This window comes from Myotis yumanensis, unplaced genomic scaffold (genome assembly GCF_028538775.1).
Source record: "Myotis yumanensis isolate MYYU_CA2020_CCGP unplaced genomic scaffold, mMyoYum1.0.hap1 SCAF_10, whole genome shotgun sequence".
NCBI lineage: Eukaryota > Metazoa > Chordata > Mammalia > Chiroptera > Vespertilionidae > Myotis > Myotis yumanensis.
This window is the reverse complement of record NW_027223761.1, coordinates 24,546,357-24,834,714: the sequence shown is the minus strand read 5'-3', so window position 1 is coordinate 24,834,714 and position 288,358 is coordinate 24,546,357. Positions and strand designations below refer to the sequence as shown.

Below are 288,358 nucleotides of genomic sequence, written 5' to 3'. Positions count from 1 at the left end.
CAGATGATACATATCTTCAGAGAACTTTGGAAAATACTGATTTAAAGCCTTTAGCATAGTTCCTAGCTTAGGGTGAGTGCCCAATAGATGTTAACTATTATTAGGTATAATAAGAGGTTGAAGAGGGAGAGGGTGGATTAAGGTGAGAAGAGATATACAAGGCTGGAAAAAGAGAGGGGAACCAAGTCATAAAATGTTGAAACATGTGTTGCACTAAAGAGTTGATATTTAATCCTTAAAGCAATGAGGAACCATTTACATGTTTTCAAGTGATAGACTGCCTTGATCAGATATTTATTTTTTAAATATCCATCTGGGTACATTGTGGAGAGAATTGTAAATGAGAAAGATTAGAGGTCATAAATCCATGTATGTGCTTATAAATCTACCTTAGGAAGTCATATGAGAAATTAAAAAGATTGAATTAAAATGCTGGAAGAGGGAATGGAGATATACTTAAGAGGCTCAATCTAGACTTGATGACCCAGTGTAAGTGAAGAATGAGGGAGATGCCTAGGATGTTTCCCAGGTTTCTAGTCAGAAGAAATTAACCGCAATTCCATTGCTCAAGGAAAGAAGCCACAATCGAAGAAGCAAGATTTTGAGTAAGAAAATGAATGCAGTCTTGAACAGACTGAACTTGCATTGCCCCTGAGCTATTTCACTTGGCAGTTGGATATATATATATAAACATACAGCTCAGGACAAAGACCTGGATTGGAGATCTCTAGTTGGAAAGTATATCGATGGTGGATGAAATCATTACTTATTTTCCTGGAGACATTTCGTGATTGGGACAAGGTTATAAGCCTCATGGTATGATGATAAGCTAGTTATATTGGCCTCACTTGTGGAATCGGTTACACTTTATTCATAAAGAAACAATGGTGGTTTGTATTCAAAATTAGCTAGACCTCTTACACGTTGTATTTTGTCATTAGAAGACAGCATCCCAAGCCAGCTCCCAATGGACTAGCTATTTCCTTCTCTGTTGAAAAAAATTATTTTTGCTCTGGAAAGGAAGAACAGAAGGATTGGATACAGTTGCAACAATTTCTGAAGTGTTATATAGGACATGACATATTATGGGCTATGGCAGCTGGTTCAGACTACAGATGATTAGGTTTCCTGGATATAATGGTCTAAAGATTTGACTTTCCCCCAAATTCATAATAGATCTGATGTAACTTGGATAAGAACTTACCCCTATTTGGCAGCATGGACTCACTGTCTATTCATTTCACTGATTTGACTCAGAGAACATTACCTTCTTGGCTGGTTCATTGGAATGACTCCCCAGGTCACCAGAATGACGTGTCAGACACAAGGTATCTTCATTGGTTTCTATTTCTCCCTGCAGCTGACCACTAAACAGTGAGTACATAAATGTCTACTAGGGAGGTAGAGAGAATTTATGCAACAGAAAGAATTCTATGGAAAAAACTGAGTAACATAGAGGGTAATCTCTCTGTTCAGGAATTTAAACTAAGAAACAGGAGACATTTTATAAACAAAAATACCCCTTTATGTCATCCTCAAAAAAATGTCATTTTGAGGATAAATTTGAACTGTAAGTTCTTGCAATGAAAATGTGATTTGGTTGGACTTAAAGGCTTAGAGCATACCTCTGGGCTTCTGCACATATTTTTCCAGCTGCCTGGACTACTCTTCCTTACAACCTTGTATGCCTGGCAAACTCCTTCTCTTCCTTCGAGATTCAGCTTAAGTTTCACCTCCCCTATAAATCCTTCTCTAGTTCTCCCAGTTAGGCTTAAGCACTCTTTCCTCAGGTTCCCATTGAGCCTTACATACACGTTTTTACATTTATCCATTCATTCTAGCATTACTCATGCATACCTACTATGTGCCAGACACTATTCAGGCCGCTGATGCACAAGACAGACATAAGGGATTACATAATTCTAAAGTCTAGTAGGAACATCAGGTATTGATCACATAATCACAGGAATAAACTACTAACTGTGGTAAATTCTATAGATGAAAAGTCTGAGAAGCTACAAGATCAGAAAATAAGACAGGACTAATCTCAGGGGAGTGGGGCTCGAGGAAGGCTTCCCTAAGGAAGTGACTTTTGAGCTATTTGATGAAGGATGATGTACAATTATGATACTTTTGGCTTCAATTAACAGAAACTCTGAATCTAAGAATAAGGACTTTTTTTAATCTCATAAAACATAAAGTCCAGGATATAAGGCAGTCTCTCCACATTATACATCCCCAGTCCCACATCTCTGTAGTTCTCCTGGTTCTGTGCTTTCTCCTCAAGCTGATGAAATGGATAAAATAAAGAGGCTAACTTTCCTGTGTCTTTCTTAAAAGCAGAGAAAGCTTCCTTAAAACCCCTCCCACAGGCTTTCTCTAATGTCTCCTCAAACAGAATTATGTCAAATACACTCATAAACTAATTATAGCTATAGGAAATGATTAGCTTAAATGTATCAGATATACCCTCAGGCTAGGGAGGTGGGTTCTACCCCTGGTGTCCATGGTTGTGTGGAGGAGTGGATAATAAAAATTAGGATGAAGATGAATGCGAGATGATGTGTAGGCAACTACCAGGGTCTGCTCTAGATAAGAGATGCTTGTCTAGGTAGGAGAAAGCAGGAAGGTAGAGCATACCAGGCAGAACAGAGTAAGGGCTCTGACCTAGTAAGCAAGATGGAGCTCTTGGATAAACAGATAAAGGCCATGAGTCTAGAAGTTGAGTTAGCCAATCAACAGTGTCCAATAAATTGTGAATGGTTTAGGCAGAGATATTTTTGTGTCTCCCCAGTGCCTAAATATTTGTGAAACAAATGAAAGGAGCTAAGGTGATTCTTTCTTTGGTCATTCTCTATTTTATTATATCTTGAAACCAAATCACATCTCCAGGAATTCAGTCATGGAGAAAAGTCTCCGTTTCTATACCAAGTAGGACTTCATTTCTCTTTCCTCCTAACACATTTTATCTGTGCACATACCCAATTTTAGCCTCAAAAGCTTTCCCATTTTCTATTAGGATCAGTCCATTCATCAATTTAAAACATCCCAGCAGGAAACTTCCAGTGTCTATCCCATCATATAAGGAGTTTCAATATCCTCACTATATCCTAATAACAAGTAAAAAGCTGGACAAACTGAAAAATCAGTGACTCGGCTCAGATTCATCACACAAGTGAGGTCACAGGGCAAATCATTGCCCCCAAAATTGTAGAGACAAACAGGCAAACACAGAAAAGCACAACTTCCCAGAGCAGAAACCTCCCTAGGAACCAGGGCCAGGGCAGGCTCAATGTGGACAAGCCTAAAAGAGAAAAACTCCAGGCGGACACAGCCACAGGAAGGCTTTACATTTGTGTGTGTTTTGCCTTCAAGGCACTCTAACAGGTCCTCATAGTGACTATCTGAGAAAAATCTCCTATGTTTCCAACAGTGGGAGGGCAAAAAGACTATTTTGAAATGCTCCAGATTATTCTGTTCTTATGGAGGCCTGCTCTCAGGAGAAACTCTTTTATCCTACCTTACCTGGAGGAAGGAAAATACACAACCAAGATGCCCTGGTGAAGTTCACAGCCCAGGGACCCAGGTTCACCGAGGGACTGAGACTTAATCAGAGACTTAATTAGAGAACACACCCCTTCCCTCCCACATATAACCACTACAGTATTAAAGACCTATCTACCACATTTCCTTTTGCCTAGTATATCATGGCCAGGTTTCAACAACAAAAAACTTACATGACATGCTAAAAGGCAATAACATAATGTGAAGGGCCTGAACAAGCACCAGAACCAGAGTCAATACAGTTGGAATTGCCAGGCAAGGAAATTAAAAAAAAAAAAAAAAAAAACACAACTATGATTAGTAGCTAAGGGCTGTAATGGAAAAGGTAGATAACATGCAAGAACAAGTGGGGTGCCTGGCCAATTTGGCTCAGTGGATAGAGCATCGGCCTGCAGATTGAAGGGTCCTGGGTTTGATTCCAGTCAAGAGCATGTACCTCGGTTGCAGGCTCCACCCTGGCCTGGAGCCCTAGTCAGGGTGTGTGCAGGAGGCAACCAATTGACATGTTTCTCTCAAATTGATATTTCCCTCTGTCTTTCCCTCTCTTTTCCACTCTCTAAAAATCAATGGAAAAATCTCCTCGGGTTAGGATTTTTTAAAAAGAATAGGTGGGTAATGGAAGCAGAGAGATGAAAATTCTAAGAAAGATTCTAAAAGAAATTCTAGAGATCAAAAAAGCTATAACTGAAATGAATAATATCTTTGATAGACTCATTAGTAGAGTGAAAGAGCTGAGGAAAAAATTTCTAAGCTGGAGAAAATAAAAATAGAAATTTCCAAGACTGTAAAGTGAGGAGAAAAAAGACTGGAAAAAAATACAGAGCAGAGTATTCAAGGACTTGCATTTCAGAGCTTCATGGATAAAATTTTTAATTTTAATTGTTATCTATTTTATAGTGATGAACTTCTAATTACAGAAAGTGATGATTGGTTTTCCATTTATGGTAATGATATAAATATTTTTTTTCAAATTAAACTTAACAATTGAAAGAAAAATATTTCTAACAGTACAGGTGATACTATTTTGAAGGTGGTTCTCCATTGACTGCAGTTTGGAAAATGCTGATCATTTTAGGAACAAGCAAATGGAATGAGAGAGGAGCAATTACTTCCCTTGGCCATGTAGAGTGAGTGACAGAGCCAAAATTCAAATGCAAGTTTTGGTTTTCAGTTCAGTTCTCTTTCCTTCTATTTTTCCACACTGTGAGGATTTTAATTTCATGTAGAATTAGGTTGGCTCCTTGCTGTTTCTAAATGTCTGGCCAATGGTTTTACTTCACATTCCCTGTAAAGTCATCCCCGAATTGATCTAGAGACAAAGCGAAAGGGCACCAAAGTCATTGAGAGAAGGTCTACTCAACATGAGAATCTAAATCAGCGCAAAAGGTCTCAAATTATAGAATGCATACAAATCATTGGCAATCCTGTTTAAAATGCTGACTCCCAATACACCCTCTGTTGGATTCAGTAGGCCTCAGTCTAGGAATCTTGATATTTAACAAGCGTCCCAGGGATCTGGCGGTAGGTGGTCCATGGAGCACACTTTAAGAAACAGTGCCCTGATCACAGGGTCTAAAAGAAGTATTCCAGTCCTGACTTCAAAGGCCTCTGGGATTTCTAATAGCCACATATTGTCTGCATTTGCTTCACCCTCCTTGCTCAAGATTTTCCTTGTCTTCCTTTGGTACACACACAGGGAAAAGAGATGTCAGAGAGGGTCTCCTTATCCTACTCTGCGTTATTAGGAGTCAGTCACTAGGTCTTTCTGTTAGCCCCAGGAGGTCAACTTTTCCTCAGTCTCTTGCCTACCACACACTCTCCTTATAAACTGAATGTTTCCTTGGAAGTATTTATCATAACTGTAATCAAAGGGTTTTCCGCATAATTAATTATCTAGGCATTGTGATAATTTTCGCCTGGGCATTGTGATATTCATAGTACACAGCATGCAAGGGACACAGGAGACAATCAATAGATTGTTGCGGAATACACAAGCAAAGTATCACTTTAGGGTAGAGATTTTTTTTTCTTTGGAAAGGATCCACATTTTATATTTGGTAGGTAGAAGAAAGGACATCTTCCTCGCTTTATTTTTGGAGAAAGTGGCACTTCCCAAGTCATTCTATGTTGTGGCCTGGAAGATGCTAGTTATAAATGTTTTCCAACTGCTAAAATCAATATAATAAGAAAACATTTACAATAAGCAAAAAAAAGAGGAGCTTCTTTTGGCTTATGTATGTACAACGTAAGCAGTGGCCCTGAGCTATGTTTTCCATTCTCCGGAAGACATATGGAAAATATCACTGTCAATGATATTTGATGAGCCCAAACACTGTTAGTTTCCCTCCAAGAAATCTTCCTGTGCTGCCCCAGCTGCTTAATGCTCATTATATGTTTAAAGACATAAATCACAAGGTTTCCCTTTTAATAGATTTAGGCAAAATTACAGATCTTACCACACTAGTTGTTCTGGGTTAAGTCATACACAAAGAGACCTAATTCTCCAACTGGTGGTGGGGAAGTAGGGTATGGAAGATGCAACGCACATAGATATGCGGTTCCATTTCAAGACGTCAATTACAGCATTTCCTTTTTAATACACTTGGGCAAAATTGCAGTCCTGGTTGTTTTGACTTACATCAAACATGGAGAGATTTAATTTCTGGGCCAGTGGTAGGGCAGATCCAGATGGGGAAGACTATGAAATTAGTATAAATATGCACATGAAAAGAAAACTTATTTCATGGTTTCTGTTTTCCACCTATACAATTTGCTTTCAAATTTTAGGCAGTGTCTTTGAAATATTGGGTTGAACCGGAATTAAAATGAAAGCTAGCATTTAATGATCTCTGTATCATTAAAGTCCTCCACGTTTTCTTGGATACAACTGAAGCAATTGGTGATGGTAAGTAATGTACCTTCTTTCCCAGAAACCAAAGGATCTCAAGTTCGAAGAGGCCCCTATCTGAAGCTGTCACCAAGCTATTCTCCCTGGAACCATCTGATGAACAAACTGAACCAGGATCCAAGACGAAGCCTCTCAAGACAAACTAAGATGTCATGTGCTTTCCCTTAGCAACAACCACTAATTATATAGCTTTAACTTAATTTGTAAAAGGGGACATACGTAATACTTTCAACAATAAAGATTTTTTGAAATAAATTAATTTTAGCCCAGCCAGCATGGCTCAGTGGATGAGTGTCAACCTATGAACCAGGAGATCGAGGTTCGATTCCCAGTCAGGGCACATGCCCGGATTGTGGGCTCAATCCCCAATGTGGGGCATGCAGGAGGCAGCCAATCAATGATTTTCTCTCATCATTGATGTTTCTATCTGTCTCTCCCTCTCCCTTCCTCTCTGAAATCAATGAAAATGTTTTTAAATGAATTCATTCATTCATTTTTTTTAAAAGTGTGGTACTTAAAAAGAAAAAAAATATTCATTTTATTTATCTAATAGACCAACCGAACCAGATGACACATATCAAATGTAAAATTTGGCAATTTTTACCTTTTACATTTTGGCGCACGTGCGCACGCACGCGCACACACACACACACACACACTCTCACACACGCACACACACTCACACACACACACACACACTCACACACACACACACACACACACACACACACACTGGTTCAGCAAGTATTTCTGATTGAAATAGTAAGCTGTGGCCAGCACGGGGGACTCCGGAAATGTGCCTTGTCCTTGGTGACAGAATCGTCCTGAGAATAACTTCAGCTGAGCCCCTGAGGATTCAACAGATTCACAGCAAAGCCACTGTAATCCACTTGTTATGGTATTGATACTGAAATAGCCAAACAGATCAAGTGACATAGAATAGAGAGTCCAGAAATTCTGTGTTAAAGAATTTACATGGCAAAAATGGCAATTCAATTCCAAAGTAAAAGGATGGTTATTTATTAAATGATGATGATACAACTGTCAATCCTTCTGGAAAACTAAAAGTAGAAACCTCCCTATCCTGATCTTACATCATCTACAAAAAGATAAATAACTAGATGGATATAGAGCTTACATTTCTTAAAGAGTAAAATCTTGACAATAAACCTAGGACCTAGATTGCATGTACAATTTGCCCCCAAAATCCCAGAGTTATTCAATAAAGTCATAGCCACTTGAGTATATAAAAATTTTTTGCAAGTTTTTGGTCTCAATAGCAGGGGCTGTTGCTGGCTCCCTACCAAATATCCAACCTGATAAAACCAAAACCATCAGAGAAAACCATGGCTTCTGGAACTATCAAAAAAATATGTCAAACCTTGGGAGAATAATGAGTACCTTGACCAGGTTGTGTAGGAAATGGTGAATGCATCATGGGGCTGAAGTTGGTCTGAAAAGCAGTGAGAAGATAAATTGGGGAAAGTCTCTTACATTCTTTTCTTGTCTCAGGCTTGTTACCTTGGGAAAACCAGGGCCTGTCCCCTCAGCACCCAAACCAAGAACAATACTCAGGGCTGCAGGAGTCAGCCAGGTAAAACCAAGGCAGCTCAAAGCCTTAACGAGGTGAAGATTTGTTGAAAATGGATCCAGCTTCCCAGATCGTACCCTTCTACTTCCAAAACCCCAGGGCTGGCAACATAACAACCTACAGCTCTTACCTCCTCACCCTGCTATTGCCTCCCAAGAGTGAAGAGAGATCAGTAGATGAGTGGATAAAGATGCCGTGGTACATTTATACCTTAGAACACTATGCAGCAGTAAAAAAAGAAGAATCTCCTACCCTTTGAGACAGCCTGGAGGGACCTGGAGAGTATCATGCTAAGTGAAATAAGTTGTCAGAGAAAGACAAGTATCACATGATCTCATTAATATGTGGCATCTAAGTAACAAACTGATAAATGGAGGGGATCCAAAGACATGGAAGCATGGATAAGAGTGTGAAATCTCAGAGCGAAGGCAGAAAGGGTGGGTGGGTAGGAGGTAATCAACCAAGGACCTCGTATGCATATAGGCATGGCCCATGGACAATGGGGTGGTGAGGGCCTGGGGCAGGGTCGGGCTTGGAGGGGGGTCAATGGGGGAAGAAGGGGAACATATGTAATACTTTCAACAATAAAGAGTTATTATTTTAAAAAATCCTCAGGTGAGGATTAACAAAAAATAAATAAAATTTTTTAAAATAAAAGAGTGAAGAGAGAAGTTCCCAGGTTAAGTGGTGGTAAACAAGAATGATCTTCCGTGGTGCTGGGATGCAGGCAATCCACCCCTCTCCTCAAACTCACTGAGGTGAACAGAGACTAGGGCCTGGCCTTGGCCCTTCATTAATATTTATTTCCAGTAGTGAGGCATAATCCTATTTTTTATTCTAAATCTAGTATATTTTCTTCTACTTAAAATTAATGTTACCATATTGTTCAGCATGACAGAATATTACATGACTCAAACAAATTTCTCTGAAATGAGTAAACTCTTGCCAAAACAAGGCTGGCAATACCAACTATAGAAGACAGTTTAAAAGTAAACTTGGAATGGATAGGAATAAATAAATCTAGCAACATACATGAAAGATTTAGATGAAAAACAATGTTAACTTCAGCAGAACACATAAAAAGACCTAAACAATGTAGAGATACTGTGGCTCTGGATGGAAAAATTCAATATTATAAAAATGTCGGTTCTGTTCCAATTAATTAATATGTAATAAAGTAAAATTAGAACCATAATTCCAACTGGATCATTTATGAACTATAACAAGCTAATTTGAAAATTCACGAAGAAGACAAAAGGCGCAGGAATAGCCAAGAACATGAGAAACAAAGTAAACAAAGAAGAAGAAGAGACTTCTACCCAACCAGATGTCAAAGCAAACTATGCTGCAGTAACAAAAACCATGGCATTGGCACAAGAATAGAAAACTCTTTCATGGTATAAGATAGAGTCCAGAAACATATATATAATGTTATTTTAATAAAAGTGATATTTCATAGCCGAAACCGGTTTGGCTCAGTGGATAGAACGTCGGCCTGCGGACTGAAAGGTCCCAGGTTCGATTCCGGTCAAGGGCATGTGCCTGGGTTGCGGGCACATCCCCAGTAGGTGATGTGCAGGAGGCAGCTGATCGATGTTTCTCTCTCATCGATGTTTCTAATTCTCTATCTCTCTCCCTTCCTCTCTGTAAAAAATCAATAAAATATATTTTTTTAAAAGTGATATTTCATATCAATGGGGAAAATAAAAGTGATATTTCATATCAATAAACAGCATTGAAAACTATGGGCCATGCATTTTGAAAGCTTTAAATTTAGGCCCTCCCTCCACCTCCCCACCCACCTTATTCTATATACAAAAATAAACTCAATAGATTATGGATTTAAAATAAGTGCAGAAAACATGAGCATATCATAAGAACTGTAGGAGAATACTTGATCATCTTTTGGTGTAGGGAAGATCTTCCTAGATAAGACACAAAACCTAGAAGATAAAGGAAAAATCTGACCTCATAAAAAAAGCAAAACATCAGCATAAAGACTAAAATCATATAACAAGTTGAGAGAAAATATTTCCAAAATATTATACAAATAACATTATAGACAAAATAAAGGATTACAAATTATTTTTTAAATAACTAACCAAGAAATTATAAAAAGACATGAGCAGGCAACTTACGGAAGAAATGTGATTTTTTTAAACAAACAAACATGCACCCCTAGTTTGGCTCAGTGGATAGAACATCAGCCTGTGGACTGAAGGGTCCCGTGTTCAATTCCCATCAAGGGCACATGCGTGGGTTGGGTGCTCTATCCCCAGTAGGGGTGTGCAAGAAGCAGCTGATCAATGATTCTCTCTCATCATTGATGTTTCTATCTCTCTCTCCCTCTCCCTTCCTCTCTGAAATCAATAAAAATATATTTAACAAACAAAAACAAAATAACGGGCATGCAATGATGGGGCAGAGTAAGGAAAAAGATACTCTAATCCAGAGGAGTCAGAAAGACAATGATGGTGACAAGCAGACACTCTAGATGAGGAAATCTGGATAAAAGTAATTACTCCTCTTTTCCTGAAGCAAGGCCAACATGAAATAGAGACAAAGTCCCAACTTTAAAGCAAATCCAGGTTTTTTCATTGTTACTTGGGCCTTAAGATGGTAATTAGTGCACTGAGATGGCATTTTGTGACTTGAAGTAGCTAGAGAAGGCCTAAGACCTAACTGTGTTTTCATCCAGGGCAGGAGAAGAACCAGCTCCCTCAAGGGACAGTAGAAAGCAAAAATAAAATTGCTTTATGATTATATCTATGATTTATGCTTAGTAACCATTATATATGTATGCATATACATCACGTATATATGTGTGTATATGTCTGTATACTACAGTGGTGGATACGTGTCATTGTACATTTGTCAAAGCCCATGGAATGTACCGCCCCAAGAGTGAACCCTGATGTAAACTACAGACTCTGTGCGATAATGATGAGTCCAAGTAGGTTCATCAACTATAACAAACATGCCACTGTGGTATGGGAGGTTGTTCACATGTAAGGGAGTGTACAAGAATTCTCTTCACTTTCTGCTTCATTTTTCTGTAAACTCCTCTAAAAATTGTTAATGAATTTAAAAATAAATTCAAGAATTTAAAAACTGTCTCTAAAAGTACATTTACATATTCAACACATCTGTCCTTCTCTGGCTATGGACCTAATGGAAAGCCAAGAGCAGCAGGCTCGAGTGTTGTTAATTACCAGAAGGATTTTGCTTCTTAATATTTTATTTTACTGTCTGAAGAGATCCTAAGTGGGATCCAACCACTTAAATTAAAAAGAATTTGGACTGAATCAAAAAATAAATTTTATTTGGAGAAGTTTTGAACAGTTTTCATCATTTGATTCTTTTTTTATATATTGTATTAATTTTTTTTATAGAGAGGAAGGGAGAGGGAGAAGGAGAGAGAGTTAGAAACATTGATGAGAGAGAAACATCGATCAGCTGCCTCCTGCACACTCCCTACTGGGGATGTGCCTGCAACCAAGGTACATGCCCTTGACTGGGACCTTTCAGTCCGCAGGCTGACTCTCTATCCACTGAGCCAAACCGGTTAGGGTTCATTTGATTCTTTATACATGCATTTCTTACCCTCATCCTTATTTTCCATTTGGGGAATTCTAGGCAGAGAAGGGTGTTTAGACTACTGTGTGGTCATTGGTGCTTACTATTATGGGAGGAAGGAAGATAAGAGGGAGGAAAAACAGAGGGTGGAAAAGAAGGAAAGGATGGGGGGAAGTGGGAGGAGAGAGGAAGAAGTAGTCTTAAATACTTTCTATAACTTTGCCATCTGCTTCAATGGCAGGTTATAATTTGATAGCCTAATAAACGACCATTTTATTATTGTCAGATCCTGTCTTTATAGAAGGTTTTTTCATAAACCTTCTGCTTGAGATTAGAAAAAAATTAAGACCAAATGCCAATTTTGCAACATGCCTTATCTGTGTTTTCCTGTCAGGAAATTTCTTTGTGTAGAGTCACAGAAAATGGCACCAGTATGGACTGTATTTTATAGGGTTTATAAAACTTATTTCGAAAGAAAAAGTAAATTAAAAAACATAACTTTTAATAGAATCAGGATGGAAAAGACTTTGTGCTTTTTCACATGATTTCAAAGGCCACATAGAACTATCTGGAACTAAGATAGAGGAGAACGAGATCAGACTAGAGGGCTCCAAATTAATGGATGTCTATATACAGAAATACTGGCAAGCCAGCAGAAAATGACTTAGTAAACATTCATGTCCCCATCACAATATGCATCCTTCTAGCCCCCTGAACTGAGCTTGCTCAAAACAGAATGGTATCTTGATGCAGAGATGTTCACCATTCCTGTTTAAGGGGCCTTCTTCTTCCTGAGGTGCCTAAGTACTTTACTAAACTATTGGAAGTGACTCCAGAGGTAGAGCAGAAGATTCAGTGGCCCAACCACATTCATCCTACATTTTCCCCACATACTCGACACATGCTTCTCCACTTTGTCTCCTAACTCAGTGAAGGGCTTCACTATCCATCCCATTGCCCAAGCCCATAACCTATGAGCAATCCATGTCTTTTCCTCCCTCTCAATATTGGCATCCAATCACTCTCTTAACCCCTTTGATTCTACATCTGAAAGATAGAGTCTGTACATTCACCTCCATTCCACTGTCAGTTTCCAAGTAGAGGCCCCATCATCTCTTTTCTAGATTATTATAATTAATATCTCCTCCCTAATCTCCCTCTAATCTTGTAGGATGCCTCCCATCCTTGACAGCGAGACCCGCTTTTAACACACAAATCCAGCCCATCTTCAGCCCCTATGTACCCACACTGTTATAGCAGTTGTTTGGGCCTGTGTAGTCACTGCATGTACCAGTTGTTAAATATTGAATATCATCCTGATGGCTAATGCTGTCACTCTCTTCCTTAAAAGCTTTTTCTTATTTAAAATGTATTGCTCTTGGGTAATGGTCCAAACTATTTAGCAAAGCAAATAAGACAAGACAATTTTCCAAATACCAATTTGTTTGTTATCACCATTTCTACCTAATGCTTATGATTCGGGTTGTTTTCCTGAGCAGGATGCAAGGGTGATTTCTTTCCCGGGTCCTTGTCCAGATGGATTTGAAGAATGAAGCCACAGATAAAAGGTGGTAGGTGAAAAGGGTGGAAATTTATTGGAAGCAAGTACAGACTCCCATGTAGGGGGGGATCCCAAGGGGGTAACCCACAAAGCCCCTTTTTCTAAGGTTTACAGATGCTGTAGTTCTTTGTTTCTTCATGCTCCCTTCTAATTAGACCCCTTCCTCACTTTATGATCCTATACTCTTCTAATTAGTCACTCTTTTCGCAGAATATCATCTTCAAAGCCTAAAGCCCACGTGGTGCCCCCCTCTTGCTCTCCCCCTTACCTTCTAACATTTCTCTATCTCCTGTGAAATTCTGTTTTTCTCTTTCTGCCATTTGTCGACATTTCTCTATCCTCTGTGAAAGTTTGTTTCATTCTTCCCCATACTCGTGTGATTTTTCTTGATCCTCCATGAATGTATGTCTTCCTCTCCTCTTATCCTGGGGCACTTTTTTATTCCCTGTGAATGTATGTCTTCTGGCAGCTCCAAGCTCTCACCTATGCATTCCTCCCTATGGACCCTCTTTATTCCTAAAACTCCCTAAACCTGCCTATTTTTATCCCTAAAATTCCTTTCATTTATTTCAAACTAGTAACAATGCTTTGTAATTTCTTGCTTTAAGGATTCTTATAAGAGAAAATTAGAAGCTAAGGGATTTTGTAAACATCTAAATCTTTTGAAGAAATTAGATTATGGAAGGGAGAGGGGGAGACAGAGAGGAGTGATGAGGTCATAGGAAACAACTATAGGCCATTGAGGGAAAAGGGAGAAGTTTATGAACAGTAGAGATCCAAGCCCTACACTTCAACAGTATAGCAGGAAGGTGGAGAGAACTTAGGAAGGAAAGCAGAGTGGCTAATCTAGATGCTAACACTAGAGTTCCCATCTCAGCAAAAGATTTTTATAGGTGACTGGAAGGCAACAACCACTGTGGACAGTTTAACAAATACCCTAAGGGCCTTGGGAGCCTGGGAAGCTATACGAATAATCAAAGTATGGCCTAAGGCATCTTATCCATTCTAAAGTATATTTCCTATCATAGATCTTATTATACTCCATGCAGTTACTATTTTTTTAATATATTTTATTGATTTTTTTACAGAGAGGAAGGGAGAAAGATAGAGAGTTAGAAACATCGATGAGAGAGAAACATTGATCAGCTGCCTCCTGCACATCTCCTACTGGGGATGTGCCTGCAACCCAGGTACATGCCCTTGACCGGAATCGAACCTAGGACCTTTCAGTCTGCAGACCGACACTCTATCCACTGAGCCAAACCAGTTTCGGCCATGCAGTTACTATATATTTGTCGGTCCAGGGGACAACAAACATTTTCTGTAAAGAGCCAAATAGTAAATATCTTAGCCCCAAATTGCAACCTGTGCAGACTGTCACAGCCATTCAACTCTACCATTGTAGCACAAAAACAGCCAAAACACTATGTTAATGAATGAGTATGTCAGTGATCTGAAGAACTGTGCTTACAAGCACAAGTCATAGGCCAGATTTGGCCCAAGAACCATAATTTCCCAACCCCTAGTTCAGTATATTAAACTATAAACTCACTGAGGTCAAAGATTGTATCTTTCCCTAATTCAGCAAAAATTTGAGAACTTACCATAAACACTCCTGAAAAGGTGAACATAGGTGTTCAGTAGTGAATAAGATAAAGTCTATGCAATAATGTAGCTTAGACTACAGCACATGGGGAAACAGTAAATAAGCAAAATCAATAAAATCCAAGTCTTTTCACCAATGATATTCTGCTGCCTAGTCTAGTGTTCAGGACCCTATAAGTACTAAGTACATATTTGTTCAATCAATATGCCTAATACTATGAAGTTTATACCCAATCCTCAGCTCCCTTCTTCCTAAAGAACCAGTGCCTAAGTTGCTGAGAATTCCAACAGCAGGTGGAGTCCCAAACTCACCGTAAAGCAGCTGGTTCAATTACTCATCAATTTAATGAAGTCACAAGGCAGGGCCTTCCTCAGCTCCCACCAGAAGAGTGGTGTAAACCAGAAGCTGAAGAATAGGCATTTCCAGGTGGTGACTCTGCAAGGACCCTGTGCCATCTACTGAAATGACAGGGGATGAGAGCCCTTGCGGCCTTCTGGAGAATGGCCCCCAAAGATATCCACATCTTAACCCCCTGAATCTGTGAATAAGTTCTTACATGGTCAAGGGGACTTTGCAGATGTGATTCAATTAAGGATTTCAAGATGATGAGATTATCCTGGATTGTCTAAGTGGACCCAATACAATCACAAGGCACTCTTAAGAACCAAGTGGGAGAGTCTGCGTAGTAGACATAGGAGAGAGAAACGGATATGTGGTGAGATGTCAGGGGGGAAAATGTGAAGATATCAAGTTGCTGGAAGACAGAGAAAGGAGCCAGGAATCAAGAAATATAGGTGGTCCCTAGAAGCTTCAAAAGGGAAGAACTGAATTCTCCCCTAGAATCTCTAAAAGGAAATCACCCTTCCAACACCTTGATTTTAGCCCCGTAAGACTCATTTCAGACTTCTGACCTCCAGAACTGCAAAATAATAATTTTGTGTTGTGTGGGGCTTTTTAAATATATTTTGTTTTGATTTCAGAGATGAAGGACGAGGGAGAGAGAGATAGAAACATCAACAATGAGAGAGAATCACCGATCAGTTGCCTTCTGCACACCTCCCATGGGAGATCAAGCCCACAACCCAGGCATGTGCCCTGACAAGGAATTGAACCATAACCTCCTAATTCATAGGTCAACATTCAACCACTGAGCCACACTGGCTGGGCTAAATTTGTGTTGTTTTAAATCACTACAGTTGTTGTAATCTGCTACAGCAGCAAGAGGAAATGAATACAAACCCTCACTCAAAAACTGGCATAACTGAGAAGGCCTGCAGTCTCTTCTGGTCTTACCTTGGATGCCTTGATGCACCACCAGCTCTGTATGGGCCCGATCTGTAAGCAGCTCTGCAGGCAGCCCCAGGCACCACTTGAGAGGTGGAGTGAACCTGAGGCCAGTTCAGGAGCGTGGTCTGCTCCGCATCTTTCTTCCCCCTTGAGGTGTTTCCTCCAGCTGCTCTACTAAACCCAGCCAAGGGTTCTGCAGGACTATCCTCCCCCACTCCCCACCTCAGAATCAATCTTGACTCACCCCACGCCACAGAGCTTTCTGTGTCCTTGATGAGAAACCATTGCTCTCAGCTGTGCGGCTCAGTTCACTGAACCAAACTAGTTAACTCCGGGAATGGATCCCAAAGGAGTAATTGACCACCATCAAACACACTTGTGTCAATTCCAAAAGTTCAGGTAAATGAAAAAGAATTAAGAAGGTGCTTGAGAAGAGGGTCTTTAATTGGACAGGCCTCCTAATCAGGTGGTGTTGCCAAGAAAGTTTCCCTATGTCTCCACCTATCTACTCCCATCTCTGGAATTACTCCTTTTTCTTCAACTTTGGCCTTAGTTTGCAACTATAGAAAAGAAATTGGACTAGAAGATTTTTCTAAGGACTCATCCAGTGCACCATGATCTGTGACCTAAATAGTCAATGAGGTCTAAGGTTTTTCTTAGAAGATTTAAGCTACATTACAGTATTCACCTCATACCCCTGAGGGCCCTCTGCCCTGGAGTTCTTTCCAGTCCCTCCAGGTCTCTAGAATTTACAGGTCTGGCTCAGCCACTACAGCCATGATTGTTTTTGTATGACAGGGTGAGACAAAGAACTCCTAATGCTGCCCAAGTCCATGTCCACTCTTTAATTGATTTACTGTTTATAAACCTAAACCTGTACTTACTCTCATGTCTTTTTACCTTGATTTATTCTTTTAATATTTTATTCCTTTCATTTCAACTCTTTTATTCTACTTTCACTGTCCTTGGTCTACTTTGTTATTTTATTATTTACTAGTGGCCTGGTGCATGAAATGTGTGCACTTGGGGGGAGTCCTCAGCCCAGCCTGCACCCTCTCACAGTCCAGGAGCTCTTGGGGGATGTCTGATTGCCGGCTTAGGCCCATCCCCCATGGGAAGCTGGCAGTTGGACATCCTTAGAGCTGCTGCAGAGGCAGGAGAAGCTCCCGCCACCGCCGCTGCACCCCCCAGCCATGAGCCCGGCTTCATGGCGCATCATAGCAACCAGTCATTCTGCCATTCAGTCAATTTTCATATTAGCCTTTTATTATATAGGATAGAGACCTGGTTCACAGGTGGGGGCCAGCCGGCCTGCCCTGATGGGGGCCCCTGAACAGGGTGGGGGTCCCCACTGGAGGCGGGGCCAGCTGGGGTAAGGGTCCATGGCAGTTTGTTCTCATGGCATTTGTATTCACAGAAGACATACTGCAAACTTGATAAATGTACTGATAGTTGCATGATTTAAAATGTAATAATACAAAAACACTGGGACTTGGTGCATTGCTCATGTTTTTAAGGAAACCTTTCATGGCTATGACCATTTGTATTAGGCTCACAACTACACACAATGAAATGATCTATAAAGAGCTTTGAGGATTGAAGGATGCAAAGCAGAGTAGCCACTATTTTACATGAAGTTTTCATGGGACATAATTAAAATTTTAAAGCACTTATAATTTTTGGAAGTTAGTTTGCAAAATCAAATTCAGATCAATTTATTTTCCCAGTTAAAATTTCTGTAAATTAGTGACATTTGTTTCTGTGCAATATAGTGACACCAGAGAATAGCTATGCAGTCAGTCTTTAGCTTTGTTAAAGCTATTTGCTGGAAAAATTCTCAACTTTTCTTTTATCAATGTTCATATTACCTTACAAAGGACAATAAGGACCCATACTTTTAAAATAATCTAGTGGAAAAGATAATTCAAATGGATACTTATCCAGGTGACAAATTAACATTCACTATAAGCCATATCACTTAGTTCAATTACGTATTTAACACTTTTAATTTTTTAATTGATTTCATAGAGGGGAAGGGAGAGGGAGAGAGAGAGGAACATCAATGATGAGAGAGAATCCCATCAATCAGCTGCCTCCTATATGCCCCCTACTAGGAATTGAGCCTGCAACCCTGGCATGTGCCCTGACTGGGAATCAAAACTGTGACCTCCTGGTTCATGGGTCAACATTCAACTACTGTGCCATGCTGGTTGGGCCAATTATTATTATTATTTTTTAATGCTTATTTACTGATTGACAAATTAGTTTTATTGTATTACTGAATGTATAAAATATATAATTTTAAAACTATTTTAAATTCATTTTAAAAAGTTATAATGAAATATGTCTTTGTACATTAAATGATTTTAAAGCTTCTATCAATTAATAATGTAAACATTGAAAAACAAATGAGCAAACTATTATTGGAACAAATACATAGGTCTAATATTGTGTTGCTGGTATGCTACTGAACATTTTGTTTTACATAATCTTATTTTTAGTTTTGTGATAAAATTGTCTGCAAACATCAAAGGTGCTTTTTTGGGGTAATAAATTGTTGACACCTTTATGTCACTCTTCTCAATAGGCCATTTATTTCATTTAAAGTTACGTTATAGATGCTAAGGTTCATAGAAAACATAGATAAAAATCTGATAAAAAGACGACATTAGCATTTTCTACATTTTTTTATTTAGATGTATCAAAATTCAGCCCAAATATATCCAAAGGCACTCTCTTTTAGTCTCTGGTTAAAATACTTTATTTGCTAGATATTTTATTACAAGGCCACAGTTATTTAAAAAAAAAGTTGCATAATTTTTTTGAATGTGTCACCAAATTTAGATGCTACAAAATTATAGGCCTTTCATTTCATTCTATTCTGGAACAGAATATAAATATACCCGATTAAAATTAGAAGCTCCATGAAAAGACTCTTCCCTAATTAGAGATATTCCTAAGCATCATTCAGTTCTTCCTGTGCTTTTGTCTTTTATTTGGAGTATTTAGTCCTTGGAAGGCCCTAATTTCCAAACTTTACCTCCCAGCTCCATAATACTGCTAGCAGCTCTGCTTCTCCCTCTCCCTTCCCTGCTTTCCCTCTCTCTATCTCTCCCTTTCTCCTCCCATACTGGTTTTATCCTTTTTTTTTTTTTTTTTTTTTTTTTTTTTTTTGCAAAAACATAACAGGAAACCACAGCTCTAGCTCGATACCTCCTGGCTACAACACACAAAAGCAACTGTGCTAGTTTCCATAATCAACCCCAATTCCTGAAGGGAAGCATTGGATTGGTCTTACTTGGTGTGGGTGTGCCTTACTTGGTGCCTCCCCTGGGCCGGTTTGCCCTTCTTCTGTTTTGCTCCAGACTCAGGTAACACCACCTTCACCCTTTATCCCTTCCAGACTCGGGGGAGTGATGACTTCTTGGGTTATCTGACTGCCCTCTCAGGCTTCTCAGCTCTTCCATCATTTGTATAACCAAGTACCAGTGTTAAATAGTTTCCTTTGTTTTTAAATATGCAGAACAGTTTACCTTGTCCTGGTAGATTTTGAGGGAATCACCCTGGTCTAGTTGGCTGGGGTTGTAGGATAATGTTGCCCTCTGCCCAGTCTTGGATGAAGGGTGGGAGCAAGCAGGCAAAATGACAAACGTGTTCCCGGCTACTGACTGCAAAGAATGCAGAATGGCAGGGACCCTAACAGAGCACTGAGGACACTGGAAAGAAACATCTTCAGCCCAGCCAGCATGGTTCAGTGGTTGAAGTTCGACCTTTGAATCAGGGGCAAGCAGGAGGCAGCCAATCAATGATACTCTCATCATTGATATTTCTTTCTCTTTCTCTCTCTCTCTCTCTCTCTCTCTCTCTCCCTCCCTCCCTCCCTCTCTCTCCCTCACCCTTTATCTCTGAAATCAATTTAAAAATATTTTTTTAAAAAGAAACATCTTCAATACTTTAAGCAATTAAAAAAAAGATTTAAAAAAGAAAAGAAAAGAAACGTCTTCAGCCCTTAAGTTTGTTTCTGACACCTTGACCATGATCGGCCTAGCAGGGAGGGATTCAGAGAATATCAGTGTCAAGATTTCCCAAGGCTGACAGTGCAACCTAATTCTTCATCTGGCTGAGCTAGAAAACAAATCATTCTTTGTCAACTACAAAGTTGTTGATTCTGCACACAAAAGGGAGACAGGCAAGCCCTGTGAATTGTCAGTTCACTTCTAAATCTCAAGTGTGAAGCCTTTTTGTGGCAAAAATGTCAAATACTGTGAGTTTATAGTTCATTAAATCAAACTATACTACATTTAAATGAATGGAGCTTTATTTACATAAAAAAAATGCATACTTGCTTCTAGTAATCCTTGCAATAAAAATAAAGTCTGTCCCAAGTTCCTTAGCTATGGGATAATCAGTATGAGTCGGAAAAACTCAGCTCAACCTCTAGGAAGAGAAGTTCAGATTTGTCTGCCTTTATTTACTACCTTCCTTGCGCTCAAAATCCCATACTGGGAGTATTACCTATGTTTAAAGGTTTCCTTTCAAGAAACAAAGAACTCTTCACAGGACAGGCAGCACTTAAAGCTCATAAAATGGAAAATAAGAGGTAAAACTGGCCACCTGGCATTCACAGGGAAAAAGAATTGAAAAAGTAAACATTCCTATAAGTGTAATGAACCACGGGGTACCCAATGGCCCATATTTGGGGCAATTCTTGAGTGAGTTGCTGAAGCATTTCAAGAAGAAGCATGTTCCAAAACAAGGTGACAGAGCCCTTTGGATGGATTGGGGTTTCATCTCATGCCCCTAATTCACATTTTCATCTACGGGAGGAAATTAGAGGGATTCAAGTGCCTGAGTCTTCCAGTGTGTTCTTTAGGCAGGACCTCCATCTAGTGGTCTACACTAGACATTATCCCACAGCCCTCCTTACACACACACACACACACACACACACACACACACACTTTCCTTTCACAAACTATATGAAAATAGAAAACATAGAGTTCCCTCTTGTTGCCTGGAAGAGGCCCCCCGGCCCCCCTGAACTCTGTCCCTCCATGGCCATGAGCTGCAGGTTTCCTAACCTCTAGATTCTGCCACACCTTCTCCATTTTTGGAGCTCTCGTATCCAGTTTATCTCATACACAGAGAAGAAAAATGATTTCTAATGACAAAAAGAAGCAAAGCTGTGCGTGTGTGTGCGTGTGTGTGTGTGTGTGTGTGTGTGTATGTATCTAATGGGCTGGGATGTTCTGAGAAAGAGCCTAGTTGTGGAATAAAATGAGCAACAGCAGTTGTTAAATTGGGGGCAGAGGTTACATACCAATAAGAAGACCAGGAGAATAAATGAATGGGAAGGAATGAATGGCAATTAAATAAAAGCGGGTGCACAAACTTTCAAGGGAGGGACAGCATGGCGCCTCACAGGCCTAGGAAGCAGAGTGTGGCCCAAATGTCATCCAGGACACACATAGCTCATGGCCCTGAAGAAGTGGCCTCAGGTTGCCAGAGCCCCCCTGCTCCTACCAGCATGTGACTTGAATTAAGTCTGTCCCTGTCTGAGCTTCTGACATTCTCTATCTGTGTATTTTAAAGCCTCTTTGACCACATGCCCCTTTGCAGTTCTAATAAGTGCTATAGACCCTCTTCTTTCATTTTTATATATAAGTCTGCACATAATTTTAATAGTTTACAGATGTCTCTCAAACCCATCCCTGATCTCTAGGTTCACTCTTCCTTTAAAAATAGGCCTGTGGCAATTCTTAGCGCTGGTGCAATTTTTACATTCCTGAGTATTTCCTTCCTTCCTTCCACTCCTCAGTGTTTTTCAGGTCCTTCTGTGTGTGCTCTCACATTTCATTCAAGGCCACTAACTTTGTTTCCCCCAGCATTTTTTATTCCACCTGTGTCTTCTGTTTTCCGTTTGTCTTTTCTTTCCATCTATGTGCTTTCTTTATTTGACGTGTTACGTTTCAGCCTTTCAAACACCAAGAGCAAACAGTGTTTTTAAAGGAAATATTTATGCCCATAAGAAAGAATCAGAAAACTCAGCACAGGAAGGCAAATGAATGATGGTGGGTAGGAAAGGAACCCTAAGAAACCATGAGAGCATGAAAATAGAGGGAGGGAAAGGAATACAGAAAGACACCAGATACAGACCCATCGATTTTAAGGCAGCAGCTTTCAACTTTTGTAGCACATTTTAAAATGCTAGAAATCTTGCCCTAGCTGCTTTGGCTCAGTGGATAGAGCGTCGGCCTGCAGACTGAAGGGTCCCGGGTTCAATTCAGGTCAAGGGCACATGCCCAGGTTGTGGGCTGAATCCTCATTGTGGATCAATCCTCAGCCGATTGGTGATTCTCCCTCATCATTGATGTTTCTCTCTCTCTCCCTCTCCCTTCCTCTCTGAAATCAATAAAAATATATTTTAAAATAATAATAATAATTAATAATAATAAAATGCTAGAAATTTTGACAGCATTGCTGAGGTGATGTGTGGCAGAACATTTTTACAAAGATGACCAAGACAGTGTATCTTGTTCTGCAGATGTTTCTTAAAATGTGAAAGGCGGGCCCATGTCCCCTGCCCTTAAATCTGAGTGCTCTGTGACTCACTTAGAACCAATAGAATTCAGTGGAAGTAAATCCCAAAGTTAGGTCAGAAAGAGTGAGGGTCCCCCTGCCTTGTCCGCTGAAATGCCTGCACTGAAGGCGTTAGTCACCACATAAGTAGTCTAACTGTTCTGAGGCCGTCATGGTGTAAGGAAGTCAAACTAGTTCACAGGAAGAGAGCACGTGGAGAAGCCCTGAGACTGCATGATGGAGAAATACATGAGAGAGATCCGGCTGGTCCCCAGCTGCTCTAGACCCCCTACTGTTCCAGCGGTAGCCACCAACTGATTGAATCTAAATGCAAGACTTCAGGGCCAATCAGAGCCTTTCTATTATTAACCCACAGAAACCAAGAGAGATAATAAAATAATTGCTGTTTTAAAGCACTACTTTTTAGAGTAATTTGTGACACAGCAGTGGATAGTTGGAACAAAATAGAAGATTAAAGCAAAAAAAGAAAAGAAAAGAACTTGGGAATTATTAGAATACAATCACTACTACAGAATCACTGTGTCCCACACCATCTATAAAAATGTGCACAATTTCTTCCACAGCTTCCTCTCAGTAGAGCTCCCCTTTGGGAATGCTTGAGCTCCAGTATAATGACTACTTCCTTGGATCCTGAAGGATACTATTAATCTACTAGAGGCCCGGTGCAAAAAAATCATGCACTGAGGGGGGGGGGGGTCCCTCAGCCCGGCCTGCACCCTTGGGGATGTACGACTGATGGCTTAGGCCCATTCCTTGTGGGGGGCAGGCCTAAGCCAGCAGTTGGACATCCTTAGCACTGCCACAGAGGTGGGAGAGGCTCCCGCCACTGCCGCTGAGCTCGCCAGCCATGAGCCCAGCTTCTGGCTGAACAGTGCTCCCCCTGTGGGAGCACATTGACCACCAGGAGGCAGCTCCTGCACTGAGCATCTTCCCCCTGGTGGTCAGTGCGCATCATAGCGACCGGTCGTTCTGCCATTCAGTCAATTTGCATATTAGCCTTTTCTTATATAGGACTAGAGGCCTGGTGCACGAAAATCCGTGGACTCGGGGGGGGGGGGGGGCGGGTTCCTCAGCCTGGCCTGTACTCTCTTGCAGTCCAAGAGCCCTTGGGGGATGTCCAACTGACTGCTTAGGCCCGCTCCCCAAAGGGAGCGGGCCTAAGCCACAGTCTGGCCTCCCTCTACAGGAGGCAACTGAGGGCTAATCGGGGGATGGCACCAGCTGGCAAGCAGCCAGCCCTGCCCCCTGATCACCCCTCCACCATTGCCAGTCACCGCCACCCCCTGATCGCAGTCCCCTCCCTCTGCCCACTGGTACCCACCTTGGCTGGCCTGGCACTGCCCATTTGCTGGCCCCACCGACCAGTCATTTCACTGTTTGGTCAATTTGCATATTAGGCTTTTATTATATAGGATATACAGCCCTACAGGGCCTCCCTGACCTACTGAAGTCTGTTACATTTCACAGATGTAACATAACAACGAAAGGATTTGGATCAAAATCTAGTGGCTCAGTCAGCATCCATACCTTGGTTTCTAATACCATTCTTCAATAAAATCAAGCAGGGAATCTTCATAAAATGGCCAATCCCAGAGCTGCAACAGGGAAAGCAAAGTTGGAAGAATCTCACAGTGCCAGAAAGTAAAAGGGAGCTCAAAACCCAAGGAATGGAGGCATGCCGGAGGTGAACAGAGTCACCATGAAAGAGCTCTCAGTGGCCAAAACCAAAACAATTTGAGCAACAAAATAACATAGTATCAGGTTATTACCCAAAGTACAAAATAAGTATTCATAAATCCCCTCATAGATAATAGTTACATAACAATTAGAGTTAATAACAATAATTGCTTACATGCAGTGTATTACTTAGTCTGTGACAGGTCATGTTCTAAACATTTTGTAAATATTAATTATTTTAATCCTCATAGCTCCCTGTAGGGTAGACACTATCGTTATCACCATTTTACAGATGAAGAACCCAGGGTGTGTCATGTCAAAGAAGAAATAGAAGAGGATAGCATTTGTACAGCTCATTATAGGTATTGGCATTGGTGGGGCACTGGCCACCCAAGAGCTGGGGACATTAGTGTACCCTTTCAAGGCATAACTTGAGGTTCTAATCTAATTTTCTCAATGTCCCACAGTTCTCTGCCCTAAAGCCAAAATATTGAATGCCAGCACTGTGATAAAAATCATATTAAGATTATACAAGTATACTAATATCTGATATAGAGTCTCAGAAGTTATACAAAGTTACTGAGGGCCTAAGGAAAATGCAGTCTTTAACCTCTTAAGTAAAGAGTAAGTCAAGTACCTGCCCTAGCAAGAGACCGGAACAGCCTACTCCACGGAGAGCTCAGCAAAACCTCTCAAGCAGAACCCAGTTAACCCGTACACTCTGTTCCCAGAATTTGAGCTGGTTGACACTTCTAGGGAAAGAAACACACAAGGTAACACGCTGACTTCTTTTTCCTTGAACTAAAACAAAATCACAACATCCAGTGGTTTTCGAGGGGTCACAGCAAACTCGAGTTTCAGTCTCCAGCCCCTACTACCACAAATGGATTACAAGAACAAAGAATAATGGCAGAGCAGGATTCAGAGAGTGGACAGGGGGTGGAATATTAGTTATAAAGCACCTACTATGTACTAAGAACTGTGCCAGACACCATCCAATATCACTTAACTATTTTTCATAGCAACCTTTTTAGAAAAGTATTATTAATGCCATCTCACAGGAGAACCCAAGATTCAGAGAGGTGAAATAATTTGCCTAAGGTCACTCAACTAATAAGAGATAAAGACATTATTTGAGTCCAGTTGTGACCGGCTCCAAAGGCCTTGTCTCTCTTTGTAAAGCCACAACCAAGGAAAGGTAGTTATGGGCACAGGCAGACTCCTGAGCTCCAGGGGAGGCTAGTCCCTAAAGACAGAAATCCAGAAAGGACCTCACGGCTCTACGACAGAATTCAGGTCCCAAATTCCTTGTTTATGAGTCGGGATTAATCTAAAACTGGAAATGAATGGCAAATTCTTCTAAGCAGCAATGGTAACTTAGCAGAAATTAGCTAAATAGGGCGGTAATAGGACATCTGTCATAGAAAGCTAGATTACAGAGGCAGGCTTCCTGTCCCTGAGGAAGCAGAGAAAGTTTTACTGACATACCCTTCAGCTCTTCCCTATCCCCTAACATTTATTGAGTGCTAACTATACAGGGTACTTTCCTGCTTTTTCTCATTCAATTCTCACAACAGCCCCATGAGGGAGGTACTACTATTATCTCCAGTTCTCCTAAGGAGAAACCAAGAACCATATTGCTTTCTAACCTAAGGTCAGAAAGTTAAGGTAGAGCCAGGCACTCTGATACCAAAACCCAGGTTCTTAACCACTAAGAGGAAATAAACTAAGTTCAAATACTGAAATTTAAACCATTTCATTCAGTCTATTTAGAAAGTTGAGTTTTTTTGCCATTATAATACTGACTTTTGTTCTACTCTAGTAATGAATTTTTATTAGCATTAAGTTTTATGGCCATAGTTTGAATTTTAGTATAAGCACAATTATAATACTTGGCTTGCTATTAATACTATATTGCGTGTATTATCTTAGGACTGGTTTTATGATGATAATTATTATCATTACTAGAGGCCCGGTGCACGGATTCATGCACAGGTGGGGTGTCCCTCAGCCTGGCCTTCAGGGATCGGGCCAAAACCGACTCTCTGACATCTCCCAAGGGGTCCCGGATTGCAAGAGGGCGGTTCTCAGGTGATGCACCCTGGAATCGGGCTCCCTCCTCTCTGGTTCCAGGTGCATCACCCGAGAACCACAGCTGCCAAGTCACCGCAGCTTGACAGCTCCCGTGTTGAGCGTCTGCCCCTTGGTGGTCATTGTGCGTCATAGCTCCGGTCAGATGTTCAAACAGTCAGACAGTCACTTAGGCTTTTATATAGATAGATTACAATTCTATATTTTATTATTGCCACTATGTTCAGTGTTGTAGTAATTAGTTCTGTGGTCTAGGTAGAAATGAGAAAAGATGACCATCATGATATAAAACCAATCTCATGTTTGCATATGTCAGTGAAGGATGGGTAAATGTAACACTCGGTGACTGATGCTGCAATTTGGTTTACATGACTCCTGTTCAAAAAATTTTCTCATGTACCTTCTTATATTATAACTACTAGAAGGGGGAGAGCTACATTTCCCAGAACCCTTTGCAGCTAAGCTATTATATGACTTCTAGTCTGTGAAGAGACATATCCACTCAAACCTTGGAAAGCAGAAGTGACAAGAAATAGAGTAATACTCTCACTCCATGATACCAGGCACTTGGTTTCGCATAGCTATGACTAAGGTTTGACATCACAGCTAATAAGTGGGATTTCTTCTAGATGGCTTTATATTGGAGTTGGGGGTTTCTCCTTGCTGTGTTCTTCTAAGTAACAATGGTCACTTAGCTGTGTAGCATCAAATCAAGTTCTCTGACCCTCATTTAAATTTAATAAACTAATTAATATCCTTAATGTTTATAACAAATCCCTTTCCCAGAGTGCATTCTGTTATAGAGTTTGGGTTCATACTCTTCCATTGACTTATTTTTGAAATGGAAACAGGTATATAGGGGTTATTGAGTTTGAACTACTTCCAATGTGGGAGACCATTTTTAAAGTAATGTTGACATTCAGCCTCCTTTTTATCCCTTCTGGGGAAAGGAAATTGGTGTTGCTACTCAAAATCCCTTGCAGTTCATGATGCTTTCATCTGGCATTCCCTAAGGTATCTTCCATAGAAAAAATCTTACATACACACATTTAGAATTCTGTGGTTGAATTAATTTGGGGAATAAGTGCCAGGTTAAATAAAGTTACAGAGATTTCTTTACTGTAGAATCTCTCAGAGCTTTTCATATACTAGTGTCCATAGTTTAATCTTCAAAAAGTAGATAAATTGTGCAATTATTTGCCAAACATTTAACCCAACATTTTTCTTGTGTGGTGGATCTCCCAGATTAACTGTTATGAGATATCTTTTATGGCACGTGCCTTAAATTAATGGATTATATGAAGAATGGGGATTTCAGGCTTCAAGATAGACCAGTGAATAGGTTCTTTGAAAACCAAAGGTCTCTGGTCCCCTTAGATAACATCACAGGAAAAGCCATCAACTCCCCAAACTTGAGATCAGTCTTGTTATCCAATAGCCCTAAGTCAATTTTTAATTACCTGACATTCTTTAAAATAGGACTAATAGTACCTGCTCTGCCGACCTCACAGGGTGTGGCAGCATGGACAATTGCTGCTAAGGTGGCTCTTAAAGAAGAAAGACTTCTGCTGGGATTACCTGAGCTTCCACCTCTGTCCTGATGTCCCAGGTATCGACTGCTGCATCAAAAATTACCCTGAAACTTAATGTTACAAAAATAGTACATAGCGTTTCCATATACCCCTCATCCAGGGTCTCCTAAGGTCAACTTCTTACACAACCTTAATACATCATCACAGCTAAGAAATTAATATGGCACAATACTATGAACTAAGCTACAGACACTATTACATTTCACCAGTTGATCTACTAATGATCTTTTTCTATCTCATGATTCAATCCAGGGACCCCATGGTATTCAGTTGTTATTTCTCCCTTGGTCTTTTCCAATCTGTAACAGTTCATCTGCCTCGTCTTTCAGGGTCTTAACACTTTTGACTAATCAGTTATTTTGTAGAATGTCAATCAATTTGGGTCTTCCTGATGTTTTCTCATAATTGGGATGAGGTTATGGTCATACTACTCACATGAGGTTGGATTCCTATGAGAGGCAGCTGCCTGTCTTCTTAAAATCTGCAGAACGCCACTTCGTCTATATTCTGTTGGTCAAAGCACAGCATAGCGCTAGCCAGATTCAAGGAGAGGCCAACAGATGCCACCTCGGATGTGAGGAGCAGTCTGACCTACAGGAATGCAGTAATAGATGGTAGTCATCTTGGAAGACCACCTATCACACCTGAGTTTTCAAAAATGCTTTAAAAATTCACTTACTGTGAATCTTCCAGTATCACACTGAACATTTTTAATTACCTGACACTTATTTAAAATAGGACTAATAGTACCTGCTCTGCTGACCTCACAGGGCATGGCAGCATGAACAATTGCCCCTAAGGTGGCTTTTAAAGAGGAAAGACTGCTGGGAGGAGCATTGTTAGCCAAGAGTTTCCAGCTGCTGCTCTGGGGATAGCATTCGTGCCAGGGCCTCCCCCTCCCCAGGCTGCTCCCAGCTAGTGAGTGAACTGGAAACAGACCATTTCTGCTTGTCTCAGAATCCCTCTGAGGAGCACTAATCCCAGCAGCCCATAGAGACTTACTCACAACTACCCTACCGTCTGAGGCTCCTCCCACCGAGTCTCCTTCCTCCTCTCACCCAGTCCTGGCTGTCAGACCTGCACTGTACTCGAAGGTCCTCCCTGCCTGCTCCTGCTCCCTCTCCCCTTTCCTTTACCTTTCCCAGGCATTTCCTTCAATAAATCTCTCACACTTTTAATTGTATCTAAGCATCTGCTTCCAGGAGGGCCTGACCTGACACACAGGATGCTGTGACAATCAAATGAGATGTTTACACACCGTGTAAACATCCTTCAAAAACAATAGCAGGAGGAGCAAGTATTAGTTAGGTATTACCACTTTTTAAAAATTCAGGGAAATTGTTTTACACAATTCAATAGTCTTTTGGAACTTATTGCATTGCTTCCCTGTTTATTAATTAATATTGACACTTCGTTCGAAGAATATTAATATTCTTAATGATAGTGCTCAGCAAAAAAAAAAAAAGCATAGGTTATATTTAATAGGTGATAGTATAAGAAGGCATTTAAATTGGTACTGAATGGAGAGATTTTAATCCACAAGAGAATTTCATTTTTAAAGGAATAAGTTTCAGTTATCTGGAATATTAATTCATTTAGAGTGAAACTCTAGGCATCTTTCTACCACCTTTTCCTAGAAATTGGGAGGCGGGGGGGGGGGGGGGGGGAGCTGGCTACCCTGGGTGAGTGATCTTTCATGGCTGCAGCCCCCACTGAGAGCTTCCAAGTTAATGAGGATCATTCCTCCTGTTTCTAGAAGGAACAGAGCAGGGATCCTCCACAGCCTGCCTCTTCCCTGGATCCGCCACGTTTATCTCGCTCCCACCCAATCTATTCTACACTCAGCAGCCAGGGTCATTCCTCTGCTTGATATCCTTATTAGCTTAACTCACATTTTATGATCAAATCGAAACACCTTAAGATATTTGATCTGACCACAGTCTACCACTTGCCCACCTCAACCTGCTCCACGCGTGCGCGCGCACACACACACACACACACACACCTTCCATTCTTGGAGATTCGCATTTTTTTATGTCATCACATTTGAAAATTGTTGTAGAGCAGGCAACACTTGTTAACTAATTGTTTTGGCCTTACATGCACAAACATGAAAAGCACCAGCTTCAAAACTGTCAGGATGGGTGTTAGCTTGTAAGAAAATCCCAGAAACAACAGTGGACCCTTTTAAACGCTAAGTACCAAAGGTTGTGGGGAGGTGGGGGGGCAGGTGGTGAATCAGAGGCATTTAGCAACGGTACCCAAGTGGGAATCAAAAGAAGACTAATTCCACAGACAAATCCAGCTCAAAAGTGCAGCCTCAGTGACTTCGTTCATCCATGAATGCTTTTAAGAAGTGCTGTATCACCAAGCACTCTTGACCATGTCATGTGGAAGAGCCTGAGGTCGATGCCTCTGAATCAAAAATGACTTTCAGAAGAACCTGACTCTCAAAGTGAAGTTTTGGGAATACTGAAAGCAAATGAATAAATATTTATATTCATAAATATTTTTATTTTGCTACATTTGATAGAGTGCTATAGGGTAAAATATATGTCCAAAATTTTTTTAAAAGGCTTGAAAGAGCATTAAAACCCTAAGTGATTAGAAAACCATATGCCATAGTTGGACTGGCATTTTTCCCCTAGGGGTACATAAAATAAAGGCATGGTCTTAAAACAAATGGTGTCACATAGTAGATGAAATATGGCAGAAGCACTTTGCCCGGTTGCTTTCTCCAATTGCTGGGCTTGCATATGTTCTGCTCTCCCTCCCCTCCTACAATACTTCTCTCTCTTTGCCTGGTTAACTCCCACCCCATCCTCTGGGTTTTGGCATAATTATCACTTCCAAGAAGTCTTCCTTAACCTCCCCACCTCCTTCCCCTGACTGAGTTACCCCAGCTGTGTACCTGCACAGTGCCCCATACTTCAGCTCTCCTTACAATTACCACCCTTTACACTAACTGCTCATATAATTTTCTGTCTCCCCCACAGGCTCTACACTCCTTAAAAACAGGGAATACCTCTGTCTTGCTCACATTGTATTTGGCACAATTGGCACTCAATAACTAGTCATTCAGTAATAAATAAGCTAGCACAGCCCTAGCAGATTTGGCCCAGTGGATAGAGCATCAGCCTGTGGACTGCAGGGTCCCAGGTTTGATTCTGGTCAAGGGCATATGCCAGGTTGTGAGCTTGATCCTCAATGGGGCATGCGGGAGGCAGCCGATCAATGATTCTCTCTCATCATTGATGTTTTCATCTCTCTCTCCCTTTCCTTTCTTCTCTGAAATCAACAAAAATATATTTAAAAATAATAAGTTGGCACACAAGTGTCTCCATTGCAAAGCATATAACACTCATTCAGTTTTAAATGGTGAAGCAATAAGAATTTTCATCTTGCAGATGAGAAAACTGAGGCACAGAGAGTAAGAGGCTAGTTAGTGGTAAACACAAAACTAAAGGTCTTGAGGTCTCATGTCATAGTAGCGATACCTGACATTTAGTGGGCATTTCCCATGTGCTTGGCACTGTTTAGACTTCTACATATGTATCATCTCACTTAATTCTCACAATAACTTCATTGGTGGGTGTTATTAGCATTGCCACTTTATGAAATGGGAAGCTGGCATGCACAGAGGTAACACTTCCTAAGATAATAAAGCGAACAAGTGGCACAGCTGAGACACAAACCTGGGTTGATTCCTGAAGCTGTACCCTCAACCACAGCATTGGAAATGCTGGTAAATTGAGTCAGAATACTTAACAATAGTAAGTACTATTAGTTACTAGCAGATCACGTCTTAAGAAGGTGTTTTCAAGCTGATCCAAGGCAAATAGCTTTATTTCAGTGGATATTCATACACTAAATAAGTCTGCTACAGTTGAAAAGGTTCTAATACGAGTTAGAAGTCCCTGGTTCTACAGCTCGTGTTTGAAGTAGCTGCAGAATCCAGGGTGAATCACCTTCTCTGGGACTCAGTTCAACCAAAGGACTTGTATGCATGTATATGAGCATAACCAATGGACACAGACAGTAGGGGGGTGAGGGCATGTGCTGGGAGGTGGGAGCAGCCGGGGAGAGGTCAATGGGAGAAAAAGGAGATTTATGCAATACCTTAATCAATAAAGAATTTAAATTTAAAAGAAAATAGTGAGGTGATGCTAGTGTACTCACAAATCTCTGATAGAGTCTGTTGCTCTATCTCAAAGCAATTAGCTGGTACACCGAGTGGGAGTAACCCACCAGTGAGTCCTGTGCCAAATACTGAATTCAAGGATGTCACTTAAACTCCAGTGTTGGTTCTACAAAAGTCAAATAATGTTTGGCAAGGTGAAGGGCTCTTGATCCTTCACATGAAAGCATAGGTATTCAAATTCCAGCTATGGACTTTTTTTTTTCCTCTCCTGCTATTGACCCTGTTTGCCTTGGTTGGGAGAGGGAAGCCTGGACTTGTGTTGACAGAGTTTGACTGTTGGGGAAAAGTACATACCTGGAGGGAGAACAGCGTTTAACAAGAAACACGGCATCAGTCTCCACCTGACTCATTCCAAGCTGGGCCTCCCTCCACCTTTGCTTTGTTCCAACATTAGATCAGAGGCTCATGTGGAGGCTTGCTGAAGTCAAATGCTATCAAAAACTCCAGCCCAGCTATGCTGGGGCGGAAAACAAGATTCCAGCCAGATGCGTGTTAGAGCCAAGGCTACTGAGAAGAGCTGGAGACACATACCAGGGCTCCGGGGAGTAACCAGCCCTCACTCTTCGGGGTCACACAGCTGCTGAAACTATTCATGTGTATCCAAACCTTTGGGAAATGTTTTTCTAGTAGGCAGTGAGACCCGTTTTCTTTTCTGGGCTTGGTAAGAAGTGAAAGGTCATAATAAGTCATCCCCTGGCTATGCCGCTCAAGCTGTGTTTCTCTTCCAAGGCATTCTGCATTTTCAGGCTTCATGCTTGCACTTTGAGCTATATAAATTTGAGAGAATTGCTCCATCTCTTAAAGGTTAAGTTCCTTCACCCATAAAATGAAAATAATAATGCCCACACTTGAGGATTAAATGAGATAACAGGTACACCTATGCACAGTGTGTTTAAAAGAGGGAGCTCTGCCGTACAGGTTTAGCTCAGTGGATAGAGCCTCGTCCTGCGGACTGAAGGGTCCCAGATTCAATTCCAGTCAAGGGCTCATGCCCGGGTTGCAGGCTCCATCCCCAGTAGGGGGCATGCAGGAGGCAGCCGATCAATGATTCTCTCTCATCATTAATGTTTCTCTCTCTCTCTCTCCCACTCCCTTCCTCTCTGAAATCAATAAAAACATTTTTTTAAAAAAGAGGGAGCTCTTTTATAATTCTTTTTAGGAAGGGTATCCCAAGGTCAACCATTTTTAAATCCTCTAAAACTGACCAAATTTGCAGAGGAAACTCTTCTACTAAAAGTGTTTCTAGAAAATTGTTTTTCTGTGGCTTAGAACAATTCTTCACACATTGAGAATGAAAAAAATGTTAATAGATGAGAGAGAGATAAATTGCATTCCCAGCTTAGTTATGTATTCATTCAACGAACATGCAAAAGCACCAGACTTTGAATAGAGTAATATGGCTTCTTTTTTAAAGCACTTTTGACTTAAAACATTTTTCTCAACATGCATTCATTCATTTGATTCTTTGGTCTATTTTGTGAGGACAGACAAGGATCCTTACTCATCTATTAGAGGTGGGAGCAAAAGTCATAAAAAACAGTTGAATGAGTGCTATAAAGTCATAGTCCTTTGTACGTAGAGCTCGGGAAGTATGTCTCAGCACTGCAGCTGATGCAATGGTGTGAGCACACTCCACCATGACATGCTTCCTCGGCACACCAGGAAGTAGCAACGCCCGCCTGAATGAACTCCTAGAGCCACACGCACAGTACCCCAGCCTTTCAGCCATTGGTCGCCTGTAGCAACGTGTCTCCCTCTGATTGGTCCCCTCATGCTATATATACCGCTGTAGTTCCACAATAAAACGGATCCGCGTCACTGAACCTGGTCTCCGGAGTCGTGCATGCAGACGCCCTAGCGAGTTGGGGCTCCATCGTTCTCACCCCCGAGGGACCCCCTGCTTCAGTCCTTGATATCAGACAGACCTGGGTTTGTGACCTAGGTCTTATACCTGCTGTGCATCTCCATGAGCAAGTTACGTTTTTGCATCTAATTTGCCTCATCTGTGAAATGGGCATAATAAACCTATATCATAGAGTTATTATGGGGATTAAATGAAGTAGTATACATAAAGTACTTATTACACATACTGTCTAACGCACAACTTAACATACTATCACTTGGTGATTATCATGGTTATTATTATAGTTTTAATTAAGGTCATATAGCTGAAATAGCAGAGCCTATTGTGTGCTGACTTCCAATCCACTATTTTCTGTCATACTGATAGTTTTCAAACATTTCAAAACACTGAAATCCATCTTTAAGAAAACAATTTTGTACATGGCACATGAGTATGTAACATGCCAGAGTCACTCTTGTTAGAGTTGGGGAGAGGGGCCTGAAATAGCTTCCATCCATCCCTTCTTCCTTCCACCACAGACAAATGTCTCCCTGTTACCTGCCACCCCCCACATTTCATTACTATCAGGTCTGCTGCTTGCAGTCACCATTGCCTGAGATTCACCAGGGACTCGATCTCAACCAGTTAAGAGGACAGTTGGGTGGCAATGTTTCCATTTGTCTTGTTTCTCCTCCTGCTTGTGTTGCCCTGCTCCTCACTTCCTATCAATCTCTTGCTCCTTTGACCATCCACATTTTTCTGGCCTATGAACTCTATCAATTTTACCAGGAAACATTTTCTGACTGTTTCCTAGCCTGGGCCCTCACATTTTGTCCTGCCCACCAGAATCGGTGTCCTCCTAGTCCATGGAGGTTCAGTAACTCCCCTCCCTCTCCCCCCACCTGTAGAAGAAGGGATGTTTCCACCCTTTCCTCGTGCCAGGGAAAATTCTACCAGCCCTTCCTAGCTCTCTCCCTTGCCATCAAGAGAGGAAAAGTTACTAATCTGATTGCTAAAAATTCCAGATCATTTTCCTGCCACATTTTCTTTGGGGTCAGATTACTGTGTGCTAAAGGTACAAAACCCATCTATCTATCCCTTTACCTTCTCCTTGTGGCTAGGAGTTCACATCCAGACAGACCAACCATATCTCCATGCACATGTGTCTGGCCCTTCCCTTTCTGTGTAAGTGAGCTGGTCAGTAGGATTCAAAGTCAAGTTTTTGAGACTTACAATCCTACTTAGTCTTCAAGCTTTTCCCCCAGTCTTCAGCATTTTCCCCAGAACTCCACAGTGTGGGTCATTGGGTACTCCTAAGACTAATTAGATTCCCATTTAGCTGTTGCTTCTTGACTCTACTTCCATTGGAAAATCAACTAGGAGAAGAAGGGTCTGGTGGAGGAAGTCTAAGCCTTTCCAGGTTTCTGGACATAGAACCACTAAAAATCCCACCTGGATTCCTAAGTCCTCCTTTAATCTGCCCTTTTCCTCTGCTCCAGCCTGTCCCAAGTCCCTCACACAACAGTTACCCTCTGGTGATAAGAACATTGCAAATACCTGGGGCCTTGAGCCCAAAATGCCTTTCCCAGGCTTTCTTCTTTCTAATCCTAATGTCCTTCAAGACACACCACATATCCCTCCTCTACCTGAGGCCTTCCATTATTCCTCTCGGAATAAGTTCTCCCTCCTCTGCTCACATAGCACTTAATTTTTCATTCAGTCATAGCACTTACTTCATTCTACCTCATGTTTCAAAAGTTGTTTACAACACGTCTGTTTTTCCCACATGACTGGAAGCAACTCAAAGCAGGGAGACTTTTAGTCACTTCTGATGTCCCTCAGCATCTACCATCATGCCATGCAAACCACAGATATACAATAAATATATTATAGATTGGGAGCCCAATGATGCCCAATAAATCTGGTCAGAAAATTATATATGTAATATGTCATTAATATAATACTTATATTATATTATGTTATATTATGCTTCTGTTATTTGCAAAGAAATATTTATATTATATCACTAAAATAATAGATGTATTATATACTGCATCTGATATTCAGGCTAAACTGTTACAAAGAACCCAGTGTTAGAAACCCCAGTGACATTGAACATCTTGTGGGCCTTCTGAAACATGAATGGAAAACACTTTCCCAGAAACAGGAAGAAACTCATCAAACCAACCATCATCTTTGGCCTGCCTGTGTGTCCACTTGTTTTCCTGTTTTCCTCTCACTTTTAATTATGAAACAAGCTGCCACATGTGTTTCCTTTTTCTGCTCCTGGAACCCGCTGTCAGTGAGCTTTGAATGTTGGTCCAAATACTGGCGCAGGAGCTGCTCAGCCAGACTGGGCCTCCGTTTCAAAGACATGTGAGGGATTCCAATACCAGAGGCCAACCGTCAGACTTCATCGTTAGTCCCCGCTTCTCTCAGGAGGCCTGAGGAGGCTTCTGGGAGACAGTGGAAAGAGAACCAAGTGTGGAGACTGCAGATTCCCTTCAAGTTTTAACCCTGTCACTTGCGTCTTAATATGACCTTGTGCGGGCTGCTTAACCTCTCTGAACCTCAGTTTCTTCATCTGTACATTGGGACTGGTGAGATTCAAATGAGTTCTTCTGAAAAAGCCAGTGTGGACATATATTGTAGCCTCTGATTCTCTGGAAAATAAGGTGCCATCATTCTCACACATCAAACAATTTTGTCCGCTAAAGGGATGAATGTGTCTCTCCCAGAAAGAAATTGCCCCCCGGGCCAGCATAGCTCAGTGGTTGAGGATAGACCTGTGAACCAGGAGGTCATGATTCAATTCCTGTGGGGCATGCAGGAGGCAACTGATCAATGGTTCTCTCTCATCATTGATGTTTCTATCTCTCTTTCCCTTACCCTTCCTCTCTGAAATCCATAGAAGTATATTTTAAAAATAATAATAATAAAATAAGAAGAAATTGCCATGGTCCATTTTAAGGTGATGGATAAGTAATCACTACTCAAAGGCAGTTCGAAAGAAAAGATCAGGTACTGTCCCAGACTCACCAAAACCTAAGTGCCCAGTGGCTGTAAATAGGGGGTTGCTTTCTTCTCCAAGACTCCCTCCCATCATCGGGTTGACTCCAAGGAGAGCAACTCCAGGCAGAAAGGAGCCCAGCCTCTCGGTGCCTCCGGAGAGACTGGCTTGTTGCTGTTGGCTCCTCTGCCAACGATCTGCTGTCAGGTTCGGTTAAGGAGGCCCGAACAATGAGGCTGTGTTACCGCCCGACTTTTCTTCATGTGCCATATGCAGGCAGGTCTGCGGAGCCAGCCGCCGACAGCTGTGTTTACAACTTCCCATCGCCCTCATTAATTAATGAATCCTGGGCCTGTTTCTCACCCTGAATAGACGTCTGCAGTGTGGGATGGTGGCAGGTTATCCCTGCAGGACAGCTGCACAGCATCTGGGCACTGGGCTTCATTTGGGGCCATGTAGGGCATGACGTGGGGATGGTAAAACAGTGGCTGGCATATACAGAGCAAGCTTTATGCGTGAGGTTTCTCCCATCCTCTAACCCTAATCAAGTTCAAAGAGGCTCTCAGCTTGTTTCCATATGTTTGAAGACATTGGCTCCCAAATTACAAATGGACAGTCCATTTCAGAGCAAATGCCACATGGAGGGTCCCTGAAGATGTAAACTAAAATTATAGCCACTGCCACTGAAATCCCAATTACTCCCTGCCTTGTAAGATGTCCCAGTAACCGTCATCAGCAGGGTAAAGAAGCAGCTACCAGATCCCATGGCAACTCCAAGGGAGAAGAGAAGCCTGACTCTTCTGCAAACTCCTGCTTCATAACAGTCACCATCCTTAGGAAGCCCTAAACTGGGAAGCAGAGGAACTGAACCTGAAAATGGCCTCAGCCTTTACAGTTTTAGTCTCTAAAAACAAAAATGTCTATTTGTGTGATTAACATGGCAAATGGATCATATCCTCAAACCAGGTATAAGTATGTGACTGGAGTCAAACAAAAAAAAATGTGATGGAACAGAATCGCCATCAAAATGTTCTTGAAGTTTTAGAAGATTACGTGAATAGAAAAAAATTTTTGGTCTTCATAAGTAGATAGATTGTCCCTGTTTTTTAGAATGCAATAGATCGAAGGAAGTCTTTGTGATTAGCTGATAGAAAAACATGGATAATACCAGATGCTAGTGAACATAATTAGAACTCAGTTTTACATTCTAATTCTGGCTCTATCCCCAGACAGCTGTGTAACCTTTGACTACTCTCCTCCCTGTCTAGTCTTCACTTTTTTTAAAACATGTTTTTATTGATTTCAGAGAGGATGGGAGAGGGAGAGAGAGAGAGAGAAATATCAATGATGAGAGAGAATCACCAATTGGCTGCCTTCTGCATGTGCCCTACTGGGGATGGAGCCCGAAACCCCGGCATGTGCCCTTGACTGGAATCGAACCCGAGACCCTTCAGTCCGCAGGCCGATGCTTTATCCACTGAGCCAAGCTAGCTACGGCTAGTCTTCACTTTTGTCATCTGCAAAATGATAGAAATATTCCCAGGACCACTGATTCCTAGCAGAGTGGATGGGAACTGGATTTGCAAGCATGAAGGAGGGTATGATGGTGAACATTATATAGTAGGGTAGAATTTTTTAAAGTGTTTTTGTTGTTGTACTTGTTGTTTTCCTCCTTAAAGTGAGCCTTTAGAGCCTGTGTTTCAAAATATTTTTTTAAATAAATAAGTTCATTCCATTTTGTAATGTTTGGTGGGATGGAGCAGGTATGTTCAGAACGGCTCCACCCAAAATGTGATTCACAAAGACAGTTAAGGACTAGCATTCTTTAAAAATATTATTAAATTTTTTTATATATTAGTAAAAATAAAAGTAAAGAACATGTTAGCCAATAAAGCAAATATGAATAATCATTTTATGAAGCACATCAAATACCAAGTGACAATTTAACTCAAGACGTCATCAGATTGATAAACAATCCAATCAAAAAATGGGCAAAGGATCTAAATAGACACCTTTCAAAAGAGGACATTCAGAAAGCCAAGAGACATATGAAAACATGCTCAAAGTCACTAATCATCCGAGAGATGCAAATCAAAACAACAATGAGGTACCATCTCACACCTGTCAGAATGGCCATCATCAACAAATCAACAAACGACAAGTGCTGGAGAGGATGTGGAGAAAAAGGAACACTTGTGCACTGCTGGTGGGAATGCAGACTGGTGCAGCCACTATGGAAGGCAGTATGGAGGTTCCTCAAAAAATTGGAAATGGAACTCCCATTTGACCCTGTGATCCCACTACTAGGAATATATCCCAAGAAACCAGAAACACCTATCAGAAAGGATATATGCACCCAGATGTTCATAGCAGCACAATTCACCATAGCTAAGATCTGGAAACAGCCTAAGTGCCCATCAGTAGATGAATGGATTAGAAAACTGTGGTACATCTACACGATGGAATACTATGCTGCTGTTAAAAAGAAGGAACTCCTACCATTTGCAACATCATGGATGGAACTGGAGAGCATTATGCTAAGTGAAACAAGCCAGTCAATGAAGGAAAAATACCACATGATCTCACTCATTCATGGATAATAAAGACCATTACAAACTTTTGAACAATAATAGATACAGAGGCAGAGCTGCCTCAAACTGATTGTCAAACTGCAGTGGGAAGGCCAGAGAGAGTTGGGGGGCAGGAGGGAGGGGAGTAAGAGATCAACCGAAGGACTTGTATGCATGCATATAAGCATAACTAATGGACATAAGACACTGGGGGGTAAGGGAGGGTAGTGGTTTGTCAAGGGCGGGGGGGGGGGGGGGGAAAGGATACTTATGTAATACCCTTTGTAATACTTTAAGAGGAAAATAAAAAAAAAAAAAAAAAAAAAAAGACGTCATCAGATTGAGTGTATCTGGGGAGTAAACTCGGTACATAGTGTCACTTAAAAAAGCATAAACAAGAATATATTGACATATTATTCTTAGAATAACTTAGACTCTCAGCATTGATGTGAGAAATCGCCATTTCCCTGTGGAGACATGAAATTTTCCTATACAGTATTTTCTGTACAGCTGGGAAACAAAGGGGGAAAATGCTATTAAAACCCAGTTACGAAAGACATTTTGCTGAGTGAAAAAAGCCAGTCTCAAAAAGTTACAGATGGTATGGTTTCCATTACATGATATTCTCAAAAAGACAAACACTACAGTGACAGAAAATAGATCAGTGACCGCCAGGGGTCCAGGATGGGGGCAGGGTGTGCCCACAGAGGGACAGCACAAGAGAGTATTTGAGGTGACTAAACTGTGTTGCATCCTGACTGTAATTGCGGTTCACAAATCTATACACCATAGATAGATGGTTAAAGTTCATGGGACTATACACCAAAAACCAGTCAATTTTACCATATTATCATTTGAAAATAAAATTACTAAAAGGAAAAAATAACCACTTCCTAAGTCATAGGCAGCAGAACGCAGGCCTGGTGCCCTGAAATGTCACAGCTGTGTCCGTAAACAAACTTTACACGACACTTTCCTAACTTCGATGGGAACACAAGTCACTTCAGGCTGAAAGATGTTCCTTCCATGGGCCTGGAAGGGAGCCTGAGTTTCTGCATTTCTATGGAGCTACCAGGCGCTGCCCTTCTTCTGTGCCTGCAGACAGCCCTCCAGAATGTATGGGCAGAATTCAGTTTGTTTGGAGCAATTATGACACAAATATATGCCAGAATGCCCACTGCCCCCATCCCTCGCCCATAGCAGAGATAACTAATTGTTCAAACACAGTTTTCTTCCTAAGCCCAGATACGACCATTAGAGAGAGTGCAATAGAGAGCAGATGCTACTCTCTCTGTAGGAGTGATTGTATGAGATGAAACCTACTGGTCACCTTGAGTGCTGATGTAAGTCCCATCTATTAACATTACAAAGAAATCCACTTAGAAAACCCACTTTTTTTCTCAGCCCTTTGTGTCCTGGCTCCAAAACTCTGTGTCCCAGACAATTGAGCCCATTAATGACAGACATCTCTTTCCTTCTAACGAAGTTAAGTAAGCTTGTCTTTCTGAATAGGCTGCAATGGCTCGAGGGCAGGGACATATCATCTACTGTTAGTAACTCCCTTAATATCATTGAGCCTCAATTTCATCTACAAGATAAGGATAATAATACTATCTTATAAGGTTGTTGTGAGAATTAATAAGAAATAAGTGGGAAGCGCTTAGAATAGTACTTTACAAAGACTAAGACAATAATTGATGTTATTATTCCCCAACAGTGCAATGCCATGCAAATAACAAATGCCCAAAAATACTCCTATGGGGGAAGCCAAGAGACAGAGTGGAGCAAGCCCTGAATTGGGAGCCAGCATGTGGAGATCACAATATCAGCCCTATCCCTCTACCTCATGGAACCTTCATGTCTTAGGTATGATTCATTTTCGCTCTGACATTCTGTGTATTGATAATATTACATAACACTTCTGCACAACACTGCAGCACTTTTTAACAGATATAGAACCCTAAGTATCCAGCTAAGTGCAAAAGAAAAAAAATATAATACTTCCAAAATCTAGTTTAGGCAAACTATGGAGTTCTCCATGTTCACCTGAGTTATTTGTTTCCTGCCACTGGAGGGCGTGCAGTGCTTGGTTGTAAAATATCCTTCTGGCCTTTCGTTCTCTTGCTCACAACTTCAACTTCCATTCAACTAAATTGGAATCAGAGAATCAAAGAAACTACCTCCCCCACTTGACCGACTTAACAGAGAAGGGGCAGCCCTGAGAGATTATGTGAGTTGGTGAAATCAACAGAGAAAAAAGTTGAAGTTCCTTTGTCTCTTTCACAAATCTCTGGCAGAAGATAGATTCTGGTTCTTTTGAATATGGCCTAGAATGTTGAATGGGTGTAGTTCCCAGATGGGCAGAATCTATTCAGTGGACTCTAGGAGAAATGCTTCACTCTTGATCTGGGACATGAATGGCACAGAAGGTGAAAGAAATAGTGCTTTCTACCCAGTGAGTTTTTACTGAACAGCAGGAGGAATGGGGGTTACCATGGAAATAAGGTAACTAATAGGATGGGAGGGAAGGGACACGAAGAATGACAAACTTGTACAGAACTTTGGAAATCAAGTCTCAGGAATATAGACTTCTCTCTTGCTCCATGTGACCAATGGACTGAAGTTCTATGTTGAAAATAACGGGGAGGCCTCTTCCCAATTTGGAGAGCATGCATGTTGTGATCAGTTACTCATGTCACTCATGTCAGCCATGGTCACAGGTAAGATAGACATGCACTTATCAACCCTGACTTCCAATTCAGCCCCCTCTCCCCCCTTTCTTTTCCAGTTAGGGAAGCTAAGGCACAGAGAATGAAAGGGACCTGGTCAAGGTCACTGAGCTAGGTGACAAGGAGTAAGTTGTCAAAGGGTTATAACCCTGAGGCAGGTCAACCCAGGGCTGGAAGGTGGATAGAGGAGCACCCATGTGCTTTCTCTTCTGAACGGCCTGACTGATTCTCCTGCCTCAGCGAGGTGTTTATGGCATAGTTTGGACCAACTTATTTTGTCATTTGAAAAGATCCTATGATATTTTTTCTCTTCCTTCTTTATTGTTTTCTTATGCAATTGTAGCTATCTACAGAGGAATGTATTTAACACACAAAAGTAATAGAACATAAAATAATAAACACCCATCATCCACCCTTTAATTTATGAGCTAGAAGCTACTTGGGTGCCCCTCCCTGGTGCCATCTCTCCACCTCCCTGCCAAGCGGTATCCACTCTCTTTAATTTTGCCTTTTCCCCCCATTCTCTTGGTATCTCTTTTGAGCTTCACTACTTATGTAAATATCCTTGTTTGTTTGTTTCACCTGTTTTTAAGTGCATATAAATGGAATCATCAGTGTATGTATATATGTATGTACCTGGTATGTGTAATTGAAACCAGACAATGGGTCTGGGCTGCCTGTCACTACTTGAGCCAATTAAGCAGAGACAGGGTTGAATCATATATGAGCATTTATTCCAATACTGCCGGCAGTATGGGAGAGCAGCAGGTCATCTGCAAAAATCTGCTCTGCAACCCCCCAAAAGCCAGCTACTTATATCAGGTAAAACAAAGATTACATGAGGAAATAGGAATTACGGGCAAGGGAAGTAGGCAATGCAGGCTGGGGCAGGACTCCATTGTTTGGGCAACAAGATTGTTAATCTTCCCATGATAATAGGCAGTTCTTGAATGAAAATGGACTGCATTCCAAGGTTGACTCCCCAGGTCCAAAGTTGACTGCCTGGTCCTAGAGGCATACAACTTCCAGCCAGATTAGAATGTTCTTTCTTTAATCAGAACAAGGCAATCACGGTTAACAGAGCATGATTAATATTTCTTAGACTAGTAACTATAGCTAGTCCCCAATATTCTATTTTTGCCCCTAACATAATTATATATGCAGCTCTGAGTCACGGGAAAGTTATTTAAATTTTCTGACCCTCAGTTTTCTCAAATATAAAAGGGATGATAAAAATCAAGGTTGTGATAAGTCTACATAAAGCATTTAGAATAGTAAGCCCTTAAGTTGATAGTTATTATCAGCAAATGGGGAGGGGGAATTCATAAATAAATTTACCTCTCATATTTCACCTCAATGTCTCCCAAACCAAGGTTATCTCGCTTTGCTATTATCAATTGTTAAGATTTCAGGCTCATGGACGCTGCATAATTTCATCTTCGTAAGGACACCTCTGTCCTCTCCAAAAAAGGCATTACAAGGTTGGGCAGTGGTTAAGGGATCCTGTTCGTGCCACAGTGGCCATGCTTCGGTGCTTTGCAAAATTCCTCCTTCTGGAAACAAATGCTTTTAAAACAGTATGTTGTTATCTCAAGGCCTGGCCTCTGGGTTTTAGATAAGCGGAGATTTCCCATCACTTTTCCCCCCTGCTCATGGTAAACATCATTTCTCTGAGTACGCCTTGTCTCCCTTCTAAGGATCCAAACAAGTCGGATATTCAAACAAAAGGCTCCTGACGCTGCCATGAAGAGGGATGGCCCTGGAAGAGGTTTTTCATGTTCCACCAGATTTGAAGGCCAAAGGGTCAGGTTGGGCAACTCAGGTCCTCCATCAATAATCCATTCAGGACAGGATCATCAATTCCCTTCATTTCAACCAAGACCTATGATCACTCTGTTGGAGGCTGAGCCAATGGCCCTGAATAATCTAACATTCTTTCTCTTCCCAGGTTCACCTCAAATAGAATGTCAGGGGCCTATCCAAAACCAGCAGGGTTTAAAGAAAGTTGGGAAGTTTCCAGCTGTGCATAGAAAACACCTGCACAGGATAGGAGATAAAAATGCTGGGGGGAGGTAGGTCTCTAGGAAAATGTATTAAACATTTTTAAGGAGTCAGATGTCTAAAGCAAGAGACCAGAGAAGAAAATCATATGGCTATTCCTTTAAATTCCATAATTAACTGGCACTGCATATCTGTGTAAATGAAATGGTTATAAAATAACAGAATGTAAAAAACGACCCTTCCTTTTAAGAAGAAATTGTAAGCTATCTCTGAGCCTCCTGGTGGTCTTCCTTCATTGTGTCTGTTTACTTCCTTTTGTTTGTTTCTTGGAAAAATGCCTTATGGAGTTTTAAACAGAATGTGACTCATCATCGTTCATGAAATAAAACATACTTAAAAACTCAAGAAAGAAATAGAATGACCCATTTATGCAAAAGAGAGATTTATGATTGTAGATTATAGGTCATTGATCAAACACAATGATAACCATTTCAGAAATTCCTGAATATAATGTTTGTCATTTCTGTTCATTAGTATTAATTTTTAAACAGGAGAGTCTATAAAACTCCTGGTCAATGTGTAAGACATTATAAGACTAATTAGTAAAAATTATCTGTACCAGAAGCGTCATGGAGAAACCTGTTTCCAGTTATTAAAGGGGGAAATGACACAAAACAAGAGTGGCTGGAGCACAGGAGAATTGGAAACAGAGATGTTTAAGAAAAGCCAGTTGTCAACTACACAGCAACATTGCTCCAGCACATACTTGGGGTTCATTCTGTTCTGGTGAAAATGTGCAAGATGTGACTTCTGTCCTGACAATAGATTACTGGTTCACTGAGTCTTATATGTGGGTTGCAATTTATATTAAATTAATCTAAAGAGGAAAAATAAAAGTTTATGTGTGTAAAGAATTTTCTTTTTACCTGCTTCAGAAAAAAAAATATTTGGAAAACTATGCTCAAGCTCTCGATTTTCCTTCTTTTTTTTCACCTCTTACCCTGCTCTCCTTCCTTTGATTTGCCCTTTCTTCATTAATATCCATATTTCTAACTTGTTAGATTTTTCAAACATAGCACCCTTTGCAGAACTAACTGTAGTTCTCTTCAATGAGAATGCCATGCATAATATTTAATTTCTTGAAACATAAGGTCAGACTATTATTATTGACTTTAACATATTTAAGATGATGAATCTGAAATGCAAATAGAAAAATGTCTTTTAAAAAAAAAGCTAAATTAGTAATTTTTTCCAAAATCAATCTCCATTTTTTTTTTTTGTCCCACTATAAAAAAAAAAAGGAAAATGCTGTTAAGGGAGTTATTAGCCCCTGTTTTATTCTTAAGCTCCCCAAGGTTTCCACATGAACAACAACACAATAAGAAAAACCTTCTCTTTCCCCAACTTTTAATTTTAAGAAGTCATGCAGACACACACAAACAATCATGTACTCTCACAACCCTTTCTTCCCAAAAGAAGGAGGAGCAGAAGAATAACAAAGGGAGAAGGGCTAAGATGAAATGGAACTGGGGTGATTTTCAAAACATCAAATGTACTCATAACATTTCCTTTCTCCAAAGCTTTCATGTCTGTCCACAAACAGCCCATACCCTTAGAGAGAAATTCACGAGTCCCACACTTGTGCATGAGTTCTCTGTCTCATCCTCAACTCCAGCCACACCCATCTGCCAGAGTTTCTCCAGACATACTCTGCTCTTTCATTTCCAATTCCCCCCACTCTACTGTGGGTTTCTCAGACGATGGCTGGTCTTAACGGTATTTGTATTCTTTCAAGGTTGCAGAATGCCTCACTCGTTGTCATTGAGACTCTTGGACAGTATTCAGGGCCTCCAACTTTTTCAGTTTTCTTCTACTTCTTATTATAGGTTAAGTCACGTGTGTAGGCTAAAGCATGGAGGAAATGCACGCTTATGGATAAAACGTACCACTTTTCAGAAGAGGAATTTAAATGTATATTTCTAAAAGTGGAGTTGTCACTCCTGATCTGGCAATTCCACTTCAGAAGTTTACCACAGCAATGCTTATAGCATCACAATTTTATACAAACAAACAAAAAAAATCAAAATTCCCAACAATGACTTATCTTTGCAATGAAATGGAGTGGAATCTAGCCTGTAGCCTAACACCAGGGAGAATGTCTACACCATTAACACAGAACAATAAAATGGAATAGAAATAGAAGTATTTGCAGCCTTGAAAAAGATGGCAATGCCACGTTAATAAATAAAAATGTCGTTTGGATATTAAATTCAAATTTTTAAACAAAAAATGTTTCCTATTTATAGAAACTGTCTAAAAGAACACCTGACTGTTTTTTGCTGGGTGACTAAAAGATTTGAAAATTAAAAATAAAAAGATATTATGAAATCAGCTAAACACTGTACCTCAATGGAACATGTCAAATTGCTGTAGACAAGCTTCCATCTGAATGAAGTAATCCAGAAAACAAGCCTTTAGCCTCCTGTCTCATAGCTTGCAAGCCATGGAAAGCTTGGCCACATCAATGGGACACCCAGAGACATGCTGGAAGACTCCCCACCATGCGGAGCTGAAACACCCCCATTGCACAAGCAGTAATAGGCCTTACATCAGCTAATGCACTTCTTAAAGAACCAACATTGTTATTGCTTTTCTCTTTTTAGAACTGCTCCTCTTATTAAACCCATCTCGCCACCCACATGCTCAGCTCAATCATTTCATCAAAGTGAGAATGAAACTGTTTTCCTCCATCCAACGCTCAATCCTGTTTGAACAGAGCTAGCTTGAAACCCATTTATCACCCAGAAAAATCTCAACTAGAACATCTTTAAAAACACACAGCAAAAGATAAACAGAAAACTGCATTACACTCTCTTGAACATTTCAATCCCCGGTGGGTTTTCAGATTCCATTTTAGGCCATTATGGGGTAGCTTCATTGATTCCCTACTAACCAAGGCACCCGATGGCTTAACACAGAGCTCTCAGCCTGTGAAAATGAAGATATTATCACTGAGAAAGTGAAGGGCCTGGGAGGCAGCTGGTTGCTTTTACAGGGACTGACGTATCTGCAAGGGGACTCCGCCTGGCTTCTGAATATAAACAGGAATTAGTAAGGTAGAAGCAGAACAAATAAGCACAGTGACTGCAAGACCTTTCCCAGAGAGCCGGCCCCTGTGGGAGGACCAGACACCCAAACTCTCCCTGGGTCTCTGCCAGACTCAGAGTTTGCAGAAGGAGCACAGGCTGTGGAGTTGACAAGCTCGGTTAGAATACTGGTTCAGCCACCTCAAGGATCCATGCTGGGCAAGCCACAGAACTCCTAATCCTCAGTTTTCCTGCCAGGAAAAATGGGTGCAATAACACCTACCTGACAGGGTCATTGGGAATAATTAAAGCTAATGTAGAAACCTATAATTGCTAGTACGCCATGAATACTAAAGAAATGTTGATATTATTATTTGAGGAGAGGAAGATATTTCCAAATAGTCTCTTTTCATTTCAGATCAGCCAACATCTAACACCTAGAGGAGAAAACACCACCTGAATTCCCTCTCTCCGTCCAGCTGCTAGAGGTCAGTGTAACTCCAGTCTCTCTGAAGAAGAAGGAGAGAATCCTACGGCTTATTTTTAGAAACTGTCTGCCTTTCCAGCCTCTTGTTTTTTGGTGTCTTTTCCTAAAATTTTCAGGAGGGATTCACTCTCATGGGTAAAGCATCTCCATGGCATCAGCAAACTTCACCAAAGCCCCACTCATTGCTTTGTTTGGGGGGATTTGGGGGAATAGATTAAAAAATAAAGCGGGGGAGGGATTAAAGAGAACAAGAATGACCAGTTGAAACTGGCATTCTTCACAGAGGGTACATGAGTTATTGGAGTTTAATCATAAACTCATCATTTGAGGACGCCCAACTCATTGATGTTCAGGGGCCTGACATTTGCCAGCTGGCCTACTCCCTGCCTGATGGATCTCACTTGCTTGAATGAGGTGAAAAGGGAGACCAGGGCTGTTTGTGGGGGCCTCCCTGAGTCATTTCCCATCACCTAGTGGCCAGGCACAACCTCTGTCTCTCTGTCTCTCTGTGCGTCTTTCTGTCTCTGTTTGTCTCTCTGTATCACTCTCTCTGACACACACACACACACACACACACACACACACACACACTTCCCCAGAAGAATGATAAAAGCAATGACTAAAGCAAAGTGACAGACAGTCTTCCTGGAGCAAAAGGTTCACTGACCTGGAAGGAATCTCAGACATCACGTCCCCTAACTGTCTGATAAGATTTCAATCTAAAATCCTTCCTGGCTGAGTGGAGATCAGGCCAGTCTAAAAGATCACCATATAGTCGATGCTCCCATACTCATTTATTCATTCATTCATTCACTTGTCCCAACAACAGACATGTATTAAATGTTAATACTAACAATAATAAAAGCCTGCGTTGATTAAGCCCCTACAATGCTGTAATGATGAGCAAAACAAAGTGCACAGAGCGAAAGACCTCCCATAGGAGGAAGATATTAGCTACATAACTACAAATCAGAAATCTATCATTACAACCTGTAGCAAGTATTGTGACGGAGAGGTTCAGTGAGTTGTAAGAGTGTCTTATGTAGAGACCTAACTTCATCTGCAGAAAATCTTGGTTTGTCCGGGGAACTCAATGAAGGTCACATACTCAGAGCAAGTGGAGCAGGAATCTAGAGAGATGGGCAGGGGCTGGACCATCCAGGGCTCACTAAGCATGGAAAGGACTTCCTGAGCAGTGGGGAGACATTGAAAGATACCCATGGACTCAAATCTTTAAAATAAGATGCATAAAGCTAGTTTACATCCACTTCATTAGAGCTTGGGCTTCTGGAGTTCAGGGCTATAGTTTCAGATCCCCTTAAAGCTATATTGTCACAGTGAGATAACATTCTATATGCATTCCTCATTGCCAGCCACACTTTTTCAGAGGCTATTTATGACCTACAACCATTTGAATCTGACATATTTATTGAATTCCTCCCCCCATGTCTGAGTATGACCCTGTGTTGGCAGCTGGGGAGAGGCAAGTAGTTAAAAAAAAAAAAGACAGATAAATAACTCAAATCCCAGGTCAAATATTACAGGTGCTATAAAAGAGGTACTAAAAATGCAGCCAAGGAGGACAGCAGGGTTCAACTGAGAGATACAGGATCTGGACCCTGAGTTCAAGTCGTGCCTGTGCCATTTTTTAGCCACGTGACCTAGAAAGGGTCACCTCTGTGACACTAAGTTATCTTGGTGCCCTGAGAGTTCTGTGTACTGAAAAGACCATTGAGAAGTGTAGCTTGCTTGGATTTATAAATGAATGGTTAATTTATTAAAGTTACACATTTTAAAACATATTTTCTCCTTGAGTTTTACATTTCACTTTTAAATATTACTTTTCTATGTATAAGTGGAGCAAATTTTAACCATCACTTTTTTTCAGTCACTTTGAAAGGGCTTTTAGCCAATGTTTGGTTACATTTGCAAACTCAGGTCTTAAATTCCTTCAAATATTTTAAACTGCATTTATAAACTTAGTTTTCATTTTAAGCACATCAATTATCTGAGCAACAAGTGATCCAAATAGTTAACCTAATAAAGTATGTTTATAAATATGATTGACATGAATTCCCTCTTAAAATTGTATCTTGATAATTTGTCAATTATATATGTCTTAAGCTACAATGACAAGAATATCATTTCAAAAGGCCAAATTTTCTTAAACATTATAAGTATATAGAAATACTACATATGGCTTAACTCTTCCTTAATACAGAAATATTTATACTGTACTTTTGATTATTTTAAACATGTGGGTATATAACCTAAACCTTCCAGGAAATGAAATTTGCCTGCTTGGTAAGAAAGCACCCTGTATCTGAAATCACCTTGGCTGAACATCTGATTTGGTAATTCAGGCTTCCTGGGTGATGCTTTCTACAAAAACTAAGAAAACCATTAAAATCATCCCAAGAAGTAGGGGAGTTGCCATCTCAGCATCTTAGACGACTAGTGATCAGAGACTTTGGTAACCTTGACATGACATACTGAACTCTATTTTTATAGGTTATGTCAATGATTCTGTAACTCCACAAGGGGCAACGTCACATCCTGGAACTCAAGGTATACATAACCCCACTTCTGCCTCCCCAATATCTGCAGCTCCAGCTCAGCCTGATCTCTTGAGTAGACTGTGCGCTTTCTTTAGCACTTACAATCTCTGTAAGTCTTAAATCCAAAACAATGTGAATGTATTTTCTAACTTCACAGAATCTTGTATTTTTTGGTTACCAAATTTTATTTTATTTTTTTATATCTTATTGATTTTTTACAGAGAGGAAGGGAGAGGGATAGAGAGTTAGAAACATCGATGAGAGAGAAACATCGATCAGCTGCCTCCTGCACACTCCCTACTGGGGATGTGCTCGCAACCAAGATACATGCCCTTGACCGGAATCGAACCTGGGACCTTTGAGTCCACAGGCTGACGCTCTATCCACTGAGCCAAACTGGTTAGGGCAAGGTTACAAAATTTTAGATATCTCACATTATTTTGTCTGACCTGTAATCATAATTTATGAAGCCAATCTACTAACAACCTCACCTCTCTGGACCTTTGTGTCTCTATTTTTAGTGTCATAGAGTTGCTGAGGGTTAAATGAGAAAATGTACATAAAACTCACCTTGTGAACTGAAATGCATGGTACAAATATTAGTGCCCAGCAGAGTGAAGCACAGAATAGATAGATGATAGGTAGGTAGGTAGGTAGGTAGATAGATAGATATGAGAGATGGGGGGGCAGGGAATGAGAGAGAGAATTAAGGGCACCATAAGAACATGAGGAAAGGAGTGATTACTTCCATCTGGAAATTCAAGGAGAGCTTTACAGAAAATGCAGCATTTGAACGGACCTTGCAAATGGGTAGGATTTTGACGGACTGGTAGTAATGATGGGAAAGCCTGCAAAAAGCCTATTTGGAAATCTTTATAGAAGGCATTCAGCATGAAGCTGCCATGCAATATTCTTCCATTCACCCCCTTCTGATCCTCCTGAACTTCTATTTCCTGTATTTTAATTCAGTTTTAACTCATGTCTTTATTACCTAGGACTTCTCTTACCATGTAGAAAATACTCTAAGAGGACACCCAGTGCTCTCTCCTGAGTAGGCTGGTAATGTCCAAATTGTTAGCTTTGTCCCTTGATCTCAGATATAAGGATTTCATTTGGGTGATAAGTCAGTACAATTCACATGTAAGAGGAACCAGCATTCGTGAGAGAATCATCCCAGAAGCTAAGCAAATGTATAATGATGCTTATACATTTAAATGTACATGTCCAACTCCAATCCAGACGACCTGGGTGCCCAGAACTTTTCCATTTCTTGGGGCTCATAGCAAATTTTTTTAAATGTCAAAAGTTTTAAAAATTATGATGTGCATATAATTAACAAAATTACACTTTCAACACTCAAAAATACACTGTGCTATAATTGTGCTACTCAAAGTTTAAATGCAGGATGTATGTAATATAGATTCCTACTATGTTTCAGGCATGCATTTCAGTGATAGGACATAAGTTTAAAGATGTATACTGAATATCTTCCTCTTTTGGTCCTATCCGTGCATTTCTCAATAATGTAAAAAAAAAAAAAAAAAAAAAAAACACACCCAACTTTGAGAGCTTTCAGGGTGCCTGGCTCCCAAAGATGCCCCAACTCTGATAGGCCCTAAGCAAGACATTCACAGGCCAGGAATTGAATAAGAGGAGCTATTATTCATTCATTTCTACTGCAAGTATTGTCCACATATCTAGTGAAGCTTCAGTGTCCATATTTACAAAGAAAGCAATCAACAGCTGCTGGGAGCTCTGTGCAACTTGGAGAGTCTAGAGCTAACAACAGGCTTCCCCTTAAGGCATTCAGGCAGGAAGTGACATTGTGGGGATCCCCTAAATTCCTCAATAGAGAAGTTATTTCTCTAGAGCCATCCTGTGCCTTCAGAGAACAACTCTCCCATTGGCTTGTCTTGGTGTTAGATGCTTAGCTGCCAGGGGTCCCAGCACAAGGGCAGAGAGTCACCTATTCTGAATATCAACAGACTTTCCATTAAACGCCTTGTTTTCGCCACCACCTCTGCTCCTACTCCTTTTACTTTACTTCCTCACCTTTGCCCACGTTCTGGAAGAAAGATGAGGCCTCTCCTCAGCTGAGGTGTTTGGACCATAACTTCAGTTTCCTCTCTCCCATAACTTCAGTCTGCCTTCCACCTTCTGGAAACGTGTTCTAACTCACAGGGAACACAAATTCCCATATATCCTGTGACTAGTGCCTTCCCATCATTCGGGTCTTAGTTCAAATATCATCTCTTCAGGGGGGAAGGCCTTCATATCTAAAGTAGCTCCTTATCTCCAGCCCTCTCTCCCCCATCAGCCTGCCTTCTCGACTTCACGCTCACCATCATTATTTTGCTCATTTATTTGTTGTCTTTACCTCCTCACCAGGATTCTAATTCCAGGAGAATTCAAATCCTGTCAAGTCCTGTGTTGTGTCATCAGAGTTCAGGCAACTGGCATTCAATGAATATTGGTTAAACGAACAAAATCAAATGTCTTCATTCAACAAATGTTCACTAAAAATGTATTAGGCCTTGGCTGGGTGGCTCAATTGGTTAGAGCATCTGCCCAATACACCAAGTTTGCAAGTTTGATCCCCAGTCAGGGCACATACAAGAAGCAACCAATGAATGCATAAATAAGTGGAACAACAAATCAAAGTTTCTCTCTCTCTCTCCCTTCCTCTAAAATAAAATTTAAAAAAATATATTAAGTGTATTAAGTGACAGAAATTTTGCCTATAAAGGAGACAGTTTCCTTCATTTATGAAAAATGTCTTCCTGCCTCTCTACCACTTCCTGCCTCCTCTGGCCACACTCGCCCTCAGTCCCCATAAACAGACACACACAAGCTGGCTCTGCCTTTGTGCCTTGTGGCCCAAAGAAAAGAAACCCAAAGATAGGGTGACCCTGTCCCCATGGCCAACAGCAATCGGAGCTGGCCCTGGCAGCTGGCCAGACAATGGAGGCTGAATGTTTCCTGGGCCCAGCCTAGTAAATATTCAGCTGCAGTAAAAGGCACAGTCCGGTGAGCAATTAGAGAAAGAGGCCCAGGTGTCCCTAGAGGAGCTGGTTCCTCTTTACAAGAGCACACAAAGGCTGGCTGGCCGCGGCCCTCCCCCTCGGCCCTGACTTTATCACAGCGGACAGGCCTGACCGAGAGCTTTCCTCCAGACACTTGCAGCTGGCTGGGAAATGAGCATGATAGTCAACACATGTTGCTTCCCCGTGACCTGACAAATCAGATTACCTGGCTCCGACGCACATGGGGGCTTTGCTGTGAGGCGACCTGGAGCCTCTGAAGGTATAATCAGCTTGTTGTTGTTGTTTGTTGGGGGGTCTGAAGTGACTCAGAAAACCTTGCAGTCGTGTGGAACGGAATATCTCTTATTTATTTTACTGTCCCCTGTTCCAAAGGAGCTAACATCAGCCTTGTTCTTGTCATGGAGCCCAAACATTCATTCAAAGGCTGTATTTACAAACGAAGCGGCATGGCCATAAAACTGATGACCTTGCTGCTTCTGGAATCTCATAAAAAGTTTCCAGGCTGCTCCTCCCTAGAGTAAATAAGGGTGTTGCAGTTGCTAGTCCCCTGGCAGGGTTCCAGCTGGGGCTATTACATTCCTCCCTCCTCAACTCTCCTCTGAGCTCCAACGCCAGGGTGCTTAACTCTGGAGCTGCCGCTGTGCTTGGAGCATTCAAACGGAGAGGTGGGGGCAGTGCAGAAAAGAAAGGGGGAAAGGGAGGAAAGAAGCAACCTTGATTGAGATGTGCAAAGGATGTATCATTCATTTTCTCATTCAAGCTCCATAACTTACTCATAGGCTAGCCCCCTGGAAGCTTAACTCATGTGCCCACATGTAGAAAATGTTTGTGGCAGACATTGCTCATTTTATTGGGATGGCATGGGTACTGTTTATTAAACTTTATAGATTCTAATGGCCTGCACAGTAGAAATAGCCAATGAGGCAATGAGAGGCAATGGACGCGGTTATAGATGGGGGTTCAGGGGTCCTATTGTTTTACTGATAACAAGAGTCGTACTTAGTTGACCTGTGTCTTTTGCCCATTCCCGATCTTATTCTTTGAATGAGGATGTGAGCCTAGAGCAGTGATGGCGAACCTATGACACGCGTGTCAGAGGTGACACGTGAACTCATTTTTTTGGTTGATTTTCCTTTGTTAAATGGCATTTACATATATAAAATAAATATCAAAAATAGAAGTCTTTGTTTTCCTATGGTTGCAAATATCAAAAAATTTCTACATGTGACACGGCACCAGAGTGAAGTTAGGGCTTTTCAAAATGCTGACACGCCGAGCTCAAAAGGTTCGCCGTCACTGGCCTAGGAGAACAGCATCACTCTTATGAGCAAAAGGATGAAAGATGGTAGAACAGAAAGCGAAGAGCCTGGGGCATGGATGGTAGTGTGGAGGTGCTCCCTCAATGCCCAGGTACCTATGCTCAGGCTTCTCGGTAGCAGGAAAAAATAGCTCCCTTCCTTGTGGTGGTGAGCAGACCAGGAGGTGGTCCCCATGATCCCGACCTATGGGCAGGCACACCTTTGTGTGATCCACTCCTCTGGAACATCGGTGGGACCTGTGACTTGCTTCTAACAAGTAGAATATGGCAAAGGTGCTGGGATGTCACTCCCATGGAAACATTACACTATATAGGCTTCATCTTGTTAGCAGACTTGTTCTAGAGCAGCCGTGGGCAAACTATGGCCCGTGGGCCGGATCCGGCCCGTTTGAAATGACTAAAACTAAAAAAAAAAAGACTGTACCCTTTTATGTAATGATGTTTATTTTGAATTTATATTAGTTCACACAAACACTCCATCCATGCTTTTGTTCCGGCCCTCCGGTCCAGTTTAAGAACCCATCGTGGCCCTCGAGTCAAAAAGTTTGCCCACCCCTGTTCTAGAGGCTCTCCCAGATGACTGAATAAAGCAAGCAGCTATGCTGGCAAAGCCCACATGGTAAGGAACTACAGATGGCTTCTAGGAACTATAAGAAGCCTCTACAAATGGAGGGAAGCTTCTAGAAACTGTGAGCAGACTTTAGGAGATGAGGATGGCTACCAATCAGCAAGATGCCAGTGCCCTCAGTTCTACAGCTGCAAGGAAATGTATTCTGCCAACAACCTGAATGAACTTGGAAGTGAATTCTTCCCCAGCTGAACCTCCAGATGAGAATGCAGCCCAGCTTCACGGCAACCTTGCCCAGACTCTTGATCCACAGAAACTGTGACATAACAACTGCATGGCATGTTAAGCCACTAAGCTTGTGGCAGTTTGTCATGTAGCAATGAATCACCACCAATACCCTCATTTTACACTGCTCTGTAACTGTCAGTTATGTTGGTCATCCTTCTGTAAATTACAGCCAAACTAATACATGATTAGTGGACACACAGATGAGCATCTAAGGAGATCCACCTAGAAAGTGTTGAGGGGTGGAAGTTGACTTGTAGAGATGGTGGAAAAGCAGGCATTGTTGGCAGATGACGATAAGCCAAGGTCTTACATGTTTCTCCAAATAGAACTGGGTATTTTCATTCAAAAGGCTTTAAGCTGCTGACCATTTAGCTATTTGCCAAAATATTATAGGTGACTAAGCTCTAAAAAATAGAAAGTTTGTTAATTAACCATTTAGGGTAAGTCCTTAAAGTAAAGGCAGGACAGCAGACTCTATATTTCTCTTTCTAGTTCTGTTGGAGAGCATTTTCTAATCTGAAAAAATACTACCAGCTGGCATCTCTTGAGCCCTTACTCAGTATTACTGTGTACAAAGTGCTGTCAAGCCCTTCTCTGGATTTGCTCTTTAATGCTCACAGCTGATCTACAAGCTCAGAAAGATTACTCCCACGTGACAGATGTGAAAACTAAGATTCAGAGCAGTGGTTCTCAACCTTGGCTGCACATTAGAATCACCTGGGAATCTTTTTAAAATCCTCATTTCCGGGCCTCATCCTCCGGAAATTCTGTTTCTTTGTTAAGGGGTGAGGCCACAACATTAGTAACAAAGAAACAGAATTTCCAGAGGATGAGGCCCAGAAATCAGGATTTTAAAAAGATTCCCAGGTGATTCTAATGTGCAGCCAAGGTTGAGAACCACTGATTCAGAGAGATTAAGAGGTGGGTCAGTAGGCAGCAGGGTTCAAACGAAGGCAGTCCGCTATAGGAGTTTAAACACTATACTATCTATCCCATTGTAAGAGATGGAAAATGGAGAAAAATAGTGAAAGGGGACCTTTTTCCATACTCAAAACACCCGGAATAAGTACAACAATCTCTTTGATACAGAAGGTGGGGCAAAAATAGTTTTACGGTTGTGAGTACTCGAAACACAAAGTTTATTCTCGTATTATTATTTAGTGATTATTGTATTATTTTCCATATGGACAATGGTAAGCCTACTCTTGCCCACCCAGTATTTCCTAACAACACAGAAGTCAGACTACTACATGTACATATGTATCCCGCATCTTTGTTTTCTCAGGAGACATGCCATTCTCGGTTTCTCATGCTCTTCAAAGCTCCACGTAAGCCCTGGCATCTGGAGATGCCGTAATTTACTAAGGCGTTCTCCTCCTGCAGATGATCTGAGATGCTCTCCATTTAGGACAATTGTAAATAAAGCTGCAATTAATGTCTTTGTGTCTAAAGTTTTTTCCCATATGTTGAGTTTAGGGTAGAATCTTCCAAGCGGTAGGACTGAATCAGAGAGGATGAATACAAATAATGGCACTGACGCTCCGTGCCCAGTTGGCTCAAGCTCAACGATGACACTGTAAGACTTGGAGACCAGAAAAAAGAGACAAAAGAAAGTTTCTTCAAAGGTGACATGAGGGGCTGTTTACGTTTAGAAGCCAGATTTCTTATTGTCATCTGGAATACGTGCTTCGTCCAGGAGCTATAAAATTCTAGCCTGATATTTGGTAAACTTCCCTAGTGTTTGTGTTTTATAAACTGTCTCACAGCCGTGGCCTCAGCCATTTTTATATGTTTCTAAATAAACACCAGGGCTTCCCATTGCTTTCTGGTCTGAAAAGACTCCTGCTATGTTCTGATTGGTACCCACCAGGTTAACCATTTTTTCCAGATGCTCAAAAGAACAAAATGTCTCTCATCCCAGAGGCACAAAAATATGCTTTGTTTTTGAGGTAAAATAATTGAAACTCTTAAAAAGTTCAGTGTGGTGGCTAAATGACCCAGGAAAATCAGTTTCTCATCCCATCCGCTGCAGATGTGATGGAGCCAGGTTAGGCATGGAAAGGAACCTCAGGCACCTACGAATGAAAACAGCTCACACTGGCTGGACATGGCACTGGGCTAAGCTCTTTGCATATATTGTTTACCGTCAGCTCGGCACAAGCCTGTCAGGTAGATAGATTTATTATTCCCATTGTGTAGTTGGGAAAATGGAGGGACAGAGAGGTAATAACTTTCCAAGGTCACAGAGATTAGGCCCAGTTGTTAGTCAGAAGAGATCTTAGAGACCCCGGAGGTCTTACACTTTGCTCCAGGGCTCCACGGGCCACTGTGGAGGCAAGGGCACCCCAGGAAGGGAAAGACAGAGAGAAAGGCTCCTATCCACCCAACTCTTCCCCACTCCCTGCCCCTTGTGATAGGCACAATAATGGCCGCCCAAAGACATCAATGTCCTAACCTCCAGAACCTGTGAACAGGTTGCCTTACATGGCAAAGGGACTTTACAGATGTGATTAGGGACCTTGAGATGGGGAGATGATCCAGCTTTATCCTAGTGGGCCTCACCTAAGGACACAGGTCCTTACAGTGAAGAATTGTGTGTGGTCAGAGGAGCTATGATTACGGAGGGATGGTCAGAGAGACGCAATGTGGCTAGCTTTGGAGTTGAAAGAAGGGCCATGAGGCAAAACATGTCACTTCCTGAAGCTGGAAAAGTCAGGGAAATGGTGTTCCCCTAAAACAGGGTGGGGAACATCCGGCCCACAGGCTGTATAAGCCCCAAGAAATAATTTGGTCTGGCCCTGCCAAGGCATTAGGGGTGAGTTAATTAAATGTTTGACCAAACATAGGCTAATTTTTAAGTTGATAACTTTGTGTGGCCCTGGAATGATGTTATAAATATCCAAATGGCCTTTGGCAGAAAAATGGTTCCCCACCTCTGGAGCCTCCAGGAAGGAATGCAGCCCCGCCAACATCTTTTTGCCCAGTGAGACCCCTCTGACTTGTAACCCACAGAACTGTAGGATAATAAATTCATGTTGTTCTAAGCCACTGTCTTTGTGGTCAGGTGTGACGGCAGCAGTGGACCCAGAGCAAGGCCCCTGCTTCAGCAGAGCCTCTACCCTGTTAGGTTTTTGTGATCAGACTTCAGGGATATTTCATTTAGAAAATGACACAAAGGCGGATTTTCCTGCTTTAAAAAATATAGTTGAAAACTAATTCTTCTCTATTTCTTTTTTTGTTTGTTTCAGAAGAAAAATGTTGATGTCCAGAAAGAAGACGTGTTTGATCCATGGTCCCACAGTGGCAGGACAACTGGCCCAGTGCCCGTTGCACTTACAGCCCAGGGAGTGCTGGAAGATCTCCCCCTCTGGGCCAGGGCTGGGGCTCTGGGCTCTGCCAGGTGAGCCAGCACTGAATGTATGATGAGTAACTTGTCACTCGGCCATTTAACAAACATCCACCAGAATAGATCAGACACTGCAGCCGGCACTTGGCAATGAAGGGGTGAGTGCAACCCGGCCCCACCTCTGGGGAAGCCAGCAGTTACACTGTAGAGTGACTACAACTATGTCATGAGAAAGGCTACCTAGCCCAGTTCTGAGAAAAAGCTGCCCAGGGGCCTGAAGGATGAATGAAAGTTGGCCCAGAGGGAAAGAAGAGTGTTCTGTGCAGGACAGCAGTGCGAAGGTGTGGAGAGAAGAAATGGGCAACTTTCAGGAGTTGAGAATGGATGAAATGTAGGATTCAAAGGTGGGGGAGGTAGGAGGAGTGGCAGGAAGTGAGATAGGAGAAGTAAGCCTGAGTCAGTACCAAGGGCCTGGGAGCTAAGTTAAACATTCACCTGAGTTTACCTTCATCAAAGCCCATTACCTGGTGACAATGGGAAGCCAAGGAAGGTCTGTCCTGAACTGATGCAGACAGACAGATAGCAAGCACAGGGCAAGGTCAGGGTAGGGACACAATACATCTCTGTTGACTGAATTCAGGGTGGTGACTTGTATAATTGAGGTGTATGCAAAGTGCAAGGGGGGAGAGAGAGAGGAGGGACTGGCTAGCTCTGCCTCGAGGGGGTGGGAAGGTTCACAGAGCAGGTGAAGACCTGCCGCTCAAATGGTTAGTACAACAAAGGACATGTTTGGTAATTTCTTTTTCTCTGCAGTCTTCTATTAGCACGCAATAATAGTCTTTGGAATCCATCACATTCCTATAAACATTTCTGTCTTGAAATTTTTGCAAATTCACACCTCTATCCCTTTTTTTAAAATTTTTTAATTAATGATGTCTTCATATTGTAACGTTTAACTGGCTTTCTTAAGGGTATGGCAGAAACCATTACCCTGCCCCCAATAAACTTCTTTCCTTGCCAACAGAACATCAGTATTACCTAAGGCAGCAAGATGCCCGGCCCTGAGGGGTAGAATTATGACTGGTCTCAGTCAGTCATGGCTATTCCATTAACGTTTGCCACACAGTGACTTTCCCAGACTCTTTTGCAGCTAAGGATAGTCATGTATCCCAGTTTTGATTAATACTATTCTGGTTGATTAGAGGTAAGTGTAAGTCAGCTGGGAGGACTTCTGGGATATTTTTGTTCCTTCATTGATAAAATGGTATAGTGATTCCAAGAAAAGGATCCTTTGCTATTCTACACCCTTATCCCCTTGCCTCCTTTCTACCTGTGAATACTGCTGTGATGTCCTGGGGGGGTGGCAGGGGGGGTGGCAGCCATCTTGCAGCCATGAGGCAAACAACAGAAGAATCAATGGCCTACCCACATATGGAGTATGAGAAAGTGGAAAGATTAAAAAGTGCCTAGCATCTTGATAGCACTATTGAGTTTCTGTTCTCGCTTTAGGACATTTACTTCCAAACTCTTCTTATGTAAGGTAAACATCTATATGATTTAGACCACTATCAGTCAGTTTTTTTATTACTTGTAGCCAAATATATCCTAAATTATATAGTTGTTTACAGAAAGAGAACTAGCTTTCTTATCACCAGAACTATGAAGCTCTAAAACTGTTAACAAAGTGGTAGTCTACAGTGAACTAGTCACATGAAGATCCAAAACAATGTTCCCCAATCCTGGAAGCAGAAAATTTTTTTCCCGTAGCCCTCCCTTCCCAATGATGACTCTTCCTTGGCTCAGAGGAGATTTCATGATTCTGATTTCATGCCTCCAAATATCACCCATTGCCTCATCGCCCTTTGCATTTGGCTGGGTCTTGGGTCATGTTGGTCTCTCTGGAGGGCCTGGCTGGTTACTTCAACTTGTCAAAAATCAGAGTCAGATTCTCCTTGGCAATTGCAAAGGTAAGCTGTCACCAGCCCTGTCAACAGTCACAGCAGAAAGAGAGCTATTTATTCATCTAAGACCGTTATGAGTCACAGTCTAAACATTCTACGAACCCTCCTCTGGCAAGTCATACCCTGCCCTGGTCTCTGGAGAGAGTGCTTCCCACCCAGTGCCACTTCAACATAACAGACTCTTGGCGTTTGGCTGTCTAATCTTTGGGCTGCACAAGTGGTCATATTATTAATGACTCTGAGTCATCAGTTAGGGCATTCCATCTGGAGTGTGTGTGTGTGTGTGTGTGTGTGTGTGTGGTGTTGTGTAAAAAGTAGGAGTAGGATGGAGGTCTACTCTTGCCCAGACAATATATGAAACTTCCCATGGTTATGCCTCTTCCTTACCATATACCCTTCAAAATATACAAAATACAACCTATTCCTTTTGTGAAAAGGGTTAAAGCCTCTCCACCCCTTGTTGACCCCTCTTTTTAATACTCTTGTTTGTCAGTGTCAATTAAGACTCAAAGAATTTAATCATACCTAGGTGTTATCTGCCCAGCACTGAGAGTGAGTGAGATAGAAGAGAGGAGCTATGACCTTTTTTATTTTTTATTTTAGACAGGTCTTTAATTAGAATTCTTCATCTTTGTCTTAATCTTCTGCTCAGTGCCAACTTATACAGTGACTATGACTATCTCCTTTGGAGTAAGAAAATGGTCAAGCACTGACAACACAATTCATGGAAAGCTTCACTCCTCATCAACTCCTTACAAGTTGGACAGAGTTTAGTTGTCACTTCTTTCAGGAAGGCTTCCCTGATTTCATTAAATGTTCCATTTATGCATCTCTATAACACCTGGTACTTCCTCAAGGAAAGCACTTATTATCATACTAGAGGCCCAGTGCACGAATTCATGCACCAGTGGGTCCCTTGGCCTGTCCTGCGGGATCAGGCTGAAAATGGCTCTCTGACATCCCCCGAGGGGTTCAGGACTGCAAGAGGGCCGGTGAGGGACACAGGAGGTTGGCCAGCTGGGGAGGGACCGTAGCAGGGCTCCAGGGCATGTCCGGCCCATCTCACTCAGTCCCAATTGGCCAGACCCCAGCAGCAAGCTAACCTACCAGTCTGAGTATCTGCCCCTAGTGGTCAGTGCACATCATAGCAACTGGTCAACCATCAGTTGTCTACCCCCTGGTGGTCAATGTACATCATAGCAAGCGATTGAGCGGCCTTAGCATATCATTAGCAGATTACGCTTTGATTGGTTGAACGGTCGACCAGACACTTAGCATATTAGGCTTTTATTATATAGGATTAGCAATGCCCTTTCCTTATGTCATGGGATTGCAAGGTCTTTGAAAGCAGGGTATATGTCATGTTGCCAGCATCCAGAACATTCCCTCACACATAGTAGGCACCTTAAGTAATATATATTGAATGAATGAGGTTTAAGGAAGTAACCACCTTCCACAACTGGGAAGATACCAAAATTGGCCATGAGCTCCCTAAACCTGGAAGAAAGACTAGGGAACACGACTGACCAGAGGGATGTTTCTGATGTTCCATTCATCTGTGTCCATGATGATATCAGCACCTTGAGAACAGGGACCAAGTTCTACACTTTCTATCCAATAAAAGGGAGTCTAATCTTCCCCCCTCTAAGTGTCCATTAGAGCATTGTCAAGGTGTTCTGTTTGCATAACAACCACAAGATCTTGAGTAAAATGTTGCAAAGACTCGGGACCTACAGCCTTCCTCCAGAGCCCTGGGATAAACACCGTAGCACACAGGTAGACAGATATCGATAGGGAAGACTTCTCGATGGGCAGGCACATTATTCAATGGAAGGCAAAAGTTCAAGTCTCATGGTTCTGTCCTGAAACACCATTAATTTTCAGCGGATGGGCCAGGATTGTGAGGGACCGATATGGTGCTGCTACTCTGGGTCCTCTGGCCTGACCTCAGGAATCTTGCCCCCACCTTGAATTCCTAACACTGGTGCCAGAGTCGGCGGTGGAGAGAAGGCACACCAGGTCTTTGTTTAAAAAAACTCCAGATGGGAGAAAGGGCAAGAGCTAAGAAAATTTTCTGGTTATCAATTAGGCCACATGAGCCTCAGGAGGAAAGAAGGAAGGTGGATGGAGAAGCTCGGGAGCCCAGAAAAAAGTTCAGAAAGAGGAAACCAAGAAGTCAGAAATCACTGGTCCAGCCTCCTGTTTTCTATTTGACCAACAGTTAGTCACACCAAATTTCTGAAGCCCGGCTTCTTCGTCTATAAGATGGAAAAAATAAAATAAAATGATGGAGAAAATAGGTCCTAATATTATATGCTTGCTATAGAGATTAAAGAAGATTGCTTGTTCACAGCCCCTGATCCATAGTGTTCAATACATGCAAATGTTATTATCACCACCAAAGTAAGGGCTAAGGACCAAAGTCAGTTTCCCTCCCTGTTACAATGTAATCTCCTCACCTGAATGTCTATCCCCAGGCTGGTAGACTCAGGGAGTTCCAGGTTTTACCTGGCTGTCTTCCAATGCTGAATAACCACTTGAGCTGCCACCTCCACCTGCTGCCTTCAGCTAACACCTGGTGCTCGCACATACCATGTACCCTCTTTTCCATAAATTCAGGTCATATATATCCACCTGGACTTATATAGAACCACCTTCACTTGGATCTTGACCTTCTCCAGATCCAATGCAGCTTTTTGGGTTTTCTATAATCTCCATCCCTCCTGACCACACTGGACTCTCTGATGAATGACGTCAAGCATGGACTTAGTATGGGTTTATCTGGGATTCTCCTGGCTTTCTGCTTCCTTGATAGAAAGCTCTTTTAAGGTGCTCAGGTCCCCCACCCAAGGTCACGGCCAATCAGCTAGCTGGCTAACTGGTTGAGTGACTAAAGTCCTGGGTTCAGACACCTGGCACAGAGACAGTGCCCAGGAACAGTTTATGGAATCCAATGTCCTCACGTTTCATGTCCGTCTCCAGCCCATCAGTGGAATGGTGCTGAGACCCTACCCCCAACAGAGCTAAAATATCATAGGCCATTGTCATCTGCCCCAGACCAGAGGAGAAGGAAATTGCTCAACAGACGAATGGGAGTGTGGAACTGAACTGGAAAACTATCAATTACCCCGATCTGAAACACATATTCAATGTAAAATTCAGGCTATCTGAAGAACCCAGAGAATAAACACATCCCAAACAAGTTTCAAGATGTAGCTGACATGAAATAAATTCATCTTCTGGGGACCATGATATAAAGCGGAGGAAAGAAACTTGACACCCACTTTGTGCCACCATTTTCTCATGTCATCTATATAACACCCTGTAACCAACAGCCATTTTTCAGGTGAACTGTGAAACTTAGACCAGATCCCCTAATAGTCACACACCAAGAGGCTGGGCCTGGATTCAAGTTCAGGGTCTCAGCACTCTCTTTCACCAATACTAACCATAAAAATTTAAACCTCACCTTCTGGAGAGGGCAGTTACCACAGAGACATCACGTCTCTCCTTGGCAGCCACTCCACCCATCCTTCCCACTGACGACTGTCTGTTGAGATCCTGGCCAGCCAGTGAGCAATGAAGCTTTATTCTTCTCAAAGCCCCTCACAACCCATCCAAGTCCCCGCCACCCCCCACCACCACCACTACCACCTAGAAAGACAGCATAATACAGGACAGTCGTTAAAACTGATTCCAGAGCCAGGCAGCCTGGGTTCAAATCCTGGCTCTACCACTTTCCAGCTACATGACCTTGAACAAGATGTTCAGCTTTTCTGTACCTCAGTGGCCTCATCTGTAAAATGGGGCAATAATAGTAATCTATCTCATAGGTGGCTGTGTAGATCAACAGAGTCCTTACAAGTTCGGACACATAGTAAGGACTGAAGTTTCAGTAACTGGTATTACAAATCAATTTTACAACACTTTGGTGAGGGTGTGTGTGTGTGTGTTTTCCAATCATTGGTCAAACGAAGGAACTGAGGCAGAGAACAGTTACTATCATGCCCGCGGGTCACACAGCGCATCAGAGGCAAGGCGAGGGAGGCTTGGAAAGAAAGGTCTCCCATTCCTCACCAGGGCCCTCTCTCCTCCCGCTCACTGAAGAACCACGAGGCAGAAGAAGCAATTAAGCTGTTGATGGTAGGCATAATCTCCTCTCCCCTCTCCCGAAGTCTGCCCTGTCACATGAACCATAATGAAGTCACCACAAACATCCATTTATTTATAAACCTACAACAGTAACCTCTTCACTTAAAAGCCTCTTGGAAACGAGCTGGTTAAGAGCATTTCAGAGTCTGTCAGAGAAACAAGCTCCCACTGACATCTTGTCTCCATATGCCTTTGAAAACTTGTTCTGAGCCCCCTAATCCCTCACCGAGGGACGTTCCCTGCGCTCCATTCTTCTAAGGTTTCCACAGTTGGGCGTGGGTATGCTCTGAAAGCTCTCTCTTTTGAAAAATTCCCTTGCTTTGAGTCATGGCAAAATCTGAGGAAATGCACGGTGCCAAAGGTTTCAGCATTTACATAAGCCCTTAATCAGCCCTCAGGTTCGTTACAGTGAGACGTATCCATTACATTTGCTGTTCAGGCGAAGGATGGGGTCTTTGGAGCCTGCTGTTTTTGACTTGGAGAACACAGGGCAACCTTGGAAAACTGTGCTTTGTGGATGGTGCCTGAGCCTTGGGAAAAGGCTCCAACCTCTCCCTTTTTAAAGTTATACTCTTGATACCAAACCCAGGTTCAGCCCCCTGTCACTCGAAAGCCAATGCAGTCAAGCCTCAGTTCTCAAACGTCTCCCACCTCGAACAATGCGGTTCTTGACCAAGTTGTTCATGGAAAAAATGTCTCGGTTGTCGAACAGAACTTCGTTTCTCGACCTGACAACCCTTTCGTGCTGATAACCTGTATGATCAGTCATGTGTCTCTCAGGCAAGAAACAAGAATGAGTCAGTTTACTGATAAATCTCGAATCGCTAAGATCTCAGGAAATTGTGTTGTATTTTCATGGGTTATTTTGCTTTTGGGGGTCTGGAACGGATGAATTCAATTTACATTATTTTTAATGAGTAAAAATGATTCAGTTTCCAAACAAATCACATCTCAAACAGCCTTCCTAAATGAATTAAGTTCAAGAACTGAAGTTCTACTGTTATCAAGAGACAGGGGCTGGTGGAAGGAAAGTAGGTTTATTTAAGAGTTGGCACCTTGAGAAGATGGTGGACTACCGTCACAAAGACCCTTTTAACAATTAGACACAGGTAGGGGTTTTTGTAAGAAGGGAGGAGGAAGGCAAAAACAAAAACAGAGGAATGGAAAGGAGGGGATTCAGAGTTCTTCATTGAGGGGACTATGTGCAAGTCATCACAGTCTACCCAGGTAACTGGTTAAAGGTCAGCAAATCTCCTGGAAGTGGAATGTCTGAAATCGGAGTCTGCTTTTTTAAAAATATATATATTTTTTTATTGATTTCAGAGAGGAAGGGAGAGGGAGAGAGATATATAAGCATCAATGAGCATCAATGAGCATCGCTATCCGGCCTCATGGACTTCCTTTACGTTTCTTGGAAAACATGCATTTCAGCTTTCACAAATGCCAATTTCTCTTCCCTCCCCACACCCTATCGTTGTCTTCCTTTGGGCTTCCTCCTGTCCATCCTCCAGGACTGCTGGTCAGGGTCCACTCCCCCTCCTGTGCATGCCCCTCTTCACCTTCACTTCCCTTCCCAGCACTCCCCACATAAACCGGGTATTTCAACGGCTGGTTCACTGCTACCACCACCCCACCCCCCCCACCCACCCCCCCCTGCGCAGAGCCCAGCTGCTCAGGCACAGCCACATCCAGGATGCCTGGGACTGGCAGGGCCTCTAGCATTATTATGAAATGAGTCAACAAATACATGGGTAGGTAAATACTGAATATTCTGTTCTGTACCCCATTGTGCTAGGCACATAGCAGCCTGCATTTACTATTGGTAGATGAATAACTGGGTGTACCAGTATAGTCTGATTCCAGAATTTATTTTTTCCTTTTGGTTCCCCACCCCCGCCTTTCTCTCTCTCTTTGTTTACAAAGGCTGAAGAAAGACGACAGAAGTACAAAGAGAGGAGGCAGGAGGTTTACAGGAAAGGTAAAGGAAAATGAGAATCCAGGAATTTGCCTCCAGCTCCAACATGAAAAAATATCTATACCCGAAATTCTAGACCAGCCATGGGCAAACTACTGCCCGCGGGCCGGATCCGGCCCGTTTGAAATGACTAAAACTAAAAAAAAAAAAGACCGTACCCTTTTATGTAATGATGTTTACTTTGAATTTATATTAGTTCACACAAACACTCCATCCATGCTTTTGTTCCGGCCCTCCGGTCCTGTTTAAGAACCCATTGTGGCCCTCGAGTCAAAAAGTTTGCCCACCCCTGTTCTAGACCCTTTAGGCGTTTGAGCGGCCTGAGCCTAGGCCTCCTGCACTGGCTTCTGCCAGTCCCTCCCGGAGCTCAGAGCCCGCAGTAGCTGGCCCCGAGCTCTGCCCAGAGTGCGGAAGCTGGCGTGAGCTGTGATAGTTCCTGAGCTGCAGGGACAGTGGCTGTTCTGGGCACTTCAGGAAGTACTTGCTCCAAGAGGCCCTTCCAGCTATTGTTGCTCAGGCCAAGCCTGCTGGGCTGGCACCAGGACAGGCTGCTGCCTCCAGCCAAGGGTGTGTTCAGGGCACTGGGGCCGGAAGGTGAAAGGCAGGGGTCAACGAGAGGTACTCACACCAGGAAGGTCTTAGGCTGAAGACCTCCTTTCCTTTTTTTTTTTTAAAAAAAAAATATTTTTTTATTGATTTCAGAAAGGAAGAGAGAGAGAAACATCAATGATGAGAGAGAATCACTAATCAGCTGCCTCCTGCACACCCTCTACTAGGGATGGAGCCTGAAACCTGGGCATGTGCCCTGACCGGGAATCAAACCGTGACCTCCTGGTTCACAGGCCAACACTCAACCACTGAGCCACACCAGCCGGGCTGAACCTTCTCCTTTCTTCAGGCTGTCAGTGCCAGGAGCTGCCTGCCTCTAGGTGGAGTTCTGTCTCCTACACCAGGCACAGCATTGATTAAAGATAAACCGGACTCTGCCAGTGATGTCATGGCTGGGCCAGCAAGAACGAGCTGGTGCCATACAAGGAGCCCAGGTGCAGGCTGGTCACTGGCTCTGCCTGTGCTGTGCCCTTGGACACTTCTGGATCTCCTATTCGTCTTCCCCTTCCTCCTCCATAAAGAGGAACCCGCTCGAGGGGTTCCGAGGAGGAGCTGAGCTAGGAGGGATGGCCTGTCAGGTACACAAGGGCACTGGGAAAATGCTAGTTCCCTTCCTTGTCCTGAGCAGCTGGACAGGGGCGGGCAGCGTGGGGACGCGGCTGGGAGCAGATGTCACGTTTCACTGCATTCCTCCCTGTCCCCAGGCTGCTGGCCTGGGCGCTGCGCCCACTGCGGCCTGAGTTCCCCTGACAGCTGCCCGGCGGCTCTGTGGGGCCTTGCCCATGACTCCTGTTTGAACCAAGAAAAGCCTCTGCTTTGCTCCAGTCCCCAAAACTAACAGGAATGATGCAATAGGTGTCTCACAGCCACAGCCACGGAGAAAGCCCTGGCTTCCAGATCTCCACCCCACACCCACGCCAAGATTGCAAATTAATGTCCTCCTGTTCCCATAAATCCTGGGTAACTCCCATGCCACTGCCCCGCCTGGCAACAGCTCTGCCACCCCCTGATCTTGTGACCAAGGCCACCAGTCCGGCCTCTGAGGCACCAAATCAGCAGAGGCAGGGAAATGGTTTCTAAGCACCTAGACTCTGCAGCCTGACCTTCCACCATCATCATCGTAACAGGGATGTGTACTGAGTGCACTGCCCAGCACTGTTCTATACCCTTTGTATTAACACATTTAATCTTCACCAACATATTTACACTCCCATTTTACAAGAAGAAACTGAGTCTCAGGCAGTGAGGTGGGCATCATGATGGCGTCAGACATTCTTTCTCCCCCTTCTCTCATAACACATCCATTCTCAAAGCAAAGTGCCTCAGCAGCAGCTGTGAGACCCAGCACCACAGCTCAGGGACCCAGGAGGAGGCGCTCAGCTGTGCATCCAAAAGCAAGGGCTGTGGAAACTGAGGATCAAAGAGTTCAGGTGATGGCCCAAGGCCACAGAATTATGAGTTGCAAGTAAAACGGAAGCCCATTCCTGCAGCTGCCAAGTCTTGTATTTTTTTGTGTCTCCACCATGCCACTGTCCCAAACCAAATGAGACTGGCAGCCTGGACCCGTTCAGAGTGACACATTTATAAAAGAGAACTGCCCCCCCGCAAACTCAACCTTTAAAGCCCGAAATTAAGTTTGATGAGCAAAGCAGTGGCCTGGGTGTTCTTCAAAGGGAGAGAAGGCAGAAAGCGCCCTAGCCAGTTTGGCTCAGTGAATAGAGCGTCAGCCTGTGGACTCGAGGGCCCCAGGTTCGATTCCTGGTCAGGGCACATGCCTGGATTGCAGGCTGGATCCCCAGTAGGGGGCGTGCAGGAGGCAGCCAATCAATGATTCTCTCTCATCATTGATGTTTCTATCTCTTTCTCCTTCTCCCTTCCTCTCTGAAATCAATAAAAATATATTTTAAAAAAAGAAGTCGGAAAGCATAGTTGGTTCCTTCTCTGCTAGGATTGTGACTCTGGCCCTGCCAATACCGCTTCAGGCAATCCAGGATCCCAGGAAACAGCTACCATGTATGGGGCATTTCCTTGGTGCCAGGCACTGATCTGAGTATTTTATGTAACCACATAATAATCGCTGCTATTTGGCAGGCTCTGCTATAAATACTTTCCCCAGTATTATCTCATTTAACCCCCAGAGCAACCCTACGAGACAAATAAGACTATCCCTCCCCTTTGAGGACACTGAGACTCAGAACAATGATGCAAATGAACCCAAAGTCACCCAGCCAATAAGGGGTGTTGGTGGGATTCAAACTCAGCTTGTCTGACACCAAAACCATACCTTGCATAACCAGACTATTTTACAGCGCCTCCTCCACCTCAGGCAGGGACAGAGGCCAGGAACAGGCACTGTTGTTTTTCCCTTACCCACTGCCTGTCCATCGACAGTTGCTTTTTTTTTTTTTTTTTTTTTTTGCCATTCCAATCATCCATCACACGGTGACTGAAACAGATCAGGGAGAGGGGGTCCCGCGGCTGCCCAGGCGTGGCCACAGCAGCCCGCTGCCCACAGAGTCCTTCCTATGGGCTTTATGTCGACACCTGGAAAAGCCTTATCTTTAAAATTAAACTAACTCAGTTAGAGGAGGGGTCCCCCTTATTTATGTAGTCACAGCCCCGAGGCTAACCTGGTGGCCTGGCAGCTCCAAGTATTTTCTCTGAGCTGAAAAGCCAGCTCGGAGGGCTCAGTTGAACAAGTTGGGAAACTTAAGAACCACATAAACATCAGGGAAATTTCCACGAGCGGTTGCCTGTGTTGAAAGGGCTATGCAGCCCAGAGTTCCTTTTCCCTGGGACAACTTAGCAGCTGCTTCCTGTCCCCTCTTCCTCCACAAACCAACTAAACCAAGAACCTGGAAGAAGCAGCCTGAGGAAGCTGGCTTTTCCAGGAAAGGGGGGGTGGGGGGTGGTATAGGCCCAGGAGTGGTCTGTCTCAGGGCGGAGGGTCATTGGGAAGTCACGGACCCACAGGCCAGGGCAGGTCTTCCTGGCCCCGGCACAGCTCCTGCTAGTCCTCTGGGCTGGATGGCCCCAGCTGACTGCAGACAAGAGCAGAGATGGAATTCCTCCCAATCGGAGGAAAGGTATCCAGCATGACTCAGTCAGGGAGAGCACTTTTTGGAGAAACCATCCAGAAGCCAGCAGAATGTGAACTGAAGAAACCTCCAATAGGAATGCCTTTCTGTGAGGTCACGCACGACCCCCAGGTTCACCACATTACCCGAACCGTGCTTCGCTCCCTGAATTCATTTGCTCACTGATCTTCATTTAGAGTTTATCTACTGAAATTGCAAACAAAAAGCAGTCATTTCTGGGACATACCTCCCAGGGCTACCATGAGGACTCATTAAGAGCATTCTTTTAAAATAGGTAGCAGGGCGCCTGGAACACAGTAAATGCACAGTATATAAGTGTGTTTTGTAACCTGGCTGTTAAATATTTCTGGACCATTCATATTTCTAGATTTTTCAACTTTTGCAACTCTTAACACCCCAAAAAGTTAGGACAAAGATAATACAATCCAGAAGGCAATTTTCTAAGTTTTTTCAAGAAGAGTAAAGCATGTAGACTGGTCAGGCTCTGTTCTAGGCACTGAATGTACATAAATTCTCATTCAGCCCTCATGACACCTTTTGGAGTAAATACTGCCCTTCCTGGAGGGTAAGTAGAGGAATGGCCAGAAACAGAGAGACTATAAGCCTATACTCTGACTTAGCCATTTAGCTGTGGGACTTGGGGCAAGTGGCTTACCCTCTCTGGGCCAATTTCTTTGTCCAATACAACAAGAATAATGATACTTATAATGTGGTCACGAGGATGAAGTGAGTTAATACACACAAAGCAGCAAGAAGAGTCTTATGCATATAGTACATGCTCAGTGGATAATGGCTACCACCATCTTTTACAGAGCCTGAAACAGAGGTTTGAAGAGGCCAGTTAATTTGTCCAAACTCACGTGCCGCTGGTAAGTGGCAAAAGCAGAATTGAATTGGAAGTGAAACTGACTCCAAAGCCAATAGGCTGTTTATCCCACTACTCCTTATCACATGCACGGTAAGAAAATATTCAGGACCCTTTCCAGTCAGAGACGATGGGGCCAAAGATCGTGCCGCCTGCGCATTAGGGAGAGTGATGGTACTTATGGCAGAAGTAAGGACAGAAGGACAGAAAGGAAAAACTGGTTTGGGGAGAAAGATGCTCTTTTACATTATGGCATCTGACATTCATGCTGCAAACTAAACAATGTTTTAGGCCACTTTGCTGCCTGTGAGTACAGCAGACATTCAAACCAGTTTGAAACCCCCTGTGGGAGAGTTGCAGACACTCTGTTTAAACTCTGATGAGGAAAGGAGAGCGGCGGGGAGTCCCGGGGGCCCTGTTTCTGCAGAGCTGGTTTTCCTGTGCACTAGACCCTCCCTGGGGTCCAGCCCTCAGGGAGGCATCGCCCCAAAGCACTAAAGCAAACACACGCATGCCTCTCTGCCAGGCCCCATGCCTTCATTTCACAGAATGTGAAATCCTGGCGCATGGACACAAAGCCAACCTGAGGACAGGCAGCAGGCCGGGCAGCCGGGGAGCGGCGGGGCATTCCCAGGCTTCATGTGACCATCACGGGCGGTGGGATTAGTGCTGATTAATTTTTCTTTGGTGATTAGAGAAGTTGTTGAAACAAAACAGCTGAAAACCTGCTTGTGCTCCCTGCTGGGCTGTGGGATTACTGGCGATTGTATTGCTGCATCTTTGTGTGATTCCTGTTTTCCTACATGTTCTGCTTTGAATGGGTAATGCTCTCAGATCCAAAAGAACAAAAGTTATTAAAAGTCAAAAAAGAACGATTTCACGTGAGTGAAAACCACCGAGGCCTCCCTGGCCCCCGTCACAACATGTTGAAGATGGAATTAGGCAATGCCCTCCCTCAGTGAAGAGAAAGCAAGAGAAAACCCTGAGAGAGGTGGTAGCTGGTCTCCCAGGGGTGTGGGGCACAGGTAAATCATTCTGTTATCGAACTCAAGGGGTTCACCACTGGGCGGGGGGGGGAGTTCTATTCAAGAAGGAGATGTGCTTGTCACAAGGTAGTTTTATTTACTTGAGTACAGGAGACAGGGATTTCTATCCAAATCTCTGCTTAGCCACTGCTTATAGACACCATTTGGTCAATTGCATGTTGGTTTCTTCTTTGTGGTTGGCTACACTTACCTGGTTGGGTTCCTATCCAGCTTATCCTGTTTACAGTTGATCTGCAAAATACTGTGCTGCATTTTAACATTTAGCAAGAATAGCATTTAGTAAGAATGGCCTAGACCCATGGTCGGCAAACTGCGGCTCGAGAGCCACATGCGGCTCTTTGGCCCCTTGAGTGTGGCTCTTCCTAAGCCTTAGGAGTACCCTAATTAAGTTAATAACAATGTACCTACCTATATAGTTTAAGTTTAAAAAATTTGGCTCTCAAAAGAAATTTCAATCGTTGTACTGTTGATATTTGGCTCTGTTGACTAATGAGTTTGCCAACCACTGGTAGACCTTGAGACCCTTGCCCTATCTAACAATTCCACCAGCACTAATAAATTGAGAGGTAAGGCGGGTACCTTTTGTTGTTGTTGCTGTTCAACTGACTAGCTTATTTTTTACCAAATGGAAAACGTTTCCAACCCAATCAAAATTCATGTTCTGTCAATTAGCTCCATTTTTCAAACCAGGAAGGAAATGTTTAAGTTCCGTAGAGGAACTTTTGAGGGCTGTTGATTCAAATGCAAACATATATTGAGGTCCTGGGGATATAATTTCTGCCAAGAAAGAACAGACCCTGGCCAAAGTCAATGCTCTCATTTGTATGTGGTGTGTGTTTCTTCTCTGGAATGAAAGAAAAGAGGAGAAGGGACGGAGGGGAGGGAAGGAGACTGGAGGGGAAGGAAGGAGAAAGGGGAGAGAAGGGCAGGGGAGTGAGGAAGGGAAGGGAAGAAAAGGGATGGGAAGGGAAGGGAACGGAAGGGAAGGGAAGGGAAGGGAAGGGAAGGGAAGGGAAGGGAAAAAGAGAGTGGGGGAAGAAGAGAGGAACAGAGTGAGCTATGAAAATAAGAAGAATAGTGTTGACACTTAGAACACAATGGTAATAATATCCAGAACAAAAGGGATTTTTTTAAAAGGCTCCTTCCAACCCCCCTCATTTTCCAGATGAAAAAAGTAAGCCCAGAGAAGTTAAGTAATTTGGCCATGTTAAACAGTTGTATGATGATAGAAGCAAGATTAGAAGCCAAATTCTCAATTCCAGACCTAGCCCACTTTCAACTCTACAACTCTACATTCAGGTTCAGGGAGATATGTGTGACCTACCCTATATATTACTAGTTCAAAGGCCTTGACCTTGAAAGGATCAGCCATGTGGATGATACCTTGGGAGTTCTCTCAAAAGAGGTGGATCAAAGAAGGCTGGTGAAAAGAGGGGTCTGTATCCTCTCTCTGACTCAAACTCGCTTAGGTAAGAAAGGGGATTTTGTTGAAAGCGCCATGGTATGGCCACTTCAGAAGAGGTTTGTTGCCAGTGGCTAAATTAAATCACCAAAGGTCCAGTTTTCCCCACCTCTTTGCTCTCCCTTTGGCAGTGGCACACTCCTTGTGGCCCAAACTCAGAAACCTTTGGAGCAGATCCCTTCCCTTCCCTGGACCTCAGTTCCCTGATGGGGTTGGTCACTGAATGAACTCTAAGTGCCCTTCCACCTCTAGCAGTGTTTCCAAAAGTTGGACCCCAGCCCTCTTCATTAGAATGGTCACTTAGAAAGTTTGTTAAACCATGTGTTCCTACCTCCTAGCTTGAACCCCACCAATCATAATCTTGGAGGGGCACTGGAATCTGTGGTTCCAACCAGCTCACCCAGAATACCCTTGTGCCCATTGAAGTTTTTTTCTTTTTTTTTTAATCTTTATTGTTCAAAGTATTACATATGTCCCCTTTCTTCCCCCACCGACCCCTTCTAGCCTACCCCCACCCCCCAGCCCAGGCCTTCACCACCCTACTGTCTTTGTCCATGGGTTATGCATATATGCATACAAGTTCTTTGGTTGATTTCTGCCCACCCACCCACCCACCCTCCCCTGCCTTCCCTCTGAGATTCCTCAGTCTTCCATGCTTCTATGTCTCTGGATCGATTTTGTTCATCAATCTATTTTGTTCATTAGATTCCACATATGAGTGAGATCATGTGATACTTGTCTTTCTCTGACTGGCTTATTTCGATAATCCCATTGAAGTTTGACAAACACTTTTTCCCAAGACAAGAAAGCCTAGAACAAAGAGCAACCTGTGTCTGGTGAGTCTAATCCTGCCTGGGTGTGAAGAATGGATGCTACATTTTTAAAGGGTTGTCAAAAAAAAAAAATTCACACAAAGGAGAATATGAAACAGAGACCTTACATGGCTCACAAAAGCGAAAATATTTACTACCTGGCTCATTACAACAAACGCTCACCAACCCTTGGCCTGGAATAATGAGGCCATTGGATGGTGAAAAGAAAGGCAGGGGGTGGGCTTAGTTTATAGGACTGAGGAGGCCAAGAATTCCTGGGAGCAGGAGTTTTCAATGTTCCATCAGCTCCATGGAGAATCAAGCAAATACAAAAATAAAATGTGCTCTAGTTCTGGAATTTTGTTTAAAAACATCTTTTCCAGGATACCTCCTGCAGTCTCTGGATGGGCCACTGATGTCTAAGAGTGACATAAGGGCCAGTAGGGGTAACGGCTCAGGAAAGACATGGTCAGCAGGCAGTCCCTGATCTGAAAGCCACTCGTCTGCTCTCATTCATACCAGGGGGGACATTTTGGCACCAGCTGGGTATGGTTCCTTCCTTTTTTCAAATATATTTTTATTGATTTCAGAGAGGACGGGAGAGGGAGAGAGAGATAGAAACATCAATGATGAGAGAAAATCATTGATCGGCTGCCTCCAGCACGCCCCCAACTGGGGATCGAGCCTGCAACCCGGGCATGGTCCCTGACCGGGAATCAAACCATGATCTCCTGGTTCAGAGGTCGATACTCAACCACTGAGCAACACCAGCCGGGCATGGCTCCTTTCTATGCCTTCTCTCCAGTGGCTGGGCAAGCACTCACCAGCCAAGGATAGGACTCTTAGAGAGCCATCCTGGGTCAAGAGGTACTTTCCCAGAGACTTGACCAGAAAGAGATCCCACACCAGGCAAGGGGGGCTTTGCATTAGGAGCAACAGTGGGCAGACCCATGGCTCTGAGAGTCAGACAGACCCAAGGTCATGTTCTGCCCTTGGACTTACTCACTGTGATGTTAGACCTGCACTATGATGGCAGCCCCTAGCCCCATGTGGCTACATATTTATATTCAAATTCATTAAAATTAAATAAAATGTAAAATGCAGTTCCTCTGTCACGGTAGTCACAGTAGCAGTCACCAGTCAAGTCACTCCCTGTGGCGAGTGGCTGTCATCTTAGATTATGCAGACGCAGCATTGCCACCAGCACAGGAAGTCCTATTGGACAGACTGCTATAGACAATCTCTGGCAATCACTTCAAATCCATCCTCTGGCTCTCCTTCCACCATCCTGTGGCCTCCTTAGTCTAGGCTCCTTTGCCTTAGGAATAAATATTAGTAGCTACACACTTCAACCCAAGCCTTAATTTGCTCATTTGTAAAATGATAATAGCATCTCTGTCAGGGCTGATATGAGAATTACAGGAGATAGAACAGGTAGAGGGATTAGCACAATACCTGGCTCATAGGGAGTGCCCACTAAATGGCTCTTACTGTTATTGTGTGCAAAAATCCCATGCTCATTGTTATGGCTCATGTTCTGCCCTCTTTCTCCAGGCCAGGGGTTCCCAAACTCTAGCCGACACAGACTCTCCTGAAGGGCTTGTTAAACTCCCAATTGCTGGCAGGCCCTCCATCCGAGTGCCAGCTCAGCAGGTCCGGGAGCCTGGTCATCTGCAGTTCTAACAAGTTCCCAGTCTTGTTGGTGTGGCAGCTCTGAGAACCACACTGAGAAGTGCTCTCCTAGACAGCTTGTCCTAAGCCCTTGCTGCCTCTTGAGTGGGGGGTTGCTTTTTCTGCGAATGTTGTCCTTTCCTAAACATACCCTGCCAAGTTTTCCACCTGCCCTAACTCTACCCCAGAGAGCCCCTTTCTCTGCCAGTCTTCCAACCCTAAATCAGACTCTGATAAACCTGGCCAACAGTTTCCTTCCGACGTTCCACTTCCAAGTTTGTCACTCACTTCTCTGTGCTGCCGCCTGGTTCATAGGTCAATGCTCAACCACTGAGCCACATCGGCCGGGCTTCATTTTCTATTTAGATGCTAATAAAAAAAAATCTCTTTTGTATGTTATATGTAACTTATACCTCCATTTAAATAAATAATAGAGAGATAGAGATCGATAGATAGATAGATGATAGATTTAAATGGGGGGAAAGTCTCTTTTGTACCTGAATTAATCTATGGCAAAAAGTGAGGCAAATGAAGCAGAAATATTTAGTGCATAACAGCAGAGCTGGTTCATGGATGTAAGAGCAGCTGTGAGGGTGGTTTGCACTGACTGATGTGGGGATAACTCGTCAAAGCTGACCGGGAGCTTCCCAGGGGCAGGATCCTGTTGGTGTCAGTCAGGGTCCAGCCCAGGAGCAGTTGGCACTCAGAGGCTTAATTGGAAAGCATGTCATGAAGGTATATTCTCAGGGGTGCGGGCAGGCAGGAGGGAATGACCTGCCAGGTACTAGCCGCAGAGGGAGGTGGTTAGCACCTTGGAAGGAACAAGGAGAGAAGATATTACCAGCTTATGGTGAGAGCCAGAGCCAGCTGTAATGGTGGAAGGGAGGTCAGCAGACAGAAACCTAGCAAAGGAGAACCAGCCATGAGCAGGGTCGGGGTGGGGGCACTGACCTCTTTCCCTTCTGACCTGTAATCTCCATCCTGGCAGTCCCTGCCATAGACAGACTCCCACTGGAGGCCAGAGGGAAAAGAGCCTGGTGATGCCATCAGTAAAGGTCAGCCTCCCAGATTCAGGGCAGGGCCAAGGAAAGTGGCCCACAGAGAAGAACCGGCTCAGCTGAATGCAGGCGCGGTGCAGTACACAGAGGGTGCGGCTTTGCATTGAACTGAACCGAATGGAGAAATGGATTTCCAGTAAAGGGCACTGCGAGGTCAAGGCCATTGGCCCTGGAGCTCCAGGGTTCACTTCCAGCTTATCTGGGTGAGTGAATCAGCAGATTTCGGTGACCTCTCGGGGCCTGAGTCACACACAGGCAGGAGGAGCCGAGTGGCTGATGCATGTTAAGTGTTCCAAGCTGTAATTATATCCTCCACCTCCTCAGAGCGTCTAGACCAGATTGCGAGAGCTGGGGGAGGTGGGGGCGGGGGGGGAATGACTGCAGCTTTTTGTTGCCCTCGACCAAACGGAAATTCCTGGTGGAGGCATGGTAGCAGCTGGGGTGAAGGAGGAAGACACAAAGGGAAAAGAGGCGCCTCCTCTAAGAATCTCAGGAGGAAAGAGCCCAGGCAAGCAGGGGCAGTCGGAATATGAAGGGATCCCACTGGCGTTCTCCAGAAAGAGTGTTCAGATGGCTTATTATCAGCAACATTCATAATAATAACACTTCATGCTTATCACACATTTGTTACATACTTAGCTGCATTTATTCTCCGCAACCACCCTAGGAGGTGAGTACTATTAACCCTATTTTTTAAAAGAGAAAAGTGATGCTTAGAAAGGTGACAAAAACATGGTCTTAGCTACAGCTCATTGAACATTTATGATGTGCCTGGCCCCGCCTTGGGTGCGTGTATGAGGGCTGTGTATCACAGGGGTTGTCCAAGTGAGGTTGTGGCCTCTCTGGGTCCCCAAAACCTTGACGGGGGGGTCCATCTGCAAGGTCAAAATGATTGATATTCACAGTCACACTAAGATAGTACTCTCCTTTCCCAGTGCATTTACATTTGCACCGATAGTGCAAAAGAAAGGGTGGGGAAGGCTGCCAGGGCCATAGCATGCACCAAGGCAGCGCACCGCCCTGCAATAGCGATCACTGCATTCTTTAATGGCACCTGCTCACAGTAGGAAAAAAATGCTGCTTGGCTTAAGCATGTGTTTGATGAAGGAGAATAATTATTCATTTTATTAAATCTCAACCTTTAGGCACATATCCTTCTAATATTCTGCATGAGGAAATGGGCAGATGGCATAATGCATTTCTACGCATGTGCAAGTGCCATGGGTGCCTCAAAGAAAGAACTTGCACAACATTTGAGCTACAGTGGGACTAAACTCTTTTTTTCATGGATTACCACGTGCACCTGAAAGAAATGAAAAACTATGGCCATTCAGGCTTGGGTAGTTGGCAGACATGTTCTCAAAAATTAATAAGTGGGCCTGTTACATAAAGCAATACAACTGACAGTGTTTGTTGCCAATGATAACATTTGAGTTTCAAAGGAGAATTGGAATTTTGGAAAACATATATGCTACTGTTAATGTGCCAACTTCCCAATGCCCACAGACTTTTCTGATGTGATCTGTGGTGGCATTAATGAATGTGATGTTTTGAAACTATAAAAAGTGTCAACATCTGGATGATCTGCAAAAGTCAATGAACCAATATTTTCCAAATGTCCAATGCATCATGTTGCAAAAGCATGCACAGGTTAAAGCATTGATTCAAAGTGCAGAATAGCTAGTGGATTTTAAGGTAACATCATAGCATGAAGATTTCATTGATATGGTTTCATATTCCACATTAAACTAATTTTTAAGAAACAAACAACAGTGTGGTGAGGGCCAGAGGGAAGGGGCGGTGGGGGCTGGGTGGAGGTGGGCAAAGTGAGGGGGGAGGGAATGGGGACATCTGCAATGTCAACAATAAAATTTAAAAAAGAAACTGGCAGTCAATTTTTTTATTTAGTATTTTTAAAAGTCTATTAAAATATAACTCCCTTTTCCAACTACATATGTGCATGAGGCTAAATTTTTTCCTATACTGTAATCAAAACAATATACAGCAACACATTGGATGCAGACGAGATTATGAGAATCTATCTTCCATTATGTAATAATGTTTATTATTGTGTGTTTTTTAATCATCACCCGAGGATATGCATTTTATTGATTTTAGAGATGAGAGAGAGAGAGAGAGAGAGAGAGAGAGAAACATCAGTGTGAGAGAGGAACATCGGTTGCCTCCCATGTGCACCCCGACTGACCTAGAATCAAACCTGAAACCTTTTTCTGTGTGTTTATAGGACAGAATGATACTTCAACCAACTGAGCCATGACCAGGGCTATGATTATTATTTAAAATAAATTAGCAGCTAAATCACTTTAAAATTTCTCAGTTGTAATTTCTACTACAAAGATATTAGTAGGTAAAACCAACATTTGAAAATAAAAAAATAAAAATGCTCTTTGGGGCCCCCCAATCATTTTTCAGAGTATAAAAGGGTCCCAAAGCCAAAATGTTTGAGAACCATGATTGTATCAGAAACTTACCAGCACAGTGAGATCCCAGAAGTCAGAGCTTGTCAGGGGCCCAGAAAACTGCATGAAATTCAGATAGAAAAACAGTTATTAGCTCCACATCTACAAAAAAAAAGCAATAAATGAAAAAATAATGAAAATTTAACTAAATGTCTGCGAAATGTTCCAACATGCCACTTCCTCCACTGTTGAGTTTAATATCCATAAGGATTTTATTCCATCTAATACAACTTAAGGTTCAGTTTTCTCACTTCATAAGTTCCCCTAAAAATACACAGTAATTATTGGGAACTCACAGCCAATTCTAAATTAAATAAGTAACATAGCACCAAGTAATTTCTTTTTTTTTTTTATTGCTTAAAGCATTACAAAGGGTATTACATATGTGTCCTTTTTTCCCCCCCGCCCTTGACAATACCCCTGCTTCCCCTACCCCCCCCCCCCCCAGTGTCTTATGTCCATTGGTTATGCTCATATGCATGCATACAAGCCCTTCAGTTGATCTCTTAACCCCCTCCCTCCTGCCCCCCAACCCTCCCCGGCCTTCCCGCTGCAGTTTGACAATCTATGTGAGGCAGCTCTGCCTCAGTATCTATTATTGTTCAAAAGTTTATAATGGTCTCTATTATCCATGAATGAGTGAGATCATGTGGTATTTCTCCTTCATTGACTGGCTTATTTCACTTAGCATAATGCTCTCCAGCTCCATCCATGCCATTGCAAATGGTAAGAGTACCTTCTTTCTTACAGCAGCATAGTATTCCATCGTGTAGATGTACCACAGTTTTCTAATCCATTCATCTACTGATGGGCATTTAGGCTGTTTCCAGATCTTAGCTATGGTGAATTGTGCTGCTATGAACATATAGGTGCATATATCCTTTCTGATTGGTGTTTCTGGTTTCATGGGATAAATTCCTAGAAGTGGGATCATGGGGTCAAATGGGAGTTCCATTTCCAGTTTTTTGAGGAACCTCCATACTGCCTTCCATAGTGGCTGCACCAGTCTACATTCCCACCAGCAGTGCACAAGTGTTCCTTTTTCTCCACATCCTCTCCAGCACTTGTTGTTTGTTGATTTGTTGATGATAGCCATTCTGACAGGTGTGAGATGGTACCTCATTGTTGTTTTGATTTGCATTTCTCGGATGATTAGTGACTTTGAGCATGTTTTCATATGTCTCTTGGCTTTCTGAATGTCCTCTTTTGAAAGGTGTCTATTTAGATCCTTTGCCCATTTTTTGATTGGATTGTTTATCTTCTTTTTCTTAAGTTGTAAGAGTTCCCTATAAATTTTGGAGATTAGGCCCTTATCAGATATGACGTTGGCAAATATGTTTTCCCACGCAGTGGGTTTTCTTGTTGTTTTGTTGATGGTTTCTTTTGTTAGCACCAAGTAATTTCTAAAGCACAGATATAAAAACCCTTATTAGAGTTAAGACAAAAATAAATAAATTTAATGTGGGACATGGGTGCAGCTGGTACGTTTGACATGTTGTATGTAGGGTTCATGAAGGTCCTGCTTTGAACTCAGCATTGCATTGACCTTGAATTTCATGCCTCCTGGAAACATTTCCATGAAAGAAGATGATTTCACTAGGCAAAGGCAAGGTTTTCACCAGAAGAAATACTACCCCCCCGGCCCCTGACCTTTGGCAGGACTGGGGAAGAGAAGCACATAATGAAAATGCAGTAAACCCGTCAGCAAAGGAACACAATCACAGGGAAAAGAGAGAGCAGGTGCTCTGTTGTTGGGGTTTGAGCAATGGCATGGGGCCAGGCTTCTGCCTCCTGGGCAGGAGGGGTAAAAGCTGCCCTCACACCCAGACTCTCAATAGATGTGAGCATGGTGGGGCTGATGTCTCAGAAGGGCCCTGGGCCTCTCACGGGAAAAGATAAAGTCTGACAGAAAAGGTTGAGGATAGATAGATAGATAGATAGATAGATAGATAGATAGATAGATAGATTTCAGAGAGGAAAGGAGAGGGAGAGAGAGAAACATTAGTGATGAGAATCATTAACCAGCTGCCTCCTGCCCCCCCCCCCCCCCCACACACACACACACACACTGGGGATTGAGCCCGAAACCTAGGCCTGTGCCCTGACCAGGAATCCAACCATGACCTCCTGGTTCATAGGTAGACACTCAACCATTGAGCCATGCTGGGTTGAGCCATGAGCGGGGCACTTTCTAAAGGGCAGGCAGCTTGAGCAAAAAGTCACCAGCGATCCTCCCCACTTCTGATCTGGGAGGGCCTTGATCCCTGGCTGGTGCCTCAGAATTATGTTCCCTTATCAGGAATCGGTGCCCAGTCATGCAGAGACCTCTCTCAACTTCATTCCCTTAACAAGTGTCTTCCCCACCTTCCTCCCCAGCCCTCAGCCCCACTGACCAGACCAAAGCAGCCGGGCCCCTCATCCAACTTGGTGCCATCATGACTCTGAGACAACATGGCTGTTTTTTTTAACTGGGGTCTCAGATGATGAGATTTCCCACAATGGTGCAGGACTTATTAACCCCCCTCGTCTAATGTTTCTATCGTTTCTGCTTACAAATACAAATGTTTCATTTTAAAGGATATGGGTTAAGTAACTGGCACCAAATAGCTCTTCAATAAGGAGTAATCACTCTTATTCGGCAATGAATCAGACAGGGCCCTAACATTTCCTGCATCACCATCAGGAGCTCACCACTGTCAGGAGAGGACAGATTTGCTGCCATTTCCAGAGCTGCCTCATTTAGTAAAATAAATAAGAATAGCAAAATGGAAAAACAGGATTGTGTGACATGCAATGTATTTGAAATGTTTCATTTAACAAATCGATGCTGGATAGCCAGTTTCAGCCCGATCCCTGCAGGCCCAATCCAGACAGGAGGGAGCCTGATCCTGTGGGTTGAGCATCTGTCCCCTGGTGGTGAGTGCACATCATAGTGACTGACCAACCAGTTGTTCGGTCGTTCAGTCATTTGGTCACTTAGGCTTTTTTATAGATAGATAGATAGATAGATAGATAGATAGATAGATAGATAGATAGATAGATAGATAGATAGATAATAGAGAGAGAGAGATAGATGATAGATAGATAGATAGATAGATAGATAGATAGATAGATAGATAGATAATATAGATAGATAGATAGATAGATAGATAGATAATAGAGAGAGAGAGAGAGAGAGAGAGAGATAGATAATATAGATAGATAGATAGATAGATAGATAGATAGATAAGAGAGAGAGAGAGAGAGAGAGAGAGAGATGATAGATAGATTCTGGTTGCTATTAACTTTTATTCCTTCCTTTAATATCAGCATTTTTCTTTTTAATTTTTTCTTTTTTAAATCAATTTTTATTGATTTCAGAGAGGAAGAGGGAGAGGAGGGGAGAGGAGAGGAGAGGAGAAGAGAGGAGAGGAGAGGAGAGGAGAGGAGAGGAGAGGAGAGGAGAGGAGAGGAGAGGAGAGGAGAGGAGAGGAGAGGAGAGGAGGAGGAGGGGAGGGGAGGGGAGGGGAGGGGAGGGGGAGGAGAGGGACATCAATAATGAGAGAGAATCATTGATCGGCTGACTCCTGCACGCTCCACACTGGGGATCAAGCCCACAACCCAGGCATGTGCCCTGACTGGGAATTGAACTGTGACCTCCTGGTTCATAGGTCAATGCTCAACCATTGAGCCATACCAGCTGGGCAATATCAGCAATTTTCCATCAAATGCCTGGGCTTCCCAACCAGAGTAAAAGGGTTATAAACACTGCTGTGATTTTTTTAATGCTTGTAACAAACATGTAACTTGCTAATGGAATGATTGATACTTGTTGAATATCAAGGTGGTGTTTTTTTAAGTACTAGCTAACAAAAATGCACTTCTCTCCACTATAAATTCACATATTTTCCTTTATCCTTCCAAGATCTGCATCTATTCTCCAGGCCTCCTCTATCATATTAAAGGAGGAAACCTCAAATCAATCTGTTTTTCTTTGCTTTCTGTCCAAACCCCTTTGAGCAAGAGCATCGCCCCGTCCTCCCTCCCCGAAGCCTGGTGTGGATCTGTCTGCAGCTGCTCCTTTCATCCCTCGCAGGCAGACACCTCCTTGCATTGTTATTTCAGTTGATGCACTTGTGGCTAAGGCATCAGATGCACTTTTTCTGAACAGACAACCTCTGATCACTGCGGAGCAAGGGCTTGGATGACGGTCTCTGGCAGGAATCTTCTCCCATCTGGTTCCAGTTCAGGGCTGGCCTTGGACGGCCCTCCGGCTCACACCACGACTCTGAGCGGGTGTGGAAACGGCGTGGCTCTCTGGCAAGTTGAGTGGGTCCATGGACAGCTGTTTATTTTTCCAAGCAAGAGCAAGGAGGGATTGCTGTCAAGGCATCATGCAGCTTTAAGCTTATTACCAATTTCTCCCTAACAAGTATGTCTTATTTGACCTAAAGGAAGATGTGTTACCAGACACAAAGGCCCCCCAAATTATGGCTGTACTTTAAGGGAATAATAGTACTTTTAAAGATAGAAGCAACTGGTGCCTCCCTACATCCTTTGAGGATTTCATAAAAAGATCCATCACTGTTTCCTCATTCCACTCCCTTCAGTGGAAGCCATTAACTCTTGTCTAGAAAACAACAGTGGCTTCCTTATTGGCCTCCCTGCCTACTTTCCTGCCCCTACCACCTTCCTTCTTTCTACTTACTGCCAGAACAATGTTTTTGAAACACAAATCTGAGTATGATTACCCCCTCCCTTGCTCAAATATTTGCAATAGCTCCCCATTGCTCATAGAAGTAAATACACAGTCCTTAGCAAGCATACAAGACTCACTATGACAGGAGATGAAATAAGAGAAACTAGTGGAATCTGTGGGTGGAATTCTTTTTTTTTTTTTAAGAAATTGGGGCACACCAGACATAACATGGTATGAATTTGGCCCATGGTGATAGTTTTAAACTCTCACTGCAGGTTTTCACTCGGGCTAGCCCAAGTGCCTAGAACAGTGAGGGCGAACCTTTTGAGCTCGGCGTGTCAGCATTTTGAAAAACCCTAACTTAACTCTGGTGCCGTGTCACATATAGAAATTTTTTGATCTTTGCAACCATTGTAAAACAAAGATTTATATTTTTGATATTTATTTTATATATTTAGATGCCATTTAACAAAGAAAAATCAACCAAAAAAATGAGTTCACGTGTCACCTCTGACACGCGTGTCATAGGTTCGCCATCACTGGCCTAGAAGGATGTCAATGCTGCTTGCCACTCCTGCCTCTTATCTCATTCTTTATCTCACAGAACTTCATTCCAAAGCAGTCTCCTCCTAGAATCTTTTCTTAGTAGTGGGCCTGGGGTAGGTGTCATTCCCTGGCTTGCAAAGCCATCTACAGCCCCTCTGTGACAGCAGTAACCACACTGTTACTTGTTTGACACCATTGCTTGCTGGACTCCTCCATTGGACCAAGACTTCCTTAATGAAAGTGAATATCTTTCTTCTCCTTAAGTAAATACACAGAATAAATATTTATAATGGACATGTGTTTTGTCTACCCAGGATCTCCTCTTCCCTTTTCTTGGAAAGAGCAGCTGCTATCCCCCTTCCTCTTTAAGGATCTGCCCTTTGTCTGCACCTTATGATTCTGACAATGCTGCTAACCCAGAAGACTGCAGCCCCATCCTAGGGGAGGGCACATGACCCAAGTTGGACCAATCAAATTATTTTACCTGGGCACAGGCAAAGTTCAAAAAGGCAACTGGAGCTATGGCATCTGGTGGCAGCTCTCTAAAGGAACCACAAGTACCCTAGTTCCTGAATTTTATTCTTCTCAAGGCTTTGGTATCAGTGAGCTTTTGCTGTGTAACAAATAATCCCAACATTTAATAGTATAAAACAATATGCTTTTATTTATCTCAAAATTCTGGAAGTCAGTAATTTGGGCTTGGCAAGTTGAACATTTCTCCAGGTCTTGGGAGGACTCACACATGTATCTGTGATCAGCTGTTGGTGAACTGGAGGTTGGTGGGCTAGGGTTACCTCGGCTGAGATCACCTCTGTTCTCCATGGTGTCTCATCTCCCAGCAGTCTAGCCTGATCTTATTCAAATTCACTGTGCAGAGTTGCAGGGGAGGGAATGGAAGCATCACCATCTCCACTGCATTCTATTGGTCAAAGCAAGTGGGTGAAATTCAAGGGGGTTAGAATGAGGCTCTATTCCAGCAGTTCTCAACCTGTGGGTCGCAACCCCTGAAAATACATTCTGCATATCAGATATTTACATTATGATTCATAACAGTAGCAAAACTACAGTTATGAAGTAGCAACGAAAATAATTTTATGGTTGGGGGTCACCACAACCTGAGGAACTGTATTAAAGGGTTGCGGCATTAGGAAGGTTGAGAACCACTGCCTGGTGGGAAGAGCTTCAAAGTCACTTTGTGAAGGGCGTGGATATAGAGAAGAATGGAAAAGTGGGGTCATATCTGCAAACTACATGGCTTGGATATTCAGTTCCCTGTTAATCTTCCAATGAATCCCTTTTAAAATAAAGGTACTATATATATGTCAGCTTCTGTTGTTTGTAATTTAAAAACCATGACTTAATGCTTGCTTGGGAATGAATGAATGAATGAATGAGGATATGTTACAGTGGGTCAAACATCATCCAAGGGAGAATGTTCTAAAGAGGGTGGCAGACCTTACCATGGACCTGAGGGAGCTGCAGAGTGTGCTATAAGCTGCTTGCCTGCGAGCACCTCCAAAGTTGGGATACTACTTTCCCTTCTGCCTTCCTAACTCCCCTGGTGGTCAGAGCCACCACTAGCTTGAAATCTCTCTGACAGCTAGACATGGAATAATAAGCCATTCACTTGGAACTGTTCTCTTGTCACTACCTCAACTGAATTTGAGACCCTGACTGTTTTAGGTGACTATCCTCAGGTGTGTGTTAATATGGCCACATATTGTACTTCAGATTGGCTTAAACACAGGACATACATTTCCTAAAGAAAATATATTTTGATAAGGGGAATGTCTTAAGGCTGAAGGGGTCCTTAGTTATGATCCAGTTTTCCCTAATTTAAGTCCCTCCCACCCTCTAACTCTCCACTCCTCTCCAATCAACTCTCCATTTCCTTAGGGGCTGATCACAAGAATGTTAGGGGGAAAACAAGTTATATAATTAAATAACACTGAACTGTGAATGACTGCTATCTGACATGCTACAATTTCAAAAATAATTTAGAGAAGATTTCTTAACTCAGAAATGATTTTTGTAAGTATAAAACCCCAGGTAATATGCAGGAAAAATTTTTAGGCAGCTATAGGCAGCTTTGTTTTGTTGGTGTGTTTTCTTTTTTGCAGTGGTAGTGGTGATGTAAATAATTAAAAAAAAAAATAGTATCTGGGCATAAATATGAGAGTGGATTTTTTGTGATGCTTAGAATTTTCTCTTCTTTGAAAGGCATGGTTACCATGGCCTTCAGAATATTCCAGACATTAATTGTTATCCCAATTTACAATAAATACTGTAGAAAATGGAAAGTTCCTCATTATTTTCACAGCCTGAAACCCAATTTGGGGGATTTAAAGAGCATCCTCAGATAAAATGGTTGCCCTCCGGTTCCCTGAGCCCTCCTCACTCTCTGTAAACCACAAAACTGGCCCTTGGAGCACTGAGATTCACATCTCTGCGGTGAGACGAGGAGGAGCCATATCTGCTCTCATGATGTCTCAGGCTCGGGACACGTGCCAGGGCAGCCAGATAGGATCTCCAGGCCTGAGCGGATGGTGCGATGTTCCCTCTGTGGGAGGCCTCCTGGGGAGGCAGAGTGGTGACCTCACTGGGAAAATGAAAACAGTTCAATAAAATAGACTTATCTTGGAAATTATCTGCCTGAATTGGAGACCAAGGAAGGGGTTGTATTTCCAACACCCTTTCAAAAAACAAGGCTATTTCCCATTAATCCTGTATGGAGAAGCAATCCCACAGTGCTTCTACTTGACGAAGAGATGATGATTCAGGTAAAACGCATCGCAACTTCAGGTCTACATAAAGACACAGCAAGGGAATCATCCTTAAAGTAACCAATTAGAATGTTTTCTTTCTAAAGCCAGAGCAGTGATGTGCCCCTGGGAAGTACAGTTCTGGGGAAGACCCAGCCACACAGGTAACCTCAACTTTTGACCTCTGATACTTTCCTTCCCTCTAGGATTTCTCTCATGATATTCACAATGCTGCCTATCAAGACTTAGTGTAGTCCCTGTCTCTAAAGCATAAATGCAGACAAAGGAACAAAGGTTGGGCATTTCAAAAGGAACTTTACCTAAAATGCAAAAATACAATATCGAGATTAATAAGAAAAATGTCAAAACAATCCAGAAGCAATATCAGGCTGAGAGCAGGCTTCTGATCCCCCAAGGGCTGACCTGTTGCTTTCTGTTCTGACCTCTGATCCTTGCCTAAAGAGCTCTCTTGGCAATTCTTAGTCTGCAGCCCTTGGGTATGTATCTTTCAGGGGAATGGGAGGACCAGCCCTAGTGATAGGCCATTGGTGGGATTTAATATTCTATTGACCTTAATACAATCTTATCACCCCTTCAAGGGATATTTATGGAAAACTAGAGGCCCAGTGCACAAAATTCGTGCATGGGTAAGGATCTCTAGGCCTGGCTGGGATCAGGGCCGATTGGGGCCTTATGGCTGCCGGCCGGGGCCTCCCTTCCCTGGCTGCTGGCTGCCAGCTGGGGCCTTCCTTCATTCCATGCCACCCCCTGGTGGTCAGTGCATGTCATAGCGATCAATAGAACTCCTGGTCTCCCGGTTGAACTCCCATGGACACTTTGCATATTAGCCTTTTATATATATAGATTCACCTAGCCAGACACATTATAGTGGGCAACATCTCTTCTCTGTTTGATTTATAGCAGATTTGGACCTATGGCCTTGGTTTAATTTGCAAAGACTTCTGGCTAGAAGCACCAGGAGAGTCTAGTTTGATTTTGTTAAGAAGCCAAAGATCCCTTGGGGCTTTAACTGAGGTCTTCTCTTGTCCCATAAGTTTCTCAGCTTCTGAAGCTACTGACATTTCTGCCAATCTAACAAAAGCTTCTTTTGCTTTCTGTCCAAATGAAAAATCAGACCCAATAAAATCAGATCCATTTCAGAATCACCTGTGAACATGACAAGTCTTAGGAGTCCCCTAGCTTTCTCTTTGCTTCTAGAAAGCTCATGATCAAATTCACCATTCTCCCTTAGAAGGCGTGAAAGATTTTCAGGTATAAATGTTTGAGTCTAATTTTACCCTGGATTCATTCTATTCTTACTTTTCTCTCTTAAACTTATCTCTTTAACAATGTTTGTCCATTTCCAACTATGTAGCTTTGTTAGATAACCTCAATTTTATTTTTTCACCAACTTAGCATCAGAAAAAAAATCTCTAACACTTGAAAAACGGTTGCTGGGTGCTCTCCAAGCACAATGCTCTTCTGGAAAATCTATGGTCTGAACTATTTACAGCCCTGTTGGAGTAGAGGCTACCTTGTGCATTTTTATATAATTAAAATGGAACAGATAATCTCAGAATTTATGGCTCTAACCTGATTAGACAATAACCAGTTTTGTATCTAACTGAGTCATTCTTAATCTTATATTAGGTACTTAGCTTCTAAAATGCTATTTGGACTGGTTGTAATATATTCTCATTCCCTTCGGTAATTAATAAGTTAAATACAATCTCTGACACACCTTATATTTGTATGAAAGTAATTTTTTTAAACTTCTGAAAAATATACCTCAACAGCAAGTAGAAAAAATGTGCAACAAGAAGTTGTATGCATATACAGTATGCATAACCCATGGACACAGACAATAGGGTGGTGAAGGCCTGGGGCAGGAGGCAGGGGCGGGCTAGAAGAGGTCACTGGGGAGGGAGGGGGTAAAAGGGGACATATATAGTACTTTTTCAACAATGAAGATTTTTTTTTTATTTTAAAAAACTATCTAAGTAAAAACAGGAAAAAATCTATAGAACTTTTCAGCACAGAGAGTGAATCTTGATATGTGCAAATTAAACATAAATCATTTAGGAAGTCAGGGAAATCCCAGATGGAATGTGACCAAAAAATTCTACTTAGACTGCAAATATATGAAACAAAGCTCAGTGAAGGGGGTGGGTGGAAAGGTGCTGATCTAAGTAATGAGATTAGTGGAGTCTGTTAGACTAATGGAAAAAGGAACTGTACAGAGTACTGCACTCTAGTTGATAAAATTGCTTTCCACAGAGATAAAGGTTAACAAATCTCCAACCAATGTACATGTATACTGGGATATACAATTAAGTAAATGAATGCCAGATGACAGGATCCAGGTTTCTTACTGTTAGAGAGAGAGTTTATACATAAGCAAAGAAAGGAGGCTGGATTAGAACTAGAGACATCAGTATGAATTAATATTTGATTTAATATAGCTATAGATACATACATAGAGAAATATTAATAGATACATGGTTTACTCTAATACATATATTTCCTTCTCAGTCAGCTGAAAGGGCCTTGGAAGCAACAACGCCCCAACAACAATGAGCACACCTAACACCCAGATCTTGGTTTCTACTACTATTCTCCAATAAAAGGAAACAGGGCTTTTGGGAGAAATGGCTGATTTTATAAGTGAGGCAGAAATTATGGAAGATGAGCCTGAAGCATCTTGTAGTGCCAGAAAGTGAGCAGTTCACCAATGAATGAATGAATGAGTGAATGAATGAATGAAACAACATGATGGAGCTGTGTTAAAGGAGTATGGGAGCCAGGTGACAGAGCCCCTAATGGCCAAAGTTGAAAGAATTTAAGCAACAAAATATGTAATATTAGATCATGACTCAAGTATAAAATAAATTTTGAGTCCATACTGCTATCAATTGAACAAATAAATAGAAGAGATAAGACATGCAGAAGAATTTCAAATAATGTATGTAGATACTCTGCCCTCAAGGAGGTAAAACTAACTCTACTCCTTAAATCCTTAAAGGTGTACTGTGTGTAGTGACTTTGCTATAAAGAATACAGTGTGAAAAGCAGATGGGGGAGTAAATTTACAGTGGAGAAACCTGACAAACACTACCTCAGCCAAGGTATCAAGGTCAACATCAACAGTCATAATAAATACATTGATAGTATATACCTTTTATATGATATGATAAGAATGGCACTTTACCTCTATATTGTTTTTCCCATAAAACCACCACCCCAGTCTATATGAGGAAAATGTTAAACAAATCCCAGCTAAAGAAGAGTCTACAAAACACTTGACCAGTACCCCTCAAAACTATCAAGGTCATCAAAAATAAGGAAAACTTGAGAAACTATCACAGACCAGAGGAACCTAGGGCGAAATGACCACTAAACATAGTGTGGCATCCTAGATGGGCTCCTGACATAGAAGGAAGACATTAGGTAAAAAATAAATAAATAAAAATAAGGAAATCTGGAGAAACTGTGGAATAAAACTAAATCAATATCTGTTCATTAATTGTGACAAATATACCTCAGTAATGTAAGATGTGAAGAATAAGAAAAAGTGGGCATGGGGTATGTGGAACTTTCTGTTCTGTTTGCAATTTTTGTAAATCTAAAACTACTGTAAAATATTTAAAATTATTGAAATAAATAGGTATATCAGGACAAACCCAACAGAGATACATTCTGTATGAAAAATATTTACCAATGCATGAAAAACTCAGAAACTGTCACATATGAGAGGGGACAATTTAAACAATGTGAAATCCTGGATTGGATCACGAAATTTAAAAAAAGAAAAGGAACACTAGTGGAAAAACTTCTAAAATACAAAAGGAAATCTATGGCTTAGTTCATAGCATGGTGTCAATATTAATTTTTTAGTTTTGACAAATGTCATAAGAACTAACTTTGCAACTTTTTTGTAAATCTAAAATTATTATGAAGTTAAAGGTTTTTTAAAATAATATTTTATAAAATATGTGTGAACAAAGAGAAATAACAGATAAGTGCAGACTGGAAGCAAGGTATACTGTCTTTGTATAGCAAATAGATACAAAACTGCCATCACTAAAACTAACATGTTTTGAAGAATGAAATGATCACTAAGAGCTTAAGGAAGACTGCCTGAATCATAGTCATTCTCTCCCTGGATGGGCAAGTATAATAGCCTAGATCAGCGGTTCTCGAACGACCCCTTCTCAGGGGTCACCTAAGACCATCGGAAAACACATATATAATTACATATTGTTTTTGTGATTAATCACTATGCTTTAATTATGTTCAATTTGTAACAATGAAAATACATCCTGCATATCAGGTATTTACATTACGATTCATAACAGCAGCAAAATTACAGTTATGAAGTAGCAACGAAAATAATTTTATGGTTAGGGGTCACCACAACATGAGGAACTGTATTAAAGGGTCGAGGCATTAGGAAGGTTGAGAACCACTGGCCTAGATAATCAACCTTATATTAGCATTTTTCTGAGTACAACTCAGGACTAAGCTTAGGGAATTCTGCTTTTCCTAGAGCTCTTAGGGACAAAACACACCTCTCTCAAGAATCTCAACAAGAGTGGTCTGTTTTAGACATTGGGTGTTAAAGATAGGGACACAACGGCTAATGAGATCTCCTTTCCTACATCTGCCCTTTCCACACACAGGAAGCCTTTTAGCTATTCCCTCATGAACATAAGACCAGGTCTTATCTCACTGACTGGTTAGAAGGCCAGCCTCTATAGGATGGCCACAAACAGCCAAGATCCTGCAGGGACTGGAAAGAGCTTCTGATCCTTGCTTGGCTGAGTTACTTCTCCAGGCTTTTCCCAAGGTAGCTAGAAAAAGGTTTCCTGGAATTGTTTATGAGGATGCCAGAAGGTCAGCCAGAGTTCTCAGTCTGAATAGTCATTTGTTCCTCCTCCCTTACTGGAGTAATAATACCATATGTTGCCCCAACAGAGCTACTCACACATAGTAAACACCTATGGTGTGCCAACTACACTGCTGGGTGCTGGAAGCGAGGGAGTGGATTCAGAAAAAAACAACAATAATAATGATGGCAATTGATGATAATGATAAATATGTGATAGTATATATTTACAACAGATCAAACCCTATGCTACAAGCACTGACTCAATCCTTACAATTCAATGAGAAATATTATATTATCTCTATTTTACAGGTGAAAAAACTCTTCTCCCTCTAGGAAGCAAAGATCACAGTACCATGTCTAAGGTCAACTAAGAGGCAGCAACGTGGTGAAGAACATCGTCTTTAGAGTCCAGCAGACCTAGAAGCTGTCCTTTACTCCCTGTTACTTTGGACAACTATGGTCACCTCTCTGTCAAGCAGATAAGAAGTAGAGGATAAAATCAGCACAAATGTATCAAGTGCCTTGGTCCGTTAGTAATGTCTTCCACAAATCTGTGAGTGGAAGGGACCTCACATGTGCCTAGATTTACCAGACTGTGACAAGTACCTTATAGATATGAACTCATTTTATTCTCACAATACAACATGAGATAAGGACTTCCTATTTTACTGAGGATAAAATGTACGTTCAAAGAGGTTGATTGAATTTCTCAAAGGTCACCCAGCAGGTAAGTGGTCCAGCTGCAGCTGGAGTCCAGCTCTGTCTGCCCTGGTGCCCTGAGTCTACAACACTCTGCTGTCACCCACTCAACATTCCAGAAACTCCAGGCAGCTCAGTTCTTCTTCCAGTTAACATATTTTTCATTTTAACTGAAGGCCAAACCCAAAAGATTCACTGTAAATGGCATAAATCTGGCTGAGGGAGCCTCAGTTGGACTTGGTGGGACCTTTAATCACTGATGGTTTTTCCCTGGGAAAGCAGAGGACCTTCCCTGGGAAGCTAGAGCATTTTAAAGAAGATGGAGTATGGAGGTAGATGGAGGAGAAGAGAAGAAAGATACAAGAAGCTTAAAGGCTGAGGAATGGCTTTATTTTGGATTATAAAGCAAACCTACAATGTATCCAATAAACCTTGCCTTTGGTCAAGACCCTACCAAGAAGAAAATGCCTTTTGGGCCCCAGAGAATTTAGGATATAAACAAAGATGCCAAATATATTCCAACCCCTACATCAACCTTGATTACTGGTAGTAGCTCCTGAGAGAGTTGTATTAAGAAGGATCATGAATACAGCAATTTCTCTTTTAGGTATTTATCCAAAAAGTATGAAAACACTAATTCAAAAAAGTATATCTACCCTTCTGCTCATTGAAACATTATTTACAATCGCCAAGATATGAATGCAACCTATATGTGTCCCTTGACAGATGAATGGATAAACAAGATGTGGTGTATATACTACTCAGCAATGAAATATGATAAAATATTGCCATTTGCAACAACATGGATGGATCTTGAGGAAACTGTGCTAAGTGAAATAAGTCAGACAGAAAACAAAATTGTATGATTCCACTCATATGTAAAATGTAAAACAAAAAAGTAGCAAACTAACAAAACAAAACAAACACATAGATATAGAAAACAATGGTAGTTACCAGAGGGGTAATGGGTAAAGGGGGTCTAATATATGGCAACCAATGGAAATGGAAATTAGACTTTTGGCAGTGGACACCAATAGAGTATACAGATATTGAATTGTAATGTACACCTGCAATTTGTATAATGCTTAACAAATATTACCTCGCTTTTTTAAAAAAATAATTCTTTATTGTTGAAAATATTACATATGTCCCCTTTTTTTTTCCCCACTGACCCCCCTCCAGCCCACCCCTGCCATCCCCCACCCTAGGCCTTCAGCACCCTATTGTCTGTGTCCATGGGTTATGCATATATGCATACAAGGTCTGAGGTTGATTACCTCCCACCCACCCATATTACCTCACTTTTAAAAAACAAATTATTTTTTTTTTAAGAACGATCATAAAACTCTACCCAGGCTCAGCTGGGGAAAAAAAAATAATGCCTTGGCCCATTGGTAATTTGTGCCATTAGTTTCAGAGTGGGGAGAGCCTCACATGTGCCCAGAATTTGCCATTCCTGTTTTCAGGGTCATCACAGCTTGGACATACTCTGCAGGAGGAGTAAACTGAGTTCAGGTCCAGGTAGGGAGCCAAAATGTCCCAATGGCACCCTGCTTCTGCCAACCCTGCAAACTAGGGCAAAACAGCAGCGGCAGCAAGAAAGGACCTAATTTGAATTCCTTTGGTTTTAATTATTTTGAAAAGAGAGGCAGGCCACCAATGCCAAGATCCTTTAGGAAGAATTAAAAACCAAAGAGATTCAGGCCAGCTGGAGGGGATGCAGGGGGAGTCCCAGCCAATTAGCCTTCCTGTGTGACATGGTCACCCTTCACCCCACCCACCAGAAGCCTTAGTAACACTTATGTGTCAACAGGATCTCAGGAGAGGGGAAAAAGCGGTGAGCCAAACCTTAAAACTGAGAAGAAGAAAAAAAGACAGAATCTGGAATTTCAGCTCAAAGCTGGACCCTTGAATGGCTTAACTGCAGTTATTATTTTTTATAGCGCTCTCACTGGGCTTTCCTGACCACCAGGAACTTGGCCTCAGAGCTCAATCGGCCATGTCTTCCCCTCTACAGCCTTGTGACTGCCTTGCCAAACAGGCTCAGCCACCATCCCGAGTCTACAGTCTTCCAGTCAGACCTCCCCAAGTAGGCCAAACTTTCCATGGTGAGACTATTAAAGGGAAAGCAGTCCTACTGTTTCCTTTAATAAGCAGTTTTTTACAGGGTGCTAAATGCCCTTTAAGGAGCCCAGCAGCCCAAAGCAGTCCTCTGGGTTCCAGAAACCCCAGCCTCGCCCAGAGGCAGGAGGAGGCAGAGACCCCGACCCAGCCAAAGTGACTCCCCAGGGAATCTGCTTGATTCGAGCTGTCAGAGACTCTGAAGTTACCATTAGCATTCATCCAAGAAGGTCCTGGCAGGAATGAGCCCAGTGTCTGCAGGGCAGTGGCTCAAGAGAGAGTAGGGCAGGAAATCTCTACCATATGCCACCTAAAGAAGGAATCTGTTATGTTGGAAGCCCTTCTGCTCTACTGAGCACCTTCATGCATTCAATCTATAGATGGCTTTGGGTAGTATGGACTTTTAAACAATATCAATTCTCCTGCATGAGGTGAGAGAGAAAGGGGTCTCTTTGACAGAGGCATGCACAGTTGGGAAAGCTGGGTTCTCGCTTACACACTCTCACTTTCCCTCATAGGAGAAATCACAGCAACGGTCTCTCATGGCATTGAGCTGTGCCGCCTTGTGGGGAGGTTGTCAGAGTAAAGTCATAGTCATACTGTTCCTCTTACCCTCTTCAATGCATCAAAACATATATATTTTTTTAAATTCCCCCGCCCCCCCCCCCCCCCCCCCCCATCCAATGGTGTGCTGGAACTTCTCCGCTGGATTTCTAAGCATCCACAAAGACTTTCTTATCCAAGAGTGATTGTAAGGCCATGTTCTCCAGGGCTCCCAGCTGGAGCCAATTCATGGGCCACTGCAGAGTGGACAGCTGGGGCTGAGATCTGTAGATCTGCATGCCTATTAAACAACACTGGGGTGGGCAATACTCCTTCTGGGTCCCCTGGCATATGGTGCTAGATCCCGCAGCTCCCACGAAGGCACTTTTGTCTGTAGACAGCTGCCAAAGTGTTGTTGCTAAGGGGAGATATAAGTGGAGGGCATCTGACCCAGCCATCTTGCTGATGTCTAGAACCATCACTGTTGATACCTCTGGCCAATCTCTTCCTGACCTAACTGCTCTGCATTTCCTTCTCCTGATCCAGCTGCCACAGAGGAGACCGCCGACTAAAACTTGGCACACACATTGTACCAGGTTATCTCTGTCTGGGGCCATCATTTTGTTTTTAGTCTGAAAGATAATACCTCTCCTAGAGAAGCCAAAAGGAATTTATTTCCTTCAAAAGAGGTTTCAGGAGATGCTGTATCACTGGCTTAGACAAATCCAGTCTGATTACATTCATTGTCTCCTTGTCTCCTCCCCTCACACAGCAGTCAGATTTTTAAATGAAGGTTTAATGGGAAACTGAGCCTTTCCAGTTTCACTTTTCCATTCTGCTTTCACTACAAAAGCCCTGCCTTGGAAAACGACAGTGAGAATTGTCTCATTAATCACAGGATTTCGGATCTTTTCAGTGGCAATAAGGGAAGATGAAAATAGTTCTTTCCCAGAATCAAGTTTTGAGGACACAAAAGCATACTAAAAAGGAAAGGCCCTTGAAGCCAAAAGAAAAATCAATTGGCTTAAAAAATATATATATATAAGTGACAAGCTCTGTTTGAGGGGGAAAAAGCCATGCTTCATGGCCTGACATTGACAGATGTTCTTTTTACTGTCCAAAGTCACTTCTAGATTCATTTCTTTAAAAATAAATCTTTCTTTAAAAAGGTGGGAGTGGGTGGGAAGAGATTAACCAAAGAACTTATATGCATATATGCATATATGCATAACCCCTGGACACAGACAATAGTGTGGTGAAGGCCTGGAAAGAGGGTGGGGTGGGCTACAGGGATCAACTGGGGGGGGGGAGGGGGGTACATCTGTAATACTTTCAATAATAAAGAAAAATTAAAATGAGATGTCAAAAATAAATATACTAAATACTCCACCATCACTAGAGTATTTCAGTATGTTGTTTGTTAGCTACTAATCTTACTATTTACTGTCTCTTCTTCCCTTATCCCTTACTTTAACTAGGTGGGAAATCTCATTTTATGCAATTAGGTAAAAACAATGGCTTCTCACCTGGTTTTTGAATCACAACTGTTATCTAAATTTCACTAGGCCTTCGTTTCTTTTTTTCCATTTGTAAAATAAGAAAAAATAATACCTATATTATAGAATTGTTTTAAGGATTAATTGAGAGACTTACTATCACTGTAATAAGTAATATAATTACTTATTATATGCAAAGTACTCTTAATTGCTTTAATCTCCCAACAATTCTATGTGTTATATACTAATACGAATCCCATTTTACAGATGTAAAAACAGAGGCACAAAACAGTTAAATACTTGCTCAAGATTATTCACTATAACAATCAGGGAGGTAGGCATGTTCAAAGGGGAACAGAATGTTTAATGTGTGGCAGAATTAAGGGAACAAATATAGTGATGGATCTAGGGACTACCCAACAGAAAGTCATTATCACCTCTAGGCCTGAAGGGACAAGAGGAGAGATTGATGCTGCTGAAACCAGGTGAGAGCTGTACACATGGGAGAGATGGCTATCGATAGAGAAGCCTAGTCACTGCCAAAACCATGGGAATTAACATTCTGATCTCTCTTTTCTCCCATCCTCTAATCTTCTGCCAGCACCTCTCATTTCATTGATCAAACTCAACTGGAAGTCAGAGATTAGAGGAGCCCAGGTGACATAGAACATAGATAGAGGTCAGCCTCCCAGGGCACAGACAATGCTGAGAATAGGAAGGGTAAATGGAGAAAAACTGAAACAGGATAGAGCTGGGATAAAAATCCATATTCTTAATCACTCACTCTATTGCCTCTTGAACATAAGCCAGTTATTAGCCTTTCTCCAAGTTATTTACAAAGCCTGAGTGTGCTAGTTCCAAGTCCACCTTTCTCTGCAAATCGTGACTCCTAATTATAATAAAGATTTGTGAGCAGGAGGTCTCACCGCACAAGGAGTACAAACTAGACAAGCTTTATTCCCAAGTCACTCCTCCTAGTTCAAGCCATGGGGTGTCTCTTCTTCCCTTATCCTCTAAATGCACTAGTTCTTGGGCCCTCTGTCATCTCCCATTCATCTCACTTGCTAAACACAAAGAGTCCTTATTTTTAAACCTGGGAATAACCTGACACCCCCACCTCCAGTCCCCAGAGGCTTCCTTCCACATCTCAATGAGCTGAAGAAACTTTTCTGCAAAAGATGTCTCTCTCCACAAAGAATTCTTGAATCATCTACGAAGGAAAGCTTTGTTCTCTATCAATGCATACATGTGCATTGGCCTTGGCATAGTGCTTGCATAAAAGAAGACTCGTTATAAGGAAGTTAGTAATAGTAAAAGTATATTCGCATTTTGCCCAAGTGAGATGAAACAGAAAGCGTACAGTGACTGTAGAGAGTGATGGAATGTAGCAGAGCCAAGTCCTGGGCAAGGGAGACAATGCTTCCATGAGAGCAGCACAAAACACTCCCCGGAAGCCCAGAGCCCCTCTGACACCAGGAGGCAGTTGACCTCATCTCCTCACGGTGGCTCTTGGCCACAGTCTTTGGACTGCTCTTCTCCAGAATCACCCTTCTAGGCACATTTATCCTCCAGGAGATTCTTAAAAACAAGTTACAGATGTTTTTCTTTTCCTGGGAAACACCCCAATGCACATTATTTTTTAAAATGCTGAGTTTCATACCATGAAAATTGTATTCCTGGCTTTCAATTAGCGGGATATAGGAAACTCAAATAACCATGACCAAAGGAGGGATATTCTTTTGTTTTTTAACTTTTAAACAGACATTTTTGAAATTGTCCATAAGTCTTCTACCCTTTTAGACAAAGTGCATTTTCCTGTCCAAATATACAGCAAGTTTGAGTGTGTTCCCATTACATCACCTTCATTTGCCTGGACAATCGATCAAATACGTTAAACAGAGAAGACATATAAAATGAAAGAAACTTGTTTGCAAGTTGTTCTATCTTCATTTATCAATTTCTTTGCTTTAAATCACAAACTTTGATGCCCACAAATGGGTAGTTGTGTGAGCAGGAATGACAGCAGGACTATGAAGTGAGATAACACCACAGAGGCAAGGTATTGAGAAATTAGTGTTCTGCTTCACTGCAAAAATATAGATATTTTTATTCCAATGCTAATTTTCACTAATTTGGATACAACCCATGGATCTGCTCACTTCCCAGCACCTCACCACTGTCATCTAAATCTGAGCTCCCATCCCCTCTCATTGCACTTGTTTCTGGATCGGACACCACTTGGGTATAAGCTGCCCTCACTGTGCCTCAACTGCACCACAGATCTTGCTTCTGTCCCTGCTGCTTGGGATGTGGGATGGTTGTGAGAACTGCTCAGTCACTCTGCCTCATTCACAGACTAGGCAGTGCAAGGGAGTGAACACCCCAGTAGGCAACCCTGGAGCAACAGAGGACGGGAGCTGAACAATTCAGAGGTGCATTCCAATTTGGCCTCTTCGAGGTCCCCAGTTGTCTATAGAATACATGAGTATCTTCCACATCACTGGCTTGACCTTGCTTTCTGGCCTCACCCTTCCCATTCCTCCACTTCTGTTCCTTGGATCATTTCCCCAAACACACTACCTACACATAATCCTTTGTCTAGGCTCAGCTTTTTGGAGAAATCCAGGCTACAATGGCCTCCTAACTTTCTCCATCTATCCCATCGAACCTTCTATAACCTGTCCTACAGCAGCCAAAGAAGATCTTCTAAAATATTAATATATTAGATGATTCCTCTGCTCAAAAACTTCTAATGGCTTCCATTACATTCAGAATAAAATCCAAAGTCCCTTCAATGGCTCTGGGGCTCAGCATGATCCAGCCACTGGTTCCTCTCTGACTACTTCTTTCCATACCACTTATACCACAGGACATTATACTGGGCATTTATCTGTTTATGGACTGTCTCCTCTACTGGAATGCAAGCTCCATGACAGCAAGGGCTTGTCTATCTTGTTTACCGCTGTACCCCCAGTGCCTGGCTCAGTGCCTGGCTATGTAGACATTAAAAAATATTTGTTGAATCAATAATGGGACATGTGATTTTCATTATGCACGTGGTTGTAATGCTAGAACTAACATTATATCAGACAAAGAGGAAAAAAATCGTGCTGTCAGCTGCTTTGTTTGAGTGATTCTGTGATATGTTTATCCAACAATGGGTGAAAACTGTGATAAAAATGACTGAGAAGCCTTGTGCCAACAACAGTCTTGGTGAGGATTGAAAAACAAAGGCCATTCCTCTTGATCAAAAGCTAGATGCAATCAAAGCTGGATTTGCCTGGGGATATTTAGCTTTATGACTATAGACTTAAAGCTATAAAAACACCAGTATTATTGAAATGCCTGCAGGCAAAATTATTCTATTATTGTGAGTCTAAATGCCCCAGCCCAAATCCCCTATTTTCTCTTTGAAATAATTATTTTTAAAGTGATTTTTACAAAGAGGCTTCTTAGGAATGCAATTACAACACCATAGCATAGATCATCCCCCCCGCCCCCCCCCCCCCGCCCCAAAAAATGAGAGGGGGAAAAGCTGAATCTAATCTATAAGAAAGCTTTGCTTAACACATAAAGGGGAGCCTTAGAAAGAGTAAACTATGGCAAAACCCTCACAATTCATGACTATAATCTTAAAAGAGATAGGGATCCAAAGAATAGATCACCTTTGAGATCATAATTACTCAAAGTAAGCATGGCTCACAATGCCAGAGGGCAATCAGGCATGTTTGGTTGCAGCCACTAGGGTGACCAACCTCAGATATAGCCCCAGATCTGACACTAACTAGCTTTGTGAGCCTGAGTAAGTCCCTTAACCTTTGAGTCAAATCCTCTTGAGGGTAAGGACTATCTTATTCCCTGTAGATCCCAGCATCTCCCTGGCATCACACACACACACACACACACACACACACACACACATACAAATGTGCCCAACAAGTAGTGCTAAATGAGTACATTTACAGAATTAAGTGAGGCATAAATTTTACTCTTAAAGACCTAGTGTAACTTTTAGTAAGAATCAAAGTATAGCATAGGGAATATAGAAACGAATCTATAATAACATAAGGGTAATATGCTAATTAGACTGGATATCTTTCCGGATGTCCTTCTGGACACAGCTGGGGCTGGAGAGAAACCAGCCCGGTTCCCCAGTACCTGCCGGAGGCTTAAGGGAGGCCAGCCTGGGTCCCGGGTGCCAGAGGGAAGCTGGTGCCAGCAGCCAGGGGGAAGGAAGGCCTACTCTTGCACAAAGTTTGTGCATTGGACCACTAATTTCACTGACATGATCTTTTTTATCTTTCCTCATCATTTTCATCACTGACTTGCACACCTCAAGTACAGTTGATGACTAAAAGCCAAGTCTTGGGGACAAAGAATGAGAGAAGTGTGCAACCCTGGATTCCACATTCTTGCTTCAACAGTACAACTCTGGCAATAAGAACCCTTTCCAGGATGCTGAAACTTACAAGTACTTCCAAAACTATGGAAAATGTTAAGATACTCTCTGGTCTTTATTATGGAGACATGAGAGAAGAATCAGTTAGTCTTGAATATATTCTGAGGGGAAAATTCTGGTTAGTGTTGAGTATACATTTGCAGTAAAATGAACCAGCCCGAAGGTCCCCCACACATTCTGATTAAATAAAATGTTTCTGTGTGGAGCACAGATTTGGCCCTTGGAGTCATGTCTGGATGAAAAGCAGGCCTTCTTCATAAGAAACAACTTGCAAAAAATACAAGGCTGGAAAAAGGCAAGTGGAAGAGACAATAAAGCATAATAGGAATTCAGAGAAGACTTGGGCTAGCTGGGTGGCCTGCCCTAATAACCACCATTGGGAGTTGGAGAGCTGCCTGGGTGTGGAAAGTGAGGACCGAGATGAATAATTGAATGAAAAAAATAACACAGGGGCTCTGCCCGGTTTGGCTCAGTGGAGAGAGCGTCGGCCTGTGGACTGAAAGGTCCCAGGTTCGATTCCAGTCAAGGGCATGTACCTAGGTTGCGGGCACATCCTCAGTAGGGGGATGTGCAGGAGGCAGCTGATTGATGTTTCTCTCTCATCGATGTTTCTAACTCTCTATTCCTCTCCCTTCCTCTCTGTAAAAAATCAATAAAATATATTTTAAAAAAATAACACAGGGGAAGAGTATTACGTTCCATCTTCTCCACATGGGATCTTGAGGAGAAGGGAGGCATTTTCAAGAAGGCGGAGTAAGTGGCTGCCTTCCTGGTTTCACTGAAGGAGGCAGACAGCCCCTTCTTCCTAAGAAAATGTTCTGGCAGCCCCACTGCAGTGAATATAATGTCCACCAATAAGCCACTCCTTGAAAGTCAGGAATTTAAAGACCAATTAGTTTAGAATGAAAAATTGTTAATATGGGGAAAGGAATAAGGCATTACCAACCATAAGCTCCTTAAACCGAATGGATTTCTGATTTTTTTTTTTTTTTTTTTACATATAGAGGGGCTTTTCCTGGGTGATTGAGCAGTGAGTGATGGACCCTTCTTATATTTTTTTCTGAACTTTATAGGTTATTGTAATTATCAAAAGTATTTGTGGAATCAAAGAAATATCTCCAATGGGACAGAGATAGGTGCCATGAGGAAATAGTACTCCGAATAGGGAAGCTTTGGTGCATGTCAGGAGGGTTGAGAGGAAGACTGGTTATCATGGGGACAGTGTGAAATCATACTTGAGGACAGAGAAGCGGTAAAAGGAAAAGGAAAATTTTTTTTTAATTTTATCCATTTCACATTTTTCCTAAAAATATGTTTCATAGAAAAACAGTATCAGTACCATTCAAAAGAAAGCAAGAAGAAACTTAGAAAATAAGATGCCAACATACTTTTACTAGTAAGCCCTTTGAGTGATAAAAATAGGAGGGGCTTAATTCTCCCAGTCCCCAAAAGATTGCATGCCCTCTATTACCCATAGGACATCTTTCAATCCATAATTCTGTAGGAAAGGGGGTTTCTGTAATAGAAAGCACTGATTTTTAGAACAGGAATGTAAGAAAAGTCTTTGTATACATGTATGTTTTTCATTATAAATGTGAAAAACACACATTTCAAAATAGAGAAGAAAATTTGCCCATAATACAATTTTGCATTATGCTTTTACCATTTACTATATATCACATAGCAGAAGCATTATTCTGTGCCCTACAGTCTTCAAAATGATCATGTCCATGGCCACCTACTATTATGTATCATAATTTGTGTTTCTTTTCAAATATGTTGCGTGTATGAAGCAGGCAATACATCCAATTGGAAATGTCATCTAAACAACTACAGAAAAAAATGTGTTTCTTGGTTGAACTATTGCACTCTTTGCTTTAGGTTTAAAACAAAGGTTTTTTCCATAGGCTCATTATCAATGCCTGAAGAAAATTCTCTCTTGGGGCATTCAACATATTTGCTTGTGAATTGCATGAGGGCTTAACTAGCCTATTTATCAATTCTAAGTGGCCTAAGAGATGGAAGGAATACCCACTAAATAAGAGATTCTGAATCCAAAAAGAATTTGATAGGCTAGAAAAAGAATGGGCTGAATCAAATAAGATGGCATTTCACAGGGTAAAATTATTAAAAACTGGGGTTTTTTATTTAACTTGGGTATGTTTTCACTAGAGAAAATAACCCTCAGAAAGGACCAAAAAAAGAAAAATGCTCTTCAAATATCTAGTGGATGAAAGGGATCTTCATTATAAAAAGGGAAGTCCAAAGAGAACGGTAATAAACGGTAACCATGACTACAAGGTTCAGAAGAAGCAATCCACTGCCACTTGGTCATGTATTCCATAAATATTTATTGAGCACAAACACTGTGCAAGCCCTGTGCTCGGTGCTGAGGACAATGAATCATGACCCCCACCCCCAGGGCGGTCACATTGTAGCCAGCCAGACAGGCTGCCACAATCAAATAAACTAATAAATAATTACAAATTGTGTGCTATAAAGGAAGCAATAAAGGAGCCTGTGATAAACATTAGTAAGAGGGACCCACTGTCAACAGATGGCCAGGAAAAACCTTCTCTGTAAGTGACACCTCAACAGACACCTAAAGAATGAGAAGGAGCCGGTCACTTAAAGAGTCATGAAAGCGTGTTCCAGGCAACCTCTCTGAGACCAAATAGAGTTTGTGTGTTGGAAGAAATGAAAGAAGGCAAGTGGCGCTCCAGCACAGTATGGTGAGCAGGAGCTGGTGAGAGAGAAGGTTGGAGAAAGTGGGGTTTGGGGGACATAGTAAGGAGAGTGGATGTTAACCAAAAGGCTATAAGAAGCTGCTGAAGAGGCTTAAGCAGGGACTGACTTGGTTGATTTTTTGCTTTTATTTTTTTTTTTTAGATATATTTGTTTTATTCATTTCAGAGAGGAAGGGAGAGGGAATGAGAGATAGAAACATCAATGATGACAGAGAATCATTGATCAGCTTCCTCCTGCATACCCCACACTGGGAATAAAGCCTGCAACCCAGACATGTGCCCTGACTGGGAATTGAACCATGACCTCCTGGTTCGTAGGTTGATGCTCAACCACTGTGCCACATCGGCCGGGCTGATTTTTTATTTTTAAAAGAGCACTCTGGCTGAGTGTGAGGAACAGGTAAGAGAGGGGCTGAGAGGGAAGCAGGGAGAGCAGGCAGGAGGCTATTGCAGTGGTCCTGGTCAGAGGAGATGGCGGCTGGGGCCAGAGTGGAGGCAATGGAGACAGAGAGAAGTGGGCAAAGCGGGGACAGAATCCTAGGAGAGAGTGTGGTCAAGGTCCCTACAAGGGTTCCGAGCTGGGACGACCACGCCTCCATAGGCCACAGGATGGATTCAGATCTCCTAAAGCCCCTACCAGCTCTGCGACTCTCCAAGCGACAGAGAAAAGATTCTAAAGGGACATCAGCGTGTAAACAAAGCCCCTTGTGGGTCCCAGACATGGTTCCCCCTGGTTTACATGCAACAGGCCCTGTTTTTCTGAAACTCTTAGCAATGAAGGACACTAGGTTGGGCCAAATTCCTCCAAAGAGTTAATTACTGGCCTGTCCCCTAGAGGATCAGAATAAAACAGGAGCATGTGGAAGGCATCAAGCTTATAATGCGAACATGAGCAGCACTAATGGGAACACTCCATTGCCAGGCACCGTCCCCATAATTCTACAAATTAGCCAGAGCCTCTGGAATCCCAGGTCTGCAGCTGCGGCACAGATGTGCGCTAAGCACTGGGATGGGAGCAGGGAACAGAGCTGGAGTATAAAGAGATTTATCCAAATCAAACTGGGACTCTTGGTATCTAAGGAAATCACCACCACTCCTGTCTCCAAAGTGTAACCGGAAAGATCTTTTCAAAATGCAAACGCAATCATATCCTCATTCTCATCCCCAACCTTACACCCTGCTTAACATTGCTTTTAGGATGAAGCCCAAAATCCCTAGCACGGTCTTTAAGTCGGGGGTCATGTGTCCTGGTTTGCCCAAAACAGTTGGGGTGGATGCCAGTTTGGGTTGTTATTGATGATCCCTCATTTTACTCTCACAAGTGTTTTGGTTTGGACGATGAATTATGTGGTCTTTCCATGGCCGGTGTCTCTGTCCCCATGTCCTGCTTCGCTTCCAGCAGCAGCCACACTGGACTTCTCTCTGTTCCTCCAACTTTCTGTCCTCCCTCCTGCTCCATGAGCTGTCTTCTCCAGCTAGAGGCTCCACAGTCCCCTCCCCTTCACCAAACCACAGCTACACTTTCTTCAAATCTTCCCTGACCAGCAGAGTTCTCCCTCAGACTGTCTCCTAGCTCCATCATGTTCCTCTCCTCCGTGGCACTTACCATAACGGGTTTTGTTTTGCTCTGTTTACTTTTATTTGGGTGATTAATGTTCAACTATCTCTCCCATGTGAATGCAGGCAGTGACCATGTCTCCTTTGCCCTTGAAAAGCAAATGCCAAGCAAATTTTGACTGAATGAATGAATGAATTTATTTTTTAATAAATAAGTTAATGAACAAATTACTGATTACTTATTGGCCACTCCTGCCAAAAATAAAACAAACAAACAAAAACTGTGTGTTCATACACTAGGGAAATAGTAAATGGTGACCTGATTGAGATCTCTGTGGTATATGTATTGTGGTGCACAGGTGTATGTGTCTGTATTCTAAACAGGTACTGAGTTCCACAAAGGTCACCTCTTCAAGCTGGACCCCTGTCCCAAAGACACAGCAACAATTCAGTGAGTTTCTAAAACTCCTCTCTGGAACTTGCTTGAAAAGTCTTAATGTAATCCAGTTGACCTCCTCAATAATGGCAAGACTACAATCTTGAAAGGGAGGTTTTGATTTCTGGAAAAGCCAACTGATATTTTGTACCAAGTCTTATGAAAGAGCCTGCAGAACAAGCCAGACAAGGGGTGTTTAGGTCAAAAATCAGGTGAAACTTTACAGACCAAATCTCTCATGTGTCTCTGGAACTGTCCCTTAACGTCATTGCAAACACTCTCTGAGCCCCGGCAGCACACATGGAAGAAGGAGGTAAGCCTCCAAGGGGACCATTGGAAAGATAAGCCTTGTTTGGTCGTTTGAAAATATTTGTGGAAAACCAACCACGAACAAATTCCTTGGAATAACAATCCCTCCTCCCAACTGTGTGGTGCTTTTGAGCTTGTCAAATGCTTTCCCAAAATTGATCAGAGACATCCTCTTCAACAAGGGCCCACTCTAAAACATTCTGCTGTTTTCATTTTGAAGAACAAGGCAGATGGGGTTGAGGAGGGAGAGAAGTGGAATCTGAGCTCTTGTAGGGTCATGAGTCATAAAGGCTTTAAAGAAATCTAACACCTCCCAGCACTAAGCATGACTGGAAAAATAAATACCAGCTCCCCGAGACAGCACCACAATGCGTTCCAGCCAAGTGTAGACATCTCTCAGAGCCCACCTGTTTGTGCTCCTTCACCCCAGATCTGCTGGGGCCTGCCCCAGGATTGACACACAAAACTCAGCTCTGAAATTCCATGAGCACCACCAGAATGGTCGCCTAGCAGCTTCTGGGTGGAACTGGAGGAGAAACAGCATTTTTTGAGCTCCACCTTAAATATGCAGGAGCCAAGTGCAAGGGTGAGCTACAGAGCCCAAGGCTTAGGATCATCTGATCTTCTTTATGGCCCTTGAGATGTATGGGAAAGAACTGAGGATGAATATGCTTTTGAGTCCTGGAAAGCCTGTGTCTTGAGGGCTGGCTCTCCATCTTCCTGCTCTTAACCATCTGGTGTCAAATCTAGTTTCTGTTTCAGAACTTCAATGCAATAAATGTCTAAAAATGTCTTGCCTCCTTGGTAGCACTTATACATTAGCCTTCTACTTCCAATCTAGAGTACAAGGCATTTCAGCTATTTGGAGCACCATCTTCTCTACCCTAAATATGAATCAGGAGACACAAAGACCAAAGAAGCCATCTAAGCTTTACAGAAACGCACCCTTCATTGGGCCATGGCTGGCACAGAAGTTCAAGGGAATGAAAAACACAGTCTCATTCTGGGTGAAGGCATCCAGAAAGACAACCAAGACGGGAGAAGACAGAGGTTAGATCAAGATGATAGGGTATAATCATAGAACTGGCACCAATCTGGGAAGTGCTCAAAACATACCAGGTGACTAACATGCCCCCAGATATCTAGTATCAGGACCATGGACTGAGGGGGAATTGTTTTCCTGGCTTTGGGCCTTAGCAACAAATAGACTCATGGGTGTTTACCTCTCTAGCTTGTTAGGTTCATTGTCACTCAGTCCCTAAAAGAGGTCAGCTTCTCCCCATATCCTATATAATAAAAATGTAATATGCAAATGGTCATTATGTAATGACTGACCATGTAACGACCGGATCACGGATCAGCAGGAGGGTGGGGCAGTGAGCTAAAAGTGGGAGGAGGAGAGCTACAGGATGGGGCAGGGCAGCAAGCTATGAGGGGGGATTGGGGCGGGGGCAGGGGAGCTGGGGGAGCTACAGGAGGGTGGCAGCGAGCTACTGGCGCATGGATTCATGTGCAGGGCTACTAGTCTATAATAACCAGTGTGACCACAATTTAGTGTTCAAATTGAGACACACTTGAATGTGAAAGTGGCTACTATTAAGAATTTTTCTGGGAAGCAGGTGTTAACCTATGACTGTCCCAGGAAATCCAGGACCTGCCACCCTTCTGGTAACAGATGCATTCTCAGTGTATGACCTCCTCCCACTCATCCTGTGTCTCCCAGAGAACCTAACAAGTAGAATGATGCCCATTTCTGAGCCAACTGAAACCAACCAGCATGTCCTCAGGCTGCCATCTGACAACATACAACAGGTCCTGAAACCACAAACCACATCACCTACCATCCAGGACAAACAAGAGAAGTCCCAGTCATTATTAAGACAGCCACACATTTGCCTCCATGATTAAATATCCTGTGTCCTGAGTCTCAGGGAAAGCTATCGCCTCCCCATCTAGGCATCCAAACCCGGCATCTCCACACCTGCCCCACCCCTAACCTCATCTATGTTCCAAGGGAGGGGAGCGTCATCCGTGACCATATTGATGGGAAGCATCTGTGAATAATTAGGCTTAAGGTTTTGATGACAGATTTTCAAAGTGTTGATTTAAGAAGATAATCGATGCTATGGCAGTGCTTCTCACACAAACTTTCATAAGAATCACATAAGTTCTTGTTGACATGCAGATGCTGTTTCAGGAGGTCCGGGTGGGGCCAGGATGCTGCCTTCTAACAAGCTCCCATGTGATGCTGAGGCTGCTGACCATGGACCCCACTTTGAGGAGAAAGAATCCACAGCATTTAGTTTAAGGGCTGAAGGTCATCTTAGATATTTTTAGTGCTGACATGAGAAAAAGCATGCCAATTAAATCTGTATCCAAAAGGCAGTCTGGTAGAGGAGAGGAATAAAGGAGAGCATATAGATGGGTAGATTGAGAGGTAAGGAGGAGGGAAAAGAAAGAAGGGAGAAAGGAAAGAGAAAAGGAGAAATAAGAAGGGAAGACTATAAATACATTAAATTAAATTAGGCTAGAGAAGAAGAAAATAACTAAGGGTTAAGTGGGTTCCTTGGCAGAGTGGGAAGCAGCCGCTCCATTCCCATTGCCTGGAGCCCCAGGGAGCAGTCGTTCCCATTCTGAAGCCCACAGTAATAAAAATCTCAAATTCCTTTATTTTCACAATTGTTTGGCCAATTACTAACAGACCCATAGCACAGAGCCCTCTAGTCCAGAAACTTTCCAACTTTTTGATCATGGCTCACTTGAGAAAGACATTTTACACTATGACCCACTAAACACACATACTCTCTACAAATGTCTTACAGCATAATACCTTTCATATCAGCAAAATAATGTGTCCTACTCAATACAATGCCATACTCCAACCTACTCATCTTTCAGTTAATCAAATTGCAGTCTGATGGGAAAGACACTTGCCTAAAGTGTCACAGGGCTGCCGGTGAGCAAGGCAGAGGTGGGAACCTAGAGCTTCAACCTCACTCTGTCCATTTCATGGCACTATGCCTTGCTTGGGTTCACTTGACAATACTCCAAACTCCAGAAATGGACTTAGAGGCAAGATTTGGACTATAAGTTAAGATCATATTTTTTAAAATATTAATAGTTTCTCGCTCTTCTTATTTTATGTTTCATTATCCCCAGCCCTCAGCACTTAGTAATCATTATCTCCATGATTGTTATCTCTGAGAAGAAAGGAGATAGTATAGAAAACTAGAACTCGCCTTTAGGTCTCTTCCCAGCTTTAGTTTCTAAAAATTTAAGCCATTAAGGGAAAACTTACTGTTGAGCTACAAACAAATAACTGTATTTGAAGAAAGATCTCCCAACCCTCAGCCACAAGCTATGGAAAAGATGTCCCCAGGTGAGGGTGAAGTGGATAATGGGGAGACAAGAGTAAGTTAATGATACAGAAAGAGCCTGGTAGGCCTCAAAGGGAAGGGCCTGTGCCTTCTTTCCTGCACAAGACCTCAAGGAGGCATTTGAATTCCAGATACCTTGGAGGGAGACAGGAATGCCTCAAGGGAGACTGGCAATGGCATGTGTCCAGGCAAGTGAACCCCTCCCAGCCTTGCCCTGTGGCCCAGAGAAGCATATACAGGGGTGGGGAACGTCCGGCCTGTAGGGTGCATAAGGCCCGTGAAATCATTTGGTCTGGCCCTGCCAAGGCATTAGGGGTGAGCCAATTAAATGTTTGATCAAATACAGCAGGCTAATTTTTAAGTTGATAATTTTGTATGGCCCGAGAATGATGTTATAAATATCCAAATGGCCCCTGGCAGAAAAAACGGTTCCCCATTCCTGATATAAGAGGTGGCAAATAGCACTGACCCAAAGGGGCAAGGCAGATAGAAAAAGAGAATGGTCTCAATGATAGTTAAGGTGCCTGCAAGACTAACCAAATGGCTCCAGATCAGCGGTTCTCAACCTGTGGGTCGCGACCCCTTTGGGGGTCGAACGACCGTTTCACAGGGGTTGCCTAAGACCATCGGAAAACACATATATAATTACATATTGTTTTTGTGATTAATCACTATGCTTTAATTATGTTCAATTTGTAACAATGAAATTGGGGGTCACCACAACATGAGGAACTGTATTAAAGGGTCGCGGCATTAGGAAGGTTGAGAACCACTGCTCTAGATGAAGGCCTCAGCGCCTTGGTAATTGGTAATCTCACTCAGAACATAAGCCTGGAATTGAGAAAAGTGACGGGCCCCACATGGCAGATTTAATGTCAACCCTCCATGTAAAGTAACGGCCCGAAAAAAAGCTGAACTAGTGAGCACCAACTAAGAGTTTTATTTCTTGAATATGGAGTTGGTGAGTCAAGAGTCTTTTTTCTATTCTTATGATGACATACGGATACATTTTGTTTTGTTTTTCAAGAAGCACAATAAATAATCAATAATAGGCCAAAACCGGTTTGGCTCAGTGGATAGAGCGTCGGCCTGGCGACTGAAGGGTCCCGGGTTCGATTCCGGTCAGGGGCATGTGCCTGGGTTGCGGGCACATCCCCGGTGGGGGATGTGCAGGAGGCAGCTGATCGATGTTTCTCTCTCATCGATGTTTCTGACTCTCTGTCCCTCTCCCTTCCTCTCTGTAAAAAATCAATAAAATATATTTAAAAAAAAAAATAATAATCAATAATAGTTAACTTCTGAGAAGAGACTTTGACTTTCATTTTTATATTGTTTGCATGTCCTAAATCTATGAAAATATTAGCTTCGTAATATTTTAGTATCTCCTGTGGCTAACAGAGGCAATAGAAATTATGTATTAAAATTGTTTTAGTCTCAGGAATGCATGAAAAATTTCTAGACTATGCAAGAAACTGTTAACAGCTGTTGTACCTAGAGTCTGGGGTAGAAAGGAGACACTATTCATGTACTGCTTAAAGTATTTTACCATGTTATATATGTATTATATATCATATTTCCTAATTTAAAAAATGTGTTTGCTCCAACACTGGTGTGTTCTTTAGTATGATCTCCCATTATAACATGTCTATACTGCCCAGATGAGCACATATGGTCCTTCACCACTCCAGAGAACATATCTTTCTCCAGCAGGATGGTAATGCTGTGAGAATAAGTTCCATCTTAGCCCTCATTGTATGAGTACAAGGTTGGCATTTAATTGCTACTCATTGGTGAACTTTTTGTCATAGTATTTATGTATCTATTTGTGAAATTATCCTATATAATAAAAGCCTAATATGCAAATCAAATGACCAGCAGAACGACCAATGGAATGACTAGTCACTATGATGTACACTGACCACCAGGGGGCAGACGCTCAATACAGGAGCTGCCCCCAGCCTGCAGGCCCCAAGTCAGCCAAGGCGGGTGCCAACGGGGCCCCCTAACCGCCATCGTCCCACCTGTCACCCCACAGATAGGCCCTGATCGCCAGTCAGGCCTAGGGATCCTAGCCATTCAAGAAGGGCCTCTAGTTTGCTTAATGATTTGTCTTTCTCACTGGAAAAACTTAGGGGGTTGATGACTGCTTTGATTATCACTGGATTTCTGGCAATTACCTCAGGACCTGGTACATAGTAGGTGCTCAATAAACACTTCTTGAAGGATACGAGAATAAACAGATTATAGCACAAGCAGTGATTCACGTAGTTTCCCTGAATGTCTCCTGTTTCATTTTAGTTTTTCCATTTAGGCTGTATAGACAATTCTCCAGTGACTTACGTTTCTTACAAGCACTAAAAGTAAAAACCTCGTCTGCTGCTTGAGTCACAGGCCAGGAATTCTGTCACAGGGATGAACGTCCAGGATTTCCCTGAAGATTTTGCCCTGGTGAAAACAACAAGCTGTTTTTCCAGAACAAATAATTCCCAATAGCAACATTTATTTCATTTACTTTGATTTGAAATCTTACAGAAGGAAGTCAAATTGCAGCTAGAGGTTCGTGCTGGATTTTTTTTAGTCCAAGATTCTTGCACTTCATAAAGTTTGCCAGATTAGTATGCTTTAAGATAGTTTGAGGAAAATTGCCCCTGCAATAAAAAAACAAAACAAAGAACAGCCTTTGGAAAGCAAAGAAGGAAGCCCCTGTCCCTCTCAAACCTGAAGCCAACACAAAGGCTTTGAAGGCAAAGAAAGCAGGGCTGAAAGACAGTCACACACAAAAAGAAGATCTGCCCGTCGCAAACCTTCTGATGGCCCAAGACACTGCAACTCCGAAGAGCGCCCCCAGGAGAAACAAGATTTCCCACTATGCCGTCAACAAGTTCCCCCTGACCACCGAGTCAGCCATGAAGAAGAGAGAAGACAACCACACACTTGTTTCACTGTGGATGTCAAGGCCAACAAGCACCAGATCAAACCGGAGGGGAAGAAGCTCTAGGACAGCGGTTCTCAACCTGTGGGTCGCAACCCCTTTGACGGTCAAATGACCCTTTCACAGGGGTCGCCTAAGACCATCCTGCATATCAGATATTTACATTATGATTCATAAGAGTAGCAACATTACAGTTATGAAGTAGCAACGGAAATAATTTTATGGTTGGGTCACAACATGAGGAACTGTATTTAAAGGGCCAGAAGGTTGAGAACCACTGCTCTATGACATTGACATGGCCAAGGTCAACCCTGATCAGGCCTGATGGAGAAAAGAAAGCATATGTTCCACCCATTCCTCACTGAGATGCTGTAGATATTGCCAATAAAATTAGGAACATCTAAATTGAGTTCAGCTGGCTAATTCTAAATATAATTTTTTTTTCATTGTAAATTATCAAACAAAGAAAAAAATCAGAAAAGTACAAACAACACAGAAGGAAACTACAACAAATAATAAAAAATGGTTAGCTCTATGTGGTTGGATTACAAGTGTTTTTTTTTATTATCTTCTTTTAACTTTTTTGTATGTTTCAAATTTTCTAAAAGTAATAAATATAATGAGGATAATCATAAAAAACCACTTAAGTTACTTCTTCCTGCTCTCCCATCCCCTGATTGCTCCTCCTCCTAGGTTTCCTAGTTCATTGAAGAGCACAATTGTCCACACACTTTCCCAAGCCCAAAACCTGAGGTCCTCTTCCACAGCCAGTGGAGCACTATTCACTTTTGTTGCTACTTGTCTTGCTCTCAGCTCAAACTGCCTTAACCAAATACCATAGACTGGGTGGCTTAAACAACAGACATTTATTTTTCATTGTTCTTGAGGCTCAGAAGTCCAAGAACAAGATGCCGGCAGATTCGGTTCCTGGTGAGAACTCACTTCCTGGCTTGCAGGCGGCCGCCTTCTCATTGCATCTTCACTTGGGCTTTCTTCCTCTTCTTAGAAGGACAATAATCCCAATAATCAGGCCCCAAGTGATTACCACCCAAAGACCCCACCTCCTCAGACCATCACATTAGGAGTTAGGGCTTCAACATATAAATGATGTAGGGGACGGGCACACCGCTTAACAAATCATCCCAAAACTTACTAGTAGTGCCTCGAACATTTATTATTAACTCTTGGTTCTGTGGGTTGACTTGGATCAGCTGAGTGGTTCTCCTCTGGGGTCTCTCATGCAGTCATGTGTCAGCTGGACGTCCAAGGTGGTCCCTTCACATGCTGACAGCTGATGACAGTTATCAGCTGGGAGCTCAGCTGGAGCTGTCAACAGAAGGGTTTACACGGAGCTTCTCCATGTGACCTGAGCTTCTCGAAGCATGAGCTTCTCCAAGACAGAGTGACCCAAGCACACCATTCCCAAAGGCCCAGGTGAGGGAGGTGACCCCTCTATTGCCTGTCCAGTGGTGATTAGACAGAGAATCTTGATGAAATTAAGCTTCTATCTTTTGGTAAGAATATTTCCTAGGTGGTATTGTGTCATTCCAGTGGGAGGGACATAATGTCTGACTGGTTATCTTTTTAGGATAATGGCCTATTGATAATCAAATGCCTAGATAAAGCAACTCATCAGGAGTTCTAATGTGCATTTTTTTCCCCCCAAAGATCATTCTGGCTATAGCACAAGTTATTTTAAAAGGAAATAAATGTAACAATTACGTGCAGCCTCATGAGAATGGCTATCAAACCAAGTCATAATGATTTATAGGGTACCTCATTCTGGTTTGGTCATTTTAATAGTCTATAAAAATAAATACGTTCAAAGGGAAATGAAAAACAAGGAATACATTGTTTTGGCATACTCTTTTACTGATATAGCTCAATTATTTTAAAACCATTCCTATTAAAACTTTTTTAAATTAAGCATCAACCCTAAAGGTTAACAAAAAAAAATTGTTTTACCCACCAACCAGGATGGATAACTATTGTCTTAAAATAAACACTGAATTTCCTCAAACGCTTCCTTTTTCTTTCCTTTCTCTTTTTTCCTTCACTTTTCTTTCTCTACTCCCTACTTCCCTACCCACCTCAATCTCTCTCACAATTTTTTTTTTTTTTGGTAAAAAAAATATCTTGAGCTTTTAAAATATATATATTTTTTTATTGATTTCAGGGAGGAAGGGAAAGGAAGAGAGAGAGAGAGAGAAACATCAATGATGAGAATCATTGATTGGCTGCCTCCTGCACGCCCCCTCCTGGGGATTGAGCCCACAACCTGAACATGTGCGCTTGACCAGAATCAAACCCAGGACTCCTCAGTCCACAGGCTGTTGTTCTATCCACTGAGCCAAACCACCCAGGGCAATCTTGAGCTTTTTAAATAATAAAGGCAGAAAATAAAAATGCAACAAGATTACAAACACTGTGATAAAAGCTTTTATCCAGAAGGCTCCAGAACTAAAGAGTATGTATCCCACTGTCATAGCCATAGTCAGACTTCTTAACCAGAAGGTCAGATTACATTTCAGCAATGAATCCAATCCAATCTGCACCACCTGAGAGGAGGCAGAGCCACAGAGAGGAGAGAACACGGGCTTTGGAGTCTGATAAACCTCAACTGGATTCCCAGCTCCACCACACACATTGTCGCCACTGTTACAGCTCCAAGCGGAGTGCTGCTTCTCAAGCTTTAACGGGCCTTCCAACCACTTTGTTAGCATGCGGACTCTGATCAGGACGGCCTGAGATTCTGCATTTCTGACAAGCTCTCAAGTGATACCTATGCGGCTAGACTATGGGCCACACTGAGGGGGCAGGGAGCTCTAGAATCCACAGGAGCCACCGTCTCTGCCCTGGAAGAAAGTCAACCCTTTGTAAGTTTTTCCAACGTGGAAACAGTATTCTTCCTATCGGGTCATGAGTGTATCAAGTGACTTCGTCACTGCCTTAATGGTCCTTATTAGTTGAAAATGTTTCCCAAGTAACTTCGTAATGAACGGTATCACTTACTCCTGGACCACAGGGTATTTAGGGTAACTTACTCCAAGTATCGCTGCATGTGAAAAGAGAGGCCCAGCATGGCCCTATGCAAAGAGAAAGAGGGTTTGGAAGCCCACCAATGAGCAATACTCTCGCCTCTGTCCAGGGGAAGCCAAGATTTTACCACAGAGCTGAAATCTGGGTGGTCCTTTGGGTTTCCAGTCTGCACCAGAGGCACACACACACGAAAATGACATTATAATAATTAGGCTCCACAGCATGCTTTCAAAGGAGGCATTATTAGACCCATGTTATAGGTGGGGAAACGATAGCCACAGGGAAGTTGTTTTTCCCACCCAAGGCCACCCAAAGTGTCCGGGATGAAGATGAGGTCAAGAACAAAACCCATGGTTAGTCTGTCCTCAACATAAGCCATGAGGCATTTTCTATGAGGGATGTTTATGCTCTAGTTGAAAGGACTCTGTAACAAGTGAAGGGTAGAGAAGCACAAAAGAGCTCTAGATAAAATATTTTGTTATTTGTCATAATTTGTTATGATCTTGAATGTACTCATTGCCGCAAATGTTTTTCACAATCATCATTTCTTGAATGTCTTTTCTTATTTTGCCTGTGTGACTTGGACATGTTATTTAACCCCTCTGTGTCTTTGTGTCCTCACCTGTAAAAACTGGGATAATAAAAATTGGGACAATCATTCCCTCACCTGTGAAAAATTGCCATTCTCACAAAGGATGAGATGAGTTACTGCTTATAAGGAACTTTAGCAGAGCTTGGCCTGTGGTATTATATGGGTGTTAGTTATCCCTACACAGGCATATGCTCTATTTCCTCAATCAGAAGGTGAGCTAGCCCTTGGCAGGAGCTACGGACCTCACTGCTCTTCTGTTCTTCATGGTGCTGAACCTACAGCACGCTTCAAAAAACTATTTTCTGTCTGAATCCCAAAGGCCAAGCTCTGTGTGACCCAGTTCCCTTCCCAAACTTCATCCTGTGCTTCATCCTCTAACTTTCCCAGAATAAATATTTACCATTATGTACATACGATTCCCAGTTTCTAAGAACATATTTCAAGTTATCAGGATTTCCTTCTATTTTATAACATTCAAAGGGATCTCACAAACATCATCTCATTTAAACTTTACAACAATGCTATGAGGAAGGCAAAATCTTTACCTGTCCATTTTATGGATGGCAAAACTGAGACCCTCTGAAATACTTCCCTCAAGGTCATACTGATTAATAGTAATAACAATAGTTACCACTACCAACATTTTTTAAGATTTAATATTAGCTTAAACACACGAGATTGCTGATATTCTCTCATCTTAACCTACACAAGATAAAGAACTTTTATTGTTCAACCTATATATATTGTGTCATTGAATCCTCATGTCAACCCTATAGGGTGAGAATAAATTCTCACTTTATCAGCAAGAGGAATGAAAACTTAAAGGCAATTACCCAAGGTCAAACAGTGGAGCCAGAATTCAATCCCAGGCCAATATGACTCCAAAACCAACACTGGTAACTCTGCCATATCACCTGTCTAATGCATGGCTCAGAAAGGGTGGGACTTATGCTGCTACCCAGATCTCAGACTATTGAGGCAATGCTTTTTTTGTATTATAAATGTAACATATTTACACTCACTCTTCACAACAGCCACATAACAGAGAAAAGATCATCCCCATATTATATATCCCTATATAATAAAGAGGTGATATGCAAATTGACCATCACACCCTCATACAAGATAGCCGCCCCCATGTGGTCACAAGATGGCTGGCGGGGGAGGGGGCAGTTGTGGGCTATCAGGCCAGCAGGGGATGGAGGGCAGTTGAGGGGGACCAGGCCTGCAGGAGATGGAGGGAAGTTGAGGGGACCAGGCCTGCAGGGGAGGGCAATTGGGGGCGACTGAGCTGGCAGGGGAGGGCAGTTGGGGTGACCAGACTGGCAGGCAGAGTGGTTAGGGGCAATCAGGCAGGCAGGTAGGTGAGCGGTTAGGAGCCAGCGGTCCCAGATTGCGAGAAGGATGTCCAACTGCCAGTTTAGATCCCACAGGGATCAGGTCTAAACTGGCAGTTGAACATCCCCTGAGGGGTCCCAGATTAGAGAGGGTGCAGGCTTGGCTGAGGGACACACACCCCCTACCAGTGCACAAATTTCGTGCACTGGGCTTCTGGTTAAAGATAAAAAAGCTCGGCTCAGAAAGTTTTCCTGGCTCAGACAAAGTCACACAGCTATTAAAATCTTGACCTGGTTTATACTCAAACCAGGGCTGTGCAACTTCCAAGCATGGGCTCTTACTAGTAACCATCACAGCAGTGGTTCTCAATGACCTGGGGACCATTTCCCAAGTCCAGGGGATCCTGCAGGCCAATCCAATCACAACCTCTGGAGGTGAAACACAGGTAAGAGCAGTTTTTGAAACTCCCCAGGAAATCCCAATGTGCAGACAAGTGTGGGAATCACCGCCACATTCCATCCCCTCCCACAGCCTACAGGCTGATAAAATCTGGCCCTGAGGTTCCCCCCGCTGGCTTAACCCCCCAGGAGTGATCCTAATTGAGTCTTACACAGAGCGAATGCCTCTTTCCCAGACCCACATTCTTCAGCGAGCTCCCGTTAAGGACCAAAACAAGCCCTGGCAAAGGGCCAACCACAGCATCTTCCCATTGACAACAGTCAGCTGTCACCGAGGCTGAAAAGGAAAACACTTCACCAAAGGAGGCCCACCACTCTCCCCAGCTTTTAGCCGTGGCCCCAGTGGGTACCCTGGACTGACACAGCTGGGCTTGGCTGGTGTCTGGCTGGGAAGCGAGTTGGGAGGCACTGACCAGCCCTGGTGGTCAGGGGTGGGAGGGTTCTCCGCCTTTGCCATTGCTCGCGTTGGCTGTATGGGCCATCAGCAGGGTCAGGGCCAAGCTCTTGAATGTAAACGGGGAGCCATGCGTTCCCTCCCGCTGTGTCCAGTCACTGCCAGTTCAGAATAATTCATCTTCACAAACTTCACTTATTTTCAAAAATATGCTTCTTTGATTCCTGCAAGCCAAACCCCTGGAAAAATAAGGGAAACCAAATGCCAGGGAAAGGGCGCCAAGGCAAACACATGGAAGCCCTGAAATAACAGGAGATACTGTGGTCAAGTCTGACCTTTTGAACTGCGCTATGAGTTGAAGCAAAAACAGTGTTTGCTGCTGCTGTGCATGGTAATTGCTCATTTGTAATGCGGGGGAGTGAGGGTTTAGTGAGATCGCCTTTGAAACTGTAGGGATTTGGCCCAAGGGGCCAGAAATAATGCCATTTTGAGGAATGACTTTTTTTTTTTTAAAAAAGACAGCCACCTTTCACCTCCATGATCAATATAAGCCCAGAATCTTTTTATTTTTATCCGTCAAATGATGAATATCTAAGACCTCCAGAGCATCCACAAATGTTTCTCTTCTGATAACACGGATACTTTTTGTTGGGGTCTAACCTACAAGCAGCAATGCGAGTTCACTTGTTTATTTCAGGAGCCTGCAAGAGATAAATGAGGAAGGGTCCAGGTGGGGAAGTGAAATGATGACCCAGGGTTAAAAGTGGAGTGCAGAGGAGGCTCCTGGCTTCCACACTAACCAGTTCGGCCCCGAGCAGGGCTGCAGTCTCAGACCGCTGGGGAACGGCCAGTAGCTGCATTCTTGAGCACACAACACAAGTCACCAGGAGGAATTTGCTCCATGTTAACGTCACCGAAAAAAAGACCACAAGCTACAGAGGTCATGCAAATGAGCACTGGTTCCCATGAAAGAGATTCCCGTATTAAAATAATTGCCAACTTTGCCTAAGAATGAAATACTCACTTTTATGTTGTTTTTCAGGTAATAATATTCCCTCCCTTTAGTTACCTCATTTGCTACATATCTAGAAGATGTGTCGTGAAGAGAAAAAAACACATGGTAAATCTGGCTTCATTGCAATGATTGAGGGGAAGATACCCTATAAAAGAAATAATAGCCAATTCATACCAGTGGATAGTATGTGGTCAGACACAGTAAAGTTTAACTGCTTTTCATGTATTCATATATTTAATTCTCACAAACAGTGATTACTACTAGTGTCACCCCCTAACCACTCCCTGACAGCCTGATCGATGCCTAACTGCTCCCATGCCAGCCCGATCGCCCCCAACTGCCCTCCCCTGCCAGCCTGGCCCCCCCCACCAACTGCCCTTCCCTGCAGGCTATCTTGTGGCCACATGGGGGCAGCCATCTTGTGTGTTGGAGTGATGGTCAATTTGCATATTATCTCTTTATTAGATAGGATTCTTTGGTAAAATTGACATCAGCATGCAATTATGTTTCCCAATGTTTATCCAAATTCATCTAGTCCTATGGAGGGACAGAGAGCAAACTTTTAATAGCTGATTCAATTTTTTTATTGGTGAAGGTTGAACTCCTGTTTCTATTTCTTCTTGGGATAGTTTTGATGAATCATATTTATCTAGGACTTTTTATTATATTTATTGTTACAATACTATCTTCTTTTTTACCTTTATTACATTTGACCCCTTTTTCATTTCTAATATTGTTTGTGCATGCTGAATCTTGGAAAAAAAATTTTTTCTAAATGTTTATTTTATTTGCTTTTTTTCAAAGAATCAATTGGAGTGAACACTGTGCCCACCCCACCTCACCCCCAGATTCCCTAGGGCCCTGTCCTCAGGTTACTGACCCACTTTGTCCATGTATTCGGTGAGACTAACACATCTAGGAATTCACAACCACTCTAGTTAACCCTTAGCCACTGACAACTATGGGGGTATGGAAGCCTCCAAGTGCAATAGCTTTGAGGTACAATTCATACTTCAGAAGCCCACTGTGGGGTCAGGCTGAAGCTGTTTTCTCTGGGAGGGACCTGGCCTGAAATTGCACCTTTGCTTGGCTTCTTTTTCCCTGACTGGCTCTCACTAGCCCCTTATATGCTTCTCTAGGGTGAGAATGGATAATAGAGCTATTCATCAAGTGTAGATGAATAGGTCTAGGACACACTTATCTTCATCTCAGAGTCTGCTTCTGAGGAGCCCAAGAAGACAGCAGTTGTTGTTGTTTTTCAATTCTCTATATTGTGTTTTTTGTGATTTTTATTAAGGAATCTCGTCTTTATTATTTTCTTTTTTCCCACTATTTTTGGGATACTTTATTTTCTTGAGTAGATGGTTAGCTCCTTGCTTTTCAGTTTCCTTTTTCTAATATAATCACTTAAGGCTGTAAATTTTACTCTATACATGGCTTTAGCTATATCCCCCAAGTTTTAATATGTTACATTTTCATTCTTTTTTAAATGTAAATGTTTTCTTATTTTCATGATTAGTTCATCTCTATGATAATCAGTAGTGCTGGTCACTGACGTGTCCAGTTCTCCTTCTGGTCAGAGATTTCCCCTCTTGAAGCCAGCCATGGCAGCAGGTGTGCTTTGGCCAACATAATATGAGTGGAAGTGATGTGTGTCATTCTGGGGGCAGAAAACTTTTTTTTTATTGATTTCAGAGGAAGGGAGCAAGAGATAGAAACATCAATGATGAGAGAGAATCATTGATCGGCTGCCTCCTGCACAACCCCCACTAGGGATTGAGCTGCAACTGGAATATTGCCCTTGACCAGAATCAAACCCTGATTTCCTGGTTCATAGGTCGATACTTAACCGCTTAGCCATGCCAACTGGTCTTTGAATTTTTAATCTATCAATTACTGAGAGATGTTTTTAAAAAACCTATCATATAGAGATTTTAAATGTCTCTTTATAAATCAGTTTGATTTCTGCTTTAAACATACTTGAGGCCATGTGATTTAGTACAGTTGACCCTTGAACAACAGTGGGTTGGGGGCACTGACCCACACACAGCACAAAATCCATGTACAATTTTTGACTCCCCCAAATTTGCTACCACAGTTGTCCCTCAGTATCCGAGGGGTATTGGTTCCAGGATCCCCTGTAGGTATGAAAATTCACAGATTCTCAAGTCCCCTGTATAAAATGATGTAGATCAAAGCATATAGTTGGGAGTCCAAGGACGCCTAACCTCAGATTGAAAACAGTACAAATATATATATTTTTAAATCTGCATGTAAGTTGACACATGCATTCCGAAGCCCTGTTGTTGTTGTTGTTTTTTTTGGGGGGGGGGGGGGGGTCAACTGTATATGCGAGTGTTGAATTGTTTATTTTAGATTATAAAATGACCTTCTTTATCCCTCAGAATGCATTTTTGTCTTCCTATCTTCGTCTCAGAATGATTGCTTCTACCAGATGTTCCAAAAGCTATCACTGCCTGGGACATCACTGGCTTGAGGTCACTTTTCATATTGACTTCTCAGCTGGGGAGGTGTGGCAGGCTGTTCTGGGATGGTGCCCATAGTTCAAGTTCAAAACCCACGGGAAGGAAGCCTCTCTTCCTTGCCATCATCCTGGGCTAAGGGAAGATATTTCTTTCTAGTCATCACTGGTGATGGCATGGCCGTTTAATAGTTCCACCTCTATAAAGGGGTCTCAGTTCCAGCACCTCACCTTGGGCAGGCACAGGGCCTCACCTCCCATGCCCTCTCATCGCCCCCTTCACACCCCTGTCACAGGGATTGTATTTACTGCGCTAGAAAAAGGAGTTTCCCAGTAGGTGGGGTTTATGTGCTTTAGTACCAGCAGAACTGAACGTTTTATAAATTAGACTTTAGAACTGCATGTCACTAACACTTTTGTCTTTGGGAGCAGAGACCAGTGGGCTGAAGGCAGGATTTGTGATGGAGAAAAGGACAGTGTGTGCCTGTCCTCTGGATCCTACCAACTCTGAATCGAGGCTGACAATCACCATCACACCCTAATGTTTTATACCCTTTTTATGTTTTCCTGTCCCTCCCTCTATTTTTCCGTGGAGGCAGAAATCAGGGACAGGAGATTAAGAGGGTAATCAGCGAAAGAACACTGCTGAGGATAATAACAGCTCTAGTAACAAGAGTTGACATTTATTGACATTTCAATAAGCCAGCTCCTGGGCCAGTGCTTTCCTAGTGTTCTCTCAAACCTGGGATCTTGCCGTGCTGTGCATTTGCTCAGGTAGGCACCCCTGAGAAGTGGTAAGGATCCCAACCTTAGCCATCGAAAGCCAGAGCCTGCAATGGCCTGCATTCCCCCTCAAACATTCCAGTTTGAATGTTTAAATTCCTATTTTTTACTTAATATCCCATTACCTGCCCACCCCACCACCACCACACACACAATATCTATTTAATCTTTTCATCTCCTGTTAAATGGCAAAGCGATATTGTGTAGGATTATTCCTGAAGGTGCTGCAATACCCGACTCAGGTGACACCTTCTTCCAGGAGGCTGGTTAGGTGACCCTCCCAGGCTTCCCATAAGCATACTGACCCATAATTATTCCATTCTACGAGTCTCCTAGGGTCTATGAGCTTCCTGAGGGTAGAGACGATTTCTTATTTCTTTTTGTATATCAAGCACACAGCACAAATCCTGGCACATAGGAGACACTTGGTAAACATTTGATGAATGAATGAATGGATACGTGAATTAATGAATAAACAAATGGGAACTGTCTTTCATAGAGATTATGGTCTCAGCTGAATATACTTCCAAGAATAGAGATGTTATTTTATTATTCTTATAAAATACTAATTCATTCTACTTTTGTCTGAAAACATGCAGCAATCTCTCTGGAGATGCATATTTCTCTGATTTGTGTGTAAGTCTGTTTCACAATTACGAAGGTGTCATAGGACAAACATGGCTGCACCTAGGGTTCCCTGGCCTCACTCAGCTCAGTGTTTTCCTGGGCCTGGGAGGCCTGCTACCTCATGGCTTCCATCTAACTGCGTGCCCTCCATCAGGTTATGAGGAACATTCCGTTCTGCCCTCGTTGCGACAGCATGACAACCAGATGTTGCTGCCTCTGTTGGTGGCCGCGCTGGGAGACCCTGTGAATTTTTGCAAACTGATGCATTTATCCTGAAAGTAGCATTTTGTTGTCCTTTCATTCTCTTTGTCTCAAAAGGAGACCTTTGTGGGGCTATCCTCAAAAAGAAAAAGTAACAAATCCAGGTACAGGTTTAAACCCGTCTGTCCAAGGCTGACATTGTTGCAATGCTGTTTCCCACCCATTAAGGTGATGCACCATCTTGCTTTCTGAGAAGTAACAGCAAGATGTCTCAGTCACCCAACTCCTACTTAACCATGCCATGTTACACGCACCAAAGAGTTGCTAGAATTATTTCTCTCCAGAAAGAAAAGAGAAACCACATATACTCAGGAACATGGTTGCTTTTAAGTAACCCCAGATGGGATGTGTTAGTATCCCTCCTCTCATTCTATAATAAATCCTTGTAACTAAATAACACGTACTCATTATTTTTGTGCATGCAGATGTCAGAGAAAGCTTCTCTAAGCATGGAAAAGTGAGAGGTAAGAACTGAGGGGATAGGGATGAGCAAAGTGGTCATTTTGTCATACTTCGGTAAAGTAGAAAGGTTATATTCAAGGTGGACACAACAGGGCTTGCCTGGGGAACCTCATTGATCTTAGGCTTCTACCCTGTTGATCAGAGAAAAGGAGGCCGCATGGTTAAGAGTATGGGCCTCAGTGAGACAGACTGTGGTTTGAACCCCATCTCTGCAATGTAGTAGCTGTGTGATGCCAGGCAAATTACCTAGCCTCTCTGAACTTCAGTATGCTCATCCATAAAATGAGAATAATTCTTCCTATATCACAGGGTTGTTACAAAAATTGAATGAGAAATCTGTTAGCTCCTAGGCACATTACCTGAAACACAGTAACTGCAATTAATAACCACATGCAGTAAGCGCTGCTGTTATTATTGCTTATGGAAAACAGAACTAGTCCCATATAATGAGGAGATGCATAATATGATTGGGTGCCACGGGGCCCCAGACCAAATCAGTCTCTCATCCATGATCTTATCATGAAACCCATCCCTCCCCACCAAAAAGCCACTACCCGAGGGCCATCTAGAGTCCTGTTTGACTGCATTAAGGGACTATGATGCTGAGACAAGCAGATAAAGCAAGAGCTAGCTTGCACATTATCAAGGATTTGTTAAGGGGACCAAAACCCATTAACAGTCAGAGTCACATTGGATAAAGCCATCTGCTGAGGAAATCAGAGAGCAGGTAAGTTTTGATGAGGGAAAGGGGCAAGGAAGAGGTAATGAATGGTCCAAGGCATAGCATGATACTGCAAGGGGAAGCCTTGGAGATCAAGTCACCCAGGGAGCATACAATAGGAAGGAAGAATGACTCTGAAAGCGGTCTAGGAGAGAAAAACCTGAGTCCAACTTCGCCAGTTTTAAAATTTTGCTTTAGGTGAAAAGGAAAGAAAGGGTACATATTTTGGAAATTGGAGCCATTTCTAAGATTCCTCTGGAATGATCTAACTGTGTAAAAATTCATGAGTAATCATGCATCCTCGTCCTGAATTTCATTTTAGGCTTAAGTCAGGCTGCATAGAAGGAAGAACTGCAGGGAATCGTAAGCCCCTGCAATGAAGCAGGGTGAAATCCCTTGAGCAGCGGCTGTCCTGGCCCAGGCAGCTTCCGGAAGTGCAGCTCCGGACCTCGCCCCAGCTTACTCCCCATGTCAGGAGTTGAAGGCAACTGTGTTGCCTGAGGAACTGCCAATGTCTCAGAGAACCCCCAAGTCCCAGGCCTGAACAAGTTGACCAATAATATGTGTGTGTCCATATTCTATTCAAGACCAAGGCTTGCCCCCAGTGAGTAAAATTGGGCTAGTGAGCAACAGTCACAGAGAGACAGAAAAGGCCTCCCAGCAATTGGAGCTGATCAATGGCTAGAATGCAAAGTAGTAAGATCCCCATCGCCAAAAGTGGTCAGCTTACAGAAATTCATGTATTAAAGTGGAGACTGACCCGGCCAGCGTGGCTCAGTGGTTGAGCATTGACCTATGAATGAGGAAGCGATGGTTTGATTCCTGGTCAGGGTACATGCCCAGGTTGTAGGTTCAATCCCCAGTGTAGGGCGTGGGGGAGGCAGCCAATCAGTGATTCTCTCTCATCATTGATTTCTATCTCTCCCTCTCCCTTCTCTGAAATCAATAAAATACACACACACACACACACACACACACATTAAGAAAAAGGAGATTGGACTCACTTCCAATTTTCCAGTCCTATAAAATAAAAGGCGTGACCTATCATTATAACAAACTTATAGGATACCCAAGAAAACAGAAATTGTGGAAATAATAGCAATCCAAAGCAACTTACAATGAGCCAAGGGAAAGGTCTAAAAAACTCAGTATGGCAATTCCAAAAAGCAGCAGCTCTCCTGAGACTATTCTAGAAAAACCAGAAATTTCTTCACACCTGAACAAAATTCAACCCTTTGTAGAAGCAGTCATTAGGCTGAATTCCTGGCACTGAGTATAGAGACGAAGTACAGTGATTTAGAGCTGGAGGAATTGGTACACAAACTCTCAAACAGTCCCCACCAGGTTCCTACTCAAATGCAGAACAGAGCATAATGCTTGCCATTAAAAACAAACAAACAAACAAACAAAAAACCTCAAACCTGGTTAGCATGGCTCAGTGGTTGAGCGTCAACCTATGAACCAGGAGGTCACAGTTCAATTCCCGGTCAGGGCACATGCCCGGGTTACCAACTTTGAACCCCGTGTGCACCCCTCACCCTTCCTCTCTGAAATCAATAAAAATAAATATTTTTTAATAACCACAAACAAACAGTTGCTTTCCCATCTCATACAAAAAATCAGACCTGCTTGAATTCTGCTCTCTGCATTTGTACACACTATGGATCTACTCTCAATATTCTGTTTTGCAGGAAATTAGAATTCAAAGTTATGGCATACCAAAGTTAATTGTTAATTCAGAAGCTAAAATCTGCGACCTCATAATTTCCCATGGGCTTGAAATTCTTATTTATTCGTTCGTTTCTGACAGTGTCTGAGGATCAGATTAGAAAAGGCATTCTTTGTCCCACCAACTATGTATGCATCAGCTGGAAACAGGAAAGAGAGATAAAAATTGACTAGGGTCTTCTTGCTACTGGTGTGATCCAAAAACCCAGCCTTAAAGGCATCACCAGCTCCTCCCATCCCCACCCCCACCCATCCCAACCCCACCCCCGGATCTGCAGAATCCGAATCTGCATTGTAACAAGATCCCAGGGATTGTAGGTACCTAAACATTGGAGTCCTAAACCAAGGAACCAGGATTCTGTTGTTCACCTTCTGACCTTCACCAGAAACAGCAGCCTCTGGAAAGCAAAACAGAGAAAATTACTGTGATTGTCATCATTCCTGGGATCCTCCGTCAAGTGTTTGTATTGTTTTAGAAAATTTCCTACTGCGCACAGGGACCAGCCGGGCTTACCCTGGGCCGCCAGAGCCTCCCGCGTGTTTTGACCCAAATCAGCTGATTAGTCTCGGTTCGTTATTAGACTTCAGGGGAAAGGAGAGGGAAGCCTTCAACAAGTGTCCCTACAAGGAAAGGCAGCTGGTTCTCATAAACGGCAATAAATGAGCCTAGCGGGGCTCCATCCTGTAGAACCTGCAGCCTCTCAGTCAGAAGAGAAATCCCTGCCTGGGAAGCCAGGGCCACTTCCCAGACGCCAGGGGCTTCGATGAGCCCGTGAATGTGGCAACAGGGCAACTTGGGGGGCATCCAGGCGTGAGACATGCACAAAACCAAACTGAAGTATTTCCCAGAGTTCTCCCTCTGTTCAAAAAGGCCACTGATTGAGGCAGGAAACGCCACAGATCTTATAGCAGCTTTTCAAGGGGCGGGGGGGGGGGGGGGGGGGGGGGGCACCCCTTTAAATAAGTCACAGACATGCCCCCATTTTTTTAAAAGTAAATCTGAGGAGGAAGGGTTTGTGGGAGCATATCTTCGAATCAAGAGAATTTGGCAGAACAGTGCTTGGCCATGTCATTGGCGGGTTTTGTTCATGGCTATTAGCAGTAGTGTTGGCCTGGCTCCCTGCAAATACATGTGAAAAAGTGGCGGTCACTGTTTTCTGCGAGCATCTGTTTTGCTGCAAGAATGAAATACAACCGGAATGCCCCAAAGAAGGGAAATATCCAGACCTCACCTTCTCCAACTAAACTTGGATCGGAAATCAAATAAATCTAAGAGTTTTGTGCTCCTGCAAAACTTTGGCTTTCATGATCTGGGGCCTGATTCTGGTCACCTCAAGACCATCTGACCAGGGGTATATATGTGTGGGGTAGGAGGACGGGGTAGTGGTCAGCAGGAGAGAAAGAGACTGAGGTCCTAAACACCTAGCGAGTCCACGAAATTCTGACTCCGTAACGTGCGAAGCTGGTGACTTTCACTCTCTCATCCCTCCTACTTCACCCCATTCTGAGTGTCTGGTGCAACAGCCAAGCTCTTTTCAATAAGTAAGAGATTCCTCTCGCTCTCGCCCTAACATGAGAAAGGCACAGCAATTAAGAACTGCGAGAGTGCCATCAGGAAATCCAAAGTAAGAGTGCCAAGTGCATGCCAAGGTTAGACAATGGACTTCCCCATCCTGCAAAGCCTCAAACAATCATCGCCATGTGTCATAAAATTTACAACAAGCCACTTTTGCTAATGGAAAAGTACTTTCTTTCTAAGGCCTTCTGGAAAGTTGTTGTCCTTTTTTCTCTCTCTCTTTTAAATGGATTCTAAATACTAGGATTTCCCACAAACTAAGTTTACCACCAAGAACGTCAGAAGGATGGATCCTATTGGTGAACGGGTGGAAAAACCTGTGCCACAAGGAACTGTGTTCATACTTGCTTTTAAAGACCTTCATGTGACTTTTTTTTAAAGAAAGAATACTCTAAGTGGATATTTATAAAAAGCAAACATTTTTTTTGAAGAATTCCTCACAGAGGCCTCCAGCTTTCAAGGAGGGACATCACCGGCTTATCTTTCCCCTGAATCCTAAAGCTCCCTCTAGTGACCAAGAACGTATCACCGGTGACAGGTACACACAGTAAACATTTTCCAAAGCCTCTTGCTTCTAGATAGCACCTCGAGTTTCTACAGCATTTTCACATACATCTGCTCATTTAACACGAAAACAGTAGGAAGGAAAAGTATCCTTTACCCCATTCAACAGAGAAGTAAGCTGAGGTTAGATGAGGCTGACACTTGCACGTGGCTGGCAGTACGGGAACGGGAATGGAGGCCAGGTCCCCTGTGTTGTCCTGCCTCATGCTCTGTGACAATTACGTAGAGCAGCGATGGCGAACCTATGACACGCGTGTCAGAGGTGACACGCGAACTCATTTTTTTGGTTGATTTTTCTTTGTTAAATGACATTTAAATATATAAAATAAATATCAAAAATATAAGTCTTTGTTTTACTATGGTTGCAAATATCAAAAAATTTCTATATGTGACACGGCACCAGAGTTAAGTTGGGGTTTTTCAAAATGCTGACACGCCGAGCTCAAAAGGTTCACCATCACTGACGTAGAGCAACCCATGAATGTTCTCATGGAAAGCACTAGTGAAGCATGTTCAAGGGATTTACAGAAGTGCTCCTTGACTTTGAGGCTCCCTTGGAGAATTGGATGAGAATGACGATCTCATACCTACACATTTTCCCCTGCAACATCAGAACACCTGTGGATCACCCTGAAGGGTATCTACTGACCCCCTAGGGCTCTAAGAACCCCAAGTGAAGAACTCGTCGACACCTCCTGGATATAATCTTGAGATAGCAAGAACTCAAGGAAATGAACTTTGAAGCTGTATGACCAGCCTTTTTTTAACCTGCATGAGGAGCCAAAACTCTGAATATCCTTTAAGAGATCAATCCATATTTGCAAGAAGTTGAGCTTGGGCATTTGCTTGCATTTTCCATAGATGTATGTATGAACAAAGCAATGTTTTAGCAGGGCCTAGGAGGAGTGTGCTTGGGAGTCTAAACAACAGACACATTGTCTCGGTTTTCTCTGGTATAAGAGATTAAAGGAATGATCATAGCTTCACACGTACCGCACATGTTTGTGTGGTAATTATGCTTGACAATTGGTTCTGGTTTCCCCATTAATGCCAAAGATTCTTTTTTACAATGTGATAAACCCTTTTGGCTCCAGCATACCGGTTCCACACATTCCTTGGTCTTTTTATGCTTAATGATGGAGTTTTAAAAGCTATACTTTGTCTAACTCTGGAGTGTGCATGTGTGAGTGTGTGTTAAGGCTATGAATAGGGTTGGGGATACAAGAGAGGACAAGAGATTATGGGGCTTAATGGACTGACTCTCTCTCTCTATATATATATATATGTGTATATATATATATATATATATATATATATATAAAATCCTAATCACCCTGCTGGTCAACCCACAGATTGGCCCTGATTGCCGGCCAGGCCTAGGGACCCTACCTATGCACAGATTTCGTGCACCAGGCCTCTAGAGTGTGTGTGTATGTATGTATGTATATATATATATATATATATATATATATATATATATTTTTTTTTTTTTTTTTTTTCCAGAGAGGAAGGGAGATGATGAGAGAGATAGAAACATCAATGATGAGAGTGAACCATTGATTGGCTGCCTCCTGCACACCCCACACTGGGGATCGAGGCCGCAACCTGGGCATGTGCCTGACTGGGAATCGAACCATGACCTCTGGGCACTCAACCACTGAGCCATGTGGGTCGTGCCTGACTATATTTTAAAAGTAAACTCACATGGCAACCATTCATAGTAAAAAAAAAAAAAGATAATAAATATGCAAAAGAAAAACAGCCCCAAATATAATTTTAGGATTCTCGCTAAGTTCATTTCAGTGACAACAAAATCTGGTTACACACAAACCTGTGGATACATGTCTAGATATAATTGTCTATGACTCTTCATACTTTGCCTAGGTACACCCATTTGACTGCCCCCCAAAAGTAGCAGCAACTTTTTTTAATGAATATCGTGCATCAAGGTTGAAATCAAATTTGCTAAAAGTTAAATTATTCCTTTTTTATTTCACTCCGATGCAAAGGCTTACATCACCCTAAATGGGCCCCATGAACCTTGTATTCTTTTATACTCTTGTTCTCCAATATTTATTAGTAAAGTCATCACGACAAAGGGAAGAATTACTATTATTCTGATATATTTCAAACATTTCCCTTTCTCTATATACCAATAATATAATTATTATCAATGCCTATTATTTATCAGGAGTTATGCTAGAAACTTTGAAACCCAGTTCTACTCTTAACTAGCAAGTTAGCTTCTCTACACTAATGTTATCTTGAGAATAAAAAATGGAGATAATGAAAACAGCTACATAATGGAATTGTTGTAAAAATTAAATGAATATAGTGCTGAGAATAATGTCTGGTACACAGTAAGCACTCCATAAATGTCAATTATTATTATTTACTATTATTAAAAAATTTGTTTTTGTTAATACTCACCTGAGGATATTTTCCCATTGATTTTTAGAGAGAATGAAAGGGACGGGGAGAGAGACAGAGAGAGAGAGAAACATTGATGTGAGAGAGACACATCAACTGGTTTGCCTCCTATACTTGAGGCCAGGATCGAGCCTGCAAATGAGGTATGTACCCTTGGCCAGAATTGAACCTGGATCTCTTCAGTTCATTGACTGACACTCTATCAACTGAACAAAACTGGCTAGGGCTATTTACTATCATTTAAAATAATACTCAAAATCACCCTTTGAGTGGAAATCATAATCCCATTTTACAAATGAGGACCTTGAGATTCAGAGCCTAAGAAATGTGCTCAAAATTACTCAGCAACTAAGCATCACAGCTTGAATGTGAACCCATTTCCACATGTCTTTGAAGCCCAGGCTCCACCTGATGCTACACTGCCTCCTCCCTCAAATAACGCTTCATTCTTACCTTTGGCAAGAGTGCTCTTCACCCATGTTGGTCTCAATTTCCTCACCTATAAAGTGGGGATCATGACAGTGCCTACTTCCCAGGGTTGACAGAGCAAGCACCCATAAATGTGACTCCGATGTTTCTCCTAGTAATGAAACTAAAGGCTACCTTGAGACTTTCTAGGCAAGTTGAGAAAAAAAAAATGTGACTGGCCTCACAATAAAGTGACGACCAATGTCTTCTACCTAGTGACATGATCATCACACTAAAGGTCTGTTTAATCTGTTTAACATTTTATTTCTAAATTTCTCTTTGAACCTCTCTTGGAAGAACCCTAACATCTTTATGTAAGAATAACAGTCCCAAACCACCTGAAATAACAACAGTGGGGATATTTAAAAGGGGGTCTGTTTGTTCTGGAATACCATAAAAGAGGTCCGCTAATTCAGCAGATTACTAGCTTCAAAGCAGTTCAACTTGACCAACTTGGAAGCCAAAACAGTCCTCATGGTCAGCATACAAATGGGAATTTAACAACGGGCCTGACAAGTGCATTCTAAAAGCTGTATGTAAGAGAGTAGAGTGGGGGCCAGGGAGAGAGTGACGGCTGTGTTTTGGTGGGAGTCGAGTTTGTGATTGCTAACTTGTTATTTCAACAGCCATAGTTAATACTTATGTTGTCCGGCCTGGCATAAGTTGTTACTCCCAGTTGGATTCTTTTTCTTTTTTTCCTGAAACATGACTTTGTCTTCCTTTTCTTAAATAGCTAAGTATTTCAAATGACATTCTATAATTCAGAGGACTGAACAGGGCATTCTTCAAAAACAGGCATGTCAAAACTAAAACTTGTAAAAACAAAAATCTAAACTCCTACAAGGAATTAAGCATCAAATCTTTCATCAAAGGATTGCTTATCACATGTGGTATCATCAGCTCTTGATTATACACATTAGTGGAGAGGACCAATGACCCAGATAATCCAAAAATCATTTATTTGATTTTGAAATGTGTTTTTATTTACATTTGATCCTGGGTCTATCCAGTCCTTAGGAGTGGAAATGGAAACAAAATAATGAGCTCACGCCGTTTGACTGAAAGAACCAGAAAAAACAGCCCAGAGTCTCGACCTTGAACTTGTCCCAGCTCTGCTTTCAGTTCTAACGAGTTAAGACTTCATTTGCCAGACTACCAGCCTAAGTAGACATTTCCCTTTTTTAGCCTGCAATGTTTGTGGCTTATTATCTTCCATTAAGTGAGAGAGAAAATTAGATTTGGGAGTGGAAAAGCCTGTCTTTCTAGTGCCAATTGGGCTACACGATATATGAAATAAGAAAAAAACATACTGGGCATGGCTGGTGTGGTTCAGTGGTTGAGCGTCGACCCATGGACCAGGAGGTCACGCGTTGATTCCCAGTCAGGGCACATGCCCAGGTTTTGGGCTTAACCCAATAGGGGGTGTGAAGGAGGCAGCCAATCAATGATTCTCTCTCATCACTAATATTCCTCTCTCTCTCCCCCTTCCCCTCTCTGAAATCAATTAAAAAATATTATTTAAAAAACACTTATTGGATGATCTTAAATAGGGCACTGCCTCTATACCCCCATTTTCCTCTTCACACGAGCTGACTCTAGTGAGGGTTAGATGCGATGGTGTGACAAAGCGCTCAGCCTAGTCCTCGGCACCTACTGAATTCTGTATAAATGCAACTCCATTTTATTGGCTTCTGCCTAACCTTATGGTGAATTATCAATCTATACAGAAGAATTAAGTGTAACCCCACAAGAAAATATATAGCAAGCATCTTTGCAGAATAAGTGAATAAATCTTTGCTCCACACTGAATCCGGGCCTACATAAAGTAGTATGTTTAAGTGCAAAATGTCAAAAGGTCAAGAGGGAGGAAAATGTGATAATGCAGGTAAAAAACACAGCTAGAAAACTCCTGATTTTTCTAACAGAAAGCCCTTGCTCGATTGCTTGTAATTATTCCCTTCTAGTATATAAATTTAACAGACTTGATTCATTTCAATTACTTTTCTACCAGTAAGCAATGTCCTGTGTCACTTTTGTTTGGTGATCGTTCATTATACTGCTGGATTACTTATTAATGGCTTGTTTATTTAACTCCTGGGACACAGATAACATCTGCATTATCTGAGTGTAATACCTTGAAAAGCCTCTGTTCAACATGTTCCAGAACTTCCTCACAATAGCAATAAATGACACCAGGTTTTAAAAAATATCAGTAAACACCATAACTTGGAGGGTGTCATTCAGTAATTGTTTTTCAACTGCATTTCCAGATTCTGAAAGACAGAGTAGCATTTCATTATCTAATTATGCCCTAGGAGTAATTTGATATACAGTGCTATTTTGCAATGATTTTATTGGGTTTTTTTTATTTATTTTTTTATTGATTTCAGAGAGAGAAAGAGAGAGGGAGAGAGATAGAAACATCAATGAAAGAGAATCATCGACCAGCTGCCTCCTGCACGCCCCCTACTGGTGATGGAACCCGCCACTCAAGCATGTGCCCTGACTAGGAATCAAATGGTGACTTCCTGTTTCATAGGGAGATGCTCAACCACTGAACCACACTGGCCGGGAATGATTTTATATTGTTTCACCTCAATCATTCTCAGGTTGGGGTTTGTGAAATTCCTAGGATTTTAATTCCATGCCCTTAAAACTATACAGCATCAGTAACATTCATTTGTAGTCTCATGTCAAAAATAATGAACTTCCCAAATATCACACTAAAATTATCATTGTTTATTGTCCCCATATACCAACCTAAGTTGAACTTCCAATCTCCCTGAGTTATTCCAAATGAAGGTATTGACTTCTCAATCCCCGTGGTTCTCAAAATTTAGGGTATGAAGACTCCACGAGAGCCTTGTACTCTCCACCAGCGGACTGTGTTAGTGTATAGATTCAGGGGTGAGGTTCAAGGATCTCCATTTTCACCCAGTTCTGATGCAGGTGGTTTGCAACACACATTTTTAGAAATCACCAACTTATACTAATACTTTGATTTGATTAAAAAAAAATTAGTTGCCATAACTTAATAAAGTATTACTAAAAAATGAATTTGAACACTTTCAAACTTGCTCAACTGAATAATCCTGAGAAGTTAAGTCTACTTAAAGGGTTGGGGGGGTTTTTTGTGTTGTTTTTTTTTTTTTTTTGGTTTGGTGAGCCACTAGTTTAAATACTGATTGCACGCTTATTACATATGCTCTGCACTGAAGCATATAAAAAATAAACAACTACATTTTGTTCTGTGGGGCTTCATAATCTAGTTAGGGCAGCAATATAGAACCATAAAGAAGTTAAGTCAAATTACTTAGAGTGAATGATTAAATGGCAAATAAGGGGAAATCAGAGGGGGCAACTGACAGGGATTGAAGTGGGGGTGAGTGGGGGGAGCCTTCCCAGGAGTGCAGGGGCAGGAGCAGGGAGGTAAGACAGACCCTGAGGCAGGTTAAAGAAAGCCAGAGTGACTACGCCTCTGAGCGATCATATTCTGGGACTGCCAGAAACACATGACACCTCTGCTATGCATATTTTGCCTCCGAGTTCAGAGATGCCAACTATAATTAAACCCACATGCATATTTAAAGTCCCTGCTTACTATAAAAGGGGCAAAGCCCCACTTTTAGATCTTCTCAAACTGTTCAGTATTTTAATGCCAAAAGTAGAAGAAAATGAAAACAACCCTCAGCCACAATCAATAGTTATTGGAGAATGACCAAAATTGAAGGAAAAAAGACCAAGGAAATTTAGCACAGAGGTACATTTTTAGAAAAATGAAGAAAAATTTTCATTAATTAGTTCAAGTTCTGTGCTGGAAGAAAGCGCAGAAGTGGAAGGGAAATGGATATGCCCAACCCCATTACGCAGACCAGAAAATGAAAATGCAAAAGCTAATGAGGGCAGGATGCGAAAGCAAGTGAGTAACGCAGGCCAGGGTGGGAGGCAGTATAAGAACTGTGGCTGAAACAACCACTATGTCCACAGAAAATGTAAAAAATATGGTATTCAAGCAAACAAAACCTTGTACATGAATGCTCATAGCAGCACAATCACATGAGAGAAACGGCCTGTCCACATAATTTATGACCACATACATAAAATGGAATATTATTCAGCCATAAAAAGGAAAGGAGTACTGACAAATGCTATGACATTAATCAATCTTGAAAACATTACGCTAAGTGAAAGAAGCCAGACATAAAAGGCCATATTTTGTATGATCCCATTTATATAAAACATCCAGAATAGGTAAAATCAAAGAGACACCCCAGCTGGTGTGGCTCAGTGGTTGAGCATTGACTTATGGATTAGGAGGTCATGGTTCAATTCCCGGTCAGGGCACATGCCCGGGTTGCGGGCTCGATCCCCAGTGTGGGATGTGCAGGTGGCAGCCCATCAATGATTCTCTTCCATCATTAATGTTTCTCTCTCTCTCTCTTCCGCTCCCTTCCTCTCTGAAATCAATAAAAATATATATATATTTTTAAAAATAAATAAAATGAAAGAGACAGAAAAATTGATGGTTGCCAGGAGCTGGGGGAACAGAGAATAGGGAGTAACTGCTTAATTGCAACAGAGTTTTCTCTTGGAGTGGTGAAAAGTTTTGGAGCTAGACAGAGGTGGTGGTGGTTGCAAAACCTTGGGAATGTATCCTATGTCACTAAACTGTTCACTTTTGCAATGGTAATTTTGTACCATGTGAATTTCACCTCAATTTTAAAAACCTAGAGACAACAACAAAGGAACTGTGGCAAGCTGGAAAGGACACACCTTGTAATTGGCATCTACCACCCCATCCTTGCCAGGTGCTGCCATGTCAGAACTTACTATTTGAGAGAGAATGAAAACTCGGGTTTTTATATAAAAACTCGCTATTTTAAATATTGGGAACTAATTCAAAAAATTCAAAATTGTGCTGGCCAATGAAAAACTTACCCCGGGGTAAAGACAGGCCAGGGACCACCAATATGTAAATTCTGGCAAAGCCCATGCTAATTTAAATAAGAATATTTTAATAGTCTATAAGCTCAGTGTATTGTTTCATGATTTCAAATTAGAGATATTTTAAGTAAAAATTTAATTTTACCTGAATATATTTACAAACATATACTAACTGTACTTTAAATATAAAGTTACATATAGATATATATTTTAATAGACAACACTATGACATAAAAAATAGGCTTTTTTTTTTTTTGTCTGCAATGGCCATTCCACCCCATGATATCAGAGTTCTCTTTCATGACTTAATTTGAAATTATACCTTTTTCTCTATGATATTCTGTTGGGAATACTCTAAACGTGAGTTCTTCTCTGCTCAGTAAAAGCATTAAGCTGGATGAAAGGCAGTCGGCCATGCATATTCATGACCTAAGTTGCCTTAGCTTTGATCATTATTCAGTCGAACTTCAGTTTGGGTTAAGACCTATAAATAAAGTGGAGTAAAAACCTTACTTTAAATAAATTCCAAGCACTTATAATTATGTTTAAATGTTCTCCTACCAAATGGCAAGTTATGTCAAAATAGAATAATAAAATATCCAATATTTATTTATTTTTAAATATTTTTTTATTGATTTCAGAGAGGGAGAGAGAGATAGCAACAGCAATGATGACAGAGAATCATTGATCGACCTGCCTCCTGCATGCTCCACACTGGAAATTGAGCCTGCAAGCTGGGCATGGGCCCTGACCGGGAATCAAACCATGGCCTCCTGGTTCATTGGTCAACACTCAACCACTGAGCCACACCAGCCAAGCTCAAAATACCCAATATTCATAAGACTAAACAAACAAAACAAAGCCTCTAAATTTGAAAGCATAAATTTCAGGGACAGCATAACTTTTTATTTTAAAATAATTTTGACTTACAAAAGGGTTAGAAACCTATTACTCAGAGTTTCCATACACCCTTCACCTAAATTTCCCTTAACTATAACCATGGTACATTTATATGACCATTTATAAACATGTATATAACTGTGATACATTGATCAAAAATAAGAAATTATCACTGGTACAAGAATGTTAATTAAGCTATCGATTTTGTTCAGATTTCTATCCCAGGACCCAATCCAGGGTACTAGGTTGCACTTTGTCTCCAAGGCTTAGAGAAGTGGAGACTAGTCTAGTTCGCACAGCACAGGGCGCAGAGCACATGTTCAAACGCAGGTGAGTCTCTGCTACTCCCCGAGCCAGGCTGCCTCTGGGAGATGCTGGGCAGAGCCCTGGGAAGGCTTCCTGAAGTCAGTTGTTTTTATGCCACAGGCTTAGAGGGAAATGGTGTTGCCCTCACGTCCTTACAAGGGATAAGCAGTGACCTAAGTCTACATTCTAAAAATGCAAATGTGAACAGCTCAGAACAATACACACTTTGAGCAGAAAGTGGGCCTTTGAGGTCATCTAGTTTAATGTCTTCATTGGACGGCTAACGAAATTAGTGAGAATTTCCTCTATTTTACTGAGAGATAGATACCTTTTAAAATTTACAATTTAGACTTACCTATGGGGCACTTTGCATCTCAGCCTACACCAAGAGAGGAATCCCTTGGCTGAGGGTGAGGGAGCTGTAGACAGGTAGGTGATCGATGGTTGTTTTAGTAAATTTATTCAAACTAAGAAAAACATTCTGCTCCCACAAAACCAAAGAGAAACAGAGAGCCCTCATCTCTCTCTGGCCCTCAGGTGGTTCCCAGGACCCTGAGGCTGGAGGGAAGGCAGAAGTACCTCCTTTTGCCCAAGTGCTGTGCGGGTCCTCTCAGCTGAGAGCACAGGAATAGGAGAGGAGAGGAGAGGAGAGACTCTGTGGTTTCTGGAAAAGGAAAGGGTGGTGTTCCTTCCCCACGTTTTTCTCCTGCACGTAAGGTACAGCTTTCTCCCGACTGACAGATAATCGGGTATTTTCCCTTCGCGAGTGTCCGACCCACTTCCAATTTTAAGAGGTAATTCAAGATACCCTCGCCCTTTCTGAAAAATGTTTTCTCTCAGGCAGATTGCATTATCAACAGGAGTAGGTAAATATTCACTGTAAAATAACTTTGTGTTTTTTTCTCAAGCCAACACGTGAATTTAATTTAGAATACTAATAGGCACGGTAAACATGAATATTATTTGTTGTTTTCTTTTTTGAATAAAGGTTGGTTTTTAGTTTTAAGTCATAAAGGGTAGTTTCTTAGTGAACATACTCTATACTTGTTCAACTGGGCCATGGATATCAGACCAAGCAAGTCTGTGAAAGTCCACCCTTTGAGTTGCCAATGAGATCACCAGCAATTTATTTATTAGATAAGTAGCTCCACCTGTATTACTTCAGGCCCGGAGCCTCAGAGGGTCTATGTTTAGCATCAGAATTCAATGTTTACTTTCCCATGGAATTCTAAAGGTTTTCTTCAGGAATGACTAAGGTTTTAGAAATTTCCCATGTAACTTCGTCGTACTGTGCCATGTGCACAAGCTGTCTGAAGATGCCTTTGATACTCGAGGGCTGTCATATCACCTGCCCTTGGTCCTTGAAAGAGGGGTTAGAGGTGGAACCATTGTTCTAAGACCATTCATTACCCTCCAGCCTCCGAAATGATCAAATGCTAAGTGTTGTTTATTTGGGTGGCTCCAAACTAGTCTCAGCTTAATCACTCCCTCCTGGAAGCTTTTCCTCACCCACAGAGCTTAGTTTCTTCCTGATATGCCTTGAGAGCTTGTGATTTAAGGTAAGTCCTGCCCTAGCCAGTTTAGCTCAGTGGCTAGAGTGTAGGACCTCAGACTGAAGGGTCCCGGGTTCAATTCTGGTCAAGGGTACGTACCTCAGTTGCAGACTGGATCCGTGGCCCTGGTCCAGGTGCATGAGGGAGGCAACCAATTGATGTGTCTCTTTTACATCAATGTTTCTCTCTCTCTCTCTCTCTCTCTCTCTGTCTCTCCACCTCCCTTCCACTCTCTCTAAAAAATTAAAAAATAAAATAAAACAATGGAAAAATATCCTCAGATGAGAATTAACAACAAAAAAAGGTAAGTACTGGTTTAACTTGTCTCCACTAGAATATAAACTCTATCAGGTTCAAGACTAGGTCAGTTCATTGACCACTATACCCCTAGAATCTAGCATGATGCTAGAAATTCCACAAATACCAGTGGAATAATCAAAGAGAAGGCTTCACTCATTCCATCTGAACCCTTATGCAGTGTTTGACAGTGTAGAAAACAGCCCACTCTCCCTTCCTTAAAACATCCCTCCCACAGGGGGAGCACTCTCCTATTAGCCTCCCCCCACCTTCCTCTTTGCTCTTCCAATGGCTTCCTTTGCTCCTCCTTCCCGTTGTGTTCTTTCCCTACACTCCAGCCTAGTCCACCTTCTCCCTGCCAGGACGCAGTAGGCACCCCATAAATATACGATGAATGAAAGGATGGCATGCCCCAAACTCTCCTAGGGACATGTTATCCATCTCCATAGCTTCAATAATTATGTTAAACTGAATATCTAAATATCTCTACCCAACCTAATTTAAATATCTATCCCTAACTTAAATGTCTCACCTGGGCAACAGACCTGTACCTCCATGAGCACCCTTATATCAATACATTCACAACTAAATCTAGACTTTCCAATAAACACAACAGATTAATCACACACATGATCTCTTTCCCTCCCCAGTCTCTGCTGAATCATGGTAAGGAATTTAAGGGGTGGGAGGGGAGAGGGAAGAAAGAAGGTACAAATCCACAGGGCAAATAGAACAGAAGAGAACCCAACAGCTAACTAAAGATTTCCACACATTTGTGGAAGGTGTAATGCAGGTGGAGGTGAATTAGCTGAGTTAGGAGAGTACCACCGGGGAATAGGACAGTATGTATGTAGTAATTTCTTCTCATGTCTAAAAATGTAAGTTGCAATTTTAAAAAAATATATGTTTTTATCAATTTTAGAGAGGAAGGGAGAGAGAGATAGAAACATCAATGATGAGAATCATCAATCGGCTGCCTCCTGCACGCCCCCTACTGGGGATCGAGCCCACAACCTGGGCATGAGCCCTGGCCGGGAATAGAACTGTGACCTCCTGGTTCAGAGGTCAACACTCAACCACTGAGCTACACCAGCCAGGCTTTTTCTTATTTTTCAATTGGCTGTTTCATGTACCCTTTTTCTCTTTCACCACTTAACAGTTTCTGAATGCTGAATTAGATACTGAAAAAAGAAAAATAACTGATTCAGCCTCAGCCTACAGAACCCTGGAAGGGCATATGGAGACCCAGCATGAAGGAGAACAGAGCTTACACACCAGGGGGACTGAACCAGGGCAAGCGGCAGTTTACATAATGGGCTGTGCCGCACAGAACCACCTTCCAGGCTCTCTCCTCAGGAAAGCTGGCAGCCGGCTTATATTCCCCAGGATGATTAGACCTTCTCTAAGAAACTGACTAGCCTAAGGGAAGACTTCCCAGTATGTGGAGGTTCCCTCTACAATCAGCAAGCACTACCTGTGCCCACATAGCTCCATTCAGCTTTCTTTCTTTTTTTTTGTTAATCCTCACCCGAGGATATTTTTCCATTGATTTTAAAGGAAGTGGAAGGGAGGGGGAGAGACAGAGAGAAACATATATATTAATATTATTGTTGACAGTATTACAGATGTCCCCCCCACCTTCTCCCCCTTTGCCCTCTCCACCATACTCTCCCCCACTCCCCACAGGCCTTCACCACACTATTGTCTATGTCCATGGGCTATGCATATATGTATCAAAGTTTTTTGCTTATTCTCTTCTTATCTCCCTACTCCCCTCTGTTTGCTCCATGCTTCTGGGCCCATTTGGTCAGTTTATTATGTTCATTAGATTCCACATATAAGTGGGATCATGTGATATCTGTCTTTCTCTAGCTGGCTTATTTCACTCAGCAACATATTCTCCAGGTCCATCCATGCTGTAGGGCAGAATTCTTAAGGACACCCCTTTCCCATCCCACCCCATACACCTGCTCCTCACACATCTTCCAATTTCTGTTCTGGCTATCATCATTCACCCAGCTGATCAGGCCTAAAAACTAGAGGTCTTAACTGAGTTTTCCACCTTCCCCCACCCTGATATCTAATGTTAGCAGTCCTGTTTGCTCTACCTGCAAAAGATATCCCAAATCCACCTCCATGTTTTACCAGGTCACCGTTGCCGTCAGACTCTAAAGGGTCCCTTTCCTGGAGACTGCAAGATACTCCCTGTGAGTCTCCCCTGCTCTGTGTCTCTGTCTCCAACAGACCGACTTCCTCACAGCAGCCGGAGCATCTCAGATCGTATCAATTCCCCGCTTAACACCTTCCAGAAGCTTCCCAATACAATTAGAATAAAATCTGAACTACTGAACTCAGGATTATATATGACCAGGCCCGCCGACTTTCCAACCTTAACTCCTACTGTTCCCCCATCACTCTCTCCACTCCAGGCAAGCTGGCCTTTTTCAAACACAGCAGATTCATTTACCAGCTGTTCCCTCTTTCCCCAGATTTTATTTTAGCACGGCTTGCTCAGAATGTTACCACCTCAGGAAAGCCCATCATCTATAGCAGACCCTTCTCCTCCACCCAGTCATTGTTTACCCCAGTGATTTTCAACCCTTTTCATCTCACAGCACACATGGACTAATTACTAAAATTCCGTGGCACACCAAAAAAATTTGCCAACCTGACAAAAAAAAAAAAAAGATAAAATTTTGATTCATTCACACCAGACAGTTATTGTTGAGTTGGCTGTTGTCGTTCTTTATTTGACAATCTAGGGGGAAAGCGGTCAGTGCTCCTCACTAAAGAGTCAGGTATTGCATGTTTTAAAAGTTCTCGCAATTCACCAATGTGCCTGCCAGGGCACGCTGGTTGAAAATCGCTGGTTTATACCAATGCCCGGTTGTATTTTCTTTATAGCACATACAGCCAAAAATACATGATTGGTTTACACGTTTAATATCTGTGTCCTATCACTGTCATAGGTCCCATGAGGTCAGCAGGGACCCTCTCTCATTCACAGCAGCTAGAATACTAGGTAGCACACAGCAGGTATTCAATATTTACTGAATCAATGTGAAGAAAATGAAAATGATAGTACTCACTTTTACTTTTAGCATAGGGGTAAATGAAAATCTACCCTAGCACTGACAGGTTAACTTATTTTTGGTATATCATCAGTCAAGACTGGTATCTTAACCAAAGTCAGTTATGATGTAAATCAATTATCACTAAAGAAAAATATTGGTACTTCATATCAGGATTATCATTATGTAAAAAAAAGGAAATAAATTTGCCTTTAAGATACTTTCCCCATGATAAGTTTCTAAATTAGATAAGGTACTGAACACTGAAAACAATTGAGGCACCTTCCAGATAAGCAGACACAAAGCCAGGACTCAGACTTGGCTCTACAGTATGTGTGTCCTTTCAACTGGATCATGGATTTGCTGACACTATAGGTTACCAAGATATTTCAGAGCATTTCCAATCAAAGTTATAGTAGAAGTCAAAGAGCTATATTAAAAATCACAGCAGAAATTTCAAATATTGTAAATGTAGTGTGCAATGCCTAAAATATCAAGTCTATTGACTTTAAGAAAAATTGATTCAGGTAACACTAACGTCCTGGTAACCAGGCATGTTGATTGGTTTGAAGAAAAATGAGGTTTTAATAATAGATGAGCTTGGTAGTCAAAACCTTTTATAAAAATGTACCATTGGAGTAGCAAAGCAGGACCTCACACACCCACAGGATCACGTCCAAAATCTGCAGCATACAAAGCCGTTGTAAGTCTGATCCCTGCTTTGTTCCCAGCCACTTTTCACATGTCCATGAGTGTGGTCAGCCTCAAAATCGTCTAGAAAATCCCTGCGTAACTTTTACCAGCTCAAATGTAACCTCCTTTGTAATCTTTGTTAATCCATTCAGAAGCTGGATTATCTCTTATCTATGTTCCCAGATGAACTCTGGACGTAATTTTTATTTTTAAAAGTCTTCTTTAAAAAAATGTTTTCTTGCCATAGCCGGTTTGGCTCAGTGGATAGAGCATCGGCCTGCGGACTCAAGGGTCCCAGGTTCAATTCTGGTCAAGGGCATGTACCTTGGTTGCGGGCACATCCCCAGTAGGGAGTGTGCAAGAGGCAGCTGATCGATTTTTCTCTCTCATCATTGTTTCTCTCTATCCCTCTCCCTTCCTCTCTGTAAAAAATCAATAAAATATATTTTTTTTAAAAAATGTTTTCTCCCTAGCTCATTTGGCTCAGTGGCTAGAGCATCAACCTGCGGACTGAAGGGTCCTGGGTTCGATTCTGATCAAGGGCACATGCCCGGGTTGTAGGCTCTATCCCCAGTAGGAAGTGTGCAGGAGATAGCCAATGAATAATTCTCTCTCATCATTGATGTTTCTATCGCTCTCTCCCTCTCCTTTTTTCTCTGAAATCTATACAAATATATTTTAAAAAAATTGATATTAAAAATATGTTTTCATTGATTTCAGAGAGAGGAAGGGAAAGGAAGAGGGGGATAGACACCAATGATGAGAATCATCGATCAGTTGCCTCCTGCATGCTGCCTACTGGGGATCAAGCCTACAATCCAGGCATGTGCTCTGATTGGGAATCCAACTTTAACCTCCTAGTTCATGGGTCGATGCTCAACCACTGCGCCACACTGACTGGGCTGAACATAATTTTAAGTGTAGTATATTACAGTATTTATTCTACTGTGTTTTCCTGGCTAGGCTATAAATGCTTTCTCAATTAAAGAAATATACAATTTAAATTCCTGAATTAATATGCAAAGCATCTGTCAGAGTAAATGTTCAACTATTATTGATCAAAATCATTAATTACTGATTAAATGAAAAGTCTTATTAGCATTATGTTTATAGTTAAACTAGAAGCCCAGTGCACAAAATTCGTGCACGGGGGAGGAGGGTGTCCCTCAGCCCAGCCTGCACCCTCTCCAATCTGGGAACCCACCGGGATCGGGCCTAAATGGGCAGTTGGACATCCCTCTCACAATCCGGGACTGCTGGCTCCCAACCGTTCACCTGCCTGCCTATCTGATTGCCCCTAACCGCTTCTTCCTGCCAGCCTGATCACCCCCTAACCACTCCCCTTCAGCCTGATCGACACCTAACTGCTCCCCTGTTGGCCTGATTGTCCCTAACTGCCCTCCCCTGCTGGCCTGGGTCCCCCCCAACTGTCCTCCCCTGCAGGCCTGTTCGCCCACAATTGCCCTCCCCTGCAGGCCAACTTGTGGCAGCCATCTTGTGTCCACATGGGGGTGGCCATCTTGTGTTGGAGTGATGGTCAATTTGCATATTACTCTTATTAGATAGGACTAGTAGCCCATCACGCGATATCACATGCAGTAGGCCGCCCACCACTTCCGCAGGAGCTGGCAGGAACCCCAGCATGCCGCCAGGAGCCGTGCAGCTTCTGCGGGAGGCAGAAGTGAGCTGTGGTGCCCATGGGAGCTGGGAGGGAGCTGTACCACTTCCGCGGGAGGTGAAAGGAATCCACGTTCATTCCGCGGAGGCGAGAGGGAACTGCACCGCTTCCGTGAGAGGCAGCCTGCCGTCTCCTCTCCGGGCCTGCACTCAGCCGCGGAGGCTGCAGGCTGGCCCCCAGTCCCTGTCTGTGTCCGCTCCAGCTCCAGGGGGCCAGCCTGAGCCAGGTGCGGCAATGAAGCAAACATTCTGCCAGGCCGCTCATGCTGCCTGCTCTCAGCGGCCGCCCCCGGAGGACTGGGGGCCTCCAGCAGGGCTGAGAGGACTGGGCGCTGCCATCTGGTGGCTATGGGTCTGCCATCTTTGTGACAGAGTGACCGTTAATTTGCATATTACCCTTTTATTAGATAGGATAGTGCCTAAATGATTTAATCTACTGTGTGAAATGGAAGATTTCTTAGATATAACAACTGTATCTAAAATCCCAGGAATTCAGGCCCACGCACACTATGTTTTTAACACACAAGTTTTTTGCTGCCCTGGCAAATTCTTCATTCTTTCTATATAGGTGAATTTAGTCAAGTAGAATGACCATCTGTAAGTTTCACTGTAGCTAAGAGGTTCTTAGAAAAATGGTCACCTCTCTAAATCTCTCTGCTATTTTGGTTCAACAAATTGCTTGTTCTCTGCTTAGAATTTTCCTAGATTTCTGATGACATGAATACCCATCAAAGATCCTATTGCTGTTTTCTTGCAATGATCAACACCACTGCAGGTTAATCATAACAAACTTGGCAAATGACTAAAATAGCAGAAACATAAAATATACTATAGTCACTTTTAAATGAACTTACTGATTTATATTGCCACAACAAATGTTCATTTCCTGATGATCCCCTAAAAAAGATACAGATCTTTAAAATTTAATAAAAGTGCTCAGTGATATTTTAGTAATCCTTTGAACTATTATGCTTAACATTTATTAATAAGATCTGTGATCTCAACTTCGGTAAAATATCACTTAACATTGAATATTAAAATACAATGTATTGAGGCCCCGCCCTCTCACTCCCACCCCCATGCAAAAAAAAATACAATGTATTGATAATCCTAATTTTAAAATTAAAAACCTAACTAATCATAGTATATATTTACACAAAGTATAGCATATTATTAGTGTCTCAAGATTACTAATTAAGACCCAGAGGAAAAAATTATATTTTTAAATTTCCTTTCAAAATCCTAACCCTCATTTGTTTATTATAAAACTGCCTTCAGTTATTTAAAAATATTTACATAGAGAAAAGCCATCAAACAAGACTATTTTTGATTACTGTAAGATTCTAACACTTACATTCTTCTGAGTTATCTTGAGCACCGCCTTTAGAAGTGCTTGTTCAAATGATTTAATCTTAATCGTACTATGTTTATAAGCACAAACACAAACAAACAACACACAGTAGGAAAGAACACAAGAAAAATTGTTGGCTTTATTGGTATCACAGTGCTTTTATTTATTTATTTTTTATTTAGGTATCACAGTGGTTTTAATCCAAGCTAAATACAAACACAATTGTCAGTCAGTCACTTACCCTTCAAAACAATATGCCAAGATCAATCTTGAAGCATTTAAAAACATGAAAATGTATAAAATATCTTCCTTAATAAATTCTAAGGTCTCCATATATAAATGCAAAAATTTGAACTTGTCAATAATCACATCAAATGTTGAACTACCAACTGAGCAGTAAAAAATCTTCTGATTTTAAAATTAAATATCTACAGTAAAAGCATGCCATTTCCCACATCTACTATCTTTGTATTCTGCACAGAGTTCCAAGGCACAGGTTGTTTCTGGCTTTATGAATTACCAGAGATGAAGATCTCTGTGGCTGACTTATCACAGGCCTTTTAGTCTTTTTTCCAGATAGATCCTTGGCTTCTTTGGGAGGAGGCACATGAATTGGTTTCCATGGAATTGGATTATAGAAGGCTGGTTCTGGATAAGAATTTCCATTGTAAAAACCTAAAATTATTAAAAAATCAGAACAAAACAAAACAAGAAGAAAAACTTGAGATCAAAGAAACTAGTTATTTTTAAATTCCTAGAAAAATGTTAAAATATCAAAAGGGCAAAAATATCATTGATAAATCAATTTGACTCAATTAAAATGAACTTTTGAATACTTTCAAGCAAGTGACTTTCCAAATACAGTAAATACTGCAGTATAAATGAATATGTAAATGATAATTCTAAGAGTCCAAAGAAATGTTAATGTTAAAATCTATATAAAAATTTTACTAAGATTTTAAGTTTAGAACCCTTAAATTGAACAAAATCTTCATTTTTCTACTGAATCTGGAAAATCACTGACTATACTAGTTTCTCCTAACTAGACACTAAAGTTTACAGAAAACTAATTTACACTGCATATGTAGCTAAACTGAGTCAGATTCTTATTTAGAATCACTGAAACTCTAAATCACTGTGGCCCTAGCCAGTTTCTCAGTGGTGAGCATTGACCTGAGGACTGAAGGGACTCCAGGTTCAATTCCGGCCCTTTTTTCACATCAATGTTTCTCTCTCTGTCTCTCCCCCTCCCTTCCACTCTCTCTAAAGATCAATAAAGAAAAGATCTGCCCTGACTGGTTTGGCTCAGTGGATAGAGCGTTGGCCTGCGGACTGACGGGTCCCAGGTTCGATTCCGGTCAACGGCATGTACTTTGGTTGCGGGCACATCCCCAGTGGGAGGTGTGCAGGAGGCAGCTGATCGATGTTTCTCTCTGATCGATGTTTCAAACTCTCTATTCCTCTCCCTTCCTCTCTGTAAAAAAAAAATTAATAAAATATATTTTTAAAAAAAGAAAATATCCTCAGGTAAGGATTAACAATAATAAATACATAAATCTCTGTCACTCAAATTATTAAGATTTCATAGTATCACTGTAATTTTTATTATTAATTACGGAATGTGCTATTGGTAGGATGTATAGGAAGTGATGTCCCCTATCTAGTAATTCTGGAGGAGGAACATTTTGCTAATCAGATTCAAATCCTGCAGTCACTATATGCACATAAATTCCTTTATTTCATAATTTATAAAAATGATATGGGCATTAAGAATAGAGACTTAAGGGCATTTACAGACAAATATGATGCTTATTAGAATAAAACTCATTAAAAGCAAAAAACAAAATAATCCATTATTTTAACAATTCACTTCTAGTCAATATGTATATTCCCTCCTAAAGTTTTATCTTAACTGCCCAATTGTTTGGTTAAAACCACTGCTTACTGCATTTTTTTCAAAGGAGAAAGAAAAAACGTGGAGCAGATCATGCTCAGTAGCTGTAGCGGATGACCTCTGTGACATGTAGGAGAGGCCCAATCCTGACAGCAGGAATGTGTCATTCAGACACTGGCAACCCACTCTGCCTGCATAGATATGTCAACACACACTTCACCAAGATGGTCAAAACAAAGTCTGGAATATGTTCTATTGTGTGAACAAAACAGAATGGGGGTATTTTTAATAATAAATCACTTAAACAAGTGAAGGCAGCTGTCAGCAAGGTATGAGCTTCCAACATGAAGCACAAAGAAAAACATGCACCACCATTTGTAATCAGACCAGCCTGAAGGCCAACCGGTTCTGAGTCTGCTTCATGTGCTGCCTAGTACTCCACCTGCAGAAGGAATGTGTCAAAGCATTGGGAGCTCTCCTCAAAAAGGGTTAGAAGAAGGGGAGGAAAAATCACCCCTTAAAAATGTCCCGTTTAAGGCTTTATAATCCAAAAAACATATGAAAATGTAACTTGTTTTTTAAAAATTTATTGTTAGCCGAAACCGGTTTGGCTCAGTGGATAGAGCGTCGGCCTGCGGACTGAAGGGTCCCAGGTTCAATTCCGGTCAGGGGCATGTACCTTGGTTGCGGGCACATCCCGTGGGAGATGTGCAGGAGGCAGCTGATCGATGTTTCTCTCTCATCGATGTTTCTAACTCTCTACCTCTCTCCCTTCCTCTCTGCAAAAAATCAATAAAATATATTTTTAAAAAAATAAAATAAAATAAAAAATAAAAATTTATTGTTGAAAATATTACATATGTCTCCCTTTTCCCCTCATTGACCCCTTCTAGTCCGCACCTGCCCCCCACCCCAGGTCTTCACCACACGATTGTCTGTGTCCATGGGTAATGCATATATGCATATAAATTCTTTAATTAATCTCTTCCCACCCACCCCCACCCTTCCCCTCTGAGATTCAATAGTCTGTTCCATGCTCCTATGTTTCTGGATCTATTTCGTTCATCAATTTACTTTGTTCACTAGATTCTACATATGAGTGAGATCATGTGATACTTGTCTTTCTCTGACTGGCTTATTTCACTTAGCACAATACTCTCCAGGTCCCTCCATGCTGTCTCAAAGGGTAAGAGATCCTTCTTTTTCACTCTGCAGTTTTGCAACTATTGCCTGTTAAATATATCTAATTTATAGAGAATGACAATAAATTTGTAGTATTCCACAGGAACATGGTGTATTATAATATAATCTTCCAGAAAATAGTGATTTGAAAGAAAAATGATTTTTACACATTTCTATTTCTGTCAAGAGAAAACATAATGTATAATATTTACTTCTGCAAGTCATATTTATGTAAGCCACATAACATGAAAACCAACCTGTAAGTTTTCCATTGGCATAACCATAGCTTTTTGCAGCTGGACGAGGTTTATTTTTTGAATTTTCCAACCATTCCTTAAACTTTCTTTCTGCTATTTCTTTCTTTTCCTGTAATTCAGCTTGACGTTGTTTTTCTTTTTCCTTAAAATGACAAGACCAAAGAATCTCCAGGGATATTCTGTAACTAAATATTGTACTGACTTTTCCCCAGCAGCTTCCCACCCCAATGGCCTACTGATGATAAATAATAAATCATATTTCTCTAATTTGAGAACAAAATTAAACATGATCAGGGATATGGTATGAAGACATCAAACCCAAGAAGAAAAAAGCAATTTGCTGTTTTAAAATAGAATAGTAATTTACAATAATGTAATAAAAGCATCACCAAAATTTAGCATTAACAATGATAAAAAGTTTGAACCTAACTGAAAAAATATCAACAGACTTATTAACATTTCTCAACCTAAGAAAACCACAAATGCATAATCATTTCTGAAGCATAAGCATAGTATAATAAGTAGGGATAGCTTCATGTATTTATTTTATGCTAAGATAGTGCCAATTTTCTATGAGAAACTTTTTATACAATACATATAAACACCAAAGTAATGTATTCTAACTGGTTACTTTAAATACCTTTTCTTTCTTCTTCTTCTCACATTCTTCAGCATTTTTTTTCTTTAACCATTCTTGATATTTTTCTTTTGCTTTTTCTTGCAAATGCTCTTTCTCCAGTTTCTTTGCTGCTTTTGCTTCCATTTCTTTATTAACTTTTTGTTCCCTTTCTTTCCTTTTCTTAAGTAAAAGTAAAGGAATTTTAATTGGAATGTTTGTAATTATTCTCATATGAGGATGGAGTGTTATCTACAGTAATCTAAATTTGTGTTATTTCTTAAAATAGGCGGTAACATAGTAGTTGACACATGACTTGTGAAAATACATAACATGCCTGCAATTACCTGGTCAATTTTAGTTTACCAACTCAGGTGTAAGATTCATTATGGCAGTAATAAAGATCTTGTTCACCAAAGTATACTCAGAGCTTGAGATAGTGCTGAGTAAACAGTACATGCTCAATAAAGATTTGAATAAATTAGTGAACAGAAATTACAACCTGTTAGATTGCCCTGAATGTTTGTTTTTTAATGGATGTTTACCCTCTAAAATCGGAGCCACAAATGTACACATTCTTGGACAGTTTGACAATATGAATACTTGGATTAATCTTCACCATTAGTGAGTTACAGAGAACAGATAACATTTGGCCCATTAGATATTGCTATAGGGGCACATACAGACAAATCTTTGGCTATGTAATTCTATGTAAGACCAGAAGTTAGCAAACTATGGCCTGAAGGCCAAATATGGTCTATCTGTGACCTATTACCTATATTTTTAAATAAAGTTTTATTGAAATGTGGCTACACCTATTTATTTACATATTTATTGTCTATGGCTGCTTTTGTACCACAAACTCTAAGGAAATAAATTTCTGTTGTTTCATACTCAGCCTGTGGTGTTTTGTTATGGCAGCCCTAGTAGGCTAACACAATAAATAAGCTTATAAAAAGATGCTAAGTATCACTGGATCTCAGGGAAGTGAAAATTAAATGACAATGACATACCACTGCATATTGACTGAAATGATTTAAAATGAAACAGACTGACAATGTAATGTTTGGCAAGGATGTGATGCAATTGGGATTTTCATACAATAGCGGTGGGAATGTAAAATGATACAAGCACTTTAAAAAACAGTTTGGCAATTTCTTATAAAGTTAAACACATACTTACCACACAACCCAGCAATTCAGTTCCTAGGCATTTACCCAAGATAAATGAAAACAAATGTCTACAAAAAGACTTGCACATAAGTTGTCATAGAGGGGGCTCCAGTGGCGCAATCGGTTAGCGCGCGGTACTTATAAGTTGTCATAGAATTTTATTCATAATACCTCAAACCAGAAACAAACCAACTGTACATCAACTAGTGAATGGATAAACTATTTGTGGTATTCCATAGAGTAGAATACTACTCAGCAATAAAAAGGAATGATCTTAATACATAGAATAGGGAATTTTAAAAACAAAAGAGTATACCTTCTATGATCCCATTTATATAAAATTCTAGAAAAGGCAAATCTAACCTGCAGGGACAGAAAGCAGACTAATGGCTTCCTTGAAGCTGGGGCTGGTTGGGGGTGGGGAGCAGGAGCCCAACACAAAGAGGCGCAAGGGAACTATCTAAGTCAGCGGTTCTCAACCTGTGGGTCACGACCATCGGAAAACACATATAGCATATCAGATATTTACATTACGATTCATAACAGTAGCAAAATTACAGTTATGAAGTAGCAACGAAAATAATTTTATGGTTGGGGGTCACCACAACATGAGGAACTGTATTAAAGGGTCGCGGCATTAGGAAGGTTGAGAACCACTGAGTGATGGAAATGTCCTGTGTCTTGACTGTGCTGCTGGTTATACAGGAACATGTTTGTCAAACTTCAAATCGGTATATTTTATTGTACATAAATTATAGCTCAAAGAAGTTGATTTTAACACACCAGACAGGCTCTCCATAGGATTAAACTAGAGGAGAGAGAATGGAATACCATCAGTTAGCTCAAGGAGAGCAGAGCCTGCACGCAGGGAGGTGCTGAGAGAGAGGCAGCCACTAAGAGGCTTCAGCTTTTCTGGCATTCCAGTTTATTCCACAGAGCACAACAATAAATCTTCCCTCTGTAAAGATGGTGCCCTGAGAGAACCTTTGCTCTTGAAACTGAAGGAAACTAACAAAACAACTGGCTAAGGTTTCTGAATTCCTACTCTGGTTCCTTCAATAGTACCTGGCACATAGTGAAAGTGTAGAATGCATGAAGGTACACAGATAACAGTGTTACCAATCATACGCTTTGTTGACCCAAGTCAATTTAATTTTTTACATTAAAAAAATCAGTTTCATGTTTTAGAAAATTAAAAATAATTTCACTTTTACATAACTTTTGAAACAAGGAAGGTAAAGACCCTTATACAAAATATGCGATAACATACTGCAAAAAACAAATCTGAAAGAACGAATTAGTATGGCAACATAAATGCGAGAGTAGCAGATGAGATAAGCCATTTATTTGAAACAGATTTAACAATTTACAGTCATAGTATAAGAAACTAGCTTTGCTAATGGATACATAAATCCCTTTTGTCTGGTTTTTTGATAGAACACAGTGAAATGACTTAGAGAAAATAAGGCCACAGATCCAGCTAAAATGTGAATGAGGCTGGAGGCAGCAGAGGACCACACACCATGAAATGTAAACAGAGGAGGAAAAAGCTAGATGCCAGACAGAAAGAGAAGAACCAGGAGAGCAGTCTTTACAAACAGAGGTAAATGTAACTAAGACTGAAATAAGAAATCTGATAGGTTTTAAAGGAAAAAGAAATTTGAGTAATCAGTTATTTCTTAACATGCACAAGACTTCTGCAGAATAAGTAAACTCAATTTCTCAGGGTTCTTTTGTGAACTATTCCCAACCTTGTGGAATCCTGCTTTCAATAATTAGTGATTGATGTCAGGGCATGCCATTTCCCTCCAGAAGAAAAAATTTTTCTCAAATAATTGGATTAGATCTACTGCCACTAATTAACACAGAGAATATATCATCTCTCAGCAGTATCTTACATTCTTAGACAAACAACAACTATGTTTGATTGGCATGGTAAAATGAGCTTAATGGAGTCAGAAGATAAGAGAAGCTTTTAGAGGAGAGAGCATGCTATTATTGTATACACGTAAAACTCTTTTATTTTTCAGTTATTTCAAAAAAGTATCACCCAAAGCCTGGTGATGGTCATATAGACTTGTTTTGATTTTGGCATTGATTCACAAGGAACTCTTTCTTGTTGTATTATGGAATGATGCTAAATTAATTATAATCAAGATATACTTCTGAAGTAAAGAACAAATACATTTATGGCTAAAACACACATATGTCTAGCCAATTTCCTTCTTACTATACCTGGAGGAAGAAAGCTATGTCATCTTCAAATTGCTTAAATGATTTAGTAGGTACTCTACTAATATCACTGGGCTTTATAACAATATTTAAGGACAAAAATTTAGGATTAAAAATTTAAAACTTTGCCCTACAATTTAAATATTTAACTATATTCTTAAAATTGTATTATAATTTAAAAAGCAGTATCATTCTACATATTCACAAGATAACAAACTGACAAGTATTTACAAAATTTTTAACTTGTGATCCAATACAAGAATGTATTAAAATTAAAAGGAAGATAATACCATTCATTCATTTGTTCATTTATTCATTCCAACAAGTCTACTGTATTATAAAGCATTATATTAGATATTGTGATGAATTAAAAATATAAACATTAATTCTACCCTTAATTCTTAAAATTACAAAGAAAATGAAGATATGTACACAATACACAAAATAGCAAAAAAATATATAATAATACAAGGTATACCTGACAAAGTGATAAATGTGAACAGGATTCAGGAAGGAAAGAGTTTCTAGCATGTGATCAGCGAATGCTTCCTAGAAGAGGAAATGCTTTGAGTTGGATAATGAAGGGAAAGGTAAGGTGGAGGATATAATGAGATTCCAAGCTGATAAAATATCATAAAAAAATGAAGTGAGAAAGAGAAGAAAATGTGCTTAGCATTTCTCATGAACACATCCCCGGGGCCTGGACAGTACAGTCCAAAGCTCAAAAGTTCTCTGAAATCTATTGTGTATCTTAAAAATCATATAAAACTTATGTTCTTTTCCATTAAGTATCTGTGCTTGCTTTACCAAAAAAAAAATATTTTTCCTCTCAAAATTTTCCAGTAAAACTAATACTCCAAGAAGACTGGCTATGCGAATCCTGGGTATACTCCCAAAAGAACACCAGGAAGAATTGACAGCATAGAATAAGGAAACCACAGGCAGGGGAACTCTTTCCCCCTCCCCACGTGGGTCTGTACTTGTTCTTCAATAAATTTCCACCTTTGCTATAAAACAAACAAACAAACAAATAAAAAAAAACACCTACAGGCAGAAGAAGACATGGCACCAAGGGCAGAGAGGAGAAGGTCGTTAACTGGCCAGGATAGAAAAATCGATGCCCTTATGGAGCTTACATTCCAATATGGGAAAATAAACAAACAAACAACACAAGTTGAATGATGTAATGAGACCAGACTGGAAGAGATCACAACAGGAGTGACTGTAAAGGAAAGGGATGATGACAAATGACAGAATTCTGATTATGCCCAGGTGACTGAGATGACAGCAGTACTAATAGCAGTAATCGAGCAGCTGGGAGAATGGTTCTATCCAAGGAAAATGGGCAAAAATGGATTGTTTTAGATTTTCAGGCTCAGAGGTGGAACCAACCATATAGTCGGAAATCCAAGACCCCAGGAGGTCAGGTGTTAGAGGTACAGACTTCATGATTACCTGGAGGCCACATGCGGGAAAAGGGAGAGAAGCAGAGAGCAAAGGGCAGAAGACAGAAACTTCATAAATGTCCATGAGGGTAAGAAAAAAATCAGGTGAGAGAAGAAAGAATCTAAGAGAAAATAAGAAAAACCTCGGCAATGAGGAGTCACAGAAAGAACACTTAGCAAAAGAGATGTCAGGATGTATGTGTGCAATTTTTCTCCTCACCTGTTCATTCTTTTTCTGAACCCATTCCTTGTGTTTTTCTTCAGCAATTATCTTTCTTTTTTCACGTTCTTCCTTTTCTTTTCTTTTTTCTAGCTGTTGAGTTAATTCCTGTGAATTTTATTCAAACAAAAGGCAACTTATAATAAAAGTACTCAAATCACATATTTTTTAAAAGGCTGAGGTTAACCAAATTAAACAAGGACATAGTTTCCTTTATAGAAAATACACCATTAGTAACAATAACTTACTTAAGTAACTAGTCTATGATGAAAAGAAAACATTGGTAAAAAGTATAAGTCATTTTTTAGAAATGCAAATAATTGCTTGGCAGCAAAACACTAGTTTCTTAGACTAAACTTCAGCTAAATTACCCTCATTGAAATCAACTTTCCCACACATAAATTTTGGCATCACTGTACACTCTTGGCAGAAGCTCAAGGGAATTGCAACTTTTTTTACAGTTATAAAAAGCTTCCAGATTCTTGAGGAAGATAAAGAATAGGAATTAAATAATCCCTAAATTTAAAATTTTAATTCAGTCATACAGAAGGCATTCCATTTTCTTTAGGAAAAAAAAATCAAGGTTTTTCCTCACTCATTTTATAGCTGTTGAAGTGTAACACAAAACCACATTCATATCCCATAGGCCTTGCTGTCACTGGAATCTACACGTTTGGGCATTTCCTCAGAAGAAAGAATGTGGAAGGTATGGCCAAATAAAACTACAAGCTCAGTGCCACCAGTCTGTCACTCATCAGTTAAATTACTGCATTAGTTGAGAATGTTGTTCAAACTAGACTCCTAGGACTCTACTACCATAATTATTAGTTATTTTTCTTCTCTCTCCTTAGATACTAATAATCAGATACTTTTATGTATCTTCCACTGGACCTCACTCCTCCCTCCTCCCTCCCTTTCCCAAAGACCTATCTACCTGAGCATGAGTGGGAGTGGAAAGGACAAGTTTGCAACTCTCAGACAGTTCCAGTGTGTTACATGACATGAAGATAAAACTTGACACCAAGAAAATATGATTTGCACTTTAGAACATCTGATGCACATGAAACCTGTCTTCCATGTCCCAGCATCCTATAATTCCACTGCATAGAAAAGAATTGCCCTCACTCATTTCCAACTTTTAAACATCATACTCCCGACAGCATCCAGAGTAAAACAGCCATCTTGGTTTTAAAAACATTCTTCATTACCTCTGCAGCTGCTATACCCTGATTATTCACTTAATACTTTTTTTTTTTAATTGCGTGCCTACTATAAAGATAGCATGCAGCCGAAACCGGTTTGGCTCAGTGGATAGAGCGTCGGCCTGTGGACTGAAGGGTCCCAGGTTCGATTCTGGTCAAGGGCATGTACCTGGGTTGCGGGCACATCCCCAGTAGGAGATGTGCAGGAGGCAGCTGATCGATGTTTCTCTCTCATCGATGTTTCTAACTCTCTATCTCTCTCCCTTCCTCTCTGTAAAAAATCAATAAAATATATTAAAAAAAAAAAAAGATAGCATGCACTGAGACACAGGGATGAAATTCCAGAAGTCTTTGAACTAATCTCCTATATACACACAAGAATTGAGTGCTACATTGTGAGGTATTATGTATTAAGTTTAGAAAAGGGAAAAGAAGGGAAGGGAAGAGGAGAAGAGAAACGTTGTAGGCCAGAGTGGTCAAATAGGAGCACCATAAGAGGAACAGAGGAATTGACTTAACTAGAAAAGAGAGATTGGGGGTGATGGGTTGGTGTGTCGTAACTAGGTGGGAAAAGGTGTTTTGAGACAAGAGAGTAAATTGAACACTATGAAGCCAGAATACATGGCAAATGGATGACTTAGAACTCAATGATAAAGGTTAAAAACTGCATTACAAGGGTCAGAACTATTCTGAGGGAGACTGACTAGGAGATTGTCACAGTATATGAGTTGTAAGGGAAATGACTGAACTTGAGCCAGGAAATAAAAAGGGGGAAACACGTATGTATGTCTGTACGTACGTACGTGTGTGTGTGTGTGTGTGTGTGTGTGTGTGTATGACAGGCTATAAACAGACCTAACAATCATATATCCAAATTTCCCTATATAGTCCTCAATTTTATTTTATTTTCAAGAAAAGTAATCATTTAAATATACAAGTAAAGAGTGATTGATTATATTTATGTACCCTTTTAAGAGTCTTCATAAAAGTAAACTCAAAAATCAGAAAGAAAAATCAGACTTTGTGTTCCTATTTTATGGCTCACAAATTTTAGTTAATGTTGACATAAGAGTTAAAGATAAAGGAAGGGTCAAAAAGTATGTAGAAAATACTACCCCAGACCCAGACAGTGCTCTGATCTCAGGATGTCTGCTAAAGTACTTTGCCTCCCCGCCCCCCCTCCCCCCCCCCCCCCCAGAATACACATCACATTCAGAGACAGAACGCTCCCGCTCCCTTCCGCGGCTCGCTCCCAGCATCCCCACCCTGAATGCCTCCATCTGTCCCCACCAAGCAAGCCTCCTCTGGACATGGCTGGAGCCTTCTCTGTCAAGGCCCTAGGTTGTCTTCTGGTACACCACTGAATTGCAACAGGATTACAGCTATTTTCCCACAGAGTAAACGCTTGATTATAGAAAACCAAAATGCAAAGAGAATCCTAAACAGCATTTTTATTTCAATAGCTTTTGTCAACTTTCAAAGACCGGAGTTTACCACTGAAGGTAACAATCACAAAAACTAACAGTTTTGAGTTTCAAAAAAACTGTGTCCCGCCCTATTCACTAAGGGCTGATGAATGAAATGGCCAAAGGCAAACTGGGGAAAAGCCCTCGGATTATTCACAAACTAGACAATTTCTATAATTTAGAACAGATTGTACTAAAATGCTAAAGCAAATGTTAAAAATTAGAATTAACAAAGGCCATAGAGAATTCAGGGCAGTCTGTTAAAAGAATTTTTTTATGTAATAAAAATTTAAATAAAATTTATATGATCTACAAAACCAATGTTAGTTTTTCATAATACTGATATTCAACATTTGTCATATTTATCATCTTAACAAAGTTTAAGATTTTTTAAACTTTGTAAGTGGGTAATTTCGATGGGTTAAAATAATTTCTTAACTCAATCTTATAGAGATGTCTGAAACAAATCTAAATGTGTTACTGAAATCAAATATACGAGAAGGTATGTTCTTTTTAATAACCAACTATCCTTTAAATTTTCCTTTAAGTTATTAAGAAAAACAATAAGAAAGCCAGGGTAAATTCAAAATTAAATACTAAGTCTGACCCATTTATTTCTAAAATACATCTTAGTATTGTGGAAAAAACACTAAATTGGAAGTCAAAAACTAGGATCCAATCCCATCTTAGCCACTAACTAAAAACCTTGGCAAAGTTACTTTCTGGCCCTCATGTTTAACAGGGATCTGAGATGAATTGTTCCTTATACAAATTGTACTTTTAATGATATAATTTATAAACAAATTAGAGAAAGCACTATTAAATAAGAACAAAAAATAAGGAAAGCATAACTTACAAAATAAAACAAAGAGAAAGGCATGAAAAGAACATGAATACCACAATAGCTCAAAATAAGCTTGTAAGAAAGTGAGGAGTTGGCCCATAAGTTATATTACTGGCATGACTGATACAATAAGATTCATGCTAAAATATTTTAATTGCTTTAGAGCTAAGTAATGATGTAGATGTTATAAGATATAAGAAATGCCATTACTAAATACATGAAAAGGTTTTCTCATCTTTCAACCAATTACACTCATACATGCTTAAACACTGTGGTAGGGATTTTATATTCATTATTTTAGTCTGCTCTCAAAACAAATCTTCAGTAGTTTATTATCTCCTTTAACACAAAATAACAATTAACTTTTACTGAATGCTTCCTGTGTAGTAGGTCACTCCTTGATGTTCACGGAGTCCTCATAACACAGTCAAGTAAAAACTGTTTTTCCCCTTTCACTGGTAAAGAAATCTAGGTGGAAAGAGATGGTAAGAATTTGCCCAAGGTCCAAGTTTTGAATCCAAGGACGGCTCAAGAATTTACACTTTTAAACACTGTACTATCGACTCTCTAACAGTTGGCTTACAGATGAAGAGAATGAGGCTCAAAGAAGTTAAGTAATTTTCTGAAGGCCACAGAGTTAGAATGGCAAGGCTAAAATTTCAGCCTTGTTCTGTGTGATCCAAAGCCCAGGCTCCCTTATGAATTTCATTTCTTTTACTGTAAAAATTACCTTCAGGTTCTTTTTTGTTAAATATGTTTTTATTGATTTTAATGAGAGAGAGGAAGGGAAAGTAATAGGGAGAGAGAAACATCCATGAGAGAGAAACATCCATTGGCTGCCTCTTCCACGCCCCCTGACTGGGAATTGAACCAGTGAACTTTTGGTTCATGGATTGACGCTCAACCACTGAGCCACACCGGCCAGGGAGACTCCTTTTCCTAATGTAACAAGTGACTTCTAATGAGGCTAGAGATAAACATAAATATCATAAACTAAACTCCACTTTACCACTGACTCACTAGAGCAGTGTTTTCCAAACTGACTCTAAAACCAATTGAATGGGTTATAACAGGCCTTTAAAACAACCCCAAAATAAGGCCTTGGCAGATGTGGCTCAGTTGATTGAGTGTTGTTCTATATACTGAAAGGTTCCTGGTTGATTCCCGGTCAGTGCACATGCCTGGATTGCAGGCTTGATGGATGTTTTGCTCTCACATCAATGTTTCTCTCCCTCTCTCTACTTTCCTCTCTCTCTAAAAATCAGTAAAAAAAAAAAAAAAAAATTTCAAGAATATAATAGGCTACCAGGTTTTGCAAAAATTAAGATATTGTTTCAAATATGTATGTGTGTGTGACATGAAGCAAAGTAGATTTCTCACCATGAACAAATATTTTGAAAACTACTGAACTAAGTAATGGAGGGTCTGTGGTCTCAATAATACAAATTAATGCTGAAAATAAGTGAAAAAGCTTTAGTGAGGCTGTGAATAATATCAATAACAATAAAATAACACCAGCCATTTTTATACTTTGTCTCATTTAATCCTCACAAAAATTCTGTGACACATGTTACTTTATCCTTATTGTACAGATAAGAAAATTGAATGAAGCATAAATTTGAATAAGCCTGCCTTACATCAAACCACAGGGTCTTTCTCAGACTTTGTGGCCTTCTAAGAGGAAACAAATATTACTGTGCACTTTTCCAGGCATAAATCTGTAGTTTAGAATACAAAGTATCATGAATAGGGAAAGAGCAGAAGGTATTGGTTTCTACAATCATTTAAATCATGCCAACCCTCCTGAGTTTCAAAACTGATGTGGAAAATTTATTACAAGGAAGATCATGGAGGGCGAAGTTTTAGTTCTAAGAATTTTTATGATAACATGATTACTAATAAACTTAAATATCCAACAACAGTGAATCCATTAACTATATCCTAATATATATTCAATACATTTTAAATATATTGTAATAATCTTAGCTAGCCATTTAAAAATGACATTGTACCTAAATGACTCACTAGATCAGATGGACTTAATTGACATCTTCAGAACACTTCACCCCACAGCTGCGGAATATACATTCCTCTCAGGTGCTCATGGGACATATTCAAAAATAGACCACATATTGGGTCACAAGCAAAGTCTCCACAAATTCAAGAAGATTGAAATCATAAAAAGCTTCTTCGCAGACCACGATGGCATAATGTTAGAAATAAACTACAATAAAAACAACCCAAAATACTCAAACACTTGGAAGCTGAATAGCATGTTATTAAATATTGATTGGGTTACCGATGACATCAAAGAAGAAATTAAAAACATCCTGGACACTAATGACAATGAAAACACAACCATCCAAAACCTCTGGGACACAATGAAAGCAGTCCTGAGAGGAAAGTTTATAGCTCTACAGGCCTATCTCAAAAAACAAGAAAAAATGGTAGTCAATCATCTAACTCTACAACTCAAAGAATTAGAAAGAGAGCAACAAGAAAACCCCAGAGTGAGCAGAAGGAAGGAGATAATAAAGATTAGAGCAGAAATCAATGACATAGAGACCAAAAAAACAATACAGAAAATCAATGAAACCAAGAGCTGGTTCTTTGAAAGGATAAACAAGATTGACAAACCCCTAGCCAGGCTCACCAAGAAGCAAAGAGAGAGGTCCCAAATAAACCAAATCAGAAATGATAGAGGCGAAATAACAACAGACCCCACAGAAATACAAATGATTGTTAAACAATACTACGGGCAACTCTACTCCAAAAAAATAGACAACCTGGAGGAAATGGACAAATTCCTAGAAAAATACAACATTCCAAAACTCAATCAGGAAGAATCTAAAAACCTCAATAGGCCAATAACTATGGAAGAAATTGAAGCAGTCATCAGAAAGCTTCCAGCAAACAAAAGCCCAGGGCCAGACGGCTTCACAGGGGAGTTCTACCAAACATTCAAGGAAGAACTAAAACCTACCCTCCTCAGACTACTACAAAAAATTCAAGAGGAAGGAACGCTTCCAAGCTCATTCTATGAAGCCAGCATCACCCTAATACCAAAACCAGGTAAAGACATCACAATGAAAGAGAATTACAGGCCAATATCCCTCATGAACATAGATGCCAAAATCCTCAACAAAATCTTAGCAAATCGGATCCAGCAGTACATCAGAAGGATCATACACCATGACCAAGTAGGATTTATCCCAGAGATGCAAGGATGGTACAACATCCATAAATCAATAAATGTGATACATCACATAAACAAATTGAAAGAAAAAAACCACATAGTCATATCAATTGATGCAGAAAAAGCATTCGACAAAATCCAACACCCATTTTTGATAAAAACTCTCAGAAAGGTGGGAATAGAAGGATCATACCTCAACATAATAAAAGCCATATATGACAGGCCCACAGCCAACATCATACTCAATGGACAAAAACTAACACCATTTCCCCTAAGAACAGGAACAAGACAGGGATGCCCACTCTCACCACTCCTGTTCAACATAGTACTGGAAGTATTAGCCATTGCAATTAGGCAAGAAGAAGAAATAAAAGGCATCCAAATTGGAAAAGAGGAAGTAAAACTGTCCTTATTTGCAGATGACATGGTATTATACATACAAAACCCTAGAGACTCCATCCAAAAGCTACTAGACTTAATACATGAATTTGGCAATGTAGCAGGATACAAAATTAACCCCAAGAAATCTGAGGCATTTCTATACACCAATAGTGAACTTTCAGAAAGGGAGATCAGAAAAACAATCCCATTTACCATCGCACCAAAAAAATTAAGATACCTAGGAATAAACTTAACTAAAGAGGTTAAAGACCTCTACTCAGAAAACTACAGGACGTTGAAAAAAGAGATAGAGGAAGACATAAACAGATGGAAGAACATACCATGTTCTTGGATTGGTAGAATCAACATCATTAAAATGTCCATATTACCCAAAGCAATCTATACATTCAACGCACTTCCCATTAAAATACCAATGGCCTTCTTCAAAGATCTAGAACGAACTCTCCAAAAATTCATCTGGAATAAAAAAAGACCCCGAATAGCTGCAACGATCCTGAGAAAGAACAAAGTAGGTGGGATCTCAATGCCAGATATCAAGCTGTATTACAAAGCTACTGTTCTCAAAACTGCCTGGTACTGGCACAAGAACAGACGTATAGATCAGTGGAATAGAATAGAGAGTCCAGAAATTAGCCCGAACCAATATGCTCAATTAATTTTTGACAAAGGAGGCATGAACATACAATGGAGCCAAGATAGTCTCTTCAATAAATGGTGTTGGGAAAACTGGACAGACATATGCAAGAAAATGAAACTAGACCACCAACTTACACCATACACAAGAATAAACTCAAAATGGATAAAGGACTTAAATGTACGACAGGAAACCATAAAAATTCTAGAAGAATACAAAGGCAACAAAATCTCAGACATATGCCAAAACAATTTCTTCACTGATACAGCTCCTAGGGCAGTTGAAACTAAAGAGAAACTGAACAAATGGGACTACATCAAAATAAAAAGCTTCTGCACAGCAAAAGAAACCATCAACAAAACAACAAGAAAACCCACCTCGTGGGAAAACATATTTGCCAACGTCATATCTGATAAGGGCTTAATCTCCAAAATTTATAGGGAACTCATACAACTTAACAAAAAGAAGATAAACAATCCAATCAAAAAATGGGCAAAGGATCTAAATAGACACCTTTCAAAAGAGGACATTCAGAAAGCCAAGAGACATATGAAAACATGCTCAAAGTCACTAATCATCCGAGAGATGCAAATCAAAACAACAATGAGGTACCATCTCACACCTGTCAGAATGGCCATCATCAACAAATCAACAAACGACAAGTGCTGGAGAGGATGTGGAGAAAAAGGAACACTTGTGCACTGCTGGTGGGAATGCAGACTGGTGCAGCCACTATGGAAGGCAGTATGGAGGTTCCTCAAAAAATTGGAAATGGAACTCCCATTTGACCCTGTGATCCCACTTCTAGGAATATATCCCAAGAAACCAGAAACACCAATCAGAAAGGATATATGCACCCAGATGTTCATAGCAGCACAATTCACCATAGCTAAGATCTGGAAACAGCCTAAGTGCCCATCAGTAGATGAATGGATTAGAAAACTGTGGTACATCTACACGATGGAATACTATGCTGCTGTTAAAAAGAAGGAACTCCTACCATTTGCAACATCATGGATGGAACTGGAGAGCATTATGCTAAGTGAAACAAGCCAGTCAATGAAGGAAAAATACCACATGATCTCACTCATTCATGGATATTAAAGACCATTACAAACTTTTGAACAATAATAGATACAGAGGCAGAGCTGCCTCAAACTGATTGTCAAACTGCAGTGGGAAGGCCAGAGAGAGTTGGGGGGCAGGAGGGAGGGGAGTAAGAGATCAACCGAAGGACTGGTATGCATGCATATAAGCATAACTAATGGACATAAGACACTGGGGGGTAAGGGAGGGTAGGGGTTTGTCAAGGGCGGGGGGGAAAAAGGACACTTATGTAATACCCTTTGTAATACTTTAAGCGAAAAATAAAAAATAAAAATAAAAAAATAAAAATAAAAATGACATTGTAAAAAATAAATAAATAAAAATGAGATTGTAGAAATATTTAATGATATTGAAATATACTAATAAATGTAATCACTAGAAAAAAGAACGTTACAAAAGAGTTTGCTCCTAGTTCATTAAAAAGGAGAAGTATCCCTCACCACTCAAATCTACTTGTTTTCTGTGATGGGAAAGGGAGAATTTAGATAATGAGTCCAGATATGGAAAATACCAAATTATCCAAATATATTTGGCTGCTAGGTTCTAAAGAGCAAATAGTAAGAGTTCAAAGAATGAGGGATTCATGTGAAAATGTAGCTCAAACTATTATTTCAGCTTGGAGGTGAGAGTTCAGATAGAAAATCACAAATACAGAAATATCCACAAGCAAGGCAGGGAAGCACAGAGAAGCTGAAAACCTCCGCAAGCCCAGCAGATTCCAATCTCAGCACAAACTCACTCTAGGGCACAAGCTCTGAGTAACATGTGGGTAGATCCTTATCTCTATTTCAATTTTTGTTTATCTCCTTTCCTAAAAATTTTACCAAGTATATGCAGTTGAATTTACTTTAGTTAAATGTAGATATGGTGAAGCTCCATTGTATGTATCTGTATATATACACTTGCACATATTTATTTTTTAAATTATATGGAAGAAAATCTGGAAAGCTATACACCTTAATGTTAACAGTGGTTATCTTCAGGTAGTGAGATTAGAGAAAATTTTAATTTTTTAAATTATGCTTAGCTCTATTTTCCAAATGTTCTTATAATGACCATGTATTAATTCTACAATACGAGTTATTGACACCAACAAATGCAGACACTTTGTTTTGAGGGATAATATTAACATTTTCATTGCAACAGAAGCTCTACTTTTTGAGCTCATGGATTAAATGAAGAGAATACTGTCTAATTTTACCTCCAGAGCTTTCTGTTGCAGGCGGCCACGCTCTTCTTTTTCTTTGCCAACAAACCACACTTCCCATGGTGTCAGGCTGCTCTCTGGTAAGCACACCTGTTTCTGTTCTTCTTGGTTATCTTTGGATTCAACCACCCTATTGCAAAAGAGAGGACACTACAGCACTTGTACTCTTTGGCTTAACAGTCAAAATCACTTAGCTGTACAGTAAAAGTAGAATTCAATAATCTATTGACAATACTGTCATTTTTATAAGTAAATATATATGAATTACATATATACATTTGAAAAATCACAAAAAGGAACTCCAATATTTAAATTAGTTTATCCATAAACTGCTTTTGAATGCCTTCATCTTCTAAAATCACAGTATTTTAAAAATCTATTGCGATAAAACACACCCAGCCCATCTGCCTCAATGACAGTATCTTTTTCTTAAAACTCTTATATCTGGACAACTAATTACAACACATGATCCTAATCAGATCCTGGAGCAGACATTTCCCGTCTTCTCCCTTAAATACCTAAAATCAGTAAAAAAAAAAAAAAAAATACATAAGAAAAAAAAATACATATATATACTATATATACTATATATACTATATATATATATATGTATGTGTGTGTGTATATATATATATATATATATATATGTGTGTGTGTATATATATATATATATATCTAATATGCAAAGTGTCCCCTCAGGAGTTTGACCGGGAGACCAGAAGTTTAATGGCTTGCTGTGACGGGTGCTGACTACCAGGGGGCCGCGCAGAACGTGGTGGGTGACCAGCAGCAGCAGCGGCGGGGCGCTGAGGGAGCTAGGGAAGGAGGAGGCGAGGAGGCGAGGAGGCGGGGAGGCGGGGAACCTGTTTGGCCCTGATTTCCGGCCAGGCTTAGGGACCCTACTCATGCATGAATTTCATGCACTGGGCCTCTAGTGTATATATAAAGCAAATGTGTTAACAATTAGGGATTATGGGTGAAGGGTGAACAGAAATTCTGTAAATGCTCAATTTTTCTCTAAATATAAAATTGTTTTTAAATAAAAAGTTACATAACAGTATATGGCTGTTGTATTCTTTAGCATTTTGGTTGACTCCCTTCTGCCAGTTCTCAGACAGGGTGTGTGTATGACTGTCCACAGTGTGGTTACCTCTTACCAAGCTCACCATGTACCTCTCTCAGACTGTCTTTTCTGGGTCTGGGGAAAAGTAACTACTTACTCAAGCTGAAAAGGAGAGGGGAAAAACTCTAAGTATGCAACTAAATACAAAACACAGGGTTCTGGCCAAATACACAAGCTTCCTAAAACAGGAAAAGCTGGTCAGCACCCAGAGGAAGAAAGTTCACTCAGAACCCAAGGCAGCTCTAGATACTAGATTATAGACTCAGCTCTTCATTCCTACTTCAGGCAGCCAATTGCCTAACCCCGTGGTCGGCAAACTGCAGCTCGCGAGCCACATGCGGCTCCCCTCGAGTGTGGCTCTTACTAAGCCTTAGGAGTACCCTAATTAAGTTAATAACAATGTACCTACCTATATAGTTTAAGTTTAAAAAATTTGGCTCTCAAAAGAAATTTCAATCATTGTACTGTTGATAATTGGCTCTGTTGACTAATGAGTTTGCCGACCACTGGCCTAACCCACTGCAGTGAACAGCTTTTCTACTTCACAGCTTCAGCTTACTTGTTTTGTTCTGATGCTATTTCTCAATAGGAAGGAATTTTTATTCTAGGGGAAAAGAGATACTAGATGTGTTGTTTACTTCTTCTATGTACCTTTCCTTCTCAGTCTTATGGAACAACCTCATTGGCTCCCATAGTTTCAACTATCTCTAAGTGCTGATGATGTGCGAAACAGTTATTCCAGACCAGGTCTTTCTCCTGAGCTCCAGGCCTTTATTTCCAACCATCTGATAGACAGCTCCACTTCAATATCAAACTCAATCAATCCAAAACAAGTCTAATCATCTTTTAACATGTACCCAATACCCTTCCTCACCAAGAAAAATTGCACTCCTCTTCTTACAATCCTACCTCAGTGAAGGGTACCATTACCTCCCCAGGTGAACAAGGCAGGAACCCAGATCTCCTGCTCCCCCTGCATCTCCCACACCCACATAACCACTAGTTATGTCTATTCCTATTCTTTCCATTTTCTCAAGCCACTGTCTGGACATAACTGGTCTTTCTCCCTTCATTTATAATCATTCTCCACCCTGTTGCCAGATTCGTCCTTCAAACACATCCTTCTATCATCACAAAGTCCTTCAGTGGCTCCTCTGTCCACAAGATGAAATTCAAACTCCCGACACCCATGAATTGGCCCCTATCTTCCAGCCTCTTCTTTCACCAATGGCGGATCCAGACTCTACATTTCAGTCTTGTTTGAACTTAGGGAGATTGATGAATGTGCCATGCTCTTGTGCTCTGCAGCTTTGCCTAAAACTCTGAAATTCCTTTCTTTCACCTCCACAGATGGCCAAAATAAGGGCTAAGATATGGGAGTAACATTTGGGGTGCGTCTGTTTCTTCCTAGTGTAATTTTGTAACCTCTTTAAGCCTCCATTTTCTTCTGTAAAATGGAGATAACAGTGGCTCCCGGCATTACTACTAGATGAGACAGCCCATGCTAAAGCACCGAGTACAGTTCGAGCATGCAGTAAACATTTGGTACATGTCATTTAGAAGTAGGAGGAGGAGGAGTATGGATAATTCCTACTGTCTCGTCAAGATTCAACCCAGGCTCATTATCTTTACTGCTTTACAGTGAAACTCTGCAAAAAATCTGGACTAAGCACCTTGGGTTTTCTGTCGCTGGCCCATCTCTGCCATAGGCCATGAATTCCTAACATGTCTTAACTCATTCTTTATTTCAAGAATCTACCTTAGGGCCTAGAATAGAGTAGGCTCCTAAGAAATGTTTGTTGAGAGAAGAAGTTAGTGAGAACAGTGTTTTTTTTAAGAAAATGATGCTTTAAATATTAAATTTCTTGCCTTAATATTTTTAACAAACGTGTTCAAAATGTTTGACCTATATAACTCTACCCATAATCAAGAAAGGTTTGATAAGCAGCTGTTTATGACCAAAACCTTTATTAAGACGGGTTTCCTAATGGAGAGCAATATAAAAACCAGGATAAAGCTCACTAAACAGCAGGCCCAACACATATTATAAGACTCCAGGAAAATACTCATTATCTTGTCCGAAGTCAACTGTGAGCTTCACCTCAGTCCACTGGAAGGTCAATGCATCCTCTGAGCATGGCCCTATTTACACCTAACATATCTTGAGTTCATATCCATCATGTGCAGCTGATGCCTGAGTCTAGCTCAAAAAAGCCTTACCCTGTAAGTTCTGCCACCATCAGATCACCGTGGCAGGTGAAGGATGGAAAAAAAGGCAGCTCTATGTTTACGCCCTAGTCCACAGAGATTACCCAGAACTGTGGCTGGACGACGACTCAGACCGCCTGCTCACCTCATCCCATTCGGCCCCAAACTGTCCAGGGCACCAACTTAAGGTTAGACGTAGGCAGAATGAAAAAAAATTTTCAACACTTATCCTTCCTGAAAAGAAGTGATAACTTGTCTGAAGTATCTGAAAAGAGTCCCTGCATCTATGATTCCTCTGAATCATAGTGAATGGACTGTGATAAGGAAGGCAGCCTTGGCCCTAGGATGCCACCAGCTCACTTGGGCTTTGGCTAAGGGGAGACATAAATCCGTACAGCTCCTCTGGTCAAGGCTTTGGATCTTGGAAGCTAATGCAAGGTCTCAGCAGCTGAGCTGTGGTTTTGATGGCCAGCGTTCCTTAGGCTGCTCAACTGTGTCTAAACTGTCTTGTTGATTAGGCTGAGAAAGTATTTTCCAAAGCCTTAAACTTTATTTTAAAAATTTTTGGAGCCAACTCAGTCCAGAAGAATCCCTACAAAGATCCGCATGGAAATGGACTCCTTAAAGTCTACTTCTACCACTAGTTCTACTACCATGTTGATCAAAGGCCTGTTTCTTGTTGCTACAACCAGTCTGAACAAGTGACTGAATGGCTATTCTTACTGATCTCCATTCCCACCAATGTAATTACTTTTGCTTCTCATTGTTAAGAGTCTCACTGTTGTAAAACTATGAGAGTCACTTCATATGGTTCCATATTCCATTCACTCACTCTGGTTATGAATGCCTTATATGAAGGAGACTATCTTGATGCTTATACATAAAACATGGGTCTATATTTCTTAGATCTCCTGTACTATGCCTTACAATGATGGATAATCGGAAACTTGTAACTGTTTTCTGAAGATGACATCATGAACCTACTCCAGAATGCCTGTCTCAGAAAAACATATTCCTGCAGGAATGGGCCCTTTGTGATAACGCAACTGCTATAACTTGGTACTAGGCCCAACCAGCTCTGCTAATAACTGGGTGTATGCCTTTGAATCAGACTTTTTATTTGTATTCGAGCCACAGTTTTATTATCTGTAAAATGAATGACTTGATCTAGGCTTTAATTCCACGGGAGTAGAGACCATGTTTATCTTCTGCATAGTCCCCAGTATGTAGACTGATATGTAACACAAACTAAATGTTTGCCAAAAGAATAATTGTAGAAATAAACAAATTACGATGGTTTTAATAATCTCTTTGGTTCTAACAATCTTTGATTCAGTGACTCCTATTCCACTGTTCAGTGCTCAGATCAGACCCAAGCTTGTCTCTGGATAATGAGGTTGACATTGTTACATTCTCTCTGCTTCATCTCCTTATTTGTGACATAAAAAGTATACTGCTTCTGACAAGCTACTTCACTGGCAATCAGGTTTGTTTTGCGTGTTTCCCCCCAAATAACTACAGGTACTACCAAGGTGCAGTGGACCATGTTTTGGTGTTAAGAGTTTGGGCAAGATGCTCAGCTGGAACGTCTCAGTGGTTGAACATCGACCTATGAACCGGGAAATCAGGGTTCCATTTAGGTCAAGGGCACAGGCCCCGGTTGCTCAATCCCCAGTGTGGGGCGTGTAGGAGGCAGCCAATCAATGATTCTCATCATTGATGTTTCTCTTTCTCTCTCTCTGAAATAAATTTTTTTAAAAGTTTGGATAAGAGTTCTGATGCTCACAATAAGATTTTTGAGTATTTATACAACTCCTGAAATGGTAGCAAAATTGTGCGTGTTTGAGGACTATGTACTTCTATCTGGGAGTGAGACTGTAGCAGTCATCATATCCTCAGTTTGAAAAGGGATTAAGGATCACAGAAGCCGTGAGGTCATGTATAAGAATGGGCCCAGGCCTGTGTGCAGAAAGGAGCACCAGCTCACAGCCTCTGGGCCTCGGGCAGGGGGGCTTTCGCCACAGAAGGAGGTGCACGGAAGGGCCTCCGGCGGCCTCGCTTTTACCTGGCGCGCCCCTGCAACTCCACTCCTCCCGGGCTCGCCCCCTCGGCCTCCGAGTCGTGGGCATCTTCGTCCACTTCTTCTTCATCCGCCGCGTCGCCGTCGTCGTCAAACGCGAAGCTCTGGCGGCAGAGGGGAGACAACAGCGAGCGGGTGGAATTGCTGCAGCTCAGCCGCGGGGATGGCGAGCGCACCGCCACCGCCTCCAGCCCCTGCCCGCGGGCGTCCGCCGTGGGCGCGGAGACGGAGCCCGAGGAAGGCCGCGACCGGGCGCTGCAGTCTGCCGGGAACCAGGCGTCGGAAGGGGGCCGAGCAGCCCCCCACCGCCCCGCCGCCCACATCGGGCCCGCCACGTTCAAACCGGCGGAGCGGCGGCGGAGACGTGCTCTCCCAGCAGGCCCCGCGCGCGCCGAGCCTGGCCAATCAGGGCGGGAACAGGCCCGCGTTGCCTGGGCGACGCGTGGACTCCGCGCCGGCTTTGTTCCGGCCTTCGGGCGGGGAGTCCTCCGCCGGGGCCTGTGTCGCCGGCCCTTCCCCCGCCCGGCCGCCCGGCCAGGTAAACGCGCTTCCGCGAGCGGCCAGATCTCGTCCCCATGACAACTTTGCGGGCCTGTCCCTTGCTGGCTGTGGTGTTGCAGTTCGCTTTCTACAGGAAACAGGCTGCCGCTAAATAAGACATACTTTTATAGGGAAAGAGGCAAAAAAGTCAGAATTACCCCCGTATCGTTACAAGGTCAGGATTATAAGCATCAGTCAAGATTTCTTTCAATACACGGCCACATTTTATGAGGGGAGCAGAGGCGAACTTTATCCAACTGTACAAGTGAGGTCAATTTAGGATAACTTTTTAGAAATTTCTTGGTTAGCACCTCCTTTGCCGGTCTATCCATGTGAATGTGGGGGTCTCTTTGAACACTCTAGTGTGCTAGAATCTGTGCTAGACACTGGATATTTGGATGAGTGAAATAAAAACCCTGCAGGGACAAGGTCCTCATTCTCTTGTGAAAAATCATACCACTCTTCTGTGGAATGCGTTTTATGAGGAAAGGAAAAATGTGGGACCTCGGAAGGAGCACTCTCTTAGGGATTGGGGATGACAGTAGCAAAGCAGAGGTGATAATAAATCTGGATTTTTTTTCATGCTGACAAAACTGTAACACTTGTAAATAAATATGGCTTTTGTCCAGCTCATAATGCATATTGCTCTAGAAATATCACAAAGTGGAAACTGACAGTGGCTAAAACAGCACACAAGACTTGTTACTGACCAAAGAGTGGTACAAAATCTTTGATGAAATTTATATCTGCAACATTTGACAAAGGAGAATTAAATATGATAGAAACAATAGCAACCAAGGGCAATTCAGAAGGCAGAAGCTATAATTAATAAAAATATGACATGGAAAACAGTTTAAATGAATGCTAATTTTGCCTCAATATTCAGTAAAAACAATATAAATGGAAGAAAATAGCAATTTAAATGAGTAATGAAACTAATCAAGGAATAACACTTGGTTAATGGAGTTTTCATTCTCTACCCCAATTAGTCAATATCAGCATATTTGTCTAAAATCTTTTATGAGAATCTCTAGAATCAACAAGAGCATCAGAAAGCCCCAGAGCAACCTAGGGCTTCCGGAGGTAAATTTGGAAAGTTACTTGCAAAAGTCATAATCTGACATAACTGAAACATAGAAGAAAAAGCACACATACGTTTTAGTATGAAAGGGACCTGGGTTTGAATCAGTGGTTTCCTCTTACTAGATTTCAGTTTTCCTTAAACAGGCTGTTTGGCCTTTCCAAGCCCCTACTTCTCTGTAAAACAAGGAAATAACCACCTCCTAGTCCAGTGATGGCGAACCTTTTGAGCTTGGTGTGTCAGCATTTTGAAAAACCCTAACTTCACTCTGGTGCCGTGTCACATACAGAAATTTTTTGATATTTGCAACCATAGTAAAACAAAGTCTTATATTTTTAATATTTATTTTATATATTTAAATGCCATTTAACAAAGAAAAATCAACCAAAAAAATGAGTGCTCTCCCAGCAGGCCCAGTGTCATAGGTTCGCCATCACTGTCCTAGTCATATTATCTCATTAATCCTCAAAGCTTCTAGCATAGGACCTGACGGAGAACATGGTAGATGATAAATTATGTCACTTAAACTACAAGGTTTTTCCACTTTAACCTCTTGGTATGGTGATGTAAAAAGCCATATACTTCTGTGCCTCCCTAAAATGTTTTTACTTAACAAATTATTCCCTTTCCTCGATGCCTCAGAATCATCATAATGACCAGCTATGACATTATGCTGTCGCAACACTGGAGCTATGAGGCAAAGAGCCGCATGGCGCTGGTGCTTGAACATAATCGAGGCCTGTGGTCTCCTCTCTTACAGTGCCTTTTCATTACTGGGACTCAGAAGCCATAATCAAGTTTGGGAGAATTATATATAAATGTATGAATAAGCTCAAAAGAGGGCCTCTCCTCTTATGTTTTACGGTATTGACTTAGTGTCTTCGCTTCTTACTGATCATTTATTTTCACTTTCATGGTATAGTTAAGATTATTTTTGCTGGCTTTGTAACCTATAAGTGCAGTCATTTCTTCCTAAAAATCTCTCTTTGGTATAAAAACAATGTCATTACCATTTAACCCTGTGGCAATATATCATGCAACTTTTAAAAATGTATCCCTAGATTGAAGGGGGATGGGGAGGTAAGAGATCAACCAAAGGACTTGTATGCATGCATATAAGCATAACCAATGGACATGGACACTGGGGTGGTGGGGGCATGTCCTGGGGGGTGGGATTGGCCGGGGAGGGGTCGATGGGGGGAAAAGGAGACAAATGTAATACTTTAAACAATAAAAAAAAAAATGTATCCCTAGACATTTAAAATGTTTTCAGATGAAACAGTATGTCTTACATTTGCTTCAAAATAATCTAAGGGCAAAGGGATTGGAAAGGGTTAGTGAATGGGATGAAAATGATACAAGATTTACCTTGTGCTGTTGATAATTGCCTAAGTTGGGTGGGTGATGGATAGGTACCGGAGGTGAGGAGGGAGGGATGAGGGGATGGGAGAAGGAATAATTACACTATTCTTTTTGTTTTGGAAATTCCAAACCTATACACAAGTTTAAAAAACACACACATACACACAAAAACCTATGTCTCAAAAGGAACTGGGTGCTGGTTTGGGTTCTAATTTGCTATGTGACTCAGGTATTTACTTAAATTTCATTAAGCCCTGTATTTTCTCATCTGTCACATGAGGGCTTGATGATTGTCAACATTGAGTTATTTCTAAGAAATTGGACAACTGGTATTATGCATGTTTTTAATCATCTGCTTTTAAATAAAGACCTAATTGATGGCATTCTCTTAAATTTCACCTTTTCTCTTAAATTCCTCTTAAATTTCAATTTGTATTTCATGAGTATGGCTCATACTTAGAATCTTCTAAATTTCAGCAACCTGCTCTAATATTTCTTCTAACACTCTTATTTCTTAATAAGAAATATTTTTATTATTTAAATTATTTAAATATTATTTCACTTTACTTACTTTAACACTAAGCAAATTCATTATACCTACTTATGTATTAAGACAAAGCAGATTGCTTTCTGGAAACTCAATAATTAAAAATGCTGCTTATAATATTGTATTTATGACCATATGGATAGCATGATTTACCACATATTTTATATATCTACCTACTATTCCATTTTTAAATGAATGCAGTGAAAGTGTTCAGTAACTTGAATTTTAAAGGAAAAAACTTTTAGCTAGGATATTTTTTTTACCAAGTTATGATTTAATATTTATCAATGTGTAAATATACAAACATGACAGCAATTTTAAAAACTTGTGAATAGTTGGCCTTACAAAATTACAACACACTGTAAATAAATCCCTCCCACATTTTACACAAATTACATGATTTTGATATACAAAGATTCTGTTTTTATTACACGGACAATGTACAACCAAGACTATTTACAATGCAAAAAAGTATATAAACCACAATTTAACATTCTGCTACTGGCAGCCACTATAGTTTAGGAGGTAGCTTTAATTAAACGAAATGAACAGAAGCCACATTTCCCAACTTGTGTTCTAAAAATAATTTACATAAGATAAAAATTCATTATATGCACAGTATATACAGTTTAATTATTAAACTGCAATCTAGCTTAATGTTTTTAGTATATCCTGTAAAACTAACATGGCAGTGGGTTTGCTATTGATTTAGCATATTGTTCAAAAAACATACTGAACATTTATAACTTTATGACCCCCACATCGTGACATATCAGAAGTCTATAGATGAGAATCAAGTAAAATTTTTCATTTTTAAAGACATGGGCCTAAGCTTTATTCATTTTTATCCCTTCTTCTTCTTCTTTTTTAATGACATGTGTCCTGTTTTACAAAAACACAGTATCTAAGCTGTGAACTGTTGTTTCACAGGCTTTTTTGTAAATTACTGTAGGGGGAAATGTATGGAAACGTCCATGAAACAGCTTAAGTTCAGGAGAATCCAGCTAAGAAATAAATGTAAGTGCTTTATATCATAATTACTCCCAATTTCTTCCAATTAAATGCAATTACTTACCACAGTTTTCTTTCTGTATAATTCAAAATATAAGTAGGTAACATCCCACCAAAACTGGAAAACATCAGTAAAGCCAATGATATTAGGAAGTGTTCATTAATGGGAACGTTACACAGAGCCATCAAATCCCTCAGATACTATTAAACTCCGAAGTTAGTTAGTAGTTTAGCCAAATCTACTAAACCCACACAGCAATTAGCCCTTTTACTTTTCCTAGTAGTGTGATGACAAAACACTCAGGGGAAAAAAACGACTGATCGCGCCAAAGCAATGTAAAATGACTAAAAACAAATGTTCATGCTGTTCTTTTAAAATCTAATAGTTGTTAATATTGTTTTGAAAACATCTTCAGGTTTTAAGGTTTACAAATCACTCCAAGAAAATGTACGATTCTATTATGTCAAAGATGGAAACAGAAAATGCCACAACCTAAGGCCTACATTCACTCTCACAGTCCTACCTGGGAGACGATCCCCTTTTTGGCCCTGAAGTCCGTTGTCCTGAGATTAATGATCAGACATTAGGTAAAATTAGCAAGACTTTCTTCAGTTGTGTGAAACCACATTTTTAAAATATTCTTTAAAATATATTAACAGCTGTTCTTTATCTTGTGCTTCATTCAGAAACAGGTTAACATTTTTGCTGCTTATGCAAATTTCAGAGAAACCTAACGTTAGAATGCTAGGATATACATAAAACCTTTCCAAGTTACAGAGTTGTTCCAAATAGACCACACCGCGCTCGGACACTGGATCTTTCACCCACGGATCGTTCAGGCACTTGTTCTCTGAAAATGTCTGCCACCTTCTCCTCCTTCTCTAAGTGACACCAGGCAGTGGTCACAGAAGTGCTTCCCGGATGAAAGACCAGGCGAGGGTCCACTCTATGAACACTGCGATTGTGGCTGATGGGGGACGCAGTCACAGACACCCTGACTCAGTCTCTCACTCTGGGCAGATTGTAAGCATAGCGCACCAAGGGGAATCCTCGACTCTGGTAGAAGCAGGCTCGTCCGCAGGCCTGCACCTGGTCAGAGCTGTCGGAGACAAAGGAATCTTCCTCATCCGCGTAATCGGAATGGGCCGACTGCGTGCCACAGTCCGACCAGTAGCCGTCTGGCCTTGGGCACGAGCCCACTGCCAGGGCGGGGCAGCTGTGCGACTTGATCAAGTGTTTGCACGACACCGGCTTTGTCAAGAGGAAGGACTCGCAGCAGTCGCACACAGCCAGGTTGCCCTGCAAATGCGAGTACACGCCGCAGTCGTAGTAGAAATCCTGCTCCACGCAACCCGCCTGGCTGCTGACGGACACGGACACCGACCCGCTCTTCTTGGCCAGGTGTCGCTTCAGCACCTTCCAGTCTTCTTTGAACTTGGGGTTGAAGAAAACATACAGGACCGGGTTCAGGCAAGCGGGCAGCGGGAAGAAGATCAGCGTGACCGACTTCATGATCTCCGGGCTGACCGAGACGGCGGTGATGAGCGGCGCGAAGGAGAAAAAGGCCACGGGGCAGAAGAAGATGCAGTTGGTGAAGATGAGCCACGCCACATGCTTGATCGTGCCGGCCTGCGAGCCCTCGGAGAGGTCCTCCTTTTCCAAGTTGCAGTAGAGTTTCGTGTAGATGACGGCCATCAGCAAGAACGCCAGGGAGTTGAGCAGCACCAAGGTCACCGTAAACCCTAACGCGGGCGCCTCTCCCGTGGGGAACGGCAAGCAGAGCGGGGAGGCCGAGTACTCGCCGCCATGGAAGAGGGGGAAGCAGCCTGCCACGGCGGCCCCCGCGAAAGCGAGAAGGGCAGCCACGCGGAACTGTTTGAGGTGATTGCTCTTCCCGTTTTTCATGATCTCTTTTGCAGACAGGCTTCTTTCGACAGCGGCTAACGTTAAGAGGAAGATGGCGCTTTCCGAGGAGAAAACGGCAAGAAACCCAGCTATCTTGCAGCCGCTGCCGATCTCCCACCAAATGCCAAATTCGGCGAATCTGCCCCAGGACACAGCATCCAGAAACGTTAAGATGCCAGTATAGGCTCCCATGAGTAAGTTGGACACAGAAATCAAGCCTATGAACAATTTGGAGGAAGGTAGGGATGTACAGGGTGCGAATGTTGTTAAAATGACAAGCAGGTTGAAAAACAATGCAACCAAGAAAATGAACCACACGGTAAGACGGATCATCCAGCTTCCCAGTAAATATTCGCAGGGCTTAAAAGCACCTAAAATGAAAAACAAAGAGAGGGTGGGGGGAAAAAAGACAATTTAGGGAACAGCATATTCCATATGATATGGCTTAAGACTCTAAAGATAGTTAATTCTACAATAATTAAATCTGCTACCAAACTGAATTGAACCAAATTGAAAAGATCACTATTTCAGATATTTTTTTAGTCACTGCACTGGACTATTTAAAAATAACTACTTTTATTCTACACTCTCAGTGACACGGGCTGCTACAGTCAGCACAATTCCGGGGTCCCTAACTGAGGGTTCAGAAAGAGAAATAAGGGAAGTTTCCTTCCTTAGTTTCACTCCTTTGTTTTCTGAGGTCCTGAGCACAGGGTAAGGGTGGGGATACATTAGTGATTTCTCTCTCCAGTTTCAGGCTTTAGGCTGAAATTAGTTTAAGATCTGATTAGGGGAAAAGTTAGGATGCAGGGAAAAGATTTGCCTGATCTGACCTCCAAGGATTTATTCAACTCATCTACTCACTAATAACTGATTGCAAAGGCCCTGGGGATAATAGTCCACTAATAAACAGTGCTTTTCATAAACAAAACTAAACCAAAAAAACCCCCTACTTTTTATTAAATATTTGGCAAATTCATATAGTGATATCTAAAAGAAAAACCGCACTTTTTCTTACACCTAAGTTAATATGCATAGCACAGTGTCTAGCATATGCAAGGTACCTGATATATTTAGAGTTTGGAATTGGATAAACTAGGGTTTGAATTTAGGGTCCATAACTTGCTACTCTTTTTCTCCAGGAAGCAACTTAAATCTGTAAATTTCATTTTCTCACTTGTGGATAATGATGTCCATTTCATAAAGCTGTGGAACTTAATATTACATACATAGGTACCTAAACAGGCTACTGGTATAGAGTTCGACTTCAGTAATAGCAGGTTCTTTTCTTCTTCCTTCCTAGTTCTAGTATACTTAATAATAATCATATATGTATACATATATTTTATACACTTTTTATGGCTTTCAAAGGCAATCTGATGAGGTAGATTAACATGGGTGTAATTATCCCCATTTTTCATCCAAAGAAACTGAGATTTCATAGTGTTCAATTGACCTGCACAAAGGTTATTCAGTTAAGATAGTGCAGGGAGGACTAAACCACGCTGGTGTTAAATATTCACACAAAGCTACGTCCAATAAAATCCTGTGTAACTTAAAGTAGGATTGCAAGAACTAATTTAGTAGCTAAATGGTATGTTCCAGTAACTGACTTTGACATGCTGGTTATGCCACAAATGACAACTGTTTTATTTAAAAATCAGTAAAGAAAAACAAAGTTTTGTCTACAAAGCCTAAGAAAACAATGTACTGCAATTGCCTAAAAGACATGTTCTGACTTATCTTCCTGAACTGTCATGAAGTTTATAACACGCTATAAAGCATTTTAATCACTAAGATATTCACAAACCTAACCAACCAGGTCTACACCATTTAATTCTGACTTCCAAATTGCACAAGAAATGTTTAAAACTTGTTTCGAATTAATTAATTTTTAAAGTTTCCCCCTCAGGGAGGTGTTAACAGGAAGCTTTCACGTTTATCTGTGTATCTGAAGCCATCCTTCTTCAGGGAGGAATGGCTCTGATCTGGGAGAAAGGGCTCGCTTTGAGAAGTGTTTGACTAGTGGGTGGAGTTCAGTTCCCTGAAAAGCCCCAGGAAGCAGACCCCGCCCAGTCTCTGTTCAGGGAAACCTGTGGCCTCTTCGGTTCTAACAGAAGGTTCCTGCTCTCCTCTACGTTGGCTTCTGAGGGAGCACACAGGTATCCCTGTTACCACAACTGAGTCGGGGAGACCGGCCAGCAGTCCATCCCCACTGCAGCCAGGGGAGGTGAGCTCAGACCTCACGTCCTCCTGGTTGACCTCAATGTTTAAATTCAGTGTGGATGGAGGAAATGGAGCCTCAGCATGATCAGGTCTCGTCTCCCCTTAACGAAGCTGGTCTCTTCTCATTGGGTTGTCAGTTCCTGATGTGCATTCTCCAACACAAGAACCCCAGGGGGGCAAGTGAGGGAGCTGCACCCTTTAACTTCCAACAATACAGAAATTAGACAAATTGCATAAACATAAATGATTCTTGCCAATCTCATTCACTCACCTGGCCACTTGAAGCTTATTCTCTACACAAGTATTCTTATTATTTACACTTATTCTCCATGCTAAGTATTAAAGGACACATGTGCAACACCCCGAGAAACTCACAATTCAGCAGTGATTAGAGAATCATGTTATATGATTCTGAGCCATGAAATTAATGTCCAGATCGACCTGTTGTCAATATGCTAAGAAAGGGAGCTACTTCACAGCATACAATTTAGCCAACTCATTTTTTCTTTTACAGTAAAATTCTAAATCCATCTTCTCTGACAGGCAGAATATAACATCACAGTCACAATGGTCAGTTGACTAACTTTCCCACGTCTACTAAGTTCAATGACATAAAAGACAATTAAGAGGAAAGTTTGCATTAAAAAACAAACAAACAAAAAGCAACCCTAACTGGTTTGGCTCAGTGGATAGAGCGTTGGACTGCGGATTGGAAGGTCTGGGTTCGATTCCGGTCAAGGGCACATGCTCGGGTTGCAGGCTCAATCCCCAGTAGGGGGCGTGCAGGAGGCAGCTGATCAATGATACTCTCTCTCATCATTGATGTTTCTATCCCTCCTGCTCCTTTCCTCTCTGAAATCAATAAAAATGTATTTAAAAAAAGCAAAAAAACCACTAAAAATCCTTACAGATCAGTTAAATACCTTATGGAATTAGTTCTAGTGTTAAAGAAGCATTGAGAAAAAAAAGTAAAATAAAATAAAAATTAAATTTTAAAAAAAGTGCCTCTCAATATTTAATGTTCATGACCCTCATCTTGGGAGCTCGTTGACACAGAGATTCAGATTCAGTGGGTCTGGACTGGAGGTTCTGCAAGAGATGCCTAAGCTCCTGGTGCACAAACCCCACGCTGAGTCACAGGCTGGATGAGGTCATCTACTCCCACCCCCATTCCCGAAATCACACTTATCCCCAGAGGTTTCAGGTACAGTTGCCTAATGTCCATTTAAAGCAAGACACTGCAGCACACTCAGTCGGGCATACCTGTTGAAGGCGTGCAGTGGATAATTATTTGACTGTGCTCTTCACTTTCAGCACTGCTAGTGACCCCTGCTGCATCAGCGGGACCTGAGGATAAAACATCGGTTGTGTTGAATTCAAGCTTTATGCGATTCAAAAGAACCAGTTTCCTGCGATCCCGTCTCTCGTACATGAGGTAAGTTCAGCTTGTTAGGAGGCTTGATGACATATGAAAGATGCCAGGAACACAGTAAATGCCATTTTTCTCAGATTTCCTACCGATCCTTCACAAACCGATTAGAATAACAGAGACTTTGATCAATGCCATCAAGCCTGTTCTAGTTTACCAAGTACATGCACTTGCCTTTATCCTTGGCCACACTGTGTTCTTGGAGGCTCTTATCTTCCGTGTTTGAATGGGTGTAAGAGTCGCAACCCCAAAATGCACAGCACTGATAAGCATAGGGTACCGATAATGACCTGGAAAATAATTGTAAGACCTACATTGAACAGCAACTTCACAGACATGCTTGTTTTGTAAAAAGTATTTTAGTCACTGAAGGCCCCAGCCCAGGAGTCAGAAAGACCTAGCTGTCAACTTGCTTTAAGTCGCTCAGTATCCTTTCCAGGCCTCAGTTTCCTCATCTGTGAAAAGAGCTCTGGGATCAGGTGACAGCATGAGCTCCTCCATTTACATAAGCTATGCTTTTAAATCAAACCGTGTTTAAAATTTTACAGTAACATACTTTTATAAATGAATCAACCACACCCAATGTATCATATGAAACTGGTAGTTTCATTTAAACTTAATGTCTCAAGTCATCTGTGAATTTATACCATTAAATGAATTTACTTTGTTTATAAGTATAGTGAAAATATTTATTCTCCTCTCCCAAAATAATATCCCCAAGCCCTCTCTCTATTATAGCTAGTGAAGTCCCCACTCTAATACTGTGTCTCCATAAAGTATTATATAGCATTGTATCAATTTTCTATAGGCTCCCACTTATGTGGTTTCTGTCATCTTGTTGCTAATGTCAAATCCCCTATATAAAAAACCATTCTGATGAATAGCTCTGTTATCTCTTTGACAGCATCAGGGACTCCAATTCATATTCTTAAAAACTATGGAATGATGCTCAAGTTCTATTTTACACCAAATCTGTGAGGACTGGGGTAGAAAATACTCTTAAATTACAGCCTCCAAGAAAATCTGGGAACCACACAAAAATAACCCCCATTAAATTAAAAAAACAAAAAGCTAGCACACTCTATCATTTACGGGCCTACCCCACCATCAACGAAAAAGAAAAATAAGCAAAAACACACCTGAGATTAACAAAGTCTTTTGCTGCCAAAGCTTCTTTCAGTTGGAAGTTGCCCACAAGTTTCAGTTGATTCAGCCCATTCAGGCCTTCCGTAGGAAATGACGTTAATTCATTGAAACTTACATCTCTAAAATGTGAACAAGACTTCAAATTAACTCCCAAGATGCAAATCGCCCTAGATGCAAATCACACAGAAACATCTGTACGTGTTAACAACATAAACATTAGAGTTCCAGGAGGAAGGTGAGGTGTGTTAAACAGCGGTTCTCAACCTGTGGGTCGCGACCCCTTTGGCGGTCGAAGGACCCTTTCACAGGGGTCGCCTAAGACCATCCTGCATATCAGATATTTACATTACGATTCATAACAGTAGCAACATTACAGTTATGAAGTAGCAACGAAAATAATTTTATGGTTGGGTCACAACATGAGGAACTGTATTTAAAGGGCCAGAAGGTTGAGAACCACTGTGTTAAATGATGAATCTAAGCATGCATCTCACCATATTAAAAGTTTGTACTATATCCATGCAGTTAGCCTTTATACAAGGAAACAACTAAACAGAAAAATATTCAGACAGATCAATGCACAAACACAAGTTTCTGTAGACTATTCGTGACTTTCCTGATATTATTGCATAAAGTCGTCAACTTACAGGTTAGTTATTGACCCAAGCTTGGCAAAAGCTCTGTCGTGAATTTCATGGATCAGGTTTCTACTCAGATCTCTGCAATTATAAGAATAATGTGTTAATATTTTCAAATAAACTAAAATTGCAGTCACTTTGACTACACTTTAGAATCTGAGGTAGTCACAATATCCCCAATAACAAAAACCTTTCATATTGTCCAACAACATTTTCATTTGGGCGCTGAATGCCTCTCCTTCACAAAAACCTATGTCTTGGAATGTGTTCCCATGGAGCAGTAATTCTACTTGGCATCTGTTTCAAAACAGTTGTGAATTTTCTCCCCCTTATCATTCTGGTGCCAGTTCAAAAATATAAATGATAATGATATAACCTTTGGTACCATTAACTAGGTGAGAAAAAGCTCAGCTCCTGACAAAGCTGAAAATAAAAGTAGGTTCCATGTTATTTGCCTTCTCAAAGGTTAGTGATAAGGCTCCAGAGAGAAGACAAATAATCAATATGCAAACAAGAGCATTCCAGAAGGGCTTCAGATATCTTTTTTTTTTCCTCCTTCAAGCAGGAAATAAACATCTTATCAACAGCAGAACCATACAGATTGAGGAACACACCCTGAGGAATTCTGCTATTACAGAAATAATAAAACAGAGAGATAATCTCCAACCACACTTGAACTGAGCCTGATTGGAAATTCAGAGATTGGATAAATGCATTCCATGACACGTCTCCTAGATAACAGGAAAACTCAACAAACTGGGTTTCAAATCATAAAAAGGCCAGCTTTTCATTGTTGTCGCTTATCAGGGCTCCAGAAGTGATGGCAGCGAGGAGCCAGTCCCCTTCCTCCTGGGGCCCTGACCCACAACAAGGCTGCCGGCGACAAGGACAGGTCCGGCGGACCCCACCATCAATACCATGTTTTCTACTAGAATGCATTTCTCATTTCTAAGTGGAGGTCTGCTGAAAAGCAGGACGCGATATACGTAAGTTCACTTCACTGTCCATTTTTTGAATGTATTCTGCACTTTAAAAAATGTTCACTAGTTCAGTGATGTGTGTGTCCTGCACTGCAGCTCCAGGAAGGCAATGGCCAGGGTTGTCTCAGTCACCGCTCTATTATCAAGTACTTTATAGAGTCATTGGCACACATATACGCTCAAATACATATCAATTTTACAAATGTGTGTTTCTGCTGCATGTTAGCCACCTTTGTCATGATAGATACACCAGTGCAGGGGTCAACAAACTTTTTCAGGGGCAGGCCAGAAAGCTAATATTTTTCACCTTTGGGGGTCCTATGGTCTGTCCTGCAAGTATTGAACTCTGCCACAGGATGGTGAAATGAGCTTCAGACAATACTTAAAACAAAAGGGGCCAGGCTGTGTGCCAACAAAACCTAATTTACAAACACCGGAGGCAGGCTGGATCTGGCTCACAATTACAGTTTGCCAACCCTGGCCTAATGAATGGGTAAACTCATTATTATGACTTGAAAACAAAGTGCATCTCTCAGGTTGTACACATTCTTCTTTTTAAATCAATGTACAATATCAGAGATGAGCTAAGGTAAAAGATGCTGAAAATACATTATTTATAGTAAAGTACCATGCAGTCAAGTTCAAAGAACAATATTTACACATCATAAATCAGATCTTTAAGTATATCTATCAAAATGGGAATTGTGCTGATATATTTAATTTATAGCTTGACAGGAAATTTACTCATCTCTAATAATCACAGAGAAACTTACAGTATCCTTAGGGATATGAGGCCTTGAAAAGTGCCTTCTCTGATTTGGCGGATCTGATTACGTTGCAAAGAACTAGAAGAAGAAGGAAGGGAAGAAGGGGAAGAGGGGGAGGAAGGGGGTAAGAAAGAGTAGGGGAAGGAGAGGAGAAAAGGGGAGAAGAAGGAGGGGGAAAAGGGAGAAAAAAGGGGGTAGAAAAAGAAGAGGGGGAAGAAGAAAAAAATAGAAAAAAATGATTTTCTATTTGAAAAATAATATTTCTTAAACTTTTTCTAACTTTAAATACTCATTCATAAGTAACTGATTGATGTTGTTGAAAGTCAAGGAAACTTATCTATAACTTGAAATGGTTAGACTAATTGGTATTTCATCCCCAAATTATATGGGGGGGTATATGTAATTATCTAAATTCCTCATCAACCCTGCTCAGGAGTGGAAAAGGAAGACAACACAGTGAGAAAGGATCCAAGACAACACAACCACACCGAGTACCATAGAGGAAGGAGGGGATCAAAAATGGGAGAATTAATGCCCGCCCCCCACCTCCCCATTAACTTCCATCAGAGATGTCCTATATAGGTACACAGTAGATACCCAGGTCTGGTTTCCCTCAACAGCTAGGACAAGTTTTTGTATACACCACCCTCTCCCCATAGTGTCTCATAGAATTCCTAATACATAGATGTCTAAAAACTACTGGTTGCATGAACATACCTGGTACAATGGGACATTTATTCATAAGAACACCTGATGATATGAATATCTAATTTCTTAATATTAAAGCCATTTATTTAAAATAGGAAATGCTCAATTAATTAACAATATACCACACAGCAAGAAGAGTAAGTCAAAGAACAACTTACATTTCTTCCAGAGCATGGCAACCATTAAAGCTTGGGAGGTCTTTTATGTTGTTGTAGGACAAGTCCCTTAAAACAATGGAAATGAAAAATTAATGTTATCTGAAAACTGTATTCAAAAAGCTATACTCAAAAGCATTGAAAGCAATACTAATTATCTCTAATAAAGAGATAACAAGAAAAGCAGCTATATTTTTTCTAAGACTTGTAAGCTTCTAGAGCACCTAGTGATACAACAGGCTTAAGATTTGCAAACTTCAAGTACATAATGTTGAATACAGACAATATAAAATATATTTTTAAATGTTATGTAAAATGAACAAAATTAAATATAAAAATATAATATGGAATATATAAAATTATGTTTAAGTCCTAGAGTTATGGGTTTTTTAATTCTATTTTACAATATTGTTTATACCTTAAATAATTTCTATGTTATTTCATTAAAAAGCTATAAGAGGAGTGGTAGTCATATTTTTAAAAACATATTAAATCAAGTATTGGGACTACTTAACTCTGTTAATCTCACTGAAATTTTTTCTTAATGGTAACTGTCAGGCTTGATACTCCATGACACCATTTAATTACCTGCTTAATCAATCAGTCACTTATTTTGTTACTATCTCTCTCCACTGAATACTTATTAACAACTTAGTAACTTAATTATTCGTTCTTGTGACATTTTCACATCTTTTATTTACTTTTAATTCCTAGGACAGTTTAAAGTTTTTGGAAAGCTCCATGCTCAGTTGGTTCCTGATCTAAGACAGATTTGGGCTGTGCTTAGGCTACGGATGACAGAGCAGGATATGGAGACCTGACCCTTCTGGGGAAACAAATAAAAACAAGGAGTCAGGACAAGAACAAAAATCAAGGAAGGACCTAGCTTGGTTTTAGTTTGTTTAAAGTAAAGTCAGAAGATGAATGACATATATAACCCTAAAACTAAATTCAAATGCGCATTACCTACTCTGGCCTATTAAAATGATCGCTCATTTCCATGAAGGAAATAAGAAATAATTATAATTTAAAATCCCCTAACGAAAATAGTTCATTAAAAAGAAAACTCAACATGTGTGAAGCACATAAAAGGAAGGTGTGAGAAGGGAAGAAGAATCCAACTTACAAAGTCCTAAGCATCTTTTGTTCTTGGCACAGATTACTGGATATACTGCTTATCTTCGTCCCTGTCAAGGTCCTGCGGAAAAACATGGCTCATCTAAGAAATGATTCAAGTTGAGATGGTAAAAATGCTATTCTCATGTAGAAAAATAAATGCTCACTTATTTTCAAACGGACTAGAGTCTATGTATCCCACGACCTGATTCTCCCTAAAGTTAGGCACGTGGGAAGACAAATTAACCCTCCACGCTAGTATCATTGTCCATAATAAAATCAGAGAAGCTCATGACACTAGAGGTAATATTATCTAAACAACAAGCTTGATTTCTCACATGGACCAACAGAAAAACAGCAATCCACAGTCATAGCCTGACCATGACCACCTGCAAGTTCTGTCACCCCCCCCCCCCGCCCCCGCCCCCCAGCATCTGCCACTCATACTCAAAACACTGGGGGCATCCTGCCCCCAAACATTATTCCTGTCTTTTCTTTCAGTCAACCTGACTCAACAGTCTCACATTTTTCTCTTACTCCCCTCCCTTTCTGTTCCCATTTTCAGTCAACCACCAATTCCTGTTCTTTCTTCCTCTATAGTGTCTCCAGCATCTGACGTTCTATCTCCATTTTTACTGCTACAATACAGATAGAAGATGGGATGGTGCAGAAAGGGGTGGGAGCATCTCAGGCCACAGGGAAGAACTGCAATGGTTCAGTGTGTTCACTTAGCCAAGTGGATCATTCTCATGGCCTCCTCACCACTCTTCCTATCTCTAATCTTTCTTCTCCTCCTCACACGACCTGCTCCATTATCCTCAACACCTCCAATGACCTTAAGAGTCAAGTTTAAATTGCTTAGCTCAGAGCTTCTCAACTTCTTTTTCTTACATCTTGGCACACATGAAAATCAAAACATTAGTGTGGCATAATGTGGTAAGGCTCCATGTGGCTGGAGATCCTGGCCACCTCAGGCCCCACCTGGCTGCCTCGAGGGCCGAAGTCATCAAGACCTTGGCTGCATGTGTAACCCATTTACAGACCATCCATCCATTGGGAAGCTTTGCCAAAACCAAACGTTCAGTGTTCAAGGCTTGCCTTTTCAAATTTGTGACCGAAACAATTTTCTAAATTTCTCTGTACCATGCCCCATTCAATTCTAGCTTAAGTGATCTTCTGTATCCCATTCTTTAACTAAATCTTGCCCTTCTAAATAAAAACCCCGCTCTGAGAAACCTGCCAGTATTTCATTTTGAAACATTTCACCTCCTCCAGGAAGCCTTCTCTGATAGCCTGCATTGATCGCTCCACCTGTGAGTCCCTGAAGCACTGCTTCTGATCTGGCACTTGCTTACTGCCTTCTATTTCCAGTGCCCTTTGCATATTGTTTCTCCACACACCAGGCAATACTCTACCTGGCTCAACTAAGCCCAAACCCAATATCCATTTCCATGCTATTCACAAAGGGAGATTGTAGGAATCAACAAAGTCTTCGTCATCACCAAAAAGCACTGGCACACAACTAGCAGGCCAGCGTGCTCTCTTTATGCAACTGGTCTGCCAAGGGCCACACTTACAGACTCTCCAGGTGGACAGTCCCGGTCAGATTGGGGAACTGCTGCACCATGCTGGCACCACGAATGACTCTTTAAGAAATCAGGAGAGAAAAAATAGTTTTAAATAAAAAATTCACATAGACAACATTTGCATTTTCTTTTTTAAGCAGTTTAAGATGATAGCACTACAAGACCTAAAAAATAAAATTGCTTTCATCTCTTGGATGCACCTGAAACTGTGAAAATTTGGCCAAATGTTCACATAAATTAAAACTATCATAAATTTTCAGACTTATCCTTTGGACTTCTGGCCAAGGAAAAGACACTAGAAGAGTTTCTTTTCTGGAGCTACGGTAATAAAGTCTAGTTTTCCATTAAGGCAACTGTATAAGCATTCAGGTGTGTTTTAGAATTTATGTAATACTTACAAGGAATGCAGATCAGATAAATTGTGAAATGCTGAGTTCCCCACGAAAGATAGAGGATTATCATACAAATGTCTGTAAAAACAGCAGAAAAAAAAATCAAAGTTTTCATATGTTCACAAGCACTCGCAAACTAAATCTATGTTCATAAAGTTCATATATCTCAAAGCCTGACTTTTCATTCTTAAGTCAGATGGTTTTTGCCATCATATAGAGATAGCTGTACATGATTATACATTAGAAGAAACTTTCAAAACTACTTACATAGTTCTTAACAGTGGATTACCATCAAATGCTCCATCAGGGATAACAGAAATAGAATTACTATGAAATAACCTAAAAAGATAGGAGAAAATATTTTGAAATGCATATGCCCTTGTGAAATAAAGTTAAAACCCAAGTATCTACTCCTGTATTATATAGCATATAACTGATAACAACTACATGAAAACTTCAGAACTGTGGGAAAACTGAATTTTTAAGTCTATCTCATATTTTTCCCAATAGTTCTTTTTAAATCCCTGCTTAGCCTACTATCAATCAGAAACCTCATCTACACTTAGCTGTACCTTCATCATCAAAGAACTTTAGACCACAGGAATCATAACATGTCTGCCCCCCAAATCTCTCACTATAGCCTGCATTTAGTCTTTAAGCAATTCATCGTACAGCTTTAGCTATTGGCTCATGACGTACAGTCCCTGTTATGCCATATACATTCCTATCACTGCCCTTGACAAATTCAACTTCTAAAATGCTCCCCTGTCCCTATCATTTATTTAAATACTAGTGTCCTGGTGCATGGATTTGTGCACATTGAAAGGAAATTAGAAGAAATATTTTAATATCGATATTAGCCTTCTCTATAATAGAAATGTTAAACAAATTCACGATCGACAATGACAGATCAAAACACACCTGTGAGATTGGTGCCAGCGAGAGCTTTTTATGTATTGTGCATGCGCGAGTCAACTTAGCCTTTTATATAGAGAGAATAAACTTGCTTAATTAGACCCACTTTCTGATTTAGCTAAACTTTTTCCAGCCCAGTGAAGCACCCCAACTTGTCTTTCACGTAATTGTCAGCAACAAGCAGTAAATATCAACACGAAGCAGATTATTATTATTGTAGATCACGCAGGGAGAACAAAGGATAAAATATTTAACTGTAGCAGTATTTGACTATATTCTGTGCAGTGAGAAAACCTGAAGTCATTTTCAAGTTCCACCATTTCTTACTTCTTTTCAGTCGGGTCAAGTTTCTAAGCTTTCTAAATCTCCATTTTCCGGCTAACGAAAAGAAAATAGGATTCCACCGAGTCTCCTACCTACCTACTCCAGGACTTATCTGAGGATCAAATGAGATGAGGCACGGGAAAATGCTTCACAGACATTTGGTTAAAGTGTAAATGTTTGCACCTGGCTATAAAGCAAGTCATGTTCCTGGACTGAAGAAACTGCAAGGAGGCTAGTCGCTAGGGAGAGGAAACCAGGCGTTGCTACTTGATGTCATTACCCGGCGCCCACAGCGACCATTTATGGGCTGGGCTGGCTCTGGGCAGCATTTTGCGCCATGGGGTCTGGGCAGCATTGGCTGCAATTTGGTGGGGTATCGCTCTGGGGTGGTGGCAGGGCCTGTGTCCCACTAGGGGGAAGCCGAGTGTTGGTTTGTCAGCGCCAGGTCCGTGGTGCTGTTTATTTTTAAATGGCCAGTGGATGTCATGGCAGCTCCTGTGTTGAGCATCTGCCCCTTGGTGGTCAGTGCGCATCATAGCTACTGGTCGGACGGATGGACACTTAGTCTTTTATGTATAGAGATTTCCATTCTTTTGAGCCCAGTCCAATTTCTACTCTTTAGTGATGCCTTTTCCAATGACCTCATCTCAATGAAGTCTTTTTCTAGAATGATTTCTTTATCTGATCCACGCAGCATTTATTTCTACCTAGAAATTGCTGTCTGTCTGTCTTGTGTGGTAGCCTCCCAATGACACTAATATGACAAGCTCCTACAAGGCAGAGACCCTACATTACAGCTTTTCTTTCCCCAGAATCTAGCTCTGTTGGGTAATGTATATTCAGAACTGTCCATGCCAGCTGACATATTCCAACCTGTATGATCATGCATGTTTGTGTGTATGTGTTTTATGGTGTAGGTAATGGAGCAAATGTGCCCTAAAAGTCTCATTGTTGGAACATTACATGGTGAGTTCTGAGGATATTAAGGCATAAAGACAGCAAAGAAATACTCACAGTTCTTTTAGGCTAGGAAGGGCTTTAATAGCCTGGGGAAATTCTCCCAAGTTATTATAATTCAAGTCCCTAGGGGGGAAAATGGGGAAAATATGTAAGAATATTGAAGAGTGGTCATAATTTAAAAGGCATTTTGGTACAAATGTATTTTTTAAAAATATCACTTCCTCTAGATCATAATCTTTCTTTACCAACCATATTGCCATTCAACACCCGGTAGGAGTTTAATTAAATTTACACCTTTTCTTAGAGTACTGAATAAAAACAAGAATCATAATTCTTCTAGGATGTTTTTAAGTCAATTTAAAAAATTCAAAGAATTCTCAGACTCACACATTACTGGTACATTCAACAAACAAATCATCTGAATGTCATTTCTCAGGAAAGTCACCATAAAAGAGAATTTATTAAATTATCCATTTCTAAGCAACAATAGCCTGCAATGAAGCTTTCCATCTGGGAGTTAGAGTGGCTTCCAGAAATTCTGGCCTGAGGCAGCCGACCTCAGCCCTACCATCAGCAAGATGGCCCACGATAAATAGGAAGAAGGAGAAGAACCAGGATTAGTTCACATAACTATTGCCCTCTAGTAGGTTACAAATTGTTGAAAATGTCACATTCATTGGGAGAAAGAAATGTCACAGGGATCTGTACTAAGAAAGTGTTCATTCTGAGTATGTTTGCATCTCAATTCTTTTCACCTAAGAGCATGGTAGCATATGATTGGCATATAAATTTCAGAATGAGAGTAAAACAAAATCAAATGCCCAGCTTCTTAGAGACCTATTTCATTTTCCTTTTCTCCATAGAAAGAAAAGTAGCAAATAAAAATTTAACTGGGAAGAAGAGATTCAATTTTAATATAACTGGAATTGTATGCATGGTGCAGTGTACATTCAGTCTCCTGTTACACTGGTATTTACAGAAAAAAGGAAAACTGAGTTTGGAACTATCTTCTTCAAGAATTTCAACTTTCAAATAGCCATTGACGCTCACCATCCTTTAGTTCAGTGGTTCTCAACCTTCTGGCCCTTTAAATACAGTTCCTCATGTTGTGACCCAACCATAAAATTATTTTCGTTGCTACTTCATAACTGTAATGTTGCTACTGTTATGAATCGTAATGTAAATATCTGATATGCAGGATGGTCTTAGGCGACCCCTGTGAAAGGGTCATTTGACCGCCAAAGGGGTCGCGACCCACGGGTTGAGAACCGCTGCTTTAGTTGTTCGGACAGGAAAGCGGGTTAACCGAGTCCTAAGGGTCTTCTCATTAACTGAGAGTTAACAAGAGAACTCAGTGAAACAAAATATTACAAAACCATAAGCATTCCAATCAGATGTTACTGACCCACCTAATTGGGCCGTTCTCTGAATCATTTAGTGCACCACAATGGCAAATATTACCACTCTCCAAATAAAGGCAACTAATATGAAGTAAAATAACAAAAATCAAGATCCTACTCTCGATTACACACAGCTGCACAATGTCTTTTGCTCAGTGTTGCAATATACATTTGAAACCGCCAGAACTCCCCAAAACTTTAACTAGCAGAAAAAACAACAAATGTACCCTAAGCAAACTGGAAAACTTTGTCACACTTAGCATATGAAATTCGAGATAATATTCAATCCCAGTGTTAACCATTAACCAGCCAGGCAACTGTGTTCAAGGAAAAAACAAACAAACAAAAAACTTCTCCCAGAATTAATTTGATAAGGCTCAAAATTCCATTAATTATCTACCATAAATTTTAACAAAACCATAGTGTAGGAAAGGTAATACAGTTTGACAGACTGAGCTGCTTTTAACATGTACTTTTGCAAGAAATATTAAGTTCAAATTTTTGTGCCATTTTTAACCATAAACTTAGATTAGAATTCATAACTTTGTTATTTGATGGCAAGAATTTAGCCAACTATTAACATAATTATGAGTGAACGTAGGACCTTTAATGTTTTCTTTTTTGCAATGAAATGCAAAATTGCACCCTTGACATCATAATATGATCATCCAAAATATGAATAAACTTACAAGGTTTCCAGGTTATCTAGTCCATCAAAACAGTGTCGGCCCAGGCTTTTAATTTTATTGTTATGAAGGTGCCTATGGAAAAAAGCATCAAAATGACTTTAACAGCACCCAATAGCAACTATTACAATGATTTATATGTCTAAATTTGTATGGCTTAAAGAAATGGTCCTAGTGGTTTGGATTGGTGGATGGAGCCCAAGGACTGAAAGGTCATGGGTTCAACTCCTGTCAAGGGCAAAGGACCTCTAGTTACTAATAAAAAAAGAAAACAAATGGCATAACTAAACATTTCAACACTTGACCAATGGAAAACAAGTAGCACTGGGTAGTTATCTCGATATATACTCCAGACTGAGATTCACTGGACAGAATACCAATGACAAGGAAGATATCTCTAGTGGGAAAAGGGTGCACACATTAAAGATCCCTTAATATGCACCCTATCAAAACAAACGTTTTGAGGCACTTTTAATTATATGCAGTGAAACTTGGATGAGCTCTCCTTCGGGGAAGTGGGGGAAATGATGTGGAAGGAAGCAAGTGAGCTTACATCAAGAATCGGTACCAGGTTTTATAGGAAATGCCATTTTATTATATCCAAGTTTTCAAAGATTAGAAACACAAAACATCATATACTGTTTGAACAGAGAAGTTGGTAAAAACATAAAATAGTGCCTAGTCGGTTTGGTGTAGTGGTCCATGGGGAACGGGCCTAAGCCGTCAGTCGGACATCCCCCAAGGGCTCCCGGACTGCAAGAGGGTGAAGGCAAGGCTGAGGGACCCCAGCACCCCCGAGTGCACAAATCTTGTGCACCGGGCCTCTAGTTTTGTATAAAAGGCAGCTCCCCCAAACCCTCGCTCTTCAGGAGCATAATCAGCAAGATACTTTCATACTAAGAAACCTGTTTTGTGCTCCCAAATTAACATAACTATATGATATTAAATGGGGTGGATACTTACAGAACCACCAGGCTCGACAGGTTGGTAAATGCAAAATCGGGGATGCTGGAGATTTTGTTGAGAGCCAAGGTAAGTGCCTGCAAGGTGGGCAGATTGCTGAGGGGGTGAATGGGCACCTCTGTCAGACTATTGTCATCCAGCCACAGGTGTCGGAGCTGAGGGAGCCCCTCGAAGCTGTCCTCGGGGACTGAGGTGATGTGGTTGGCATCCAGACGCCTGGCAGAAATAAACAACCACGTTCAGTAAGGAGTCCTACTGGAATGAGGCAATCCAAGCCACACAGCTCTGTGTTTTCAAACAAAAAGGGGTTATAAAATGACCGGGCTGTGACATCTGATTTCTTTCATTCCACTAGAAGTCCTCATAAAGTCTCACAACTTTTCCAAGATCAGTGTATGGAAGTCAGTTCTCTCCCTTCCTTCATAACAAAGAAATGAATTTACATGTGAATCCTTTAAGGCCTAAAGACCAGAAAGATTTTTTTTAAAAACCCTCACAGGGTTTAAATTGGAATATTATGTTTCAAACTACATAAAAAATACAGAAAAAAAACAAACAGGAAATTAAGCTGAGCAAATAAAGCTGTTTTCCTTACAATTTTACAACACAACTAGTATTTGATATTAAATTTAATTGTTATTCTGACTTGGTACCAAAGGGGGAAGAATAAGCAAATATTTCAAAACAAAATGTTTACAGCAGCAAGCCATTTTAATAGATTCTTAATCCTTATTACCACTGGCCAACTTAAAAATATGGGTGTCATGTACTAGCAAAGCCACCTTGTCCTCTTCTCTTAGCACTAAGTACTTTTTAAAAAGTTACTTTGTCAAAATAAAGTTACTAAGAAAAGGGCCAACTGTTCATAGAAAAAGTTAAATAGCTACTCTGATCAATGTTACTGTGGCTTTAAAGCTTCTTTAATTGTTCCTTTTAAAGAATTAAGGACACCTTACTAGTAGGATTACTCACACTTAAAATTAAGTCCCCATCTGAAAATCTGGGAAACTAAGTCCCAAGTGCTATGGTGGGCACAACCAGGTATAATTGTTGGAATAATGGCTTTTTAGCACAAAGACAACCTGCTATTAATATGATAAGGGACAGTATAGCATGTGCCCAGCAAATCACAACTTTCTTCACGAATCCCTTGTTGATGTATCGCCACTACTTAAAGTCATACCTGACAGGCATGGACCTCCTGGTGAAAATTAGGGAACAACTAAACAAAAAACCTGATGAAAAGTCAAAATGACAGCAAACTTTAAAAGAAATCGAGTGTGACAGCTCTCTAGTTTGGGAAACTGACTTTGAGAGTGGCTTTTGTGCCTCCTTATTTCCTACGCTGCTCCAGCTTCAGATCCCGCAGTAACTGTCCCCTTCCCCTCCAGGCGAGGACTGAGGGCTGCTCCCAACTAACCCCCAGGCCAGGGGCTGCTAGATTAGCCGGGGTTATTAAAGACCCCTGGTCCTGGTGAGGATCAGATGGAAGCTTTCTTTTTGATAAGGCAAGATAACAGAAGGGACACTGACAATGGGAGAGCTCGGGAAACTGAGCAGCTGCCTTAAGAATCCACTTAGACTCATACTTAGGCTTGTTCTTTCCTTGGGCTTTCAAGAACCTACCCCTGAGAAGAGACAGGCATCTTTTAATGTAACAGACTGGCTCAGTTCTGGCTAAGGAGCTGCTTCGGAGATTTGCTTTCATGATACAGGAGTGTGTTCAATCTCAATCTCTCTCTCTCTCTCTCTCTCTCTCTCTCTCTCTCTCTCAGTGTGTTCAATTTCAATCTCTCTCTCTCTCTCTCTCTCTCTCTCTCTCTCACACACACACACACACACACACACACTTCACAACCTTAAGGAACTTCCACCTGGGGAGAGAGAGACACTGAACATACAATCATACAGTTAACCATGTAATGTAACTAAATAGTGCAATTAAATTCTACTTGTAGCTAATTTAACTGTCTGCAATCCATTCAACATATTTCAATGGAGCATCTTGTTAGGCATTCAGGTGGGGGTGACGCACAGTGTGATAAATTTAAGAGATGATCACAGAGTGCCTAAGAAGTGCTGTGAAGTAAATAAACAGGACACTGAGATAAAGGTTAACAGAGGTTTAGAAGGAAGGGTTCAGAGAAAGAGCAAGAGGGTGCAGTGTTAGAGGCAAAGGAAACACGAAGGGCAGACTCAGTAGCAGAAAGGAGTTGGGTGTGGTCCCAGCATCTGCCAGGTCAGAGTGATAAGCACCTGAGAGAAAGGGAGTGAGGGGCCACAGAGACACAGACGGGGATGGGAACAGATCATGTGGACCCATGTGGGCCAGGTAAGGGGTTTGGATTGTATTTTAAGTACAGATTGAAGTTCCTCCCTAGTTTCTCAGTGATAAAGCAGTTTAAAAGCTAAAATTGCTTATATTATCATATTGTTAACATGTACTCATATTCAACAAAATGTTTCCCCTACATACAGAGAGATTGTCATTTAAATGTTCTGTTGAGATGCGGTAAACACTGTAATAAGGAATGTTGTCAGTACTTTTTTAACCTAAGCCCAGTATTATGTACACCATACATGCTTCTGCAGAATTCTGTGCCATATATCACCAAAAAAAGTGGGATAGCCTTTACTGAAAGCAAGATAACCAGGTGAATTTTGAGCTAAAAGTTCAATTACTATATTCTAAGCAAAATAATAATACAACATTAAATACGCAGACACAATTTCCTCTGTGCTAAGAATTTCCCAAAATTGTAAAAGTCACACATACATTGAGAGCAGAGGGAAGAACTCCGGAAAATGAAATCCAGAAGTTAAGTGAGAAAAAGGTTTTGTGGTGACTCAAATGGTTAATCCTTATACCTCAATTCACAAGCGGGTGTGGGAGGCGCACCCATAAATACAATGAACTGGACTTACACTGAGATTAATGTTTCACAGATAATTCATCTTAAGAGCTGTGGCTTTGTACCAATGACCTACATTATTAATATTTATCCCTATTAATAGAAAATGCTATAATTGATCCATTCAGGAGAGGCAATAAATGGCATCAGATATCCCCCAGAGTGGGAGAGGATGTGGATTGGCTAAGGTATTCTACCATTTAAACTCCATACAATTATTATTGTATTTAAGTGTACTTCAGTTGTTAAAAGGCTAACAATGTGTTAACTGAATTCCCTTCCTATTCATCTTTAAAATATGTGTCTATTCTCTATTCGCAACAACTTTTTTTTACATCTTACCGAGGCTCACATACTGTTTTTATGTTGCCTTAAATGAAATTACGATACCAAATAATTCTGTATGTGATGAATGTCTGCGATATCAGTAAACACCTACTCTATATATAGTTTGTTACCAGGCTCTAGTTCAAAATAGTTCAGAAATTCTGCTATTGTGGAAAACTTAGAAAACGTAGCCCTTGAAATCCTTTCATATCCAATGTAAGTGTGTTCTAACGTTAAGAAAAAAAATCTAGTGGGACAAATTCTGAGATGTCTTCTTAATCTGCTCAGGCAACGCTCAGGGCTTTGTGGAAGGCTGTTCATGCTCCCTGTTTAGTAACCACTTCTGTTCAATTTCCACCCCTAATGAACTTTGCTCCTGGTAAAGCACTACTTCAAAACCACAAGGAAAGCCTTCGTGTAATTCTGGTCTGAAGATCAGATTTTCAAACTGACTCAAGTGCTGATAAGACTGTTTTACACCAGAATTTCAATTGTAGCTGACTTGACCACTACACCCATTATGCTAACAAACCCAAGAACGTTTCCTTCTCAAATAAAACAGGCCTGACCCATAGCTCCGTGTGTTTCTGATACATGTAAAAGCATTCTGACGCCTTTTTAAAAAAATTTTTGTTTGGACTCCTCTCCTCACTCCCACCCTTCACCCCAATTTTGAACATTTAGTGGTTGATACCCCATACACTCCTTTTTTATGACATTAGATACTCTTTTCTTTATGACACTAGATGCATTGTAAAGTTTAACTGTTACAGCATAAGATATGCTTTATTAGTGCATATTTTTATTTTCACTTTCCATTAACTACTAGGATAATCTAAAATCAAAAGTTAATCTACAATTTACAATTTCCAGGGATGTGTTTTGGGTGCAGTTAAATGGTTTTATATTAGCAAGTGGATGGGATAAGCAGCTGGATTACTTTCATCTAAATCTTCTATAATTCACATGCATTTCCTACAAAAGCTTCCATTTATAGTTATTTTAAAGGGCAATCAATTAAAAAAACCATTAAGGAACGGATTAGTATATATATGCGTGGTGTGACTAAAACCTAATTTTATAACTCATAACACATAAATGCGATAACTATTACAATTTTGTATTCAGAGTAAATCTCAAAACCTCCATGTACATGAGATTACCTGAGAAAATTTTTTGAAATATAGCTTCCTGGACCCTTAAAAGAGAAAATATCATTACTTCTTGGATATGGCCTAGAGATCTGTATTTTAGGGACATTTCCCCCTAGTGATCCTGTTACAGATGGTCAAAGAGCCAGACTTTGAGAAACTATGCCTTAGTCCCATTGTATTTATTTGGACGTGAACTAAAACTGTAACTTTGTATTCGTGATCCTACTAGAAAAACAAACTAAGGTCCTTGTTTTGAAGACTACTTTTTCATTACTTTCAAAGATGTTCCCTTCACCTAGTTATGCAAATTGGGTAAACTAGTAATGAAAGGAAAAAAACTATTAAAATATACCATCAATGTTTAAATTAAGAGATTCCACAGTGTTTATTGAGCACTTATTACCGGTCAGATATTGTCCTAAGTCCTTTTCATGCATTCAAGTACACAGTAAGTAATGAGCAAACTACTGTATGGAGAATTTTAAATAACCTGGCCAACATCACACAGCCAGTAACTATCAGAGTGGGGATTCAAAACCAGAGTTCTAATAAATCCAAACTTGCCTGGATTTCTTTTTGAAAGTGATGCAAACATTCTGACATAAATATGCAAAGGGCTTTTCTTAATCTTGGCAAGCGTCACGTTACGATAAACACATGCTTCAGTTGAGTGCTTCTCACCTCTTTCCTTTAAAGTGCCCCAAAGACAGGAACTTGGTTTTCTACCCTATGGTGTAGCCTTGGCACTACTCCACAGCAGGCATTCTAGTCATTAACAAATACCTGGTTATTCAATATAAAAACAGTTGTTTCTTCAAACCCTTCTGTGGATTGGCAGGGTCCCTGTGATACCAAGCTGCTCACCTGATCCACCCACTAGAGGCAGAATGGGAGTCTGCATACCCAAACCACGGCAGCAATGATCCCCATTCTCCAGGTTCATGTACATATACACATACATATACATGAGAAAGGATGCAAAAAGAAAAAAAAAGAACAAAGGGACGTGCTATATGAAAAAGCTTTGGAAATTAGTAGCTGAGCACGGTAGAAACCAAGAGTTGAAATCTTGAACGCTCCACATAAAACCAACCTTTCCTCAAAAAGACAAAGAGCCTTGGGAAGAAGGCAGCACAGGCCATTAAGTTGCCACTCCCAGTGTGTGTTCAATGTCCACAGATAAGGAACTCGAATCAGTTTGTTTTGACTGTCATCACCACCTGAAGCTGAGACCTCTTTGTGGCTGTTCCTTGACCTTCATGGCCCAAGACACTGCAACTGCTGTACACACATGACACTGGTTCCATAGGGGTGATGCCCACCTGTCACAGACCAGCTCGTGGAATAACACCCAGCAGTGTCCACTTGGAACTTCCTCCCACCCCTGAGAAAAGAGAGGAGGCAGACTGGGCCACCTCCTGCTCACTCGCCAAAGGGCATTTCCATAATGGTAACTGGCCACCCCCATTTTTATCCAAGAGAAGTAGAGAAATCTCCCTCTCTCCTTGGAATTCCCGGTCTTTACACATGTTGCAGCCAGATGATCGTATGATTCAAAAATGCAGAAAACCAAAAAGGTACTTACAAAGACTGCAAAGCACTCAGTCCTCGAATGGCTTCACTGGGCACTGTTTTCAACTGATTGTTTTGGAGGGTTCTGGAAGAAAATTTTTGGTTAGTGAATAAGCAACTGTGACCATTTTTTCTTAGAAGAATTCAGAGTCATCTCTTTCAAAAAAAAAAATTTATTGCCAATGGCAGGAAAGGGAAGAGATCAAGGTGGAAAGCACCCAAGACAAGAGAATTAAAAAAAAAAAAAAAAAGGCAAGAAACATTGGTTCTAAAGCCAGAAATGAAACCCAAGTCATCCTCTGACACACACTTGATGTAATCTACATTTCCAGGGGCTGCTTTCCTCTCAGGAATGAAGGCACCTCATTAACCTTCATCACCCCAGCTGAGGTTCCCTGGGAGGTATAACAGGCTAACTGGGAGGAATAACAGCACCCACTGGAATCCCTATGCCTTTTCAAGCTGGAATAAAGCAGAGCCCAGAATCACAGACATGAGGTAAAGCCACTTGTGCCAAGAGGATAGGAGACCCTGAGTCTTAGGGGGCAACAGCCGTGTGCTCAGTGAATGCAGGCCAGGGCAGAACCCGAGCTTTAATCATCTGAGGGCAAGGGCCTGGAGCTTGAAGGCAAAGATCAGAACCCAAAATGAAGTCCTTCTAGTTTGTGCCTAAAGCCATTCCTAATCACATTAATCAAATCACTGCCTGATGCGAGTCATAACCACAGAATGGGATGGTAAAGGGCCCCTCTAGCTCACTGGACCAGAGAGGTCTGGTGACTTGCCCACGGTCACCCAGCAAGTAGTGGTAGGAGTGAGTGGGCTGGCAGTCAGTCCCCCTGTTCCTCAACCTGCCACACTCCAAACTCCTGAGCTCGCTGGGAATTGATGTCCTGATCCCTCACAGGCTACAGAAGTCACAAGCACCTCGGTTCCCTTTAGCTCTGAAATGACTGTAATATTTGGAACTCTTGTAAGTCCTTTCCCCACGAGGGTCAGCTAATTCAACGTTCTTATAGCTGTAAAATATGTGGAAACAAAACCTAAACAGTGAAGCTTAAATGTGATTTTGATTCAGTGCATTAGCCACATAAAAAGTCTAATATTCAACTCTAATGCACTAGAGGTCAGAAGACCTCTTATTCAGATTCTAACTTTTGTTATCTAGACCTGCGTTTGCCTAAATCAACCTCTAGCCTCCCACACCAACCCACTGGCCACTCCTTAAACCTTTTAATCCTGAGCTAAAAGAAACTGTGCTTAACCTCGCTCCAAGCATGTTGACTATGCAGAAAGAAAATACACAGCCAGCTGTGAAACTCTAAAACTGCATTACTTACAGAACTTTGAGCTCTTTCAACCCAGACAAGGCCTTTGGGTGGATAAAAGAAAGGTCGTTGCCAGCCAATCGTCTAGAAAAAGAAAAGTAGCAAGAGGGGGGAAAAATTGTAATTCAGTCTGTTAAAATTCAGAACTCACAATAACCTCATCTGTGATTAAAGCTCTATGTTAAACATTTCTCAAGCCTATCTGACATTAAACATGGACTTAAACCTTTGCTAAAGCGATCCCAAGATTCTTCCAATGAGATAAATGTCTCTGGGTTTTATTTTATTTTTTTTTAACTCTCAATACAATAATTTAAGCAGGCACATTTTTATTCTGGTGAGGTCAAGCAAGCCAAAACACATTAAACCAAATTAAGTTTGCTATTCATGGTCACTCTCCGCAGCTTGCGGTGTTTTCCAAGTGCCTCGTAAATGCAGACTACTGGCCCGTAGGCAGGAGTGTTTATTCGAATCTGAGCAAACCAGTCTGTCAAGGAGGAATGCCTTCAGGAGGCAAATCGGTCTGTTATCTCCATAACCCAGGGCAGCATATTCCATGCAAAAGAGAGGCAAACAGTAAAATTCACCATAAGCATAACTTTCCATAAAAAGGCTGATATATTTCTTTTTTTAAAAAAAGCATTGTTCTAAAGAATTTAAGTGGGAGTAAGCGTGGAATAAAAAAGAATTTACAAAATGGGTCATTTTGTAAAAAAATCTCAGGACGCCATTCATACCGAGCTCTGCTTTCCCATTTTCCCAGGCACACAGAAATGGGAGGGAAAGTTGAAGAGAGGACTATAAGGAGAAGAAGCAGGAAATGGGACCGCAACTCATATAAGTAACTTATAAACAGGTGAGGTTGAAGGAGCGTTCCAAGTTTTGGCTTAAATGCTAGTTGCATGCCCTTAGGATTAAACACAGCACTCTCCCAGTTTCCTGGTTCCGTCAGAGGCATTCTCCCAGGCCATGAGATGTTGTGTCTATAATTAAAAAAAAAAAAAAGCTCTCTCCTCCTTAGGATCACATAATCACCAAGTCATACCAATTCCTTCTTTAAAGGTTCTCTTTCCATCGTTTTTTATCTTTTCTCTTTCCCTGCACCCCTAAGCCTTATTCATCGATTCACTAAAAAGTTTCTCTCATTAACAAATTGAAGTGCTTACTAAGTGTCTGGCATACAACACCCTCTTCTTAGACATCAGCTGTGTCCCCTGCTTCCAATCTGTTCCTCTCAAACACCTTGATTTCAGGAAGGCTCATACATTTGAAGTCACTGAGACCTGAAAACTCTACGTTTTAGATGCATTTACTTTTTCTTGATGCATTTACTTTTGTCCCAGTTAAAATGCAAACAGTCTTGGAAAGGCTTGATCTTTTCCTGGTATTAACATAGAAACATGTACTGAAGATGTGTGTGAGTTGGGAGGGAATGTGGGTGGAGGAGTGAAAGGTAAAACAATCACAGGACAAGAGCAAGTGTGTCGTTTATTCAACAGCCAGGATAACAATGCTGGCTTTTCAGGCAATATCACAACTATATGACAGGATTTCACACACGGCGGCCAAGACATGGAAACAACCCAAGTGTCCTTCCATAGAGGACTGGATAAAGAAGATGTGGTACATGTGTACAACGGAATACTACTCAGCCGTAAGGAATGATGAAGTAATCCCATTTGTGACAACATGGATGGATCTTGAGAATATCATACGAAAAGAAATAAGTCAGTCAGAGAAAGCTAAGAACCATATGATTTCACTCATATGTAGAATATAAAACTGAAACTCATAGACACAAACAATAGTATGGTGGTTACCAGAAGGTGTGGGAAGTAAAGGGTAAAGAGGGCCAAATATATGGTGATGGAAGATGACTGGACTTTGGGTGGTGGACATTATTCAATATACAGATCATGTATCATAGAAATGTATATAATCTTGTTAACCAATGTCACTCCAATAAATTTAATTTTTAAAAAGACAGGATTTAACACAGTTTGAACACATGCCCCTAAATTAAATTTTTCGTAAATAGCCCTTTCACTATTTCCCTGATTTTACACAAGGCACCCCAGCACCTAAGCTCTATTCTGCCTGCCTTTCGAGGCTCCCACAACCCAGGCTCATGACCTTTTACCTCTTAGAGGTCACCCTGTATAAAATGAGAGACTGCAGATGGTGACCTCTTCAGTGCTTCCATTTAAAATGTTTCTCCTCAGCAAATCCTCTTGATTCTAGACCAGCTATTTTCACCTCTACGTCTTTAAATGCTTCACCTTTCAATCTCATCTTCACCCCCTAAAAAGCCAACTTCAGTGTTACTTCCCATGAAAACTTCTGTTCTAATGACCATGCCTGATGTATGAATTCTTACTGAACCTGGTCACAGGCTACCTTCTATGGTTATTCCTTGCACAGTAAGATTGTAGGCCAAATACAAACACTTCCAAGAACAGGCACGGGAAAATGCCAAGTCAATATTCAAAAACTGCTTTCTCAGAATTTCTTCCTCGAAAATGCTTGCCATTCCAATGCCATAGCATCCCACAGTCTACACCTGCTGCAGGCTTGATGCACGCCCTCTCAAGGGGCTTTCTCCCCCCTCGCCCAGGCTCACTAATTAAATTCAGTTGATAATGCAGTGCTTAAAAGATCAAATTGGACAGTATGGACCATAAGGGGCAGTAAGTAGCCTTCTCCCCCTGAGCAATGCAAGTCCTGTGTCTATGAGGGCTCCTCCAAGTTCTTTGAAAGACCAGCCTTCACTGTCAAGTCTGCCAAAGAGCAAACACTATAAACAGACTGAGGCTGATACAAGAGTCTTATCCTTTTGTCTCTGATAATAGCTTTCAATGTCCCCATATCTATGGACTTTCCTTGAGGACTTCAGTCATGGAAAAGAGTATTTTACAATTTAACAGAGGAAGTGGCAAAATGCAGAGAACCTGATTCCCTCTACTTGTCAACAGAAGAGTGTGTTGAAGCGCATGAGCCAAAACATTTGCCTCCTTTCCCCAAATCTCTGCCCCTTTATGAGCCATGGGAAAACTAAAGTAAGCTAACTTCAAAAAGCACCCTCTCTTTCTCCACTATTTATTGTCAATGGAAATGACCGAATGAGCTCTCTGCCTGTGGCTTATCCCGAAATGCAAGCCCAGTAACTGGAGAAATCAACACTACCCGGATGTGGTGGACCATGCTAATGCTGAGATGGGGGCACACCACCTCACACTCCCTCTGATTACTCCTTTCTTCTGGAATGCCTCTACCCACATTTTACCGAGCGGCTGTTAATGAATGATAAACACAGCAGCCTGGTGAGGGCTCTGCAGCTTCAGCAGCTGCACCCTCCTAAGCCTCTTTGCTTCTTTTATGGGCCAGTGATTCTTAGAGCAGACCCTAGGGATACTTCTTGTTCAAAACCTCAGATCCAGAAAGAGCAAAGTGAGTAAATAATAGGATTGGGGACCAAGTCCCCCACATCTCTGGAAGGAAACGCCTACTCGGTAATGAGCCCACAGTAGTTACAGGCACTGTGATAGTGGTTTACAGACATTCCTTTTCATTTTCATCATCGCATGACAATAGCCACGCTTCTCTGAGTCCCTAAGAGGCTAGTGGACTTGGCATAAGTCACAGGGCTGGTAAGTGGAGGAGCCAGCATTCCTGGCTGGCTCCCATGCTCATCTACTTTCTCTGCACCTCTGTGATGCCTCTGGTGGGTCACCAATTCCCAGATAACACAATGGACTTGGGCAATAGCCTTGTTTGAGTTGCAACAGGTCTCACCCAGCAGACCAGAGCTCACACGTAGGGGCTATGGCCTTTGGAGGTCAGAACTGCAATTTTATAGAGGAGTTTCCAACAGACTAACAGTACCATTCTTCCCAGAGCCAAAGAAGATCCGTGGGAAGGGGCGTGGGGATGGGGGTGGGGGATGGGGCCCCTAGATGCCCAAGGTGCAGGGCATGCCCTACACTCACTGGGACTCTATTGGGATATAGAACATTCTCTGTTGTGCTTTTTCAGCAGCTCCCAAGGAAAAACAGGTGGCGGATCCTGAGGAAGAATTTGTCACCAGTGCCCTCTCCTAGCCAAGGCCAGCTACTTCCCATTCTGTGCCCGGACTGTCTCTGCTACACCCAACAGTGTTCCCAACTTCTCTCTGCATGAGGACCTATTGGCTGGCTCCACAAAATGTTATTAATTTGGTAAATTGTAATATTTCTATTTTTGTACTTCTTCTTCCAATGGCTATGAAGCCCTTAAAAAAAACATCATTAGGGTGAGAACAGAAGGTTGCTGGTGGTATGCTTCTCTCTGTGCTGAGGGTAGATGGTCCCAAGCATCCCTTCTTTCCTCTCTGCCACCCTCCCGTTGGACTTGGCGCCCTGAACATAGACCATATGGAGCCTGGCTCCATAGTGTCCATCCATCCACTTATTACTCTTCCTGCTGTGACCTAAGTCTAGGCCATCATTTTTTCTCCTCCAGTATTATTGCCATTTACTTCCATAAGACTCCTGCCTCAAACTGCTTAATTATAATACCATAAGATCTAAATCTTAAAAACAAAACAAAACACAACTCTGAGCATTTTCTGTGCTGAATTAGCCAGACCTTCAGCATGATCTTCTTTCCCCGGTGTTCCTTGTATCTGCAATTTAGCACTCTATGCTTTTCCACCTCTGACTCTTCCCTCATGACACTTCCTTCACCTGAAATACCCCCACTCTGGCCTCTGACCACTGAAACCTTATTCATCATCCCTGTCCAAGTTGGATAATACCAACAATGTGACACTGGTATGCTTTCACTTTCCTTTGATTCCACAGGTATCTGTATAGTCAAAGCTCTCTCACTGGATGCATCTTGCCTCTAGTTACCATGAGCTTGTCATATCTCCTTCAATTGTATTATATGTCCCATAGGAGCAGAGACTAGTTTATATTCATTTTGCACCCTCTCACATGGAACCTGACATGTAGTAGGTCCTTGGTATTTGCTGTGATGCTTCAACTAAGTCCCTATCAGACTCAAGATTCAAAACAGCAACCCTGCTACGTAAAGAGCGGGAGAGCTTCCTGATTAGATTCACGTTCCTGCATGCTTTCTCCTCTTGTTTCACTTCAACTCCCCTTTGCTCTCCTAACAGGAAAGAACTATCTGGCTAGATTTTAAAGTGCTCTGGCAACAATTTTCTTTAGGATATTTTCTTAAGGAGGGTGGTGGGGAAGGTAGACTTTAAACTTGGGAACACCAATCCATTGGTCAACAGTATTATCTCAACATACTCTGGGTCATGCACATGATCACACAGATTTAACACGGGTCTAGCAGGACTTCAAATGGGAGCTCAGGCTACCTCAAGGCAACTCCTGTTTATTCTGCTTATTGCAACAGTCCCAGAAGCAAAGAGAGAGCAAAGACAGAGAGGGGAGAGACCGAAAGAGGGTGGAGCGAGCCACAAGACTTCCGCCCTCCCATTGGACTTGGAGCCCTTCCAGGAAACAGGATACAAGTGGCTCAGTGTGCAATGCCTTTATGAATCAGTTTTGTGTGTATTTATTATTCATAAGGTCCGTGGATTCACATTAGGGGCTCCTTTCAGGGGGAGCTAGAGTTTTCAATTATACCCTCTATCCTAAATGCATATGCTACGTGATATTTTCCATCTGGCCCCCCTCCCAGAGGGGGGAACAGGAACAGTGGGTTAAAGAGGCACTGGTCAGTGGTGTGCATGAATGAGCAGGCCACGGGCATAAGGTAATCTGTGTGCTGAATTAGGCTGGGATTTCTTCATTTAAAGAAACGAGAGAGGCAAGTGTGAAATAGAGAGTAAGCCAATTGGTGTCTATTTCTCTGAGAAATGTCTGGATTTAGGTGTCTTCTAGTCTGCTATAGAAATGTCATTGTAGCCATTTGGCTGAAATTCTAGTCGAGCACAGTAGAGTAAGGACTACAATATACACTGACTAGACATATGGACGGAGCTGGGGGAAGGGCAGATGAGGGTTCAGTAGCTCCCAGCAGCTGTTGTGAGGAGCCTGGGGTGGAGCAGGCGGAGGGAGGCTAGGCAACTGTAGCTGTGAGGCTCAAGCACGCTTTGCATACAAACCATAGAGAGCTTTATTCATGGTGCTTTCTCTATCACATTATGGAGAAGTTGGGGGTCAGGCGACCAAACCAGTAAAGAGTGGCCTCCCCTCAATTCATGTGACCACCTTCATTTTGCAGAAGTGGTTTACCAGATGGCCCGGCATTGTGCTATTATCAAGTACTGACAGCAGAGTACCTTGTGCACCACCCCTCCCTACCAAGCCACATTTATCTCACTCTCAGCAATGCTCCTCCCTCACCATTTCTTTCTACACCTATGTTTCCCCAGATCTTAATTTGAAGCCACACATACGAACTATCACAGATTGTACCTAAACATGTCTGAGCTGCTTCTCCTGCAATGCCATTCAATTTTCTCAAGTAGGTGAATCAGTATCAAGTCATGCCACGTGCAAAATACAATAGACATAAGCACCAGCCCATAGCACTGCCCTAAGAGAAGGCATTTCCAGGTCAACACTCAATGGGGCAAATATTGCTGCAGGAAAGTGTGAGTGACATTCTCATATTAAATACTAGAGGCCCGGTACACAAAATTTGTGCACGGGGGAGGCGGGGTCCCTCAACTGGGCCTGCACCCTCTCACAATCTGGGACCCCTCAGGGGATGTCCGACTGCCAGTTTAGGCCTGATCCCTGCAGCAGTCAGACACCCTCTCTCAATCCAGGACCACTGGCTCCTAACCACTCACTTGCCTGCCTGCCTGATTGCCCCTAACCCCTCTGCCTGCCTGCCTGATTGCCCCTAACCACCTCTGCCTGCCTGCCTTATGCCCCTAACTGCTCTCCCCTGCCGGCCTGATCGCCCCTAACTGCCTCTGCCTCGGCCCCCGCCACCGTGGCTTTGTCTGGAAGACGTCCAGTCTATCTGGTCTAATTAGCATATTACCCTTTTATTAGTACAGATCATTTGAAATCAACAGGATGCAAAATTTGGACAACCTTTTAAAGTAAAAACAAAAAGCATTATAATACATTCCTCTAATTTAAATCCTTGATCATAGATTTATTTACATGGTAAGGCCCTACTATGTGCTCAGCACTCTGTTGCCTCCTGTGAAAGATAAAGACCTCAAGAGGTGTAGCTGATTCCCATTTAGGGATATTTGGTATCAGCACATATTAACAAAAACTAACATTTATGTAGCACTTATTATTTTCATAATCCAGGGTCAGGCAGGCTTAGTATCACCACGTCCTCTCTGTTTTGTTTTGTTTTTAAACAGATGAAAAAAAGTGAGCCCCTGTTTTCTCCATGCCTTGCCCAAGGCCCTACTCCATGGCTAAAAAAACATAAGGCCTCAAAATAAAATACGGTAAACAACAAAATAATATAAATTCTAAAAACAGAACAATGTTGTCTTATATTATTTTCTATAAATGACTTTAAGAGAACCAAAGGATGTGGTTATTTTCATAGTGAGTCCAGAGGGCTAACAATCAAATAGCGTCCTTTATATTCCCCTTGGACATTCTTCCTATCAGCATTACATAAACCTCATCTGGTACAGTATATCAGAGAGTTCTCAGTCAGCCAACACGTTTTCCTTACCCTACTTCTTCACAGACCAGGAAGAGTTTTACATCTTCATAGAACTTTTATGTAAGTATATGTGAAAACTGAATATGTCTTATGAGCATGCATGTATTAAGAACCCCTATGATGGAGATTCTCAAGTTTTTAAAAGTAGTCTTCATTCATAGAAAAGAGGACAATTATTTCATACACTCCCCACACATATGTAATATTACATATTTCTGTTTAAATACACAAAACTAAAGCAGTAATGCTTATCAAAAAATAAGTGTGGCCTGGCCACTGTGGCTCAGTGGTTGAGCATCAACCCATGAACTCAGTCAGGGCACATGCCTGGGTTGCAGGCTCGTTCCCCAGTAGGAGGTGTGCAGGAGGCAGCTGATTGAGATTCTCTCTCATCATTGATGTTTCTCTCTCTCCCTCTCCTTTTAAAAAATAAAAAGTAAGCTTGTTCCTGCTAACAGTGTATAGGCCATCTAGTACTTGTGTACATACTAAAAGAGCTTATTCAATTCAAAGAAACTTATGTTCCACCTGCACCAATTGGCCTTTGTATCTTCCAGTTCCTCTTATAGTAACCCACAGAAGACATATTTTATGGGTAAATCAATAAAAACCTTGGTTAATAGTTATATTTCCTGAGCAAAGTTATCCTGACAACCTAGTCATTTATCCTCTTGCAATGAACACATGCACTATCCACACATATGAGGAAATACAGCTTTAAAAAAATTTTTACAACCAACATCAACCAACAAATTTGACCTTTTACTACAGGCCAAGCACCACAGGTATGGCAAAGAAGGTACTGCGTTTTCCTAAGAAGTTTCTCATTTCAGTTCTTATAAATGAGGATGATTCATTAAACATAAAATATCAATGGAAGTTAGTTTTTACATAGTCTGATAAGGTTTCTCACATCAATAAATTCAAAATAAGAAATCCTTTGTCTTGCCTGGCCGGTGTGGCTCAATGATTGAGCATCGACCTATAAACCAGGTCACAGTTCAATTCCTGGTCAGGGCACATACCCCAGTTGTGAGCTTGATCCCCACTGTGGGGCGTGCAGCTGATCAATGATTATCTTTCATCGTTGATGTTTCTACCTCTCGCTCCCTCTCCCTTCCTCTCTGAATCAATAAAAATATATATATTTTTAAAAAGAAATCCTTTTGTCTTAACCCCTCCCTCAATTTCAAGTACAAATATGTGGTTACTATCACCAGAGGTCGTATAGGAAAGTAAGACAACAGGCTCTGGCCTTAGAAAAAAGTCAGTGGAGTGGGAAAAACACCTAGAGCACAAAATCACAAGGCTCTTCATCCAGTACTAAGGGGTGAGGAGCAGAGAAAGCATAAGATGGATCTGGGAAAGAAAAACCAGGGAAGGCTTCCCGTAGCAGAAAGGGCGCAAATGAACTGTATAGAATGGGTGAGTAGAACAGAGAGGAACTGTGGCAGGCACTGTTGGTTGCCTACCAAATAGCCATTCATGACTTCCTGATAGAGCCTAGATTTGTTCAAATATCTCCTCTGTTACAAGACTCAGCTTCATGATTAAACTATGACTGGTCTTAGCCAATCATGCTGGTTCAATCCCCGTGACTTGTTTAGGGATGGACCATGGATATCCCTCAGTGGTGAGATAATGGGTGATTCTTTTTCCTCTCTTCTTCTTATCGGAGTCTGGATTTTTAAAACTGAATATTCATTAATTTTATGATCATTTTATTAATAAGCCAAGTATGTCTGTGATACAAATATTTCTAGCATTTCCAACATAATATTCTTTGATAGACCCAATATAATATTTAAGAATATATCATATCAAAGAATATTATGCCATATATATTTATGTACATATATATATATATATATATATACACACATATATATATATGACTAATAAGTGGTGAATAGGGGAAATAATGAACAAATTCTGAGTTAAAGGTTCTATTAAAGCACATAATACTGTGTTAAAGAAGCATGGCCTGGCTTAGAGTGAACGACACATAAAAGAAATGACTTAGTCTATTTCCTTGCTGGAAAGTTCAAACATGCTAGCAGAAAATCAAATCTGTTTTCATTTACTTGTAGTCACTACTATTTTTAGTCAAAGAACAAATCATCAGCTTTGATTAAAATCAATTAATAAACAAGCCAACAAACTTCATTTGCCTCTCTACACACTTTCTGAATCCTGTGTCAAACACTTTAACAACGAATTGCTTGATTCTCCTGCTTGATTTCTTCTAGTCTCCTATGAATTCCTGACCTTTCCAACCCAAATTCTGAGTACATCAAATCTTTCACCACCTTTGCATGTAGGCTGCTAATCACTATAGGCCAAAGTTACAGAGCCCCCTGGTTCTACTATAAATTTAAATTACCTAAGCTTTTACTGGGACCTTTCTATTCTTTAGCCATCCTTTGTTCATTTTAGATCGACCCAGATATTCCCCACAGTGTGTCCAGTCACTAGATCCTAGCGGGATGCCATAACAATAATTTCTTTCTCCCAGGCATGTCTTCTTTTCCCTTTCTGCTTTCTTTGAGGGGAACTTCTCCAACCAGGTAATCCTAGTGGGGATGAGGCCATGACCCAGGCTGGGCCATACCATCCTGAACACAGTAGAGAGACTGGTTCAAGGGCAGGCACATGAGGCAGGTCTGGCCAACCAGAGTCCTCCTAGGAGTTTTCTGCTGAAAGTAAGGAGGAAGACAATAGGTATTCATTTCAGATTTCAAGATGCAAGTATGTGCTTGGGGTTACCAAAGGTTGTGTTTCCCACTATAGGGAGACAGGCTATTTGCAATAGGAAAGAATGAAGCCAAAATACAAAAGCAGAGACAAGCGAACCTAAGAAATGGGGAGCATGAGAAAACGTATAACCTTTAACCCTGAGATCCAGTACCCTCTGAAGCCAGCCCCACCTCTGGGCTCTCTAGTTCTACATGAAACAATAAATCCTCTATTAGGCCGCAGTTGGGTTTCTGTCTCTTAAAATCCCTATGGGCTCCTGTCAAATACAGTCCATATTCCAAGCTCTATCTTCTCTCGAAAAACCAGAAATCACCTACTAGCTGTCCCCACATACCCTCTTCTTGATGAACTTCTCACAACCCTACTGAAATGATTCTTAAAAAACTTAAATTCCAGGCTTTTTCTCAATATCTGGCCATAGGCCCCTTTCTCCAGCATGTCAAAGCTGATTCTTCGTGTCTTGTGAAAAGCCTCCCCTCCCACAGCTCCTGGGGCACAGTTCTGCCCTAATTCTCCCACTTCTCTGGCACTTGGTCTTCTTCCCACACCCTGAGTCAAGTGTTTCCCGAGGAGTTGTCTTTGGCCTCCTTCCCTTTTCATCTACCCTTTCTCCCTTGGCAAGCTCTTATAATCTAATGTTTCCAGTGATCACCTCAAAATAAAAGACTCCACAATCTATACCCATGATACTCTATTCAGTAGCCGACATCCATGAATCTCTAGTCTCAACTTCATACCTGTATTTCCAGATGCCCCTACCATATCATATCTAAAGTCAACATGTATATTCAAAAGTACATGCAGTGTCATCTCTTCTGAAGCAGTTTCTCTTTCTGTATTGTCTTTTTGTCAAAGCATCAAATGACTCCTCAAAATTGCCATCTTAAAATTAAGTGTTATTGATGACACCCGTCATCCCAGCTGAGACGTCTTTTGATGCCTCTTCCACAACTTCCCTCTTAATGCCTCTCATCCACCCTAGTTCAGATTCTCATCATTCCTACCTGCACCATTGCCATTAGTATCTTCCTCTGTCTCCCTATACTCTCTCCATTCCAGCCATCCTACTTTCTACTATGAGATGACACTGATTGAAGGTCATAGGTGATCAAGTCATTTCCTAGCTCAAAAACTTCCAACAGCCACTCAAATGTTGAAACTCCTCATTAGTCTGCCAAGAAAGGCCCTCAATCTGGCCTCAAATTCCTTCCTTGTTTCTTTCCCATAACTTCCTTTCAGGAATTCAGCACGACAACCAAACCAAGCACCACAGCATTCCTATTACCTATCCCAGTCATCTCCATATCCTTGCTCATGCTCCTTTTTCCTTATCTCCTCATGAAGAACTCCCACCATCCCTCAAGGCTCTCCAGAAATGACAACTCTTTGATGAGGTCTTTCTTAATCTTCTTTGATAGAAGTTACTTCCCTTCTCCTTTGAACTCCCATTACTCCAGTACACTGTTCATCTCTCTTAAAGGCAAGAATCCCATTAAATTCAACACTGAACACAGCGTTTTATCTAACCAAAGTCTGTTGAATTCATGAAATGTCTAATAAGTCTTTCCTCATACTCTCCACACCTACAGTCAGAGCTAGAATTGAAACCAAGTCCATTACTAACAACCTATGTGACCTTGGGAAAGTTACTTAACCACTCTGAGGAAAAACTCAGCCTCCCCATCAGCAAATTTGGAACAAATATAGCTCTCTGAGTTTATGAGTTAAAACAATACAAACAATGTTTGTTCTAGGAAGTCCTATCCAGTACATAGTACGTCCAGTTACTATAAGGTTTGTTTCTATTTATCTATTTTCACCCTTAACTCCCTAATATGAGCAGTCCCCAAATGACACAAGAAAATGGGATGAATCAGACTAGTTATACTGCTCTGTGAGCTCACCATGTGCTTCCCAACTACTAGTAAGGGCTATTAAGTCATCCTACCAAAGCACTATAAAGTGGAATAAGAGAATGCTCCCAAGAATATAATACTTTTAACTGTCATATATCATCAGAGCAACTGAAGAACTCTTTTGCTTTTACTGGGAAATTACTGCTGTTGATAGAGCTTATCTGACAAGCCTTCATCAAGGAAGTGTTAAGTAAGTCAAACTTTAGTTTAGAGGCAAAATAAATTCCTTGCATTAGAAGAGAACAATAATCAGCTACTTTCTACAGCTCTAAACAACCCAATAAGGCTATCTAAGACCACTTAAACATTTCAGAGACATTAAAGCTGATGGAACATAGTGGGAATGACATTGAGCTTACATAGGTCTAATCCCGGCTCAGTTACATACTCACTGTGGTACTTTGGGCAAGCGACTCGTCTACTACTGGGCCTTGATATTTTCATCTGAAAATGGTATGGCTAGATAAGAAAACTTCATTGTAGGAAGAACTCTTTGTTAATAAATTTTGTGTTCAATGAACTGACTAAGGGAAATGTTGGGCAGCCAAACCATCTTTGATGGTTAGCTGTGGACATACTTAGAGCAGTAAATAATAGTGAGTGGCTGGTCTCTTAAGTTCCCTTTCAATCCTGTGCTTCTAGAGGCAACATTATGGCTTAGAAATTAAGAAGACTTGAATCACATCAATATATATTCAAATCCTGGCTCTGCTATTTCCTATACGACCACAGTGAGTTTTTTACCTCTCTAAAGCCTCCATGTTCTCATCTGTAAAATGGGATAATAATAAATTATATCTACCTCATCGGGGGATAGAGGCCTTGTGAGCATTAAATCAGGTAGCATGTATTACGTTTTTAGCACATAATAAACTCTCAATAAATATTAACTGCCATTTATTATTTCTCTTGCACCCTAAAATAATTTCCCTTTGCCCAACTTGACCAATTTTGATTATATGCATTTACTCAGAGACCACAAAAAATAGTTTTAGAAATTTAAAACAAATTTTCAAGACAATAACCAGAGGCAACTTGTATTACAGATCAGATAAAAATATATATCAGTGCTAGTTTCCTGAATTTGACAACTATACTGCAGTTATTTAAGCAAAAATCCGTGTATTTTTGGAATAAACAATAAAATATTTAGAGGTAAAAGGGCATGATGATTGCAACTTACTCTCAAATGTTTCTGAAAAATGTACATATATTTTACATGTTATGGTGTGTGTGTGTGTGTGTGTGTGTGTGTGTGTGTGGAGAGAGAGAGAGTTAACATTTGGGTAATCTGAGTAAATGGTATGTGCAAAAATTCCTTATGCTTACAACATTTTGTAAGTGCATTTTTATATATGTGTGTGCACATATATATTCTGTATATGTATGTGTCAGTCAATACTTACATATCACTAAACTATTTAGTTTTGACCCACTGTTTATATTTGATTTGAAAATCTCCCTTTCAAATTATTTGCTAGTCCTCTTTTGTAAAGTAAAGCCTCCATTTAGAATTAATTGTCCTACAAATGGAAGAAAAAACAAAAACAAAAACCAAAAAACTGAGAGATCTTATTTTTATTTTTATTGATTTCAGAGAGGAAGGGAGAGGGAGAAAGAGAGAGAAACATCAATGATGAGAGAGAATCATTGATTGGCTGACTCCTGCACACCCCATATTGGGGATCAAGCCCACAACTCAAGTATATGCCCTTGGCCGGAATCAAACCTGGGACCCTCAGCCCGCAGGCCGACACTGTATCCAAACTGGCTAGGGTGAGAGACCTTAATATTCAGAGATTAGTATTCAGAGATTCAAGTTTCACTTTAGCATTGTGAAGAGTTCCAAAGTCAAAGTACATTTTGAAACAAATGAAATTATCCTAGTCTTATAGTACGTGTTAAACAACAACTGTGCAAGTGCCAAAGCTGGCAATGGTTTCTATTGCTGTTGCAACATCTAAGCTCAAAGTAACATCCACAGATTTTTCAGTGGTCGCCTATGGGAAAGCAGTTGGATATGCCTTCTACTGTTTCTAATTAAATCAATTTCACAACTCCACATTTCAGCCATTCCCCAAATGTCTACCAATGCCCCGACAGGTCTCAAGGAGAGCCACAAATAGTTGTGGCAGCGTCACAGCAGACAACAAAACCTGTGGATGCTAAACAAACGTTTTCCAAGAATTCTGACTTTCCTTTCACATCCTTAACACAAACCGATATTGGCCCTCTCCAACACCCATCCCAAACAAAACAATCTCTCCCCCAAACACTTTAAGAGAAAGAAAGACTGTAATGTTTAAGAGGAATAGTGGACATAGCATTTTATGGTCACAAAGCATGTTGACAAAAATTACCCCATCTTCCCTTCACAATTCTACGGTAAGGAGTCCCATTTTACATGGTACAAATCTGAGGTGCAAACCTCAAGACCGTCCCAAGATTTTGCACTTTGTATGTAGAAGTTAGAGCCAGACCTATGTTTTTGTATCCTCTGGGGAGAGCAGCGTGTAATCACTGGGTTATGATGTTTATAAACTGTAAAACTTTAAAAAGTAGGTTAAATGTGAAAATAAAACTGGCACCAATAGTATTTAAAGTACATTTCACTTAAAAAAAAATTGGGTGAAATATTTCCCTGCGAAAACATGCATGTCACCCACAGTGTTCAGAAAGTACAGGGCTCTGGGGATCTGATTTCAAGTCCCAGCAAAACTACAAACCAGACCCGTGAACTTGAATGAGGCACTTGACCTCGTCAGCACCATTTCTGCTTTTATAAAACCGCTTCTCTGCACTGTAATGAGAATGAACTTTTATACATTGTAAAACTCGATATGCATGCTATTTAGCATCATTATCTTTATAAAACTGAATTCTTCATGACCCAAACTGATTGGCTCTCGGGGTTCCCAGTCTCAGTGAATGGCATCCAGTCATTCAGAGCAAAAAGTGTAGCCTCATCCCCATTACTCACTCTCCTATGCAATTCACCTCTCCTTCAGGATAAAAGTCTACACTCCTTAGCTTAACAAGTCCCTCATGATCTGGCCTCATCTCCTAACATTTTCCTGTCTTTCAATATTTCAAACCTCCCTGTTCTCCAATAGGCATCCCTAGCCATTGCATGTGTTTTAATGCGTCTGAAATGTCTACCTCTGTGTTTTGCACATGCCATCAGGTTCCTTACATGCCATCAGGTTCCTTCTGGAGCACCCTTGCTAGCCAACCTCATCCGGCTCATTCCCACGTGTTCTTCAAGACTCAGCAGAAGCTATTCTGGGAAGCCTTTCTTAAGTCCTACAGTCCCAAGTAAGCCTGCTGCTTTAGGCTTCCCCTGACCCTGCACACACATCTGTGACAGTCTTCACAGACTCTGCACCAAGTGTCCACTCCATCTCCTCCTCTGGACCAGCCATTTCCAACCCATGAGCCGCAAGCATCTTTAAAACATGCCACACCTGATCATTCAGTCAAGGGCACTGGCCTCTTTCCCCTTAGATGGTCAAATAAAAAAATGACAACAGCCAACACAACAATGGCTGTCCGGTGTGAATGAATCAAAAGTATACCTATTATTTTTTTCAGATCGGCAAAAAATATAACCTATGTTTCGGTGTGCCATGAGATGAAAAAGGCTGAACATCGCTGCTCTAAACCATTATTGGCCAGTTGAACTTTCTGCAATATTGGAAATGTTCTATATCTATTTTGTCCAATACACAGCCACTAGCCATTGGAAAAAATGGCTTGCTCGATTCAGGAGATACATGTTCAATTTTATTTAATTTTAATTATTTTAAATCTAAACTTAAATAGCCACCTGTGGCTCGTGGTGGTGCTGTTGGATGGCACAGGTCTACGTAGACTGTCAACTTGAAAGAGCACACTGACTTGTCTCGGTGTCCCTGGCACCACCACGGGATCTGGCAAACGGCACGATTCAGTGCTTGTTGAAAGACTAAGTGAGTATGTAAATATCTAGAAACACGTCTCATATGTAGTTGGGAACGGGTTCCCACCCAATATTCAAAGCATTCTGGGTTATCATAAAATTTGGCCAAACTGATCACATCTTGTAAAGCACACCTCATTAAGTATCACGGAAAAAACCCACCCTCCGTGAAGCATTCATTTCTCCACAGGGACTTCAGCTTCGCAGTGACGCTTAAATGACTTCCAGATGACTTCTTGATTAATGGTCCGCTGCTTATGAAATATTACAATAGCCATGGCAGCATCATTTTGGAATGTCAAAATCAAGCTACAATGTTTTAGAAAGAAAATACATGGGTGTGTGTTTTTTTTAGCATGCTTATATTCACATGGGGGGGGGGGGCGGGGGAAATCCCCTTGAATGTCTAAAGTATTCCTAGAGTATAAAAGACTACTCTGACCTCTTCTTTGAAATTAACCACCAGCTGCCCTAACTGAATATGAGTGTTTGTGTGTGTGTGTGTGTGTGTGTGTTTAAATATATTTTTATTGATTTCGAGAGGAAGGGAGAGGGAGAGAGAGATAGAAACATCAATGATGAGAAAGAATTATTGATTGGTTGCCTCCTCCAAGTCCCATACTGGGATTGAGCACGCAACCTGGGCATGTGTCCTGACCGGGAATTGAACTGTGATGTTCTGGTTCATAGGTTGATGCTCAACCACTGAGCCACACTGGCCAGGCTGAATGTGTTTTTGAAATCCTGTACAATATTTGGAGAAAGTGTCCTAGCTTGATTTGATGGGCTCTCCTCACTGCAATAGCAGAATATGGAGAGAACATGACCTCGCTCCAAAGAACAAGCGGGCACATTCAATTTGGTTCCAATTGAAAGTCTCAGTTGACAGCACGCATGAGCTTGAGCTAGGCTTGGTCATTTGAGATTTTAAGAAATCTAAGATGTGAACGTCACAAAGCTGAGCTTGAGCAGGTTTGACTCCACATCCAGGTCCTCACTACGAACCTCTCAGAGTGGAGCTGGCAGTCAAAGGCCTCTGTAAAGGGATCTGCACACCACCGCCCACCCAAAGGAAGGAGAGCTTCTCCAGGCCCCACCTGGGGCGTCCCACGTCCCACAGGGGCATCAGATGGCTGGACACCCGCTTGTTAATGTCCTTTCATTGCATCATTACTTTTATAAAGGGAGACTAATCCTAAGTCTGAAACTATACATGAAATAAAAAGGAATAGACCCTCGCCAGGTGGCTCAGTTGGTTGGAGCATCTTGTACTCCAAAAGATACAGGTTTGATTCCTGGTCAGGACACATACCTAGGTTGCAGGTTCAATCTCTGGTTGGGGCACATGCAGAAGGCAATGAATAAACATTTCTCTCTCACATTGATGTTTCTCTCTCTCTCCCCACCTTTCTCTCCAAAATCAATGAAAACATCTTTGGGTGAGGATTTTTTTTAAAAAGGAGTAGGTAAAGTATCTTAAAGCTTGATTAGGAGAAATAAGGAGTGGGCCCTCAAATACATAGTTCACTCCTTTTAAATTCAGTTACAAATTAATGAAAATAAGTATTTATTACAAGAGAATGAATGTTCACTAAAGAAAAATAGGCCAAAATAAAACATACATTTAATCCTTTCACCCAAAGATAATATTTGGTATATACGCCACTGCTTTTTTTTTTTTAATGTAGTTTTAAAATAGTAAAATAAATAGTAGCTAGCATTTATATAACCTCTGTTTCATGGACCGTCCTAAGCATTTAACATCTATTAACTCATTCTGTCTTCACCACGATATTACGATGTAGGGACTGTTGATTATCTGTACCTTAGAGACAAAGAAACTGAGCAGAGGGAAGTTAAGAAACTTGACCCAGTTCACAAGCTTGGAAGTGAAAATAATCCCCGTTCAGTTCTGGCTCTGGGAACATTACGTTCAACTAAGTAGTGTGGGAAGAAAACTTTCTCCTTTTTATTAAATCCTTAACTGCGACTTCAATACTCTGTCGGAAGCAGGGAGCACACCCGGCCTGTGTTATATTTGATTCCTGTGCCCCGGCTGGGGGAGGGGCCGAGCTAAGATAGGAGACGTTCACTGACTTGCACCTAATACTCAACAGCTGGGCTGCAGGACTCAAATCTGTAACAAGAATGTAGATTCCTTCAGGGCTGTATATCTTTGATGTGCGTCATATCAAACTGTAATCTTCTTACCTCCACATACTACATAATCAATTAGCTTGGTCATGAAAAGCCTATATTTAACTTGATTCAAGTCTGATTTTACTTTTTTCCACCTGGCTCCTTAAAATATAACACTATGTAGTTCCCAACTCCTTTAAAACCTAAACGTGCCAGTTTTAACGAGGCACTGCAAAAAAAGTGGGGAGACCAAAACAAAATGGAGGTTAAAACAAGTGGAAAGAAACTGTCCACAATGTACACTGTTAGGCTGGCAATGTGAGGTGCAACTGACGAGTTCAGAGACACTCTTAAAGTCAAAGGTGTCCTTGCAGTCCCGGAAGGTGTTCCATGCATCCACCCCACCCGCAAAGGTCGCTTGCAAAAGCCCAAAGGGACCCACACTCCGTTTTCTGCTCTCTCACGTCAATATTGCTGGCTGCACCAGGACCCTGCGATGCCTTGTATTATTCTTTATGGTTGTGTTACCCATACAGCAACTCCTTTGGCAACAATGGTAATTACACAGCAGCCTTGTTATCTCCAAATAGCACTGTAATTAACTTGTGTCACTGCAACAGCATTCGTGGTTATAATAATTGCAGCAAAAAAAAAATGTCTATGGAAGTAGCAGTTTTAGTTCTGGCTTTCGAAAATAACTTCAGCTTATTTTGCTCAGTAGAGTCCACATCTGAGTGAGATCATGTGATACTTGTCTTTCTGTGACTGGCTTATTTCGCTTAGCATAATACTGTCCAGGTCCCTCCATGCTGTCTCAAAGGGTAAGAATTCCCCACCACCACCACCAAAAAAATAACGTCAGCAATTACACTACTTAAAAAATCAAGTTAGTTTTCCCCCCAAAAAGCATGATTTCCTCTGCACAGAGCCCACTGAAGCTATCTGTATGTCCCCTAACAGGACACATTAGACTATCCCTGTTGTAAGCTTCCAAAGAGAAGAGAAAAAACACAATCAAACAACAATTCTCCCTGTGATACTTACAGCTCCTCCAGAAAAGGGAAGTTCTTAAAAGCATCTTCTGGTAATTGAGTAATGTTGTTCATACTGATATCCCTGGAAAACAAAATTAAGAAGTTTGTTCACTCAGTGACATTAGACTTGAGGCATTTAATTTAACAGAAAAATAGTGAGGGGTGGAGTGTTTGTAAAGGAACAAGAAAAATGGGCATAAAGACAGACAAGGAATAGTCATAAATTGGCTTCAGGATGCAGAAAACAGAGAAATTAAATCTTTTCATTTAGAAATATACCCAAATCCTTGATGGTACCCCTTTAAGGATTCTTGGGGAAAATGTCTCAAACTACATACAATGAGTGGGCCAGTGTGGCTCTTCAGTGGTATTAAACGTGCTGTATCTGATTTAAAAAGTAATAAATAAGCAAATAAGTACCCAAGGACTTGATATAAAAATAATTTTGCTGGCAAGGATGGCTTCTTAAGCCATTGTCAAGAACAATAAAACAGGTCCTAGCTGTACCCTCGTCATATTTCTACAAAACCTATAAAAGTCCTCCAGGTAATAGCTGTGAGTGGATTTCATTTTTAGCCTATGAACAGATGCGGGCTAGAGACAAGTGCCTACATGCCAGGTATGCAGTCCATTCCCAGTTCTTCCTTAGAGAGGCAATAGAAAGGAGAGAACTCACTTGACGATGTAACGCAACAATTAACTAGTTCCAACAGCTTAAAACTACTTTATTAACCATTTCCTTCTTCCCTGGCAACTGTCTGTTGGATTGGCTTTCCCCTTCCATACTCCACTAAACATCGACACCATGAAAGACAGGTCGAGGCAGCCTCACGAGGGACAGTCCCAGTTCGCAATGGCTAAGTTGCCTTACGCAGGTTCTTCTGCCTCTGGTCTCATGTTAAAGTCTACGGCTGACCCCTCAGGTCTCTCCTGTCTGCAATTCGCCATGAAAATTCACATATGTGACCTTCCCTTTACCGATTAGACATGTTGGTATAACAGAGTGTAAGAGAGCCTGGCCGATGTGGCTCAGTGGTTGAGCACTGATCTATAAACCAGAAGGTCACGGTTTGATTCCCAGTCAGGGCACATGCCTAGGTTGCGGGCTTGATCCCCAGTGAGGGGCATGCAGGAGGCAGCTGACTGATGTTTCTCTCTCATCAATGTTTCTATCACTCTCTCCCTCTCTCTTCCTCTCTGAAATAAAAACATATACATTTGAAAAGTAAATAAAAAAGAAAAGTGTAAGAGAAATCAAGCACACGAAAATCAGATCACAATAACACTTCAGTCAGATAAAATCTTCTTTTGAAGGAAGTGACAACTTCAGTGCCAAGGTAGGAGAGTGCCTTCCATCATCTTCCTTCTCACTGGAATTCAGAAAAGGAATTGCATCCCTTCTAGTTACTAGCCCTTCCTAAGGCAGGTTTGGAAAACTTTGGGAACAGCAATAAATGTAGCACCAAAAACAGCAACCACAGTAACAGGTAACATCAGACTGCACATAAAGCCTCACTTTACAAATGGGGAAGCTGGGGCTTACTGAACTAAATCATCTCCTGACTGCCACTGGTCGAGTGGTGTAACAACAGGAGAGGTGAACACCAGTCCATGATCTTAACTGGAAACTCTGAGTCTCCTAAGCATCATTTGAATCCTCCAGTGATAGTCAAAATATAAAGCAAACCCTCTGTCCTAGTAAAATTTTTAAAAAGGAGGGTTACTGCCCCCAAGACCTTGGCACAATCATCAGTGAATCTCAGGAAGAGCACTTTTGCTTGATGCTTAAAACGAGGACTATATGCCCTAGCTGGTTTGACTCAGTGGATAGAGCGGTGGCCTGTGGACTGAAGGGTCCCAGGTTCGATTGCGGTCAAGGACCTATGCCTGGGTTGCGGACTCGATCCTCAGTAGGGGGCGTGCAGGAGGCAGCTGATCATTGATGTTTCTATCTCTACCTCCCTCCCCATTCCTCTCTGAAATCAATAAAAATATATTAAAACACACACACAAAAAATGAGGATTATAAATAGCTTTAGCAATTCAGGAACCATCATATACATTTCCTAGAACATGAAACTCCTCTGAGATGAATCTTATGACCATCGAGTTTCAAATGCATTCCATCACTGAGAACGACTCACATTCTATTAAAGGTAACTTATAAGAAAAAGAAATTAATATACTTCTCCAGAAACAATTCTCCATATTCACAAATTAATAAATGTTAAGTAATTATTTATATACATTCTTTTTGAACCCAGGCTTCGGCACTACTTTAGTCAGCTATCATTATGCCTGCAGAAGGGAAGGAGAAACACTTGTTTTTTCATAGACACTCAAGCAACAATACTGGAGCAAAGGCACCAAAATAGGGATCAGGACAAGCAGGCCCAACTCCCGGCCTGGCCACAGGGCTGCTTGTCATATGAGGCCTCAGTTTGCTTATCTCTACGACGATTCAAAGCGCTTGATGATTGGTTGGGTGGCTTGACTGATTGGTTGGGTGGCTTCCAAGCCTGACATATACTCCTCCCATGATTCACCTTTTTCTGTAGTTTTCATGGAGGGGCACACCCTTCCTGATGAAAATACACACGCTTCATTTTATGGAAAGGGCATGTTTCTGAAAAAATGTACCATCATACAAAATTGAAAGACTATTAACTTTGCCATTATAAAAGGGAGTCACTCCCACTTGTAAACACATTTGGCCTTCACCACTGAAATCATTCTTAAGAATACAACAAAACGTTTAAGCATATGGAAAGGTGAACTAATAAGCTGAGTGAGCAGTGGTTCTATAAAATATCACACAATTTTGGCGCTCTTGAGTCATTCCAATAAAAGGAGAAAGAAGAATAACCATAATTTATTACTGTGCAAAGGGAGGCCCTCCGTGCAGTTGCCTCTCGGGTTGGCACACCTGAGTTCAGGTGCGTATCACAGTAACAGAAAAACTGATTAATTGCCTCACCAGAAAAAGACACATAATTGGAGAGACTTTACACCACACTATTCTCCGCATTCCAATTTTTTAGAACACATACACCTATGTACTTCTCTCTCTTTTTTTCCCACCCTCAGCGTAACAAGACAAAACAGGTCGTTTTGCTGTGAGCTATAAAGGCAATTAGTGGGACTTCATATTTACAAACTAATATGGGTTAAACAGGACGTGAAGTTCTGTTTCAAAGCTGCAGATTGAGGAGCAACACTTTTCAAATTGTCCTGAGCTGCACACACCCTGGGAGTTTCTCTCTTTATAGGTATTTTCTCTCATACTTCTCGGGCTTCGGTTATAAAACATTTTGTGGGTAAGGTTAGAGAGTGGGGTGGGGACGAGCTACAAGATGTTATCTCCAGAGAAGCTCTGGAAACATGTGGTTACAGAGTATAAGGTGGGTGGGTACTCATTTAAAATAATGAGGGCTAATGGTGATAAACAACCTACAGACAGCCTGCAGAATGGATCCCAGACCTGACATCACCCACAGCAGGGAGCGGGCTCCAGGCTGGAAAGAATGCTGGCGGAAATGAGGTAACTGCAACAATTTACCAGTGGAAGCCCTGTGCCCCTAATGAGACGTATAGTAGGCTCAGAAGCCCGAGAAATTATGAAAATACATAAATAAAAGATGTATTAGAAAATTTTCAACTAGAAAATGCACCTCCAGCTCAGGGCCCTGACGTTCATTCATACGAGCAAGAGTCTGAATGTCAACATCTAAAATTAAACCAGTGATTTCCCACCCCGGGTTCCATAAAGAAAATAAATATAACATAAAAAAACACGCACACACACAAAAATTATACTGCTGCTGTCACACAAGGCCAGAGCACTACCAACTCCTAAACACCTCTGAAGGGTAATTTCAAGAGAACTGTTGGCCTTGCTTGAAGGTAGGCAGCTGGGGAAGTTGGGAAGTGTATAGGCCTGGGAACCAGACAGGCAAGGTTTACCCGCATGCGGATTCACAACCTTGGGCAAGCTGCTCATCTTTTCTGAGCCCCAGCTTCTTCATTTGGAAAAACAGAAGCAGTAATAACTAAACCTTGTAGGTTGCTATGAAGATCAGAAAGTGGCAAGTCACCTATAAGAAGCTAAGGCATAGATATGTAGGTTTTATTTTACTGATGTCCATGTTTTTGAGTCCAGTGGACTATGAGCAGGCCAAGCCTTCGGTGGCCTTCCTTCCCAAAAGAAACCATTTTTATACAAAGACACACACTAATTGGTGCAGAAGACCTAGAACCTGGAATTGTTCCTACCTACAAAACTACACTCTAAGCGCCACATCACCAAATGCTGAAGATTTTAAGCTAGAAAGGCCGTACAAGATCAAATACTTCATGTTTTAAAAATTTTAAGAAAAAAATTAAGGCTCAGTAGTTGACAGAGGCAAGCACTCTTAAAAAACAAACAAAAAAGAAAAGAAGGAAATAAAGAAAGAAGGAAGGAAGGAAGGAAGGAAGGAAGGAAGGAAGGAAGGAAGGAAAGAAAGAAAGGAAGGAAGGAAGGAAGGAAGGAAGGAAGGAAGGAAGGAAGGAAGGAAGGAAGAAAGAAAGAAAGAAAGAAAGAAAGAAAGAAAGAAGAAAGAAAGAAAAGAAGGAAGGAAAGAAGGAAGAAAAGAAGGAAGGAAAGAGAAAGAAAGAAAGAAAGAATTACATTCTTATAGGAGATTTTGGAAGGACAAGATAACACAATAGCCATTTAAAAACTATCAGGATGGCCCTAACTGGTTTGGCACAGTGGATAGAGCGTTGGCCTGCGGACTGAAGGGTCCCAGGTTTGATTCCAGTCAAGGGCATGGACCTTGGTTGCAGGCACATCCCCAGTGGGGGGTGTGCAGGAGGCAGCTAGTCGATGTTTCTCTCATTGGTGTTTCTGGCTCTCTATCCCTTGCCCTTCCTCTCTGTAAAAAATCAATAAAATATATTTTTTTAAAAAACAACTATCAGGATGACCTCAGGCAGGTTAGTGATAAAGAGAGGTTAGAACCTAGAACTTTTACTTAGTGGGCAGGAAAATTCTCCAGTGTATCTTTTCTATACATAGTTGCTTGCATGCATCTTTTCTATAGATAATTGCTTGATTGATCTTTCCTATACATATTTATTTGTTTTGTAATAGGTTTCATTATAGTTAGGCCTCTCAAGGTACACTACCTGGGACAGAACATACATCTGTATGTTATACCCACATAATGCAAGACTCCGCAGTTTTACCAGAGATCAGAAATACAAAAACACGTCACCTCCACTAGAAAAATAAAGCTGAACATTCAAACAGCAGTAGTCACTGGTTTCAAATTTAAAATTTAAAGGGTGCAATTGTCTAATTGAAACTGCTAAATCTCCCCAGTGGTTAAACTCTCATCTTTTTTCCCTCATAAAATTTACTAATGTTAAAGTATCTAGAGAGTAAAGAGGAACATCATGTTTCAACAAGGCACCTTTTAAAATCCCTATAAAGGGCTCCCTAAGCGAGCCTAACCTGTTTGCTGGTGGCCAAGCACATATCACTGTGGGCTCCGCCATTGCGTACTTGTCAGCTCTGGGCCTTTTGCCACAGAATTATTTAGTCTTAAATATGCTGTAACTGACCCAATGATTCTAAATTTGAACAAGCCCTCCTATTGGTATTAGATAAAATTATACTGCTGCTGCCACATCGTTGCTTATATCTCAAATATCACTCAGCAGTTTTGAAAGTCATTTAATTACATATGTCCGAGAACACAGGGTTCTCTAGTATGTATGTTCTCTGGAAAAAGCTGGTGATGTCTTTAAACTCACCACACACAAGCTGATAATGACTAAGAACTACTGCTATTCCAATGACTTTTCAAGGGTCTTTTGTTATCAACCAAAAAGTTCAGGCCAATCTCCAGTTAACAGATTTCTACAGTGTGAACAAAAACAAAAAATTTGGAAATGCCTCTGGTGGAACAAATCTGAAGGGAAGGTCTCTCTTGTCCATAAGTAATAGCCACACATATACCTTCAGAATTCTAGTCAAAGTTTATGAAGAGTTTAATTTCTTTTCTGACATTAATCCATATCTTTGGGCAAGTAATCTCTTTTTCTCCCCACCTTTTTATAGTAACAAAAGTAACCTATGTTAATTGTTCTTTAAACACACACACACACACACACACACACACACAGAAAACCATCCAAAATATCATATCAATACCCAGGAACAACCACTGTCATAGTTCATGGGTGTCATTACAGATTCTTTTTCTATGTGTGATGCATTCTTTTTACAAATATGAAACCCCACAGTCCTGAACATGTTTCTAAGATTCTTCATCTGCAAAATAAAAAATCATCTTATATCTTTTAACAAAAGTGTAAATATTAAAGTCTGATACACTGAGTGGCCAGATTATTATGACCACCGCATCAGCACTTCGTTGGGCCACTTTTTGCCTTCAAAACTGTGGCGATTCTTCTTGTCACTGACTCCACTTGATGTTGAAAGGTGATGCGAGGAATCTGACACCATGCCTGATGAATAGCACTGTCCATATCCAGTTCTGTGAGATTTGATGGTTGTGGAACCAGCTGTCTGATGGCTCTTTTAACTTCGTCCCACAAATGCTCAATTGGATTGAGATCTGGTGATTGTGGGGGCCACCTAAGCAAGGTAAAGTCTCTCTCATGTTCTTGAAACCACTCCTGCACAATACGAGCACAGTGGCATGGCGCATTGTCTTGTTGGAAGAAGCCATCTCCATTGGGATACGCCATCAACATGATAGGATGAACTTGATCAGCAACGATACTTAGGTATGTTGTGCTATTCATACGTTTATAATGGTCTGGCCCTCTAGCAACTTCAGTGCGAAATTATAGCTAATTTGCCTACAAACCTCAGGTGGTCATAATAATCTGGCCACTCAGTGTATATCTCAATGCTCTTTTTGGCAGGCCATACGTCTTTGCTACAGGAAGCCACCATGTCCAAAGGAAAAGAGGTCAATTAAGGATTTTCCTTTACAGGAAAAAAAAAGAGATATACTGTCACCCACTTAACAAACATTTACGAAGTATTGATTATTCATTTGGGTACAAAGCATAGACTATGCTGGGATGGGGAGGCTTTTACATCAAAACGTAAATTCACAGTTCTTAAAATTTTTTTATTAAAATCCATCAGTCCACTCTATTCTTGTTATTAAGACACTGTTGCAATGTTCCATTAAATTTAACCGTTTAAAATGCATTCTGGCATTCCGAAAGCAATAGGAACTGCTACATACACGTGAAGAATCTGTTCTTTAACACTGCAGAAATGGGGCCAAAACAGTATGTATGCTATTTTAGTCAGATTTTGCTCCAGAGATATTTTTCTGACCTTACATGTTTTGGCACTGCTAGAATCCAACTCGATGTCACAATAGATACCCTTCTAAGGCTGCAAGCAACGTTTCTATTAGTTGTAGGCAGCTGGATACACCGGCTCCATGCTATCTGGCATTTTCTCTGGTGTTTCAAGCACAAAGACTCAGTGCTTCCCAGCAGAAAGAACCCAAAACTTGCTTCTCTGCAGCCTTGCAATCCTTAAGAGGGTAGCTGCTACAATCACCATAGCAACACTTTAAAATAAATGTTAATTACTACAGAGCAAAGTTACCACCTTGCAAAGTCATCATCCAGTTAACGTCCTTGAACATCCTAGTATATAATCTTCCTAACCACACAGAAAGGCTAGAGAAGATGCCAGCTTTAAATCTTAAAAAATAATAAAAATTAAAACTTTCTGCTATAGGAGACATAGAAAAGAATGTTTAATCCATTTCTCGACTTTCATGGATTAAAGCTTGTATTTTAAGGCCTTTCAGAATTTTTGCATTCAAAGCTGTATTCCCTTTGTTAAGAAAATGAAGAGACATGAAATAGACTTGGTGAAAATATTTGCAAAACATCTATCAGATAAAGGATTTGTATCTGTAACATAGAAATAGCTCCCAAAACGCAATAAAAATAAATAAACCTGATTTTAAAATGGGTAAAAGTTTTTGAACATACGTTGCACCAAAGAAGATTACACAAATGACAAAAAGCACGCAGAAAGATGTTCAACGTTAGTCATTAGGGAAGTGGAAATTCAATCACAATGAGATACCACACCACTATGAGAATGGCTAAAATGTAAAAATAATACTAGCTGACAATGCCAAGTGCTGGCAAGGGCATGGAGCAATCAGAACGCTCCTACTGCTGGTGGAAAGGCAAAATGGTACAACCACTTTGGAAAACCATTTGGCAGTTTCTTGTAAAAGTAAACATAGGTTGATGACCATTTGACCCAGCAATGCTACTTTCACTGGTGGATGGATAAAGAAATGTGGGTGTATCTATAAATGAAATAATAACAAGGAGCAGACTATTGATACAAAAAGCAGCAAGGATGAGTCTCAGATACCTTGGGCTAAATCAAGGAGGCCAGACCCAAAAGGCTATCTACTGTGTAATGCCATTTACATGGCATTCTGGAAAAGGCAAACTTGTAATATATTTTTATTGATTTCAGAGAGGAGGGAAGAGGGAGAGAGAGAAACATCAATGATGAGAGAGAATCACTGATCCGCTGCCTCCTGCACGCCCCACACTGGGGATAGAGCCCGCAACCCAGGCATATGGCCTGACAGGGAATCAAACCGTGACCTCCTGCTTCACAGATCAACACTCAACCACTGTGCCATGCTGGCCGGGCCAGGAAAAGGCAAACTTTTAGAGACAGAAAACAGATCAGTGGTGGCCAACAGCTGGGAGGATGGGCTGGGAGAAAGGTTGACTACAAGGGGCATGAGAGACCTTTCTGGGGTGACAGGAATGTTCCACATCTTGATTTTGATGATGGTGGTAACATGATTGCATACCTTTATCAAAACTCTTAGAACTATAATTAGAAAGTGCAAATTGTGCTATATGTAAATCAAACCTCAATACCTATGTTAGCCTTTTAGAAATAAAAGCATATGATATCACCTCCTCGGATTTCTCCCATAGGAAAAAATAATGTGTCTTTGGTTAGAAATCCTCTTTCCCAGCTCTATCCAGAACCAAATAATTTGAGGCAGGGCTGGCTTGAGTCAGGAAAACTGCAGTGCTTTTTTTCTTTCTTTTTTTTAGGTTTTGGTTTGGTTTGGTTTTTCCAACCTCTCCTGTACACTTGCAGCAGGACACTGGATCAAGCCTCTTCCTCCTCTCTCTATTGAGCACCTATTAGGTTTGTGCCAGGGTTCAAGCCTTGGATATAAAAGACAAGTAGGACATAGTATCTACCCTCAAGAGCGTCCTGAGGCTGTGAAGGAGGCAAAACTAGAACAACAACAAAAGGACTGCAGCACAGCAGGGAAAGATGCTCAACCACATCTTCCATATGCTTGAGGTGTCAAGGACACCGATTACAGGGGGCTGCTGTGGTCTCACTCCCGAGGTTGACACTGTTCCTCTGAAGAGATGCAACTGGCACACTGAGCAGGATATGCAAGATCTTGCTCACTACAGGGTGCTTGGCATCCCTGTTTCCCTGGTGCACTAAGTAGTGCAACCAAAATATTCCCCAAACACTTCCAACGTTTCCTTAGGAAGTCGCTAGTACAGATAAGGATATGAAATCTATTTGGTAGGTGGCAAATGGTATTTTTAAAAAGAGAAATAATAAATAATTAACATCAATATCAAAGTACATCACATAGAAAAAGAGTAAGCACTGTTTTATGATAATTATGTAGATTTCGTGTTTGTGTGTTAGAGAGAGAGAGTGAGAGAGAGTGAGTTTGTAGTCCTCTCACTGGGTTCATAGGGGAAAAAAATGTTGAAAGCCTCTGAACTAGATAACTTGTTTGTTTGGGTAGAGGGTGCCTTCCAGGCACAGGGAATATCATACATGAAAGCATGGCCAAATGAGATAAAACCAGAATGGTCAACGAGATAAAACTATCCCAGAATTTGACATTTACAAGCAGTATGGCTACCAGTGGCCAGAGAAGCTATGAAGACCAGCAGAAACTACATCCCAAAGGCCTTGCGCTGGCTTCTAGAAATCAGACCTTCACTCTAACAACATGGAAAGCTGCCAGGGGAAGTCCAATTCTACAACAAGGTCAAGTCTGTTGGAGAACGCTCACTCTGGCAGCCATGTAATACAATGGGACGCAAAGAGAAGAAACCCAGCTCCTCTGGAACTCAGCCTCCTCTACTGTAACATATTTTGTGCTCAGTAACTTCCAAGGTCCTTTCCCAATCTATCATTATGACTCCTACTTTGGCATCACTGCTCCCGCGCATTCCATGCATAATTAGTAGAAAATAAGAAACCCTTAGATTCATGTTTTTCCTATCTGTGTAGGCACATTTGCTGGTGTTAGCAAGTGTGTGAATGAGTACAGACTTAAACATACCCCCTTCAGAATTACAAGGGTTTGGCAATTAAGAAAGACGCATGACATCATCTCCAAAGGTAATATTTTATGCTGTAATTGTTTGCGCTCTCGGTGAAGCAATATAGCCTAGGAGACATTTAAGGGTGTGTTCCCCAAGGAGATGCTAACCCGACAAGTTAGAAATGAGAGAGAACAAAACACCGGGGTGTAAATATCATACCGCAAGTGAAAGGCGTGTAGGGCTTCAATTACACATCCTTAAAGCATAACTTTAAAAAATAAAACTAGTTAGGCTCATGTCAATATTTTTCGACCACTGAAACCAGTTCCACTTGTTTGGGGGGCTTATTCGTTTTTGTCTTTTTAAGCAGGGCCCCGTTTTTAAGTGTGGGGTGTGTTCGAAAGAGAAAAGTAGAAAATATTCTAAATCTTGAGCCATGTTTACTAAATGGCAAAGAAAAATGAAGGCCAAAGACAAAAAGAACATTGCTGTCCTTTCTATGGCTTGGAATCACATGGAACAGTTGAGGGTTAAACTATAATATTCCTTGCTACTTAACGGGTGTTCTCAGGCATTCTCTGGGCGTCAACAGCTGTTCTGGTAACCCTAACGATGACAAAAACAGTGCTTATTACTAGCCAAGACACACAGACAAAATGCTATTTCAATAGTCCACTTCACATCAACAAGAAGTATTGTAAGGATTGTTGTCTGGGCAGATTAGAAACACTCAATTACTCCATCCGAGCAGACAAAATGCACTATTCATCAAGGAATCAATCCAACAGCATTTACTATGGTAAATATTCTCATTAACTAAACGGTTTAGGTCTTACTATGGCGACACTTAGTAACACCACTGATAGGAAAACATTACTTCATCAGAGCCCAGCCTTCAGACAAGCATTCCCACAACTTCTGCTCCGACAGTTACTTTTTAAACTACAGCTCACAACTAATGAATGGTTTGTGAAATTGTTTTCATGGGTCATAGCCAGCTTCTTTAAAAAATTTGAAATCAGAAAGAACAGAATAAAACAAACACATGTCAGAATGCACCCATGTGGTAAAAAGGTAAATTTGTTTCAGGAAATTTTGTTTCTGCACGGGTGTGTTTCTGTCTTCCCAACTGCAAGGTCTCAAGTTCGCATACTCTATCCCTTGGTCTCAAGTTCACATAGGTTTGGTCTGTGAAATATAGTCAGAACCATGTGTTCAAGGAATTGGCTATTGGAGCCAAATAGTTCTTATCCCTTCATTCAAATGAGAGTTAAAACTGCAGCTGCTTTCCTAGCACCGAAAGGGTGGCCCAATGGATTTAGTAAAAGTCTTCCTTCACATCAGGCCACACCCTGCTACTTTCATGTTTTAGTGACATTGGCTCTCTAAAACTGCCAGGAACTGCATGGGAGAATATCAGAAAGGGCTCCCCTGAACTTTCTTTATTAAAAATAAAAAAGAGCGACACATAGACAAGCATTTAAAAGACTTCATTACACTACTATTTTCAACTGTTTCACCAGAATTGGCAATAAATAAGCTGAGTTAGCAAAATTTCTACTTGGCTACCCTGGCCTCTATTGGGATCCTTAGAAGTATATGATAATATCTTGACATTTTTCACTTATTGTGTATAAAATGCTTACAAATAACCCGATGAAACCTTCCTTAGATAATGTAATAATTTAGAAAAAGACCAAAGCCCCCACCATAAAAAGAATAAAGAACCCCACCACACTCCAGTAAATCCCTTCTAATGCCCCAAATCCAAAAGGGTCCTCCCCAAAAGCATTGACTGTACATCCAATCATCATCTCAAGCAAGAGGAGCTTCAATCTCCAAGCCACTGAGGCGCTGATATGATTATGTCCAGGCAAGAGGAAAACTCTAAATGATGAGGCGTCTATACCCTGAGGCCAGCTGCCAAAGGTCAAGGCCTGCACCAGAGGCAGGCACTCTGGGATTTCACCATCCTGTAGCGCAGGCTTGGTGGGGCAATCACTTGCCTCCGGGCCAATACTCCTCCCAAACACACACAGCACAAATCACACACACACACACACACATACACACACACACCGCTTTCCCTTCTGATGGCCATTTTTTAAAAGGCTTGTAAAATGTATTCTATCTTTAAAGAAATGACTCAAAATTGTAACTGGGATGACACAATCATATCTGACTATAAGACAACAGACATTGATAAGGATGGCTTATAAAAAGTCATTAAACATATTCTCTTGGAAATGACTTACAACTCATTCAAGTCACTAATGATTTATTCTACATAGAGGAGGCTATGCAATCACATCTGAGATAACTCTGGATCTTTGGGAGCAAAGATTCTCAAAGCTGGGTGTGTGACACTCCTGAACAGCTCCACGTGTGACAAGGCTCTGAGTTCTAAAAAGTCCCTAAAGAACTTCAACTCCTCTCAATTTTTGTAATCAATATGGGTCACATGGGCCTTTGTTTCTTTGTTTCTCTAGCGAATGCCCAGCACAGTATTGGACAGAAAACAATGGGCTACCCTGATATTGTTTATTAAAAAGTAAAAGACACACACATACTAGGAACTCGAAACATATTCTGAGCAGTGCTTTAGGATGTTCCTCTATGAAAATCTCTCAGTTCTGCAGTTGACTTAATGCTTTTCTGAAGCTGTTTTGTCACTAAATTGGTAAGCAGAGAAAAAGTGTCTTAGAAAAGAAATTACTATTAGGAAGAGGAAGAGAATATTTAATCTCCCAAAACTCAGTGAGACATCAGATATACACTTCTGATTCATTCCCATTCTCTCTCTTCTCTCTCCCTCTCTCTTTTTTCTCCCTCCCACCTTCCTCCCTCCCCAGTTAAAGAATGTAAGATTAGAAGCAATTCAGATACTAATACGGAGGATGACAGCACACTCCAGTCTGCCTGGGACAATCCCAGTTTACATCTATTGTCTCAGCATAATGATTAATAGTGCTCTTCTTCACTCTCAAAGGGATGGACATTTGGATAATAAATGACCAGCCCACTGGTAGCAGCAGGTATGACTGGATCACATTGGATGAGCTATGACGGGATGAAGTAGAAATCTTGGTTTGGATCGCCTTGGGCAGGGCTTGAATAGACAGCTAATTTCCTGCTCCTCCGCCTGGACCCTAAACTCCATTAGGGCAGCGTCTGTGTTTTGCTCACTACTGTGTCCCAAATGTGTGGCCATAGTTGAATGAATGACATACCAGACACCATGTTAAATGATTTAACAGTCAGAGTAACAAGTACTTACTTAGCTTTTCCAAAAAAAATAAATGAAAAAAAAAGGCTTAATTTTCCAACTATCTTTTTAAAAGCCTGGCTGCATATAAAATACCCCCAATCTTTACAGGTGACACCTGAGCTGCTTCTGGGACCATCAAGAACACATTTCTAATGGACAGTGAAGTGCGTTAATGACAGCTTTCCTCCCAGTCTACTGCTATAACCAAAAGATAACTTTACATATACACACATTTGGGGAAAAGCAAGAAAGAGAGCAAAGCTTTCATTTAAATACAAGTTTCTGGATTTAAAAATAGCTTGGGAGGAATGATGTAAAAATGAATTTCAGTAAAACTAATTTTTCTTCCTCAAAATTTCAAAATACAGGCTTTGTCCTATAAATAGCATCTCACAAAACCACTGCACTAGAAAGCATAGTGGTTAAAAGTTCCTCCAGAAGCCAGGCCAAGAGCCCTGAGCTCAAATACAGCTTTGCTCACTCACCAGCTGCATAACCCTAGGCAAGTCCCTCCATCTCTCTGTGCCTCAGTTTCTTTGGTGTAAGTGGAGTTAACTCTTCCGACTTCAGAATATCACTGGGAGGATTAGATGATGTGGCCTCCAGCCAGAGCCCAGCACAGCATTAGCCCACAGCATACACTAAATCCAAATCAGCTATTATTATTTTTACTATCATCACCACCTGATCACCATCTACTCTAACCATCTTTAATAATGAGGCAACTGAGGCCCAGAGGGCTTAGGTAATTAATTAAATCAAAGAACCAAGATCAGCATCAAAAAAGTAAATACCAGCCCAGCGTTCTTTTCTACTGCCTTCAACTGCAGTGTGTGGCAGTAACGTTTTAGCAATATGCTTTGGAACTTGGGAAGACACTGTGCCCAGGAGCCATGTGTTAAATGGTGCTTAGACTCTGAGGTTAATGGGTAAGAGTGGGCTGAGCCCCTCACCATAGCTCTACTGATAAACAAGTGTTACAAACAAATCATGGAAAGAAACTAACCAATACCACCTGTCCTTAAGCAAGAAAGTGCGTGAAAGGTCTCTTCTTCTATAAAGAATACCGACCCTTGAAGAAATAATAAATTTAAAACGAGGCGAAATTGCTACGGAATTCTGGGCACCTTTGAAAGGTGTTGAGGTATTGGTGATAATAGGTTCTCTTTTGCTTAAAGAACTCACAGCTTTTGTTATTGTTCCACAAATCTTTAGCGACATGACGAGTAAACATTGCCACGGATCTTTTAAAAAAAAGAAAAGAAAAAAGCACCTGCATGCAAGCCAGGTAAAAAGGGAGAGAGAGAAGAGCCCTTGAAGCCAAAGGAACAGCCTGCAGGAAGGTAGATTCCAGAGGATAGAACCATTGAGGGGACAGCAAGCAAGCTGGCCTGGGAGGGAGTGGAGTTCAGGGGTCAGGGACAAACCTAGGAAGATAACACAGGCTCCGATTACAGAGAATACTGAATGTCCTACAATAGAGTGTGAGGGCAGGAACAAGGAGCTATGAAAGATTGTTTCAAGGGACATACAGAAGCCGCTTTATGGAGAAATGCTGGTGGGTGGGCACAATGTGTGCGTTCTCCACACCTTCACAACAGCCGCTATCGAGATGGGACATCGGTGTCTGCGGCCGGCCTCCTGAGTGATGTGAGCAGCAGCGGCCCCGTGAAACTGATTGCTATGAATATCGTAAGAATGAGATGAGGCTATGATTCATGCAGCTACACAGTCTTCCCTTTATCAGAGCCCTTGGGAAAAGTTCTGTCTGACCTCAATACCAACAGCAGCTGTGTTTCTCCTGCACAACGTGTCCTTTTTGTTTTATGGACAATGTGGAATCACAGCCGACGATTCTTTCCCTTGACTCCCATTGGCTAAGAATCCCTGAGCCAAAACCACCAACTCATTTTCCCATTGAATACATTAGGTGGGTGGCTTCAGCCATTCCCGTCTTCAGCTGATCTTTTCTTGTCCTGATTTGGGGGGTGAGGGGAGGGCAGACCCCAACGTTTCATCCATTTATTGGCATTTTATCCTAGGCATTTTTTGTAACCTATCGTAATTTTTTTTTAATGAGGTGGATTATGTTAGGATTTTAAGCCAACAAAAACACAAACACATTTTGGTGGCAGCATAAACGGGCGGTTGTACCCCTAGCTGGTTTGGCTCAGTGGATAGAGTGTCAGCCAGCGGACTGAAGGGTCCCAGGTTTGATTCCAGGCAAGGGCACATGCCCAGGTTGGGGGCTCGATCCCCATTAGGGGACGTGCAGGAGGCAGCTGATCAATGATTCTCTCTCATCATTGATGTCTCTATCTCTCCCTCTCCCTTCCTCTCTGAAATCAATAAAAATATATTTAATAATAAATAAATAAAATAAAAGGGCGATTGTAGAGGCAAGAAGGTCGAGGTGGAGACATTAACTATGAAGGATAACGAGATGGGGAAGTAAAGCAGCGGCAACAGGGACCGAGAGGGGAAGAGAGAGAAGAGGCCTCTGGGAGTCAGGACGAGCAGCACTCAGTGATTCGAGGCTGGGGGAAAGGAGAGGTGGCTCTTGAAGGTGACACTGCGGTTTTTCATCTGTGGAGCTGGGAGATGGATGCCACCTTCAGTGTGGCCATCACAGGACGGAAATGTGTGTTTAGATCAGGTGGTGTTACTTCTGCTGTAGGTGGCTGTCAATTCAAGCCCAGAACCAAGGGGACATGTCAGGGAGGGGGTAAGAGCGTGGGCGTGGACACACGGAGAATTAAAGCTGTGGAACAAGATGGCATCCCCCAATAGAAGAGAGATGGCATCCCCCAGAGAGGACGTGCAGAGAGAGATAGGGAAATGGCTGAGAAAACCAGGTTAGAAATCACTCAATCTGCAGAACAGACAAGAGGAAGGGAATGAGTAGGAAGGGGAGGGAAGAATGCGAAGGAAAAGCTTCCAGGAGATCAGGTGCTGTCAGGTGCTGCCAAGGCAGCAGAAACTATGCGTTTGCCATGGGATTTAAAGGTGATTAGATCATTTGTCAATAGGTTTATCACAGCATGGATCTCATAAATATTAACCAGGAATAGAATCTTTTCTTCTTCTTCTTCTTCTTTTGGCTCCAGGAATAGAACAAAGGGAGGGAGAAAATGTCCTGAGGTAACTGGGCAAGATTTAAAAGGGGAAAGGAAAAGAAACACAAGGTTTAAAGAGGATGTGTGTAAACATGTGAGAAAGAGACCGCCCGAGGTGGAACTGACTGGGCTGGGATCCTGAAACAGGAAGAGGGGACCTACAAGGTGACTATCCCTCCTGCAGGGAACAGAAAGGGCAGGAGGCGGGAGGGGGCAGAGCAGGACAGGAAGGTGGGTTCTTCCGTCAGTGAGCAGGTGGGTGAGGAGCGGGCCACACCTCCTAAGGGTGCCGTGTAGACCGGGCCCACATGTCTGCGAGCTCTTGGCATCTATTCCCGTCTTCTCGGAGTCCAGGGGCATTTAGTCTAGGCTCACTCTCACCCTGAATGTATTCCTCTCACTCCCACATCACATCGCAACTCTCTATTTTTTTCCTTCACGTATTTTCCCAGCTCTTTCTCAGCTACAGTAATTAATTCGAACACACCATCACTTAAGTGCCAATCAAAGCTCCATCGAGATCTAAGAAGAACAATAGTGTGCTTATATGCACAGTCTATTAATTTAAATTGCCAGCTGAGTCACTACATGCCAACAATTAAGCAATCTCACACACACACACACACACACACACACACACACACACACAGACTATACTCCACAGTAATACAGCCGAACCAGAGATCACAGAGAACAAGTTAGCCTGGATGGCCAAGTTTCCCAGATAGCTGAAGGTTCGCCCTCAGGGGAACGAGGTGCAGGCATTCAAATAACTCTTGATAACGACTGTTTTTCTAAAACGCTCTTTCTAAAACAGCACATATAAAATATAATTTAGCTGTTTTATGGGCCTCCACCATGAGCATCCTGCGCTGTGATAAACCACCAGACACAAAAGCAGAGCATTCGTCCAGCTCACTGGCGTCCTGTTTCTCCCCCACCCTGATCCGGGCCATCATCGGCTCTGCCTGGACCACTACGGGGCCTCAATCCGCCCTCCCTGCCCCATGCTGGTCCCCGCTCCAATTCAACCTGCACCGAGCAGCCAAAGAAATCTTTTTAAAACAAGACACAGTCCAGGCCACTCCTCGCCTTACAACTATTTGCTCCCCATCCAGGCCCTACCTGCCTTGCGCCTGTGCTCCTCCCCAACCTCAGCCCAAACCAACCATTCCCCAGCCCGCGGCAGCTCACCCCCGCTTCCTTTCTGCTCAACATGCTGAGCCTTTCCTTCTCTAGGCCTTTGCTCCCTCTGTTCTCTCTGCCTACATGACTCTCCCACAGCTCTTTGCACAGCAGGCTCATTCTCACCTTCTGGGTTCATGTCTAATGTCACCTGGTTCAGAGAGTCCTTAGCCCCCCTCACAGTAGCTCCCAGTTAACCCTCTCTTACCATCCAGTTTATTTCCTCTTCCTACCTTTTACCTGTGAAGTATCTTATTTGTTACTTTTTCATTTACGTTTAAAACTCTCCTGTTGCACTTATTATATGCCAGCACCCAACACCTGGGAACTAGAGAGAAATGCCCATTCTTGGGCCCTACTCCAGACCTAACGATCGGACACTCTAGGGGTGTTAAGGTGCTCTCTGGGTGATTCTGAAGCATGCGCTAACGCGAGAGCCACTGCAGCGTATTATGCTGCCTCCCTTTGTTTTTCTCAATGGTCTTCCCACTAGAAAAGAACATTTACAAAGATCGAGTCTGTCATATTGACAACCAATTTTCTAACTCCTGGTCCAGGGCCTAACACATGGTAGGTATTCTGGAGGAAGAGGCATCTCATGCCATTACCAGCATCCAGGCTACTCAACCAAAACTACACAAACTTCATGACTGCTTCAATAGCCTGTTTTTATTCGTCATCCCCCAAAGAACTGCTGGGCTTGGGGATGCTCTTCCTTCTGCTTCTCTTCCTCCTTGACCCTCGGGTCACTTCCCCTCCCCATATTTCTCAGGATAAAAGGGCTCGCCCTTCATAGCGGTGGCCAATCCTCAGAGCACCCTGTCTACACTGTAAGAGCCTATCAGTCTCCCTAGAGCAGTGGTCAGCAAACTGCGGCTCGCGAGTCACATGCGCCTCTTTGGCCCCTTGAGTGTGGCTCTTCCACAAAATACCACATGCAGGCGCGCACGTACAGTGCGATTGAAACTTTGTGGCCCATGCATAGAAGTCGGTTTTCGGCCTGGGCGAGTCTATTTTGAAGAAGTGGCGTTAGAAGAAGTGGGGGTACCTTTGCTGAGGTCGACCCCTCAGATTGAGGACGTTTTTAGCAAAGGCCAGCTTAGGAGTTCCCTAATTAAGTTAATAACAATGTACTTACCTATATAGTTTAAGTTTAAAAAATTTGGCTCTCAAAAGAAATTCCAATCGTTGTACTGTTGATATTTGGCTCTGTTGACTAATGAGTTTGCCGACCACTGCCCTAGAGCATAAGGGGTAAAAGCTGGCTTTGCAGCAAGGCTGCCTCGGTTCACATTCAAGCTCCACCACTTTTCAACAAACTGATCAACCTCTCTGCTTTAGCGTCCTCACCTAAAAATAATTAACAATGGCACCTACCTCACAAGGTTGCTGTGAGGATAAAACAAGGTAAGGTGTGTGGAGTGATTTGATTATGCCCCCATACACACGGAAAGCACTCCATATGCGCTGGCTGTCACACGTCACATCCTGCTGGTTATTAGCTCTAGATCTCTGGCAAATTCTTGGCCATGGTAGTGCAGGACCGAAATACTGGTCCTACACAGCAGAGCACAGCCATTCTTGCATAGGCACGGAGTACAAGGAGCACCGATCCTACTTACCTTTACAGTTCTCTAACTACCTCTTCGCACGGATTCCCACGGTATTCCAGCAGCCTCCTCCGCCTACACTTCTCTGTCCAACCCCCATCTTGGCCTTGCCTTCAGAATACTCAGAAACATAAGTATTTGTTTAAGAAATTATACATTTTCTGGAAGATGACTGCATTAGTCCCATGCTAATTGCCTGCGCTAAGGAGCACTGTTTTATTTGCTTTCCGCATCGCTTCACCCGCTGCACAACAGAGGCAGCGCAGTGAGGTGCTCCCACTTCTGGACTAAAACCAGACTTCCAAATGGAGTCCAAGCCCCCTGGGGCTATAGCCAAACGGGCCATGTGACCTGAGACCAACCAGTCCCTTAACTCTTCAGAGCTCCAGTTTCTCTTCTGGGATGTGAGACTAGCATTGTATGCAAAGCCTTCCCATCCCCCAAATTAAATGATGCCTGTCTGTTCTCAGAAAGGTTCTCAGGTTCCTCATGGGCCAACGGCAAAACATGGGCCAAAGGCAGATGCCTTTCCACGTGGCTGGAGAGAGGAAAGCATTTTTAAAACTGTAGAATCCTTTATAAATTTGAGATAATATCATTACTACTCCGCATATATGAGGTGCCCATGCAGAATGCATGAACCGAATACAGACACTTACTCTGCCTCCAAAACTGAAGGTGGGGATGGTGAAGGGCCTCAAAACCCTGACTAGGGGAGCCATGGAAGACCCAAGAGACCTGGGCTGCAGCAGATGAGTTTGAGAGAGGCCCACAGAGGTCTCGTGTGGATCAGAGAGGACGCATGTCTGTTGCTGTGGATGAGAGAATGAGGTGCAATGGACAGATGCCACCGATGGGAAAGGAAGAAGAAAAAGAACTAACAATTCCCAAGCGTCCCGTATATACTTCCCCTTTTACTATTTATAACTCTAGCCTTATGTGCCCGAAGTAAAATAATATTTGGAGTAGAAGCCTATGGTGTTTCCACTCTACTGAACTGGGAGGCAGAATCTATCTCAAAATACAACAGATGAGAACACTGCTCGTGCCTCAGAGCTGTTCGGTAAGAGAAGCCGCTGCCTTCACACTAGAGATGCTGAGGCAGTGGCTGGAAGACCATATGTCAAGGACACGAGACAGGATTCCTACCACAGATGCGACTTCCTGAATTCTGGTACCTTAAATCAATAGAGCACCCAACCCCCAAATCCCACACAACTGGAGAGAGCAACTGTTTGACATGTGAGAACATGCACAGTACATTCGTCAACCCATTTTAAAAGGGAGCGGGTGGTTTAATACCAAAATAAGCCAAAAGGGCATAATCTTTGAATAAAAGATGGCCCTTCAAGATGACTAAAAGGACACTGATTTCAAAATGCTGACATTACATCTAGTTTTCCTATTTCACCATGCAACTCCTCACACGGGCAGGTGGGTATCAGCCCATCACATCATGAGCCTTTGTGACTACTTATAATTTCCAAACTCAGAGATTAGGAAGCTACAACTGGACACAGACTCTTTCAGTTTTTCCTAAAGAATCAAAGTGCAATAATGGCATTATCCTTTCCAAATAATATTGATTTGACCAAGTTCTACATTCATGAATAGACACTACTTTCAATAATAAAAAAGAGCCAGTATTTGGCGCCAGGCCCTGTGGCAAACGCTTCTCATACCTTATCCTCACAACAACCCTAAGAGGCTGACGCCACTGCGATTCCCATCTCACAGACCTGGGAATGGAAATGCCCAAAACTGCCTGGCAGGGGCATCAAGCCAGGGTTCCGACACCCAAGCAGCCTGCCTCCATAATCACAACACCATTATACTTTTTTTTAAAAAGTCAGGCATTTACCAATTATTTTAAGGAATGCTCTAAGACCATCCACTTATCAAGGAAATTTAGCCTATATAAATGGGAATGTCCTTTGGTTTGCTGGAAAGTAAAGCCACTTCTATAACTAAAACATATACGCATAGCTTTTCCACCACAGCTTTTCATCCTGTATGTGGAGAAGCAGCAGGAAAAAAAAAAAAATCTCATGAAAATAAATCATGATAGCCATCTTCTAAGAGCCCTACAATTTTGGTAATTACAGTTTACAACGTGGTAGTAAAAGATTGTTACTGGACCGCTTGCCATTGTCACAGGTGTGAACTTAAAATAATATTTGTTCATAATGTGCACATGCAACTATCACACGCTAGCAAGTATGTCTAGGCCTAAATATCATGTGTTTGCAAATCCTGTATCTGTACTATGGGCCCCTCACTTGGCTGCACCATAACCAGACTTCGTGTTGAAAGGAGTTGAGAGAGTGACCGGGTGCGACACTAAAAACCTGGCACCCATCTGCCATTATTTTGGTTACTAACTAGTTTTAAATTCAAATAATCCCCGCCTTCCCTCCCCCCCCCCCCCCTATTTTATTTTGGTTCTTCTCTGTTTCCACCCAATATTTAGATAGCAACATGAACCACAAAAGTTGGGATGGGTCTAAAATTTGGGGGATGGCAAGGCTAAATGCTTGGCCCAGAGTGCAAACTGCCACTTATGTGGCTGAGCCAGGACAACCAGCGTAAACATGTCAGCTGGTCCAAATATACACATAATCGTTTTTATTTTAAAACTTTATTTTGCATCTTAGCAATTTCTTCCTTAAAAATAGCCAAGGAACCCTACTGTTTTGGCCATTTTTTAAAAAATAAATTGCTATTTTGAAAAGAAATCATAATTATCCATGTGTGCTGGATAGACCAATAATATGCTATTTCCTACTGTTGAGAAAAGTTTCATTAAAACCAATGCATCTCCATAAAGTGCACTTTTTACAAAGTGCTTTAAAAGTAAACAGTGACTTAAAATTGGGAAAGAGTGGCTATTTTTACTGAATGCCACCTGATCAGGCATTTCCTGCAAGAGCAGGGACTAGATCTGTCCTTCAAGTCCGTGTCATGCTCAGCATGCTCGAAGATGGTTTTACTTCTGCAGTCTGATGGATTTTACCTGATCTCATCTAAAGAACTAGTCGTTGTGTATGTGTTTATGCTAAAAGAAACCACAGAGATGAGCTAGTTCATCCACCACCATTCCCCCACCCCAGAACTTGTACCTTAATCTAAGGCCCCACATGGGATAATTTCGTTTCTCTAAGCTATACAACCAGAAATAAAACCAGAATCTAGGTCTCTGCATTTCCTGCGTTCCTCCCAATTCAAAGTGGTAATTAATGAGTATTACACAAAAACATCAAAATTTAAAAACACAGGAGAAGAGAGCAAAACAAATGCAAGTCTTTTTAAAAATATATATATTTTATTACAGAGAGGAAAGGAGAGGGACAGTGAGTCAGAAACATCGATGAGAGAGAAAGGGAGAGGGACAGAGAGTCAGAAAAATCGACGAGAGAGAAACATAGATCAGCTGCCTCCTGCACACCCCCCACGGGGGATGTGCCCGCAACCAAGGCACATGCCCCTGACCGGAATCGAACCTGGGACTCTTCAGCCCGTAGGCCGACGCTCTATCCACTGAGCCAAACCGGCTATGGCCAAATGCAAGTCTTGGAAGAATATCTACTGAGTGAGACACTGAGGTAGAGCCCAGCTATGGGAGTTTTACTTAGCCTTCCTGGTGATGTGAATACATGTTAAAATGGCACCATTGAGAGGCAGAGCCTAGACCTTACAAAGCAGTTACACTCCTGATATTAGCTGGACTTCACAACCTTGCAAGGCAGGCAGGGGTGGGGCTGTGTCCCTTTGCACAAAAGGGGAAACTGAGGCCCAGAGCAGTCAGCTGACTTTTCTAAAGTGACAGAGCTAAGGAAATTGAGCGTTAGAACCAATTAGTTTTAGTGTCATGTAATGTGAAGGGTTAGGGAAAAAACTGGGGCTCACATAGCCAGGCAGCCTTAGCCAACTAGAACCCAGGTTTCACAATCTGAAGACCACACAGCATCTCCATGGAAAGATTCTCTATCAAAACATTCCATCTGAGCAGTGAGCCTCTGATACTATCTACCCCCTAAAATGATGAGTTGCTTTTTTCCCCTAAGGCTCATGTGATAAGTACTTAGTTTGGGACCTGCTATGCATTTCACACACACACACACACACACACACACACACACAAAAGCAGCAAAGATGACTAGATTAGTCTACTTTTATCATTAAACAACAAGTCACCTTTGATTAGACAACAGGGTAAGTAGGGTAAGGACATTGGTGAGAGAGATTGAAGGAATGGACAGTGGACCAGAAAATAAGAAGAATAAATGATAGTGGGAACTTGAAGGGATCAAGGGACTAGAGGACTTATGGAGGTTGAAAACGTGTGTAGTGACACCTGAGCTCCTCGTTACCATCATAACAACAAGAACAACAACAGGATGTCCTCCAGAGGTACTTAGCAACCAAAAGACAGCAGGGAAGCAGTGTCCTCAGCTCAGGGAAGACCCAGTCAAGCGGCTGAGGGTGTAGGGAAGTATATCAACCTAAGAAGAGTTTCAAAGAATGTGGGGCAAGGGTTTGGGCTGGAGAAGAGCAGCAGGAAATCCAATCAGGGGGGAAGAGACACAAACCCCAGCTCCAACAGCACCTCTTCTGGGAAGCCTACAATCACAGAAGAGTGACTCACTTTTCCATGGAAGCAAACACGCTATCAAAAGACCTCAGTTGCTAACAAATTGAACACTTGTTCAAACGAAACTTAATCCCAGGCAGCTACACAACGAGGTTCCCTAGCTTGCCTTGCCACAAAATTTTAGATCGTGATAATTTACAATTTCTGGAACCTCGCCCTTTCCTTTTTTTTTAATCCTTACATTTTAATGTAGTGGTTTCTACAGAGTTCTTTAAAACCACCTGTAGTGTAATCATCTTGGAAACATATTTGTGTTGTTTTCACTCCCTATGTTGCCAATAAAGGCACACGGGCTAGGGTTACAGAGCAAGAGAGCCAGGCCTGAGAAGACTCTTAAATGAAGTATGACAATGGTTCTCAAACTCCAAGCACAGGTGGTCGACAATGCACGAAGGGAAGGGTCATGATGGCTCTGACCCAGGACAATGAAGAAGGAAGAGCGGCAAAGGGAAGCCATTTTTTATCACTGAATTATCCCTGGAAACTCAACCCTCTACTACCTGAAAATCTGGTAAGAAAACAACCAATTGGGTAAGAAGCCAAGGTACTGGACTCTTGCCCCCTGATTGCAGATTTTGGTATGAGGAGCCATCCAGCAAGAGAAAGGGAACTAGCACAGTTCAAAGGCTTCTAGCCTGCCAGGCACTGTGCTGGACACAGAACACACGTAATTCATTTAATTCTCAGAATCACTGCTGTGAAAGGCAGGTATTGCTAATTCCAACTAAGGGAATACACTGAGGCTCAGAAAAGGTAAGAAACTTGCCCAAGGAGACTGGACAGTGTGTTTTGTCCACTACACCAGGCACCTCAAAAGAGAAATAAAATAAAAGGAAGACCTAGAGTGTTCCTGGAGGAAATCATGGCTGACCCTCTTCTCCCAAGGCCCATCTCTCCTGCATATCAGAGTAGGGTAGTTGCTGAGAGCTGACCCGTGTCCCTCCCAGAACTATATCCCATTATTACACATTCATTTCATATCAAGGCACGATGGGAGATTCCTCCCAAGTTACAATCCTACCATGAGAGGCCGAAAGTCTGAACTGATGGCTAGGTGGTCTCTGAGACTCACTGGTCCCATCTGACTAGTCTATATATCAAAACAGCTTGAGATTCAAGCAATTCCACTCCACCTGCCACTAATTACTCTGCAATTTCAACAAGTAACGTGTGTGCGTGTGTGTGTGTGTGTGTTACAATTAAAGTAGGGAAGCTGAAGCAGGTTACAAATGTACACATTAACAATTATATACCTTTAATGTTGGAATCGCAAACATAAAAGGCTGTTTTAAAAAAACTGTACATGTTTGTATTACGTGCACACACACACACACACACACACAAATGTTATTTTAAAAAGGGAACTGTGGGACAGCTAGAACATTAAAATCATCCTTTCATAAATTCCAGGGCATATTCATAACAGGAGTCAGACAGATTTTGTTTTCTACCACATAGTGCTATATAAATAAACTGTCATCACAACATCCTTGTGGTAGTAAAAGGCCATATTTGCCTGCAGTTAAACCCAACAGCAGCTGCTCTATGGAAAAAGGTGGCCCAATAATTGGCTTCTTTCACCTCTGTTAATCACAGACAAAAGTGTCATTCAGTCCCAAAATGGACAAAATGCTCCAATGGATGGTCAGCTCCCTGAGCCAATGGGGTGGAATAACAATAACCCTGCAGCATTTTCCTTTTTCCTTTTGTTTGGTCTTTCAAAGCCCTTAATTAAGACCTGCACAAAGCACCCCTACAGGCTTTTTTCAATGAGGCATTACACGCCTGTTTTCTTGTATTTAAAGAAAAAAAAATAGCAGGGATTTTCTGAAACACATTAAACAGAATACACAATTTCCATTTATTTGCAACTGAAATACTGTTAAAATTTCAGAGCTTAAATATTATCGTCAGTAACAAAGCAAGTTCTTTCCATTCCAGGCTTGGGGGGTCGGGGGGAATGAGGGGGTGTTTAGAAGGGAGGTGGAGGAAGCTGGAGCCTGGTAGAAAAGGTGAGTCCCTAAATGAAGAAGTGTCATAAAAACACTTCTTCGTCAGACATAATTTGGAAAGATCTAGATTGGTCTCCTGAACCTTTCAATAGCTTAATATATACTCATGGGGCCGGCGGGGGGGCGGGGGGGGGGGCGGAGGGCTGGGGGAAGGACAGCAAAGCTCAAGAGATATTCTTAAAGCAAACAAGACAACGGAGACAAAGGGTTAAAGTTGGAATCGAATCTGCTTCTTACAACCTTCTTTTAAAAATGGCATAGAAAAAGATAAAATGGTTTTACAATTCAACAGTCTGTGTAAGAACTTTGTGCAGCTCTACCATTGATTTCTGCCTCCACATTTTTTTTCTATCTGGGCCTAAACAAAGCTTCATATAATTATGGTGGATAAGAATCAGAATGTCTTGCTTTAAAAATACCCGGAGCCTCATTCACTTTTCATTATTCGATTTTCTGTTTGCACAAGTTAAGAAAGGCTGTTGTGTTCATTTTTAAACGCTCTGAAATATAATCTTCCCGGGTTGTAGACTGTTCTGAAAATACCTAGCTCTGCCCTAATTTGTTCTTCCCTCCCCCTCTCGAAAATATCCTGAGTGACAGCTTAATGTGACAGCTTTCTTGCCACAATTCACCAAAGGGGAGTGGCAGGTAGGCTTCTAGGAGAACAAATACCTAACAAAGCCATCATTCTGGGGCGTTACTTCCAAACTGCCAATCCAATCCATCAAGTGGAATGTGCTCCACTATTCTCTTGTAAATGTGCTTATTTCAAACCCGGCCAAGCGCTGGGGCAGCTGCCCCCAGAAGACTAAATGACCTAGCTCAAATGTCACCTCTGCTGCGAAGCCTTACAGCTCCCCAAGGCAGGCCAAGTTCCTTTCCTCTCGGCTCCCACAGCCCTTTGTTCCTGTCTCCTCACGGCACTCCCACGCTGGATTTCATGTGTTTAGGTCTGTCTTCTCCACCAAACCGGAGCACCCATGGGCACTTGTGGGCCAGCAGGATAGCGTGGAGGAGGGGACAGGCTCTGGAGTAAAACCACTGGGGTTCAAATCCTGGTGAGAGATTCTAACATGACCTTGGACATGTGACTTGAACGTTTTGTGCCTCCGTGTTATCAGCTTAAACTGCGGAGAAAGAATACCTTTCTCCTATAGTTGCTGTGAGGACCAAGTAAACTAACAAATGTAAAAAGCTCGTCCCACAATGCCTGGCAAACCACCAAGAGCCTGATCAATATTAAACGAGGAAGTACAGTCCCTATCTTCCCACCTCCCCCAGTGAATACAGCAGCACAACTGGAAGATGAACAGGCACACCCTTGATGTTCATGGTCTACAGTTTTGCTGAGCAAGTTAATTTGTTAATAAAACGTCATCAGTTGAAATACAGTTTCCATAAGCAACCTTTCCTTGTCCTTCAATGTATCCAACAGTTAAAAGTATGTTATGTGCAAGGCCCAGAGACAGGCAAGGAAAGAGCTAAGAAGATGCTGAGTGAGACCGGATTCCTGCTCCCAGAGAGCTGACAGGCAATTCTGAGCGTCTGGAAATATATTGTATCCATGGCTGATGTCATCCTTTCACAATATATTTGACCAAGGTGCAAATTCTCCACAATGTAGTAAATTGTCAAATAGTTAAAAGATTTAGGTACAAGTAATCTGTCTCATTTTGCCAAGGGGAGAGAGAGCAAGTTTCCGGATGTTGTATTTCATATACTTCAATACACCCTGTGATTCTTACTAATGCTCCACGCCAACAGGGCACAGGCGTTGGATCCAGGGCCATACCCTGCAGTCCCGTGACACCAGTCTTGCTCCCTGGAGCACTGTAAGAGTCAGAACTACTTACACATGAAGTTAAAGAATGGGGATCATGGGGGGCGGGGGGGGGGGGGGGAATTGTAGCAAAATCATTTTATTTCCATTATTCTCTTTTCAAAAACTGTAGCATCATAGATAGGATCGCTTGTTTAAATGGAGCAATTCTGGTGAGACCTACTTTCATGAAGTCATCACTAATTTAAAACCATTATTACATTAGAATAAATCACCCAGAGTTTTAGTTGTTCTCCAGTTGAAAAGAATGGTCTGGAAACAAAGTGATATTGCTACACATTTGTTCTTGACCCAAATTCTTTTATCATAAAACAGTAATTTGATGAGAATCTGAATAATTCATTAAACCTACAAATATATAGATCCATTGGACAACTCCAGGCAGATGTCCTGCATCACTGCTCTTGAGAAAGTAATAAGGGACTAATAGAAATGGGTTGCTTACCAGTAAACCGACCACTGAGCAAGCCCGCCCCCCACCCCACCCCCCCCCACCCCCCCCCACCCCCCGCCACAGGGCAGGCAGGGGTACTGCCTCTTACCAGGGGAGACCACCAACAAAGGTCTTTCCTCACTCATTCATGGGTATTTCAAATTCAAATAATACAGCAAAAAATACACACCATGATAAATTTGGGTTGTTTTTCTTATTCTCCCATTGAAGCATGCAAATGGAAGAGGGAACCTCACCTATTTGACAATATATATCAGTGATGGCGAACCTTTTGAGCTCGGCGTGTCAGCATTTTGAAAAACCCTAACTTAACTCTGGTGCCGTGTCACATATAGAAATTTTTTGATATTTGCAACCATCGTAAAACAAAGACTTATATTTTTGATTTTTATTTTATATATTTAAATGCCATTTAACAAAGAAAAATCAACCAAAAAAATGAGTTCGCATGTCACCTCTGACACGCGTGTCATAGGTTCGCCATCACTGATATGTATCATGCTAACTGAGCTGTAATAATAAATCAAACTTTGTCAAGAGTTTTCACCCAAGACAAAGGGGTGTCCATCCTCCTAAAAGAGTCCGGATGTTTATTGGCTGGCTATAAAATAATCAATGCCTACTTAAATATAACAATTCCTTAAAGCATCCCCGAGAGTTTAAAAATGTTGAATTTATTATAGCAGCGATTTTCAACCGTTGTGCTGCAAGAATTTTTAAAACATGCAATACCTGACTATTTAGTCAGGGGCCCTGATCTCTTTTCCCTTAGATTGTCAAATTAAAAAATGACTACAGCCAACAAAATAGCCAGTGTGAATGAATCAAAATGATACCTATTTTTTTTATCTGATTGGCAAAAATCTCTTAATGTGCCACAAAATCTTAATAATTAGTTTATGTATGCCATGAGACGAAAAAGGTTGAAAAACTGCTATATTATAATATCAGTATAATTAAATAACAAATCCATTTCAATCATGTGAAATTTTGAAAATATCATTTATGGGCAAAATTCTGTTGCTTGAGATGCTACTTACAGAAACTCAATGGTAAACGTCTGTACTATGCTGAGCATTTTAAACTCTAAGAATACTTCAGGAAATATAATATAGGATGGCTTCTCGTTTTCTGCTTTGCTTCCCAACCAATCCTGTAACCACTGAGCTGCTTTAGTATACACATCTCTTCAGTCTGCGTCTTTTCCTTTTATGTTTATATTAGTAAAATGAGTTGGTTCCCCTAAAAAACTAATAACCTACCGCACAAATGTCTTGGAAGCATAGAAATTGAAAGGTGGAAACTAGCTATATAGAGCAACACACTTAAAAACATGTTTAAATTAGTATGATGCATATGATACTCTGCTTTCTAACAGTGCAGCTGCACCCCCAACAACAGATTGGCATGCATGTATTTTTATTGTAGAATATCCAGTTACCCGATGATGCCATTGTTATTCTAGTCCTTCTCTGAGAGAAATGGGGCAGCTAATATTGTGTCAGGAAACAGGAAGAGGGAGAATTTTGAAGTGGGGTGAATGAAGGAGGTGTTAGGAGTAAAGCTCCAAAACTATGTTGCCAAAAAAGTGATGTTAAACCAGCCTTGTAAATTGTCTAGAGAGACATGGGCATATTATTCTACTTGAAACAAAACCCTAGGTAGGATTAATGCTTTCAGTTCCTCCTAGGAGAAAAACAGACATTTTCAATTCCACAAACTTCCACATTGAAAATGGAAGAACTCCCTATAATGTTGCTGTGAAATTAAAAAAAGATACCCACTTGGAAAAAAAAAATTTTTTTATTCTCACCTGAGGATCTGTTCATTGACTTTAGCGAGTGAGGAAGGGAAAAAGAGAGAAACATCGAAGTGAAAGAGAAGCATCGATAGGTTGCCTCCAGTAGGCACCCCAACCAGGGATCAAAGCCTCCACCTAGGTATGTGCCCTGACCAGGAGTCGAACCCACATTTATTTTTTGGTGTATGGGATGATGTTCCAACCAATTAAGCCATCCAGCCAGGGCTCACATGGAAACTTTTGCTCTCATCTCCATTCCTTGCTTCAGGGCTCTAGATGCAAGTACACCTACAGCAAAAACCAAACAAAATGAAACAAAGACATCCCTTTGTCATCACTGCATAAACCTCTCCATTTCCCCCAGCAAGCCTAATCCTCGATGTTGACAGTGACATGTTACGTAAGGATCTATTCTACAGCTAAGACTACATGTGGCTGGCCTTAAAACAACAACCACCACTCCCTAAAAATACGAAAGTTTAAGAGTCTAATTTTATTCCAGAAGTCGGCATGACTTTTCACTTTCAATAAGGAAATGTTAAATTGAAAGAGACCAAAGGAGAAGTATTTAGTACCGTTAAGTCATGAACTTTTTCTTCCCCCAACTTCAGACAAATGCATCACACACCTCTGCCCTAATGCAGAACATCCACCGGTCACAACACTCTCGCACTGAGGCCTGCGTCACTAGTCAGAGGTATAAATTATGGTCCAAGGACAGCTCCAGGCACTGCTGCGCTTGGATTTGCTTACTGAGCAACCATGTTGTTCCAAACAAACTAAATGCTTAACAGGCTAAAGGGCAGTGGAGGCAATTATTGGAAGGAAATTTCTCACTAGGCCAGAAAGGAATAATTAAGTCTTTGCATGCTAAATCACAGCACTGGGTTAACAATGAAGTAATCAAGTGTAAATGGTGACAAAGCCCATCTATAGGACTCGTGAAAGGAAATTAAGGTTGTGGGTAATCTAGACTATTGTTGCTTAAATACCACAAAAATTAGTCCCTAAAACTTCATTCATTTATCCCCTCTTTATACAAATGTGTGTGCTCTTTGTGGGAGGCAAGAAATTGGTTAATCCAGCAATTAAAGCAAATATACTGAATCATCAGAAGTAAAACACCACTCAGCTACTAATTCACAGGCAGAGATCCAACACCATTCCCCATACTACTCAAACAGTACCAAGCACTCACCAAGGAAGTACCTCCATAAAAGGAGATGCATATGGGTTTTAGTCAAATATATAGCTGAAACCATATAAATGATAAATGGAATGCATACTTTATATATGGCACTTTCTATGTTGCAGGACATAGAATAGAACTCTCTCTCTCTCTCTCAGCTTCAGGGGACTTGGGGAGGTAAATGGGGAGAAATATGGAGAGCACCCATGTAATCTCCCAACAATTGCTCAGTAGCAACTAAAACTGGTTATTCTCTAAGGCAGTGGTTGGCAAACTGCGGCTCGCAAGCCACATGCGGCTCTTTGGTCCCTTGAGTGTGGTTCTTCCACAAAATACCACGTGCGGGCACGCATGTACAGTGTGATTGAAACTTCGTGGCCCATGCGCAGAAGTCAGTATTTTGTGGAAGAGCCACACTCAAGGGGCCAAAGAGCCGCATGTGGCTCGCGATCCGCAGTTTGCCGACCACGGCTCTAAGGGAGCAAAATAATGTTGACCCAAGAGTTAAAAGGTCTAGAGTCAGACTTGGGCTCTGTGACCTCAAGTTATCATCTCACCTCAGAGACTGTTTCCTCACTTTACTTAAGGAGAGAGACGAAGACTAAGATTTCTCAAGACTCTAAACTGATCTGGTGTATCTGTTGTTGCTGAAATAATTTAAGACTCACCAGAAGTTGCAAGAATAAATAGTATAGAGAGCTTTTTTAACCGTCATCCAGCTTTTCCTTATGGCAACATTGTACATAACCATAATACACTAGAGGCCCGGTGCATGAAAATTGTGCATGGGGGATTGGGGTTGTGGGGAGGAAATTCCTCAGCCCAGCCTGCACCCTCTCCAATCTGGGATCCCCGCTGCGGGATCAGGCCTAAATCGGCAGTCGGACATCCCTCTTGCAATCCAGGACTACTGGCTCCTAACCGCTCACCTGCTTGCCTGCCTGATCGCCCCTAACCACTCTGCCTGCCTGCCTGCCTGATCGCCCCTAACCACTCTGCCTGCCTGATCACCCCTAACTGCCTCTGCCTGCCGGCCTGATCATTCCTAACTTCCCTCCCCTGCCAGCCTGATTGCCCCTAACCTCCGCCCCTGCTGGCCTGACACGGTGGCTTTGTCCGGAAGGAAGGCAGGATAACCGGAATCGACCCGGTCTAATTAGTATATTACCCCTTTATTAGTATAGATTAGCTAAACCAGAAAATTTATGTATTAACTAAACTACAGATCCTACTCTTATCCCCCTACTATATGCACTCATTTTTTTAAATAACATGTATGGATTCATGCAGCCACCACTACAATCATGATAAGAAACTGCTCTATCACCACAAAAAAAAAACAACAACAACAAAACACGAGCATATTATTCCACTTGAAACAAAGCCCTGGGTAGAATGAACACTTTCAACTCCTCCTGGCAGAAGACTTTCGATTCCTTGAAGAAAACAAGCACTTTCAATTCCATAAACATCCCTAAAGAAAATGAAACAGAACTCCCCATAATGTTGTTGCTATGAAGTAAAAATATGCTCTCAAAGAAAATGTTGCTCTCATCTCCATTCCTTGTTTTAGGGGCTCTAGATGCCAACTACACCAATAGTATAAACCAAACCAACATCCTTTATTCTGCTTACCACTCCTTTCCAGTCACCTGTCCTCCCATCTCTAACCCTAGCAACCACTGACCTGTTCTCTATCACTACAATGCTGTCATTTCTCCAGTACTTTAAATGGCATCAAACTGCTAAAAGACCTCTTGAGGTTGTCTTTTTCACTCAGCATAATAGCCCTGCGACCGACCCATGTTGTTGCCTGTATCAATACTTTGTTCTTTTATTGCTGTATACGATTCCCGTGTACTGATGTCCCAGTTTATTATGTTGTATTGATTTTATTACTTTTTATGTTTTAACTAAGTTATCATTATGAGGTGGGGAGAAAGGTTTTAAATCTTGTTTTGCTATTGCTTAAGCTGAATTCATATTCCAACAGATATTGACTGATAACCTTAACCAGTAATTATCTTAATCATTTCATTCAAGCCTTCCCTGACTACCGTTCTTAAATAGTGAGCCCCCATCATCCTGTTTCATTTTTCTTGATAGTACTTAATATCACCTGACCTTATAAATTTATTGTGTTTATTTTTTTAAATTGTCTGCCAGAACACCTACCCCTCCATGCCAGGTAACCTATATTAGGACAGGGACACTGTCAGATATCATTAGATATCTGTGTCCCTAACACATAAAGCACTTAACAAATATATGTTGAACAAATTAGTTGAGTACTGACATTATCTTAATAAGTAATTATTACTTTCCAGTTGAAAGATTATTGATTCCATGAACCATTATACAAACATTAGTAGCTCTTAAAAAATAGTTTGAACTAATCAAATTATTTGCATGAAACCTGTTTATTCACCTCCACAAATTAACCACTTCCTACAATTTCAATAAAGTGCTAGGCCCATGAAAGACTGAACAAAAGACAAAGAAGAAGCACCAGAAATATTACCATCTGACAAGCAACACAAGTCAAAAATCTTATTAAATATTCAAGGGTTTAGATAGTCAAAGAAAAGACCATCTATTCAGATAATGAGTTTCTTTCTGCTTTGTTTTGTTTTTAACCTACTCTGGAGGGCCACCAATGGTTCTGGGCAAGTCATTCAACTACATGTAACTGGTTTCGTTGCCTGATGAATGGAAAATGTCATCAGGTCAACTGTTTTCTACCAGTTCTTAAAAGAAGTAGACTCAGAAGGGAGGGAAGGTCTGAAAGATATTAGCAAGAATGTGGTGTTATGATTTATATAATTGAAAGGTTTAGCAAATAATAAACAGATATCAGTCTATAAACACATACATGTAAATATATGTCCTTTGGGAAAATGGACTTTTTGTTTCCCCCATGGAAAGACCTGGCCTTTCTGATGAGTGGTCCATAACACACACAAGAGCCTTAAGACCACAGCACCAGGTGAACTTTAAGATTTACAAGAGTCCAAATATACATTCTAAGGAGCTGAAAACACTTCAAGCAAAAGCCAAAACAGGTGTAAACCCTCCAGAACTAATTCCTCATCTATAAAATGAGCAGTTCAAGATATCATTGGCGTGCAAGACAGATGAGCCTACATCTAAAAGGAGCTCTAAAGGACACGGTCACATATCCCACTCAGCCAAATAACCCTGGTCTGAAAAACCAAGATCCAACACCCCAAGTACACCTCAGTTATCACCTGTGTGCCCTCACCACACATGGCTTCTCCATCTCTAAAATGGAGAAAAGTATCAGCATGTGCTTTAGAGGGCTATTGGGAGTATTAAAGAGATAACTCGCCCTAGCCGGTGTGGCTCAGTGGATAGAGCATTGGCCTGCGGACTGAAGGGTCCCGGGTTCGATTCCTGTCAAGGGCACATGCCCGGATTGTGGGCTCGATCCCCAGAAGGGGGCGTGCAGGAGGCAGCCAATCAATGATTCTCTTTCATCATTGATGTTTCCATCTCTCTCTCCCTCTCCCTTCCTCTCTCTGAAATCAATAAAAATATACTTTAAAAAAAGAGATAATGCATGTATAGCACTTCACATAATGCCTGATATGCAACAACTTGTTTGTAATTACCATCGAAGCTAATAACACGATGATGGTAGTGGTTTATCTGAATGGTAAAACAGACCAAGAAGAAGCTCTTCGTGACAAAGAATAAGCAAAAGGAAGAGGCAAAACACTTCCAGGAGAAGACAACCTTTAGGTCACCAAGTACATGACTGTCCAGGATGGGGCTAGCTGTCACCAGGACATTCAAAATCAAAACTGTGGCCACAGATTCAACCATGAACAGCCCTGCTGCTAAAGGAAGGAACACATAGATCCAAACAGGAACCCATCTAGTCTGTAAAATATTAACAGTTTAATAAACATCAGCTCACACAATCAACACAGTGTTCAAGTCAACTAAAGAGTACCAACTAAATTAATACCAAGTTGACCAAACGAAATGCCTGGGGGGGCCCGGGGTGGGGAGGCTCATGGGTGATTCACTTTTATGCTGACTTCCCTATAAAAACATCTTCAACAGGAGAGGCAGGAAATTCCAGTGAGTGGAAGGGAGCAAGCTATATGGAAACCATCATACTGCACACTCTGCTTTTTAACTGACTTCAGGGTTTTGCTTTAAAGAAGCACATTCAGAAATCTGCTCCTTAAGAAACAGAAAAGCGAGCACGCGAACAGATCTGATCCTCACATGCTACCTATGTGAATTCCACCAAAGAAACGGCCAGCCAAAATGCATGACTGATATTTTCCTGACACAGGAAGAACACTATTAACATAGAAAATTATATGAAAGCTTTTACAAAGAGGTACATAAAGCAAAGAGTCTAGGAGAGGTACTTCAAAATTCTGCTATGAATAAAAGACAATTCTACACAGTGACTGGATTTTTGCATATAGGTTACTTCCCAGTCAAGTCAGTCTCCCACTGTATACACGTGTGTTTGCTTCTTCAGGATGTTTTCTTTTCAGTTCTGTCCCTCCCCACCCCATAATAACCTGTAGCTTCTCACCATTTCCCTTCTCATTGGACCTTTTCCTCTTCTGATAATCTCTGTCAACTACCCAAGCAAACTACAAACAAACTGAACTCATAAATTTCACAGACCAACTACCACCCACTAACTGTGGGCCCACTGAGCAAGCTGTTTGCTCAGCTGTGAAATGAGAACCATGCCAGAGACCTAGAATGGTTCCTGGTGGAAATTAGTGTTAAAACATGTAACATGCCCAATAAACAAGTAGGCCTAGCAATTCTTCATCAAATTTCCTTTTTTGTTTTGTTTTATTGATTGATTTGAGACAGAGATAGAGAAACATCAATTTGTTGTTCCACTTATGCATGGATTCATTGGTTAATTCTTGTTGTATGTGCCCTGACCAGGAATGGTACCTGCAACCTTGGCATATCTGGATGATGCTCTAACTAACTGAGCTACTCAGCCAGGGCCAAATTCCCAGTTTTTTGAATCAGACTTTCCAAACATGATTACACTAATAATTCAAATTTTTTTCATTGCAAGCAAAATGCTCCACACATTGGGATCAAATAGTAACTGTCAGGTAGCAAAAGGGGGGCTAAGAATTCTACTCTTTTAAAAGTACAGACAGACATAGTTATGAAGGTCAGTTAAGTAGTCAGTTAAAAAAAAAAGATGGGCCCTAATGGTTTAGCTCAGTGAATAGAGCGTCGGCCTGAGGACTCAAGGGTCTCAGGTTCGATTCTGGTCAAGGGCATGTACCTTGGTTTCGGGCACATGCCCAGTGGGGAGTGTGCAGGAAGCAGCTGATTGATGTTTCTCTCTCATCAATGTTTCTAACTCTCTATCCCTCTCCCTTCCTCTCTGTAAAAAATCAATAAAACATATTTTTTTAAAAAAAAAGAAAGATGGAACATCTAAGATTAAACTAGTTAATTTAGGATAAAAGTATGAGAGCACGAAAAGAAAGGGGAGAACCTCAAATAGACTCCTTTGGGAAGAACCATAAAACCTAAACTTTTAAAAATGTAACCCTCCAAGAGCCAACACATTTGAAAAAAATCTATTATAATCAAGAACTGCAAAAGGAATTACTCTTATGAGAAAATGTGAAAGGCAGGAATTTTTGGCACATTGTTATACAGCTAATGTGCAGTATCAATACCAAGAACCATCAAAAATACTTTCTCGATGAGATGCATCTATACATTTAAATAGCCGGCTATATCTGGTATAAAACAGGAGCTGACTTCCTTCTAGATAAATCATTAACACCTGTCAGGCCAGCCAGCATGACAAAGAGACAATGAAACTTGAAATTCAGGCTGGGGTAACTGGAGGGTTGGAAAGGACCCTGCTGACATGTATGTCATTCCCTCTTCTGCCGAAGTCATGAATCTTCTCAGCTTTGGATGGATGTCATAGGGTTTTGTTTAGTTTTCTTCTCCTTCTGAAATACCACCTCAGCCAGGGCAGTGCCAGGGGCAAATTCTTTTCACACAGAAGAAGACCTGAACATGACAGCAATTGATGGACCCCCCTCTCTTCCACATTCTTGGTCCTCTCTCGGGCACACCTGCTCGCAAGTCTCCACACTGGGGATATCGATGCCACAAAGCCAAGTGAGCATTAATGCTCGCTGAACTGAAATCAAGTCCCCAAGCCCCAAGTGGAAAGCTGGTTCCAGGCAGCAAAAACCTTGGCAGGTCAGTGCAGCAGTGCCCAGCTAGCATGGGAGGGATCAATTGCTCTCTCTCAGTAACTGACAAGAAGATACACATAAAGGCAAATAGTCCTCAAGGCAGGTTCTATGTTTTTCATTCCCGACTTGTGGATCCATCAAACACACACCACATAGCCAACCTGGGGGAACAGTATCCAAATGTCACACACAAACACACACACTCATGCACACGCACACCCACACTCCCTTTGGTGAAATATATAATTAAGTAGTAAACACCACCATAGAAGCAGGTCGCACAAACTTAATTCAATCTGGTATTAGAAACGTGTTTATCCAGAACACGAGACTCCCTTTCCACAGAACATAACGGGACTGTGGAAAACACAGTCTGACTGCTAACAGCAGGGCCTGTGGTTAGCGCACAAACTTGCCAACCTACCATAAAGTAGGAAGCCTCCTGCTCCCTGCCCTCCCAGACTCAGACTGTTTGCAAAGGCCGGAATGAAATAGTCCATATGTTTTCTTTGTCGGTGACATGGCTATTGAAAGCAAGGCCATGGTAGTCTCCCTGCTGAGGGACTGGGTCAAGCTATTCATGTGTAACCAGGCAGATGTCAAGATGGTAATGGGAAAAACATTCAAATTTTTTTTTAAAGAAAGAGAGCCAGGGTCAAAAAATGCACAACTGTATTCCAAACACTTGGCCAATCTAAACAGTTTGTGAGCACTGCTCCATACATTAGCTGCTGCTCCGAATTTAAATTCATTTTCCAAGCAGGTCCGAATCAAAACCCGGAAGAATTTTCCCAGTTTCCAAGAAAGTTTTAACTGCGCTTAACATAAATGCCATATAACTTTTTCGAAATATGAAAGATTTTAAGGAAAACATTTTCATTCTAAAATTACTTTTAAGATAATAAGCTTTTCTTCTTTATCCACAAAGCACAAGCATTAGTTTCAAATATATAAAAAAAGAATATCATTTTCAAAGTACTTAAAAGAACACAGCTAGACTGTGGGTCCTGAGTAGATCTTAGGCATCCCCAACATGGGAAGTGGCCTGAGGACCCACAGGGAGCTCACCTGGGCACGAGGACAATCCTCAGTGTTCCAAAATCTGGAAGCAGGAAATGAGTCTCTAAAGACCACACCAACACAGTCTCAGGAACCCAAAGAAGAGTCTGTAGTGTGCTTGGGTAGTTGAAGATTATCAGAAGAGTCTTTGACCTTTTGATGTGAGAAGAAATACTGCTTCCGTTAGGACGGCACCTGGCTACCCGACCAGCCATCTCAGAAAAGCAGTGCCAAGTTAGAGAGACCCAGGCGAGAAAATGAGTTCCCTTCAGCTCTTATGGTTTCTCTAGAGACACTTACCTCCCCATCATCAGGCTTTCTTGTTATGGGAATCACACCACCTATAAGAAAGTATCTTGACAAAAACATATACCCGACTCTTTCTGCCCCAGGATCTTTATGGTTTTCTAAATAAAAAAAAATCTGACAGAGCCCAGCCGGTGTTGCTCAGTGGTTGAGCGTCAAACTATGAACCAAGAGGTCAGGATTTGACTCCCGGTCAGAGCACATGCCCAGGTTGCAGGCTCGATCCCAGAGTGGGGTGTGCAGGAGGCAGCCGATCAATGATTCTCTCTCATCAATGATATTTCTATCTCTCCCTTTGCCTTCCTCTCTGAAATCAATAAAAATATATTTAAAAAAAAATTCTGCAGGATGAATAGCCTCTTTTTCATTAACACAGTGGCTCACCTGTGCTGTTTACAACAGGATTTAAACCTGATATACATTAAACACACACACACACACACACACACACACACACACACACACAAACAGAGAAATGGGGGTTTAGAATTTTAAATCACAAGATGATAACACATATACCAGTGTACAACTTCCTGGTCACTCCCAAAAGAAATGACAAAAAAAATGGGTGCTCACCATCACTCAAAGAGATCATGCTTTAAAGGTTCCTACATATGACCCTTGAAGATAAAGCAAGCTATCTTTTTTTGCAGATGGGAAAGCCACTGTCCTAAGTGGTTAAGTAAAATGTCCAAGCTCACACATTTAGGAATATTCAGGGGTCTTGACTCTGTCACACTTTCAAAAACAAAACCATGTTTGAAGGCCTAACCATAAAAATATGCCTATAAAAAGAAGACTCGAGAGTAGGCAATGACATAAATAGCTGGATTACATGACCATGGACTCAAAATGACCTTGGAAAGAACAGAAGGCCAACAAGAAAATTTTTCTTCATTACAAAGACAGGAAAATATTAAGATTATTTTCTAAAAACCTAATCAAATGAGAAGAACTAGTAGAAGAAGCTCAGCAAGGATGAAAACTGGTAGTAAGTAAGAAAAATTACCAAATATCAGTTAGTAAACCCATCAGGTGTACTCTTTAAAACAGGATACTAAAATATTTAAGATGTATAAATTTATTTAATATCCCCTCCTTTTTCTTCTTTAGAGAGAGAGTGGAAGGGAGGGGGAGAGAAAGAGACATCCACGTGAGAGAAACATTATTGACTGGTTGCCTCCCACACGTGCCCTGACCAGGGCCGAGGATTGAGCCTGCAACCAAGGTACGTGCCCTTGACTGGAATCGAACCCATGACTCTTCAGTCCACAGGCCAACGCTCTATCCACCGAGCTTGGGGGTAATATTCCCTTCTTAACTCTGATCAAATTTATGAGAATTCTGTATATGCTTCAATTGATGTGAGATATGGAGAGCTTGAAGAGGGCCCAACAAGCAATTATCACATTCAGAAATGCAAAGACCAGATTCATGTAGTGCCTAAAACAGAAGTGCGCGTGAAGAGTCTCCAAAAACACTAAGAACCGTAAAGGTGAGTCCACACTCTTTGTTTCCTCTCCCACCACTACAGAAAAGAGTTGATGGACTTTAGAATACTGGGTTCCTAAGGCGTAAGTCAAAACAGTGTGCTCCCTTCTCTGGAGAATTCTTCTGCAAGAAAGCAGCCCTCTGAGATGCTCACACGGGAAGGGTGACAGTCTACAACAGAACAGCAACCACGGGCCTTCCCCTCCTGGGAAAATCTAGTCCACCAAGCCCTTCGCACATTATCCATACAGTTTTCCGAGGGTCTCTAAGCATGAACCTTACCCCTTAGGAAAATGGGAAAAACCAGGAAGTTAATCAACATCCCAGCCCAGTGAGTTTGAGAAAAGACTGCTGACTTGGAAGCACACCACCTGTCCTGCACCTTCAAAGCAAGAAATGTGAAGAGAGTGAGAATTTAATAACATCCATCTATCATCCTAGGACAACAGCTCTAATCAAGCACTTCAGGGAGTTTTGATGTCACCACTTATACTATGATAATACTCTGTGGTCCACGCTGAGAGCTACAATGAGGACCTCACAGTCTGAGGGCAATGGAAGCAATTCCAGGCACGTCCCTCAGCCATGCCCAGCACAGCTCCCAGGTAAAGGCGCCATCTCCCTGCCAAATGCATGTCACTCTTCTTAGGAGGGAAAATGTTCTCAAATAAAACTTTTTAAATATACTGGAATGGGGAGAATCTAACAGGATTTTTCTGGATAGTGGATTCTAAAATCTGATTTGAATATCAAAAATATTTTGTTGTGCCCAGCTGGGTGTGGCTCAGCGGTTGAGCACCGACCCAGGAACCAAGGCCTTGGTTGCGGGGGTTGTGGGCTCCACCCCCAGTGGGGGGCATGCAGGAGGCAGCTGATTGATGATTCTCTCTCATCATTGATGTTTCTATCTCTCTCTTCCTCTCCCTCTTTGAAATCAATAAAAATGTTTTTTTAAAACAATATTTTGTTGTCAGAGTGCATTGAGATTTCATTCTTTCAATGGTCACCTTTATATTTAAAACTCGTTTTTAAAAAAAGGCTACATCCTTCTAGTGTAAAATTAAAGGGGAAAAATACTGGCTAAAGGGGCTTATATAACTTTTACTTATACTGACTCAGAATACTTAAATAGAAATTAAATATGAAGAATAAAGGGTCAGTAAATATCTTGTAATATATTAGATTTGCTTCCTCCACACATGTCTCTAGCACAGACAACAGACGAGCCTGGGATCGAAACATATACCCATTCTTGGCCCAGCTGCCTCCCAAAATATCTATGGTTTATATTTCCTTACAAGGATATTCTCATATTCCAATGGACCAACATGTTGCCACTGGGGGGGTGGAGGGGTGTCCAATGCTTTCCCCATAAGACCTTTTAGTACAGAAAAGCTAGAACTACAAAAATATATATAATTTTTAAATGTTCATTTCCTGGACTATTAGAAGGGCATTCCTGAACTTTAATCACTTGCATCTAAAATAAGAAATGCATAATGCCAAATTTTGCCATGTGCTTTTTTTGCAATTAAAATATGTAGTGGTATCAAAACATGCTTTAGAGACTAAAAACAACCATCCCAAACATTGTTCTAATTGCTGGTACACGACACAGGATACTTCAGAATGCTTTATGAATCTTGCTAAAAATAGTTCCAGCCATATACATAGTTGAATAATAAATATTTGTCTAAGGGTGGGTGAATGAGAATATATACTTCCATAATTCCATCTTGCCATTTACAGGGGGTATCTGAGTACTATGAACTATAAAATCATGATCTCTCTCCTGCTAAGACTGATTTCTAAACTCGATTTTGAACCCACCCAATTTCAGACAATAGAGCTGATACCTCGCCTACAGTTTGAACATCAAGCACTTAAAAACAGACACAAAAAAAGCAAAGGCAGACAAATTATCCATTGTGTAAGAGTACTGATTTGCTAAATGCCCTAGATTTTTCTTCTTCATTGGCAGAATTTAAAAATAGAGCATTTTATTATCCTCAATGAAGCCTTAAAAAAAACTACAATTCACTAAACAGTTGAGGGGGGAGAAAAAAAGTTATCCATGTTCTTGTACACATAGGAAAACAAGCTTTTAGAATTGCCAAAAACATGAAGGCTGAGGGAGGCAGTTAAAGAGCGAGCTGTAGAGCGTATTTCTAGAGCCAAAACCTTGAGATCTAGCTTAAAAAATTAAAACAGCTAAGCTGTCTTACCAAGAACACACTAAGTTATATTAGTTATTTTTCAGAGCGAAGGGCACACTTGGCAGGGTTTAACTTTTAATCGAGGTATTCCAACAAACATTGTGCTTTATGTAAATTTATATATTTTTATACAGGAAAAGTGAGAGACCATCTTAGAAGAATTTCAATAACAAAGGGTTCTTAAAACTTTACTTTGCTTAATATTCTACACAAGATTCAGAGAAATTCAAAGCAGTGGGAGACATTAGCCAATATCCGGTTTTTATTGATAAGATAATGAAAATACAAGGATAGGCACCACCAAGGAGACCAGAAACCAAAATCCAAACTTGCAGGCTGTCAGAACATCCCACTATTATGAAGATGATTAAAATAAGAATTTGAGAGATAGGCTGACAGAGGCCAAGAAAATGCCTAAACTTGCCTGGATCCACCTACCGGCACAGAACTTTGATCTCCCCTAAGAGATTAAGTTGTCAATGTTACCTTACAACTCTAACGCGAAGAGCCAAGTGCCTGAGCAATAAGTGCTTGTGATACCATGACTGCCATGAGCATTTAGTGCAACTGGAAATCATGAAATATTAGTGGTTACCACAAGCCTTAAGGAACACAGAATGAGGGAATTACTAGATCAAATCCTAGGAATTGCTCAGACCACACCCAGCACATTGCTGCCTTGTGAGGAAGTGAGTTCCCCATTCAGTGGAAATAGCCCTTCAGTAGAGCTGACCAATTGGAGGTTTCCCTGGTGGGTGAGAGTCCAAGATTTAGGCACCTAGACTTCACTGACACAACAGAGAGGATCCTAGAATTGTCTAAAAAAATAAACAAAAATCAAATTAAATAGAAATAAAACTCTTGGCAATAACAGCTGTTAACTTCTTGTTTTAAAGTGAAGAAACCAAGATCCTGAAGGGCTGGGTATGTGGCACTCTCCCTGTCACGCGTGTGATTTACTCAGAGACCTGGAAAGTAGCTCTCCATATTCCCAGCGGGATGCTCTTTCCCCCTCTTGTAGTTAAAAAGAACCAGGTCCCCGTTTGTAAAATAAAGGATCTACAAGACCTTCATATATTGACCTTGTTCAGAACCAAATTCACTTGTATATAATACTAATACATCTCTAGAAAGACACACCACACAAACTAAGCTAACACTGACATCACAGGTGGGAATTCAGAACTCAAGAAATATCAAAACTCTACCATCAAAAAAGGTATAAACATTTTGTCACTAATTATTGACCTGCCAGGAATACAGCAGACATTGGAGGAAACATAAGAAAAGACTTGAAATGACACCATGAAAAGAAGAGAGGTGTTTAGAGTAGTGAAAAATACAACTTAGGGAAGAGTCTGAGATGATGCTTGCAAGAGGAGAAGAAAAAGCAAGAGGTTATTTTTAAAAACGTTTCAAAATCCCATCAATTTTACACAGAAAGCTCAATAGCCTGCCTATGCAGAGGATACACACACTGTGGTGGTTAAAGAGATTATGACTAATTATATGGAAGTGAGGACATTGAGTAACTTTTTGTACAGTACCCAAATTACTGAAACTGGGTGATTTTATTTTCCAAGTGTTAAGCCATACCCACAGGAAACAAGCAGGGCTATTCTACCCTATTAAAGCGCCTTAGCTAGGCATGCATTCTGCAATAAGTCTCCATGGCAAACTTCCTAACACACACTTCTAAACACAAGGAACTCCTCCTCCAAGTGAGCGCTAGTAAATGGGCTTGTGCAACTTCACCTACAACGATATTCTGCTACTCCTGGGATCTTTTCATGAGAGGATCAGAACATTATCCTCACCTTGCCACCCTAAACTTGTGTAAGAATTATAAAATCGTAGAACTTCTGGAAGCTACAAGCAGCTTTAGATAGAATCTAGTAAATCCAATTACTTCGTTTTTCAGATGAGGAAACTGTCATCAGACGACAATCACTCGGTGGCATGGTCCAGACAACGATCAAGGGCTCAGACCTACCACTGTCTCCATGAAGCCAGAGAAACAACCTTTGTAATCTTAAGACTATGCGCCAGACATAATCTAGGATGTGGAAATCTGTGCTCCGGGTCTACATTTCTTCAAGTTTGTGGCAATCACACACATACCAGAGGAAAATCGTGCGCAATCCCCTCCCTCCCTACCGCCCTTGTGACTTCATCTCTTTCTCCCTGGATCAAGAATCTTGGCAGGTAGGTGATTAAGAGCAACTTTATTGCCATAATACAGGAATAACTGTCAATCCTTTTGATCCAATAAACTTGGAAATGTTAATGCTAGTAAGAGTACTTCCTTTAAAACACCTTAGGGTCAAGTGTGACAAGCCAGTGCATTGTGACACAGGGCTGAGAACTGCTGTTGCAAAATATAAATAATCACTGCAGGTGCGGCAAGTGGTGGGAACACGGGAATCCCACCAACAATACTGAGGATTACCATCGACTCTGCCCCCAGCCTCAGATAAAGTAGCTTTCAGCAGGAAACAGACACTGTTAGACTGAACAAGTCCAAACGGGCCTAAAGGAGAAGCAGCAGGTATCCTCTCTCCGGGGCCTTCTCGGATCTGGACAGAAGACTACATGGTGAGAATGCTGAATTGGGCAATCGTATGTGGGATGGCATCTGAACTGCATTTCCCAATTCTGCCCCTCGGTGTGGCCTTGAGTCTTTATTTACCCACTGCAACCTTTCTAAGTGCCTACCATGTACCAGGCTCTGTGGATACCAAGGGAGGCAGGGGGATTGGACCCCTGCTCTCAGTCAGTCCTGGGGCCTCCAGTGTGGGATCACACACCCCTGGGGGAGGTGAAAGTACGCCACCATTGAGGAATGAGGAGACAATAAAAGAACTTTGATGAATAATCACCAGTCTCATCTTTTGAACTTCCATTTTTGTGTTTGCAATTTCATGTGTAAATGAAATTGGCCTTGATGAACATGCTCCAGAAATTCGGAATCTGTGAACTAAACGTTGCGAACCACGGATCTGTTCCCTTGGTGTGGAACTGCAGCTCACTTAGGCAGTGATAGGAGAGCAGATTTGGAAAGAGACCTCAAATGAATCCAAGGCGTCCTGTAAGCAGGGCCGGTGTGGCTCAGTGGTTGAGCATGGACCTATGAACCAAGAGGTCAGGGTTCGATTCCCAGTCAGGGCACATGCCTGGGTTGCCAGCTCAATCCCCTGTAGGTGGCATGCCAGACACAGCTGATCAATGATTCTCTCTCATCACTGATGTTTCTATTTCCCTGTCCCTTCTTCTCTGAAATCAATAAAAACTTACTAAAAAAAAAAAGAAAAAAGATCCACTGCAGTGTGCAGAACCACAGCACCTGCCCCTTCTCAATGTGGCTTTTGAGAATCAGCTGGTTTCCCCCAAATGCAAACGCACTGACTGCCCTTTAGATGGGGTGTGCATATACTACATACTTTTGAGAGTGAAATGAAGAGCATTACGGTGACATAAGGAGTTATCAGGGTATACGATCACTCCATAGGTTCAGATGGAAGAAGAAAATCAAACACACTTGCTCACCACTGCAGCTCAGAAAGGGCTACGCTGATGCTAGTTCAGACAATCCAGTCTGGACTGGTGCCAATTCTTCTTCTCTTTCCCAAGCCATGAACAATATATTTTGTAACGCTCAAGGTTGAGAAGATAGCATTTCACGACCTGCAGAGAGCTCTAAGGGAAGACGCCTGGTGCTCCACAGAGAGAAGTGTGCTCTCATAAAAATGTGCGATTTCTTTGTGGTTTTAGGTACTAATGTAAAACAGCCCTTTTCCTTATAGGGCAAGCCTACTCATTAAAACTCGAGGAATCTGCTAAATAAGGTCTTTACAATGGTCAGAACAGTAAAATTATGCTTTTCTACTATAGGGAGGCTTGGCAGAGGTTTCGGGTAAAGACAGCTCTCCCGTGGTGAGGTACCTGAAAGTTTCAAGACGACCTGGGAGAAAAACAGCCCCATCCTCTCTACCCGGGTCTTGCCCTTATTTCTCTTCACTCCCACTTTCCCACTTAATGTACCCTTGTTGGCACACTAGACTTCACTGCCAAGTTAACTTTTTTCATTGAAAAGTTAAACTTCACCATCCTGAAGGAAAATAGCTTCAAAGACATAACCGACACCTGAGACAGGGGAAGAACTGAGAAAGAAGCCGGGGGTCCCTGAATGAGCCAGCTTCCAAGGCAGCAGGCCTATCCATACAACCCCATTTCCAGAGGGCAAGCAGGCACACACACACACACACACACACACACACACACACACCCTGGAAACACAGCAACGCCTTTCGCTGGCAGAGAAAGGATTTCTTCACCGGGCCTGTCATTCCTTTAAAACTGTCTATTTCTAAGAGGTCCCTTTCAGGAGCCATAAGGTAAAAGGAAATTCCCTTCACCCAAGGGCCTCTCCGTCCCTGTCTCTCTCCAGCAGTTTTCACAGCCCTAGATTTAATCACCCCACTGGCCGCACAGCCCAGGAGCAAGAGCATAGCCTAGCCCTGCACTCAGCTACCTTATTCTGCCTCTCCTGGAGGCATTTCCCAATGCCACCCCCAAGACAGATTTCAGATACCTCCTCCTTGCTGAAGGGCATGTCTAAAGCTCTCTGGTCCCTGTTTGAGGAGGGAGATTTTTAAGACGGAACCATTTGAGTGTTTTCCCAACCGCTGGCAGCTGGAAAGGAAAACTGCTGCTTACAAGATAGCAGAAAACTGCTGCCTGCCGACCTTTCCAATGGGGCAGAGCATATGTTCGGGAACTTTTTCTTCCCAAATCCTGTCCTTCAGGTTAGAATTCCTTCTTTAAAAGGCCTTGTTGGGTAAGAAGAGTATTTTCACCAAGAGAAACCTGCAATTTCCACCCCCTCCTCCTCCCTTGTTTTGGCCTCGCTCGCCTGCCTGCTCCAGATCCCTGGCGTCTGCTGGGGAGGCCGGAGTGGAACTGGCCGGAGGTGCCAGGTCGCTCTACCCGGAGAGGGCCACATGGGGAGGAGGCTCGCCCTGAGGTGCAGGTGTTTCTTCTTCCCACATGCTGGAGCCAGGAGGCTCCAGGTGCTTCCCCAAGAAACGTGCCTGGGTCTGCAGACTCCGGCCAAGTTCTAGAGTTCTAGGCGCCCTCACCCCCGCCGATTGCAAACCTCTAGCCTGCTGAGCTGGGGCGGGGGGCGGGGGAGGGGGGAGAGATAGAGCGGGACGGTGTGAAAAGGGAAGGTCGCTTGAAAAGGCTGCCAGGGGCAAGTGTTTCCAGATTCCTCCCTCCTCCTTGGCCCCAGATCCCCACCCAGATGCACTTGGGAATTGGGGGGAGGGGGTGATTGTGTCCCGAAGAGTCTAGAAAATGAGCTACTCACGGCTCGCACACAGACTGGCCAAGTTTGGAAAGCCCGCGGCGCCGGAGTGGGTAACAAGCACCCCCACACACAGGTGACTGGCGCCCCCCTCCTCGGACCTGGGGGGTGGGCTGGGATTGACCACTCGCCCCGCCTCCCACCCCCCACCCCCCACTACCTCCCGATCCACCTTCCCCCGATCCCCTTTCCCCCGCACTCACAGCGCTAGGGTGAAGGCGCTGAGCCCCTCGGGGACGGCCGTCAGCCCCTTCCCGGAGCAGTCCACCCGACGGTCGCCGTCGCAGCTGCAGGGCGCCGCGCACAGGGACGGCGCCGCGCCGCTGGGCTCGGTGGAGCCGCGCAGCCCCAGGGCGAGGAAGCACAGCAGCCCGAGCGGGCCTGGCATTGCTGCGATCGCCTCCGCGCCGGCCTCTCCCGCGGCGCCCTCGCTCGGCGCGCCTCCGCTGCCCTCCGACGCCCCCGCCGTCCCCGGGCGGCCGGCCTGCGGGTGGGAGCCGCGGCTCTCCGGTCTCAGCGGTGGCGCGGGCTCGGCGCCTTCAACAGTCCGGGGCAGCAGCGCAGGGACGCGGCGCTCCGGAGTTTCGCCCTTCCCGCTGCTCCATGGAAGCGCAGAGGCAGCCCTGCTCCCGCGGCGGCTCAGGCCAGCCGGCCCGGCCGGGCGCCGCCGCGGAGACCGCGCTCTGCCATCGCACCCGCCTCGCGTCCTCGGCCTCCCGCGGCCACCGCTCTTCAAGGTTGCGGAGCGCAGCCTCCAGCCATGCCGGCCCCGAGCCCCAGCCCCCGCCCGGCTCTCGCACCAACACCCGGGCGCTTGCTCGCTCTCTCTCCGCCGCGGCTCGATCGCCTCCCGTCCTTTTCCCTTCTAGGGTTGCACGCTCGGGTTCCCAAGCCCCCAGCCGCCGGGTTATGCAAATCACTTAGGTACATGCAAAACTAACCCTTCTCCCGGAGCGCCATTGGCCCGGGGAGGTCTCGGGCTCATTACTATGCAAGAAGGGTAGCCGCCATTGGTCAAGAGCGGGGCCAGAGGGGCGTGTGTATCGGGCGTGAGTGACAAGGTTGTGGTGGTGGTGGTTCAAGGCGAAATCCCTGACTTGGCTCTATTTGTGTGGCAGGTTGTGGATTGAAGGTAGAAGAATATAAAGACGTCGAGTCGGGTTTTCCCCTCCCCCCCCCATCTTCTTCCTCCTGCAGAAATTGGATCCCCTAAACTGGATGACCTAAAAAAATAGAACTTGCCTGCAACCTTCAGTTAAGTTTCAAATGACTCTCCACTGTTCAACGGGAGCGGACTTTGGGAGCTATGCAAATGGAAAAAAGATTTTGAAGAGGAGAGAAAGTCTCCCTTAATCCGACAAAAATATTTGGGTTTTAGCTATATACCAAATTAAAACAGTATATCCCGCAAACCTCCTTTCACCTGAGATCTTTATACCTATCTTGATATGTACTTGGTAGCTAAATCTTAGCAATTAGCCATGGACGATACAGAATTTTGGTGACCAAAATTTAGACTGCTTTCTCACATACTTTAAAATCCTAAAACACGAGTATTTTGTAAGGATCAAAGGAAGTGTTGTTTCTGAATACTGGACAATTTCTCCAGACCACAAAAAGGTTGAGTGCTAAGTGACTACCATTGAGAAGCCAGCAGCAACTTTGATGTTAGGTAATTATCAGCATTCCTTCCCCTTCTGGACTTTTGTGGCTTAATAGACCCCCATGGAATCATTATTTGTACCAAATACTACTTATGGGCACCTCTTTTCTTGCTTTTTACTATGCCTTTGGGTTGTTTTACTCTATATTAGAGGCATTTTTCATGAATACTTTAAGGCAGATAAGGTTAAAAAATGTCACTGTCATAAAGTTGACTATTCATGGCACGTAAGTAAAGGAAATAAAAACAACTCAACGCAGACCTAAACTGAAACATTTTCATCTTTGCATTCAGGTGTTTATCTTTAAAAATAATGCCTGGTTGGGCATATGGCTAACATACAATACATTTATTTATATGCTAGAGAATCAATATATAAAGCTATGCTTTGACTTTAGGTTTTAGGGATTACACATTTCCTATAATTGTAGGTGTGAAAGAGAACTTAAAGATAGAAGGACAACCATCTGGTTTTACAGATAATAAATCTGAAGCTCTCAGATATTGTGCTCAGCCAGAGATCATCACAGGAAAACTCCCAGGCTAATGGCTTCCATTGTCTAAATCATTTTCATTATTTTCTAGCAACTCTCATAAGCAGGTGAATTGGGGAAAAATTGTAAATCAAGGTTCCTTAATTATTCCATTCAGACCTCTCCTTTACAACAACAATGAAAGATGGCAGCATTTCTCTTGTCAAGATATCACTTTTTTCTATTGTTTTTAAATAACAATTTTAGACTAAACCACTTGATTTTATTTTGCTAATTAACTCATTTCCTTTCTTTTAAAGTAGTGGTTTTCAAACTTTAGTAAGCATAAGAATCGCCTACAAAGCTGGATGAGAAATGCAAGGTGATTTAATAGGGCTGGGGCATAGCATCAGCATTTTGATGCACATCACATGAAAGTGATTCAGGTGGCCCATGAACCACACTTGAGAACTTTATTCTTTGCTTCCATGGAATAAAATCTTAGGGCTGGCAACTTAGGTAAAAGGAGAGCATTAGATTTTGGAGAAAGGAGACATGTAGATTGTATTGAAGAATAAATTGCTATAGTCCATCAGGTGCAGGTAAGAAAGGAGGATTCAAATTTGCAACTTGGCGAGACAAAATAGTAGGAACAAAGGACTTAGAAAAGAAGTAATTTCTGTCAGAGTGTTAGTGTTTCTTATAGTTGATACATTGCACATGCTTTGCATTAAAGATAAATTGGAAATTCATCTTCACCTATTAGGTAAGATGTCCTAAGAGAGCAAAAGAAGGTAATTTTTAAGATATACTCCCAAATAACTAGAAAAAAAATCGCTTACATAAACCGTAAGAACCTAGAAAGATATCAGGATGAACCAACATTTGATAGCAAGTAAAAAATAAACGTAATAGAGACTCTGCCTCCAGACTGGTTCCTCTTTCTAGTTTTTCATGACTCTGGATGAGTAAATCTGTAGCATCCACTTGCTAGAACACAGGAGGTGGAGCCTGGCTGCTGTGTTTTTGCATATACCGCAGGGTGCTTTGGGGCAACAAAGAAGGTACCCACTTCGAATGATGCTTGACTTGGGGCTTTTGTGCAAAGGGCACAAGGCTGTTGTCTAGAGGACAAGCTGGACTTTGGTCCCACTCACCACCTCACCCAAGCACTCTTGTGAATATAGAGCCTGCATAAGTGTACCTTATGCAGAGGCCCTACCTGCTGGGTGAATGGGCCCAAGGTGCTTCATTAAGGAAACAAAAACTTGGGAGATTAGGGGTAAGGGGGTGCATGGGGGGCTCTCTGGCAGTGCTTATAATGATTGACAGGATTAAAAGTCTTCAAATACACAGAATTTTACTTTTTATGAAATATTTCTAATTTACAAAAAGAACAAAAGTCTGAGTTTACAGCAGCCAGCTTAAGAAATAAAATGTTACAAATGTAATTGAAGCTCCCTTTGGACCCCTCCCCAATCATATTCCTTTTCTTCTCCATCTCCTGGGGAAGTAAGCCTTTTCCTACACTTGATGATTAATTCCTATCCATATGTTTATGCTTTTCATATGTGTGTATCCCTAAACAGTGCATAGTATTGTTTCGCATATATAGAGAATATCATCCCGTACTCTTCTGCAAATTGCTTTTTTCACTCAACCCGTGAGCCTTATTCATGTTCATGAAATATGTGGCTACTGTTAATTCATTTTCATTATCATATTGTATTCCATTTAAAAAATATACCCAGTATTTATCCATTTCTCATTAAAATATTATTTTTTCATAACAATGCTACCATGAATAAATATTCTTGTACAACCTTCCTCATTCATTCAAGAATTTCTGTAAAATGTATTCTCTTTCTCCCCCAACCCCATGTGTGTGTGTGTGTGTGTGTGTGTGTGTAAGAGTCGAATTGTTGGGTCATAAGTTATGTGCATTCACCATTATGGGTTATTGTCCAATTGCTCTCAAAAGTGATGGTACTTATTTGTGCTTCCTTCAGCAGAGAATAAGAAACCCCATTACCCATTACTCTACATCAGTGGTTCTCAACCTTCCTAATGCCACGACCCTTTAATACAGTTTCTCATGTTGTGGTGACCCCCAATTTCATTGTTACAAATTGAACATAATTAAATCATAGTGATTAATCACAAAAACAGTATGTAATTATATATGTGTTTTCCGATGGTCTTAGGAGACCCCTGTGAAAGGATCGTTTGACCCCCAAAGGGGTCGTGACCCACAGGTTGAGAACCACTGCTCTACATCCTACCAACACAATACTGTAAGACTTAAATATTTGCAAATCTGATACATACGAAATGAAATCAGTGTAGTTTAAATTTTAATTTTCCTGATTACAACTGCATCTTCTCATGTATTTATTGGATATTTGGTGTACTCTGTTTTGCATTGCCTGTTTATTTCCTATTGGGTTGTTCATATTGTGTTTAGTTCATAGGGCCAGGTGGGAAGTACCTGGGCTTTATGGGCCATACTGTTGCTATCACAACTATTCAGCTCTGCCACTGTAGCATGAAAGCAACCATAAAGGATAAAAAAAACACACAACACAAATAGATGTGGCTATGTTCCAACAAAACTTTATTGAGGAAAACGAATGTTGCACTAGTTCTGGCCTGTGGACCATAGTTTCCCAACCCTGTTGTATAGGTGCTGATCCTTTATTGAAATCTGATTGTTTTTAAAACCATCTCCAGGATTATGTAAAATCAGAGGAATGTACCTCAAAGGTGACCTCCTTTTTCAGGAAGCTGAGATTGTGTAGTCTTTCAAACTTCTGGTCTCCATGGTGAGCTCATGCTGAAAATTATATTGCAGAATGAGCTCAAAGGAGCTCATTACAAGCTTTAAAATGCCCAATGGCCCAGAAATTGTCCTGGTCACTTAGGGTATCATTTCATCTAAAAGGCACTCCAAATATTTGACCTGATGCAATCACATGACCTGTGAAAAACGGCTATTGCCTTTACAAAGCATAGTTGCCAAACCTACCACCTGAAGTTAGAAGCTGAATATGCATATTAAATATATGTAAGCACACACACACACACACACACACACACACACACATATATATATATATGGGTATCTACATGCACATACACATATGTAAACATTTAAAAAATGTAGATTTAGGGAATAAAGAAAGAATATCAGGTCTAGTCAGACATCTCATATGCATGTACTCTAACAATTGAGCCCTCAAGAGAAATGCTATCATTTCTATGCTCTGATGTCTCCACATTTGCATTTGGGGCTTTGGGAGCTTTCACATTTGACCACAGAGGCTTGCAGTCTTACATAGGTGCTAGTCCTCACTTGTATTTTTCTTCTGAGTCTCAATGTCCCTAGTGGCCCTATTGTGCACAGGTAATAACACCTTTTTTTTTTTCAAGGATAATTTAAAATAGCAATGATCATTTTGAAGCTATATATATATTTAACAAAAACATTCTTTGAAGCCTAACCAGTGGCTCAATTTGAGCTGCTGGGTCCTCTCTGCTCCACTCCACCTGGCACTTGGGCAAGGGATGAGGATGGTTGGCTGCTGCAAATGCCACCTGTGCAGAACAGATGGATCTCTGAGATACGAGGACTGGCAGTGAGGCTTCCAATGTGACTGGCAAAAGGCCATTCTTGAAGATGGACCTTTTTAAAACAGCACCACCGAAAAGTTTCTTAGTCTCCTGACCTGCCGTAATACCCTTTTCATTAATTAAGGCCCATATTGACTTAAAATTTCAAGACATTAGGATAAATATCAGAAATACGCTCCTATGGGTGCCCAATTCTTTCTAAATCTGATTTTCTTTTCCTGATCTTGCCCTTTCAAATCTAACCCAAGAGGAGAATGAGACTCAAGGGAACAACGACTGAATTACAAGAACCACATACGAATCCCAAGGTGTGAGTGCAGAAACTACTGAAAAACAAAACAAGGCAAAAAAAAAAAAAAAAAAAAATAAATGAGTGTTAGAGAAACCAGACGTTGTAATAGGAAAGTGAAGGCGGAAAAATCACCATAGAAAACTGGGAAGATGGCCACCTAGTCATGCTGAGAATTTGTCAAAGTATCACTCAGAACCTACTCTTACGAGTGACTGAAGAGTAGAGTAATTCAGGCCAGTCTACACGTAAATCCCCTGGGGAAGATTTTAAAAACAGATATCTCATTTCCATTGATTCTAAATTAGATTTTGGATGAGGCCCTGCATTCTAAATATCCTGATTCTGATATAGCAACCCTGCTAGAAGATGGTGCAAATTTGGGTCCTTCACGAAGCAGACACCAATATGGGATTGCTCATGCAAGAGATTTCTTAGGGGAAATGTTTGTAAGGAAAAACGGAGAGAGAGCAAGGGAGACTTCTAGCGCCATGAGACCAAGATGCAGTTTTGACTCCACGTCAAGGAGAGAAGGAAAGAAAAAAGATTGGGTGAGTGTAGATTGCAGAGCAGTTCTGTCAGAGTCCGGTGAGATGAAGTCAGCCAGGAGAGGAGTCCCCTGTCCCTGGACAGGCCTGCCTTAGTTCCTCTATTGTGCTCAGTCTGTGAGACATGACATGTGGTGAAGAACTTTCCAGCAGGACTGTTAGTCAATTAGTCTCCCTACATTCAGAAATTTGAGAGGCACGTATTCATGGCACCTCAGGATATATGGTATGATACGGAGTCCCTCCCTTCAAGCAGCTCACAGTTCAATTAAACTGATGGAATTTAGAAACTTAGGGTGAGAAAGGACCTTAAGACTAGCTCCATCACCTACCTAGGACTTAAGAATGCTCAACAGTATCCCTGTTGCTCTCAGATTCATTTAGGGTGAGTGTACTCACAGGGCCACGGGTAGCAGAGTCCATCTAGGGGCAGCTCTGGCTGAAAGAAAATTCTGCCTTACGTTGTGCCAAACTCTTTCTCCACAATACTTTTTAAATCCTCAGAAATAGGAGGAATTTTGGATATCATGTGTTAAATCTCATTTACTAGTGAGAAACCAGACCCGAAGAGGATAACTAAATCACCCAAGGCAATACACCTAGTTATTGGCAGAACTGGAGCTCATATCTATGCCAGAGGTTCTCAACCTGTGGGTCGCGAACAATGAAAATACATCCTGCATATCAGATATTTACATTACGATTCATAACAGTAGCAAAATTAGTTATGAAGTAGCAACGAAAATAATTTTATGGTTGGGGGTCACCACAACATGAGGAACTGTATTAAAGGGTCGCGGCATTAGGAAGGTTGAGAACCACTGAATCTAGGCCAATTGCTCTTTCTACTCTATACTTGGTTTAATTTGTATCTTTACCTGTTATGGAAAAGATTAAAAGCTCACAATGTTAGTGTCAGACAAAACAAGTTAATTGCAATACCTCAGATTGTCTTTGGTTTAGTTAAAGGAATTGGCCATATCTCCTCTTAAATGACTTTTCTCTTGATCAAACACCTATTTGAGCATGGATGAAGGTATCGAAGAGATGTAAAGCCAAAAATAATTTCCAGTATATCTCTCTCTATTTCTTTTGAGTTTAAAAGAAAAGATGGGTACTTTTTAAAGGGTAAGCCTCGTTTTTAATTGGCAGAAACTGCTGGAACATTCTAAAACAGAAACAATAGCACTTTAGTGCCACCTTGTGGTAGAATATAAAAAGGTAATTATACAGGGTGTACTGAATTTGTAAGGTTCTATTTATTTACAGAACTCCTCAATCAGCTTTAAAGCAAAAATATTCGTAGTATAAACCACGTTTTTTAATTCAATTCTGCCAACATTTGCAGATTATTTTTTGAGAGAGAGATTTGTTTCACTTATACATTCATTGGTTGATTCTTGTATGTGCCCTGACAAGGGATAAAACTGCAACCTTGGTGTATCAGGAGATGCTCTAACTGAGCTACTCAGCCAGGGCAATATTTGCAAATTTAAAAAATGGTTTAAATGGTCGTTTAAAAATTTATTTTGATCTTGTTAGTAAACATTCTGCTTACAAAATTATTTGTATTTTTAACTGGCAGCCTAACACGAGGACATTCAGTTCTTAGGGGCTATTGAGCCAAGGTGCCCACTTGGAGGTAGAAGCTCAATCACAGGGTTGCACAGGTGTCTAAAGAGGCAGTTCAACCACAGGAAACAAAGAACCCAGCATTCCTTTATCCCCAAGGCAGGAATCTTCATCCTTTAACCCAAACCACTTCTACTGGAACATGTGCACAAGGGAGAGGCCATATCATTTTTCCTAATGCCATTTATCAAACCATAGAATTTCCTATGAACTAGTTTTCTAGGGCTGCCATAACAAAGTACCACAATCTGGGTGGTTGAAATAATGAGAAATTTCAGTTCTAGAGGCTGTAACTTCAAGATCAAGGTGTTTGGAGGGTTGGTTCCTTTTGAGGACTGAGGGAAAATCTGTTCATGCCTCTCCATAGTATGCTAGCCATCTTTGGCATTTCTTCCTTATAGAAGCATCACCCTAATCTCTGCCTGCCTCTTCCCAGTCTTCTCCTTGGGTGTGTCTGTGTCTGAATTTCTTTTAATAAGGACACCATTAGCCCACCCTAATGTTTATCCCTGTAAAGGCATTCTGAGGGGTTAGGACTCCAAAATACCTTTTCTTTTTTGGAGTGGGGAGGGACCGATGGACTCAATTCAACCCATAACAGCTTAAAACACAAAAGTCAAAAAATTAGTATTTATCTAAACTATGGGTTCAAAGTATATGCAGTACCAGACATAAAATTTTCCTTGGCTATTTCATGCTTTCAGATTATATTTCCTTCCCAAATAAAAACAAGGACAAACTTAAAGGTTTGGTTTTTGTTACTTGCTGATGAATTACTTTTAGTAATACTGCCATTTAAAAGGAACTTACCTGCAGCCAATGGCTACATTTTCTTTTTACCCAATCAAAACAATTCTGGAGATTATAACACATTAGAATTCTCCCATATAACACATTAGAATTCTCTGCTACAGAAAACTTTATAAAAAGGACCAAGTCATCACTGTGTCCAAAAGATACTTCCGTAGGTGATAAGAATGAGAGAAAGAGCTCTTACACATACCTTGTCATGATGCACTGGTTCTTTTCTTAAAAGTTTAAAATCAAAGGAATAAAAATGAAAAACAGCCTCTGTATGAATTCGCCTTTTGTGGTTTATATAGTCTTAAAGATTCATCAGGCGGAGATTTTCTGCCACCATAGAAATAAATGTACAAAAACTTTGGTCACTTCACTATATTAAAACCAGAATAATCACTGATAGTGAATACAACAAAACCAGAATTGGAAGATAGAGAACAGGTATTCTGGTTTACCGAAATTTTGAAGAAACTGGGGGCTAATAAATGCTTTTTGTTGTACCCCTTGTTGCTTGGCATTTCATGCCTTTTAAAAGTTCATGATGGTGAATCACACCTTGTATTGTCTGACACCCATTCCAACAACCCATTGTCTCTAGAGCTGGGTCACAGCCCCCCTACCAATTGCTTTTCTGATTCAGGTTCCTTAATGAGACATTCTTATTTTTCATTCTACATATGATTTCAACTCCGCCCCACCCCAAACCTCACTAATTTTAGAATTCTAGGAGTTTGTTCAGAGTGGACAATAATCTTAAAATTCCTTATGAATCTTACTCCTTTTAAAGTTTTTAAGGTTATCTTTTTTTCTTTTTCTTGGCATCAAAAATAACAACTTGCTAATTTTAATTACTGGCCACAATGTCTTCCTTTAGTTAAGATCCTGATGCTACTTTACATGAAAATAATAGCAAACACAAATATATCCTATGCCAGGCACCTTTTCAAGAGCTTTACAGGTAATGGACACTTACAGGCATTTTTATTACAGGGCAGTTGAGGGAACTAAGGCTCAGGGAAGTTAAGTAACTTGTGCAGTAACACAGTAACAGTGAACCTGGGATTTAAACCAGGGCAGTCAGGTTCCAGATTCTGTATTCTCAGTCACCTGCCATTCCGCCTCTCTTAACACAAGGTAACTTTTCTGTAGTTATGTTTTATGAAAGACCAAGGAAAATATAAGAATTTGAAGTTTCATTCCAGGAACCCACCTAGATTTTACTTTTACCTCATTTAAGTTATTTTATACATAGCTTTCAGAAACATATCTATTGTACAGTTATATCAATTTTTTTAATCCAAAGAACTTAATACAAATTTATTTTAAATAAGCCTTAGAATCAGAATTGGTAAATGAAGTCATGTATTGAAAGTCTTAAATCCATTCTGAATATTCTATTTACCTCAAGCTATAAAGTCAAAGAATACTGCTTGCTAATATTTTTTAATATGTTTTTATGGATTTTAAAGAGAGAGGAAGGGAAAGAGATAGAAACATCAATGAGAGGGGAATATTATAGATCGGCTGCCTCCTGCACGTCTCCTTTTGGGGACTGAGCCCACAACCTGGGCATGTGCCCTGACCTGGAATCAAACCGGTGACCTTTTGGTTCCCGGGTTGAAGTTCAAGCGCTGAGCCATGCCCGCTAGGCTGATTGCTAATATTTTTAAAACTATGTCCAGATACAAATCATTTTGGAAGTTCTTGAAAATTAATGAGCAAGCAATTTGTTTTGTGTTTTTCTCTAACTATCACAGAAATACAATGACCTTTGAAAAAACACTATTAGTGAAAGTTTGGAAATGTTGTTACCAGAGGAGACAACAAAATATAAGTTAGAAAATTCATAAACATACATTTATTCAGGAAATACAATTACTCGAGTCCTTGATATTTCAATAACCATTCCACATTATAAAATATTCACATGTATTCTTTTAAGTCTACACCAAGTCATGCTGACATTCTTCTCAAATAAACCATAACCATTTCTTCCATTAAATGCTATAATATCCATTTAAATTGTAAACAAAGTACTTGAGCCAAACTATGTTAAGTACTTAACAAAATAATTTCCAAAAATTTAGAAGACAATTTAAAAAAACACACATTTGAATTATCAAACCCCAAAGAACTAGGCCACTATAATCTAGTATATTGCTAACAGATAAAGTGTCCATGTTAAGACAACACATAATTATCAATGACTTTATTTCCCATCTGCAATTTTTAAACACACTTTCCAAAATGATAAACATTTATCATTGTAAATTTTAAAAAGGCAGAGAGCAAAAAGATGGCAGACGTTAAAAGTTTATGTTTAAATTACTTGCAGATTTTATTACTATTTTTTTAAAAGACTATAATTATTTCCCAAATAAAGAATGCCAAGTACCTTTTATTCCTAAAGAAATTAAGAAATATAACCAATCATTATATTTGCTACTTAATAGTAGCTGTAAATTGTTCTATTCTGATACTTCCAAACACAGTCCAGTGTATTTAGAGCATTTTATAAAGGGGAAATTAGTGATTCTCAACCGTATGTGTCATTCAGAACCACAGGAAAAGCTTTAAAAAAACAAGAATCTGGCCCACGCCCCAGAAATTCTGATTTAGTTGGTGTGGGATGGGACTCAGGTATCAATCTTTTTTAAAGGTCTGCAGGATGTTCTAATATGGGGCTAAGGTTCAGAATCAACCCATTTTGAAATACCAAAAGAAGAAAAAAAGAAAAAAAAGGAAACTGGGGAGGGGATAATTATATTTATATTTCACAAATCAAACACCTATTATATACTTACTATGTGCTTGGTTATGTTCATGAATCATACATTTATTTATAAAATGAAAAATTCCTTCATTTCCTCACGATAGCAAACTACTATTTACTGTACATCTTTGCCACTGAATAATTGAATTTTTCTATGGTCAGAATTTAAAATTCTGGGATACACTATGAAAACTTTTAACAAAAACAAACTATTGCTACTCATGCTCAGCAGTAGCAAGCAAAACTACTGTATTTGGCTCTTTTAAGCTATCTTTATTTTAAGAATTATAAATAAGCGCCAACCCACACAAAGAACAGATTGTGGATTACTGTAGAAGAAAAAAAAATAGCTTACTCAACTTATTAAGTTTCAACACCAAAAAAGATTTAACTTGGCTGCAAGTTCTGAAACAGCTGAGATACTGAACCAGGAAGCTATAATTTATAATGAAATGTTGACACGCCCTTAAAAGCTACTGCAGCTGTAGCTATACTAAAATAAGGTTTCTTTAGGGTTTACTTTGTAATGCAAGAATACGAGCATAACAACATTACTGTTTTATATGCACCAATATCTCTCTTTAATATATAAAGCTCTACAACAAATACCTCTAATAATTTTACAATTAAATTAAGTCCATAATTCTTCTACACTACTTTGGTCTCAACATTTTAAAAACATTAATTAATTTTGAAAATATACAATTTAACATTCCTATTAATAACAAGCACATTTTGTAGTGGACTAAAGACACATCCAACCATGCAATCCAGTGTTCAATACCTAAATGATAAATAACAATGCCAATTGACTTTTATTCTGAAAAAACCACTGAAAACTGGAATAATCTTTTAAGACTCACAATGCTCACAAACATGCAGGAAAAAGTATACATCTATAGTCTTCTTGAAGGAATGTTTTAAAATGCCCACTTCTTATACAGGGTCTAAATTCCTTATATATTTCAAACCACTACCTTCCTTTTAGCATCTCTCACTTAAAAATGTTCCTAAGTTATTGACTGAAAATGACCCTCAATTCTTTAATTCCAGCCTTTAAAAAGAGTTCAGTCACAGTCCTTCACTAATAGCTGCCTTTCAGCAAAATAGTGACATCCAGTGGACAACTGAAAGTATCTCTCACAATTCCCATCATATTGAATCATAAACAAAGATCCCATCTCTAAATCAAACCATTTTAATATGATTAAGTTCGTACTCATCTCAACAGTCTGCAGATTCTTATGAACACATCACCTCATAATTTCTATACATCTTATTACATATATCCTCCTATAATCAACCTATTTAAAATCAATGCTTTAAACTGAGCTGGTAAAAGTGTGTTAACTCTTGAGACTAATGAGGTTAAAGTATTACTTTTTCTTCTTTGCTTCTGCTATTTCCCACCACAAACGAAATGGCTCATCTCTAGGAATGGAAGGACTAAAATATAAAAAATATATTTAAATAGAAATGAATAGCATTAAAAAAAATTTGCAAAAGATGAAACCTGAACCTGTTTTAGCATTTGTAATTTGACGTACTTTTGAATATAAATAGATCTAATCAGTAATGCTAACACACAAATTACATCCTCTTGCTTTGCTGCTCAAACACTATGAAAGAAGACATATTTTAGCAATGATTGTTTCAGTGTTTAAAAACTTACTTTTATAAATCAGTACAAATGAGTATTCACTATACATTATGTTTAAATAAAAGTAAAAAACTTCCACTGTGCTGAGTTATGACTTACCAATGAGCATATATATTATGTGTGTGTTCAAAGTACAAAATGCAGCAATGATGTTAACACTGACAATGTAATGAACTGCTGTAGCTGAAACTGTCATGTTTAATTTTTTTGGAAAACTATAAAGAAATTTTACAGGTTAAAAAAAAAGCAAATAAAGAATTTGAGAACTATTATTTTTAAATAAGCATCAAACGAAGAACATTTTTTTCCTAAAAAAAGATTAAGAATGTAAAAGTACATCTTAATATTTAAAAAGCATTATTAAAAATCTATAACAACTTTATGACAAAATCTTCATTTGAAAAAGGCCTGTAAAAAGAGCAGGACAAAATTGCCCTCATCACCTTTTACTTTTTCCTGTCAGAAAAAAGTGTATGCATCTCTGGAACCACAAATGATTTTAAAATAGGCATTTATAAAATGGCAAGGAGCATTTCACGGGAAGTTTGTTTTTCCTTATAATTGTTGGCATTGCGGCCATCAGTAGGTCACCAGTAAAACTTCTTTAGCTAAAAGCAAAATGGAATATAAAGTTCTGAACTGCATTAGGTCTGCTGCCTGCGTTTGGCTGATCTCATTTTTTCAAAACGTGACTCCATTTCTTCTAAGACCTTAGGTGTATATCGCACTACTAATTTAACCTTTCCTTGAGCTGCTTTTAGCAGTTCTACGGCTTTTTCGTGATGTTCTCCTTCCACACTCTAGAAAAAAAAAATACACACACAATTAATATATAGGTTTTGCAATTCATTCAAAAGGCAAAAATGCTTAAAAATACATGTAAGTAAAAAAGTTTTAATGTTTTATCATTTCAACACTATAAACTTATGAAGTAACCTAGCTTTACCATTTTAATCAGTGTGAAATCCTCAGCTACATAATACTCTGTTTGTAGGTTTCAAAGATCCAAATAATTAGCACATCAGGCTACATGCCCTATTATTCCACCATTCTATAGGACTAAAATGAGGGGTAGACTTCTAATTTAACGTACTGCTTTAACTACTAAACAGCTTAATCACTTCAAAAAATCACACTAAGTTTTGCTAGTTTTCATTGGAAAAAAGCTAAACACACAGAAAGTGCTTTAAACTGTATCACTGTACTAAATAGTACTGCCCTGGATTCCTCTAAGGCAGTGGTTGGCAAACTGCGGCTTGGCAAACCGCGGTTCGAGAGCCAGATGCGGCTCTTTGGCCCCTTGAGTGTGGCTCTTCCACAAAATACCATGTGCGGGCGCGCATGTACAGTGCAATTGAAATTTTGTGGCCGATGCGCAGAAGTCGGTATTTTGTGGAAGAGCCACATTCAAGGGGCCAAAGAGCCGCTTGTGGCTCACGAGCCGAGGTTTGCCAACCAGGGCTCTAAGGGATTTCTAAACTACAAAGCTTTGCCCCCCTGTATCTTCTGTTTCTATAACTCATATACTCCCCCAAGTGGTCACAACACATTACTACAAATAGAAATAAAACATCCTTACCACTCCATTAACAGAGAGAAGTTGATCTCCTCGCTTGAGGCCGCCATGTCTATCAGCAATTCCTCCTGGAATTATTCGAGATATATAGATTGGAGAGTTTTGTTCTTTGCCTCCCATGATATTGAACCCAAGGCCCTCTTCTGTTTTTGGAAGCTCAACAACTCGAGGATGAGAATGTCCTTCGCTGGCAGCAAATGCAGCAACAGTAGCCTGAAAGAAAATTTTACATGTTTAAATATATCACCTTTGTTTACTTCAGCTCTTTCATCTCCTTTTACCTATTTTTGAGGCGCATACATTTGATGTTCGAATACCCACAAATGCATTGGCAGTTCTGAGCAGGTGAGCTAGGAGAATGGTGTTCTAGAGGAGGCGGCTGGAAAGCATACTCTGGGACTATGTAGGAGTGTTCAGGTCAGGCCATCCAGTTCCCAGAACTGCTGTGCAGCACTTGGCAGGCAGGCTTGCTCGGCAAATGAACGCTGCCACTAAAGAGGAGAGCCTCTCCCCCAGGTGCCAGCAGGCTGAGCTTTGGGGCTGGAGAGCTCAGCTCCTTCAAAGGCCTTTGTGCAGGACGCAATCTATCTACATAACCTGTAAGGAGGTGGGTGGGTGTTCCTACATGCAGTCATCTGGCTGCTGTATCATTTGTTCTTTACACTAAATAACTCATCAAGAAATAACTCAATATCGAGAAAAAGAGTACATATAAACATGGACTTTCTTGTTGCTTTAGTTAACGATCTACAGTTACTACTAGATTTAAAACTCAGATATTCAGTAAGCTGTGAAAGTCACATAACTCAGGAATAAAAGCCAAGTTTCTATGTTTTTCCCTACTCTGTCAAACTACACCCACATGTTTAAGTGTTTGTATCCAACAGAGAATCCAGTATTTCCTTTTGTGAACCAGTAACTATCAATGAAAAATTACCTGCTAATAACTAATTCTAATATAAATCACTTTCTGCTGACATTAACTTATTCTAACTACACGTGGATATTGAGATCATGTGGGAATTATTGAGGAAAGCCCCACAGAGAAAGCACAGGAAGCCTGGCACCTGTATCTCTGAAGAGATTACTTGCTACTGACATTACCACATCTTTGCAGAGTTAAGGTAAAGAAAGCAAAGAGAAACCTGGGGGAGCACCCCACCCAATTCTACAATTTACTATTTGTGTGTTCTGAGGCAGGTAACAATCTGATGCTTCCTCACCAATAAAATGAGGATAATTCATACATCAGACCTTTGATGAAAATATACACAATCAATGATACAATTAAATATGTATACTGTATATTACTAAGTATTATATGATACTAGAGGCCCAATGCACAAAATTAGTGCGGGGGGTGGGGGAGCAGGGGAGAAGAGGGGGAGTTGTCCCTGAGGCTGGCCTGCACCCTCTCCAATCTGGGACCCCTGGGGGATGTCCGACTGCCTGTGGGATCGGGCCTGAACCGGCAGTCGGCCATCCCTCTCACAATCCAGGGCTGCTGGCTCCTAACTGCTCGCCTGCCTGCCTGCCTGCCTGCCTGCCTGCCTGATTGCCCCTAACCGCTTCTGCCTGCCAGCCTGATTGCCCCCTAACCGCTCCCCTGCCAACCTGATTGACGCCTAACTGCTCCCCTGCTGGCCTGATCGTCCCCAACTGCCCTCCCCTGCCAGCCTGATCGCCCCCAACTGCCCTTCCCTGCCAGCCTGATCGCCCCCAACTGCCCTCCCCTGCTGGACTGTCCCACCTAACTGCCCTCCCCCACAGGCCTGGTTGCCCCCAGCTGCCCTCCTCTGCAGGCCTGGTCGCTCCATCTGCCCTCCCCTGCCAGCCTGGTCACTACTAACTGCCCTCCCCTGCAGGCCTGATCGCCCCCATCTGCCCTCCCCTGCCAGCCTGATCGACCCCAACTGCCCTTCCCTGCCAGCCTGATTGCCCCCAACTGCCCTCCCCTGCTGGACTGTCCCACCTAACTGCCCTCCCCCACAGGCCTGGTTGCCCCCAGCTGCCCTCCCCTGCAGGGCCTGGTCACCCCCAACTGCCCTCCCCTGCTGGCCTGGTCTTACCCAACTGCCCTCCCCTGCCTGCCAGCTTGTGGTGGCCATCTTGTGATGACTTCGCACGTGACGCCACCTAAGCTTTTATTATATAGGATGTGTATTATTATTTGTGTGCAACTGCATTTTTAATGTATTATCTAATCTGCATGATAGATTATCTTTTGTAAAGACAATAAAAAAGATCCTATTTCTTAGTATTTGTGATGGTTCAGTATAGATTGAAAGACAGTTTTCAAACTTTCAACCTATTATGAATCTAACAATTGTATATTAAATCCTCGAATTTTAAAAGAATTCTCTCACTTTTGGTAAATGAAAAACTTTACCTTTGCAGTAGCATTAGCTCTCACTTCAGGACTGCTACTGATGTCCACAGTCTCATAGACATGTTCATATACCTATAAAACCCAAAGTTCGTAATTTTAAATCTCAGAAAACACCATGCTTGAGTTCTATGAAGTTAATGAATGTGTTAAAATTTTAGGCAAAATTATGCATCTTTGTGAAATGTTTGTCTAATAAAAATTGCAAAAATGAGAAACAGGTTCTAATGTTTTTCTAAAGTTTGTTTTAAGAAATTCTGAACTAAAATTTCAGAGTATTATCCTATCTAATTAACTCAAGTTTTTAGTAAATTTTAATCCCATGTACTCACCTCTCTTACAGCATTGCAGAATTCACTTTGCAGGACTCTTTGTAAAGCCTGAAGTTTCTGTGGTGGTACCTCCCCACTCCTTTGTAGTTTTTCCAACAATTCAATTGCTCTACAGATATCTGAAGTTAGACAAATACACACTCATAATTTTCTCTGAAGATTCTCTAAATACCTATGTAACTGAGTAGCAGTTAGGATTCATTCCTCAAGGACGAACAAGAATAGGAAAAACATTTAAAAAAAAGCGTTAAGAGGGTGAACTTGTGTGTGTGTGTGTGGGGGGGGGGGGGGGGGGGGGACACACGACATATATACTAGTATACCTGAGGATGGGAATGTAAAATCTGAGAATAATGCTGAATTTTACAGTATATTAGGAAGAAATACTACTGTTGCACACGTACAAAATCTGGGAAAAAGCATCTTTGAGTGACAGGAAGACTGAATGTAAAATATTAGATGTCACAAGAAAGAACTGAGGCTAAAAAACATAATAAACAAACACTGTCTATGATTCAGAAACGCTAACAGTAAATCAGTAACTATGTAGTCAATAAAAATTTACTTATCATTAGTATTAATAAAGCACTGAACAGAACAAAACACTTTGTGCCAGTAAAATCACTGTTAATTTCCCTAAGGAAAACACAATATATATGTAGATATGAACTATTCCATTACAGATGCAGTTAGTGGCAGAGATATGTATAACAATGGTACAA

At 41.4% G+C, this 288,358-nt stretch overlaps 3 protein-coding genes and 1 long non-coding RNA gene across 5 annotated transcripts in view; 1 reads left to right on the top strand and 3 right to left on the bottom strand.

Moving 5' to 3' along the window:
- The first annotated feature begins 53,734 nt into the window (after positions 1 to 53,734).
- Positions 53,735 to 63,322, top strand: LOC139017998 (uncharacterized). Its single transcript, XR_011472893.1, has 3 exons — positions 53,735 to 53,841; positions 59,005 to 59,156; positions 63,153 to 63,322. It is a non-coding gene; the product is annotated as an uncharacterized lncRNA (long non-coding RNA).
- An 84,362-nt stretch (positions 63,323 to 147,684) lies between these two features.
- On the bottom strand, positions 147,685 to 172,419 carry CCDC34 (coiled-coil domain containing 34). 2 transcript variants are annotated; one of them, XM_070426627.1, is made up of 6 exons: positions 172,044 to 172,419; positions 166,642 to 166,777; positions 156,590 to 156,697; positions 151,545 to 151,703; positions 150,905 to 151,046; positions 147,685 to 148,246 (listed from the first exon to the last, which is right to left on the bottom strand). In XM_070426627.1, the coding sequence occupies exons 1-6, from the start codon at positions 172,379 to 172,381 to the stop codon at positions 148,032 to 148,034; spliced, it is 1,098 nt and encodes a 365-aa protein (XP_070282728.1). In that variant the 5' UTR covers positions 172,382 to 172,419; the 3' UTR covers positions 147,685 to 148,031. The 2 variants fall into 2 exon arrangements, with proteins under 2 accessions (XP_070282728.1, XP_070282729.1); XM_070426628.1 differs by lacking the exon at positions 151,545 to 151,703.
- Positions 172,420 to 175,988: 3,569 nt separating this feature from the next.
- On the bottom strand, positions 175,989 to 270,761 carry LGR4 (leucine rich repeat containing G protein-coupled receptor 4). Its single transcript, XM_070428136.1, has 18 exons — positions 270,077 to 270,761; positions 221,669 to 221,740; positions 202,202 to 202,273; positions 200,875 to 200,946; positions 194,897 to 195,112; positions 193,937 to 194,008; positions 191,902 to 191,970; positions 189,916 to 189,987; positions 189,655 to 189,726; positions 189,248 to 189,316; positions 187,681 to 187,752; positions 186,558 to 186,623; positions 185,698 to 185,769; positions 183,954 to 184,025; positions 183,300 to 183,425; positions 182,335 to 182,450; positions 181,995 to 182,078; positions 175,989 to 178,876 (listed from the first exon to the last, which is right to left on the bottom strand). Exons 1-18 carry the CDS (start codon positions 270,259 to 270,261, stop codon positions 177,600 to 177,602), a joined length of 2,856 nt encoding a protein of 951 aa, XP_070284237.1. The 5' UTR covers positions 270,262 to 270,761; the 3' UTR covers positions 175,989 to 177,599.
- A 9,979-nt stretch (positions 270,762 to 280,740) lies between these two features.
- Positions 280,741 to 288,358, bottom strand: part of LIN7C (lin-7 homolog C, crumbs cell polarity complex component) — a 9,899-nt gene continuing 2,281 nt past the window's right edge. Inside the window, exons 2-5 of the mRNA XM_070428135.1 lie at positions 287,637 to 287,755; positions 287,308 to 287,379; positions 284,922 to 285,131; positions 280,741 to 284,142 (exon numbers count right to left, since the gene is read on the bottom strand). Coding sequence (XP_070284236.1) covers positions 283,987 to 284,142; positions 284,922 to 285,131; positions 287,308 to 287,379; positions 287,637 to 287,755 — 557 coding nt within the window. The 3' untranslated portion in view covers positions 280,741 to 283,986. The remainder of the gene's footprint in view (positions 284,143 to 284,921; positions 285,132 to 287,307; positions 287,380 to 287,636; positions 287,756 to 288,358) is intronic.

What these genes read in the sequence shown, in the direction of transcription:
- CCDC34 (XM_070426627.1), bottom strand. Translation starts at nt 172,381, where the DNA reads ATGTGGGCGGCGGGGCGGTGGGGGGCTGCTCGGCCCCCTTCCGACGCC. An exon ending in TGCAACAGAAAGCTCTGGAG is followed by an intron (nt 156,698 to 166,641) that starts GTAAAATTAGAC and finishes TAAAATTCACAG; the next exon opens with GAATTAACTCAACAGCTAGA. An exon ending in AGAAGAAGAAGAAAGAAAAG is followed by an intron (nt 151,047 to 151,544) that starts GTATTTAAAGTA and finishes TGTCATTTTAAG; the next exon opens with GAAAAAGAAAAACAACGTCA.
- LGR4 (XM_070428136.1), bottom strand. Translation starts at nt 270,261, where the DNA reads ATGCCAGGCCCGCTCGGGCTGCTGTGCTTCCTCGCCCTGGGGCTGCGC. An exon ending in CTGAGTGCTTTGCAGTCTTT is followed by an intron (nt 195,113 to 200,874) that starts GTAAGTACCTTT and finishes TATTTCTGCCAG; the next exon opens with GCGTCTGGATGCCAACCACA. An exon ending in CTCATATCCCTAAGGATACT is followed by an intron (nt 184,026 to 185,697) that starts GTAAGTTTCTCT and finishes TTATAATTGCAG; the next exon opens with AGATCTGAGTAGAAACCTGA.